This window comes from Doryrhamphus excisus, chromosome 15 (genome assembly GCF_030265055.1).
Source record: "Doryrhamphus excisus isolate RoL2022-K1 chromosome 15, RoL_Dexc_1.0, whole genome shotgun sequence".
Classification (NCBI taxonomy): Eukaryota; Metazoa; Chordata; class Actinopteri; order Syngnathiformes; family Syngnathidae; genus Doryrhamphus; species Doryrhamphus excisus.
This window is the reverse complement of record NC_080480.1, coordinates 15,958,685-16,195,044: the sequence shown is the minus strand read 5'-3', so window position 1 is coordinate 16,195,044 and position 236,360 is coordinate 15,958,685. Positions and strand designations below refer to the sequence as shown.

Below are 236,360 nucleotides of genomic sequence, written 5' to 3'. Positions count from 1 at the left end.
TATTATTTATTATTTATTATTTATTATTTATTATTTATTATTTATTATTTATTATTTATCTTAATTAAAACATTTTTTTGTAAAAATGTAAAATATTCTTCTTTAATCCCAGTTTTAAATAAACACACTTTCTATAAGATTTTTAGAGTTGTATTCATACAATATTTCCCAGAAGTCGGTATGGAAAAATTCCCAAGTTGTCATCCTGGCTGCTTGTGATGTCGCCTTACCCAGAATCCTCCAAAGTCTTTTAAATGTCACATCTTTTTAGTAGCTTTCAAACCGAGCGCATTTGTAACGCTTGGGATGCTATTTTTCTTTGTGCAAGCGTAGAATGAAGTGTAGCTAGTTATATAACAGTACTCCTGTATCCTGACCTGTCAATCACCCTCCTCCTCTCCCCTCCCCCTGAGTAACAGCTCTGTCAGCCAAGAGCGTGACGACGTCTGTTGTTGCACGAGGCGCTAGCTGGCGTTCAGCCTTCAGGGATCTCATTACAGCCTCGGCAATTATGTTTACATGCTAACGAGACAGCGATCATAGAAGAAAAGATGCAGCTCACACTGCTTCCGTGCTTCTGCAAGATGTTGGACCTAAGACGGGCCCTTGGTGGCTTAGATCCTCCATGAGACACGAGTGCTCTGCTGTTTTTAGCAGTAGGGCCTTAAAAAGGTTTTCTGTCTTATAGATGATCTTTGATTAGTGCTCATAAAAAGCATCATCTTTGATTAGCATTATTTGTAGTTTGTCCTGAAAACCAGCACAGCACTCCTGTCACGTACAGGATCTTTGACTAGCGTTTCAATAGTAAGCTCTTTCAAAAGAGTGAAGTGCTCCGGTTGTCAAATAGAGGATCTTTGACTAGCATTTTAGCAGTAGGTTTTGAAAACAACAGAGTGCTCCTATTAAATATAGAGGATCTTTCAAAAGAGCAAAGTGCTCCGGTTGTCAAATAGAGGATCTTTGACTAGCATTTTAGCAGTAAGTTCTTAAAACAGCAGAGTGCTCCTATTAAATATAGAGGATCTTTGACTAGCGTTTTAATAGTGGGTTCTTTCAAAAGAGCAAAGTGCTCCGGTTGTCAAATAGAGGATCTTTGACTAGCATTTCAGCAGTAGGTGTTGAAAACAACAGAGTGCTCCTATTAAATATAGAGGATCTTTGACTAGCGTTTTAATAGTAGGTTCTTTCAAAAGAGCGAAGTGCTCCGGTTGTCAAATAGAGGATCTTTGACTAGCATTTTTGCAGTAAGTTCTTAAAACAGCAGAGTGCTCCTATTAAATATAGAGGATCTTTGACTAGCGTTTTGTTTTTTTGTTGTTTTTTTTTTGCTAGGTATGTGCGATACTACTGATTTAGTTGTCGATCCGATCCTGAGTGATACTCAGGCTGGTATCAGCGATACCGATCTGATAGCAATACTTACCGATACCTAATGTGTCAAAAGAGTTTGGATATTTAGTATCATTTGCAGTCAGTTCTAAAAAACAACAGCACGCTCTGTCATATAGAGGATCTTTGACTAGTGCCTATAACTAACCACAACACTGACACAACACATTTCTGGTAATTAGAGTTTAAAAAAAACTGTCCTTCTTTTGTCATAGCAACCAAGATCTAGCTACCAAGATGGGGTGGGTGTGATGGGGGGGGGGTGTAATCAGTGCAGTTCTTTGGAAAATAAAACAAATATATGAGACTAATCTTGTGCACTTAATGTGTCTCTTGAATTCCGGTCCCATAATGGAGAGACACATTAAAGGCAGCGTGTATTTATGAGCTCGGCTGTTAAATAAAGTGGTTCAGGGGGCTTTATAGCTCCCTTGCCTTTAGTTAACGTTCGTTAGAAGCTGAATTATTGCTTTTTTTTTTTACAATGAGGTCATTAACATGTGCCGTGCAGATCAGCACAGTGACTCAGAAGAGTTACACTGCACCCTTGCGGACGAACATGGAACTGCACTTACACGTCACTACAGTTGAGGTACATATATTTGACATTATGTATTACATTAATTCAGCTAAATATTGTAATATACGTTTAAAAATACATAAACACAAAAAAAACAATATAAATCAACGATTACACTAATTTGTATTATGTTATGCTATATGTGATATTCGCTATCTTCCAGCAGGGGGCAGTAGTGTTCTACTTTACACTGAACAGAGTGACAATACTATTTGATGTAAACTCGGATATACATTAGAGTAGTCAGTGTGCAGCTTGCATATCTGTTTAAATTTACTTTCCACTGAAAATGAGTCAACACAGAGCCGTTATTGTCTAAATAGCTGACAAAACAAGCTAGTAGCAAGATAATTGCGTCTTGCTTACAGTCAAACATGGTTGTGGTAGCGCGCACGAGTGCTTCCGGCGCCAGGTGAGCTGCGGTTCACTACAGGGAAACATGAAATCCAACAACATTTGCCACAAAGCAGCTTTTCAACATAATAAGCAGTCCAAGCAAACCTCCAAGAATGAACCGCAGTTCCCCCATGCCGGCAGCACTCATGCAGCCCCAGACTGTGACGCTACCTACCACGGCTAATGCCAGACTGTATAGGCAGGACACAATTATCTCGCTCACACATCCTCAGAGACTGTCCAGACTCCCTTCAGGCCGTGTGTCTGTTTTTTTAAGGGCCAATTACAGCAAAGTGTAACAGTAACCTACTTAGATCCAAGATGTCTCACGCTTCCTGCTTCCTAAGCTGAGGACCATCCTTCAAGGCTCCACTTCTGAGCATGCTCCTCCAGCGGCGGAGATCCTTGATGCTGTATAACGTCTTAACAAGAACCAAACGTGTGCAAAGTCACATTTTTTTTACCAGATAAACAAACGTCAATCAATCGTTTTTTTTTAAGTTCCTAGCTTGGGGGAGGGGAGTTTTATCGATTGTGACTTTGCTGACATTCAGCCTCAAGAAATGCTGAGTGGCTCTCGACAACCACAAGGTGTTTCCTCAACACTCGTGAGTGTGGAAGGAATGTGGAAGGAAGCTCTGCAAATTCAATATGACCAAAAAGCTTTATATGGTAATACAGTCACCGGGATGCTATTTTGGTGTTTTGGGGGGGATTTGTTTTTGGGTTTTTATGCAATATTCATCCGACCACACCTTTAGGGACCTTAGTTTCCTTAGGGCCTTTCCTTAAAACTGCAAGTATGCAATTGTCAAAAATTATTATGCTAAAATGCAGAATAAGACAATTGTGTTGACTGAGCATTACAGTCTTTGTCATTTTTAGCTCAAAACCTGAATTAAACACAAGTATATCATATACTGGCTGCACAGTGGTAAAGTGGTTGGCGCACAGGCCTCACGGCTAGGAGACCCGGGTTCAAATCCACCCTCAGTCATCTCTGTGTGCATGTTCTCCCCGTGCATGCGTGGGTTTTCTCTGGGTTTCCTCCCTCATTCCAAAAACATGCTAGGTTAATTAGCGACTCCAAATTGTCCATAGGTATGAATGTGAGTGTGAATGGTTGTTTGTCTATATGTGCCCTGTGATTGGCTGGCCACCAGTCCAGGGTGTACCCCGCCTCTCGGCAGAGAAGACAGCTGGGATAGGCTCCAGCACCCCCTGTGACCCTTGTGAGGATAAGCGGTAGAAAATGAGTAAACGAAAGTCTAAAGGTGACTATAGGGGTGTTATTTCATGTCTAGAGGGCTCTAATAGTGTTAAAAGCCATATTTAGGAGGTCGTAAACACATTTTCGACGCTCTAACTAGTAAAATATTCCATTTATAAATAAGGAATCCTACATCGCACTGCACGGTAGTGGAGTGGTTAGCGCGCTGGCCTCACAGCTAGGAGACCTGAGTTCAATGTCCATGCATGTGTGGGTTTTCTCCGGGTACTCCGATTTTGTCCCACATTCCAAAAACATGCTAGGTTTATTGGAGACTCCAAATTGTCCATAGGTATGAATGTGAGTGTGAATGGTTGTTTGTCTATATGTGCCCTGTGATTGGCTGGCCACCAGTCCAGGGTGTACCCCGCCTCTCGCCAGAGAAAACAGCTGGGATAGGCTCCAGCTCCCCGTGTGACCCTCGTGAGGATAAGCAATAGAAAATGAGTGAACAAAATTCTAAAGGTGACTATAGGGGTGTTATTTCATGTCTAGAGGGCTCTAATAGTGTTAAAAGCCATATTTAGGAGGTCGTAAACACATTTTCGACGCTCTAACTAGTAAAATATTCCATTTATAGATAAGGAATCGCACTGCACGGCAGTTGAGTGGTTAGCGCGCAGGCCTCACAGCTAGGAGACCTGAGTTCAATGTCCAAAAACATGCTAGGTTAATTGGCGACTCCAAATTGTATTGTACAGGTATGAATGTGAGTGTGAATGGTTGTTGGGATAGCTGGAATAGGCTCCAGCAACCCTCGTGAGGATAAGCGGTAGAAAATGAATGAATGAATATGATTATAATACCACCAGAAAAATAATTTAAGGCTTTAAGTTGCACTATATTGACAAAAATATTGGGACGTTTGCCATGAAAAAAAATCATATTGGGCCCTGACATCACCACATCTCTACTTTTGCAGGATTTTTGAGTGTTTCTTCCAAACATCTTTCTATGCACCAGGAACAGAAAAAGGCCCTTTCCCGGGGTGTTTCCACGACGTGACAAGCATGCAATTGCCGCAAAAATGTCTTGAATTTCTCCACGAACAAGTGGTCTAGTCCAAACCCCTGAGTCACCCAACACTTTGCTCAATCAAAACTGACTATTGCCATCCTTGCAATGGCAGCAATGTGCAACAGAATGCGTCCTAAGTGGCATTTTTGCAAAGCATGTGCTTGCTTACAATAGCAGCACAGATTCACCGTTCAAGCCCGACCCACAGCCACGCAAATCCACCCAATCACACACTGAGGAATCCGTGGATTTATTTCATCAGCTCTCCGTGTTTTCCAGCCAGCTTCTGTCTCGTCCCACTCACTCTCACTGTCAGAGCCCGGCGTTGACAGCCACTAGTCAGCCCACTTTGTCCGGGGGTTTGAGTGCTTGCAAGAACCGCTGCAGAAAGAAAAGACACAGAAATCTTTTTCTTTGCAAAATCACTCCTAAAGCCACTCCACTTCTCGTAGAAAGTCTTTTTTTTTTGTAGAAAATCACTGTCTAACCTTCTTGCAAAAATGTCTGGAGAAGACGCACCTGCCCAGCAGCAAAACGCCGTGGACCAGAAGCAGGACTCCAAGCCTACCGAGGAGCCCAAGACCGAGCAGGAGCCCGCCCCCGCCGCGGCTGGCGAGGCAGCAGCAGCGACTGCAGCTGCGGCGGCAGCGGAGACCGCCGAGAAGGTACCCGAGGAAGAGGCGTTCACGTACCGCGCTCTGGTGCTCACCGGCTACGGCGGCTACGACAAAGTGAAGCTGCAAGTTAAGAAGGGTAAACCGACCCTCAAGGCTGGAGAGATCCAGGTTCGAGTTAAGGTCTGCGGGCTCAACTTCGCCGACCTGATGGCACGCCAGGGGCTCTACGACCGGCTGCCGTCACCCCCCGTCAGCCCCGGCATGGAGTGTTCCGGGGTGGTGGAGGCTGTCGGGGAGGAAGTGACCGACAGAAAAGTAAGCACAAATCCACGCATCTCACACCTGTTGGTTTGTTTCTAAAGACTTTATTTGAATTATAAAGTGATTAAAAAAAAGACGTGCGTGTCTGCTCAGAGCCGCTTTAGAAAGACATGGGCGTGTCCGGCTGCTCGGTGCACCGCACTTTGATTGTTTCGTGAACAAATGCATCGCCTTTTGCAGCTATATCTTTATAGCACACATAAAAATCACATATATGTCTTTTAAAAGGACATTTATTGCATGAAAAGGTCAACTTTTGACCCTCATAAGAAGATGACACTTGTTCCACGGCGCAAGAAAACAAGCATCAGTGAGTTGCTTTGATTTGATTTGATTCTGAGAGTCAAACGTGTTGAAATAAACACAAGGTGCCCACGATGAAGACAAGCAGCGGGCGTCCCCACCCACGCCACGACATTCGCGATCATAGTCTTGTCACTTTGCCTTTTGCATAACTTTTTACCCAGTTAGAGCCTATAAAGTTGTCATATTCTGCAAATCTTATAATCAAATCAACACATTTAGCTTAGCTTATATATTGTTTGCATGACTGTTTTTTCTTTATCAACGACGTCTGTCAAAGGCGTGGAAGAGATACGTCAAGCTGAGTGTAGAATTCAGGGACAAAACCGGAAGTGTGTCCAGCCCTCCTTCAAAATAGTCGCCATTTGTGTCAAACGAAAATTGGCGTATAATCGAAAAAACTGAGATGCTAACATATGCAATTCAACATACTTGTATGTGAGCCATAAAAGCCACGCTTTTTCCGAGAATGCGTCGAATTACGTCTTGAAAATCCAAGTTGAGATTTAATTTTGTAGGCTGTCGAGAGGAAACGTAGTTTATTTAAGATGGCGGACTTTACACCGCCGCCTTTTGTTGCCAGGAGAGGTGGAGGCGCACTGAAGATGGGCGAGGTGCAGCAGGATCACTGAAATGTTAGACCCCCATCACGCCCTTGTGGTCTGCATGAAATTGGCTCAATTAAGGCAAAAACGTGAATTTATTTAATTATCCTCCTTTATGGTCATATAGCTATAGTTACCTTCAGGGACATCTGTTCATTCCCCGTATTCAAGTGCACAAGTTTGTAATGTTGGGCCATCACAAAACATTGTTTGACCTTATTATTTTTGAGAGGCTTTTTCTACCTGATGAAAAAGAACTCGGGCGTGGCTAGCCTGTGCAGTGGTCATTATAGCTTACTGTATGCATTCAATGTCCACCAATCCACGATTCTATTGGGATAACCTGCCCCAATGAGCAAGTAAGTTCAATAGTAATCATGACAAACGTATGTAACATGTATTTACTGTGTTAGCTCCCTCTTAGCCACATGTTAGCAGCTAACATGGCCTTAAACATAGTATGTGTTAACCCTGTTAGCTAACTAGACTTTCAATGTAGCACTTGTTAGCTATGTGTTCGTGCTAAAACTACCACCTTTTGGTGTTTTACATGTCTTTAGATACATGCTAGCAGCTAACATGGCCTTAAACATAGTTTGTGTTAACCCTGTTAGCTAACTAGACTTTCAATGCAGCACCTGTTAGCTATGTGTTTGTGCTAAAACTACCACCTTTTGGTGTTTTACATGTCTTTAGATACATGCTACAAGCTAACATGGCCTTAAACATAGTATGTGTTAACCCTGTTAGCTAACTAGACTTTCAATGTAGCACCTGTTAGCTATGTGTTTGTGCTAAAACTACCACCTTTTGTTGTTTTACATGTCTTTAGCCACATGCTAGCAGCTAACATGGCCTTAAACATAGTATGTGTTAACCCTGTTAGCTAACTAGACTTTCAGTGTAGCACCTGTTAGCTATGTGTTCGTGCCAAAACTACCACCTTTTGGTGTTTTACATGTCTTTAGCCACATGCTAGCAGCTTACATGGCCTTAAACATAGTATGTGTTAACCCTGTTAGCTAACTAGACTTTTAATGTAGCACCTGTTAGCTATGTGTTTGTGCTAAAACTACCACCTTTTGTTGTTTTACATGTCTTTAGATACATGCTACAAGCTAACATGGCCTTAAACATAGTTTGTGTTAACCCTGTTAGCTAACTAGACTTTCAATGTAGCACCTGTTAGCTATGTGTTTGTGCTAAAACTACCACCTTTTGTTGTTTTACATGTCTTTAGATACATGCTACAAGCTAACATGGCCTTAAGCATAGTATGTGTTAACCCTGTTAGCTAACTAGACTTTCAATGTAGCACCTGTTAGCTATGTGTTTGTGCAAAAAATACCACCTTTTGGTGTTTTACATGTCTTTAGATACATGCTACAAGCTAACATGGCCTTAAACAGAGTAGGTGTTAACCCTGTTAGCTAACTAGACTTTCAGTGTAGCACCTGTTAGCTATGTGTTTGAGCTAAAACTACCACCTCTTGGTGTTTTACATGTCTTTCGACACATGCTAGCAGCTAACATGGCCTTAAGCATAGTTTGTGTTAACCCTGTTAGCTAACCGGACTTTCAATGTAGCACCTGTTAGCTATGTGTTTGTGCTAATACTACCACCTTTTGGTGTTTTACATGTCTTTCGACACATGCTAGCAGCTAACATGGCCTTAAACATAGTTTGTGTTAACCCTGTTAGCTAAGTAGACTTTCAGTGTAGCACCTGTTAGCTATGTGTTCGTGCCAAAACTACCACCTTTTTGGTGTTTTACCCAAAGTAGGCTTTAAATGTAGCATGTATTATTAGCTTTGTTAGCTGTTTAACATTGTAGCCTGTGTTTGGCGTATGTTTTCATCTTTCAGCGACCACCTGGGACACGAATGACCTCTGACCGGCCCGTAAGTTCAAAACTTGGAAGCGGAAAAACAGCAGAGTGTGACTGCCGGTGTAGATGATCTTTGACTGGTGGTGTTTGTGGTGCGATTGGTCCTTAGTGCTCCTGACGTATAGAGGATCTTTGACTAAAGGGGGGCCATGTTGGTATTGATGTTGAGTGATGAGTCATTCGTTTAAATCTCTTGGCTACAACACGGCATCATCAACGGAAAACATGCTAGTGTTAAGCCATCGATGACTCACAAGCTTGGCCCAAAGGTCCACTTACTCCCATCATATCTCGTTAACGTCCCCTGCTGATGTTTTAAGTGAAGAAGAATCTGACAGGGCGTGGCGCACGTGTCGGCTAATCCTAACTGATGTATGAGCGACTAATGGGTTTGTGGTTAGCGACGAGTCAACCGAATGCGGCGGAGGGCCGCAACCTTTGGGTTTCTAACGTACCTAATAGCTTCTTTCCACATTGTCAGCCATGTAGATTGGATTTAAAGGTCAACACACCCAAAACACACACCGCCTGTCATCACCGTCTCACACCCCCGCATCCCCATTGGGGCTTTATAGAATTAAGAGGCAATCTCGCTAATGGATGAAGATCTATGAGATCTTTTGGCGGCCCGGAACAAAATGTTGCTGACCCCCGAAAACAAAAAAAAAAAGATTTAGAGCTTCGTCGGAGTGGGTTTGTCTTTGTGGAGAGCGTTGGCTGGCTTTGATTTTGGGCCGAGATAAGAACTTTCCAACGCTAACCGCATGTTTGAAAGACTGTGTGACATCTGAGGCTGAGTTCTCCCGAGGGCAGGATGCAATTGAAAACAAGAAACAGCTTGGAGGCAATCGAAGAGGCCACACATGTAAGTGGCGTCAAAGTGGAACAATCGCTCGATAAGTTAGGAATGTAGTTATGAAGCGTACGCTGATATGGTTATCCATTGCTAAACGTTAGAAAGCGTACCAGAATAATATAGTGTTAATGCCAAGAAAAGCAGATCCGCCATTGTTTTGCTTGGTTTACTCCATCAAGCCCGAAGGCGAGAGTTGCAATTTTGTTGCCGGGCAGGATTATAAAAAAATTATAGTCCAGCGGTGACACCAAATATGAACCCAATGAACCCATTCTATTGTAGCACCAGTGCTGCAGGTACTTTTTTGTAGTCTTGACGGACATGTTACCCATTTTCCAAACAGCTCAGGTCTTAACTAAGAAACAAACAAAATAAAAAATATTTGTAATTTATGCTGATTAACTTTTTAAATGTATAAAAAATACTGACACAAATGCTAACGACTCAAAATAAGAACCGTAAATAATCCAAAATCATCCGTTATGTTATGAAGTGATGTCACAGGTGAACATCCACTTTCACTTTTATACATCAGAATTAGTTTTCAACTGTAGATGTAGGAATTGATCTCTGTGTGGAGTTTCCATGTTCTCCTCGTGCATGCGTGGGTTTTCTCCGGGTACTCCGGTTTCCTCCCACATTCCAAAAACATGCTAGGTTAATTAGCGACTCCAAATTGTCCATAGGTATGAATGTGAGTGTGAATGGTTGTTTGTCTATATGTGCCAATAAAGAAACTGCTATGGTCCGCAAATAACCTCCGTGCTGCACTTTGGACACCCTAATGTAACATATCCCAATCCTAGCACTTAAAAAGGTGCAGAAATGTCCCTTAAGTTGTAAAAAATCAGGGTTCTGGGGGTACTAAAGATGGTCCGGTGCTGTGTCACATGATGCAAGAATGCAGACCCCGCCCTTCTCATATGCAGCAAGCTGCTTTTTGCACTTGACTGATTTGATTATGCAAATAAAACAAACGATAATGCTTCATCTTCATGGGGCCGCTACTTGGGGAGGATGTGTACTTTTTAGGAGGGATATCACTGACAAGGCCGGGGGTCTTGAGGACGAAAGAGAAAGGATTTAGATAAAGGGAGGGATGGAGGAAATACCAGAATGACAATGTGAGCCAGAGGTAATTGAGAACATATGGGTCAGCTCCGACCAATACTCACAAAGACAGAGAGGGGGGGGCGAAAAAAAGGAGAATAAAAAGTGCTGATGCGTGGTGTCACAAGAGTCCCCCCCCCTTCTCCTCCTCATCCTTCCATGCTTACTCACTGTCACACTATTCCAAAAAAAGACCTCAGTCTTAGGTCATCCTAGATGACTGGACTCAACGGTGCTATCAACAGGATATTTTTTTCTCGTAAATGCACCAGAGGATGATAAATACATGTGTCGGCATCGTGTGTGCCAGCGAGGAAGCCACAAACGAGGAGCCAAAAAGAGTGAGAGTGCAGCATTTGTTAGAGTCTCCAAAGTAAAGAGGAATTTTAATTCAACACCACCTCCTCATACATCAGTCCGAGTGGCGTTTGGGGTCGTTTTTTTTTTTGCTGATGTAATACACTTGTAGATGACTTTAGCAGGCCAGCAGCTGAACTCCAAACCTCGGCATGAGGACGCGCTTGCATGAGTCGCTAATCATTTACTTTGGGTCGCATTTCTGTCATGTGGTACAGTTCTGCTCAGGGTGGTATAACCTTTTACCAATGTAAAGCACAGCCCTGAACCTGGCCATGAGAAGTGGTATAGAAATCGATATGGATATGGATATGGATGTGGAGCTACCAAATTCAGATAGCATGCAACTTTTTTTGATTAAAAAAAAAAAAAATCCTCTTTTGCCTCTTTTAAATGTTCTTAAGCCTCCCTAAATAATTTAATTTTTACATTATTTTTTATATTTTGATTTATTATTATTAGAATTAGAATAATAATAATTATTATTATTTATTTTTATTTAAGATATTTTTTGATTTTTTTTACAAAAAAATCTCAAATTATTAAAAACATTTTTACAAAAAAAATAAAAATTTCATATAATAGGGCAAAAGCAGGCTAATAAGCAATCCAATAAGCAGGCTAATACTAAAAAATCCTCTTTTGCCTCTTTTAAATGTTCTTAAGCCTCCCTAAATAATTAAATTTTTACATTATTTTTTATATTTTGATTTATTATTATTATAATAATAATTATTATTATTTATTTTTATTTATTTATTAAGATTTTTTTTATTTTTTTACAAAAAAATCTCAAATTCTTAAACATTTTTACAAAAAAATAAAAATTCATATAATAGGGCAAAAGCAGGCTAATAAGCAATCCAATAAGCAGGCTAATACTACCTACTACTACTACTACTGCTAGTAGTAATAATCAGAAGAAGAATAATAATGATGGTAATAATCATAGGCTAACTAATAATCTAATAATGATTATTATAGAATTGATCACTGTCCGCTGGACAGAATGGTTGCAGAGCTTGAGCAGCGGTTTTGCAGTGTACATTATGTGTACTTGTGTAAATTTAATGGTACCCTAAAACAATTGAGTATCTCTACTAAATCTGTCCAAAAGTTATATCCCGGTTCTTGTTCGTTATTTCTTACTACATTCAATCATATCCTGTGCATCTCCAGGGGGCTAAGCCCCCCCCTCTGTCCACAGAACCTAATGACGCCCCTGGTTCTTCCAATTCCGTACACATTGCCTCACAGAAGTAGCCATTTTCTGCTAACCAATCAATGAACTGCAGTGTTCCTAGCACCAGTTTTGAGGTCGTCTATAGTACTTCTAAAGTAGGTTGCACACCCAGTACAGATCCAAATGGTATCCTTGGTGTGAATATTTACATTTTCCCACCCTTATGTTGCTCAAATGTGAATTTTCTACTTGGTTTACTGGGAAAGGTGTTTTTTTTTGTGGCGTTGTCGGAAAAAAAACGTTGTCCTCATCGATATTTTTCCCGCTGAGGTCGTCAACCTACAAAAGCAGCTGACTTGGAGGTCCCGCATACCCCCCCCCCCCCCCCGCCCCCCCAAATTGAATCACCATCTGATTAAGTCGCTGCATATGCAGTTAACTGGAAGCGTCTTTGTTGGCCGCCGCTGGCCTCCTGACCCCGTGGATGCCCAGAAATGTGTGAGAGGCGCTTATGCACGCATGCACATACATATATACAGTATATCGCTGTGTGTGTGTGTGTGTGTGTGTACGTGTGTGTACATGTGTGTGTACATGTGTGTGTGTGTGCCTCACATGCTGTACGTAGGCACAGAAGAAGAGCTGAAATGGCTGCGTGAGTCATGTCCATCTCCTGTAAACACCGTCGCCGCTTCTGTCGTAAATTGTTGCAGCTTGATGCCCCCCCAATGGAGTCAGCATGACTAACAAAGGCACGAAGGAGAAAGTGTCATTTGTAAAGAGAAAAGATTTGGGGGGGGGGTCAAGGCCTCATACAGAAAGACACGGCGTCAAAAAAAAAAAAAGGAGGAAGAAAGACGGAGCTGTCTCTAATTGAAGCAGATAGACAGAAAGGCGCATGGCTCCCTCCGGACCATTAGAGGGGCCCGAGTGGAGAGGGTTTGTTCCCAGGAGGAGAGCGCTTGTCTTCTGCTCATCCATGGGGAAGAATCTGGCAGGCCGGGCTGATGAGTGGAGAGAAGCCAGGGGAGAAGATGGGGCCCCATTGTCCTGTCCGTTTGACGAGGAGATGGCGGGCGGCGGTGGGGGGGGGCACTTCTTTGCGAGACAGTCAGGGATTAAGAAATCAAAGACGGTAACGAGACGAAAAAATGGGACGTACTTGAGAAGGGGAAGGAAGATGTTCTAAAGTTGTGTGTCAGGAAGTGAAAGAGAAAGAAGGGAAGAGAAAAGTGAGGATTTTTTGTGTAAAAAAGGAGCAAGAAAACAGGAAGAGAGTTATAAGGCCGCGGTTGTCTCTGTTTCCTGTGTCCCTCCAGTGGGCCTTCCTGATTGGGTGGCTGCTGCGCCGCTATGGGGAAGTTTACAGCAAGGCTGTTTGATAAGGTCCAAGGACTAAATAAATGACAAGACGGGCCTCTTTAGCGGCGCTCATAGAGGAAGTATAAAACGTTTACTGTTCACGCCGGTAAAGACACGCCTCCTCGGCCAGTTAAGAGCTGTCATATTTTTCCTGTCGGTGACACAACAAGTCCCGGTTTAGCTTTCTGTTTTTGTTGTTTTCATTCTTTGAGTAAAGCCTTCAAGGCTAAGCAGCTGACTGCATTTTTGCATGTCTGCCCTTTTGTGGTGATGGAAAAAAACGACAACAGGAGGATGCGAATCGTCCCGTACGGGCGGTGCTGCTCCACAAAAACAAAAATCTGTTTTGTTTCATTGCAGCCTGGTATTAGCCTGATCCGAAACCTGGTGCATTGCGTCCATCCCGATGCCGATAAACTGCTTTTACTCTCCTCCTGCCAAAAAATAAACAACAAAAAGACAGCAAAACTGAAACATAGCCTTTCTTCATTTTGATGTTTCTCAGGTGGGTGACAAAGTGATGGTGCTGAGCCGCTTTGGGCTGTGGCAGGAAGTGGTGGTGGTGCCATCCAAGCACACCTTCCTCATCCCGGAGGGCATGAGCTTCGAGGAGGCCGCCGCACTCCCGGTCAACTACATCACCGCCTACATGATGCTCTTTGACTTTGGCAACCTGCGACCCAACCAGAGCGTCCTCATCCACGCCGCCGCAGGTAGGACGACCAGCGTAGTGCACATGCAGTACTTGGTACTGTATTAACAATCAAATAATATTCATGTACATTATCAAAGTAACGCAATTAAATATACACAACAGTTTATACTAACTTTACTAAGGTTTTGTATCACTATCGCTGTTTTGGTTTGTTTCCTGCACCCCGTTCAGGCAGCAAACTGGTTAGGCCTGAGGTCATTGCGCCCTCTGCTGGTTGGTGGTGACACAGGCGGCTTCCGTCACAGCAACTGCACAACATCACCTTGTTTTTGATACAAATACTTAATCCACGCTGCACGGTGAGAGAGTGGTTAGCACTCAGGCCACACAGCGAGGAGACCCGCGTTCAATTCCATCTTTGTGGAGTTTGCATGTTCTCCCCGTGCATACGTGGCTTTTCTCCGGGTACTCCAAAAAACATGCTAGGTTAATTAGCGACTCCAAATTGTCCATAGGTATGAATGTGAGTGTGAATGGTTGTTTGTCTATATGGGCCCTGTGATTGGCTGGCCACCAGTCCAGCCCGAAGACAACTGGGATAGGCTCCAGCATCCTCCTCGAACTTCATGAGGATAAGCGGTAGAAAATGAATGAATGAATAATTAATGCAGCAAATTCCAGAAGCCACCTGGATGATGAGGTCAAAGTTCAGAGTGCGTAGGGATGAGAGAAAGCAGCGGATCTAGGAAGCGAGAGCACCTGTTTTTGGGCGTAATGCACTGATGAGAACATTTGATTTCACTACTCAGGGCAGCTGGAGAGAAGGAAAATGCATTAGTCTCTCTTTTTTTTTTTTTTGCTGTCTGATAGTCTGCAGCTCTTATTCCCGTTCTCGTGCTGAGGGAATCCGAACAGGAACAGGATCCAGAGGCTTTTGGGACTGTGTGTGGGTGTACGTTGAGAATGGAATCTGATTCGTGTTCGCTGCCCAGGTTTAGAACATTTTGAAATGAATGCATGCGTATTTTTTTTCGAAGCATCTTTCCTGTGAGATGAATGATGGCCAACATTTTGCGGAATCCACAATCTTTGCATCCAGCTGATGGCTCACATCCTTGGGAAACCCGTAGTGGGATCAGATGCTTTCAGATGAGCAATATGGTGGAAATGTGGTTTTCTCATGCAGGGACAGCCATTGGTTTCCCAGGGCAGGCGGCCAGTGTCGGCCCGCCAGCTGGCCATACGTTAGCGTTGTACACCGTGGAACCCGAATCGCGGAACGCCCTTGAGAAAAATTTGGAACCCAAAATTTCAGAATAGTTTAATCATGGCATCACGCAAAATCACATTCGCTTTGGTTAGTGATCATCTTTGAATTAGCTTTTGAATTTTGCTTTTTCTTTGGCTTTTTATGGCAATAAACAATGGATGTTACCAGAAGATAAGCTAGACTTTTTTTTACTGTTTTAATCTTTTACTATTAACAGTACGTAACTTCTTTTTACACTTGCATCACAATTAAGAGATAAGAAATGTAATGTAGAAGACTGTATAATTACTAAAGGCTTAATGGCGGCAACACAGATTTCTATTTCTATTTGTCTTGAAGACCAAAAAAATTGCTAGCAGATGGCCTTACAACAACAACAACAAATCACCACGCTTATTTGCATAATTCAATCAGTATGATGACGTAGTGCTCGTACTGGATGAGTTTCTAACACACAAACACGCTGGTGGTGGGATCCTCCCGGAGGCGATGGGATGTCTCACTACCGCACCCATCAAAAATTGTTCCCGATGTTCTCTGATGAGAGAGATTAAAGGTATCAGCGGTGACAGGAGCCGCCAAGCACAGCGAGATTTTTTTTTTTTAACGCCTGCGTGTGCTGCTACCTTCTCATGTCTCATATGATTGTAATATCACAGAGGAAATTGAAGCCTGGGTTTCATATAGATTATTGAATACAGCCACCACGTGGGTATGGAGAGCAATAATGGAAACCCTTTGCTGTGTTGCATTGATATGTGATTGTAGCCCTGAAATATGGTGGATGAAAGTCAGACGGATTCGATTACAACGCTTAAGAGGTCCTGTCATGGAAATTTCCTCACGCAGTGGTCTGGAATATAGCATGCATTGTAAGTCAGAGCAGAAAGCTACTAAAGCTACTAGTGTTGTACAGTATACAGTCGTACCAACCAAAAACATGTTTTTGGTTACTACTTCAACATACTCGAGTGTAGTAACAAAATATATGTAGATCCAGAAAGTCCTCATTCAGACGTTTCATTTGACACGTGACTCCATGTGGATTGTCGCAATTAAATTTTTGAACTCATTACACATGATCAGGTGATCTGCTTGAGGCAAAGGTCAGTCACCACTAAAAACACCTGTCTACCTATGATACGTAAAACAAATTTGGAGAGTATTGGATTAAATAAGTCCAATTAGCGCCAAGTCATAAAGATTGGCATCGATAACTGTGGCTGTAGGCAACCTCCTGATGCATTTTTTTTTAAATCATTCATGCATTCATTCATTCATCATTAATTTCTTCTTTAGAATGACAGCATTTATGGTCAACACCTATTGAGTATATTTGTGTTAGTAAATAAATATATTCTGTGGTCTTAAATATTAGAACCATTTTTTGGCTTTGACGTTCTACACCATAAAAAAAAAACGCATCACATGACAATGTGGAACACCACCTTCCTTCACTCAAATTCTTCCATTTGGTGTCCCGAGTCCAAGAATGTCTGATATTTCCGATGGCAGCCACGGCCGCTAATTAGCTACGTCCCTGGCCACAAGTGCGTCTGTGTGCGTGTCCTTAAGTTCACCACTTCACGTCGTCACAGGCTGCGTCACATGACGTCAGCATCCAACGATTTGCAGCCAAACCAACAGCGGTGGGCTCAGGCATGCCTCTGCACAACCCCCCTCCCGGCCCCCGGCCCCCTCTTTGCATTCCTGCCATATCGGCTTAGGTGGTGTCAGGACACATGTAATCAGGAGGCGGTGACACAAAAGGCGAGATTGATGATTTTTGTGTTTTTTTTTCTGTTGCCTCAGCAGCCACGAAAATAGCGCCACCACACTCAAACACAATCGAGATTTACGATCGGAGCAACTATTCCGAGAGGCGTACGTGAAGATAAACACTGAACACACACAAAGGAACTTGATAGATTGAACGCAGCATATTTACTCAGGCATACAAACACAATCATGCAATATAACTTGTTGTAAATATTTACAAATGTTCCAAACGCAGTAAAAAAAATCTTGCTAGTGCCCTGGATCACCTGTCCTAGCATGTTCATCCTCTCTATTAGCTAAGCTAAATTCATACACAATAATGAAAAATGAGTGTTGGCATTTTAGCATTAGCATTATTAGCTTCTGTGGCGTGTTTACTGCAAGAATGACCAAATGGGCAAGTCTGACTAGAAGCTAAACCGGGGCTGCTCAACTGGCAGCCTGCGGGCCAAATCCAAAGAATCTTTGACTAATGTTTTGGCAGAAGATGCCCAAAAACAGCACAGCGCTCCTGTTTTTGATTACCATTTTGCAGTAGTTTATTATAATAGCTCAGCGCTCTGTCATATAGAGGATCTTTGACAAGCATTTTTGCAGCAGATCCTTAAAAACTGCAGAGCATGTGTCCTATTGTATACATAGAGGATCTTTGACTAGTGTTTTTGCATTAGGTCCTGAAAACCAGCACAGCACTTCTGCTGTATGGAGGATCTTTGACTAGCGTTTTTGCAGTAGGTGCTTAAAATAGTTGAGTGCTTTGGCACATAGAGGATCTTTGACTAGTGTTTTTGCATTAGGTCCTTAAAAACAGCACAGCACTGCTGCTGTGTGTAGGCTCTTTGACCAGCGATTTTGCAGTCGGTGCTTAAAATAGTTGAGCGCTTTGGCATCTAGAGGATCTTTGACCGGCATTTTGGCAGCAGGTCCTCAAAAACAGCAGAGCACCCCTGCTATACTGGGGATCTTGGACTAGCGTTCTTGCGGTAGGAGCTTAAAAACTGCAGAGGCCTCCCCTCATAGAAGATCTTTGACCACCATTTTTGCAGAAGACTCCTGTCACATATAGAAGATCTTTGACTAGCGTTTTTGCAGTAGGTGCTTAAAATAGTTGAGCGTTTTGACATATAGAGGATCTTTGACTGGCATTTTGGCAGCAGGTCCTCAAAAACAGAAGAGCACCCCTGCTATATTGGGGATCTTGGACTAGCGTTCTTGCGGTAGGAGCTTAAAAACTGCAGAGGCCTCCCCTCATAGAAGATCTTTGACCGCCATTTTTGCAGAAGACTCTTAAAAACAGCAGCACACTCCTGTCATATAGAAGATCTTTGACTACCACTTACTTACATGAGACATGTAGGATCTTTTTGACGATTTTTTTTGCGGCAGGTCCTATAAAAACAGCAGCATATAACAAAATAATGTCCGGCACCCCTGGTCCTTAGTTTTCTGACTAAGTTAAACTTCTCGCCATGAATATTTAGAAATGTTTGACAAAAAAAAGTGTATGTTTACAGCCGCCATCTGCTAAACAACGATTAGCCGCTAAATACGAGCTCACTTTAATACAAACAAGGCAGCAGAGCGGAGGGAGCACCTCTTCAAATATTTACAATATTGTATGTTTTATATTAGTATTCCAAAAAGTTGTTCCAAAAATGCAATGTTTGGAGTTCTTGGATGATGTTCAAATCCTAGCAGCAGCCGTGTTGCTTCTTATTTTGCTTCTCGGTCCAAACGAGCAAACAAGGCTGGAATTGGCTGTAATGTGCCCAGGAGGTCACATGACCCTTTAAAAGCTGAAGCCGGTCCATCCTGAGTGTAGCGTCTTTTGGTAAACAGTCCTCAGCTGCCTCTCTCGTGGCTCCTGTCCTGTCCTCGTTATTTGGCAAACAATAGCTTGTTGTATTTCCTCCCATCATGCCTCTCTTCCCCGCCGTAGCGCACATCTGCATCCTCCAGTCCGCGGTGAAACGTGCACACGCTTCCCCTCTTGTGTCGCCCCCTTTCTCTCGGGGCTCCGGGCGTGGTCAGGTCCGGTGACATTTGGATGCATCTTGCGGAGGGAGGGTCGTCCGCCATGACCAGGCTTTCCTCCCTGACCCTTTCCTGAACCGGGATTGGCGTTTTTAGAGGCGACTACGCCGCCACACCCGCACTTCACATTCCTGCTGGCTCCATTGATGACGTACGCTACTTTGTTTGGTGTCAGGCCGCCCCGTAAGAGACAAACACCGTGTTGACATTAGCACATGTTATCAATCCGCCGTAAAACTCGTAAAGCAGTCCGCTTGTGGCGCTGTCAAAGACCTTCAGCCTCCCGTCTAGTCTAGCTAGGACGACTTCCATGCTGGAGTGTCTGAGATGGAACGTCTAGTGGATTTTATTGTGTACGTTTAATTTCATCAAGCTATCATGCTAACGTCTCCAAAGTGCGGCATAGGGGCCATTTGCGTCCTGCAGCTTGTTTTTTTTATTGGCCCATTGCACATTGTAGAAATAAAAATAAACAAAAAAAAAATACTAATAATGACCAATAACACAAAGACAACTTTTTAAAAATCCTTTTCACCCCTGTGACATGCTGGGTGTATACACAAGATGGGCTCGTCTAGCTAGAAGCAGGTCAAAGAGGAAGGTTTTTTCCTTGGTGACATCATGAAAAACATTTGAGTGCCTCTTCTCTCAAAAGTGGAGCAAAAAAGTGAGATGCTAGATTTTGTCTCACGTTTGATGCTCCTAAACAAGCTCAAGGGACACGTATTAATGTTGGAACTGATTGCAATGTATTCAAATGCTTATATTATGCTTATATAATCATGTTTTTATTGCATTAGTTTTACTACCACTTGTCACAAAGCTTAAACTTCACACACACACACACACACACACAGGTGTCTTGCTAACACACACCACACACACCTGCCCGTGTGTGTGTGCGGTGTGGTTAAAAACAGGGTTAGTGGGGGGGGGTTAGGTTGGGTAAAGGCTGCAGGAACGATGGGAGCGTTAGGTTGGAGGTCGCCCTGGTTTCCCTTCGCTTACCAGTGCAGCTGATGCGCCGGCGGCCATGCCAGACTCGCGGAGCGCTGCCGTTGACGGTTCAACGGCCCGAGTGACTCCCGCTCGGTGGTCACAGCGAATTAGCTGGGCTTACCAAGACAATCAAGACTTTTTTTTTTTTTTTTTCTATGGAGAGGGCAGCGGGGGACAAGATCATTGAGCGCCATTTTGTTGACTGCTAAACGGTAAATGACAACATCCTGTACTCTATATATATATAAGGAGGAGTGCAACATATAAATGATCTATTTTGACCATTTATTATTAAAAAGGTCACGGTTCCCCAAGGCTAATGTGCCTGAGGAAAAAAATGTCTGTCGCTTGGGGCATGACAGAAAATTGTAGATTTTTTTTTTAACCACAAAAATCCAAGAACTACAAAAATGGGGAATAAATCTAAATAATAATAAACAACCCTGTAAACGTAAGAAAACACATTGTAAAAGCACTTTTTCAAATGCTGCCAATAAATTCCAACATCAAGGCTAACACACATCATTCGGACACTTCCATTCCAGGGAAACCCAAATAGGAAAAAGTACAGATTAAAAAACACATTCTTCGCCACTTTGACCGAAATTGTCCACAAGGTTTCATAAAATTTGATCACATGGTTTTTGCATAATTCTGCTAAATACCAAACACACCAAAAACAATATTAGCATCTTCGCTAAAAGGTGGGACTCAGTGACAGGAAGCAACGTGAGGAAAAAAAAAAGGATGGACTTAATCCGGCCTCCGTAAATAGTGGTGCTGTTTTACCAACATCATAGTACGAATTAACGCTTTGACATTCCCTCCTCGGGAAATGTAGCACGCTAAAACTGGCCTCCTCCGCGCTGCCTGCTGGTGAGAAATTCAAAGAGAGAGAAAGCGTTCATTTGCTCTCCGAGCCTGCCCACAAAAAAATACCACGATTACATAATGCCGAGTAATAGCAGCCCAAAGAGCGCACGCTTACAAACTAGCTTGAATATCATCTGAGCTGCACTGGAGAAGAAGAAGAAGGAGGAGAAGAAGAGCAGGAATTAAAGGCGTTGCTGATGTCGTAACGCTGCCCACGTTGTTTTTTTTTTTCCCCTCTTCTTGTTGTTGTTGTTTGGCGTCGATTTGTGTTTCCATTCTTCTGTAGGCCGCCGCAAGCAAATGACAGGTTGGGAAGTTTCCTTCAGGAAAACTGGAAATAAATGCAGACACCTCCCCCAAAGCATTTTGTTCAAACTGAAAAATCAAAGGATGGACGGCCCACTTTGATAGTTGTCTTTTTCTAAGCCTCACGTAGAAATATAGAAATAAGAAGTGGTATATATTTAAAGAAAAAACAGCCTGCACCCGGCTTTATGGTATAGACGATGAAGCATATTATTAGTATGAACTTTTTCTCCTTAATTACGCTTTTTTTAAAGTTTTTTTTATTTTAGAAATATTTCAACATTTACATGTTCTTTATGTTATCACTTTATTACCATAATATTTTGACTTTATTAATATTGGAACTTTTGGCAACCAGATTTTCTGAAAATTGCAAGTTTTTGAGGATTGTTTATCATAAATGACGACTGTAGAAAATGTCTCTATTTTTCAATATTTATATTTTAATTGTAATTAATTAATCCTTTTCAACATAATTTAAAGTTGTATCATTAGAATAGAAAACCCTTGCATGCTGTTGCTAGGCAGAATTTATGGGATCTAAATCACCCACCAAGCACCAGCCTGATATATATATATATATATATGTATAGTCATAATAATAATAATAATGTGAAGTAATTGGACAGTAAAGTCAAAATTTGGAATATAGCATTTAAATTGAGTTAAAATATATATATATATTTTTTTTTTATATATTAAAAATTGTAAAAAAAAATAATGAAAAAATATTTTTATGGGTAAATATTATTACAAATTATTCTCGATTAATTTTATTTTTTTATCCGTCGGTTAGTCCGGCAGTCAGATACAAACATCACTGTTAGGCTCTACTCTGGCTAGTTTTGTTTCACCACAGCGCCATCTGCTGTTTGTGGCCCACTGAATCGCCATCAAATATAAAGAAGCCCATTGTACTTTTAACCAAGATGAGGCAGAGGTGTCATGTTGTCCCTATTAATTTGACCAGCACTTAAGAGCGTCCCCCTTGTTGTCTCTTGGCGGGAACCAATGACACTGTGGTTGTGTCAGGACGGATTCCTGCCTGTTTTTGTCCCAAATTCCTCATTTGATGGAAGGTATGTAAGGATCCGGGGGGAGACAAAAGGCCGCTGTTGTGAGGAGAGAAAAACAAAATAAATAGGATGTTTTTTGTGTGTGGGGACAGACGGACAGACGGGGGGGGGGGACAACAACACATGTAAACAATTGGATTTGATTTGAAGAGAGCGAATGCGATTAGCAGCAGGAATTTGCTTAGGCTGTCGTTTGCTATTGTCTTCAGGAATGGATGTTGTCCTCAGGAATGAATGCGAGATGATTGTTGGCTCGGTAGAAAAAGTGACCAAATGAGGCGTTCAAGTTAGCCAGTTGCTGCATACTTGCAAAGATTAGCGGCCGACTCTGTGATCTCCGAGTGACGGTGAAGTGAGGTAAAAGTGCAACCAGGAGGTTCCCGGCGTTCCTGGCAAGCTTTCCGGGTCTTGTGACTCACCATCAGGAGTTTTCTTCCCAAGAGGATTGGAGGTGAGTTAGTGTTGGGGGGGGGGGGGGCGAGGGATGGGGTCAGGTACCTTTTTTTTTTTTTTTTTTTTACCAACCCATGGTCCAATCTACTGGAAGCTGGTGTTTACGCGCCACCACACAAACTTATCAGATCGGGCGACAGGCACTTGTTTTGTTCAGCTGTCGGCCGCCGTGTGATTTAAAGTCCGCACGGAAGGTCACGTTTGGTTTCCTGCAGTTTGGAGCTCTTGTTTTTGAACGATATTAATGCAGAAAAGATTGTTTATTTTCCATTTTTGGGGTCTTCATAAGGCAAAATAAATGCCCAAAATTCATCTTTTAGCTTAAGTGTCAAGAGAGAAGCTGAAGTCTCACGAGATTTGTGTAAGTCTCACGTGATGTGTATCATAGTCCTGGTTCAACATCTAAACACATCACAAATATTAATGATAATTGCTAACGCCAGTCAAAAGTTTGGAGACACTTCTTAATGCTATTCAATGGAAAAGTGTCTCCAAACTTTTGCCGGCAATTTGGCACAGGTTTCCCTGGCAACGCCATTTTTTATTTTTGGCTTCCTAACCACAGAGTAGTAGAGTGGCGCGGGTGTGAGTGACGCTCTCAACCGCCCGCTTTGAGTGCGGCGGCTCTCCCAGAATGCATCATTTTTGGCTCTCATATGCGGGTAAATAAAAGCTTTTTGGTTTTTTTATGAGGACCTAGTGCAGGCACGTGATGGAAATGTCTCACTTGTTCTCATTAGAATGGACCAAGTGAGCCTGATTTCAGACCATCACACTACTACCACCATATTTTACCATTGCTTTTTCTGAAATTTGTGCTATTTTTACACCAGATTTAAAGGGACACACCCTTTTGTCGCCTTTTTAATCATGTTAAAAAAATATTTTTTTTCTTTAATTTGAATGGTGCAGTAGCAATAATCTGTATAATAGCCAAATATTCTAGTATAATCCTTTGGAAGGTAACAGTAAAAATACTGCAAATACACAGAAAAAGCAGTTTATAGCATGATGTGAGTGTCAGTAGTGGAAATTGGAGTGTAAAGTGGAACAGATACATCGGTCCCATCCAATCCCGATGCTAACAATACATGCTAACAATAAAATGATGATATCCTCCCCTTTGCTGACCAGCAGCGGGGCTATAAAAAATGTCTGCTATTTAAAAGCTATCAGATAAGACGTGCACGCTCTTGACTGGGTCGGGCATGAATGACCTTTATGGGTGTCTTTCACTTCAAGTCCTCCAGTCAGTCAATCGGTCAGCCACCCTTTGAAAGGAGCCCCCGCTTATCAGTAAGCTATTACCTCTTGCCGAGGCAGCCTCCGCAAACACGGGACGCAGCCGTGCACTTTCAAACAGAGCCAGCGCAAACACTGATAGGCATCTTCTTCAAATGTTGCCAGTGGGGCACATTTTTGTTTTTCAGTCTGCCTGGAAGAAAAGAGACACCTCAGTTGCGTTTTTTTACATCTGGTGTGGGATTCCTGGAATAAGTCAGATTAAAAAAAGACAGAAAGCTCCCGTGGCCGCTCTTATTGTGTGGAGTGGGAGGCTTGCTAATGTGATTGTGTTGCAAAACAATCTTCACGATAACAAGTATAACATTTTTTTTCCCTTTACAAAAAGGCGGCGTGGGCACTGCGGCTACGCAGCTGTGCAAGACGGTGAAGGACGTCACCGTGTTCGGGACGGCGTCGGCCGCCAAGCACGAAACCATCGGCCAGGCCGGCGTCACGCATCCCATCGACTACCGCACCAAGGACTACGTGGAGGAAGTCCGCAAGATCAGCCCCAAAGGTGAGAAGTACAATGTCACCTCATGTTTATGCCATCGGAAGCGTACGCTCTGATAACAACGAGGCAGTGAAATGGTTAACACAAACGTTGCGAAATGTCAGATTTTGCATCATAAGCATTCTTGCCAGGCGGCACAGCGGTCGAGTGGTTAGCGCGCAGACCTCACAGCTAGGAGACCAGGGTTCAATTCCACCCTCTGTGTGGAGTTTGCATATTCTCCCGGTGCATGCGTGGGTTTTCTCCGGGTACTCCGGTTTCCTCCCACATTCCAAAAACATGCTAGGTTAATTAGCGACTCCAAATTGTCCATAGTTATGAATGTGAGTGTGAATGGTTGTTTGTCTATATGTGCCCTGTGATTGGCTGGCCACCAGTCCAGGTTGGGTGTACCCCGTCTCTTGCTCGAAGACAGCTGGGATAGGCTCCAGCAACCCTCGTGAGGATAAGCGGTAGAAAACAAATGATTAAAAATCTAAAGGTGACTATAGGGGTGTTATTTCATGTCTAGAGGGCTCTAATAGTGTTAAAAGCCATATTTAGGAGGTCGTAAACACATTTTCGACGCGCTAACTAGTAAAATATTCCATTTATAAATAAGGAATCCTACATTACACTGCACGGCGTAAGAGTGGTTAGTGCGCAGGCCTCACAGCTAGGAGACCAGAGTTCAATGTCCGTGCATGCATGGGTTTTCTCCGGGTACTCCGGTTTCCTCCCACATTCCAAAAACATACTAGGTTAATTAGCGACTCCAAATTGTCCATAGGTATGAATGTGAGTGTGAATGGTTGTTTGTCTATATGTGCCCTGTGATTGGCTGGCCACCAGTCCAGTTTGGGTGTACCCCCGCCTCTCGCCCGAAGACAGCTGGGATAGGCTCCATCCCCCTGTGACCCTTGTGAGGATAAGCGGTAGAAAGTGAGTGAACGAAAGTCTAAAGGTGACTATAGGGGTGTTATTTCATGTCTCGAGGGCTCTAATAGTGTTAAAAGTCATATTTAGGAGGTTGTAAACGTTTTTGACGCTCTAACTAGTAGTTAAAGTTAATTAATTTAATATTTTATAATTAACCTTACCAGTCCGGGGTGTACCCCGCCTCTCGCCTGAAGACAGCTGGGATAGGCTCCATCAGAAAAACGGTAGAAAATGAATGAATGAAGCATCCTTGCCTTATTGTACTAGCATACAAACAATACGACCTTAAGGTTATGATGTTTCCGTCGCTCCTCTGTACCTAATAAAGTGACCTGTGATTGTGTGAGCCTTTGTCCAGTGTGGCGTGAAGCGGGACGGGGACACAGCGAAGACGGATAGGAAGACGAGGAGAAGTGACATTTCGGACAGAAAGTCTCTAATTAGACTCACGGATCAATGCCCGCCCCCTTCCCCCGCGGCTCGCTACCTGTCAGAGGCCACCCTGCGAACATTCGTTTGCGCCAACGGTCCGGGCGGAGACCTGCTGGGAATGTCCCAGCAATCAATAGAAAGGCAGGGTAACGGAGCGAAGAAGCCCAATTTGAGGCATCCCCTCCGGACATATGTAACGTCGTTACGGCGAAGCGTGCTCTCGCATTCATTAACCATCAGTGCTTTTGTCATCGTGTCCTCCGAGGATGGGGTATTACTTTGTCTACATGACGCCTACCGCCTGTGTGGCTTACAGTATACCTTGTTTTCCATTTCCTGTGTGGCTCTTTTCCGTTACTTCCTGTCTTTGTGGCTAAAATATTAGCTAAGTGCCGCCGCTCTGGCTTTTAAATTGGATTGATTTGTTTCAATTTGATCAATTTTATGACCTGTGTGCCTTCAATTTATAATTTATCATCATATCTTACCATCTTCAAACCATCCATGTGTCCTGCTACAGGTCTGGACATCGTACTGGACCCTCTTGGAGGATCAGACACCCACAAAGGCTACAACCTGCTGAAACCAATGGGAAAACTCATCACCTACGGTCAGTACTAACCTATGGAACTAAATTTTTGGAACACATTTATTTGGATTAGACATCCGACTACAGATTATTCACCTTAGCGAGACCTTTAGGGGTCAATCGTGCGTTCAGGAAGATATAATAGCATGCTTGGGGAAGTTTGAGCGCTCTCAGATCCAACAGTTCAATATGTAAAAAGCCCAGGTCTGCAAAATGGACCCTGGGCCAGATCTTGGACAGCATTTGCATATATATTTTTTTAAATAAAGCCAAAAAAATCTTTTTAATACATATAATATCCTGTGATTTTATTGTAATATACTAACATTTAAGTTAGATTTTAAAATGCTGTTACAGTTCAATTTAAAATGTCATGGTCCCAATACTTCTATCATTTTTGGCACACGAACCAAAATGGTTGCCCAGGTCACCGTGATCCTTGGCCGAGTTTGGCTGACGCTCTCCGTCGCCTGACATGATGATTTATAGATCATTTTCAACCCCAGCCAATTAAAAACAATACATGAAGTAATAGTGACGACTTTCCTCACAAAAAAAAAGCAACTTCCTGTTTGCCACTGCAACCCCTCCATGTCCGCTGTCTTTGATGTGTGTGTGTGTAATCCGTGGGAAGGCTTTCTCTCCGTCTCGGTGGCGATGCATGCAAGAGTAGGCGGGGTCGGCATGCCGGGAGAACAGGCCTCGTTGCCCCAAAGATCCGTTACCCCTGCATGCCGCCTCCCACATCCTCACCCATTCATCCCCTCTCACCCAGTCACCCCTGGAAGCCTTTATTCCCGTTCCCTCGCTTCTTCCATCTTATCGGAATTATGCAGGGCCAAACAATGGAGCACATTCTGTGTACGCCAGGAATGCCAGAATGTAGCAGGCTGCATGTTTGTGGTCTAATGTGGTTTAATCCCCGAGTGTACACTAGGTGACGATGCGGGAATACCAAAGGATGAAATCTTTTTCCGCAAAAATGGAGACAAAAACAAAGAGCTTTTTCCACCCGGAGCCGCACACTCAAAATAAAACATCCTCCTCTCTCCAGGTGCCGCTAACATGCTGGCGGGCCAGAAGAAGAACCTGCTAGCCGTGGCTAAAAACTGGTACCACCAGTTCTCCATCCATTCACTCAACCTGGTCCAGGGTAACAAGTCCGTGTGCGGCTTCCACCTGGGCTACCTTGAAGGGGAGACGGAGATAATCACCCAGACCATGAACACCATCCTGGACCTGTACAAGCAGGGCAAGGTCAAGCCGCACATCGACTCCACCTGGCACCTCGAGCAGGTGAGTGGTCAAATGTGGGGCGGTGAGCTGTGATGCTATTTGTGGGTGGGCGACCCCAGTGGAATCGATTGTTGTGTGTTGTGGTGGATTCTCACCAAATAGACCGCCATTAAGGCTTGTGCTCTTGGGAGTTCTTTGGCGTCAGAAGCGGGATGGCACCCATGCGTGATGGACCCCGGCGATGGGGATCCAGGGGCGGCACACACGTGTCGGACGTGATACACAGAAAGCGGCCAATGTGTCGCCCGGCCAGACAGAGTCAGACTGTTGGCGAAGAGAGAACGCTGCCAGAAAAGATATGAATGGCGAGTGTGAGAAAACAAGCCTGAGATTGTGACACTCGTCAAAAAGACGACGCCGCCCAGGATATTTGGATGGCGGGGTCGGGGCCGGGAGCCGAGATGACGCCCCGCTGTGTCTTCTTCTTCTTCTTCTTCTTCTCTGACATTTGTCTGCCTCTCCATCTGTCAGACACCAGGTTGTTAGCCTCTCCCTCGCTTTCTATTCTCTCCCTGCTCTGCTTGTTGCTATGGCGACACCCTGTAGTCAGTGTGTGCGTTTGTCTTTGGGTGGGGTCCCTGGTGCTGGAGCCGTCTCCGGCAACGAGGAAGAAGAACAGAGGAGACGGGGATGAAAGCGATGTGAATAGAGAATTAAAAAAAAAAAGATTGACGGTTGATAGACGACAAGAAGACACGCCCTGAATCCTTTCATCATCTTTCCTTTGTTTGCTCCGATAATCAATAACAACGTGTGAATAATAAGGATAACTAACGGCTATCTGTACCTAATGTTGCGTCCCGGCGTGGATCAAAGAGTGCTATAGTAGCTCCCCACTGACTTTTCATTCACATCCACAAGGGGTTCTTAATTCACCCCCTCCATCTTGTTCACTTTCTGAAGGACACCGGTTGCTCACACACACCCCCCCCCCTCTTCTCCACCCCTCCTTTTCGCTCCCGTGCGTGGAAGTCACTTCAGGGCCACGTTTCAGCCGAGGTTTAGGTTGCTAGGAGATGGCCCTCGTTGCCGTGGCACCGGTCGATAGGTGAACCGCCTGCCTCACGTACGCCAATGACTGAAAAGAGGATGAGGAGGAAGGAGGCGGGCATCGCTGCTGCCGACAAACGAGTGCAACAAGTGGACGCGGGCAGAAGAATTCCGTGTTGAAGGAATTTTTTTAGGTTAATTCGATGTTAAAATCACAAGATTGCATACATATTTTTATTCTTTGTTTCTATTTCTACACATCATTGTACCAGGGGGTGTCAAAGTCCGGCACAGGGGCCATTTGTAGCCCGCAGGTTGCTATTCATGGCCCTGCATGATTATACTCATGAAAACATTCCAATCTTTTCCTCTCTCTCTCTCTCTCTGCTGCAGGTGGGCGACGCCATGAGGAAGATGCAGGAGCGGAACAACGTCGGCAAGGTGCTCCTCACCACGGAGCCCATGCCTGAGGAGGAGAAGAAGGAGGAGGCGGCGCCGACCAAGAAGGAGGACAAGAAGAAAGACGACAAAAAGAAGGACGACAAGAAGAAGGACGATGGCAAGAAGGAGGAGAAGAAGGACGACAAGAAGAAGGAGGAGGCCAAAAAGGAGGAGGCCAAGAAAGATGAGCCCAAAAAGGAGGAGGAGAAGAAGGAGGAGCCTAAGAAGGAGGAGAAGTGAGGAGGAGTTTGCGTCCAGGGGATCGGGGTGGGGGGGAGGAGGGTGGGTTGATGATGATGATGATGAGGAGGAGGAGGGTTTGGCGGGAAGTTTTACATAATGATCACGCCACACGTACGTTTCCATTCTTTAGCCCCGCCCTTACGGCAGCAATGAGTCATGCCTGGCTCCGCCCACACGCCGTCTTCATCCTTTCAATGAAAAATGTAACGATGAAGTGGTGGGTGGAATCCAGGCCTGAGGGTGTTTGGGGGGGGGGGGGCATATTTTTGACCACCACCGCCACCCCTTCCATCTTTTGCTAAATCCTTCTGCTCTGACATCCACCTGCTCCCGTAAGCCCCGCCCTCTCCATCTCTCGCCATACCGTCGGCACCGCCCACAGACAGACAGACAAAAGGCTAACCACACCCACGCATGTCGCCACCCCCCCACAGGGTCCAGTGCTCGGTCATGTCTCCTTGAGATGAGTCAGAGAGCCCTGTGATTGGCGCCCCCGCCCCCCCTCCCCCGCCCCCCAGAGTTGCTTGCCTGACGAGAAAAAAGTATTAGCATCACTCCGTTATCAAGATTAGCCTAATTAGACGAGCTCCATGATGGAGTTAATAATGGTGTGCTCATAAAGATCTATCTGTGTTCAAATGGGGGAGAGCGAGGGACGGGGGTGGGTGACTGCTAGCCCCCCCCCCCCGAGCTGAAAGAAGCCCTGTGACACCGACACAGTGATCAGCGACAGCCATAAGCAACGCGGCGACCCGCACGGCCTCCTTCCCCGGCGCTCCTTTTCAACCGAACCGGGGGCCTGTCCGTCACCCTGACCCCGGGAGAGGAGGATTCAGTCCAAGCTGGCGCGCCCTTGCTTTGCCTCCCATCCACCCCCCACTTCTTCCTCCCTCTCTAGTTGCCTCTCTGCGGTCGGCATAGCAACAGGCGTCAAGGCTTGTCAAGAGATGGCACTGTGTTTCAGCCTCTTCCTGCTAAATACCCCCCCCACACACACACACACATATACACACACACCCGCGCTCGCTCGCGCCCACCCCGGCCCCTGTCCCCGCCCCATCCCTTCAAGTATTACAATGAGTTCTCGGAGATGACCCTGAGAAAATGTGCACATTCCCTTCATTTTAAATCCACTCTTAGCATGTACAATTGAGGTAAAATAATAGCGAACGGCTCCCCCTAGTGGCTGCCAGGTATATTGTCTCCATGCATCACAGTATGTATTATTGAAACTTTTAGTTTTCACACTATGGGGAGCAAAAATGTGTAAAATCAGTATTACAAGGCCATTTTTTTAACTTCATATGGGGACTAATCAATCAATTAATCACATTTTGAAGTATATTTTTTCTTGAATGTTCTGTGCCCCTATTTTCAAGCAAAATAGTTCCATGAGTCCATGATTATTATCATACATATTTCCCTTGGCTATTCTTGTTTTTGTGCCTTTTCCAGTTAAATTAGGGGTTACCACGCCACCTGTTGAATTGGAGTGCACATGGCAGCGCCTAAAGTCTGTCTGTGAGCGGTGTGTCCCCCCCCCACCACCACCACCTGATGGTGACAAGTGGAATTAATGTAAAAAAAAAAAAAAAAAGTTAGCATGAGTGGCCTCCCTCATGTGTGCTGTGCGTGCCGTTGTGTGTGAATTTGTGTGCGTGTGTGTGTGTGTGTGTCCTCAGGTCGTTTGTCACCTACGACCCCCTACCCTACCCTATTACCCCCCCCCCCCCCCCAGTGTGATAAGAGGCCTATGCTAGGAGGACAAAGTGGTGTTTTTTTATGTTTTTGCACTCTGCTCGCTGATCCTAACGCACTTACCGAGCATGGCGCTCACACTCTAGCCACTCGCTTCCATTCGTTAACGTACAAACTTTTCCCACAAGTGATCGGCTCCAAATAAAAAGTGGTTTTGGGGGTTTGGCGCCCCCCCCCCCCCCCAAAAAAAAAAGTCCAGTGGGCTGGAGTGTGAGCGTCACGCGGGCGTGGGGAGCGCGTCTTATCCGCCTCTTTGTTATCGATGTTCTGTTTCTAATCTGCTGGGCTCCCTTTGTGAACCTGTGCACGGTGCTTCTGTTCCCGAGTGCCATGTGACCACTTAATATTTTCTTTTTTGTTTGTTTTTTGTTTTTTTGGGGGGGTTATCTAAGGGTTTAAAGAGTCAAGAGTTTATGGGATCCTTTTTTTTTTATGAATTAAGCTGTCTTTTGTGTGTCTGAACCACGTGTGCCAAAATTGACATGTATTATTCCTCTTTGTCAATGCTTTGAATATTTACAGTGCATAAAAAATATATATATATGAATCATAATTGTAATTGTGGTTTTGGATGCTTTTTCCGTCCTCCTTGAAGACAAATTCCGAGAGTTAGTCACACGATATCCCAAATATGTGCTTTTTTTGTTTTTTTTTATAGGCCCGCACTGTGCCTCCTTCCTTGCACACAGCTTACCTCAGTCCAACCTCCCTCTCTAGTTACATCTATTTACTGTACATCTATCCGCCCTTTTCACTGTGCTCCCTACCAGCTCTCGAACGTCGGCCATGACGCGTTGACCATGTGTTTACAACAACGTCACAGTGAAAAGGAGCTGGACGAGGTGTTTTAAAATCTGTTTAAAAAAAAAAAACAGCTAGGATGTGATACTGGATCGTGGTGGCGCGAAGCACTTGATCACAGTTTCATAGCAAGTGTGTGGCTATTTTGCTCCAATAGCAAAACTTCTGGAAAGTCTGAGGCCACTATTAGCTTTGTTGTTTTAGCAATTAGCCTGTTTCATTGTTTTATTAGAAAGCCTTTTTATTGTGTTTATGTTAATATTTTCTTTTAAACAAAGTGTTATTTTGCTAAGTTGTAAATAGCAGACGTTCCACTCCAGTCCTGTAGGGGGCGGTACCGCGTATTACTATGGAGTTAGCGGCTAAAGCGAAAATGACACAGCACTTCCTGGCAAAATCCATTAGCTAATTTTAGTGCTAACATGCTAGTTAAGAAGTTTTTAGAGTGTCCCGTTTCTGATGCTAGACCCTTCTGAAGTTGGGAAAAACGTGTAAATATGGCGGCACGGAAGTCAAAAGAGTGCTAATTGGTGAGTTGAAACTTAACTTACGGCACTTTCCTGGCAAAATCCATTAGCTAATTTTAGTGCTAACATGCTAGTTAAGAGGTTTTTAGAGTGTCCCGTTTCTGATGCTAGACCCTTCTGAAGTTATAAAAAACGTGTAAATATGGCGGCACGGAAGTCAAAAGAGTGCTAGTTGGTGAGTTGAAACTTAACTTATCTGTTAAACGTGTGACACAACCAGGAAATCTCCATTTCCATTTAACGAAGACTGACTGGTTACCGTGCTATGACTAAACCACCCACGTTTTAATTAGACTGGTAACCAAAAAGCAAAGGGAAGGATGATGAATGGCTTAAGTGTCAAGTACAGGGATCAGGAATTAATTAAAATAAGGGTCGTTAAAAACAACAAAGCCGGTGGTTGGCTTCAGACTTTGGCCCAGACTACTTTGTTCAGCTCATAGTGGATCTTCCCACCACTTCAAAATCTCTGCTACGCCTTCAAAACGCTTTCCAAGCCTTTCCAGACACTTATGCAACTTCCAAAGATGCACAGAAAGGAACGTTTCCGAGTCAACTTTGTGGTTCTTGGACTGGATTGTCACATCCAAGAGTGTGTGTGGAGGGGGAAAAAATGCACTGAGACTAGTATTTCCAATCGCATTTGCATCCATTGTCCTTTGGCTTTCTTTCAACGTGGTTTCTCAGGTCCTTTCAACTGGGTTTCTGCTAAATTTACAGCACAGTCCGTCGCGTCAATATCCCGTCAGGCTCATCCCAAATACAGTGTTCCAAGAATTCCACTCTCAGCTGCCAGGGGCGCTTTTTTCCACTTTGGAAGCCGGCTCACGGTGTTCAGTGCTAGCATGCCCGGTGTAGTGAGTCTAGTCGGCCAGTCCAGAAAATAACAGCGTGGGTGTATGTACAGTTTAGTTTGGTGCTCGTGTTGTCCACTTCCTCGTGTGACCCCGCCGCTTCCCCCGCCCTGTTGGCCCCGCCTCCAGCATGGCCAGCCACCTAACTCTGGGAATGCCTCGCCACGTTTTAATTTTATTCCCTGAACATTTCCCTGGAAGTTCTCATGTGTATTGTGTATCTTTGTTTGCTCCCAAAATACACAAAGAAAAAAAAAAGACCACTTTTGTTTTTTTAAACCCTTTGAATTGATGCTGCTTCTTTGTGTGCTCGACTCTGGGTGGGCCTCGCGTGGCCAGCTTGTAACGCTTCAGTGTGTAATGTTACCATATGCCTTACATGTTTTCCAGGACTAATAAAAAAAAATGCATAACAAAAAAGCATTAAAGTATTTTTTAATGTATTACATGTGCTTATATTTAACGGTCATAAGGCAACAAGGGGGTGAATATGAATAAACATCGTGACGCAACGTCACCATCTTTGGTCCCACTTGGTGGATGTAATTACCGTTAGATGTAGACGTCGTCGGAGCACACGTGGCATCTGTAAAGCTGACGTTTACAGTGGAATTGAAGAAAAAGTGCATGTGTAAATTTAACCTTCACCCGAACATGAACACGGAACATAAAATAAATCGTAACATTAACCCGTAATAAGTAAAGAAATTGCAAAAATTATTAACTGTGAAAGAAATAAGTATTATGCAACATTAGTATGAACGTGCATTACTACTAATAAAAGCCTGATACTCTCTGCAGTTGAGTAAAGAAGACGCAACTGTATACAAGGAAATACAAGCGTCTCAGGCCTTGTCAGCTTCCTCTTCAATCCCCAGTGAGGTCAAGACATCGGACAGGCGTTTCAAGTAGGAAGAGTCCGGGTAGCCGTTCCTGAGGGGCGACAGAAAAAGATCAGACACACGTGGTGACCTTCAAATGTGCGGCGCCCGTGCGTCATGCTCACCCCGAGCGGCCCCCCTGCAGGCTGGTTTTGTGCGGGATGGCGTCCCAGGTGACCTTGGACCCTTTCTCCTCGCCGGTCACGGTGAAGGTGAGGCCCCGCCTGAAGGCGTCCTCCAGCCTGGGTAGCAGCTTCCTGCTCTTCTCGCAGTCGGGGAGGAAGGCCTCGAAGACGTCCCCTTGGAAGGGTTTTCCCGGGGACGGGTGCTCTTTCTGGCGATGGAAAAAACGGACATGGTTAAATTCAAGGATGGTGAACTCACCGAAGTTCTACAGCAGCCTCAGACCTCCTGTAAGCCGGCAGGAATGCGGTAGGTGATCTTGATGGTGGCGTGCTTGTTGTGACCCGGCAGGCTGAAGTTGAGTTTACAGTGGCTCATCTTCCCTCGGATGGCGGCTGGCGCCGTCGTCTTCGCCGCGCTGCGGCGGCAAACCCTACAGTGGACGTGCACGGCATCCAGGCACTCGGGGCACATAACGGCTCCGCACTCCGTGCGGGTCGTCGAGGCCCCGCTCTCCCCGCACACGCAGATGCCTTCCAAGGGTCCATGAATTTCACTTCGGGCATCAGTGCCGTGTCCTTTTGTAGCTGACTGTGGTCCACCCTGATCCGGGTCTGTCCTGGTTACTGTTTGACCACCAGATCCGTTTCGGGGTTCATTCTGAGGACGGACCTCCTTTGTTAAAATCCCGGAATTGATCAGCCTCCCATGACCCTCATTTATTTGCCTACAGGTGGCGCTAAAGGGACGAGAGGCGGAGCTAGACCCACTCCCACCGGCTTTGTCCTCCACGTCTCCAGAAAAGACCTCCCTGAGCGAGACCCCCACCTGAGCGCATAACCGCCTCGACCCGAGTAGGTACAAGCTCTTCTTCATGACGCGCACGCTAACCTTCCTGAAGCGTTGGCGCACCTCCGCGCAGCAGGCCTGCAGCGTCTCGTCTCCGGGGTCGGCGACGCCGAGCTCGGACAGGCGGATCTCGTGCACGGAGAAATCCGTGGCCACGGCGTCCACCAGTTCCTGCAAGTGGAGCTTACACGAGGCCACAGCGGAGGGCTCGGCCCCACGGATGGAGATGGTGGACTGGACGCTGCCGTCCGAGGGTTCCTCGTTTATGTGGAGGTCCGGCGTCAGCGCCTCCACTTGGGTGCTGTAGGCCTCCCTCATGTGGAGCCACATGACCGTCGACACCAGCATCTCTGTGTGGTAGAGCCCTTGGTGGTCTTTCTGGGGGCTCAGCCTCAAAGTCCTGGGTCGACACACTGAGGGATCCTCGTCAGTCTTCGGACCTCCCTGCTGGAGTGCTCCAGAAAAACTTTGAGCTCTCCTCAGTGCAGATCCAGGCCTGGGTGGTGGAAGTGGTGTTGCGCTCAGCGATGGTTTTCTAACCACTGAGTCGGTTTTACTCCTCATTGGTGGGTGTCCGCTCGAGTCCCCCGATGCTGCTTCTGACCCATGACCTTCTGGAAGGCCAGGCTGCCTGCTGGGAGACCAGGACCCCGGCAAATGGGGGTTTCCCAGTGGAGTCAGTGCAGGGTCTTTAAGGCGAGCTGCTAAATGATACGCTTTGCTGCCTTTGGATCTTCTCTCCTGAGGAGCCGTCCTCTCATCCAGAGGTCCTGCGATGGCAGGAGATGGAAGGTGCACCTCAGTGGCTGGCGAGGGATACGATGGGAATCCCATAAGACTGGCGACATCTTCCTCGTGTGCTTGACTCTGCTCCTGAAGAAGGAACTGCTTGGCCTCGGACACGTCACTATGGTCGCCCACCATGTAGATGTTGCAGTCATCGTCACTGAGGAGAAGCCTGGGAAATCGGACACCTAAGCTCTCAATCGCTAGCTTCAAGCCTCCCGCGGGGTTCACGTCAGTCTTACGTAGCTGAGCTTGGCAGATGTTCCTCTCGCTCTCCTGGTAAAGAGAGCTGATGGCCTTCCTGGCATTCTTGATGCGCTCCTGCTTCTCCTCGCCGTCCTCCGCGGCTACTCTCAGAAACAAAGTGGTGAGCCCCTCGCTGGTCACATCCACCACCTCAACGCCGTGCTGGCTCTGGATGTGCTGGTATTCCCGGCCGCAGCGTTCCTGGAGATACTGGAAGACGTCTGCATCCACCATCAGAGGGAGGTCCTCCCACGAGGATGGAGGATGAACATCTCTTTCGTCTCGTCCCTCATTAGGGTTCTTGATCGGCGTGGCGGAGGTGCGACCTGGGCCCTGAGGGTGGGCCAGCAGCTGCGCCAAGGCTGACTGCACTTTGGAGTAGGCACCGTGCAGTCTGACCAAACTCTTGGAAGAGTCGCCGATCATCTCCACGTCGGGGTGGTCCTGCTGAAGACGCGCCAATGCGCTTCTTCCCTCGGGAATCTGACTGTAGTCCACAGTCGCTGTTAACGTTAAGATGACCTGAGGGTAGAAAATGAATGAATAATCAAATAATTATCAAAAAAACAATAATAATTAAAGATTTCAACATTGATAATGAATCCAAATATATACAAATAACAGTAATATTATTAATAATGATAATAAAAGCCACCTTGTCAGGATCCAGGCTGGGATGATGCTCGCTGACAGAGAGCTTGTACTCCTTCCTGTCCACTTTCAGAGTGTGTCGGCCATGTTGAATGACTCTCTGTGCCACTGGGAGACAATCGGTGACAGCTGACTTAAGTGCTTTCAGTGCTGACCACTCCACACACACACACACACACACACACGCCATCTTTTCCACCTCTGTATATACAAACTATGATGCATTCCAGAATAGCTTCCTGCTGTGTAAGGTTACATGAAGATGCATGTGTTTTGTTGACATATTTAATTTGCAGCTTCATCACTCATTAGGTTAATTCCTTTTTCTAACACTAATACTTCTTTTCAGAAGCAGAATGATGAAACTTTGCGTTGCGGTGGAAGCAGGAAGACATTGTGGTGAGTACATAATAGTCTATTTTCTTGCATAGGAGCTTTGACCACACCCAACAAATGGCGCTAAAATGGAACAGCATGCTCTTCCATGTCACTATTTTCCCACTATTTGGAATAAGTGTAGTCTGCACTCCACTGAGGGACATTCTACCAACCTCCGCTGTCTTCAAATTGAACCAGAGCACAGTCTGGCTTCTTCTTATTAATGGTGACAGAGTCTATTTCCCCTCCTCCGTTGCTGGACCGCAGGAAGTGGACAGACAGTTTATCTATCAGCCGCTCTTCATCAATGTCTGTGGGCAGACCGCTCACCCTCACTATCCTGCTCTCTTGCGCCATCTGCTGGGGGACAACACAAACAGTCACAATAATGGCAACGACGTTTTCTGTTTAAACGGCACTAAAACATAGGTTATCTTATATTGCTCGTTGGTGCAGTTGTGGTCGATATGATTGTTCTGATGGCGAATCATTAAAAATATTTGCTGCTCCTCGTCTTAGTCGTTCAATTCTGCTCAAAACGTATGTGTTTACACGCTGTCAAATTCAGGAAGTGAGGCGAGATACGTCTCAGTCCTTAAACTGAAACGTTTTGGTAGTCTATTTGTAGAACAAAAATAAGATTAATGTATATTACCTTACACGGGCTTAGCGATTATTTATTTGCTTCCTTTTTAAAGAGACTTCAATCTCCAGAGTCATTCCGAGCAAAAGTGAAACTGTGATTTGTCTTTTTTTGGTCGCCAGGGGGCAACCGAGTGCATCAATCGTTTATACACGGACCGCTGGCAAAAAGCAAAGAAGAGTAAACCTGTCCAATATATTGACGTTTGGGGATCGTAATAAATGCCACAAAGATAAGAAAACCCTGATCTTCAACATAATTCGTATAATTATATTTTTGGAATTTAACCAAACGTAATTCCTGAAGTGAAGAAAAAATTTACAACCTTTATGCTTAGTGGAACTACTGTTAACTACCAATATAGACCAACCAAGTGAATCAGAGTAATTACGTAGCTTATTTTAAACATACAGTTTGTAAGTACAGCGTAATCTACTATAAATTTAACATTGCTTCCGTATTATTGTATTGTTACTATCTCAAGATATACTTACTGCCTGAAGCAAATCCGTTTGTTTAATATCGTCCGGGAGAAGACTTTTTAAAGCACCAACATAAAATACCGGAAGGGGTCAGTAATAAACCGAAGCTCCCACAACCGTAGAAGAAGACATATAACCAATCAGATGCGACTTCCCGACTCTTTTGCGCATGCGCCTTGTTTACAGCTAAGTTCCGGTGCTGCACGTTTCGTCCGGTGGAGGTCACAGACGTCTGAGTAAAACGCAGGTAACTTGTGACATATGTCGCTTAAACCAGGCAGAAAATATTGAAAATATGCCTTAAAAATGGCTGCGTCACAGTTGAGTTCGTTTATTGTTGTTGTTTATCGTTAAAGTTGCGTCTTGTGTGTTATGTAGGCATAGGAACCCTATTAGCTAAAATAAGCGATCTCTTTTATCGAGTATGCTTTTGCAGAATGATTCAGCAAATATTAAGTATTGTACTATTTTTCGAGTTTAAGTGGTGCATAGTGTTTTTTTCTCCACTCAAACTCACTGCGAGTGTCCTTTTGTCATTACGAGCAAGCTAAGAAGGATGAGCAGGCTAAGTCGACACTCCCCATGTGTCTCCATGACTTGACTTGATATAAACCCAAACTAAACCCTTACCTTCTTATTCTTTTACAGCCTATTAGATTCCCATAATGGCTAAACTGTTTGAGTCAATTGGGAAGCTGGGGCTGGCCCTGGCCATTGGTGGGGGTGTGGTGAACTCTGCCCTTTTTAATGGTGAGTGACACAAACTAATTTAACTGTATGTTACATTTAATATCACTGTACAATGAAGCCTACATATGTTATACGGAATGCAGGAAACGTGAATATCTCCGTTTTTTTTTATTGCAGTCGACGCAGGACACCAGGCAGTGATATTTGACCGATTCAGAGGAGTCCAGGATTCGGTCGTCGGCGAGGGCACGCACTTCCTCATCCCGTGGGTGCAGAAGCCCATCATTTTCGATTGCCGTTCCCGTCCGCGGAACGTGCCCGTCATCACAGGAAGCAAAGGTACAGTAGCTCCGGATGTCATGCCGCATTGTGCTCCACCTGTACGCCTAATACACTCGGGTCACTCTGCAGATCTACAGAACGTAAACATTACCCTGCGTATCCTCTTCCGGCCGGTGAGCAACCAGCTCCCACGGATCTTCACGAGCATCGGCGAGGATTACGACGAAAGGGTGCTGCCGTCCATCACCACAGAGGTCCTCAAGGCGGTTGTGGTGCGTAGCAAGCAGGAAGACACTCATTTCTGACTTATTGTTGATTTTGTTTTTATTTACGTGTGTGAAATGTGGTGATTCGTTAGGCTCGCTTCGACGCCGGCGAGCTGATCACACAGAGAGAGCTGGTGTCTCGGCAGGTCAGCGAGGACCTCACGGAGAGAGCCTCCACCTTCGGCCTCATCCTAGATGATGTCTCGCTGGTAGGAAGAACAGATGATGCATCAAAACTCCCACACACACACTCTGAAATCTCATAGAATATCTTCCAGATGAGTAGTACTAGTACAGATTTACTTGACTTCCTATAGGGGGACTGTGTCCAAGTACTTGTGGCTGGCTGTGTTGCATCCTCACTGAATTTTTATGTCCTTTCAGACACACTTGACATTCGGCAAAGAATTCACAGAAGCCGTTGAGATGAAGCAGGTGGCCCAGCAGGAAGCCGAGAGAGCCAGATTTGTTGTGGAAAAGGTAACTTATTTTACTATTTCATCAGTCTGGGAGACACTTTTTACAGTCGTTACCCACTTTTATTTCATTTTTTTAATAAAAATTATTGCATTTAATGCATTAATGCATTTTTGGCAATTTAAGTCCTTATGTTTATATGTATTCATTACTTAATTTATGTTTTTTATACTTGAGTCAAGCCAATCAAAAAAAAAGGGACTCAAGCACGTACAGCAAATTGAATGATGCTTTATTTTTGTTAAATTATGTTTAATTAGTGTTTTGCATTCATTTGTTGCGGCCTGCCATTAATACATACATATTAGCACTATTTTGGCTCGCTCATAAACACATTATAATGGGACTGTCTGTGACTCTAGCTTGTAGTTCCACCTCTGTACAACAGAGGGCATCGTAAACCTGCTTAATTCGCCACATACACACCTAGTCTGACAGAGAATAAGTGAGCATTAGAGGATAAAACATTAAAAAAAACATTTTTAAGCACTCACAGGTGTTATTTAAAAAAGAAGCAACAGTAGAAAGTGAATTAAATTTCCCACAGCTTACATAAAAAATAGCATGTACATGCTTCAAGGCCAATTATGCAAATACGATGTAATCTAGCCACCCCACCTCAATCCACCACCACAAATAGATTGCTGTCCTGTGTGGGGGACAGAGAGTCAGATTGATATACAGTAGAGCCCACTGGCTCAAGTGTCGCTGTTAGAATGATGTCACTTTGGCATAAACGTGACATCTTAACACCCGATGTTGCCCCTTTTAGGCAGAACAACAGAAGCAGGCCGCCATCATTTCGGCCGAGGGTGATTCCCAGGCTGCCTTGCTCATCGCCAACTCCCTCATGGAGGCTGGCGACGGCCTGGTGGAGCTGCGTAAGCTGGAGGCGGCCGAGGATATCGCCTTCCAGCTTTCCCGCTCCCGAAACATCACGTACTTGCCGTCGGGGCAGGGCACGTTGCTCCAGCTGCCCCAGTGAGGACACTGCCAATGACCGCTCTCGGTTGCAGATATATTCGTCGACCAATGTGTGAGGAAGAAGTTTGTTTTGTTGGTCATGCAGTTTAATCTGTAAAGCTAACCAGTTGATGCTGCATTCAGCATTTGTGGAAATAACATGTTTGCATTGAGATAAAAACCAGAGATTCCTTCGACAAGACTATTAAATTCCATTGTTCTCAATGGGTTTGGATGTCAATCATTTAAACGTTGAGGGTTAGCATCGTTTTGCACACAACACAAAGGCAGTAATACAATGAGTAGCATTCACAGGTATTCGTATGGCTTTATTTTTGAGTGGGAAAACTCACCCGAGTACCATATTCGCCTCTCTGGTCAGCTGAGTGCCTTTGAGGTATTATTTGTCGCCACAAGAAGGCGCCAGAGTATCCAACACTTGAAGGACTACTGTGCTGCTACATCAGAGTTGTCTCTAGCTGGGGGCCATTGACGGCCTGCAGCTTCGTTTTCATTCACATTCAAAAAAATACATAAAAATCTGTATTTCATACACTTTTTCACCTATATATCACAAAGCTGAGATGTGTTTTCTTTCGGGTACTCCGGTTTTCACCCACATTCCAAAAACATGCTGGGTTAATTGGCGACTCCAAATTGTCCATAGGTATGAATGTGAGTGTGAATGGTTGTTTGTCTATATGTGCCCTGTGATTGGCTGGCGACCAGTCCAGGGTATACCCCGCCTCTCACCCAAAGACAGCTGGGATAGGCTCCAGCATCCCCTGCAACCCTTGTGAGGAAAAGCAGTAGAAAATTAATGAATATTATCACTTAGACTGTAGCTAGTGGATGCTGTTTACATTATTGTGTATTTACAAACTATTACCAAGTTAGGGTGAGTGAGATGTGTTTTCTGTGTGGGAAAAACAGCCCGTGTTAGGGAACAAAATACGACAAATGACAAAGTAAGCAAATGTTGGCGTGCAAACAAGTGAGGCAGGTGATGTTGACTTTAAGGTATTACACATATTACTGTTGGAACATTATTAAAAAAAAGCATGGCTTCAGAACAACATGCAGTACTTACCAGTACCATTTGTAGTCTTGCTTGTACATCTGAGATGTGAGAACTCCAGAGACCATCCAACTGAGCTGGACCCCTCCTGGTCCTGGCCTGCACTCACACTGAGTATTCGTTTTGTTGTAAACATGTCATACAACTGCAATACATATGACGATTAAATGTCTTATAAGTTGTTAAAATGATGGATTGCCATTGATAATAATGTGTTAATGAATTAATCAATCATGGACGTCTGAGTATGCGCCCCCCCGGAAAGGAATCAATCCATCCATCCATCCAGACAGTGGCGCGCCTGTACAGACTACGACTACGAGGGGAGGGGAGGAGAGGCGAAGGCGGCCTGGGATGAACGCGGGACGCCGACGTCAGAGCACACTCGGCGGGGCCACGTAGCGGGCGGCTGAGGTCGCCGGTCGGTGGGCCACCTCTCTGCAACATCGCTGTTCATCTATATCTCCGGGTCCCCCCTCTTGGCTCACACAAGCGGCCAGAAGAGGTGCATCTGTGGCGGGGGGGAAGAGTACCATTACACCCCGGATTGGGAGCTACCCTTTCTTGCATGAGCACCAGGAGGAGGTCGCGCCGCACGGAGGTAAGCCTTCTCGGCACAACACCGGCCACTCGGTTAACATTCCCAGGCGTAATTCGGTCTCTTTGCCATGCATGGCAGTGGTTAAGGGAAAGCGGACTTTCGGCTCACTGGTGGCCGGACTTGCTGTGAGTATCCCCGGAAAGGTGGAGGTAGCTAACGCTGACTTTATTTTTTTTTTGGTTGACAGCGTCGATCTGTTTGTCAATCTAGCACTTGTTAATATTTCATATACCGCGCTTGTAACTGTGCATTCACGCCGATAAAAATGACATTAACGGTTTTAAATACATATATTCATTTCAAAGTGCATGACACACTTTTGTCATTCATGTCGACGTTTGTTAAGTTGCTGCTTGCTCACATCTGACGTGACTGTTAGCTTCATGCTAACTAGCCCAGCACCGAGCTGGGCGGATTTGTTGGGGGGTTAAAAAAGTGAAAGTCTTCTCTCTTTTGGGAAAAAAAATCAACTTACTTTGTTACATCGTTGCTTCGAAAGAGACGCAAACGTTGCTGTTTTCCAAGGTGGGGGCCACTAAAGCGACATATTTGAGTGTACCTTTTAAGCTAATGTTAGCCAAGTTAGCTTGTCATGTGTGTGCAGGTTAATACCTATGGAGAAGTCGGCTAGCATGCTAAGCAGTTAACACGGCCTCTTATGTTTTTACTCTAGGTTGCGTTAACCCTTTACTCTCTCCGTGGTTACTACTTAGTTAAACATTGTTAAACAATACATAGATTCAACAAAGGGGAAAGGAAAATAACTTCCTAAAATGATGTGTAATGGTGGCTCACCTCTTTGACAAGAAAATATGCAAAGCCAACAAGGCCTGGTTATTCCTGTTTTACCAATTTAAAATACCAAGACACTAACCATTTCTGGTATTTCTATTTATTTTTTAACTAAACAAGTCGTGTTAACTTTATATGTTGAGTTTGCTCAAGAATGACTTGACATACTTGTTGCTTTTCTTCTCTGGCATAGTTCTCGTCATAGGGTCTCCAACAGGTAGCTCTACATGGTGGCTGTACGGGGACAGATGCAAAAGAGAACCCATTCTTCCTTATTCTTTGGCAAGGCAGGTGAACACGAGGTGTTAATAAGCAGGGTTACGATGTCATATGCTGTACGCGGTTGGTCCCGTTATAATGGGTTTTTGACCTAGAGTAGGGTAGCACCAAATTTACTAGTGAATAATTGCATGTGTTTTTTCTTGTAATATTACAGCACTATTTTGCTGAGATATGATTTTTTTTAAAGTGTAATTTTCTTCTGACATTATGGCTTTAGTCTGTTTTGTGATGATGGATGTGAGTTGGGCTCCAGGGTTCAAGTACCGATGGAGGCGCAGGGGGGACCCCCTGCCATGCAACCCTGCACACTGTGAGCGGGTTAAGGTCTTACGAGTTAGCGGCGAGTGAGGAATGTGAACCCTAACACTGTTCCGTCTCTCCGAGCTGAGAAAAGGCAAATCTCATTAAAGTCTGAGAGGAAGCAGGAGGGAGTTGGGCTTTTTTTTTTTTTTTGCAGCATAACAGGAGGCGACTGATTTTTGACGTCTTCCTGCGCAGGTCATTGTCAGATCAACACTGTTTTTGTACGCTGCGGTTTCATACACACCTTAGCAGTGTGACGCTTCCATCCTGTCTTCTTAATAACTCGAGCCTTATCCGGGGTGTGTGTCGTTTTGTGGCCTACCCCCATATTGAAACCAGTTTTTGGTTTCTTGCCTCTTGAAGATGTTTCGCATGTTGATTTCTCTGCAAGTTTTGCTGACAGTTCTTCTTTGCCTTTCTTTGTATTCACTCCAAACTTAAAGCTCCACATCTGAGAGGATCCTCTTAGAAAAATGAAAGTGATATTGAGAAGTGAATAAGTTTCCCCCCTCCACATCAAAGTGCATTATTTCACTCTCAAATGACTCATCACCAATAACGCCGCTAAGCTCGCAGAGGCATTCCATGCTCAATATGGCCTTGTGTAACCGCACCGCACCGCACCGCAATGTGCATGTTTGGGTGCTTTCAGGGGCGTTAAAAAATAAAAAAAAATGGAACATTAAAAGCTACGCTAGCGTGCCAGGTTGCATCACAGGCTTCCAAGCTTCTCATGCAGTTTGTCATCCACACTCGGGGATAATCTAGTCGGCTTTGTGTCAGAGTCGCTCCATCAGAACGGAGCTTACGTTAGCTGGCAAATGTTTGTCCGTCTTATGACGTGAATGTCAGACAATAGCATCGTCAGCCGAGTACATGGATCAGGGCTTAGTCCATTAAATTGGTCAAAGATCCTTTTTTTATATGACAGGAGGATCTACTGCAAAAAATGTCAAAGATACTTTATATTAGGGTTCCCCAAGCAAAAAAAGTATTTTGGAAGTATGGACCATTATTTTATTTCAAACTTTGCCCTCTCACTGTGGCGGTTTTTAAAAAAATAATTAATGAACACAGTTTCACGGCAGAATTTGGCCTATGATTAGTCATAACATATGTACATATAGTAAACCTCGGATATATCGGAAATTCGCTCACAACGGACAGATAAAAAAGAACCGATTTTTCTGTAATGCATTTCCAAAAAAAAATTCATTGCATATATCGGATTTTTTATAACGGATTTTGCCTATTTCGGACAAAATCTCCAGGGTTAGGGTTAGGGTTAGGTTTAGGTTTAGGTTAGGTTTCCATTAAATTTCCCTGGCATATATCGGATGGCCGCATCGTTATGCTAATCTTGTTGATGTCACTGGCTATTGTCTTTCTCCTGGCTCCAGATTTCGGACAAATATAAAAGTGAGTGACGTCAATAATACTAGCACAGCAGTGAATGAGATCTTAACCTCACTATTGGAAATAACGTAGGCCTGACGGGCGTAACAGGGCCTAGCTTAATTAACAATTTGTTTTGCTCAGAGTCCAATAAAGTTAAATTCTCATTACCTTACGTCTCTTTTCATTGCCCAGTCCAGGTACATTGGAAACATAGTCAAGGAAGTGCCTTTTTATAACGGATAAAATCCGATTTACGCATATACCGGATATAAATCCGATATACGCGTAAAACGGACATTTTCCGGTATACACATATCACGGATTTCGCTTATATCGGACAAAACCAGTGGGAACAATTGAATCCGATATATCCGAGGTTTACTGTATAAACTAATTGTACATATTTTTGGCCCAAATTAAGAATTGTTAATAATAAAAATGGCTAAATGGAACTGAATGGGGCTGGTCTGATGTTAACTTTTCTAATGGGATGTCAGCCTCTGCACACATTGCTAGAAAACATTCAACAAACTAATGCCTGTGCTTGTCATTAAGGAAGATGTAGTCACCCATGCAAATCCAACTGCACATTTTTATTTTTTATGACACTTTTAGTATGACATTTTTAGGCTTCTTTTGTGCCTATTAAGCACCATTTTGCACCTCATTGATCATTGACCCAGAAGGTCAAAAATAAAAAAGCCTAGCTTAACCTCTGCTTCTTATTGTTGCCACTTTGATTGTAGAACGTTTGTTCAAAACACACACAAATGTTTTTCTCTGCCGTCTGCAAGAAGAGACACGTGGTAGTGTTTTTTTTTGTTTGGTTTTCTTTTATTCCTGCAGGCGCTTTTCTAGCAAGCCACCCACCCTGGTGCACACTCATAACGGCAGACGAGTAGCAAAAGTTGTTTGAGGTCACCTGACAGTCAACTGAGGACACACTGAGAGTTGTTCTGTCATTGCAACTGATTGTATGGATTAGGGATGGAGCGGTGGGGTCTATGTGGTCTATAGGGTCTTAGTGATCATAGAACCATTTGAGAAGAGCTTCCATAGACCCTAAGGAAACAGACTGTACTAGCGGCGGAGTCCAGAAAAAGGTTAAAATATTAGGTTTTAGTGCCAACCGTTCCAACAGGCACTACAAAAAAGTCCTTGATTCGAAATTGACAGAGAACAGGAAAAACTGGTCTTATTAATAATAATAATAATAATAATAATAAACATGGCCATATTTAAATAAAGCAAATTATCTAAGTGTACTTCAAATAAAAACATACTGCACAAAATAACTTGGAACACATTTGTTTTCCAATGAAAGAATTGCGGGCGGCACGGCGGTCGAGTGGTTAGCGCGCAGACCTCATAGCTAGGAGAACAGGGTTCAATTCCACCCTCTGTGTGGAGTTTGCATGTTCTCCCCGTGCATGCGTGGGTTTTCCCCGGGTACTCCGGTTTCCTCCCACATTCCAAAAAAAACATGCTAGGTTAATTAGCGACTCCAAATTGTCCATAGGTATGAATGTGAGTGTGAATGGTTGTTTGTCTATATGTGCCCTGTGATTGGCTGGCCACCAGTCCAGGGTGTACCCCGCCTCTCGCCCGAAGACAGCTGGGATAGGCTCCATCATCCCCCACGAACGAATGAATGAATATGATATAATATCACCAGAAAAATAATTTCAGGCTTTAAGTTGCACTATATTGACAAAAATATTGGGACGTTTGCCATGAAAAAAAAACATATTGGGCCCTGACATTACCACATCTCTACTTTTACCGGTTTTTTGAGTGTTTCTTCCACCAGTCCAGGGTGTACCCCGCCTCTCGCCCGAAGACAGCTGGGATAGGCTCCAGCACCCCCGCGACCCTCGTGAGGAAAAAGCGGTAGAAAATGAATGAATGAATGAATTTGTCCTTGATGCCAAAATGATTGTTTAGGACTCATATTTATGGAAACATAATGTATATGAGCGAGCATGACGGCTCGTTAAAATGTCCGAAAAATATTTAGTGTTTGTCAAGTAATGGAATCCACACCCATTCATTTGCGAGGACTTGTGGTTTTACACTTCGACACGTCGCATCAACACAAATGCGGTTATGTGACTTGTGAGGGTGTTGCTGGAGTTTCACTTCAGACTCTCTGTTGACATGACAGCGGAAGAGAGAGACGGGCTTTTATTCCACCCCCACCCCCCTAACCCCCCCGTCCCGTCCCGTCCCAGCTTCACCTTATGTGTGATTGTTCTCTTCATGTCTTATCTCGTAGGTGATGCTCCTTTAAGCACCGATGGCAGTTCCAGGTGTCCCTTCTCCTTCGTCTGCTCCTCACTTGGACCACCGTGGCGCTCCGCAATCGTGCAGGAAGCTGAAGTGATCCTCCTCCAAGGGTTTTAGCTTCCTCAAGGACGTTTATGGAGCCACAATTGCGACAGATTGTATGTCTTTCCAACTTGGTTTCCCATCCTGGACAGCATGGATGCTCTGTTTGAATCCGGCTGACTGTCTCTCACCTCCTTTCCAAAGAGGGAGGGCGGGGGTCTGGTGCAGCGCCCCCTGCCCTTCCTTCCTTTTAGGGCGCCTTCATAAGGTATTCCTTTCAGCATTCCGTTTTCATGAAATCCTGCCAGAGCCTCAAGGAGGAGGTTTCCGTCCCTTGCCTGGGCGGGATGTCACAGGAGGAGGGACGCAGCAGGGCGCAGGTGTCCCAGTCCTACTATAACCCCGCCAACCCCGACGGGGACCCGACGGGCAAACTGTACAAGCGGGAAGGAGGCGGCAAGCCTTACTCCGTGTTAGTGGACAACAAAATGGCCACCAAGACGTCAGCGGATGAGCTCGGCGTCGGCGCTCAGCAGCAGTATTTCCGAGAGGGCGGGGCGGGGCAGGAAGTGCACACGCAGGGATCGCAGGAGGCCACCTCAGAGGAGACGGAGGACGACGACGACGAGGAAGAGGACGGCGAGGAGGGCGGAGAAGAGGGAGGAGGGTTCAAGCGCGAGCAGATCATCGTGGAGGTCAACCTCAACAATCAGACCCTCCATGTCTCCAAAGGGGACAACAAAGGTGGGGGTGCAGGGGATGACTCTGAGAGAGCCGGCAGTGAAGATGATGACGACGACGACGAAGAGGACGACGACGACGAAGAGGACAGTCCCGATGAGGAGGACGAGGATGAAGACGACGAGGAAGAGGAGATCGAAAGTCGAAGAACCAGGTCCAAACGGGTCCACCGAGGTGGCCCCGCTTTCGGTCAGCCACAGAGGAAAAGCCTCCGCACGGCTCTGAGCTCGCCATCCCCCGGGATGACCACCAGGGGGCGCCGTAAGCACGCAGAGGCGCCGAAGAGCCAACGGAGATCAGCCAGGTCGGCGCCGCCATCGTCCGCCGGCGCCCCGGCGGGGGCCAAAGCCGAAACGGAGGAGAAGGAGATGCTGGCGTGCGAGAAGTGCCCGCGGGTCTTCAACACACGGTGGTACCTGGAGAAGCACATGAACGTCACGCACAGGAGGATGCAGATCTGCGACAAGTGCGGCAAGAAGTTTGTCCTGGAGAGCGAGCTGGCCTTGCACCAGCAGACCGACTGCGAGAAGAACATCCAGGTAAGATCTCTAGCGCCCTCTTGTGATTCAGTTTATTTGAAACAAAATGGTAACAAAATAGCATGCATGCCTTCTGATCCTGTGACTGCATTATATTTCCAACCAGCAGAGGGAGCCAAAGTATAAGGAAATACTAATGCATTTCATCTCAGATCTTTGCAGATATTGCTCCTTATTTCTAATCTTCTGTTGTTTATTCTCCGAAGTGTGTTTCCTGCAACAAATCCTTCAAGAAGCTGTGGTCGCTGCACGAACACATCAAGATCGTGCACGGCTACGCGGAGAAAAAGTTCTCGTGTGAAATCTGTGAGAAGAAGTTCTACACCATGGCTCACGTCCGCAAGCACATGGTTGGTAAGTGACAGGGCACCATACCAAGCAGCTTTTTAGTTAACACCGGCCACAACATCAGGTACGTTCAGGTACATCGGGAAATATTGTAAATGGTTCAGTCTGCCGCCATCATACGTAATGGCTTAAGTCACATTTTAACACTTTTAAAGAAGCTAACTACTCATAATATTGACATCCTGAATTGGCACGCAAGTGTAAAAAGAAGTTAACACTTAGCTCTTGTGGTCAAAGTGAAGTTTTTGTGAGGTTTATTTTCCTAAAAATGCAACAACACAAGGTATCCCGTTTTATTCCCGCTCCAATATTGTTTGTATTCCGTACAGCTCACACCAAGGACATGCCGTTCACCTGCGAGACCTGCGGCAAGTCCTTTAAACGCAGCATGTCCCTCAAAGTCCACTCGCTCCAGCATTCGGGGGAGAAGCCCTTCCGCTGCGAGGTAAGGGTGTGTTCCGATAAAAGGCACCGCCGTGCGTTCTGATTTACACCGACCTCAAATGGATTCAGTTCAATTTGTAGCTTCATATTTTAGCGTGTCAGCGTCACATTCCGGGTTTGAATCAAGTCAGCTGGCATAGGCTCCAGCTTTGCCGTTGACCCCAATGAGGACAAGCACTCTAAATTGCATGGGTAGGTATCTAACTGGCGTGAAAACAATGGTGTTCACTGAGGGCGTTATTGCATCATATTTTGCTGTCGCTGCCGGCCTATTAGACTACAGCATGTCGCCCTCCCCGCCCATCTGTTTGTCATGTGACACGTATCTTCTTGACATGGCTGACCTGAAAAGCCCTACTGTCTCACAGCAAATCATAAAAAGAGGCACGGGTCGCCAATCTGGCATAAAAGTTTGGCCTTAAAAGTTTTATTTTCACGTTATTTGTGGCTGAACAATCCAAAACGTTGTGGAACATTTTCCTAAAAGAGTGGAATCTCTCATTACTGTAAAGGGGAAGTGGTGCGTCTCCATTTTTTGTCCTTCTTTTTTCACTTCCTGTATCATGAACAGGAATTTTGGCCCAACAACAACCCCCCCCCCCCCCTTTCTCCCAGGCTGCTGTGACCTTAAACAACCCATCTATTACAAGCTATTCTTATATACTATTTACCTGAATGGAGGTAAGTGTATTCAATAATAGTTCATGCAAAATAACAAAGTATTTTGTCCGGTGCTGGGATCAAGCGGCAGCAGCTGTACCATTACACCCCACCAGGGGCTGACAGGCGAGTGAGTGACTTTTGCTATTTTATTCTTATTCTACCTGAATGGAGGTAGGTGCATTCAATAATAGTAAATGCAAAATAATAGAATTTTGTCCGGTGTTGGGATCAAGCGGCAGCAGCTGTACCATTACACCCCACCAGGGGCTGACAGGCAAGTGGGTGACTTTTGCTATTTTATTCTTATTCTACCTGAATGGAGGTAGGTGCATTAAGTAATAGTTCATGCAAAAATAACAAAGAATTTTGTCCGGTGCTGGGATCAAGCGGCAGCAGCTGTACCATTACACCCCACCAGGGGCTGACAGGCGAGTGGGTGACTTTTGCTATTTTATTCTTATTCTACCTGAATGGAGGTAGGTGTATTCAATAATAGTTCATGCAAAATAACAAAGAATTTTGTCCGGTGCTGGGATCAAGCGGCAGCAGCTGTACCATTACACCCCAACAGCGGCTGACAGGCGCGTATGTGACTTTTGCTATTTTATTCTTATTCTACCTGAATGGAGGTAGGTGCATTCAATAATAGTTCATGCAAAATAACAAAAGAATTTTGTCCGGTGCCGGGATCAAGCGGCAGCAGCTGTACCATTACACCCCACCAGCGGCTGACAGGCGAGTGGGTGACTTTTGCTATTTTATTCTTATTCTACCTGAATGGAGGTAGGTGCATTAAGTAATAGTTCATGCAAAATAACAAAAGTATTTTGTCCGGTGCTGGGATCAAGCGGCAGCAGCTGTACCATTACACCCCACTAAGGGCTGACAGGCGAGTGGGTGACTTTTGCTATTTTATTCTTATTCTACCTGAATGGAGGTAGGTGCATTAAGTAATAGTTCATGCAAAATAACAAAGAATTTTGTCCGGTGCTGGGATCAAGTGGCAGCAGCTGTACCATTACACCCCAACAGCGGCTGACAGGCGAGTGGGTGACTTTTGCTATTTTATTCTTATTCTACCTGAATGGAGGTAGGTGCATTCAATAATAGTAAATGCAAAATAATAGAATTTTGTCCGGTGTTGGGATCAAGCGGCAGCAGCTGTACCATTACACCCCACCAGGGGCTGACAGGCGAGTGAGTGACTTTTGCTATTTTATTCTTATTCTACCTGAATGGAGGTAGGTGCATTCAATAATAGTTCATGCAAAATAACAAAAGAATTTTGTCCGGTGCTGGGATCAAGCGGCAGCAGCTGTACCATTACACCCCACTAGGGGCTGACAAGCGAGTGGGTGACTTTTGCTATTTTATTCTTATTCTACCTGAATGGAGGTAGGTGTATTCAATAATAGTTCATGCAAAATAACAAAGAATTTTGTCCGGTGCTGGGATCAAGCGGCAGCAGCTGTACCATTACACCCCACCAGCGGCTGACAAGGGGTGACTTCTTCATTTTATTCTTACTCTGCTGTTTTGTTTTGTTTTTTTTTTTACTTTGTGCTCCATGCCTCCTGGCAGCAATGTGCATCCTCTGCGCATTTGCCGTGAATGCACCCTACTTGGGCAAAAATAGGTCAAAAAGTTTTGAAACATTAAAGAGTTAAATATGTGCATTGAAAAGTTTAGAGAAGTTTATGTTCCCCACCCGAGGCGGTCTCAGCACCATGTGTGCATGGGTGGAGCCGCTCTAATTAAACACAGGACGTCATCGTGATCCGTAACATGTCATTACGTGCTTATTATAGCGCCATGTGTAACATCTAGGCCGCGCTCCACGGTGGGCTCGACTCTCGACCCACACTGCCCTGCCCGTGAAGGTGCTGGCAGACCTGACTGTGTGTGTGTGTTGTTTACAGAACTGTGACGAGCGGTTCCAATACAAGTACCAGCTGCGTTCCCACATGAGCATTCACATCGGACACAAGCAGTTCATGTGCCAGTGGTGCGGCAAAGACTTCAACATGAAACAGTATTTTGATGAGCACATGAAAACACACACAGGTGAGAAACCACATTCATGACCTTCTCATTGTTGGACTAAATTTGCTCCGGTCCGAGCCTCCAGTTGGGTTTCCTTCTTGGCTCACTTTTCATAGCCGCCGCCTTCTTTTTTTTTTTTTTTTTTTTACTCTGATTCAGAGTTCTGTCCCACATACTTTTTACTCATAAAGGAACATGTATTTTAGTCTGCCGTTTAACATCCCAAAATTCCAGGCACTAAACTAGTCGCTTTGTAAAGCCAAGCTTTCGCCGAAAATATATTTTACTTCACTTCAGATTCCCGTATTATGCAAAAGCGACTTTTCAATGATGTTGTAATAGTAATATGCGTCACTGGAATCTGTTTATGAGCACCAAACACGAGAAAATAGTCATAATCATCTCTGTGGGCGGCACGGTGGTCGAGTGGTTAGCGCGCAGACCTCACAGCTCGGAGACCAGGGTTCAATTCCACCTTCGGCCATCTCTGTGTGGAGTTTGCATGTTCTCCCCGTGCATGCGTGGGTTTTCTCCCACATTCCAAAAACATGCTAGGTTAATTAGCGACTCCAAATTGTCCATACGTATGTATGTGAGTGTGAATGGTTGTTTGTCTATATGTGCCCTGTGATTGGCTGGCGACCACTCCAGGGTGTACCCCGCCTCTCGCCCAAAGACAGCTGGGATAGGCTCCAGCACCCCCGAATGAATGAATGAATGAATCATCTCCCTACTTGTTTACTCCAGAAACCCCACTTCCTTATACAATGTGACCATCACGTTATTGTAGCATCACATGGCTATGCTAGTGTTGCTAACGTTTGTGTCGCCCTGTGCCACTTCTTCATGCTATGTCGTTGTATGTGACATGTGACATCTATTACATTGGACAGAGGTACAAAAGTGTATCAAATGCAGTATAACTCATCGGAATTAAAGCTGTAGACACAGCATTGTGTGAAATTAGCTTCCAACATGTAGTTTTGTTTTTATTCAAATTTTGGAGATTATCTGTAGATGGTTAATATGAGCTGGGAGCAAGAATAAACATGCTTCTTGTCCTTATTTCACCCACAATTTCCATGGTTTTCGGCGGGCATTGTAAAACGCTTGTTTGCATTAACAAACAGTAAAACACACACAACCTCACTAGCATGCTCTGCTAAACTAAGACTAACTCAACTAACCCGCTTGTGATTTATTTACCAACAAACAAAAGTGTTACCACTCAGGTAAAAACGTGGCGTTTTGCTGTCTAAAAGAGGAACGGAGGTGGGACATTGTCCAAGTGGACGTTGTTTTCTATAGTGAAACTAGTAATGAGAGGCTAGCGTAACACGAAGGAGGGCCGTACATACATGTGGCTTGTAATGACTAGCCGGACACATGCTGCTGGTTCCATCCCTCTAGTTTTCTCTTCCTTGCAGCCTTGCTATTTTTCTTAAACACACGCTGCTCTGTGTGCTGGCCCTCCCGTTTCTATTTGTGATGTCTAATTACACAATTCCTTTCCTGCCACTGCTGCCGCTGCAGGGAAACACCCAACCAAAGGCCCTGGAATAGTGGCTTGCAATGTTCTCTCACCGTCGATTCACACAGATCCTTTAAGAAGTTAAATGAAGATGGCCACATTTTTTTTTTTTTTTTTAATATTCAGCTGTTTTGTCGCAAATGCACAACACGGTGAGCGAAGGCGTTTAGAGAGCCCTCCATCAGCCGGTGGAGAGACGGCTGCGTGGGCGCCGGCAGGCACATTGAATAGCTGGCGTGGAGGAGGGGTTAATGAGAGTGGCGTTCCGTTCCGACTGTTCATTTTCACGTCTCCCTCAAAGTGAGAAGCGTAATGGCGTCCTGGCGAGTGGGCGGCTTATTAGCATGAGGATTAGCGTTAGACCACGGGGATGGAAATGTGACATTTCGTTTCAAATGGCTTTTTTTCTTAACAGTCAGTCAGCTGGGAAATATTGCAACAAAATACTTGAGAATGTTGAAATAAAAAATGTTGTGATATACTATAATCATTTATTTTATTGGCCAGGTTCAAATTTATGATGAAAAATCAAGTATATGCATGCGAGTATCTGTTAGAGATTGCTATATTTTAACTAAGACGATGCATTACTATCCAGAATATCTATACTATCTATACCAGGGGTCTCAAACACGTGGCCCGCGGGCCAAATGTGGTCCGCAGGACACTAGTTTGAGGCCCCCGCCTTCATATAAAAGTTTAATGTTAGTGCGGCCCACACAAGTTTGATATGTATGCTGTATGGTATCATGTACCCAGAAAAAATTATTACGTTTGATTAATGTTCATGTTAAAGGTTAAATAACTGTTAATAGTTATCCTCCCTATCCGTGTGGAAGTGGTAGGTTTTTGGCGATTTAAGTTTAAAGGAAATAACTTGAAGGCTATTGTTTAGGTCGCTAAGCTCTCTAGTTTGCGAGTTAGCATGCGTCTGAAGACACTGCAGTTGCGCAATATGTTGTAAATAGAAAGAGTATAAATGTGACTATAGTCGTGTTTTGTCATGTCTACAGGGCTCTAATAATGCTTTGTTCATTTTAATCTGGAAAAAATAATTTGTCTACCCACCAACTATATGTGGTTTCTTAAGTTTTTATTATTTGCCGTTTTATTATTATTATTATATTTTATATTTGTTATTTTATAATAATAATTATTTATTATTTTATTTTATATTTGTTATTTTATAAAAATTATTTATTATTTTATTTTATATTTGTTATTTTATAAAAATTATTTATTATTTTATATTTATTTATTTATTTATTTAGATTTTTTATTATATTTATTTATTACTGATTGATTGATTTTCTTCTTGATTTGTTTATTTATTTTTCATCTTATTTTGTGTAGAAAAATAAAAATTAAGATATTTGAGAACAGTGGAATGTTTTATCAGAGCTTTTCTTGTAGAAAATCGGAACCAAAGCAAAGTTTATTCATTTTTCTGTTTTAAATAAATGCATTTTCTCACCCAGACCCTAGCTCCAGTGGCCCCCAAGTAAATTGAGTTTGAGACCCCTGATCTATACTATCCATAATTTCTATAAATGTGTATGCTCTCCATTTTAATTCCATTGTTTTTGCAACCCCAAGTCACAATCTCTCAACCTCTTCACAGGAGAGAAGCCTTTCATTTGCGAGATTTGCGGCAAGAGCTTCACCAGCCGGCCCAACATGAAGCGCCACCGCCGCACCCACACGGGCGAGAAGCCGTACCCCTGCGAGGTGTGCGGCCAGCGCTTCCGCTTCTCCAACATGCTCAAAGCGCACAAGGAGAAGTGCTTCCGGGTCACCAGCCCCGTGGTCCTGCAGACCAGCGGCCAGCCTGTGCCTGTCGGCATCTTTGCCAACACCTTCTCCACCGCCACCACCACCTCCACCTCCTCGTCGTCTTCTGGACCCGGCCCCTCCACGGCCGCCCCGCCGGCCGCCAACAATACAGCCCCGCTGGCTCTCAGCCCACCAGGGGCGGCAATGCCCCCTCGAGGCCCTTTGGGACACACCTTCTCCCACGTGCAGATCCACTCGGCCTCCTCTCACCACCACCCCCAGCAGCAGCAGCACCTCTCAAACACGCCCCAACCCAACCTCCACACCCACCACCACCACCACCACCACCACTTGGCCGTACCCCCAGTCGCTCATCTGCCCCCTCCTCCGGCTCTTTTTAAGAGCGAGCCCCTGAACCACTGCGGGCATGAAGACGGCGCCTACCTGCACCATATGGCCCCCGCTGACAAGGGTCCCAGCGCCCCTCAACATCACTGAACTACCAAGCACACCTTCCACTCATACCACACCCCCTCCACCCCCCTATGCCTCAGCGTCTTAGGTCCTAACATGAACACACTCTTGGATGGCGCCCTCACAAGTGGACAGCTTGGTCCCCAGTAGGCGACGGTTTGAACCACAAAAGTCAATCCCTCGTTTTTACATTTTACACAAACTGGAGTCTTCTCCAACCTTCCAGCAAGTCCAGCCCAGTTTCCACTAAGCGGTCCGGTGCAGGTCACTACGTTTTTATTCCCAAATATCCTGATTGGTCGAAACAGAAATATAATACGATGGCGTTATACACACTGCTGTCCACTGATTGGTCGACTTAAGAATTCACACTTGGAGGTGTTTGCACAAGTTTATTGACATAAGAACGCCGTTTTATCCCGTTGTTTGTTCAGGTGTCTTTGGAGATGCAAAATACTAACCCTTGTTCTCGTCTCGTTGGTGGAAAAACGTTCATCTCCAGTAACGGCGTCATTTTTTATGTGTTTTTGGACACGCAAATCGCAACTTTTTGAAAGTTTTTTTTTTTTTAAGTTGCTATGCTAACCAAAAATCAACAAATGATAATGAGTAGATCAGCGGTTGCGGTAATATCGTATCTTTGTGATGGTCATGGGCCTTTTAGACAAGCGGGAAATTATTTTCCCTTTTTAATTGGAAAAATACCCATTGGTCGCGGGGGTGCTGGAGCCTATCCCAGCTGTCTTTGGGCGAGAGGCGGGGTACACCCTGGACTGGTCGCCAGCCAATCACAGGGCACATATAGACAAACAACCATTCACACTCACATTCATACCTATGGACAATTTGGAGTCGCTAATTAACCTAGCATGTTTTTTTTTGGAACGTGGGAGGAAACCGGAGTACCCGGAGAAAACCCACGCATGCACTGGGAGAACATGTAAACTCCACACAGAGATGGCCGAGGGTGGAATTGAACGCTGGTCTCCTAGCTGTGAGGTCTGTGTGCTAACCACTAGACCGCCGTGCATGACGAAAACAAAACATTCATTCATTCATTTTCTACCGCTTTTCCTCACGAGGGTCGCGGGGGTGCTGGAGCCTATCCCAGCTGTCTTCGGGCGAGAGGCGAGGTACACCCTGGACTGGTCGCTAGCCAATCACAGGGCACATATAGACAAACAACCATTCACACTCACATTCATACCTATGGACAATTTGGAGTCGCTAATTAACCTAGCATGTTTTTTTTTGGAATGTGGGAGGAAACCGGAGTACCCGGAGAAAACCCACGCATGCACGGGGAGAACATGCATACTCCACACAGAGATAGCCGAGGGTGGAATTGAACGCTGGTCTCCTCGCTGTGAGGTCTGCGTGCTAACCACTAGACCGCCGTGCATGACGAAAACAAAACATACCATCAAAAAATGTAATTGATTATGTCGCCTCTATTTGTTTACAAACGGGGTGCTGACATGGCGGGCGTTGGTCGCACTAATTACGTATGCGGGGTGCACATTGTGACCTAAGCTTCACTCACTCCGTCGTGGTGAACTGGACCGAAGTAGGGGTCCATTCAGTGGGAACGTTGGTTAATCATCATAGAGCCAGCTGCTATCACGTTTTTATTGGTGGTCCAATCCGCTCTTCCGGCTGTCCGCTTGTGATGATGTCATCCATTGTTTGTCATTCTAAGGGTGCGCTGATCAGATTCAAGCTAAACGTATACTTTTAATGTGTGTTTGACCATCAGACTGGTATTTTAGGACGTTCATCTTCATGGTTGGGATGGTTCTCAGCATTTATGAGTGAAAGAATTCTCTCTTATACAGTGGATGGTGGGTGGATTTTTGTTTTTATTATTATAATTATTATTATTATTATTATGACTGGAGGTCCCTCCCATAGCAATACTCACCCGTGGCGCCATGAAATGTCCCATGAATGTTGACGCTGGTTGGACCAGTCGTGCAAGAACACAGTGCCATCCGTTATGTAGTGTGACAGAAGGGAGAAGGTTTTATTGTTTTGTTTGTTTTTTAACTTTAAAAGGAAAAGGTTTTGTACGTGAGAATGTGATGTAAAAGTCATTTAACGGTGCTTTTCATTCCACAATTGCTTCGCTTCAAATTTTTAACACCCCCCGTTTAATCCACTTGAACGTCACACAGTCTTGTCGGGCCTGGTTCTTCTACGGAGAAAAAGAAACTCAGGTTTTGCAGGACTGTGCGGTGTCGCTTTAACTATCCATTACTGCCACTGTGAGGGTCCGTACATATGAGCCCCCCCCCTTCCCAATCAGGAAAAATATCCTCCACCGCTGCTGTCAGAGATGATACGGGTTACCATGTTGAAGCTGATTTAACATTCTCACTATCCACACCTGACCCACAGAGTTCCACCATTTGCTGTGTTAAGACTCTGGGAGGTTATTCCCGACCCTTTTTAGATCTGAATAGCCGGGTGAATGTCGCCTACGCAGAAGGATGTGTCGTCTTTTTTATGTTTTATTTTTTGTTTTTTTTTTATCAACAAAGCCCCGCCCCCACAGTGGATTTGTATGGACGAGCAAGTCAATCAAAACAATGTATCAGCCGATAAGGAGAATGTCGTCTCTGACTGTTATTTCCCGTGCAAAACAAAAGACACCATTAGATGTATTTTTTTTTTTTTAAAGCGATTCTATAGACCATGTCGCCCAGAATGCCACCCTTTTTACACAGCCAGCCCCCAACCCCCGTTTTTCTGTATTCTCACACATCAGCTTTGACTTTGGAGAACACTGACGGATTTTTTTCACCGAAGTGTCGGCTACCTTTACGTTTCCACTAAACTTGTTCGACCACTAAATTGTAGGTAACGCTACCTGTATAGTTTCCTTAAGCGTCTTGACGAGCCACACACCTTTTGCTACCAGGCGATTAGTCACATTTCTTAAGCTTTCTCCACTGATTTCGGATCAACATTAGCAATAAAAGTGTAGTTCCAGCCTCACTCTCCATGTTGCTTTAGTTGCCGTTTTTTAATTAGCGACGCAGGAAGCTAACAAGAGAATTAATTGAACAGAACCGTGCCGACCAACCGTGGAGCTACAGCAGAAGGATAAAACCCAAATTAATCGATTAATCGAAAAGACAAGCTTCAGATTAATTCATAATTTCTCCAACGATTTCGGATCAACATTGGCAATAAAAGTGTAGTTCCAGCCTCACTCTCCATGTCGCTTTAGTTGCCGTTTTTTAATTAGCGACGCAGGAAGCTAACAAGCGAATTAATTGAACAGAACCGTGCTGACCAACCATGGAGCTACAGCAGAAGGATAAAACCCAAACTAGTCGATTAATCGAAAAGACAAGCTTCAGATTAATTAATTTATTAATTCATTCATTTTCTCCCGCTTTTTCCTCACAAGGGTCGCAGGGGGTGCTGGAGCCTATCCCAGCTGTTTTCGGGCGAGAGGCGGGGTTCATTCCGTTTTTAATTAGCGACGCAGGAAGCTAACAAGCGAATTAATTGAACAGAACCGTGCCGACCAACCGTGGAGCTACAGCAGAAGGATAAAACCCAAACTAGTCGATTAATCGAAAAGACAAGCTTCAGATTAATTAATTTATTCATTCATTCATTTTCTACCGTTTTCACCCTGGACTGGTGGCCAGCCAATCACAGGGCACATATAGACAAACAACCATTCACACTCACATTCATACCTATGGACAATTTGGAGTCACCAATTAACCTAGCATGTTTTTGGAATGTGGGAGGAAACCGGAGTACCCGGAGAAAACCCACGCATGCACGGGGAGAACATGCAAACTCCACACAGAGATTGCAGAGGGTGGAATTGAACCCTGGTCTCCTAGCTGCGAGGTCTGTGCGCTAACCACTAGACCCGCCGTGCCGCCCCAGATTAATTCATAATTAAAAAAAATAGTTGCAGCACTACTCTATTGCTTTTTTTGGTCTTGTGCCTTGAGAAGATAGTTCTGAAAGGGAAATGGTGGCTGTGTGAAAGGGGACACGTTGGTGATAAAAATGGTCATGCCTTTCTGCTGGTTGCTGTATAAAAGGCACAGTGCCAGATATTCAACCGGAGCTGTTGTGTGATAGAAGCGTATAATTCCGTAAGGTTTGCACGCTTCAAAATGAATCCTGCACCTTTTTTTTTTATCCCGATTCTCACTGAAAACAAAATGGCTCCTTCTGGTTACCGTTTTTACTTCGCTACATTGAAGTAACAAAGCTAATAGTGGTCTTTTTTTTTGTTATTTGTTTTGAAACATATCCCAGATACTTACTATACCAAAAGCCGCCCCCCTTTTTGCCCCCAAGCCCCTTTTCAGTATTCAGCCTGAAGTGGTTCAAAATGGGTAGTTTAAGGCGCCTCCTGGATTGGACCTGCAGTTATTAAACCCGCTTGGATGATAGCTCGTCATCCCACTTGCAGTATGGCTCTTTGTCTCGTTTGATGCCTGTTCTGGGTTGTTTTTTTTTTTTATAAATGTGTGTATTCTCTGCACTTTAGCGCTGCGTGGGCGAGGCGCAGGGAAGCGATGGCTTGTGGAACAGATTGCAGTCCAGGCTGCGTGAGGAATGGTTGAATTTGAGTGGATGTTATTTTGTTTGTTTTTTTTTTTTAAATAGGCAAGGAAAGGAGGAGAATGCCAGGTTGAGGCGGGTGATGTGGAAGGGGGACCATAGCAAAACATAACTTTTCTTTGAATATGTGCAAAAATCCCAAAAAGAAATGTACTTTGGGATGGGTAGGGGAACAGTTTTCCGGTTTTCCTCCCGCTTCGCCGACCACACACTTTGCCCTTCCATGCTTTTATCCGCAATACTTTTTTTTTTTTTTTTTTTAAATCTGCATCATTTTTATTGAAATTGCCGGATGATGCTCCTCCTTTCTTTGCTTTCATAGAATGCACTTTCTACTAAAATTCTTGGCTATAGTTGCGAAAAAATAACATTGTATATTCTAAGATTCTAAGATGTTTTAAAGCAAAAAAAAAAAAAAAGAAACAGATAAATCATTATTATACTTCCCCTTCCTCCCACTTTGTATTTCTAACCACTTAATGTAGCATTAATGTGTATTTTATTATTATTATTATTATTGTATCTGGTACAAAATGTGCAGCTTTATAAGGTTTGTCTCTTTTTTTTTTTGTATGTTCTTTGGAGATTTGAGAAGTGAAACAAAGTTGGGCCTTTTTTTTTTTTTTTTTAAATAATGTACATTTAACTGACTGCTAACTTTAAGTAAAAACAAGTAGCCACGACTTTGCTTCTGTGCTTGACTTGATCCGGATCTTTTGGATGCCGACGGCGGCCCCGCCGTCAGGAGGGAATTGGGCCACGGGGGGCCTTCAACTAGGGTAACCTTCACAACAGCTCTTATCTCAAACCCGTGGCTATTTTCACCGGTTTTTAGGGTCGAAGGGTTTGTGGTTGTGGTTGCCATGCTTTCTACCCGCACGTGAGGTCCAAAGTTTTTATCTGCAGATGGTTTTTTTTTTGTTTATTTGTCCCCCCCCCCCCCCCCCCCCCCTCCTGATAGCCGATAAGACGTAGCGTGTACAGTATTGTGTTTCCAATCAGAGCCCTTGAGCAACTCCAACCTTGGACTGAACTTCTCCAACTAGGTCAGATATGAGTTTATTTATTTATAAAAGCATTATAAAATATATAAAAAATGTAAATTTATTTATATTTATTTTTAACTATCTTAGATGTCACATAGTATGTCAGTATTGTCACTATAATGTGCGGTGAGACGCACAAGCACCAGACTCGATCGCCGGAACAACAGGCTTTTATTGCAGGATTGAATTATCTCATGTGATGGAAAATTTTATATTTCACAGGTATAACTTAGGTTACACATTGTGTGAATTACTTTATTGCCTTTTGAAGAGCTTCGACATTTGCATCCGAGCACATCCTGCTGTCCCTTCAAAGATGGTGGCACAGCAGGAGGCTATCTGTAACCTGGGGTTAGGGGCAGTGTCGGAGGAGGTCATTCTTTGATCAAAGCTTTACCTTCATGGGACAGGGGACATCAAGAGGTCCCACCAAATGGTTGACCCTAGGAGGTTCTCTCGCATGGGTGTGACAAACGGTGCCAGAAGATTGGGTGTGTAGACTAACCCCCATACATGAGGGTGGCATTGGGGGAGTGACATGAATGTCTCTTTTCTATTGTAATGTAATTCATTTGCATGCTATGGAGTATAAAAGTTCCCGCCAAGAGACCACTCTTGGCCAGACACCTACAGACCGCCATGCATACTGTGTGTTGTCTGACCCCTTTGTTTTGCAAAGGTAATAAAAACTGCCAGAGCTATGTATTTATTTCAGGCATTCTCTATCCTACTTAGGATGATAGAAATTTTTTCCACAACAATTTTGGTGTCAGAAGTGGGATTCCTTGGCTGATTGGATCTGGACCTGTGGCGGACAGCGACTGATCATCCTGGAATTAATTTTTTCCTCCAGCCTCTCTGTCATTGACATTCAGAGATTTTGAGGGCTGCCCGTCCAGGACTCCAGACCATCACCACTGGAATCTCTTGTCAGAGTGGAACAACGTCTTGTACACGGTGAGAATGCTGAAATGAATGCTGGTCTGGCATTAGGTAACTATATACTCATAATATTTCCCATATGTACATTTGGTCACGTGTCACTGCAGGGCTGGCTGGTTGGGAAAAGGCTCAACACCGCTGCAGTGGCATATATCAGCAGGTAGAAGCTGAAATTAATGAGCAAAATTTGTTGATGGGTATGTTGAATCTGAAACCAGTTTTCAGAATTCAGCCATGCTCATGGACATACCTGCCATTCAATTTCAGGGTTGAGTACCGCTGTTAGGCAGGTAGAAGCTGAAATTAATGCTCAAAACTTGTCGATGGGTATGTCAAGGCTGAAACCAGTTTTCAGATTTTGGCCATGCTCATAGACATACCTGACATTGAATTTCAGGGTTGAGTACCGCCAAAGGGCAGGTAGAAGCTGAAATTAATGCTCAAAATTTGTCGATGGGTATGTCGAAGCTGAAACCAGTTTTCAGATTTCGGCCATGCTCATAGACATACCTGACATTGAATTTCAGGGTTGAGTACCGCCAAAGGGCAGGTAGAAGCTGAAATTAATGCGCAAAATTTGTCGATGGGTATGTTGAGGCTAAAACCAGTTTTTAGAATTCAGCCATGCTCATAGACATACCTGCCATTCAATTTCAGGGTTGAGTACCGCCAATGGGTAGGTAGAAGCTGACGTTAATTTATATTGACCTTCAGGTTTGAGTACCACCTTAAGCTTTTCCAATTGTAGCAGGAAACAATTAGGATTCGGGGCGACGGCCTCGTCTATGGGTAACTGTGCACAGGCAGTGACATTTGTAAATATGGGAAATCTGGTACACAAGCAACTATAGGTAAAAAACAAAAAAAAGAAAAGAAAAAAAATGGGGAAAGCATGCATAAAAAAAAAACACTAATATGGGGAACTTTTGAGAACAAGAGAAAGTGAGTTAAACAAAATAGATAAGTGAGATTTTTGTTGGGAAAAGTGGTGATAAGGGAAAAAAATCACATTGCATTGTTTAAAAGAAAAATAATTATTTGAGAGAAAATCAAAGAACATTCAAGAATTTTGTTTAGGGCATAAAAAAATAAAAATAAAAAAAAAAAAGAAAAATTTGGAAAAGGCTAAAAACCATTGAGGGCAGAGAGCACGGCTTGCAACTAAGACTTGTAATGATGATCGTTACATAGATGATGAAGATCTGCAACACACACTGACATGAAAAGAACAGACAAGACTTCTCAGAATAGGTCTTCCTTCTTTTTCTCCTACAGTGCCTCAGTGTCTCAGAGTGGACCATGATCTTGATCGCACACCTCCACCCTTGCTCTGCCAACAACCTGACAACAACATCCTGATACAACAACATGCACGATGAGTCCAATATCATCAGCCATGCCATTATGTCCAGTTTCATCTTCACCAAGACCTGAAGAAGATCCATCACATGAGCTGTGTTCTAACTACAAACGATCCCTTCCAGACATGTATTGTCACTCGTATCCAAACGAATGCTTAGCAAGTATCCTGTGACTGACGGTGGAGACCATGAGTGGGACAATGGTGTAAGGAAGGCGTGTGGGGAGGCCATAACAGCCCTGCTTGTGTTTAGTGAAGTTGTCCCACTTTCCCTGACAACTGAAGAGTTCTGAAGACGTTTGCTGACATGGTGTTCACGGTGACGACAACCACATCACCAGCCACTAAAGCGGAATGTGGCCGAATTAGAACTGGATGGATCTCATTTTTGACCGGATGGATCACACCTTTGATGCAAGGACAAGCCATGTACCAGAATCAATGGGTGGCAACAAATGGCCACCTGCAAGGAGGACATCCAGAGAAGAGACTGGGACAGCAATATGACCCTGGCATGTGCAGCAAAGGAGACTTTGGACCAAAGACTTGATGGAGGACTTTCTTAACAAACATGGTGGAAGGAAGCAAGGAGGTGGAGCGTGATGGGATCATGGCTACTCTGACTCAACTGATGCCAAGGATGATACTGAAGTTGACAGTAACACACACACACATACACATCCATATGCTCTGTCCTTTTCTTCCTTTTGTTTAGAGTCTTGGCTTAAATCAGCCCCTCTTGCTGATAACTATGTAGAATATGATCTACTTCTCTCTTTAAGACGTAGTATACCAAATATGGCAAGGTTATTTCTTTTCCTTTCTGATGAAACACACTCACTAAGAGTGACAAATTCCTAACCTCTCCAAAGTTGAATGGCAATTATGTTAACTTTGTTGGCCAATCAGGTGAAATGGACCAAAGACAAGTCACCATTGGATTTTCTGTTGAAGAGAAAATTCAACTTCAAAAATTAAGTTTGTTGGCATATGGTGCAAATGACCAAATGGCCTATTTTCTAATTCAGATGGAGGTGAAGTTGTAAAAACTTACACTGACCCTGATGTTCACACTTTGGTGAAGCAAGATGCCAATCAGCTGTATGCATATCAAAGGAAGATGCAAACTGGTGACATGAGTGCTCAACTGGTGGAGGAGGTTAAGAATGTACTTTCTCACACGCACACACACACACACACACACACAATTAATGCAAATTGATGCTCTGCAAGGTCTTCAATGCACATCATACCTTTCTATGGTGATGAGAAATTTGATAAAAGATATTGACATAGGGATAGCTGCTTAGGGAATGTTTATCTCACAAATATTTTGTTCTGGGCATAAGTGCTGCCTTGATGCACATTTGGGTTACTCAGGTACTTTTTTTTTTTTTTTGACGTCATGATTCCATTCCTCATGGGTCTCTATCTAAAAGAGACACAGTGACAAATGGAATAATATGGGCCTTTTTGTACAAGCATGCTATTCTACATTCGATTGGGAATGCAAAAACAATTTGTTAATTTATTACAGTCCGCAATTGGATTTTTTGAAAAGTGTTTTCGGCAAAAATACACTCAGAAAGGACTGTCCAGCTGGTTTTTCATTGTTGTGTTGTCTTGTTTGTCTGTGTGAGAGTGAATGTGAGGCTGAAGCCATCCCTGACCATCACTTTGGGAAAGGGAAACAAATGTATTGCAATACAGAACAAACCCAATGATTAGTTTACTAATAGACGCATGCAAAGAACATATTAGGCTTTTCTGCTCTTTTAGCATCAATAGGCATAAATTAAATCTGCTAAAATGTAGATAGTTAATTTAGGGTATGCAGAACCTTCATCTAAAAATTAGCTATTCCAAAAAAGGCCTTGTAAATTAGGACAATCCGACTTTCAAAGGAATTTGGACCTTTTAAGTGTTGCAAATGACATCCTGACATGACGACTATGAGTGCGACACATCAACAGCAGGGTTCTTCATGGGGGACAGTGGACTGTGACTAAAATTTTTATTGACTGAAATTTAAATGTGATTGTTCTTTCAGGGTTGTTCTTGTGTTGTGGAGAGACATCAACTACTATGAACTATTCCAGCCTAACCTTCATTGTTCCACATTAGGAAAGCACATTCTCCTGGAGGAGGAGAAGACAAATGTCATATGTGGCCGAAACATGACATCTTTTTTGTTGTAAACTGTTTAACAGTACTAACATGTATTAACATTAACACTGTAACACTTGAAGTCATTCACACACCTGGCAGGGTGTGTCATCATTTTAACTTCAGTTTGTTCCACAGGACACTTCTTCAGGATCCACAGTTTGAATTGTTGAACTTTTGTTTGATGTGTCCAGCTTCACAGATTACTGTTTTCAGATAACCATCATTTGATTTTACAGGGAACTGCCAATGCTTTTGGAAGTTGACACATGGGAAGTACATGTGTCAAAAGGGGGGAAAATATCATTTTGTTGAGTAATCATTGTTAAGAATTGGACATGATATATTATTTTTTGCTAGAATTGTTTTCTCCAAAACCAAAGTGAGTGAAACAAAGGTAGGTATGAGTTCTAACATTAGAGGTTGATAATGATCAGTGATCAACAGTGTCATTGACACTCCATTGATTGCACAACACACTGAAGACTTTGGTAAGTTACTGTATCTTGTTTTTTCTTTACTATACTACTGTATTTGGTACTTTGCCTTCCATAGTGCCAATGGTCATGCTAATGAGAGCAAATGGTTCATTGAAACCCAAATTTCCAGCTGTGAGCAAGGAACACTACTACAGTGTGACAATGTCCATCTTAATGCAAATTCAGACCAGATGGTGTGTTGGTTTAAATTCAGTGAAACCTTGTGTTGTTTGGCAAAAACTTAAATGCAGAGCTGGATGTTAAAATTAAAGTTAAAATAGATATTGGTGGCATGATGGAAGAGTGGTTAGCACTGCTGTCTCACAGCAAGAAGGTTTGAGAACCTTTCTGTGTGGAGTTTCACGTTCTCCTCATGCTTACGCTGGCTTTCTCCTGACAATTTGAAAATTTTAAGGCTCATTTACAATTGACGTCAATGGCCAAAATATGAACAAAGTGTCGTATTCAGTCAGACACTACATGATGGTTGCCTACTGCTCTTAGGTTGCCTACTGTTCTCGAGATTAGTCATGTGTAGAGAACACATCTGACATGTATGACGTAGATGTAAAATGTTGTGTTGCTCATTAATTTCTTTCTATGTTCTTGGTGGGTGTCGAGTGACCTGACATCTGTTGGCCCTGGGGGCCATAGAGAGGACGTGTTGGAGTTCCAGCAGAGGGAAGACTCCACTGTCAGCGTGGTCATATGAGAGACCTGCACACAGATCGGTCAAGACAGAAAGACACTACCTAAACAGAATGGAAGAAATGTCCATGACGCACTCAACCTTCTCAACTGCGTGTTTGGATGGAGTCCACGAGTTTGCACCGCAAACTCCGGCAACCTAAGAACGAGTGCTTCAATCAAGAGGACTGGCTGGCTGACTGACTGATTGAATACAACATGGTAGAACAACAGCAAGCCATCAAAAGAGGCACAAGGACTTTGACATGATTCGCCAATCTAACATCTCAAATCATACACATCATGTTTACCACATCGTTGATGTCATACGGACAGCATCTACCACAAAAGTTGAAGACAAACACTTTAAGACACCTGGACATCCATTCGTCTTTTTCCCATGTCGCTTATTCTCACTGGGATTGCGGGTAGGCTGGAGCCTATCCCGGTTGACTTTGGGCAAGAGGATGCACTGACTGCCAACCAATCACATGGCAGACACCAAATATCAAAATGAACTGACTGTCGATCAACACCTGCACCATCTATCACAACAATTGAACACATTATAACACAGTTTTCCACATTCCTAACTTTCATGATGATTAATTTACTGACAACCCTGATCTGATGTTTGTTTATCTGTAAATGTACTGTAATTCGTGATTAATTAATAATCAAAAGGGAGGAGTGTGATGGAAAATTTTATATTTCACAGGTATAACTTAGGTTACACATTGTGTGAATTACTTTATTGCCTTTTGAAGAGCTTCGACATTTGCATCCGAGCACATCCTGCTGTCCCTTCAAAGATGGTGGCACAGCAGGAGGCTATCTGTAACCTGGGGTTAGGGGCAGTGTCGGAGGAGGTCATTCTTTGATCAAAGCTTTACCTTCATGGGACAGGGGACATCAAGAGGTCCCACCAAATGGTTGACCCTAGGAGGTTCTCTCGCATGGGTGTGACAAACGGTGCCAGAAGATTGGGTGTGTAGACTAACCCCCATACATGAGGGTGGCATTGGGGGAGTGACATGAATGTCTCTTTTCTATTGTAATGTAATTCATTTGCATGCTATGGAGTATAAAAGTTCCCGCCAAGAGACCACTCTTGGCCAGACACCTACAGACCGCCATGCATACTGTGTGTTGTCTGACCCCTTTGTTTTGCAAAGGTAATAAAAACTGCCAGAGCTATGTATTTATTTCAGGCATTCTCTATCCTACTTAGGATGATAGAAATTTTTTCCACAACACTCAACACAAGGCTGTACCCCACGCCATCGTAAGACAACCCTGAACCCCAACATCACTTCCTGGTCCCCTATAGCACCTGCATACAATTGCAACAACACACACCCGTATGAGTACTGTAGTACTAGTACTTTAAATGGCATATTTTGTTATTGTGTCGACTATTTTGGAATGTAAAGGTGTATATAGGGTTGTTATTTCATATCTAGAGGGCTCTAATAATGTTAAACTGTATTTAGGCCATTAATAGTTATCCGATAAATGAGGTATTACAGTACTAGTTGTATGCGGTGTAACTCGGGTGTTGTGGGTGGGCTCCAAATACATGCTAATAGTTATCAGCAAATAGTAATACCAGTTCCTTTTGACCCAACTAAATATGGCGGATATGACAGCACCCTTATTTTTCCCCATCAGTAACCCAACCCGATGCCGTTGACTGACAAGCCGTACTTTTCCAGAAGAAGTTCCACAGTGCAGGTAACGATGATGGCATTTCCCGCATGACCTGATGATGGAACACCTTCACAAACGTGTGTTCTCTCGCTGTAGGTGAGTCCCAAGTGCGCCCATGGGGGGGGGTTTGGAGAGGCGTGATTCAGCGGCGGCGAGTGGGCGCTCGTGTACAAAAACAGAGGAGATAATAACACGCTGTCGAAACATCTCCCTGTTGGCTGTGGATACAGTCACCGAGCCAGCTGTGAGCTGTTAGGCATGGAGGTGAGGAGGAGGAGGAGGAGAAGGAGGAGGGCATGCGTGGTAAGAGGAAGATAAGAGAAGGAGAAGAATAGGTGGAGGCGGGGGTTCTTTTCATGCTGGCTTTTTGAAGTGGGGGTCTTGCCAATCAAGCTGCGTGTGCACCAGAAATAAGCGAGGGAGGAAGCATCGCAGGAAGCATGATCATGAACTTTTGAAGACGCTTCCTGTTGAGGTGAAGGGAAGTAGCGTGATGGCACACTGGCCCGTATTAACACGGAACGCTGGCACGGAAAGCTCTTCTCAAGAGGCAAAGATAGTTTGGGCGTCCATTTGCAGATTTAGTAATTTCTGGTTTGATGGCACTATCTGCAGGAGAAAGCGCCGCAGTTATGAATCCAACATAGGGCATTGAACTGCACATCTTGTAAACGCAATACTGTACAGCACAGTATGTTTACACACCATTTGTATTTATTGTACTGTGTACACTATCATAACCCTATTTATACACCAGTATTCCAATCTAATCTAGTTAATACACAACCTGAGATAGTATATTGTGTATACTCTATAGTGGTTTTATTCCCGGCCATCTGGGTACAAGCTTTTTGAACCTGAAAGTGTGTGTGTGTGGGGGGGGGGCATGGTATATTCGAGTCTATCTGAGCTATTGTAGTGTAAAATCTGTGTGTATGGCAACCCAATGTGTACCCTCGAGTCACTGTTGTTATATCCTGCATGGGGTGTATACTCAGCTGGTCTGGTATATACCATTTATATTCCCATCTGTAGTCAGTTATTATTCCATATTTGTTCATATGTTTTTTTTATGATGACGAGGTATATTCTGAGCTAGTCCAGTTTATACCTATAGGGTCTTTTTTTATTATTATATACAATTTATAGTCAGTGATTATTGAGATTATACCTAAAGGCAGTGGCGTCACAAGGCCTATTTTAGGGGGCTAAAATGGTCTTAAGCCCCCCTAAATAATTTGATATTTTTATTGATTTTTTTTTACAAAACAAATTTATATAATAGGGCAAGAATAGGAGTTAAAAAAATAATAAATCATTAATTTATTATTTATAGTAGTAATATTCAGAAGAAGAAGAATGATGATAGTAATAATAATAGGCTAATTAATATTATAATAATGATATAATTTATATTATATATTTTTTTAATTATTATTATTATTTTATTTTATTGTTTGTTTTTTGGATTTCCTAATGGTAATGGTTGTGTTGCATCTCCAGGGGGTGAGAAGAATGATGATAGTAATAATAATAGGCTAATTAATATTATAATAATGATATAATTTATATTATATACATTTTTTAATTTTTATTATTATTATTATTTTATTTTATTGTTTGTTTTTTGGATTTCCTAATGGTAATGGTTGTGTTGCATCTCCAGGGGGTGAGAAGAATGATGATAGTAATAATAATAGGCTAATTAATATTATAATAATGATATAATTTATATTATTATTTTTTTTAATTTTTATTATTTTATTTTTATTTTTTTATTGTTTGTTTTTTGGATTTCCTAATGGTAATGGTTGTGTTGCATCTCCAGGGGGTGAGCCCCCGAGCCCCCCCCCCCCCCCCCCAGAACCTAGTGACGCCCCTGCCTAAAGGTACTGTATATTCCCCATAATACTATTATAATGCTCTATGTTGTATTTATGTGCTATAGTCCACTGTCGTGTTTGTTCCAATGTATTTATTCTGGTTTTGTTATGTTACTATGCTGGGGTACATTAGCTAGTACACCAGGTTTAGCTCATTTTAGGCTTGGCCTGTTTATATTGTGGGCTGACTAGACCCAGTTTTTTACCCCAGGGTACAGGTCTGACCAGTTTCTAATGTGATATTGACAGAAAGGGTATGAGGAAGTGCGGTCTTTCTGTATTATGCCGTATATTTGAGTCGTGAGCGCGCGCAGCCGCAGAAGCAGCTCTGTCATTAACTGGGCGGACTCGGCGCGCTCACGAGGCAGCGGCGGCGGCGGCGGTGGTGCGTTCGCGTGTCGCATAAAAAGCCGAGTAACACCGCCTTTCCTTTCAGTGCGACTGGACCGAACCATTAAACGACGATCCCAACCAGCAGAGGTGACGCAAGTATGTGTTTAATGTTACCTTTCTGTACAAATATCTCATAAATCAGCTGTTTTTTTCTGTTGATGTTTTTATAAGAAAGTAGGTCAAATACCTGTGTGACGTTGACGTGTGTTCGACACGACAAAGCTCTTAATTGTCAATTACAAATAAATTGCTCTTTAATGTTGACACAGTGTAGCCATTGGTTGCTTTAGCGTTGACTCCTTATTTTACAATCATCATGTTTCATCATAAGGGCTTGTATATGACTTTTTAAAAAAACTTTATTGACACTTCACCTTTCCAAAAAATAACAGACCCTGGCTGGGTGCTCCATGTGATCCACTTCCACGCACCAACACACCAAAAAGGTGAGTAAAAAAAAAAAAACACAGACGACTGCATGGTCACTTCATTAGGTACACATGCACCTCCTATCAAATGTGATATTTTTACTGATAATAATAATATAATAATAATAATAACTGATAATACTCTGTTTTTGTGTTTTATGCAACCAAAATATTAGAAACACCTCCCATAGTGATACACCATTCCGCTAGTACGCACGTATGCATGCAGGTGTACCTAATGAAGTGACCCTTCTCTTTTACAGTGGTCTCCAACATGTCGCCCCTGAGCTGCTTGTAGCTCGCCAAATGATGTACATTAACTTTGACTGTTTTTTTTTTAATGGAAAAAAAAGATTGCAGATTGCGTTTGATCGAAAAATGGCGGCTTGTCGTTGTGGTTTTTCAGCATTTAGGCGGGAGATGATGTAATATTTTCAAAAGTTTGCGTCTTCAGAGAACTAGCGTGATGCAGGTTGGAGACCCTTGTTCTGTTATGGTGGTACTCAAACTGTTTATGCTAAGTATCGGATGTGGAGGTATAGGAACTACTGTGACTACCACTGTGTGGAGCTTGCGTGCCATCAGTGGCACTTGTGCCACAGTTTGAGAATCGGCGCTCTCTTGAAATGATATTCAAATGGGACTTCTCCACATCCCTTCCTCTCCAGAAGACCCCCACTTCACCTTGGGATGCAGAAGAAGACCACTGCGGCCGCCACCGTGCATCATTAGACAGTCATGGGGGACTCGTTCTTCAACTGCTGTTATTTCCCACCTCACCCCCCAGGCGAGGAAGAGCTCCCCGGGTCCCGAGTGCACAACGACAGCAGGATGGCCTCCCACCCGGGTCACATCCCCCCGAACAAGCGCTTCCTCATCATCTTCGACTTTGACGAGACCATCGTGGACGAGACCAGCGACGACATGGTGGTGCAGACCGCCCCGAGTCAGCACCTCCCCAGCTGGCTGAAGGACACCTACCAGCCGGGCCGCTACAACGACTACATGCAGCGTGTCCTGGCCTACCTGGCCGAGCAGGGCGTCACCGAGAGCGACATACGCGGGGTCATGGAGAAGTTGCCCGCCACACCCGGCATGCTCACGCTCTTCCAGTTCCTCCGCAACCGGCCCTCGCACGACTTCGAAGTCATCCTGGTGTCGGACGCCAACACCTTCTTCATCGAGTCGTGGCTGAGACGCGCCGGGGCGCGACCCCTCTTCCATCGCATCTTCAGCAACCCGGCCACCTTCAACAGGGACGGCCGCCTGGTCCTGAAGGGCTTCCACACCCACGAGTGCCAGCGGTGCCCAGAGAACATGTGCAAGCAGGCCATCATCCGGGAGTATGTGAGTCGCCGTACGCAGGAGCGAGGACGCCCCTACCAAAGGGTCTTCTACGTGGGGGACGGAGCCAACGACTTCTGCCCGGCACTCGCACTGGGGCCCCGGGACGTGGCCTTCCCGCGGCGAGACTTCCCCATGCACCGACTCATCACGGAAACCCACGAGTCCATGCCGGGGGAGTTCAAGGCGGTGACGGTGCCCTGGACCACCGCGGAAGACGTGGTGCAGCGGCTGAGGAAGATAGTGACCGAGTAGGGAGGTTCAGTGGCAACTTTGAAGGCAATAATTATATTAACGTCGTGCAAAATGTTTTCAATTCAATTACTTTTCACAAAGTGCACTTTTCCATGTACTAATCTCTGCAATATTCTTCAAGAAGGTGCTTTATCTTGAAATGTACTGTATGTCTTTTTATGTCGGAAGTCTTTTTGTGTTTACTCTGTTGGAGCAAACTATTACCAGCAAAAGGAATAAAGCCATCAACTGAATCGTTTGTGTGTGTTTGATTTATGACAACTCAGCAGATATACTGTTCATTAAATATACTGTAAGTGGACAAACTTTGGTCTGTCAGCTGTATAAAAAAACCACTATTGTTGTTGTAGGCAATTACGATGTACACAGGGCGTTATAACCTGTAAACATGTACATCTGGCGCCATCTGACGGTCAAATTAATGCTACTGCTTTTTGTACGACGTCCATATCGTGGGCGGTATTTCTAAACGGTGTGTTGCGCATGTGCAGTAACAACTGACTTATCAAAAACCATGTCCTAATAGTAATTTCACTAAATGTAAACACGTGCTGATTCCTCCTTTGTTTTACCAATTTCGATAGAATGTCTTCAAGTGTTCCGGTTTTAGTAAGGAAGTATTATAAAATGCAAAAAATACATATACAAAACGTACAATACATACAGCTGACTGTATCTTTGGGTGGAAGCATTTCTGAATTGCAGTCTACTAAGTGGCCACCACGTGCCGACGGGGGCGACAGTGAGCCAGTTATTTTTAAGCTCGTCCGCACTTTAAAACAGTAGAATAAGAGCAAACCGGAAGTAGCGGCTCTCGCGCATGGCGGTAGTTGAAAATTATAAAAGGTTGCAACACAATCAAATTACTTCTATATTGTTCGCAAAGGAATACGTTAGTGCTTCGTTATAACAGACTACAGGTGAGTAATTTGTCTACTATTTGGGCAACAATTCAACGCGGTGAGAATACATGTTTGAAGTCGCTCCGCAATAACGTAACCTGGACGTTGTAGCCTCTTGCCATTCATTCTTTGCCTGTTTAGCTTACTAGCATGCTAATACTTTTAGAAATGTTTGCTTAATAACGCAGCGCAAAATTAAAACGCAGACCCCTCTAATATGCAATAATAATCGAGCTTATTTAAATAGTGAATATCGTCACTGTCTGTGGTATCGCAACCTTGCAAGCTAAGTTAGCATTAGCTACACTACAGAGTTCAATGGGCTAGTGACGCTAATCGATGTGAGGTCACGAAATATTATATATTATACGAAAATTATATATTAAATCACGAAAACTTATATATTATAATATAAGTTTATTATGTTACGTGATCAGATTATTCTTATTGATTAATTATCGGCATTTCAGCTCACAACACATTGTAACAAAACAGATAGCAAAGATCATAAAAGGCTTTGCGAACTTGTTGACAGTGTGCTGCTTCATACACAACCTTTTCCTCAGTTCTCTACGAAATGGAGGCTGATCTGTACGACGAATTTGGGAACTACATCGGTCCAGAGCTGGACTCTGATGACGACGATGAAAATGATCTGGATGCGGAGGACAGAGACGTTGATGAGGTACCACTCCCCATATTTATTTACTAATATTTTATCTGATAATGTCACACACCAATGCAGGTTATTTATTATATAACTCTCCTCTGACAGGGAGATGAGAATGATGACGACGAGCCGGCTGATGCCGATGAGGACGTCCTTGGCATGGAGGTGGTCCTGCATGAGGACAAGAAATACTACCCGACAGCAGAGGAGGTCTACGGGCCTGAAGTGGAAACTATCGTCCAAGAGGAAGATACGCAACCTCTTACAGGTGTGTGATGAAGAAAAGTAGCTTTAGCTTCAATACTAAACTTCAACGCATGCTAATTTTTCCCCATCAGAGCCCATCATCAAGCCAGTGAGACACAAGCAGTTCACCCTGATGGAGCAAGAGTTACCCGCTACCGTTTACGACATGGAGTGAGTGATCTTTTCATTGCGTTTGTATAATCTTTCCTGCTTGTTGTGTTGCATTAATTAAGTGGTATTTTAATCCCTACCAGATTCCTTGCAGACTTGATGGACAGTCCCGAGCTGATCCGTAATGTCACTCTGTGCGGTCACCTCCACCACGGCAAGGTTAGATTTCTTCCCTGCCCATTTCCGTCTGTGTCCTTTTTCTGGAAGTGCTCCATGGCGTTTTACCCGAGGAAACATATGCTTCTCAAGATCATCACAATCTGAGCTCATAACATATCTGTCCTTTTTTTAAATGACTTCATAAAATGTTTCAACCTTATTCAGACCTGCTTCGTGGACTGCCTGATCGAGCAGACGCACCCAGAAATTAGGAAAAGGGATGACATAGATGTGAGTGCGCTAACAAAGATAACTCAACATTCATTCAGGACTAAAATGACTGCTCTCCAACACGACTCTTGGCTTTTTCAGCTCCGCTACACCGACATCCTCTTTACCGAACAGGAGGTGAGCGCTTTCTTATAAACACCAGCGTTACACATGTCAACAAACAAAATATATTTAGAATCTGCAATAATTCCTAATATAAAGGGTATAAATAGAAGCATTTGGCTGATTATATCATGTGTATGTTTCACAGCGGGGGGTTGGCATCAAGAGTACCCCCGTCACAATGGTGCTGCCCGACTCCAGAGGCAAATCCTACCTGTTGAACATCATGGACACGCCAGGTATGCGTCTTCTTTTGCACGCGTGTTCTCATTTTGTGGCGAGACAACAGAAAGCAAACACTCTTGTCCCCTAAAGGTCACGTCAACTTCTCTGATGAGGTCACATCCAGCATCCGCATCTCAGACGGCATCATCCTCTTCATCGACGCGGCGGAAGGAGTATGTTTTTTTGTCATCGTGTTCCAATATGAGCGAAATAAATGTGCGTTTTATTTGTTTGCAGGTGATGCTGAATACCGAGCGACTCATCAAACACGCCGTCCAGGAGCACATGGCCATCACCATCTGCATCAACAAAGTGGACCGGCTCATCGTGGAGCTCAAACTACCCCCCACGGACGCCTACTACAAACTTCGCCACATCGTTGACGAGGTCAACGGGTTGCTCAGGTAAAATTCCCAGCAGCCCCATGGAGACAGAGAAGCGACTTCCTGTTCTGAGTGTGTGTTCACTTGTCCCACTTCCTCTCTCAGCACGTACTCCACTGACGAGAACTTGGTGGTTTCTCCTCTCCTGGGGAACGTCTGCTTCGCCAGCTCGCAGTACAGCATCTGCTTCACCCTGGGGTCCTTTGCAAAGATCTATGCGGATACTTACGGTGCGACAATACACCCAACGAGCCTGTTTTGTTCTCGCTAAATGCACCCCTCTTAGGAGTGTGTGTTTTTTTGCAGGTGACATCAACTACACCGAGTTTTCCAAAAGACTCTGGGGGGACATTTATTTTAACCCCAAAACGTGAGCTTTTAAGCAATGTTAGACATTAAGATGTTTCTAATGCCACACCCGCCTTCATTATTTTGTGTTGCATTTCATCCCAGACGCAAGTTCACAAAGAAAGCTCCCAATAGTAACTCTCAGCGCAGCTTTGTGGAGTTTGTCCTGGAGCCTCTCTACAAAATCCTCTCACAGGTAAGAATGCACCAAAAAAAATGGATCAATGTTTATTTCCCTGAAGTGCCAATCAAGACTGTTTGTTTAGGTGGTTGGAGACGTGGACACGTCCCTCCCCAGAGTCCTGGACGAGTTGGGGGTACACTTGTCCAAAGAGGAACTGAAACTTAACATCAGGCCGCTGCTGAGGCTGGTGTGTAACCGCTTCTTTGGCGAGTTCACCGGTATGCCTCTTTTTAGTTTATTTAGCTTTTTTTTATAGAAAGCAACATTATACAAAATGGCTCCTTTTTCCGCCCTCTGTAGGCTTTGTGGACATGTGTGTGCAGCACATCCCCTCACCACAGGAAGGCGCTCGGAACAAGATAGAGCACACCTACACCGGAGGTCTGGACTCGGACCTGGGGGAAGCCATGGCTGAGTGTGACCCTGAAGTGAGTGAATCCGCCAACCGCAGTCATTCCACTTGAAAGACTTCCACATCCCAAATTGTCATCCTTATCCCCTCCTCGCCTCCATCAGGGTCCTCTGATGTGCCACACCACTAAGATGTACAGCACAGAGGACGGCGTGCAGTTCCACGCATTTGGCAGGGTGCTGAGCGGGACCATCCAGGCGGGCCAGCCAGTCAAGGTCTTAGGAGAGAACTACACCCTGGAGGATGAGGAGGATTCCCAGGTCTGCACCGTGGGCCGGCTCTGGATATCAGTCGCCAGGTACGCTTTGAGGATTTGGCCTCATTTTTCTGACAATTAAAGGTCAAGGGGCTGATTTTTGTTAAATCTCATCCCTTCCACTCGTTTTTTAAAGATACCAAATTGAAGTCAATCGAGTGCCTGCTGGGAATTGGGTCCTTATCGAAGGATGTGACCAGCCCATAGTCAAGACTGCCACCATCACGGAGCCCAGAGGGAATGAAGACGTGAGACTGGACTTTCTTCACTTCTATAAAAAAAAAAAAGTTTGCCCGTTTGATGTGTGGTTCACTACTATGACTCTATCTCCAGGCTCAGATTTTCAGACCATTGAAGTTCAACACGGCGTCCGTGATAAAGATTGCCGTGGAGCCCGTCAACCCGTCAGAGCTGCCCAAAATGTTGGATGGACTCAGGAAGGTCAACAAGAGTTACCCCTCCCTCACCACCAAGGTACATCAATACCAATATCAGTTGCACTGACACTGACATGAATGCTGTTAGAATCTGTGGTAAAACAGATCAATACTGCCATGCCTTTTATTTTGAAGCTTACTTTGCACTGAACAGGAAGTAACACTTTTTTTAACCAAAAAATTAAAATACCACAACCAGCAGCGAGCATATATTACTAATGGTGTTTTTTTTTTATTATTGAGTTGAAAAACTGTAGTAAAACAGATCAATACTGCCATGTCTTTTATTTTGAAGCTTACTTTGCACTGAACAGGAAGTAACACTTTTTTTAACCAAAAAATTTAAATACCGCAACCAGCAGCTAGCATATATTACTAATGGTGGTGTCTTTTTTTTGGAATTGAGTTGAACTACAGAAAAACTGTAGTAAAACAGATCATGCCATGTCTTTTGTTTTGAAGCTTACTTTGCACTGAACAGGAAGTAACACTTTTTTTTTTTACCAAAAAATGTAAATACCACAACCAGTAGCGAGCATATATTACTAATGGTGGTGTCTTTTTTTTTTTTTTGTAATTGAGTTGAACTACAGAAAAACTGTAGTAAATCAGATCAATACTGCCATGTCTTTTATTTTGAAGCTTACATTGCACTGAACAGGAAGTAACACTTTTTTTTTTAACCAAAAAATGTAAATACCACAACCAGCAGCTAGCATATATTACTAATGGTGGTGTCTTTTTTTTTTTATTGAGTTGAAAAACTGTAGTAAAACAGATCAATACTGCCATGTCTTTTATTTAGAAGCTTACTTTGCACTGAACAGGAAGTAACACTTTTTTTTAACCAAAAAATGTAAATACCACAACCAGCAGCTAGCACATATTACTAATGGTGGTGTCTTTTTTTTGTAATTGAGTTGAACTACAGAAAAATTGTAGTAAAACAGATCAATACTGCCATGTCTTTTATTTTGAAGCTTACTTTGCACTGAACAGGAAGTAACACTTTTTTTAACCAAAAAATTTAAATACCACAACCAGCAGCTAGCATATATTAGAATGGTGGTGTCTTTTTTTTTTTTAATTTGAGTTGAACTACAGAAAAACTGTTATGCGCGTGAGTTGAACGTACACACACACACACACACACACACACAAGCAGCCTCGGACAGGCGATGAGCAATTTACATTCATGTTACAATAAGGCATACGTTCAATGATGCTAAACTTTGCCGAATCGCTATCTTTAGCTGACAACAAACACAACTCATGTTCATTTTGTGCTGAGCACCTTACGTACTCAAAGCAGGACATGATGTAATGCCTTCGCCACATTTGAATGTTGACGCCATCGAGTTGGACGCAAGCGAGTTCCACTGTACTGGTGTGTCATTGGAAACTATAAGCTTAAATTGTTTGGTTATCGTGTGGCCTTCAGGTGGAAGAGTCAGGAGAACACGTCATCCTGGGCACCGGGGAGCTCTACCTGGACTGTGTCATGCACGACCTGCGCAAGATGTACTCTGAGATTGACATCAAAGTAACTCACTACTTCCTTTTACTGTATAATACTAGGTTTTTAGTTCTTTTAGAATGTCCTTTTCTTTTGTAATATCGCTTGTTTATGTCTGCAGGTTGCCGACCCAGTTGTGACCTTCTGCGAAACGGTTGTGGAGACGTCGTCCCTCAAGTGTTTTGCTGAGACGCCAAACAAAAAGTGAAAACATAAAAAACATCCCTAATTGTGTCAATTACAAATATAATATAAACACAAAAGTTTGTGAGATAAATATGTTTACTGCTGGGGGTTGTAGAATGGTGTCAGTGTGAGTGATTGATTGACGGTCATGTGATGTGATTGACAGGAATAAGATCACCATGATCGCCGAGCCCTTGGAGAAGGGGCTGGCCGAGGACATCGAGAACGAAGTGGTGCAGATCACGTGGAACAGGTACGACGCAGAATGAAAAGGTCAATTAAGTGGAGGTGTAACGCACCTTCCGTGTTCGACATCCCTCCAGACATTTTGAACGTGACCATATTTCACCGCCTTATTCCTCTTTTAATGCGTCGGTTTGCAGTCACAATGCGCAGCCGTGTAGGAATGATTTGTTCCTTTTAATTAAAGGCTGCGATTGAAGAATGCGGACTATTGAGTGGTCACATGTTCCTTTTGATGGTAAAACCAGCCAATCTTCTTCCTGCTAACTCTTAGGTGCTTTTCAAGCTGATAACATTCTGATGAGTTTTAATTCAGCAGAGTGTGTTTTCCGGAATTAAATTTAACATTTAATTAAAATGCTGATTTATGGAACGTTTCCTTTCTGGAATATTTGGACAGAAAATAAAAGATGGTGTGCTGTGTATTGTGGAAAAGAAGGCGGAGCTTTTTTTTTTTTTTTTTTTTTTAAGAGCCTCCTCGCTGTATCGATCTACTCACTTACACTAATTGAAAACGCTCTGAAAGCACGCATGAGACTTCCCGTCCGCCGGCCGCTTATATCCCGTGTATATATTCTATATGTGTGCGTTAGCCCGTTCCAAGCTTCCTTTTTGTGCGACGAGGTCACACGAGTGCAGCGGTGCCAGAAGAGCGACACACTTCACACCCCCATTAGACCAAAGCCCCCGCTCTGCTCTTCCTCTTCCATTAACCCCTCAAGCCCCCCCTCCCCTCCCGATCAACCAATCTCCTTTATGTTACAGCTGACACTTCACGCAAAGCACCTTTTCTAACCGCTTCCTCTCGCCTCTCTCCACCCCAAAGGAAGAAGCTGGGGGAGTTTTTCCAGACAAAGTATGACTGGGATCTGCTGGCTGCCAGGTCCATCTGGGCCTTTGGACCCGACACGACGGGACCCAATATCCTTGTGGACGACACGCTGCCCTCTGAGGTCGGCTAAATGTTTGGATTTTTTTTAAAAATGACTCTTTCCGACAAGGTCCGCCCACATGCAGAGAAACGTGTATAAATAATATATAAATGTATAATCAATATATGCAAATATAGCTTAACTTGGGTAAATTGGTGTCATATCTACTCAAGTATAATGCCATGTAAAGTCATTTACTCTTTACAATATGCAAACCAACTCAGATTTTAGCGGGAGTAACGTTCCACGCCTCACCTAACAGGAAGTAGCTTCACGTTCTCAGGTTTTGGATCAACATTTGCAGCAAAAGCGATGGTTGGAATGAATAGGTTAGATCAGGGGTGGGCAAACTTTTTGACTCGCGGGCCGCATTAATTTAACAAAATTGACGGGGGGGATTATGTAGTATTTTACACGTAACAGTCCATTTTTACACCTATATTTTTACACATATTTTACATGTAAAAGTGTCATGCAATCTGCTATATGTGCACTTTGAAATCATTTATTTGATGTAAAGTGTGTTATAAATGTATTATTATTATTATCATTATTATTGTTATTTTTATTAGAATTATTATTAGTTATAGTAATGTTATTATATTATTATTTTGTTAATAATAATATTATTACTACCATTATTATATTATTATTATTAACAACAATATTAATATAATAGTAGTATTATTATCATTATTGACAACATTATTATTATTATTATTATTATTATTATTATTACTATTATTGTGCTTGTGCTCCTTTTTCCAGGAGTATTTTGTAAACAACAGACCACATCAAATAACGAAATTGATAAAGCAGCTACCTCAACCATCAAAAAGTTGGCACAAGCCACGATGCCAGGTTATGTGTTGAGTTTAAATGAAATACTTTGGAAAAAACAGGCGGGCCATATTGAAACACTTGGCGGGCCGGATGTGGCCCCCAGGCCGTAGTTTGCCCACCCCTGGGTTAGATTCAGCTCCAGAACCCTCCCCTGTCTCTCTTCAATTGCCGTTGTTCACACGCAACGGAAGCTAACAAACCGAAGGCACAATCCAGCATGAAGGCCTAAATGTTCTTCACCGCACGTATTTAGATTCTCATCACGAATAAATAATGCAAGATAATCAATGACTTATCAATGACGCTACTATGGTGCGTTCAAGGACTGCTGAACAAACGGTAATGGTTTGATTTATTTTGAACATGCATATAAGTTACATTGGAATACATAATAGTACAATTCACACTCCCACATGTTGAAAAGGAGTGGGAAGAAGCAAAGCTTACTTGATTCAGCAAATGTTTATGTGTTGTTGTTTTTGTTGTTGTTGTTCCCGGCAGGTGGACAAGGCGCTGCTGGGCTCGGTCAAAGACAGCATCGTTCAGGGTTTCCAGTGGGGCACCAGGGAGGGGCCTCTCTGTGACGAACGTAAGGCTCATCCTCATTCCCGTTGGCGCCCTCTGGTACAATTTCAGCCGCGTCCTGTAGGTGACTGCAGTCTGGCTCTGAGCGCTAATGCTAACCACGAAGCATCGTTTGTCATTCGTGCCTAATAAAAGGAGACGCAAATAGGCAAGCGGGCACATTGTCTGATTTGCGATGGTGCGACTTTAAATTGAGCCATTCGCACAATTCCAGATTCACAATACAATAGAGCACTACAAATTAAGTATTAGCTTAATTTGACCACTTTGCACCCCCGACCCGAGCGTGTAAAAGACTCTCTCCTTCCTTCCTCCTTGGCTTCTCCCCGCCCGCCATCTTCCTGTCCTGCCCTCAGCCATCAGGAATGTGAAATTCAAGATCCTGGATGCGGTCATCGCCCAGGAGCCACTGCACCGAGGAGGCGGCCAGGTTATCCCGACCGCCAGGAGGGTGGTGTACTCGGCCTTCCTCATGGTGAGCACCTCCGCCCCCCTCCCCATCTTATCTGCCATTAAGAAAGGCTCTCTTTAATGTTCCATTACCTTGATTACACTTTGCATTTTTGCTGACCATCATTCTCTTTAATTGCGAGGCGGTGACGTTCCTCTTTCGGCCGTTTTGGCTCGTCGTCTCATCTCATTTTCGACCGCGTGGCCGCCATGGGTCACCTGTGCATGCATTAGCCGCGTGCTTACAAAAGGAAACATATGGTTGCTTGCGTTGCAGGCCACGCCAAGGTTGATGGAGCCGTACTACTTTGTGGAAGTTCAGGCTCCGGCTGACTGTGTGTCCGCTGTCTACACGGTGCTGGCGCGACGGAGGTTTGATTCACGAGAGAAAACATAATTTCATCATTTTATTATTATTATTATTATTATTAACGTTCCGTCGTCTCACAGGGGTCACGTGACTCAGGACGCGCCGATCCCGGGCTCTCCACTCTACACCATCAAGGCTTTCATCCCAGCCATCGACTCCTTCGGCTTCGAGACCGACCTCCGCACTCACACTCAGGGGCAGGCCTTCGCTCTGTCCGTCTTCCATCACTGGCAGGTACGTGTTGATGTCCTCTATCGGCCACACTTGTCAACCTAGCTTGACTCGAGCAACCATCATGAAGATATGAAGGCGGTCTCGACATGTCTACCCGCATGGCGAGAAGGTGGTCCATCAACAAAAAACACAACGGGGTGCTGCTAGCCAAATCTAAAACGACACACACAGCCAGGACTCATGTTGCATTAACAGACAATAGGAGAGCACAGAACTCATTAACACTGCAGTACACTCATTAACTGCCAGGTTGCTGATCCTCTGAGCAACGCTAATAACGACACAGTGCAGTGGTCCTCGTATATTTGGACGTTTACAGGAATAAATGTGTCGAAATTGCACATGTGACTTCTTGACACGTATGCAGGAGCACGTAATGTCCTGTGGGTTCGTGCTCACCGTCCAATCCCATTCTCCAAATAAAATGCCATACAGCTCAGGAAGCATTAAACACGGAAGTCCCGAGTGTGTGAACTAACACATTATGCACACGTGCTAAACCCGTGCACAGAACGCCATCCTGCTGTGCCCCCCCCCCCCTCCCCCGCCATGTGCGCATGTCCGCCACTCAGCCTAAATCACTGTTGAAGTGCTGCTGTTGAGTCATTAAGATTTAAGTCCGTCTGCGGCTGCCGTGTATGACATGTGTTTGTGCGTGCTCTGCGGCTGTCGGCGAACATTAAGCCCACTCCGGGTGGGATGGGGGGGGGGGTGATTCCTGTACGCCGCAGTCCTTCATGTGGAAGGGAAAGCAATCGCTCGGGCTAAAAGCTGTCATGTAGCACCTGAACGATTCAAAGTGCGCGTACGGAACTGAGTCGTTCATCTGGAAGAAGCGCACACTTGAGTGTGTTTAACTTTTATAAGTACGTGAAAGCGATGATACGGCGTTGAAAGTTGTGCATCAATTATCTGCCTCACGTGACGCCGTCCCAAGGAATGATTTATTCCCCTCCCGTGCAAGTCACATGGCGCGTCCTTGTCCCGCAAGGATCTTCCTGGCCTCCAGCACGGGTCCCGTCATTGCTAGCATGATTACATATTTACTTACTCAGCATCCGTCTTCGCCGCCGCCGCCACCGCTGCGCTTTGACAAAGCGAGACGCTGGCTAGCACATATTGATTCAGCTGTGTGTTTGCCCCATTAAACTCGTTAGCATGGCGTTCCTCTGCCAGGACCGGCTTGTGATCGGCGTCGACGTACTGTTCCGTCCATCTGTTGATTTGCCCCGTGTCGATGCAATTGTTGTTCACCAGCTGAGGCCAGGAACGTTCAACTTCTAGCGTGTCGTTACATTATCACATGATGATGATGATGATGATGAGCAAGCTTGTGCGAGGCTCCTTGCGTGGCGTGCCGTCGGTCAGCATGACTCAAATCATTTCACAAGACAACCTGCCAACGCGGCACTGACACCAGCGTTGGTCACCGGCGTCGCTCGCACGTCGCCTCCTCCGTCAACTTGATGGCCGCCGCTCCCCGAGTCTGGAGCTTGCCAACGAATCAGATAATATGAACGGTGGTGGGGGTTTGGGAGGGGAGATGGGGGGGGGTAGTTGGAGAGCCGCCTCCGAAAGGCGTCCACTCAGCGAGAACGTCACGCGTCTTTCACTTTGATGGATTGTTTCTGGGATTTTTACCTCCGCCTGATTAGAAATGGAAAAGATATCCCGAGTGGACCAGCGGCAGCTTGAAGTTTGTTGTGGTTTCATTTTGGACCAACTTCTTGGAAATGGTTACATTGGCCATTCGATGGAAAAACAAAACATTGAGCAATGATTGTCAGTCTTATAGTATGCTGGCATTTTGACCAGCACCCACAGGGGGCGCCACTGTCATGAAAAAAAACTCACTTAAGTTCATTTAGTTGTAGGCTTTTTCCACAAGATAACCCCCTCTCTCGTCTCCTGCAGATCGTCCCCGGCGACCCGTTGGACAAGAGCATCGTGATCAGGCCTCTGGAGCCTCAGCCCGCCCCCCACCTGGCCAGAGAGTTCATGATCAAGACCCGACGGCGCAAGGTGAGCTTAGCTTAGTCGTCACCCCCACTCTTTAACACACACACAAACACGTGAGTGACATCCTGTTTCGTGGCAGGGCTTGAGCGAGGACGTGAGCATCAGCAAGTTCTTCGACGACCCCATGTTGCTGGAGCTGGCCAAGCAGGACGTGGTGTTGAACTATCCCATGTGAGTGCAAGGCCCAACACACACAAAAAAAAAAAACAAAAAAACAAGTCCAGTTTTCTTTTGTATCTGCTTTTATTTTCTATATGTACAAAATGATTGCTGGTAGAATACACCAAACCTTTTTTTTAAGAAAATGTCATCCTGTTTCAACAATAATAAAAAAAGACTCTTTGTAATTGCAATTTGTTTGATTATTCTCTTGCTTTTCATTATAACGTAGGGAGGGGTATCAGCATTGGGTCCCAATAACTGTAATTTAGCTCGCTAAAATAGCCGATTTATGAGTCATGTCTGTACCTTAATGTCAGCAAACTGAGCCCACACACACATTCATTATCGTAATATTATTACTTTTAAAAAGTGTCTTTTAAAAAAATATTTCTGTAATATTTATTTTTTAAAAATTTAATTTAAAAATTACTACTGATTTTTTCATATTTTTCCATTTTGTTCTTCTTATCTTAAAAAAAATTAAAAAATAAATAAAAATGAAAATTTCCCCACTGAGGGACGAAAAAATGCTTATCTTATCTTGTTAAATTGTATTTTTTTTAGTGCCCCTGGGCCCCACCCCAGGGTTATACCATAATCGGAAACACTATGTCCCCTCTCAATATGGTTAAAAAAATTTTTTTCAAATCTGAATCCGAATTAAACATCAGGTAAGACATTCATAGAGATAGGCTATATTAATATTTTTCTGTTTATAATATTCATGTTAAATAATCATTAGGGACTTTCACACAGTCTCATGTACAGTGTTAACTTTTTGGCTTTACACTGCGGTGAGCTCGAGGTCATGTGTCTGATTGGCGTGCCGACCGGCGACACTGTGTGGGCCGTGACTGATGGACAGGCTGAGAGATGAGTGGAGGCAGGCGGGGGGGACGGAGGGAGGGAGGGAGGGTGGGATCAAGCCAAACTTTGGCTTGTGTGACTGAAACCAGAGTGACTGATGCAACACAACACAGAGAAGACGCTGAAGACTTGCCATGTTCGTTTTAAATATTTATGCTCTTTATGATATGCAAATAAGTTCAATATGAACTTAGACTTCATCTCAAACGTCGTTGGGACCACAGAGAAGAACGCCATCGGGGAGCGGAACTGACTGTCTTTCACGTGGCGAGCAGAGCTACGCTACAAGTGATGATGGATGGACTTGTCTTGACACACTTCCATAGGACTCTGGTGTCCAAACCATTCAGTCTATCAACGCCAAATGCCCCCTACCCAAACCCCCGTCTTGACACCCCACCACTTCCACAGTCCAGCAGGTGATGGAACAGGAAGCATCCAACATGGCTGACGTTGGCCTCTGCATCAATCCTGGTATTGGTCGTGCTATTTTCCCACATTGCATGGACTTGCAGAAACAACACAAACTGTGGTTTCAGGACACCTGTGTATTCCTGGAATGCCAGGAATAGGTTGGGAAAAATGAAAAAGTGTAAAGACCCCCTCTGTAAAAATTCTCTGGCCGATTCGTTCAGGAAGTGTTCATTTTCTGACTAATGGATGGAAGATGGATGATGCTAATAATCTATCGTTGCTCTACACGTTTGGGAATTTCTATTGCATTTTTGTGTTCTGTTAAATGTCCCGACACCCCCACCATCCCGCTGTGAGGCCCAGCCAACAGGAAAGGTTGACTTCAGCTGACGTGACCTCCATCACTCCTCCGGCGCTCTGGCGTGAGCCGGCACTGTTCCCTGCCCGCAGCCATGAGACGGATGGCAGCCGCTCTTCTTGCCGGTCTGAACGCGAGAGCCCGGAGCGCTCGTTACAATCTGTGGTCCCGGTGCTAAATATAGACCAAGATCGAGAGACGTTTTTTTTTTTTTTTTTTTTTCACCCCCCCATCCCCAGTAGAGGTCCAAGACGGACCTTTTTTAGTTGTTATCCCATCTGCTCTCCACCACCTCATCAGTCACCTTCCTGCTCCGTGGTCAATCCATCACACCGCTCTTACCTGTCCTTGATCTCGTCCTGTCATGAGGCCTTGTCGCCACCCCCCCCCCCACATACCCCGCCTGTGAGGGTCTGGGACTCAATCACACTTGTCTCTTCCTGCTACACCACAACATCCTTCTTTGTAGGTGTGCCTAATGATTTGCCTTAAGGTTACGGCTGTGTGAGAAACTTCAAGTCCATCCGAGATGTATGGGTTATTTCCATTTTTTTGGGGGGGGGGGGTATTTCCTAATAGTGCCACCATGTGGTGTATTTGTCTGAAAAATAATAACAGGCAACTTTGTGGTCATTTGAAAATATGTTGATCAATTTTCAAACTCCATTATTAGCAGACATATTTTAATAATTAATAATAATAATAATAAAACAATAAATACTACTAAAATGTATCCCCACATTTTCTATATTGTGTGTAAAGCTCAATAACAGCAAATAAAGCCTTTGTTGATAAACAATTTCTAATTATAAAATGTAATAAAATGATATAAATATAATATAATGATAATAAATATAATAAAATGAATCACAGTTTTAAGTCAATATCAATATTTTAAGTTTTTATATTTTAAACAATACAAATCAATAATATCTTTCTCTTTCTTATTAAGCAGAAGCTGACCCATCGCGAGCGCGCACGGTCACAGATGCGCACGCGCCTGCTCAGCAGCGGAGACGAGCCCTGCCAGAGAACCCCCCGCCCCCCCTCCCCTCCCCTTTCCTCCGACCTGTCACTCAAGCGGATCCCCGGTTCGACAGCGGTCGCAAGAAGAAGGCAGAAAACACCCGGTCCAGATAAATAAGAACCGAGGAGGACCTCCAGCCCACCCGAGCTACGCGCACTGCTCTCCGGTGATCAACAGATCGGCCACTCCGCGGTCCTACACACCGGGGCGATGATGAGCCGAGGAGGCGGGAGACAATACCGGAACCAGGCGGCACATGTGAGCTCGTGTACTCGATGAGCGAATCGGCGCTCGTATTGTGGAGGAGCAAAAACACCAGAAGGTTCGGTCCACGCCAAAATGACCCCACTACCACCATCACCACCACCACCACCATCATCATCATCATTATTATTATCCGGTACCGCCGCTGTAACGGAGCGGGCCCGCGGGGATTCTGCCAGCGCTTTTACGCAGCAGACCACATAGTGACCACCACTGAGGCAATGGACAAAAGAAGAGTGGAGGGGGAAGAACTGAAATAATCCAAAGAACGCACGCCGAGCCACCTAAGAAGTCCTGCGGATCTTCAAGTTTGGACCGAACCAAGTCCAAACCTCCTCTTGGTGGTCTTCATCATCATCATCATCTTCTTCTTCATCATCTTCTTGAATCCTTAAAGCATCTTCACAGACTCGCATAGCGGTAAGCAACCTTTATTTTCTTTGTTTTTATTTAGCTTTAGCTCGACCCACGAGAAAGTCCATTCGGGTTCCGAACCTGTGACCTCGTGCTGTGGGGTGTCGTGCACGCGCTCCTCGGCGCCACTGTGTCTTCTTTACAATAGGTGATATTGGAATTCAACTTAATGCCAATATTATGCCATAATGCATAATATTGGGGGTGGGAGGGGGTGGGGGTGGGGGGGTGCTATCATATACCTGACACACACTTGGTTCATTAGGGCTGTGTGCACGCGCTTCTTAATTGGCGCCCCCTTTGCACGTGCCTGACAAGGCGGGGTTTGAATGGAAAATTTGAAAGATCTTTTGTTTTTGCAGCAATACTTGAACGCACCTCAGCTACATTTTTTACAATTGAATATTAATCAGTTTACACACAATTAATACATGCAAAGATAATAACGCTTATTTTTGACTGAACAATAAGCGGTTGTCGTGTCTAAAAATGCATATTTTTATTGATTGAGTTTTGGAGTATAAACAAATAACATCTTGACGTCGGCTCCACATTTCTTCAGAGGCTGACTGGGAGCCGTTTCTAATATTTAGACGACCTTATTTGGCTTTACAAGAGGGGGGGGGGGGGGGGTGGTTAGAAACATCTCCACTTCTAAACCACAATTGGAATAACAAGCAGTTTTTTTCACCTGCACATATTTTTGTTATGGTTATAATAAAACGGTATTATTATGTAAACATGTACAGCAGCATTGTGATGGATTTAGGAGAAACGCAGCAGTTGAAAGTAACTTTTCTTTTTTTTTTTTACCTGCTAAGCTAATGTTAGATAAGGCAGTTTTGGTTGTACAATAGGGTCAAAATATGACAAATATTTCTTTTAGCAAAATTTTAAAAGTGTGATATCTGAAAAATGTCCGAAATGCCAGTTAAAGAAGAGTTAAAGAGGCGTTGTGAGCGTGGATGATTGTGTGGTGAAGGCTAGTAGCTAGCCGGCTAGTAGCTAGCTGCTGTGGTGTGGCAAGGTTTCAATAAACCAGTAACGTAGTTCAATGTCTGTAACAAGGTTGATAATAATAATAATAATAATTAGGGATGTCCGATATTGTCTTTTCTGATATTGCAGTTTTTCTTTAAGTCAAAAATGTTTGTGTTAGCTTCACTTAGCTACATCAGAGGTCAACATGCTAGCTCTCATTATGATGGAGTCCATGGGTGTCCAAACTACAATATTCATTCATTTATTAATTTTCTACCGCTTATCCTCACGAGGGTGGGGGGGGGTGCTGGAGCCTATCCCAACTGTCTTCTGGCGAGAGGTGGAGTATACCCCGGACTAGTGGCCAGCCAATCACAGGGCACATATAGACAAACAACCATTCACACTCACATTCATACCTATGGACAATTTGGAGTCGCTAATTAACGTAGCATGTTTGCTAGGAATGTGGGAGGGAACCGGAGTACCCGGAGAAAACCCACACAGAGATGTGCCGAGGGTGGAATCGAACCCGGGTCTCAACTACAAAATTAAAACCAAAAATTATTATTTTTTTTAAAGTCATAATATTGTGATAAACAAAACAAAATTAAATTGTTATTTGGGGAAAATTAGATTGCGGAAAAAGTGTAAAGACTTGAGGTTAGTCGATGCAAACTGCCACAGTAGCTTAAAATTAAAATGTAATTAAAATTATTGTATTTTTTATATATGATCATATATTTATTTATTTAAAATAACCAGTAGCTTAAAATTTAATTAAAATTATTGTATTTTTTATATATGATCATATATTTATTTATTTAAAATAACCAGTAGCTTAAAATTAAAATTTAATTAAAATTATTGTATTTTTTATATATGATCATATATTTATCTATTTAAAATAACCAGTAGCTTAAAATTAAAATTTAATTAAAATTATTGTATTTTTTATATATGATCATATATTTATCTATTTAAAATAACCAGTAGCTTAAAATTAAAATGTAATTAAAATTATTGTATTTTTTATATATGATCATATATTTATTTATTTAAAATAACCAGTAGCTTCAAATTAAAATGTAATTAAAATTATTGTATTTTTTTATATATGATCATATATTTATATATATATTTGTCATCCTCCTCAGCTAATTCTAGTTCCATATTAAAGGGAAAGGTGTGCCTAATGTTGTGGCCAGCGACCGCGTTGCCGCCATACATTTTCTCTAAGCAGCCGCATCATCTCATCATCCCAACCCCCCCCCCCCACCCCCATTCCACTTCATCCCGTCACTATCATTCAGCACGGTTAACCAAGGGAGGCGACCCACACCTGGCATCGTTCAGCGTGATGAAAAGTGGCTTTGCGCTTGGCGCCGGCCCCCACAGGAAGCTGCCGTGATGACTTCCCCCCCTTTTCCGTGCTGCAGAAAATGAGCGTTTATGGATATGAAATTTTCAAAGAAAAGTGTGATGGATTTTTGCCTCCGTGGCCAAATAGCGAGACCTTCACGCTGGGGAGGTCTTTATAACGTATGGATGTGATGCGTTTACTGTACACCCCCCCCCTTTCCCCGACCCCCCTCCGCTCATCTTCACAGCCTGAACAATTTATTATATGAACTCTTTCTGCAAAGTACTCCATCTCTGTCGCCACATGCCCCGCCTCTTTTGTACCACCCCCCCCCCCGCAGGAGCACTGGAGAGGACGGATATGCGAAGTGGTTGTGGGGAGGGGGGTTGTCGTCAAGCCTTGCGTTGTTGGCACTTAAAGACAGATGAGGCGCAGATTGTGTACGGCAGCCATGAAACACACCACCTGACCACAGGGCTCCTGGGTGACCTTTCACCCCAATCAAAGCCTTTCTGGTGCAACCCCCCCGCCGGTCCAAAATCTCGTTACTGTGAAGAAATGACAAACGTTTATTTCCAAAGACTCCGCCTCCTCACCCTTTGAAAACTGCTTGCTGGTAGATAATTGTCCTTACAAATGTTCCACTTCCTGGGTATTACCATCACCATGGCAACCAAGGACAAAGCCACCGTTTTAATTGATTTTTAGGAATATTTACAGTATTAAACATGGACATTTTGGTAATTATTCAATTTGTTTGAATGCTGCATTCGCCAGAAATGTTGAGTATGTATCGTCAGTTTAGTACTCATACCCAAATTACCCAGAATGCAACACGACATGACGTCACCGGGACGATATCAGTCCAAACAGGATATATTGCGAGTTGGTTCGTTTCTTGTTTTCAAAGTAAAAGCAGTGATTTATCACGATGTTTTTTTTTTGTATGAGAAAAGTAAGGGGGTGTTTTATTTTGTAAAAATAACTGTAAGTGCGTTGCTCACTAGCTAGCTTAAATTTTGCCGAATTTGTGTTTGATAGGGGGAGACGCAGCAGTTGAAAGTAACTTTTTTTTTTTTTTTTACCTGCTAAGCTAATGTTAGCTAAGGCAGTTTTGGTTGTACAAGAGGGTCAAAATATGACAAATATTTCTTTTAGCAAAATTTTAAAAGTGTGATGTCTGAAAAATGTCGTGGATGATTGTGTGGTGAAGCTAGTAGCTAGCCGGCTAGTAGCTAGCCGATGATTATAGCAAATACAAGGTGTACAAAGTACCTGGCAAATTTGAAAAATTACAAGAAAATGACAAAAATATTCATATTTTAGTGTCAACACATACAAAATAATTATATTACAATAAACTATATATTATTATAAGTCACTGCCAGCTTTACAGATGCCATGTCTTCTCTGTGGAGGTGTTGTGCTGATTTATTTTAAAAGCATCCATCCACGCTTAATGATACTTGGCTTTTAATAACACGTGTGATGACCATTTTACCAGGATCGATATCACCGTCTACCGTAAGAATTTACTTACAGACCAATAACACTCAAGGGAGGGCTGCTGCTGCTGCTGGAGGTGGTGTTGATGGGAGTGAGAGGGGGGGGGCAATTAATGACGCTCCGTCAAGCTGAAGGCCTATTAGATGTGCTTGTAACCTTTTAAAGTGCATAATGCATGGCTGCAGGGACTTATTGCTTTATAGTAAAATAACCACAATGATGTCATATTTATTCATTCATGGCTTTCTGGTTCCCCTCGGTCTTTTATGTGACGTGAGCCGGATTATTATATGGATTAAGTTGATGCTTTGTATGTACATTAGAAGTAGAAATACATTTTGGTCCACCCTAATTTTTTTGCATCCTTGTTTGTATTATGCGCATTATCCAAGATGGCGGTGTAAACAAACAGGATGACATCTAGCTTGCTAAACAAGCAAAATTTGGTTGTTAACCGGGCGGCACGGCGGTCAAGTGGTTAGCGCGCAGACCTCACAGCTAGGAGACCAGGGTTCAATTCCACCCTCTGTGTGGAGTTTGCATGTTCTCCCCGTGCATGCGTGGGTTTTTCTCCGGGTATTCCGGTTTCCTCCCACATTCCAAAAACATGCTAGGTTAATTAGCCACTCCAAATTGTCAAATTGTGTTTTTGCGGTCATGTATCCCAAACCGGGCGGCACGGCGGTCAAGTGCTTAGCGTACAGACCTCACAGCTAGGAGACCAGGGTTCAATTCCCACATTCCAAAAACATGCTAGGTTAATTAGCGACTCCAAATTGTCCATAGGTATGAATGTGAGTGTGAATGGTTGTTTGTCTATATGTGCCCTGTGATTGGCTGGCCACCAGTCCAGGGTGTACCCCGCCTCTCGCCCCCGAAGACAGCTGGGATAGGCTCCAGCACCCCTGCGACCCTTGTGAGGAAAAAGCGGTAGAAATTGAATGAATGTTAACCGGGCGGCACGGCGGTAGAGTGGTTAGCGCGCAGACCTCACAGCTAGGAGACCAGGGTTCAGTTCCACCCTCGGCCATCTCTGTGTGGCGTTTGCATGTTCTCCCCGTGCATGTGTGGGTTTTCTCCGGGTACTCCAGTTTCCTCCCACATTCCAAAAACATGCTAGGTTAATTAGCGACTCCAAATTGTCCAAAGGTATGAATGTGAGTGTGAATGGTTGTTTGTCTATATGTGCCCTGTGATTGGCTGGCCACCAGTCCGGAGTGTACCCCGCCTCTCGCCCCCGAAAAGACAGCTGGGATAGGCTCCAGCACCCCCACGACCCTCGTGAGGAAAAAAAGTGGTAGAAAATAAATGAATGAATGAATGGTTGTTAACCAAAAAACTTGCTAACCAGGGCGGATGTTAACCAAGGCATCACTGTATTTTGTGTTATTAAAGCAACCACAAAAAGTTAGCAGGGGATCAAATACTTCTTCCCATCTCTGCCTAATCGCATGAAGTGTTTATCAGAGGTTGGTAGTGTTTGAGTCCAATGCCTGCAGGACGCTTTTAAAGTCAACCACGCGCTTCATTGGGGATTTAAAATACACACAATGGGGACTAAGGATTCGGGGGGGCAATTAAACACATCCATTCATGTGTGAGTGGCAGGTGTGCGGTGTAAAGTGTCAACAACATGCGACGACTATGATGATGATGATGATGACGGTTCCCGGTGGATTGGCGCGTTTTATGTTTTTAAAACTGGCGTCGAGCAATGTGGAATATCAAGGTATTATGTTTATATCTTGTTTGGCAGACGTGAGCACACTGCCAGCACTAATCCTCCGAGTGCGGCTCGCTGAGGGGAAACGGCGTCTTTATTCCTGCCAACGAGTCTGGATTCCCTCCGCCTGACACCACCGTGCGTTGCTCTGCCTTTTCTGGTTTGCCAGTCGCTGTGAAGCAGCGGCAGAAGGAGGACGCGTCGTGCTTTTTTGGACGCCTCTAAGAGGTCACGGCTGTAAACTGGACGCCTTTCGCCCCACCACCGGGCCTCGAGTGATCGTTTGCGGCTCGTTTTAAAGCCTGGATAGCGGATGGACGGGGGGGGGGGGTCGTTTTTTTTGGCGTCAATAGTTTTCATAATAGAGCTCACTTTGAAAAACATTCCGCTCTTTTAGTCGTCGTAACTGTTGAAAAAGACGGTCGTCTGTGTAGTCCGTGACTCAAGGATGACTACCGAGGGAAAAACGTGCCCTGAAGACGGACTTGACCCTTCGCAAAAAAGTGGCCGTGTTTGCAGTCGTGCTGCCGCGCACGTGTTGGGCCTGTGACGCCACGAAAAACGCCCGCATCACCAAAAATGTCAACAAATGCTCAACTCTGGTCCGAATCTCCAATCCAGACCACATAACGTTTTGACGGCATTTTTGCTGTTTTTAGGAATCTACTGCATAAACGGCCTGTCAGAGATCTTCTAACAGGAGTGTTGTGTTGCTCTTTCGGCCCTCCTCCAAAGATCCTCTATTGGAGAAGGAATGCGATGCTGTCTTTAGTAATGGAATGGAATGGAATGGAATGGCCTTTATTGTCATTATACAAGATGTACAACCAGATTGGAGAGCTTCTCCTTTCAGTGCAATAGTCAAGTTAAAAAGGTATACAAAGAGTAAAAAAAGAGAGTTTAACAAGATATATACAAGATATCCAAATATACACATGATATTGCACAGGAGCATATACAGGGGCAGACATATTGCAAATATATTAATTTTAGTGCAGGGGTCTCAAACTCAATTTACCTGGGGGCCACTGGAGCTAGGGTCTGGGCAAGGCTAGGCCGCATCAGGTTTTCAAAAAAAAAAAACCAAACGCATTTATTAAAAACAGAAAAATTAATAAACTTTGCTTTGGTTCCGATTTTCTACAATAAAAGCTCAGATAAAACATTCCACTGTTCTCAAATATGTTAATTTTTATTTTTCTGCACAAAATAAGATGAAAATAAATAAACAAATCAAGAATAAAGAAAATCAATCAGTAATAAATAAATATAATAATAATAATAATAATAATAAAACAGCAAATAATAAAAACTTAAGAAACCACATATAGTTGGTGGGACATGACAAAACACGATTATAGTCACATTTATACTTTTTTTTTATTTACAACATATTGCGCAACTGCAGGGACACTTGAGACACATGCTAACTCGCAAACTAGAGAGCTAGCGACCTAAACGGTAGCCTTCAAGTTATTTCCTTTAAACTTAAATAGCCAAAAACTTACCACTTCCACACGGATAGGGAGAATAACTATTAACAGTTATTTAACCTTTAACATGAACATTAATCAAACGTAATAATTTTTTTCTGGGTACATGATACCATACAGCATTCATACTAACTAACATTAAACTTTCATATCAAGGCGGGGGCCTCAAACTAGTGTCCTGCGGGCCACATTTGGCCCACGGGCCGCGTGTTTGAGACCCCTGACGTAGACCATTTCACTCAAAAGAAAACCTTTAATCCCAGAAAATCTCTCTAAACTTGCCTATGCTAGCCAAATAGCACTAGTACCACTTCCACACGGATAGGGAGTATAACTATTAACAGTTATTTAACCTTTAACATGAACATTAATCAAACGTAATAGTTTTTTTCTGGGTACATGATACCATACAGCATCCATATCAAACTTGCGCGGGCCTGCACTAACATTAAACTTTCATATCAAGGCGGGGGCCTCAAACTAGTGTCCTGCGTGCCACATTTGGCCCGCGGGCCGCGTGTTAAAGACCCCTGTTTTAGTGCAACGATGAATGGGTCTTAGTGCGAGTAATGACTGGTGTATACATAATCGGCCCACGGGCCTCCAGTTGAAGTCCCCTACAATGTATTCATGTTGCGCTTTGTATTGACTCTGCGGCAGCCAAACAGCAGTCCTGCTTTGTTGATGTTTTTTTTGTCTGGTTCTTACATAACATCTGGAATCACTACCAGTCCCTGTTATGAAAAAACGGTTGATTGAGTAAAACCGATGAATAACAAAGAAGAAGGGATGAAAAGTGCGTGCAGATGAAGCAGGACGTCACCTAGCCTTCGCCCGTTTAAGGCAAAATGGGCAGTCTAGCAAAGGAAAAAGCGCTTGTGCCGCACCTTCCCACCGGGAATGTCACTGTAACATACCGCGATGGACTCAGACGTACATACGGGAGCGCCCCCCGCAAGCACACACACACACACACACACACACACACATGCTTGGATGTTTACGCTCCAGTCATTGTTGAGCATGCATATTCAAAGTGATACGCCGCACTCGTGATTCGGTGCGTGCTGACACATTTACATACGAGCTCGGGCCGTCGCGGAGCGGGGCTGTGATGCAGGGTGACAGGTCTTATGCCACTACCCTTCGGGTGGGGGGGGGGGGTTGGTTGGCGGGAAGGGGGTGGTGGAGAGGGCGGAGCCACACAACGTGACAGCGAGCGTGAGTGAGGCCTTTGATTCAGGGTCGAGCTCGCTGACACCAAACTTTATTTGCCTGGCGTGGGTGATGAGCTAACGCTTTTATGACCCTGCCTCCGCACTTTGGGGCTCGTCCTTAGTCATAATGTTCCAAAATAGATTTTCGGAATGCTAGACAACAAGGATTAATGCACTTTTACCTACAGGAAACTTTATCTTTAGTCTTTTTTGTTGTTTGGAATATACGTTTTTTTCATTTCATAATTGCTGTTGTTTTGCTGTCAAGCGTTTTGGCACATTGGCGCCCCCTTGTGTTGGCTGTATGTATTGTTGTAGTTTTTCTATGTCACGACGCATTACACTTTTGTCAAAAGAAACTTTTAACTAATATTTCCTTTTAAGCTAGCTTGGCGCGCTTGTATTATGTTACCTTAACACCTTTAACATATGTTATATCCATTATTTACGATATTATTATTACTTTATCCATATTTTTAGTTGTGTTTGTTATAATAATCGTATTGTAGGGACTACACTGTGAGGATGATAACCATTTAAATTGTGTTAAAAATGTCTTAAAGCCACTTTATTTGTTTATTTGTTAACTGCACTCCAAAAATGAAGTGTTTACTTTTAATGAATCACAGAAAAATATAAATTTTTTGTAACATAAATACATTAATTTTGTTTTTCATTCATTCTGTAGGCGCATATAGTTGTCAAAATACACTTAAAAGAAGCAACCTGATGATTTGATCCTTAATATTTCATTGTAGTATTCCAATATATGCAGCTACTGGTGGAATATGATGCAAATATGACATAAACATATCCTATAATATAAGCAGGGCTCCCATTAAAGGCAGTAAATCTTATTGATGTTTACTTAATAGCAACGACTTAGCTTAAAAATACACACAAATCACATTTGATATGAAAGGAGAATGAGGGAGATGCAACATAAACACTTTAAGGACTCCAATAAAGTATTTTTACTGCCGCTTTAATATACAATTTATGGCTGTTTTAATGGAGGGTGGTAATATGGGTCAAATTGCTTCTAACAGTGTTAGAAGACAAAACAGCAATATGATGCTGCATGTGTTGATAGTGGAAATTATAAAATAAAATTATATATATATATATTTTTTTTTGTTTTTGTTTAGTAATTTCATTGTGAAATTAATTTGTAGGATTAAATTTTTTTTTTACATGATTAGAATTCTGTTTTTTAAAACATTATCGCAATATAATACACTTTAATTTCACAGCAATGGCCGTTTATGCAGATGTTCCCAAAAAAGGTCGTATAAGAAGCCACAAAAACAAATTTTATGACTCCGGCAAACTTCAAAATGTCCTTTCTTTTGGACCGCACGCACTTTTTTTTATCACGCCCGATTGGCCCATACACCCGGGGTTCACGGACCGCCGGCCGACACCTTGTCACATGGGGGCAGGGCATGAGGGGGCAGGGCGCGCACACATGGGTGCACACGGTCAGCCCCAAAGTAGCAGAACACAGACCGGAGGACGGAACGCACGGAATGTGGAATTTACATGTAGAGAGAGAGAGGACATTTTTTTTTTTTTTTTTTTTTTTTTTTTTTTTGGGAAGGGGGGCATTTTTGCAGCTCGTGCAGTGGTGAGTCACCGCTAGCAAACGCACACATTACTCCCATCTCATCAGCTCCGTGTCAACCCGCCCCCCCTCTTCTTCTTCTTCTTCTTCTTCTTCTCTGAAAGGTCACAACCTCTATTTCTCGGTCACATGCCATCATTCAGCCTAACATAAACAGCACCACGAGTCCAAGTCCCTCCGTTCTAATTGGCTCCATCCGTTAACGCATCCTTTGTCCCGCTGATGCTGCTGCGGCGGTGGCGGTGGCGGCGGCGGCGTCACTGTAAACGCTGGCAGCTCTTTGAATGTCTCGCTAATTTCACTCAATGGAGCATCTGCACCAATAAAAAGCAAGCAAGAAGGAAGGACACAAGGGTTATTTTTGGTACTTGTTCCATATACAACATGCCCCCCCCCTTCGCCCAACCCCCAGACAAGGGGATGCTCTCGGGTCACGCTGGCTGTTTATACTTCCTGTTCTGGAGAACTCCCTGCTGGAGTCACACAAAGGCCACGCATACACAAACAGAAACAACCGAGCTGTATTTTTAATTTAGCGTATTCCATTTTGCCCTTTTTATTGTCATGCTACATTTGTACTTATGCTAACTTTATGAAAAACAGAAAAATTGTCAAAATGCGTCTTTATTTTTTTTTTTTTATTTTTTTTTTTTTTACATGAAGCCATATCACTTTTCATGAGATATTTTCCGGAAATTCCGCAATGTCATCCTTTATAGGTTATCACATGGTTTGTCTGTGCTCGGCCTTCGGTCTTGGGCTGATACTGACACTTGGAGGCATGATACTGGACCTGATACCAGACATTACTATTTAATCATGAGCTTATTATCTTTTTTTTTTAATTTTTTTTAATTTTTTTTAATTTTTTTTAATTTTTTGTAATTTTTTGTAATTTTTTGTAATTTTTTGTAATTTTTTGTAATTTTTTGTAATTTTTTGTAATTTTTTTTATTTTTTTTTTAGCTTATTATCACGTACTATTTAATCAAAAGACCATTTTGTTTCCTGAAAATTTTCACTTTATTACATGTGTTATATCTAAACAGTGTAAACACAATAATTGCAAAAAATATTTCAACCATAATAGTTTATCAACAGTCTTATCTTATCAATGTCTGACAATTAAAGTTCCATTAATCAAGTTTGGGTTTTTGCACGGCGGTCGAGTGGTTAGCACGCAGACCTCACAGCTAGGAGACCAGGGTTCAATTCCAATTCCTCGGCCTTCTCTGTGTGGAGTTTGCATGTTCTCCCCCGTGCATGCGTGGGTTTTCTCCGGGTACTCCGGTTTCCTCCCACATTCCAAAAAAAACATGCTAGGTTAATTAGCGACTCCAAATGGTCCATAGGTATGAATGTGAGTGTGAATGGTTGTTTGTCCATATGTGCCCTGTGATTGGCTGGCCACCAGTCCAGGGTGTACCCCCGCCTCTCGCCACGAAGACAGCTGGGATAGGCTCCAGCACCCCCGCGACCCTCGTGAGGATAAGGTAGGCTTGAGACCAATTTAGTATTAGATTGAAGGACACCAAATACAGTGATGCCTTGGTTAACATCCGCCCTGGTTAGCAAGTTTTTTGGTTAACAACCATTCATTCATTCATTTATTTTCTACCGCTTTTTTTTCTCACGAGGTTTCCCGGGGGTGCTGGAGCCTATCCCGGGGTACACCCTGGACTATAAGTTTGGGTTTTTTTGGTGACTGGAGAAGCACTAGAAATATTTATAGTGTGTGTTCACGCTCGTGCGCTGTTCTCTGATTGGTTGTTTCACGGGCACGATACCAGAGCAGCGCGCTCTGAGTGGATACTGGACATGGTTAAACTCTATCTTTTATCAGTATCACTGCACCGGGCTTTGACACAGTATCATTTGGGCCTTTTTTCCCGTATCATTCATGGGCGCTTTCTATGGTACAGGGCTAATTAATACTGTAGTATGTGATAAAGCAGCATATCATGCACTGTCTTGACTAACGAAGCAATAGCATTTGTTAGCAAAGTGTCGCTACTATACTAATTTTCTTCTTTTTTTTTTCCCGAGTTTAGCATATCATGCACTATCCCGAAAAAAAAAGCTGTTCTTTTGACTCAAAGAGCAGAAAACAGCAAGATCTTACACGCATTAGCGACCAATCAGATGGACAAGTCAAAGTGTTTCCAAGCGCTGGTTTGACAAGCAGCCTTTGTCTCTCGCTTCGTTTGTCTTCAAGATGTTACATCACCGACATGTGCCGTGTCTCCCAGGACAGCCCTGTCCTCCTCCTCCTCATCCTCCTCCTCGTCTTCCTCCTCTCCGGTCTTTTGTCCCGCAGTCACGGTTAAACAAAGTAGCATTCATACATGAGTGGCTTTCCGTGGCCACAAGGCGTCAAGACGATGTGAGTCGCGGACCACCATGGCGAGATGAGGAGGGAGGAAAGAAGACAAAGCCCCGTAGGCGTGCACAGATGCTTCCGTGTTAGCCTCCATCGCGACCTCACGGGCTAATAAATTTGAGAGCCTTTATGTCCGAAGCAAAACAAAAGAAAAGGAAAAGACACATTTATGCTGTAGGCTAGACTTTAAATAGCGCTTTGTTGCCTTTTTATTCTTAATAGTACGTGTTTGCTTCCTCTAGTGATGTTATTATATTTTTATACTTGGCAATGGGACCAAATTACCTTGTTTACACTTTCACCGTCATACAGGTTGTAGTAGGCGCCCGAAGGGGTGGAGCCAGACGCAGTGTAGCTCATTCATTGGACACTTCCAAGCCACAACGGGTAGGGGGATGTCTTTTAATTCGAGAGTGCAAATTAGTCTAACATAGAAAGTTCACGTTCAGTGAGCAGCATGTTATGCATTGTCTGGACTAATGTAGCATATTAGCATGACAACGACTTCATACTTCTCCAATTATAAGTCAGACATCTTTAGTTATCCCTTGCGTGTAATAACATTAAAATCTTTTTTTTTTAGTGTGAGCAGCATATCATGCATTGTCTGGACTAAAGTAGCATATTAGCATGACAACGACGTTAATCTTCTCCCATACAAAGTCAGACATCTTTAGTTATCCCTTGCTTGTAATAACATAAAAATCTTTTTTTTAGTTCGAGCAGCATATCATGCATTGTCTGGACTAAAGTAGCATGTTAGCATGACAACTACGTCAAACTTCTTCAATTCAAAGTTAGACATCTTTAGTTATCCCTTGCGTGTAATAACATTAAAATGTTTTTTTTAGTTTGAGCAGCATATCATGCATTGTCTGTACTAATGTAGCATATTAGCATGACAACGACGTTAAACTTCTCCGATTCCAAGTCAGACATCTGTAGTTATCCCTTGTGTGTAATAACATCGAATATTTTTTTTTGAGTTCGAGCAGCATGTCATGCATTGTCTGGACTAAAGTAGCATATTAGCATGACAACGACGTTAATCTTCTCCCATACAAAGTCAGACATCTTTAGTTATCTCTAGCATGTAATAACATTAAAATCTTTATTTTTTAGTTCGAGCAGCATATCATGCATTGTCTGGACTAATGTAGCATATTAGCATGACAACGACGTTAAACTTCTCCCATACAAAGTCAGACATCTTTAGTTATCCCTTGCGTGTAATAACATTAAAATCTTTTTTTTTTTTTTAGTTTGAGCAGCATATCATGCATTATCTGGACTAATGTAGCATATTAGCATGACAACGTTAAACTTCTCCAATTCAAAGTCAGACATCTTTAGTTATCTCTTGCGTGTAATAACAAAAAAAAATTTGTAGTTCGAGCAGCATATCATGCATTGTCTGGACTAAAGTAGCATATTAGCATGACAACAACTTCAAACTTCTCCAATTATAAGTCAGACATCTTTAGTTATCCCTTGCGTGTAATAACATTAAAATCTTTGTTTTTTTTTAGTTCAAGCAGCATATCATGCATTGTCTGGACTAATGTAGCATATTAGCATGATAATGTTAAACGTCTCCAATTCAAAGTCAGACATCTTTAGTTATCCCTTGCGTGTAATAACAAAAAAATTTTTTTTAGTTCGAGCAGCATATCATGCATTGTCTGGACTAAAGTAGCATATTAGCATGACAACGACGTTAAACTTCTCCGATTCAAAGTCAGACATCTTTAGTTATCCCTTGCGTGTAATAACATTAAAATCTTTTTTTTTTTAGTTTGAGCAGCATATCATGCATTGTCTGGACTAATGTAGCATATTAGCATGACAACAACTTTAAACTTCTCCAATTCAAAGTCAGACATCTTTAGTTATCTCTAGCATGTAATAACATTAAAATCTTTATTTTTGAGTTTGAGCAGCATATCATGCATTGTCTGGGCTAAAGTAGCATATTAGCATGACAACTACGTCAATTCAAAGTCAGACATCTTTAGTTATCCCTTGCGTGTAATAACATTGAATTCTTTTTTTTGGGTTCAAGCAGCATGTTATGCATTGTCTGGACTAAAGTAGCATATTAGCATGACAACAACATCAAACTTCTCCGATACAAAGTCAGACATCTTTAATTATCCCTTGCGTGTAATAACATTAAATATTTTTTTTTAGTTCAAGCAGCATATCATGCATTGTCTGGACTAATGTAGCATATTAGCATGATAATGTTAAACCTCCAATTCAAAGTCAGACATCTTTAGTTATCCCTTGCTTGTAATAACATTAAAAAAAATTTTTTTTAGTTTGAGCAGGATATCATGCATTGTCTGGACTAAAGTAGCATGTTAGCATGACAACGACATCAAACTTCTCCGATTCAAAGTCAGACATCTTTAGTTATCCCTCACATGTAATAACATTAAATTATTATTTTTTTAGTTCGAGCAGCATATCATGCATTGTCTGGACTAATGTAGCATATTAGCATGACAACGACGTTAAACTTCTCCCATACAAAGTCAGACATCTTTAGTTATCCCTTGCGTGTAATAACATTAAAATCTTTTTTTTTTTTTTGTTTGAGCAGCATATCATGCATTGTCTGGACTAATGTAGCATATTAGCATGACAACGTTAAACTTGTCCAATTCAAAGTCAGACATCTTTAGTTATCTCTTGCGTGTAATAACAAAAAAAATTTGTAGTTTGAGCAGCATATCATGCATTGTCTGGACTAAAGTAGCATATTAGCATGACAACATCGTCAAACTTCTCCAATTCAAGGTCAGACAACTTTAGTTATCCCTTGCGTGTAATAACATTAAAATCTTTTTTTTAGTTTGAGCAGCATATCATGCATTGTCTGGACTAATGTAGCATATTAGCATGACAACGACGTCAAACTTCTCCAATTATAAGTCAGACATCTTTAGTTATCCCTTGCGTGTAATAACATTAAAATCTTTTTATTTTAGTGTGAGCAGCATATCATGCATTGTCTGGACTAATGTAGCATATTAGCATGACAACGACTTCATACTTCTCCAATTATAAGTCAGACATCTTTAGTTATCCCTTGCATGTAATAACATTAAAATCTTTTTGTTTTAGTTTGAGCAGCATATCATGCATTGTCTGGACTAACGTAGCATATTAGCATGACAACGACGTTAAACTTCTCCGATTCATAGCCCATTTGAATGCTATTGCTAACCAAAACAGCAGCACCTACTGAGACAACCGCTATTTCCTCTATGGAAAGATAAGAGGCGGGCTAATGTAAGCAGGCCGTGGGGGTCTTTTGGCGTGCCGCGGCGCATTTCACGAGGTGGCTGTAAACACCGCCAGGATTCACCTCGGGCGGCAATGGATTTATCGAGTCGGCGGCGCTCCATCCCTCCGGGCGACTTTTATTCAGATGCGCTCATTCGGCGTTCCCATGCTATACGACGCGGGAGTCGTAAAAAATAAAATATTGTCCTTTGAGACTCTGCTCGCCTGTCATGATCACACTTGTTTTGTTTGTTTGCACGGTGGATGAGTGGTTAGTGTGTAGACATCAGGAAGACTTAGGTTCGATTCCCTGCTCGGCCATTTCTGTGTGGAACATGCATGTTGGCGACTCCAAATTGTCCAATGCAAAGACGGCTGGGATAGGCTCCAGCCTACCCGTGACCCCAATAAGGATAAGCGGCATAGAAAACAATTGGATGCATTGTTTTCTGCTGTGTACAAGCGACCCCATTAAAGTGGCACGCCGTCACCGCAGGCATCGACGACATATTGCGGCGGGTCTCCTTTGGCGCGTCGTCGTCGTTGTGTTGCGAATGTATGAATCGCTCGCTTCCGTTTCCATTCGCTCGCCATCTGCTCCGGTTTGGCTGCGACCGAGATTCAATTCTTAATGTTGGCAGTCAAACTTTTTCCTACAAAGTTTTTTTTTTTTGTTCGACGCTTTTTTGACCTCCAAACTGGAGACAGGAAATGAGGCGTGCTACGGTGACGGTCACGGTAACGCTTTGGTTTATTGCTAACACGCTTAACAAAGCTACATTGAAGTTCAGCACAGGTTTACACTTTTCATCATGTCCGCAAAGCGGGAGAAAAGAAGCAGAGCTTTTTTTTTTTTTTTTTTTATCCTGCTCGCTTTTCTCCGTGTCTCAGCAATTAACGATAATTTCGGTGTTTGAAATGTTCTCATGCGACCATTTTTTAATAAGGGAAGAAGTATGGTTCTTTATATCTTATTCCAACTTTTTAGTGCTCTTTTTTATTGTATTTTTATACATACGGTGTACCTCAGGTATCTACTATATAATTAATATTACTTTTCATTCATTTATATGACTGAAAAATCAATAGAGAATCAGAACCTGTACTACCATTACCGGAGATATAGTATCCCGATATAGTATCCCTGGTAAAGATCCACCAATTAAAAGCATTCCATGTCCGCTCTCCTCACAGCAGGACGGGTCGATGCTTCGCTAATGCTAATAGCTGTCGTGTCACAGAGTGCCTTTTTATCGGGAAAAAAGCCCCCCCCCCCCCCCCCCCCCCCCCCCGAGAGAGTGATGGCGCTAAATGGAATTTAACCATCACTCTCGTCGCTGGTGGCACTTTTAGCGGAACATGTCAAAGGATCCTCCTTGGAAAAGTCAACCCTGACGGCAGCAGCAGTAATTCACATGTTGGGATGTCTTTACTTCCTGTTTACTTCCTGTTAAGATGAAGCAACGGGAGAAAAAGTAGTATTACAGCCTGGAAGGATACTTTTCAGTGGGTCTGAGTATAATTTGAACAGATTCGACACTTATCTAATATTGTTATTTCATAAAAGTATTTTTTTAACTTTGTATTTTATGTTTAGTTCTTATTTTTATATTATTATAAAATATACTATTTTATATATTAATATTTTTACTTTCCACTTGTTGCCTTTCCAATTTCCTCCGTATATATGTTTTCCCTTTTCCCTTTATTTTCATTGGTTTACATTTTGATTTATTTAATGTGATTATTTAATTGGAAAATATTTTTATTTAATTTATTATTAATTTTAAATTATTTTTTGTTTTATAATTAATGTTTATTAATTATTTATTATTATTATATATAGTAGTAATTGTATATATTAATATGCTAGTAGTATATTATTAGTGTATTATTTAATAATAAATATTTCAAACAATTAAATAATGGAAATAACAGTGCTAAAATAATAAATAATAAATAATTATATATATATATATAATAAAATAATAATACAATAATAAATAGTAAAAACTAAAATAATTACAAATAATAATAGAAATTCAAAAAAGGAATATAATAATAATATATACTACAACTAATAACAATTATTTGTAATTATTAATTATGATTTTATTATTATTAATTAATTTTATTACTATTAATTCTATTAATTCTACATCCTTAAAACTTCTATTATGTAATATTTTTAGTTTTTTTTGCTATATGGTCAGGTTTGAAGTAACATTTTATCATCATATATTTTCACATAAAACAATAACATATGGATCAAAAGGGATAAAAAAAAGTGTATCGCACCACCTTTTTGTTTTGGTTGTCGATTCTTATTTGAATTTTGTGTTTTTTTTATTGTGGACTACATTCAAGGTTGTCCACCCTCTGCATCATTTAACTTTTACAATAAAAAAAAAAGCTGAAAGAATGACAAGGAATGACCAGTAGCGGGCGTCGCTCCTCCTGATTGCAGATGCACAATCAGTAGAGGAAAAAAAAAGTGTTTATTTTCATCCGCTATCAGTCCAACCTGGAAGAATAAACCTTGACCCCTCCCTCCTTCGCGCCCTGAGGTGATCTCGCCAATCGCCGTTCACGGCGACGTCACATGACAGCGTGTGATGAACGGCGTGCACTGATGCTGACTTACTTGACCGCCGTGTTCAGCTTTAATCGGCGATCCTTGTGCTCCGTGGCTCGTGTTCCTCGCGAGGCCACGCATAAACATGAGGCGTGTCCCGCGGAAACAAGGTCAGGGCCCGCCGACAAGACGATACACGACAATGCGGAGCAGCGGAAAGGAAGCGTGACCTCCTGCAGGGTGAATAATGCTGGCAAAGTGCGTCTTTTGTAGGAAACTTTGCTTTGTCCACTCGTACTTTACGTATTTGGGTCAGGTGGGAACACAGAAGAGGCTCGGCCTGCTTTTTATGCACTATTTGCATCTTTGAATAGATTTTTTTTTTAATTCATTAGAGACTTCTGAGGAGGTCACAGGTTCAGATGCTACCACTGAGACGCTTTCATTTCAAAGTAAAAAGATACTTTTTATTTATTAAGTTAAGTGATTTATTTATTAAGTTGTTTATTTTGGCTCAAAAGGGTGTGCAATACTAGGCTTTATCCACTGGAGGCACTCTTTCATTTTACACTTAATTTAGGGTTTATTCAAAGAAATAATGTAGGAAAAATACACACTTTTGTTTGTTTTCTGATTTTTTTTAAATTTAAAACTAATAATTTACTTTTAATTTAATTACTAATAATTAACATTTAATTTTTATTTAATTTATTTTTTATTTGTATTTTGTTTTTTTTTTTTGAGATATCGATTATTATTATAGCGGCACGGCGGTCTGGTGGTTAGTGCGCAGACCTCACAGCTAGGAGACCAGGGTTCAATTCCCACCCTCGGCCATCTCTGTGTGGAGTTTGCATGTTCTCCCCGTGCATGCGTGGGTTTTCTCCGGGTACTCCGGTTTCCTCCCGCATTCCAAAAACATGCTAGGTTAATTAGCGACTCCAAATTGTCCATAGGTATGAATGTGAGTGTGAATGGTTGTTTGTCTATATGTGCCCTGTGATTGGCTGGCCACCAGTCCAGGGTGTACCCCGCCTCTCGCCCGAAGACAGCTGGGATAGGCTCCAGCACCCCCCGCGACCCTCGTGAGGAAAAAGCGGTAGAAAATGAATGAATGAATGATTATTATTATTATATACATATTTTTTAGAAGAAAAACTTTATTTATTAAATTAATTAATTTAAAAAATAGTACAAAAAGACACATGGAAACCCATGCAATCAACCATATTTTTATATTTTTTATATTAAGCTGAAAATGACATCGTAAAGTCAACATTGTGAGACAGTAATGGGGGAAAAAAAAGCTATTTTCGTACTTTTTTTCTTTACATTTTGACAAAATTCCATATCCAAACTCATTCATGCTTGTTCCAAATGTTCAAAATAATACCCGAGGTTGCCAGATTGTGTTTTCCCCAAAATGAGGTAATTAAAACAATGAAAACTAATTAAAAAAACAATGAAAACGTTGCCACTGATGGAACAGTTTTTATCTACTTTCTTGTGTTTTTTTTCCCCAGCTGAAACAATCATTATCAGTCAAATTATTACATCTGCATATAAAAAAGACACTTTAGCTCATTATAGCTCTTAATATCTAATTATAATAACTTCAAGCTGTAATGATGTAGCTTTCTCTATTACGTTTGATGTATTACACTGAAATGGAAAGAGTGCGTCATGGAATGAATATTAGATGCGTTTCACAGAGGATAGTCCCGCTGGACCAGTTCAAGCGTTTGTATGAATTACTAACAAGATCTCAGTGAGAGGGGGGAGGGGTGGCGGCGGCGGGGGCAGAAGCCCTGGTGGGCGCCGATGTTTATGTTCACTCAATTATTCACGTCCTCCGGGAATTGTAGATTATCAAGAATTCATGTCGGACAACAAAAGGACATGTAGACGCTTACTTCCTGTCGGGGGTGCGAGCGTCACTTTGGTTTGGCGACAAGGAACTTGAAAGTTCGAGGGTCAGTGAACTTAGCTTCTTTACGAACGTTACACCGCCTCAATGTGTATGATATTGTGTGTTGATGCTCTTTAAAAGTATATTTTAGAAGCTTTTGGTAAAAATACCAAAACACAAAAACAACCCAAACGGTCTTGGATAGTCCTGGACTTTGGTTCGGACCAGAGCAGCAAAACCACTGATCAATTTTTCCGCTCGTCTTCCAACACTCTGGCAATCAAAGATATCTGACTCAAACAGCGTGTTGCCGCCGGGCGTTCATTACGCCATTCTAATTAATCTCCGCAGGAAGCCTAATTGATTGACTCATTGCCACAACCTAATCAACGCCACGTCGTCCGGCCCTCGTGGTGCGCTAAGTGGCAATTTCACGCTAGCTTGCGGGTCGCTGGGATGTGTATGTGCTTGGGGGGGGGGTGGAGTTGTTTGAAAGTGAAATGTCAGGTGTCTTCATAGAAAACGAGATGACACTAACAAGACGGTGGTTAATGAGTGGCTCGTTAATGTCATTGGGGTTGATATTCTATTAGAACTCGGAGGAAAGCGTTTAGTTCCTTTTCTGGACCCGACGTGTTAGCATTGATGCTTCATCCAAAGTGTGTTGACGTAGTTGTACCTCGTACACTTTGTCAGCAGTCCAACTTAAAAGCACACCATGACAGATTGTCCCTGCGACCACGGTCCCGAGTATTCACATTAATATTCCCCTCCAACATCACCCCCCCCCCTCGCTATAATGAAAGCACAACTCTGCTATCAAAAAGAAAGCCCAAAGCCAAAGGAGCTAATGAGAAAAGTCCATGAGAAGCCTCCACTGATAAGCACGGAGGAAAATCCTTATAAATGAAGTCAGGAGAAGAGCAACCACTGATTTGATTGCTAATCAATAAGCCTCTTTGTTTTAGATAAAACAATGGCCGTCATCAACAATAATCATCCAAATGGGACTAGCAGAGTCACCATTTTGTTTGTTTTTCCCTGATTTCCCTGATTACAAGGTCATAAGGAAGATTATTACCGAGCCAAAATGTATTTACAGTAGACCAGGGGTCTCAAACTCATTTTACCTGGGGGGCCACTGGAGCTGGGGTCTGGGCAAGGCTGGGCCGCATCAGGTTTTCCAAAAAAAAAAAACAAAAACGCATTTATTAAAAATAAAAACAGAAAAATATACAAACTTTTTCAGTGCTTTGGTTTCGATTTTCTACAATAAAAACTCTGATAAAAAATTCCACTGTTCTCAAATATCTTAATTTTTATTTTTCTGCACAAAATAAGATGAAAAATAAATAAACAAATCAAGAATAAAGAAAATCAATCAATCAGTAATAAATAAATATAATAATAATAATAATAACAACTTAATAAACCACATATAGTTATTGGGTAGACAAATTATTTTTTTCAGATTAAAATGAACAAAACACGACTATAGTCACATTTATACTCTTTTTATTTACAACATATTGCGCAACTGCAGGGTCTTGAGACACATGCTAACTCGCAAACTAGAGAGCTAGCGACCTAAACGGTAGCCTTCAAGTTATTTCCTTTTAAACTTAAATAGCCAAAAACTTACCACTTCCACACGGATAGGGAGGATAACTATTAACAGTTATTTAACCTTTAACATGAACATTAATCAAACGTAATAATTTTTTCTGGGTACATGATACCATACAGCATCCATATCAAACTTGACATTAAACTTTCATATCAAGGCGGGGGGCCTCAAAGTAGTGTCCTGCGGGCCACATTTGGCCCGCAGCCCGCGTGTTTAATCCCTGGAAAATTTCTCTAAACTAGCCAAATAGCACAAGGAATATCTATCGACTGGAGTCATGTGACATTCAAAATCAAATGTATATAACGTGTAGACAATATGTACAGTATAGTGTAGGATGGTTAGCGTTTAGCATGTAGCACACGCGACCTCTATCGCGAACATAATTCATCCTCAGTGACAGGAAGTGCATGTGAGGTGTAAAAGTGATGGATTACGAGGAGGAGGAGTAGGAAGTGACCGTCTCTCGGCGTGGTGGTGGTGGTGGTGGGGGGGTGTGTGGATTCATTGGGGGAGGTGGGCAGCAGCGAGCACCCCCCCAGCCCCCCACGGGTGAGGGGGGAATACTAGCGAGCAGATGTTGTAATGCAGCCAGCCCTGTTGGCCTCATGAATGGGATGTTGCATGAGAAGCGGCGTGCGAGTGCATCCGCGGCCTCAAACCGCCCGTGGATGCACTCGCTCGTCTCATTAGGCCTGCCGAGTGTGTGTGTGTGTGTGTGTGTGTGTTTGTGTTACTGTGCAAGTGTGTGTCTATGCTAATGCGGCACGTGTTAGCCACTGATCGTTTGGCGAAAAGGATGCTTTTTTCCCCCCGACATGGCGCTTCTTCACGTCTATGAGATGTTGGAGGCTGGACATGGTAGTCATGGAATGGTGGGGGTGCACAATCCATGCTTCTCTTCAACATGACTCTATGTGTGTGTTTAATTACCAGGAATATTTATATTTATATAGGAATATTTATATTAATATTTATATTCATATTTTCTCATGTGATTGAATTTTCTCTTTATTTTCCTGGTAAAAAAAATAAAAAATAAATTACCAGGAATTATGCAAACACTACCAAATTAAATTCCACTCACTGATCTATTTACCAGGGAAATTACCAAATTACTGTCCATTAAACAAGCAATATTGCTGTTCGTCAACATTTTTCATATTGTAAAGTATCTAACATTTCCTGGTAAATTTACCAGGATTATGCAATACCTGCAAAATTTACTTCCAAATTTACTGTATTAATTTTTTTTTACTTCATGAACAAAATTTCCTGGTAAATTCATCATTTATCAGGAATTACCAAATTACCATCCTTTAAAAAAGCGACTTTGCTTTTTTTCAACATTTTCCATAGATTTCAAAGTATTTAACATTCTTGTTAAATTTAGTTTATTAAAAAAAAAATCCTGGTAAATCTGTCATTTACCAGGATGATACAAAAATTACCAAATTATTGTCCATTGAACAAGCAATGTTACTAATGTTGCATTTGTCAACATTTTCCATAGATTTTAAAGTATTTCACATTCCTGGTAAAAATTTACCAGGATTGTTAAATACATACCACATTGTTTTGAATTAAACAAGCAATTTTACTGTATTTTTAAGTATTTATTTTTAAGTATTTATTCTTGTTTTATTTACCAGGATGATAGAAATATTACCAAATTACCATCCATTAAAAATGCTAACATTTTGCAAATTTTTTTTTTTAATTTTTAAAAAGCATTTCATTTTCCTGGTAAACCTGTCATTTATGAGGATTACACAAACACGACCAAAGTACCATTCTATGAAGCAAGCAATAGTGCTGTTGTTAATATTTAGCATTTCTGCTAAGTGTGTTATTTACCAGGATTATGCCAAAACAACCATTAAACCAGCAATATGTTACTTAGTGTACTTGTGGCTTTTTTGTAGCCCATGAGCTGTTGGAGGGGGGGGCATGATAGTAAGAGGACGGGGAGGGGGGCGGTGGGGTCTCTCCAGATGAAGTCAAGATTGACTCTTGTGTGCCCTCCCTTGTGTGTCCCCCCCCCCCACCGCCCCGGCCTTCCGTGACATGGACGCACGCCTTCATGACTGCCTGCTTTGTAAAAAAAACAAACAAACCTTAATAGTGCAGAATTTTTGTCTTATGTGAGGATACCCGAGGAAAGGGGGGGGGGGGGGGCGGCTTTCAGTCCATGCTTATGTTGAACATGTGCAGAGATATGTGTGTGTGTGTGTGTGTGTGTGTACGAGTGTGTGTGTGTGTGTGCGTACATGTGTGCTTCCAACAATCCGCTAAGTCATCTCTCATCATGGAGCTATCGGTCTTTTAGACAGCAGAATGGCCCCTACAGTGTGGACTGAGGCGGAGCGCTGCAGCTGCTGCTACACACACACACACACACACACACACACACACACACACACACACACACACACACACACACACACACATGTACATACATCCACACACACAAATCGAGAGAGCGAGAGCTGCCGCCCCTCCCTGTTTGTCTGCTTTGCTTTAATAACAAGACTGACGCCATTTAAATCTTTCGCTTCAATTGATGGAATGCAAATCCAGCTGCATAAGTGGGTTAGTCAAGTCTCTCACTGCCGCACGAGCCAGGTCAGCGAACGCAGCACGCCAACCAAAATAATATGAAAATAATATGTCATAGTTTACAAGATTTCTAGTAGTTGACATCACACATCAGTAGTTGACAGTGTGACTGATTGTTTTATATATTTTTGTAAATAAAGTACACCCGGGCGGCACGGCGGTCGAGTGGTTAGTGCGCAGACCTCACAGCTCGGAGACCAGGGTTCAATTCCATGGCCTCGGTCATCTCTGTGTGGAGTTTGCATGTTCTCCCCGTGCAAGCGTGGGTTTTCTCCGGGTACTCCGGTTTCCTCCCACATTCCAAAAACATGCTAGGTTAATTAGCGACTCCAAATTGCTTTCGTCTTTGTAATTCACCAGGAAGTCTTCCCGAACAAGAGACTTTCCTGAGCTCGGACACATTCAGTGTCAGGAAAATGGCTTCCCAAAGGAATCATGCAGAGGTGTGAGGCCGAGAAAAATAAATTAAAAATAAATAAATTACCAGGAATTATGCAAACGCTACCAAATTAAATTCCACTGAATGCAAACTGTTGTTAACCCTGCATTTTTCAAGATTTTTATGATCTATTTACCAGGGAAATTACCAAATTACTGTCCATTAAACAAGCAATATTGCTGTTTGTCAACATTTTTCATATTGTAAAGTATCTAACATTCCTGGTAAATTTACCAGGATTATGAAATAACTGCAAAATTCACTTCCAAATTTACTGTATTTAAAAAAAAATGTACTGCATTAACAAAATTTCCTGGTAAATTCATCATTTATCAGGAATGACCAAATTACCATCCTTTAAAAAAGCGACATTGCTTTTTTTTCAACATTTTCCATAGATTTTAAAGAATTGACCAGGATTATGAAATACCTACAAAATTTACTGTGTTAACAAAATTTTACCAGGAATTACCATCCTTTAAAAAAAGCAACATTGCTTTTTTTCAACATTTTTCATAGATTTTAAAGAATTGACCAGGATTATGAAATACCTGCAAAATTTACTGTTAACAAAATTTTACCAGGAATTACCAAATTACCATCCTTTAAAAAAGCGACATTGCTTTTTTTTCAACATTTTCCATAGATATTAAAGAATTGACCAGGATTATGAAATACCTGCAAAATTTACTGTGTTAACAAAATTTTACCAGGAATTACCAAATTACCATCCTTTAAAAAAAGCGACATTGCTTTTTTTCAACATTTTCCATAGATTTTAAAGAATTGACCAGGATTATGAAATACCTGCAAAATTTACTGTGTTAACAAAATTTTACCAGGAATTACCAAATTACCATCCTTTAAAAAAGCGACATTGCTTTTTTTCAACATTTTCCATAGATTTTAAAGTATTTAACATTCCTGTTAAATTTACTTTATTAAAAAAAATTCCTGGTTAACCAGTAATTTACCAGGATGATACAAAAGTTACCAAATTATCGTCCATTGAACAAGCAATGTTACTAATGTTGCATTTTTCTAGATTTTCCATAGATTTTAAAGTATTTCACATTCCTGGTAAAACATACCAGGATTTTTCAACATTTGAACAATGAACAAATGGCAACTGAGGTGACTTTAGTCGTGAAAAACCAGCCATATAGGATACATTGTAGTCGTCTACCACCATTGCTGTTCAGTAAAGTCAAATGACTGACAGCAAATACACTTTTCAGTGATTCTAATTTGAATGTAGCGGCCATTATTGCGACATTGCATTTAATCGAAACTTTTTAAATCCCATTTTAATCCCCGTCATCCATTTCACCGCATCAACGGCGAAAAGCAAGCAGGTGATAATTATGCTTATTTCGGGCTTCAGCCGTCTTTTTCTCATCGGTGACTCCCCCAAATGAAGTCACGGCTAATCTCGTCGTCAAGGTGAAGACTTCGTATGATGGAAAAAAGTCCCATGTTGGATATCGTTAGCATGCTAATAAGATCTAGCCAGGTGGGCTTCATTCTGTTGGAACATCAGCCCGGGGTGGGCAACTGTCAGACAGACCGGCTTGTAATGAAAGACTAGAAATGCCCCCCCCCCCCCCCCCCCCCAAAACCCCCCCAGTGAATGTGAATAATGTGAATAAGACACACACACACACACACACACACACATTCTTCTGCCCTCCAAACCTGTCACCAAAGGCAAAGGTGCACCAACACACACACACACACACACACATGCACTTTGCCCGGAGACACAACAGGAAACATCAAGTTCACACACACACACACACACACACTTACACATAAACACACACCGACGAGCACAAAGCGGAATATTCTCCAAGGTTTTATCTCCAACACATTTTTTTTTTTTAGCAGCTCACACACACGCAGTACTAGCAACTGACGGGTAGCTAATAGCGTGATGGCGCGTCATCACGTGCACACGCGCACACGGCCCGAGTGTCCACCGTCGACCTCGGGTTAACCCTTCGCTTCACCGCTTCGTGCAAAAAAAAAAACTGACGACTTGATATTTTTATGAAAAGAAGAATAATAAAAAGTGCTGCTGCTGCGTGACTGAGATGGAGTGAATGAAAAATACCTCACCGGCATTTTTACCCGCAACCTTTTTCATCATCCGTTTCTTTTTTTTTATTAACTGTAGTCGATTCATTTTTAAATGTAAGCGGAAACTAATGATGGAACGCAACTCAAGTGTTGCGAAATCCATCTGTGGAGGTACAATGTGATGGAAATGGGGGTGTTTTTATTTTTAGACATACATATTTGTCATTTGCTTTTGAAACATTTTAATCTGAACTGGAAGAATTAAGTAAGAATTAAGTAAATATTTTATTATAGTATTTTATATATTTTATATATATTTTAGTATTTTTTTATATACATACATATTTGTCATTTGCTTTTGAAATTTTTTTAATCTGAACTGGAAGAATTAAGTAAGAATTAAGAATTAAATAAATATTTTGTTATAGTATTTTATATATTTTATATATATTTTAGTATTTTTTATATACATACATATTTGTCATTTGCTTTTGAAATTTTTTTTAATCTGAACTGGAAGAATTAAGTAAGAATTAAGTAAATATTTTGTTATAGTATTTTATATATTTCCTATATTTTTTTAGTATTTTTTTAATATACTTACATATTTGTCATTTGCTTTTGAAACATTTTAATCTGAACTGGAAGAATTAAGTAAGAATTAAGTAAATATTTTGTTATAGTATTTTATATATTTTATATATATTTTTAGTATTTTTTATAGTACTTTATAGTATTTGAAGAAAAAATAAATAATAATAATAATATCATGAAGAAAACAATATATTTTAGAAGCATATCGTTAAAATAATCAAGAAAAAAATAACGAGAAACATCATTTGAATCAAATCTAATGTCCAATGGAGGAGGGGGCGGGCTTACAGATTATACTGCCACCTGTTGGCCCGGCATGCACACAACAGTGTATAAATGTATTGAAGAGAAATGAATTGCAAGTAGGTTGTTTCTAAAAAGTGTTTGCTTTTGCGTTTCCTGCAGGCCTAGGGTTATGTTCTTGGTAATGTATCAGTGGCGGGCCGTGACTCTGCGGTGTCAAGTTTAGCGCTAGAAGAAAGCTTGTTTGGTGGCAGCGTGCTGGAGCTCGACAGTCTTCTTTCGGAAAACTTTGCCTGAACTTTGAGATCAGACGAGTTGGGAGCAAGAAATTGGATTTGTGCAGCGAGTGGCCAGAAAAAGTAAAAATGCAAATATATGACATTTGGAAAAGACGCGGCGTGTTGACGCGTTGCACTGAGGAAAGGATGCTTATGTTGTGTTGTGTTGTAAAAATGGCGGCGGCGCGATTAAAAGTCATTTCCAATGCAGATTCACATACACTGGCTTTCATCTCCTATACTGCAAATGAACTCATCATCGCGGCCGCGTGCTAAAGATTAGCCTTCGTCACATCAAAAGCGGGCCAGGCCATCAGATTATTGAAGGTTATTAGAGGCGAGACCTATCACAAACGTCAAATCGGAAAAACCAAATCGCCTTCATCAACATCGCATTGATGGAAGCGCGACGAGAGGCATGAAATTGCTCCTCAACCAACACGTGAAATGGCCTGTGGACTTTGAGTGACACGAGATGGACTTAAAGAGGATTTCCCGAGCCAGGATCTGTGAAATGTGGCAAACAGCGGCGGCGGCGACGATAAGGAGCTGGGGCGGAGATAGCGTGCCGCCCTAATTTGAGCCACCACCGCTAGTGAAGTGGATTTGGATCAAATCAAAGGAACATCTTTTATTGTTCGTGGCTCTGCATGATTAGGAGTCGATGAGCGGGGGGGCCTGCAGGGGGGGGGGTGAAGAGGAGGATTATGGGTAAGCGCTCATATTTCTGCCCCGACTTGGACGCTTGACATAAAGCATTTCACTCCAGAATGGACTTCCTGGATACTTTTCCACTCGTGTCCTAACGTGACATTTGTGTACAGGAAGTAAGACATTTTTTTTTTGGCTTAGTTTAATTTGAGAAAAATACTTTTCATACATTTAATATAGTTAAATTATATATCTTTCATTTGAATATTATATTATATAATGATTAGCACTTCATTTAATAGTTTTTAATTGCATTTTTAAACATATTTTTTCTTGTATATTCACATTATATTTCTTATCTTGCTTTTACAAATTTTAAAGAATATGTTTCACCTTATTTCAATAAAATTGTACTTTTATTATTAAATATTTTATTTATTGAGATTTTATTTTGGCTTAGTTTAATTTGAGAAAAATACTTTTAATACATTTAATATAGTTAAATTATATATCTTTCATTTGAATATTATAATTATTACTAATGAGCATTTATTAATTTGTATGTATTTTCATTATTCATATGTAATATTTGTTGTTTTGTTAAATGGTAAAGCTTTTATTTGAATTAGTATTATTACAAATATTTGCCAATAAAATGCATCACTACATTTTAATGTATTTTTCATCATTTATTTTTATTTTTATTTATTTTATTTTTATTTTTATTTATTTTATTTTTATTATTTTTTTTAATTTTTATTTTTACTTTTATATTTATATTATAAACTACACTTTTTTAAAAGTATTTTTTAACCTTGCAAAACTAAATGTCATCACTCAGCAGACGTGTTGTCATGGCGATGGCAGAGCGTTGCCGTGTGAAGATGAATGTTATTAATTTACAGTGATTAAGGCGGAGCTTATGTCTGTTCCGTGTCCTAACGTGACATTTGTCTACAGGAAGTAAGACATTGTTTCTTTATAGCTATTTTCTATGGGTTATAAAGATATAAAAACAGATAAAAAAGAGGCAGAATTTCTAAAAAAAAAAAAAAAAAGTGTTCCAAATTTCGCCTCCGCTGCTTCGAGAAAGCATTCTTGGATACCCAACCATATGTTTACAACCAAGAAGTCTTCCCTCCTTCCCGGAACGCCACAGACCAGGAGATCCATCACCTCCCCCCCCATCCTTCCTTTGACCCTCTGCCAGGGTGCCGAAAACACCCAAAGCGCCTCCTCTCCCTCCTTCCACGACCCTCCCCTCCCGTGCCCATCCCACCCCGTCCCGTCCCATCCCGTCTCGCAACCCCCAAGCCATGACCCACTTTGGAGGGGGATGAGGATGGGGTAAGCGAGGGCCCATTGTGAGCGCCACAAGACGCTCTGCCTCCTTCATCCCCGCCGCCTTTCAACGAGGAGATAGCACTCGGGTGGGCACGCGTGTGCTCTTCACGGACTGATGCACGGACTGCTTTTTTTTTTTCCTGTCTACTCATTTCCTGAGTCATGTTAACGGGGGGGGGGCGGCCGAGGGGGGTGGGGTTGGGGGGTCACACAGGATGGGCCTCTGCTGGAAGTGAGTGAGTATGTACCGCTTTGCTTCTTCTCCTGCACCTTCTGGACAACTTTAGACCAAGGAAAACTATACAAGGATGCCGTGTCTTATGTCAAAGTCGCAGATGCTGCCGACCCCCCCCTAGCCCCCCCTAGCCCCCCCCCCAACCTTCTCCTCCTTGTAACATACGGGAGCGGCTTGCTGTTACGTGTCTCCCCTTCGGACAACGTTAATGAGGGAACTTTTATGGAGTTGCAGGAAGACGTCTCCGCACGTACTAAAGAATTGAATTCAAACACGGAATTCTACTTTTATGGAAGGAAGTGAAAATTCAATTCCCTCAAAGGAGCAGGCAGAATATGATTAAAACTCAATTTCTTAATAGGAGAAAAAAAACAATTGTGTAATATTAAATAGGTAGCTTATTCGGCAATGAAAATGATAAATACCGAAATACCGTATAATGAAGGCATTATACTTTTACTCATTTTTACCCAGGTACTTTTACTCAAATAAATCCTATGTTACTTATTTTTAACTGGGTTTTACTCAAATAAAACCTCTGTTACTTATTTTTACCTGGGTACTTTTGCTCAAATAAATCGTCTCTTACTTATTTTTACCTGCGTACTTTTACTCAAATAAATCCTCTGTTACTTATTTTTACCTGCGTAAATTTACTCAAATAAATCCTCTGTTACTTATTTTTACCTGGGTACTTTTACTCAAATAAATCCTCTGTTACTTATTTTTACCTGGGTACTTTTACTCAAATAAATCCTCTGTTACTTATTTTTACCTGCGTAAATTTACTCAAATAAATCCTCTGTTACTTATTTTTTACCTGGATACTTTTACTCAAATAAATCCTCTGTTACTTATTTTTACCTGGGTACTTTTACTCAAATAAATTCTCTGTTACTTATTTATACCTGGGTACTTTTACTCAAATAAATCTTACTTATTTTTACGTGGGTACTTTACTCAAATAAATCCCCTGTACTTATTTTTACCTGGGTACTTTACTCAAATACATGTTGCTTATTTTTACCTGGGTACTTTTACTCAAATAAATGTTACTTATTTTTACCTGGGTACTTTTACTCAAATAAATGTTACTTATTTTTACCTAGGTACTTTACTCAAATAAATCCTCAGTTATCTAGTTTTAACCTGTGCACTTTTACTCAAATAAATCCGCTGTTACTTATTTTTACCTGGGTACTTTTACTCAAATAAATCCTCTGTTACTTATTTTTACCTGGGTACTTTTACTCAAATAAATGTTACTTATTTTTACCTGGGTACTTTTACTCAAATAAATGTTACTTATTTTTACCTGGGTACTTACTCAAATGAATCCTCTGTTACTTATTTTTACCTGTGTACTTTTACTCAAATAAATCCTCTGTTACTTATTTTTACCTGGGTACTCTTACTCAAATAAATGTTACTTATTTTTACCGAGGTACTTTACTCAAATAAATCCTCAGTTACTTAGTTTTAACCTGTGTACTTTTACTCAAATAAATCCTCCTCTTTCGAATCAACTTTTCTATTCAGGATCGGGGGGCCCAGATAAGGGTGGTATGGGGGGTGCCGGTTCTCATTTATGTGGAATTTGTTCGCGTTCCCACGCCGCTTGCATTGATAACCCCCCCACCCCAACCCCCCACCACCCTCCTTTTTTGTGTGTGTGTGTGTGTGTGCAGCGTGGCCGAGGGTTAATGGATGTTGATGTTCAGCGCTGATAAGTTGACTGTGCAATTTTGTATCAGGAAAATAAATAAGGTCCAGAGCTCCCCTCCTGGCTCTGAGTGCCTAACAAAGATTTTTATCCCGAATGGAAATTGTGCTGTTTGTGCCGCTGCCATGTGGACGCTTTCCTCTTCTGTACTTTCATTTCATCTCTGCATTTTTCATATTTGTGGATGCGACTCGCAGAGAAAACGTAGACCGTAGGACCTTGAACGTTACATTTGAGGACCTTACCTGTACTTTCTTACTTTCCATGAAGCGATGCCGTGCTTTCTTGCGGAAACGCTCCTTCTTCCTCTTCCGTGGTGACACTGTAATGTGATTATGATTGCCTTGTGTAGTGGCATGATGGATGATGACAGCTAAAACGTCTTTCACACACAGAAAATGTAGCAAAAAATGAAGAAATCCATCATTATGGCGACACTAAGCTTCGCCCGGTAAGGCGAAAAGGAGTCGATATCGCTATAGCAACACAGGAGGAACATAACTGGGGGACATTGTTTGGGATATGGATATATTTTTTATTCTAATGATTAGCACTTCATTTAATAGTTTTTAATTGCATTTTTAAACATATTTTTTCTTGTATATATATTTTCTTTTATATATTATTATATTTTTTATCTTACTTTTACAAATTTAAAAGAATATTTTTCACCTTATTTTAATAAAATTGTACTTGGGAAATGTATATTTTATTATTAAATATTTTATTTATTTAGATTTTTTGGCTTAGTTTAATTTGAGAAAAATACTTGTAATATTTAAAATAATATAATATATATAATTAATATAGTTAAATTATATATCTTTCATTTGTATATTTGTTATTATTACTAATGAGCATTTATTAATTTATTTTTATTATTATTATTGTATTTTTATTATTTATATGTAATATTTGTTGTTTAAATGGTTGACATTATTACAAATATTTGCCAATAAATTCTACTTTATCATTTATATTTATATTTATATTTATATTTATATTTATATTTATATTTATATTTATATTTATATTTATATTTATATTTATATTTATATTTATATTTATATTATAAACTACACTTTAAAAAAAATATTTTTTAACCTTGCAAAACTAAATGTCATCACTCAGCAGACGTGTTGTCATGGCGATGGCAGAGCGTTGCCGTGTGAAGATTAATGTTATTAATTTACGGTGATTGAGGCGGAGCTTATGTCTATTGTGTAGGTAAACATTGATGACAAGAAGATGTTGCTAAATGAGCATAAATATTGGGAATTATGATATCATCATCATGATGAAGAATATGTAAACAAAAGCATACGTTTAGTTTTGGATGCCATTAGCTCGTGCGGGTGTAGCTAACGTCGCGGCGGAGAGGAGCAAACAATGAACGGAGCAGGAAGTGCGCATGAATGCGTGGTATAAGAATATGAATTAATGTTAGTTTATGAACGAGCGCGTGCTTTGCTTTGCTTTGCTTTGCTTTGCTCCGCTCAAGTTCAAGCAGCGGCTAATAAAGCCATTAGCCTCCCATCATGCTCTCATTAGAGCTTGTGAAGCCATTTCCACCATGTTCATTACCCACGTTGCCCTCAGCCTGCCTCCGTCTATTAATACTCATAAAGTGTGTACAAGTATGTACATGTATCTGCATGTAATACAGCCTGGCAGCCAGATGGAATATGGAAGTACACAAATTGTTTACAGGCTAAAAGACGCGTTTTGGGCTTTTATTAAGAACGAGCTAGAATAATTAGCATTTCAATTTGCCTCGTCTACAGCGAAGAAATGCTCGCATGAACTCCCCTCACCCCAAAGTGACTGATAAGTATTCAACTGGCGGCCCGCGGGCCAAGTGAGGCGCGTGAATGACACGCGACTTCAGTTCAAAACTTTGCAGCGACAACCACTTTTGGAGCAGATTCCTAAAAACACCACAGTCCTCTTTTTACGTATGTACAGTAGAGGATCTTTGACCAGTTGGTCCTTATAAATGTGCTATATGTGCTCCTGTCACATATAGAGAATCTTTGATGAGTGTTTTTCCTATAGGTCCTCAAAAACAGCAGAGTGCTTCTGTCACATATAGAGGATCTTTGACTAGCATTTTTGCTATGGGTCCTCAAAAACAGCAAACAGCAGAGCGCCCCTGTCACATATAGAGGATCTTTGACTTGCATTTTTGCTGTAGGTCTTCAAAAACAGCAAACACTAGAGCGCTCCTGTCACATCTAGAGGATCTTTGACTAGCATTTTTGCTTTAGGTCCTCAAAAACAGCAAACAGCAGAGTGCTCCTGTCACATATAGAGGATCTTTGACTAGCATTTTTGCTATAGATCCTCAAAAACAGCAAACAATAGAGCGCTCCTGTCACTTATAGAGGATCTTTGACTAGCATTTTTGCCAGAGGTCCTCAAAAACAGCAAACAGCAGAGTGCTCCTGTCACATATAGAGGATCTTTGACTTGCATTTTTGCTATAGGTCCTCAAAAACAGCAAACAGCAGATTGCTCCTGTCACATATAGAGGATCTTTGACTAGCGTTTTTGCTATAGGTCCTCAAAAACAGCAAACAGCAGAGCGCTCCTGTCACATATAGAAGATCTTTGACTTGCATTTTTGCTATAGGTCCTCAAAAACAGCAAACAGCAGAGTGCTCCTGTCACGTATAGAGGATCTTTGACTAGCATTTTTGCTATGGGTCCTCAAAAACAGCAATCAGCAGAGCGCTCCTGTCACATATAGAGGATCTTTGACTTGCATTTTTGCTATAGGTCCTCAAAAACAGCAAACAGCAGATTGCTCCTGTCACATATAGAGGATCTTTGACTAGCGTTTTTGCTATAGGTCCTCAAACACAGCAAACAGCAGAACACTCCTGTCACATACAGAGGATCTTTGACTTGCATTTTTTCTATGGGTCCTCAAAAACAGCAAACAACAGACGCTCCTGTCACATATAGAGGATCTTTGACTAGCATTTTTGCTGTAGGTCCTCAAAAACAGCAAACAGCAGAGTGTTCTTGTCACATATAGACAATCTTTGACAAGAGTTTTTGCTATAGGTCCTCAAAAAAGTGCAGCACTCTTTTCACATATAGAGGATCTTTGACTAGTGTTTTTGCAGTAGATCCTCAAAAGAAGCAGAGTGCTCCTGTCACATATTTAGGATCTTTGACTAGCGTTTTTGTAGTATATCCTCAAAAAACAGCAGAGCACTTCGGTTACTTATAGAGGATCTATGACTAGTGTTTTTGCTATAGGTCCGCAAAAAAGCACAGCACTCTTTTCACACATAGAGGATCTTTGACTAGTGTGTCCTTAAGAACAGCAGAGTGCTCGTGCCACATGCTGTATAGAGGCTGTTTGGCTAGCATGAGCATATTGCTAATGTTTGAATGTATGACTTCTTATTGAATGATGAGTTGTGATGTAAAAATCTGGGTGCAGAACCGAGGCCGTGAGGGATGCCACTGAGAGGATCCCTCCAGCGATGATCCCTCACTGATATTCTGGCGGCATGAAAGGTTGTCACACCCACGGGGCAGCCTGTCTTTGACCTTTGACCGTGAGATGTCATTGAGATTTTTTTTTTCTAGCAAAAAAAAAGTAGAATCCAAAGGAAGACGTAGAGTCTGTGCCAAGAAGGAAAAGAAGAAGAAGGCCGACCTACAAGGTTGCCGTTGTTGCTGTTCAGGAGGCTGACTCACGCCGATAACTTAATGCACGCCGTCAGCTTCTTACCCCCAACCGACCCACGAGCTCCCGCAGACGCAAATCAGATGAGAAAGCCAAATGCCAGGTTGTATGAAGCATTCCGCGCTGGGGAGGAACAGGCCGGGTATGGAGTGCCCCCTCTGGCCAGGAGGCGCTAAGACACTTCCTGGTGACGTAACGCTACTGATACATTACATTACAAAATTAGGAAATGTATCTTTTACCATTAGGGGTTATGTAAAGATGGCTGGTGAGGTCATGCCGAAAAAGTCCAACAAAAGAGTCCACGAAGGACTCGGCATGTGTGTCATTGTGCTTGTGTCACCCTCGGACTCTCAACTTGGAGCGTCCGGGCGTCTGACTGTACGAGCCGTGTCCTTATAAGGTCACAGTGATGGATGCAAAGTCTCCATCGAGAGCATTCTTGAAAACATACCCCCCCCCCCCCCCCCCCCGCCTGCCTCCTCACTCCCACTCAAAGCGAGGACACAAAACAGAAGGGAAGACGCAAAGACTCCAGCTGTAGCTCATGATGCATTCCAGAGAAGTGGGAAATAGCAGACTCGGTGGCGATTTGCTCAAAGTCGGAGAAAAGTGATAAAAGGGACATTTTTTGGCGCCCCCTATGGGTTGTTGTCTAAGACAAGTCTTATAATTATGTCACAAATGCTCAACTAGTGGCTCGGAGACCCGAGTTTGATTCCACCCTCGGCCATCTCTGTGTGCTAAACATGCTTTAAGTGTTGGCTAAATGAAATAAAATACAAACATACGATGCATTCAAAGACATGTATTGATATGTAGTTTTCTACACTGACCAGTAGGTGTCGGTAATGTTACTATATATGGTCATAGGAGTGTAAAGGTGACTATAGGGGTGCTATTTCATGTCTAGAGGGCTCTAATGTTAAAAAGTCTATTTGGAAGGTCATAAACGTTAGCGCGCAGGCCTCACAGCTAGGAGACCCGAGTTCAATTCCACCCTCGGCCATCTCTGTGTGGAGTTTCCATGTTCTCCTCGTGCATGCGTGGGTTTTCCACGGGTACTCCGGTTTCCTCCCACATTCCAAAAACATGCTAGGTTAATTAGCGACTCCAAATTGTCCATAGGTATGAATGTGAGTGTGAATGGTTGTTTGTCTATATGGGGTACACCCTGGACTGGTGGCCAGCCAATCACAGGGCACATATAGACAAACAACCATTCACACTCACATTCATACCTATGGACAATTTGGAGTCGCTAATTAACCTAGCATGTTTTTGGAATGTGGGAGGAAATCGGAGTACCCGTGGAAAACCCACGCATGCACGGGGAAACATGGAAAATCCACACAGAGATGGCCGAGGGTGGAATTGAACCCTGGTATACTAGCTGTGAGGTCTGCGCGCTAACCACTCGGCCACCGTGCCGCCCTTTTTCAACCAAAAAAAAACACACGTGTGCTTGTCAGTCCCTTAAAGGTGTGCACCAAAATTCAGATAAACACAAAAGTTACAGCGGGTGTGAGAAATTTCAAGTCAATCAGACTAATGACAGTTAATCACAGTTAATAATTAAACAGTTAATCATTAATAGCACAGGAAACACAGCTAGGGGTGCAAGTCTTCAGGACTAGAAGGGTACGATAGGACATAAGAGATCCATATTTATGTTAATCCGCACGTATTGGATTTGAACACAAACCGCTGTGTCCATAAATGTCTCCATCATCATACTGCTTTAACTCGCACCTTCAGCTATTTCCTACCTTCCCGGCCCCGTCTTGAATGCATCCTAAAGCTCTGAACCTGCTGGCTAAGGATGCAGGACCCCAGAAGCCCTTTAAATCCCAGCCAGCATTCAGGCTGGGATTTTCCTCGTCTTGCCGCTGACAATAAGCCTGTGCGCTATTGTGCCGTCACAGTGTGCGGGGGGGGGGAGTCCTGCGGTGCTGTCATATTTACCCCCGTTCAAAGCCTCCCTTGGGGGAATGGAAGAAGAGAGGCATTGGTTTGGGGGCTGTGTTGGCCGCTTTTGAATGGTTTGTGGTGGCGCCACCTGCTGATTGTGCTGGTTCGGATGGATGGAGCGCCCGGAGCTGGGAAGTAACCTACATAGTCGGACATGTCCCGTTCTTCCCGTGACAGGAGCTCACACGGCGCAATGAACGTCTACCTCTCCAAGTAATACCAGCCTGAAAACTGCACCTCACACAGAAGACGGCTCGCTAAGAGGATTTATTCTTCAAAAAGAGATAGAAAGTGTGTGTGTGTGTTTAGTGATAGAAAATTCCCTATTTGGATTATTTTGCCTCCTTCTCAGTGCCGCTTGATGGAATTTTTTTTTTTTAAATACTGATATCCTCTTTCCGCCGTGTTTAATTCCCATTAAGACTGAACTTGACAGCATCCTCCAAGTGACACTTAGCTCTCCACGTAGCCAATGTTTATCCTGGAAGGAGCAACAGATCAAATAAAGTTTTTTTTTTTTTTTGGGGGGGGGGGGTACGCATTTGGAATGACGGAATTACCTCATAAGGTTAAAGCAACACTGTGTAATGAGTTGACCTTCAAATAACAGCTTTAAAAAATGAACACATAAGCATCTTCTTGGTTGCCATAGAAACCGCTGCCGATGTGGCTTATCACAATGTGAACCCGCTACCTGCAGCTACATGGGTCTAGTAGTGCAGGTAACCCTTATAACAGGGGGTCTCAAACATGCGGCCCCGCGGGCCAAATGTGGTACGCTGGACACTAGTTTGAGGCCCCCCTGCCTTGATATGAAAGTTTAATGTTAGTGAGCATTATTAACAGGGCTGGCTGCATTACAACATCTGCTCGCTAGTATTCCCCCCCCCCTCACCCGTATGGGGCTGGGGGGGGGTGCTCGCTGCTGCCCACCTCCCCCCAATGAATCCACTCACACCCCCCCATGCCGAGAGACAGTCACTTCCTACTCCTCGCAATCCATCACTTTTACACCTCACATGCACTTCCTGTCACTGAGGATGAATTATGTTAGCGATAGAGGTCGCGTGTGCTACATGCTAAATGCTAACCATCATGTCTACATGTTACACACAAAGACAAAAATCATACTAATACATTTGATTTTGAATGTCACATGACTCCAGTCGATAGATATTCCTTGTGCTATTTGGCTAGCATAGGCAAGTTTAGAGAGATTTTCCGGGATTAAAGGTTTTCTTTCGAGATGACTCCTGGTTTTTGAGTGAAATGGTCTACGTCAGGGGTCTCAAACACGCGGCCCGTGGGCCAAATATGGCCCGCAGGACACTAGTTTGAGGCCCCCCGCCTTGATATGAAAGTTTAATGTCAAGTTTGATATGGATGCTGTATGGTATCATGTACCCAGAAAAAAATGATTACGTTTGATTCATGTTCATGTTAAAGGTTAAATAACTGTTAATAGTTATCCTCCCGATCCGTGTGGAAGTGGTAAGTTTTTGGCTATTTAAGTTTAAAAGGAAATAACTTGAAGGCTACCGTTTAGGTCGCTAGCTCTCTAGTTTGCGAGTTAGCATGTGTCTCAAGACCCTGCAGTTGCGCAATATGTTGTAAATAAAAAGAGTATAAATGTGACTATAGTCGTGTTTTGTCATGTCTACAGGGCTCTAATAATGCTTTGTTCATTTTAATCTGAAAAAATAATTTGTCAACCCACCAACTATATGTGGTTTTTATTATTATTATTATATTTATTTATTACTGATTGATTGATTTTCTTTATTCTTGATTTGTTTATTTATTTTTCATCTTATTTTGTGTAGAAAAATAAAAAGTAAGATATTTGAGAACAGTGGAATGTTTTATCAGAGCTTTTCTTGTAGAAAATTGGAACCAAATTGAAGTTTTTTACATTTTTTTGTGTTTAATAAATGCGTTTTTTTTTGGGGGGGGGGGACCTGATGCGGCCCAGTCTCGCCCAGACCCTAGCTCCAGTGGCCCCCCAAGTAAATTGACTTTGAGACCCCTGCCTTATAGCCACCACTTGGCGCCCACACATTGTAATGTGTATTACTGCCACCTACTGGCTGGTAATGGTTTTATTTCATTAGAACATGCATCAGATTACAATTGAATGCATCACATAATCAGTTCACATTTCCACATGTCCAAAAGGAGTAGGAAGAAGCAAAGCTTATTAAATCCTTCTCTGTGTATTCACGCTGCTGCCATCTTTCCGTCCCCTTTTCCCCGTCCCAGAGTCTGTGAGCAGTTGAGAGAGGGACCCTGTCTGCCCCACTGTCCAGCGACACCATGAGCTGGAGCTTCCTCACGCGGCTGCTGGAGGAGATCCACAACCACTCCACCTTCGTGGGGAAGCTGTGGCTCACCGTGCTCATCGTTTTCCGCATCGTCCTCACAGCCGTCGGGGGAGAGTCCATCTACTACGACGAGCAGAGCAAGTTCGTGTGCAACTCGGGGCAGCCGGGCTGCGAGAACGTCTGCTACGACGCCTTCGCCCCGCTCTCCCACGTCCGCTTCTGGGTTTTCCAGATCATCCTGGTGGCCATGCCGTCTCTCATGTACATGGGCTACGCCGTCAATAAGATTGCGAGATTAGACGAAGCCAAGGGAGGAGTCGGTTCTGCTGCCGTGAGAACCGCAGGCGTGGGCTACACGCACAGGAAACCCAGGAAGATCTGCTTCGGGGCGCGGCAGCACCGGGGAATCGAGGAAACCGAGGAGGACCGCGAGGACGATCCAATGATCTACGAGGTCCCAGAAATCGAGCCTCCGAAAAGACCTCGCGATCCGCTACAACCCACACCCAGACCTAAGATCCGCCACGACGGTCGCAAGCGAATCCGCGACGAGGGTCTGATGCGGGTCTACGTTCTGCAGTTGGTAACGCGCACCGTTCTGGAGGCGGGCTTCCTTACGGGTCAATACTTGCTGTACGGTTTCCGCGTGACGCCCGTGTTTGTGTGCTCGGGGAAACCTTGCCCCCACAGCGTGGACTGCTTTGTGTCCCGGCCCACCGAGAAAACCATCTTCCTGCGTATCATGTACGGCGTCACCGTGCTGTGTCTCACGCTCAACGTCTGGGAGATGCTTCACTTGGGAATCGGGTCCATATGCGACATCCTACGCCGCCGCCGATGCCCGCCTCAGGACGACGAGTACCAGCTGGGTTTGCTGGGAACCAATGTAGGCGGCGAGGGTTCGGTTGGCGGCGCGGGTCCGGAAGCAAGTTCTGAAGGTGGCGACGGCGGAGACGGACCCGCCGATTACGTCGGCTACCCGTTCTCGTGGAATACGCCGTCGGCGCCGCCGGGTTACAACATCGTAGTGAAACCCGAGCAGATGCCGTACACCGACCTCAGCAACGCAAAAATGGCGTGCAAGCAGAACCGCGCCAACATCGCGCAGGAGGAGCAGCAGCAGTTCGGCAGCAACGAGGACAACTTCCCCACGGGGGGCGAGGCCCGCGTGGCCCTCAACAAGGACATGATCCAGCAGGCCCACGAGCAGCTGGAGGCCGCCATCCAGGCCTACAGTCAGCAGCACCGGGCCGAGGAGACGCTGGCGGACAACCAGGACGACAAGCCCCAGAGCAACATCATCATCCAGCCGCAGCCGCAGCCTCAGAAGGAACGCAAGCACAGACTCAAGCACGGCAAGGGAGGAAGTAGCGGCGGCGGCAGCAGCAGCAACAGCAGCAGCAGCAAATCAGGGGAGGGAAAACCCTCTGTATGGATTTGACCCCGCCCCCCCACCGCCACGCCACGCCACACTCACACCGCCGTGCCTTTCTGAATCCTGCAAGCTGGACAAGATTGTGTACGCGACCATGCAGCTGGCGCTTTGTCTGGGCGGTCGCGGGTCAAACTTGAAAAACAGAAGACGGTCTGTCTTGTACCCCCCCTACCCCCTCCACCCCCGGGGTCCTAAAGCCACCCTCATTGTCTGCCTTGTCGAACGGGAATACACAATTCGGCTCATTTCCTTTGCAAGGACTACCCAGTTGCAAAAAACGATGACATGCAATAAGAGAAATGACTTCCTGTTTCCTGTCTCACCTTATGGTAACAATATGTCTTCTGTGTGTGTGTTTTTTTTTTTAACAGGAGTGCTGCTCGGGCCTTTTTGTTGTTGTTGTTGTTGTTGTTGTTCCCGTGTCCCAAAAGAACATGGTGCATCCTCAACTTTAATGTTGGGCTTCTCACTGTTGTTGAGCCGTTGCCGCCCTCTGGTGGGCGCCGTGCGTATTGCAACATAACATACACAAACACATATATGCTTCCTGTATCCAGCAGCTGTGATGGATGGATCTTAAAGTCTTCCCATTAGTTGACGAAGGTTCGAAGCCATTTAAAAAAAAGAAAAACTATGAGACCAAACACTGTTTGTGTGTCAGTGCCAAGATTTTAAGGTTTTCCACTCATTGTGAGTGAAGCTTTGGAATGCCAAGGCCATGTTTGAAACGCCTACGCGGTGGTGACCAACCCTTTTGTAAAACTCATTGTATTGTATTGCGTTTCAAAATCGGGATTTTATTTCACTTTTTATACAAAATATGCCTTTTTTTGTCCCTTTTTTTTTTTAGCAGAAACTGTTTTAAAATGGAATTAACTGTGTGTATTTATTGTGATTTAAATTGCCTTTCAAGTGTTATTTAAAAAAGAAAATAATAATAATGTGAAATGACATAGTATATTTTTATAAAGAAAAGGAAAAAAAAGGCAGACTTGGGGCTAATGTATTGAGAGCGGTTTTCAACGGGGGCGAAAAGGAGAATGCGCCCAAACGAGCTGCTTGTGTTTGTATAGTGGCGGCGCGGTGGCGTGCTAAAGCGGGCTGCACCCAACATACACGAGACTGATCTCACTTCGAAAAAAAAAACATCCGGTCCTGTTTCAATGCATACAATGTAGAGAGAAGCAGGTGATGCCTGCTCAGGAGTGAGATTTGTCTCTGTTGTCATGGAAACGGGGGCAGTTATCCGGGTCGAATGAATGACATGACCCTTAAGTGTTGTTATTTATTTGTGCGTTTGTGTTTTTACCCTTCTCTTTCATCTGCTGGGTGACTAAGAAAGAAAGAAAACTCGTCCAATACTTTGTTTTCACACAAGGGCACTGTTGAAAAAAATGATGACGATAACCATAGAACAGGAAGGAACACACGACTCTGTCCTGGCTGCTCATTAAAAAACATATGAGACGTCATCATATCTTTTTAGACCTCAGTGTGTTCTACTTTTGCCTTGGCACCCCCACAACAGCAGGGGACCAAAAGGTGATAATAACCATAGAATCGGTTACAATACAATTACATTGTTAATTATGAATAGGTTATTGTCAAGAAACTCACCTATCAGGCATAAAAATCATCCTCCTTCAGTGAACATGGTTGAGGCGTTTTGCTTTTTCGGGGGGATTTTTTTGTGATGATAACCATAGAACAGGAAATGGAACGTATTGCTATGAAAAAGAAGCACTGTGCGACAAAACATTTCCCAGACACAAAATATGCCATTCGATATTTTTGCAACGTAAGTAAGTATTTGCATATGTCTGTGTCCTGGCTGCTCAGTACAACATGGCTAAAGTCGATTTTTTTTTTCTTCCCACAAATCTCTGTTAATCCATGAACCCTCAAATTTGGTCCATTTGTGAGGGATTTATCTGCTCCAAAGCAGTAGCACAGAGGGTGGGCAAACTACGGTCCGGGGGCCACATCCGGCCCACCAAAGTATTTCATTTAAACTTTGAATATCCAAGCTGACAACATGACTTGTATTCAGAATCAGTCAATTTGAGACAACAATCTGTGTGCAGTTCTCCACTGTGGCCAGCGAGGGCGCTGTTTCTCATTTCAATGACTTCAGCGAGTCAGCTATGGGAAGTTGAAACTTACAAAGAGTCTTGATTCCTGTTTAATGCGTATTGTTTTTTTTCTACGTCATCTCCGTGTGAACAAGATGAAGATAAATGGCTGTGATCGTTTTTTTTTGTGCTGATATCAGATTAGCGATAAGGCCTCCCAACTATGCCACATTTCAGGTGGAGCACCTGTTATCACAAAGATGTCAGCGCCAATAAACAATGACAGAAATTATGGTTGCTGCCAAGCAATATTGTGCCGTGTTTATTTTGTAATAAGCCGACGTTGACACAAAAGCGACAGGTTGGGGCAGCTTGTGTGTTAAAAACAATGTGGTGTGTTCTTAGGGTGCCGGGCTGCGTTGTTTCCCCCTTACGTGTCTGAAGATAGCCGCCCGTGTGACCATTCATTAAAAAGAAAACAAACAGTCGTGTTTTTTCTATGCCTTTAAAAATACATGTAAATCCATTTGATCACATGTGTTTTTTTTAGCATTCTGTCATGGGTAAAAATTGAGGTTGCATGTTAAAAGACCTATTTTCGTAAAAAATAAAAAATAAAATAAAATGAAATTGCCTAAGAAATGCTTGTGCGTTTGATTTGTTAGATTGGTGTTCATTCTGTTTTTAGGGGGGTATTTCAATGATTCCAGAGGAGGGGATAAGTTCAATAATTGAATAAAAATTTAAAACAGGTACCAGAGATGGCAAAGAGATATACAAAAATAGACATAGAACATTATTTTCTAATTTTTTTGCCTTTATTGTCTTCGAAAATAGAGTCAAGAATCCCCCTACCACCCCCAATGCACGAATGGTTTGGTCTGACACTATTCGATCATAAAAATGCGACAATCAGCGTGCGACACCGTTTGTCAACAAGTCAGAAGCAAAGAAAAGAAAACCGAAAAATGAAAGAAGAAGCCAAGAACCCCAGTGAATATTTACAAAAAGATTCTGATGATGCAGCAGTGGATCAGCTGAGCAGGTAAGACACAGCAAACTTGTTTTTCCCGGTGATGTGTCGCCACACGCCATTCATATCATTCACCATATCTCTTGTGTTCTACTTCTGTATGCGTTTTTCTTTATTTTTATTTTTATTTTTTTGCAATGTAACATGCGAACGTTATCATAGTATAATTTTTAGCTGATTTTAGGGGTGGACACTTATATAAACACTTCATGCTAGGTGTTATCAATGCATGTTAGCATTGCTAGCAAGGCGGCATCAGTATAGTTGCATTTTGAGCTATTTTATAGGTAGCTTTCTTCGTACATTGCGCTATCATGCTAGGTGTTAGCATGTTAAAGTTAACATTGATAGCATGATAACATTAGCATTCTATCGTTTTGAGATTGTCATGGGTAGACGCATATAAATACTACTGTCATGCTAACATTAGCGTTACTAACATGATAACATTATCATAGTGGCATCTTTAGCCGTTTTCATGGGAAGGCACTATCATGCTAGGCGCTAACATTAGCATGTTAGTGTTGCTAGCATGCTAATGATAGTATTGTAGCTTTTTTGTCCATTTTCATCGGGTAGACACTTATATGAACACTTAACAATTTTACACTAGTTGTTAGCATGCTAATGTTATGTTACCATTACTAATGTGCATACTGGCATTAAAAAAATGTTTCATTAATGTGAACTTAAGCAGATACTTAGTGTTAACATGTTATGTGTTAGTAAGCTAATGTCACATTTGCATGCTAACATAATTACATTAACATTTATAGCATTTACAAAAGTTATACAAACTTATACAAACACTTAGCACTATTATACTAGGTGTGAGAATGTTAACATTAGCATTGCTAGCAAGGTATAGTAGCATTTTGAGCTATTTTTATAGGTAGCTTTTATCGGTAACATTGCATACGTCGCATTGATAGCATGATAACATTAGCACACTATCATTTTTGTGACCGTCATGGGTAGACACATATGAACATTTACTACTATCATGCTAGGTGTTGCTATGACAACATTAGTATGTTAGCATTGCTAGCATGCTAATGATAGCATTTTTATTTTCATACGGTAGACACTTATATGAATGAGCTTTTCCTCTTAGCAACAGACTGTTCCACTTCCCAAACCACAAAAGCATGTTTTGCGGCTTTCTGAACTGCTTAAGTGTTCCCCGGAGAGGCCGCTGGCCACTGGGACAGAACCGAGTGCTGCAGCTGGATAGTCCGACGAGGTCTGTGCCAAAATCCCCTGAGCGCTGTGCTGCGTGGCTAGCTTGTGGCAGCGGGCTTTGCTTCTTCTCTCTCCGGAGATAAACAAACATTACATGGCAGTTAATGACTCGGCACTGCTTTTTTAGAGATGACTTACAAAAGTCATCCCGTCCTGTCTGAAGGACTCTGAGTCTAGTTAGTTGAATCCCCCCCCCCCCCTCCCCTGAGCAGTCCAGATGCTTGCATGTCTGATCCAGTCCATGCGTGATGCCTGCAGAGGAAACCTGGTGAGGTGGAAGGTACATTCATGGGTGGATATCACAGCTGAACATGCAGGGGTTAAACTAGGATGGCCATATGAGACCAGGATGTAGAAGAAGAAGAAGATGATGTCTCCTTTGCTCCTGCTTCTGTCAAATATTATTATCATTTGATGAAAGGATGAAAGAATGAAATGATTGCGTCCCCCAGGGCTCATTACTATACCCATTTCTATTTCTCTGTATATTAGACATGGATGATATAATATACTGTATGTATGTATTATTATAATTGTTATATCACTATTAGGTAATGCTAATGTATTACCGCCTATACTGAAATATCGTAAAATACTGTTAAATTCTGTACTCTATACACACACAGTATATGCACATATAATCATAATTATTTAATATTAGTCATGTGTTATATACTGTATTTATTATTATGCATAATACTTTTGTCATGCTATACATGGGACTATGTACATTATTAATATGTGTTACTATATTATGCAGCATTATTATGGTTAGTACTATTTAATAATAACATGATATAACCTATAAGAGTTATTTAATTTATATTACAAAATATGTTTTTATATGTTAATACATGTAGTATTCAATATACTGTTTTCTAATTTTGGAAATATAATCATCATAATAATCTCTAATAAAATAATTATGATGCATTTAAATTATTAGATATTGGGTTAATATTACATTCACAATTTTTTTTTTTTAGTAATTAGAATCTTTTTAAAATTATAGCAAATTTAAATTAAGTAGTATATTTAAGTAAACAAAATAATAACATAATAAATATTAATTATGATTATATATATATTACTGTTGTTATTACCATTTAATATTAAAATACTATAATTAAATAGTTTATTATTTTTATGATATAAAGAACATGTATACATGGGATGTTATTATGCATATATTTATCATTAGATATTATGAAATACATGCTTTCTGATAGCAGAAATATACAATATGTGATATATAATATCGCGTACTAGGTTCTTGTCAAAGCCAAATGAAGGAAACGGAGTCCCTCAGGGCTCACTACTGTGCCCATTTCTATATTTCTCTTTATGCTAAATCTTTCTTATTGGATCTGGTATCATGGCTTCTCCGAGCCCTGCTACGCTTCTAAACAAGTAAAATAACCCAAAGTATTTTTTAAAGACAAATATTTATTCAATTGTACTGCAAATCATCAGCAGAAAACATTTTACATTCACAGAAGAAAAACAGTGGCTCGGGAGTTGATCACACATGTTTGAAGCCAAAGTATCCCTGAAGGAGACGTTAAAGCCATAAATGATCCTTGGCGCCGCAGTAGCGTGGGTGGGCGTGGATGACGACGACGAAAGTGAATGATTGTTATCGTGCATGTCGGTGCACGTCAGTACACGTCAGTACAGCACTTACCGCAGATATTGCAGTACTTCTCAAGAAGTAGCCTGACTTTTGTGCGCGTGTGGAACAACAGGAGGAAGTGAAAGAATGACAGCGAGTTTACTTAGTCGCTACACAGGACCCACACAAATTAACCCAAAAGTGCTCAAGTCAAAGTTGTCGTTCCAACAACCCCCAACCCCCCCCACCCCTAAGTCAAAGTTCCACCCACCCCCAAAGTCAAAGTTATCTGCATTTTGAAAAGTACCATTTTCAACCAAAGAATATTAGAGCCACACTGAGGCTTTTTACCCCATATTTTTTATTCATTATTGTAACTTTAATTTTTTTATTCTGGTACTATTAAGACTTTTTTTTCTATGTATTAAATACTTTATTATTTTTTAAGTTTTTTTTGTGCTTATTAATTTTTATTATATTATTCGGTCTCTTATTCAAACATTTTAACCCCAAAAGTCCTACAATATTCTCCCAACATTTCAAACAATTTGTCGCAAAATTATGACTTTGCTTTTTAAGCACAAAATTATAAAATTTTGCTATATTATATTTATCCCAACAAAATCCAAATGTTATATACTTTTAGGATTTTTTTTCTTGCAAAATTACAAACATATCATGTGAATACTTCCGCTTAAAAAAAAAAAAAAATTAAATTATATTATTCAGTCTCTTATTCAAACATTTTAACTCCAAAAATCCTCCAATATTCTCCCAACACTTTGTCGCAAAATTATGACTTTGCTTTTTAAGCACAAAAACATTCTCAAATTTTGCTATATATTATATTTATCCCCATAAAATCCCAATGTTATATACTCTTAGGATTTTTTTTTCTTGCAAAATTACAAAAATATCATGTGAATACTTCCGCTTTAAAAAAAAAATATATATTTTTTTTTTTATTATATTATTCAGTCTCTTATTCAAACATTTTAACCCCAAAAATCCTCCAATATTCTCCCAACACTTTGTCGCAAAGTTATGACTTTGATTTTTAAGCACAAAAACATTCTCAAATTTTGTTATATATTATATTTATCCGCATAAAATCCCAATGTTATATACTCTTAGGATTTTTTTTCTTGCAAAATTACAAACATATTATGTGAATACTTCCGTTTAAAAAATATATATATATATTATTCAGTCTCTTATTCAAACATTTTAACCCCAAAAATCCTCCAATATTCTCCCAACACTTTGTCGCAAAATTATGACTTTGCTTTTTAAGCACAAAATTCTCAAATTTTGCTATATTATATTTATCCCCACAAAATCCCATATACTCTTAGGATTTTTTTTCTTGCAAAATTACAAACATATTATGTGAATACTTCCGCTTTAAAAAAAAACTGATAGAAAATTTGAATGTGACGCTCCTATTTTGAGGCTTTTGTTGTAATATTCATAATTATAACTTTATTCTTGTAAATTTGCATTTTTTCCTTTGAAAATCCTGACTGTTGAGACTTGTGTGGCATCTTTATTTCTAACTTCATCATATAATATTTATTTCTTTCCCCAGTGTGGCGCTAATACTCCCTGTTCTTGTCAGCTAAGACACGCTAGCTTCCAGCAGCGGTCGCAGTGATCGAAACCCATCACCAGTCTCGTGTTAGGAATAAAGTAGAAAGCCAATTTGATATAAAAAAAAAGACATATTACACTACAGTATACGTGCTGGTGTTTGTGGAGCATGTAAACAATGGCGGACATGATTATTATTATTTTTCATTTACATTCACTTGCAACAGCAAGGCACGGCATCAAACCTCCCTAAGGCCCCCAAAATGGCTTCTCCTTTGAAACGTCCAGACTCCAGCTGGATAATAAATAACCTTTAAAAGTCTTTGGTATTCAGTGCAAAGTCAGTCACACGGGTGGTCCCTTTTTTTCGGGGACTACTTTTCCTCGCTGTGACAGTCCCCTAAGTGAAGCCGTAGCACGCCCTGAGTGTGCAGCTTCAGCAGCATGTCAAACTCCACCGGCATGGCGTGGAACTTGGCGTTGACTTTCCTGTCGTCGTAGTAGTGGTTGGTGAGCGTGTAAAGTCCGTGCGGGTGGTTGCTGAAGGGCCAGAAGCCGTACAGATGCACATTGGCGCACGCCTCCAGCGCCATGCTGGCCATCATGATGCCCGTGCTGAGGCGGTGCGATTTCAAGCCGTTGTTGGACCAGAACTGGGAGAGATTGCGGAGGTATTCCGGGTTGAAGAAAACGGGTCGTGCCGAGCTGCCGAAGTCCTCGACGGTGTAGGAGACGCGCATGGACAGCGGCGTGTTGATGCCGTAGGAGAAGGCGGGAAGGAGGATGAGGGATTTTCCGTAGCTTTGAAGACTCTCCACAAAGTCGCGGCGTCGTCCCATCAGGGAGCCGTACCTGCCGAGACAACAGGCTAGGTAACAATAGCTAACGGCGAGCACGTTTGATGGGGGACAGTTATGGACTACAATTATGGCGGCATAACAAAAACAAGTGTCTGCACTCACTTTTCTTTGAGGATGCTCGGGTTAGCCGTCACGAGGTCCGTCTTGACGCCCACGTGCGTGCTGTACTCGTCGTTCAAAGGCGGCAGATTGCACCTGAAGCGGCAGCGACAACACAGTCACGACCACTTCCTGCGTGGCGTTTAAGAGCATAAAACGGCGGCAGACTCACCTCATCACAAACTGAGCCGAGTCGATCATCTTCCCGCAGCCGCTGTCCATCAGGATGCCGCCGTTGCCGACCACGGCGCACGTGTCAAACGTCCTGTTGGAGAACGGATGCTCCTGGAAAGCAAGGTCATGACCTCAGAGGTTAGACAGGCGTGTTCGGGGTTAAAGGTCAGCTACGTGGATTTGGCTTACTTACAGGAATACATTTTATTCTAATTTGATGTTATGTCTTATACTGTTTATGATCCCAATAAATGGTTTAGCTTATTATTCAATCATGTTATATTGCATTATTACAATATTAAATATTATATTAGTATTAATTTTAATATTTAATATATTTATAATATACACACATACAATATACACAATATACACACATATATATGTGTGTGTATTATAAATATAATGTATTAAATATTAAAATTAATACTAATACTACCATATATATAATATAGTAAATTAATAATTAATTAATTATTAAATTAAAAAATTAATTAAAATTAAATTAAATTGAAAAAAATTAATAATTAAATTAATACTACCTATCATGAAATATTTTCATAATTATTATACTGTGTATACTATTTCATTTTACTAACATATTATATACTGTATTTATTTTGCATAATAATTTTGTCATACTATAAATACATTATTGATGTATTATTATCAAACATTATTATGTTAGTATTATTTAACATTTAACATGACAAACTATATAAATAATTTTTCATTCATTTAAAAAATGTTTTTATTTTATACATGTATTATTTATATTTTTTTTAAATAAAAGTAATACTAATAATAATATTTAAAATTATAATTAATTGAAATTAAATATTGTATGAATATAATATTCATAAATGTGTCTAAATACATGTTTTATATCAGAAATATATATATATATATATAATAATTCTGATATCATTACATGATAATGGCAACTTCTTGGTTAATAATAATTATTAGATCAACATAAAGCATGTAGAAATGATCATAATTATAATTTCTAATATGCAATATCAGGAAGTGAAGCGCGTCTTTGTACCTTAATGAATGTTTTGAAAATGGCGGGGGTGACCTGTAGCGTCCTGGACTTTTCCCCATCGTACTGGATCTTGGTCCCCACGGGGGTGTTGCCCTGCGTGATGATGGCCTTGTCGTAGCCCCGACACGAGCGGCTCAGCTTGGCGCTGCAGAGACACACGAGCACACACACACACACGCGTGTCCGTCACGTCACGTCACCGGCTTTTTTCCATTTGTGGGTCAGCACTCACGTAAACGTGCGGTAATTCTCATCGTTCCTCTTCCAGGTTTGAGAGTGGCGCTTTAGCACGTTGTCAATCAGTTCCCTGTGACACACACACACACAGTAAAGAGTGTGTGTGACGTGAAAGAATGACAGGGCAAACAAAGAGGTGACTTCCATTTGCACTCACCTGCAGCCTTTACAAAGCGCAGAAGGCTTAGGGGAACTTTTCTTTTGAGGGGGCGGTTTGTGAGAGGCCACCACGCTGTGGACACAAAAGACGACAAAAGGAGTGAAATGAGTCCACACGATACACGACACTCGTTTTTCTCTCAATGTTCTTTTCCTTGACTTCACCTCCAATCACCAACGGCCCGCAGTCTTATTTGTTGGAGGCATATGCCCCCCCCCCCCAGGCGAGAAAAACAAACAAAAGGTACTACTAATAATCATGAAAAATGGCATTAAAAATAAATATGTATTATATCAGGTATATTTTTGTTTTGCTTTGTCCTCTGATAATGAGAAAATGATAATTTATTCAATATACTGTAAATTAAAAAAAATTATGAATATACAAAAAATATATACATATGCCATTTATAATTACTGTATATTGGTTAGTTCATTACAAATATACACATATATTGTAAATATTAAAAATAATGATTTAGCTCATTTTTTTGCTCATATTTTATGGGGTATAAGGAAAATGGGCATTTGTAATGGTAATTAAATATACTGTAAATTTAAAAACATATCCATATATGATTAAAAAATAATCATAATAAAAATAATAAAATAATAAAAAAAATAATAATAAAATCACTAATTTAAAAGCTAATATTTTTCTGGGCAATAATGATTTTATTCATTGTTATTCATTTAAAAATACAAATATTATGATCATTTAACTCACTAAATTAAAAGCTAAGATTTTTCTGTTTGCAAAATTGCATTTTTAAATATTAATTAAATATTAATAATAATGCAAAAAAAATCTGGTGCAACCGTTGTACGAAATTATTTTTTTTATTTTACTATATTATCAAATTTATGCATTTTTACGCACATTTATTAATTTAGCATATAACGCTCATTCAAATGTTCCCATCCATAGCAGCCCTTTTTGACTTTTGCTCCTTTGTGAGTGAAAATAAAAGGCAGTGCTTCCTCATGATACTGTTGGTAATGTTTGACCATTTTAATGGCACTCCCCTTCAGACCATCACACAGTACAATACACAATAGTAACATTTGATACCCCCAAAAGCTTTCCGATGCTAAGATAATATTTGCTTTTGTTGATCACCGGCTTGACAGATATCTCTGTCATTGTTGGCCCATCCCCGCAATGTCATCTCCGAGTTCAAGTCCTAAAGTCATTTCTTTCCTTCTATCTTATCAGATTATTTGTACTTTATTGTCACGATTTTATCACGCGTTTTATCTGTTTTGTTCCTGTCTTCCTTTTCACCTGACTGTATTGGTCAATGTATGTGTATGTGGAAGTTCTGTTTTTTTTTTAATGGGTCAGGCTTTTATGCTTATAGAGCTCATATTTAGTCCTACCCCTCCAGTGTCTGTTATTGATCATTCATTCACACCCTCACTTTTACTTCTTCACACTTTTTTTCCCACTTCCTGTAGGAAATAAAATTAAAAAAAAAAACAAGAAGCAAATAGCAGTTTAAATAATGACACTAAAAACCTTATGCAGTGTTAAGGAAAGGGAATAAATATTTTTTTAATTATAAATATATTGATTTATATTAATTTTCATTCACACCCTCACTTTTACTTGTTCACACTTTTTTTTCCACTTCCTGTAGGAAATAAAATTAAAAAAAAAAAACAAGAAGCAAATAGCAATTTAAATAATGACACTAAAAACCTTATGCAGTGTTAAGGAAAGGGAATAAATATTTTTTTTAATTATAAATATATTGATTTATATTTATTTTTATTTATTGATTTATATTGTAATGATTTCCAGGCGCATTTTTTTTATATTTCTGGATTTCTTTGATGTCTTTAATCTGACATCTTTGATGTATTTAAGTACTTTTGGCTTCCTCCTGTCCTCCATTTAAGTTGACGTAGATTTTGTAGTTAGCGCTTCCAAGTGCTTTGCCTGAAGTGACGTTCCGTCTTGGCGATATCGACATCGCGATTTGTCAGGTGTCGACGTTTGTAATTTTATTTTGAAATCTTACAATTAAAGTTAGAAGGCATCCTCTAGTAAGCTAATTATAGTCGGGTGCGCCCATTGGGATTGGTCTGGTTTATGTCTTGATGTTCTAAGTTCTACAGTTTCCCCTGTCTGACTTAGTCCCACGGTCCTGATCTGAACTGATTCGTGTTGATGCCGGCTGTAAAAATTCAAAGACTATTAGCATGTGACTGTCAGCATTTTCCCATTAACTAACAACTGTACACTTGCCTAGTCGGGTGTGTCATTGGTCTCCCTCGTCCTCGTATTACCTTTTCAGAGTGAAATCATGTATAGAATACATCTAAGTCATCAGTTCATTCTTCATCCATGGATCGGGAAAATTCAGCTTTGTCATCAGTTTCTTAGGAAGCAACACACCATGCCCGTCTAGCCAGTCAAGACGTACAGGAATTTGTCATTATATCCATGATTTTACGTTTGATTACAAAATGTTTTCATGATTTTTGTCACTTGAACCGTCGCTCAAAGCGACTGCGGCATATAAATTATCAGCATTGTTCCATCCACCCAAAAAAAAGTTGTACCCGCCTCGTCGGGTTTCTTCATTGGTGTCGCTCGTCACTGAAACGTCTTTCAATACACAAGTTGTCAGCTGATGTCATTGCATACATGACTTTCTGTTTGTCAAAGTCACATGAACAAACGCAAACAGTAAAAAAAAAGGCTGCTAGCATATGATTAGCGTTTAACCACGTATCGGTTATCGATCATCAGCTTTCTTTCAACCATCAATATCGGTATCGGTCCCCAAAATCGGTCGGGCTCTACTGTCGATGCGTAACTTGTCAGCTGATACACGACTTTGGATTTGTCACACTCCCCTAAACGAACACAGACAGTTAGCAAACAATTAGCATTTCCTGGTTAACCAACAAAGTACACCCGCCTAGTCAGGTTTGAATTTGGTTTCATTCATTCTTTTATGACCTTTAATACTGTACATAACTTGACAACCATTTTTTAAGAGTAATATAATTAATTTAGGGGCTGCATGGCGGTTGAGTGGTTAGCGCGCAGACCTCACAGCTAGGAGACCAGGGTTCAATCCCACCTTCGGCGATCTCTGTGAGGAGTTTGCATGTTCTCCCAGTGGGTTTTCTCCAGGTATTCCGGTTTCCTCACACATTTCAAAAAACATGCTAGGTTAATTAGCGACTCCAAATTGTCCATAGGTATGAATGTGAGTGTGAATGGTTGTTTGTCTATATGTGCCCTGTGATTGGCTGGCCTTTTGCCTGAAGACAACTGGGATAGGCTCCAGCACCCCCGCGACCCTTGTGATGAAAAGCGGTAGAAAATGAATGAATGAATGATTAACCAACAAACTATACCCGCCTAGTCGGGTTTGGATTTGGTCTCATTCATTCTTGTATTACCTTTAATACTGTACATAACTTGACAACAATCTTTTAAGAGTAATATAATGAATTTAGGGGCTGCGCGGCGGGTGAGTGGTTAGCGCGCAGACCTCACAGCTAGGAGACCCGTGTTCAATTCCACCCTCGGCCATCTCTGTGAAGAGTTTGCATGTTCTCCCTGTGGGTTTTCTCCGGGTATTCCGATTTCCTCCCACATTCCAAAAACAAAACATGCTAGCAAAAAAAACTAGCATGCAAAAAACATGCTAGGTTAATTAGCGACTCCAAATTGTCCATAGGTATGAATGTGAGTGTGAATGGTTGTTTGTCTATATGTGCCCTGTGATTGGCTGGCCACCAGTCCAGCCCGAAGACAACTGGGATAGGCTCCAGCACCCCCTTGCGACCCTTGTGAGGAAAAGTGTTAGAAAATGAATGAATTAATGATTAACCAACAAACTATACCCGCTTAGTCGGGTTTGGATTTGGTCTCATTCATTCCTGTATGGCCTTTAATATTGTCCATAACTTGATACTCATCTTTTAAGATGATATACTACAAAGATATACTACAATACTACATGTAAACACTAACAACAAAGGACAAACCCGACTGGAGGAGTTTGCTGTGTCAGTTCTAGCAAAGACTTGCGACCTTTTCAAGGTCTCAGCGAATATTTCAAAGAGTATTTGAGGCGATAAGGGGCGGCAAGTAGCAGACTTCGGCAACAAAAAAAAAAGTACGAAGAAGTACGAAGGTCCGAGTACACGTACCTGTCATCGTCGACCACGTACCAGGTGACGATGGTCAGCAGGCTCCCCAAGCAGAAGAGAGCGATCATGAAGGACAAGCCCGAACTCATGCTCTCCGCCGCCTCGCCCGGGTTCTCTTGTGCCGCCGGGTGCTCTCTTGTTTCAGGCTAACACACCTCCAGTCGAACAACGTCCATCGGCTTTCATGTTTCCTATCTATCTATCTATCTCTCTCTCCGCTCTGGCTCCTCCCTCCTTCCTTTCCCTCCCTCCCGGTGTCAGGCTGTCACCTCCGTGCTTCTTCTTTTCAACTTTTCTGGTGTCTCCCGTTAAGTCGCAAAATTCACAATCCTGCTCCTCGGCTGTTCTCCCAAAGCTAAAAAGCTCCTGTCCGGTCTCCGCCTCCTGTTTAAAAAAAAAAAAAAAAAAAAAAAAAAAGCCGCCTGACTTAAGGATCCTCCTCCCGTCTTGGTCCATATTCCGCGATGAGCCATACCCCCCCCCCCCCCCCCCTCTCTTCCCAACCCCCCCTTGGCACCAGGAGGAGGCGGTAACACGAGTGGCCTGGACTGAATTAGCCTCCTGGGGAAACATGTTTACAAGAGGGACCTAATTCAAGGTTGAGGACACTAAAGCACACCTCCCAAATTTACCCTGCGTTAAGTCTTGCTGGCGACGACGACCTGTGAGGGACTGGGTCGAAACGGGGGGTTGGGGGGGGGGTCGTCTCCCCCCGTGCAGAGCGGAAACGAGAGCTAAAATCAGGAAGGAGGAAGCGCAACCCTGACAGATGCTTGTAAAAAAAAAAAAAAAAAAAAACGCCTGGGAGGCACCGCGATTTTAAGTGCAGAATTTGATAGGAAAACGCCCCCCCCCATACAAAAGAATCTTTAGGCTAGCAGGCAGCTAATGGGAACCAGACAGTGTCTTGTTTACAGCAGACAGTCAGTTTTGCATCATATTTGAAGGTATATCATTTCTAGTAGTATTAGTTTTAGTAGTATTATTAGTAAGTATTCTGGAATGAGTCAAATTCTACCAAACAATGTTATTTTTTTTCATGCTTTTATTATTAAAATATATTAATCTTGTAAGATTACTGCTGATTTTTGCTGGAGTTTTTTTTCTTTATTTATCTTTTTATTCTTTATTCTTATCTTTTATTCTTTATTTATTTTCTTTATTTCTATATTATTATTTTATTTTTCTTTATTTTTACAACATCTGGGGGAAAGCACATAAAGCATGTCCTTATTTTAACTTTCGTTTCTCTGAAATAGAAACATTTGTAGACCCGATCCAGCACCAAATCAGGTCCAACAAAGTGAGAATCCTCCATGCCTTTTATTGTCATACATCAATAAATTCAAAATGTATAATATTTATTTGGTTTTAGGTTTAAATTCAACCTAAATCCCAACCCTAACGCTACTCCTTTGGACAGGAAGTCTTTGGTCTCTTATGAAAGGGGGTTATTGTCAACCCGCAATCTTTGCTTCGCCTTGTCTATCATCTTTGCGGGAAGGTTGGGGGACTTCCTGTCTGTGCTGCAGAAGAGAGCAAACAACAGTTGGCATGCAAATCATCAGCCGAGTTGTGACGATACACACGAGTCTCGGGGAAAAAAAACATCATGCCAAAAAAAAAAAAAAAAAGAGGAAGTTGTCCTGGCCTGTTTCTCCAAGTGACGTAATAAATCAAAGATCATAAGTTTGCTGCCACGAAACATCAGTTTCTCATGCAACTCCCACTTCCACCACATATAAGTATAAAAACCGTACGGCGACAACAAATAATGACTTGGCTGCTTTGACACAAACAGGAAAAAAAAGCACACAGACGGAAAAACAATACTCGTTCATGGAAAAGAGGGGGGGGGGGGTGCATAAAGGAGTTTTTTTTTTTTACAACATCATCTTGTCCAACAGTGCAAACAAAAGAAGTATCTCACATTTCCAACTGCTTTGTTTCCGCAATGTGGGTTGTACCCTGCAGCAAAATACACAACATCAATACTAGCTTGACATATTTTGTCAACAAACGTGACATTTGGAGAATGATGTACGCACGGTGATTGGGCAACTTCTAATTCTCCATATTGTTCCGCTCAAAGCTGGAGCTGTAGAAGTCGGATGCTTGTTGAGGTCAAGCGTATCTGCTGACGTGTCGTGGAGGAGGGCGTGGCCGATGGAGATCCATACTCCGTATCGAGGTGTGCACAATTATTACGCACATTTCCTCAGGCTAAAGAAGACATTGGCAAGTCATCACAGAAGCACCTAAGGACTTTTGGGCTACACCTAAACCTGAACACTAAAACTAGACTTAACCCCAACGTTAACCACTAGAGGTCATTCTGCTGTCTGTTGTAGCCCAAGGCAAACATTCACCCTGACATTAAGCCCAACCCAAACAACTAACCCGAGACCTAACTTTAAGCCTAACCCCAAACACTAATCCTAGGTCTAACCCCAATTTGAACCGCTAACCCTAGGCCTAACCTCAATCCAAATCCAAACACTAATCCTAGGTCTAACCACAACTTGAAGCACTAACCCCAACCTTCACCACTAACACTAGGCCTAACCTCAATCCTAACCCCAAACACTAATCTTAGGTCTAACCCCAACCTTCACCACTAACCCTAGGCCTAACCTCAATCCTAACCCCAAACACTAATCCTAGGTCTAATCCCAACCTGTACAACTAACCCTAGACCTAACTTTAAGCCTAACCCCAAACACTAATCCGAGGTCTAACCCCAACCTTCACCACTAACTGTAGGCCTAACCTTAAACCTGACCCCAAACACTAATCCTAAATCTAATCCCAACCTTCACCACTAACCCGAGACCTAACCTCAAACATTAATCCTAGGTCTAACCGTAACCTTCAACACTAACCCTAAACCTAACTTTAAGCCTAACCCCAAACACTAATCCTAGGTCTAACCCTAACCTTGACCACTAACCCTAGGCCTAACCGCAATCATAACCCCAAACACTAATCCTAGGTCTAATCCCAACCTTGACCACTAACCGTAGACCTAACCTTAAGACTAACGCCAACCGTCACCACTGACCCAAGGCCTAACCTTAAGCCTGACCCCAAACACTAATCCTGGGTCCAACCCCAACCTTCACCACTAACCCTAGACCTAATCTCAAACACTAATCCTAGGTCTAACCGTAACCTTCACTACTAACCCTAGACCTAACTTTAAGCCTAACCCCAAACACTAATTCTAGATCTAACCCCAACCGTCACCACTAACCCTAGACCTAACTTTAAGCCTAACCCCAAACACTAATCCTAGGTCTAATCCCAACCTTGACCACTAACTGTAGACCTAACCTTAAGACTAACCCCAACCGTCACCACTAACCCTAGGCCTAACCTTAAGCCTGACCCAAACACTAATTCTAGGTCTAACCCCAACCTTCACCACTAACCCGAGACCTAACCTCAAACACTAATCCTAGGTCTAACCGTAACCTTCACCACTAACCCTAGACCTAACTTTAAGCCTAACCACAAACACTAATTCTAGATCTAACCCCAACCGTCACCACTAACCCTAGACCTAACTTTAAGCCTAACCCCAAACACTAATCCTAGGTCTAACCATAATCTTCACCACTAACCCTAGGCCTAACCCTAAGACTAACCCCAACCGTCACCACTAACCCAAGGCCTAACCTTAAACCTGACCCCAAACACTAATTCTAGGTCTAATCCCAACTTTCACCACTAACCGTAGACCTAACCTCAAACACTAATCCTAGGTCTTACCGTAATCTTCACCACTAACCCTAGGCCTAACTTCAAACACTAATCCTAGGTCTAACCCCAACCTGAAGCGCTAACCCTAGGCCTAACCTTAAGCCTAACCCCAACCTTCACCACTAACCCGAGGCATAACCTCAATCCTAACCCCAAACACTAACCCTAGGCCTAACCAAAACCCTACCCCCTAAGAGTAACCCTAGCCAATGAGCAATTTCGCTAACCTGAAGAGGATGATGGGATAGTTAGACTAGCTGGGCAGGAACCTCCCAAGCGTGTCAGATGTCTCCTAGCCTGTTCAGTGTTCTGCAGGCACCTGAGGTGCAGAACAAGAGAACGCATTGAAAAGACTGAAAAGAAGCCATCACTGACTCGTCCGTGCGAGCGTGCTATGGTGTAACTAAGCCTTGCATTGTGTTTGTCATGCTAGGAGTTACGGCTTAGGAGCGGCTCCATTACAAGGACATGAAACCTAGCGGGTTTCTGTCCTAGAAAGGACTCAGGGGAGACAAATAAAGTTGGCATTTTTTGAAAACTAGGTTGGGGGGGGTGTTATAATATTAGGGGAATAAAGTCCAAATATTCTGTGACTCTGACACTGTTGTATCGTTTCAGTGTTCACCGAGGAGCCGTTTGGGAGCCGAAAGAGTCGTGTCTTTCAAGGAAGAGCGCTAATACGATGATGAGGTAAGAAATTGACTCCAAAGCTGCTTGCCGTTGTTTGAATGAGAACCCAACAAGCAAACTGCATCCAAATCCTGCCGTCGTGGCCAAAACAAACACTTCACCAAAGGCCGTCAATTATTTACGCCTCCTGCTGTGCTTGGAATGAACATTCATTGACAGCTGAGGAGCAATCACAGCCTAACGCCGTTTATTGATTCGAACAGACACTTAAAAAAAAAAAAACAATTCGTCAATGGCCTGTTTAAGATGGAAGGAAAACATATTTCTTTTAAATCTTTGTTTATATAATTGAAATAACATTTTTAAAAATGTATTTAAAAAATCTAGGGCTGTCAAAAATAACGCGTTCCTGTTTAAAGGTCGGTCTAAAACAGAAATACAAATTAAATAATATTATTATAATATTTTTATTATTATTAATATAATTCTTCACTCGCTTTAACACTTAATGCTCAGTACTTTTTACTGTAATTTTAGCACTATTATTACCTACAAATATACATAATTCTGCCCTATAATTTATTTCTTTCAATAAAAATACTGTAAAAAATTTGTATATTTCAGATATAGTGAGACATGATTAATCAAAATTAATCTAATTAAACATTTTAATAATTTGACAACCCTAAAAAAATAATTTTAATAACACACTACAGTTTAAATGTTTAATTATCCAATTGGATTGCACAGGAGTCATGATTGGTTGCTTGAATTATGTAGAAGGTACTCGCTACGGCCGCTAGATGGCAGCAAATGTGCGTCCAAACAATTACTGCCAAAACATATGACCAAATGAGAATTTTGTGCAATAGGACAAAAAGTATCAATGTTACCATCTTAAGTGGGCGTGGTCATGTGACTAACTTCTAGCCCTGCATTTAAGACCAACTTGGAGGGTTTTTGTGGTTTGCCTTTAAATTAAATACTAATGCTAATAGCTAACAATTTGCATTTGTGCTTATGGACGATCATTTGGGGGATGAGTGTACTGAGTCTATCCCAGTTGACCCCAGAGATTCAAGCCTGGATTTTCTGACTGCGAGGCTGACATGCTAACCACAAACAAAGCCGTACCACAGAAATAATAGCAGACGAGGCGTGGAGAGTCTTTCTGTACACTTTTATTGTCAGCACTCATCACAGGCAGGTCAGCACCATCACTTCTTGCCCTCGTCCTCCTTGGACAAGTTCTTCATGATCTCCTCCTTCTTGGCCAGGAGGCGCTCCTCTCTGCGCTTGCGGGCCTCCTTGGTCTTGGTACGACGAGCCTCAGCCTGATCGCTGAAGGGGACACGAAGACAAAACCTCCGTTAACTTGAGCTCACCTCAAATGTGTCTTCTCATAAACATGATAGCCAAATGAAAAGCAAGGCTTCAAACTTACGCCAGGAGCTTCTTGCGAGCTTTGTCGGCCTTCAGTTTGTGGATGTGCTCCATGAGGACGCGCTTGTTCTTGAAAACGTTACCCTTGGACCTCAAGTAGAGGCTGTGGTACCTAAATAAATATACAGAAGGCAAGCAATCAAGTTTCTTCTTCTCCAATTCAAAACCTCATTAAAAAATCTGCGGTTTCCAAGCGATGAACCTACATGTGCCTGTCGATCTTCTTGGACTCCCTGTAGCGACGCAGCAGACGACGCAGGATCCTCATGCGGCGCATCCAGGACAGCTTCTCGGGCATACGGGCGTTGGCGGTACCCTTTCTCTTACCTAAACACGCCAAGGAAAGAGGCTAAGAATGACTGCATTCAATTGCAATCACGTTAGTCATACAACAAACTTACCAATGCCCATGTGTCTTCCCTTGCGGCGGGCCAGCGTATTCTTACGGCAACGGGCCCTAGAGTGGACCGTGACGGGCTTACGGATGATGAGACCATCCTTGACCAGCTTACGGACCTGCTGGCCTGGGAAATACACGGAGGATGAGTTATGCAGTATTAGCAGTACAACAGCGCCCTCTGTTGACAATGATCATTACTACATGCGAGACCGCATGTTGCATGGTTATTAGCTGCATTAATAGGACCTGCTTTATACACTAAACACAAAGATAAGAATATACATCTTGGTAGCCTAAATTACCCACTTGACATGAAATTATGCTTTATATAAGTCACTTTTGGTCGACTTACGAGAGTTAGCGTTTGCGATCTCGTTGGTCTCATTGGGGTCCAACCAGACCTTCTTCTTGCCGCAGCGCAGCACGCTGGAGGCGAGCCTCTTCTGGAGCCTGAGCATGCTGAAACAGCAACACCAAAAACGCTAACTTATAAAATCCATATCTAAAGACAAGCGACTGTCGCACTGTCAGTATGCATGCTAAATGATATCCGTATGTTTAGCATATTAGCTGCTAACTCGCTAGCCGGGTTGACAACATGGCCGCTAGTTTGGGCTACATCGTGCGACGTGAAGCCGCTTTTAAACAACCCATTGCGGGGTTTGGACGGTATATGACACTCGGTTTCACCGGAGCGTGTCGTGTTATCTTTTAACTTAAATGTTTAAACGTGTGAAATGTGTATTTGGACAGTTAAATCAGGTCTTTTTGGTCCTCTGTCGACGGCGTTCCTACCTCATGGCTGCCACTTCAATAGAAAAAGGAAGATTTCGGGCCACGGCCAGGAATGTACCATTATGGGGGAGAGTCCACTTTAGCACACGAAAAAAAAACTTTCTTAGAACTCGTAGCACAGCTGCTAGTATTAGTGCCACGCATAAACATGACACAACGTATAATCAAGAGATATAAACAGATCTAGATATAGAAGTTTTAACCTTTTAATAAGTATATTCCGACGGACACCCCTTCATGGCACAATGGTGTCGACCATGTTACGATGCATTGTGGGTGCCGCTGATGTGTAGTGTATTCTTCTACCGGTAGAGGGCAATCGTTTACGTGCTCTTATTACGCCACCTGTGAGATTAATTAAATAAAAATACAAATAAAAAGCTATTTTACATAATTAATTCGGTAATTTATTTTTGTCTTTATTATTAATTTGCATTGGTGCAACATATGGCTGCTAACATGCATGTGGTGACTGTACTGAACATAATAACTTTACTTTCTTAACAACATAATGAGGAAAATTAGTTTCATAATATAAAGAGTGTCTAATACTGCAAATCCCACGACTGCAGATGTGTGGCAGACTGCTTATTAAGTCCACAGTACCTACGATGTTGGCTATACTGTTATTGCATCTCTCGCATCGCCATGGCAACAGTGCACGCTGGAAGCATTGGTCTTTGCGTGTGCTCCTTCACCGCAAATAACCGAGATTATCACAATTTCTCTCTGCAAAATTAAAGAGAGGGGGGGGGGACGTTTGATCTTGGTCTCTGGGGGAGACAGCTGAGAACCATGTGAAGGAGAGAATGCATCTGGTGGATTTTAAGGTCACCAAGTGTCACAAAGCTGCAATAGAAAAGCAGGTGCTAGCATTGGAGTGGAAGTTTGCCTCCAGGGCAGCAGGTGGCGCTGATCTCAGGAAGATAAAATGGCAGAAAATGCTAACTATTAATCATATATAAGTACCTTTAACAAAAAACTCCTGGATTATGACTTACAATTATGACAAATATAATTATTTGTAATAAAATTGTACAAAATTAAATGCAAAATTCACTCAATGATCTAAAAAAAATAATAAGTAAAAGTATGCCTATTTACTTGATATCATATTTCTGCTCACACTTTGCAGTATCGCCCACCCTTGTTAATAAAGTATAAGAATGAGATGAAGGTTTTGAGCTGTGATATCATCTCAATAGCCTTGCCTGTTGCCATGGCACCATCCATGCTGCTAACGGAGCAGACTGAAGATTTGTAATAGACTCATTTTCACTCTCCAAAATTGCATCGCAAACATTCATATTCGGCATCATGTGACCGAAGTTGTTTAGGAACCCAGCAGAGAGACCAGGAACCCCCAGGAACAAAACGCAGCCAGGATAATCATGGATGTGTCGACTACCTTCCTTTGCCGTTTGGACTGTTTGGACACTCCCTGCTTTCGAGCTACTTGTATTGTAAAAATAATAATACATATAATCACTAAAAAAAATAAAATAAGTGAGTAAATGAAGTATGTTTACTTTTTTAAATGGAAGCACATTGTGTAGGTGTACATAGTCATCCATTTATTGTATATGTAAACACCATTCCTCCACCCACAGTGTGTCCCACCTTCAGGCCTCCATCATGGGGTCTACCCCCAGCCCTCCTCCTCCTCCTCCTCCTGTGGTTCCCCCCATCAATCGATGGGTGAAGGTGGGGTCTGCTCGGCGGGGCGTGGACCTCCTTGGCTCCCAGCTGGAGCCTGGCTGGAGAGAAAGCGCATCATCACAAGAAAAGGCTGTACCACCGGAAATATTCTACTCGTCTTCAAAGTAAAAGCATGGCAAGTATGGCAGCATTTTGATGGCGACACACCACAGTTTGTTCATATCAAGAGTGTATTCCGTGGGGGGGGGGTTGAAAGTGTGAGAAGGGCACGGCAGCTTGAGAAAAACAAAGAGTTATTTAGGGTAATGTTAGTTGCTATGCTGAGAGGATATGAGGGAGCAGAAAATTCATGAAAATTAGTTTAGTGTTATATCCTCCACAATATTAAAACCCCTGTTGTATTACATTTCATTCTAATAATTAATTGTGATTAATTCAAATAGCTAAAAATCAAAATAAACACTTTCGGAATCAAAAAGTTGGATACTGTATTACAAACTACTGCACAACTTCCTCATCCTTGAATTTGTCTTTTTTTTAGTCTAGATTGAACTCTTAAAATCAAATAACTTTCACTATTTTATTGACGTGCAGCTGTAAATTCACATTACAACACTTTGCCCACGCTATTTACCGCCATAGCGTTGTATAATATGCTTTTATTTTGAAGGCGCCGACCGGACGTGCTGCCGTACGCTCTCGGGTAACTTACCCAGCAAAACCCGGCGCTCAAGCATTCTCATCAGCTCGGCAGCTGTTGCCATTCCACTCAGCAGCCCCACGGACACGACGACAAGATGACTCCGTGGACACCAACATAAAGACACACGTCACTGACAAATTCACATACACATATAAAATATACATATATATATTTTTGAGAGGACACAAAGTTAACAAATCAATGGTACAGAAAAGTAGCATGTCCAGGACGCCTTCGACCTCGACTCAGGAGATCCAAATGGACATGTTCGACCCCCATCCTCAATCACAGGTAAGATAAAAAACACATTAATGTTAGATAATTGTACATCAACAGCACGTAGATTGAAATGTTGTCATGGAGAAGATTAACAGGTTGTCTGACACTCAACTCGCTCCATTTGCTTCCCAATGAGCGGATTCTCTCATCACCGCTGTTTTTTTTAAAGAGGAAGTTCTTCTTAAAAAAAAAAACACACACATATATATATACTATATATATGAGAATTCATCATCATTAGTACTATTCTTATGTGACAAGATGGTAATTGCTTGTTTATTAGCAGGGTTTGTGTACACAGTATACGCAGGCTGGCCATTGGATGCGTGGAAAAGCCACGCCTTTGTTTAACTACACAGCAACATTATTGTCTTCTTAGCATTCTTCTTCGTATTATTATTTTTATTATTATTATTTAGACAGCAAGAGGTTATGAAAACTTCTGATTAGGCTGCAGTAACCATGCCCACTTCATTAGGTACACCTGGGGGGAGTTGTATAATTGTTACAAAATAATTGTTTTTATTTGTTTATGACTCTATATTGTCAATTATAGTTTATATATATGTTTTTGAATAAAATGAAATAAATCCCAATCATTTAGCTACAGGAGAAAGCAAATTTGAGCTATGAATAATAATAATACAAATATGAAGTATTGTTATATATGATAAATATTTAATAATTTAATATTTAATTATAAAGCAAAAGCGTATATAAGATTTTCTAAAAATATTTGTACTGATAACATGAAAAATAGCTACATTAGAGAGTACATTGATTCATTCTAATTATATTGAATTAAATATAACATAAAAAATAACCATATTTAAAAACAAACTACAGAGGGCCATTGGAATATTTTAATATTATTCTTTAATGTAATTATTAATACTAAGATAATTATTAATCATGTAATATTACTTTTTCAAATAATTTTTCATTATGTATTTTTTTGTTATTTTGTAATACATGAGGTCAATTTATTTAAAACTATAATCATGTCACTTATATTTAATTCAATTTAAAAATGTGATTACATTTTTATTATTTTTTTTTAAATATTAAAATCAAGCTGCATCCACTTTAATAATTTAATTTACTTTTAATTCACTTTTTAAATTTAAATTAAAATGAATTAACTGACTTAATTTTTTAAAATAACAAACATATGAATGATGACAATGTATAATACAAAATAAAAATGTTATGGTTCATTTTAATATTTCATCTACAGTCAGCATGATCCATTGTCACACAGCATGCAGTACATGAAAATAAAAGAAAACCAACAGGATATAATATCATCTTTGTTAACAGGCTCGTGAGATTGTGCAGGTGTACCTAATAATGTGGCCGGTGGGCGTATCCTGGCGGCCGGATGTTTGAAATGAGTTCTTCCGTCACGTTAGCGTCAATGACACCAGTGATGCTCTTCACCTGTCGACGGTGTCACTCCTCGCGGAAAGCCACAAATAGGCACAAGCTTTTTCGGGAGTGGAGTGGGCAACACACACACACACACACACACACACACGCATCGCTGAGTTTTGTTTTTTTTTAAAAAAACTGGAACAAACACACCCACGCGGAGCACGCTCGTTTCTCAACAGCGCTTCCTAGCATGCCAAATCCTGCTTTCTATCTCCTCTTGACTCCCACTTACCAGCCCCCTCATCCTCTCAGCCCCCTCAAAGTTCTCCATGTCCTCCATCCTCCATCTTTCATCCTCTCTTGCAGTCAAAACAAGTAGCGTTCCTGTTATGACACAAGAGAGAAACAACCTGAAAGTGTGAAGTCAAGGAAAACGGCAGCCATCTTGAAGCGGATATCCAAAATCAACATCATTTACACCTGAGATTTTAACACCGCTGATGGGATCCCGTGGGGGGGCTGGAATCGTGATTCCATCCCATTTGAAGCTGCCGCCCAGGGGGTTGGGGTTGGGGGGCGGCTATGTCCCCTGCCACCCGCCTCGCTTCCTCTTTAACAAACACTTCCTCTTTTGAATTATACAACACATTTTAATCTGGCAGAACATCGTTTACCGCCCTTCCTGCCTCTGGCATTTCCCTGCCCTTCTTTTTCCTGACAGGAAGTCACCACATCGCCGCTTCCATCCCGGACACGCCCTCCCCGTGTGCTTGCATCGTTAATCATCCATTTAAGTTAATCTAAACTTACATGTGTCTCAGAGGTGCCACAATTAGTTAGCATTGATGCTGGAACTGCTTTTAGTAAGCCCCACTTTGGGGGGGGGCGGGGGGCGGCTCGTTTTGTGTGTCTGTAGCTTTAATGCTAATGAGCTTAGAGTGTGTGTCTCCGAGAAGCTCTACTGTGCACTTGATCCACTTTTAAATATTCACTGTATAACGTAATAGATGCCACACATGCTTACCTTGCCGCAAGGTATGCCGGGTAGCTTGCCTCTGATGAACCCGGGCCGTGTACACGCCCACCACTTCACGGAGAACAACTTTGTGTCAAATAAAAAAAAAAAAAAAACAAAAACAAGTCAGGCTTCACTACGCATCTTAAAATGGAGTCCGTAGCTCTGATGATTTCGTTAGCATGATGTTATGTGAGCGTGATGCTAGCACTGTCAATCAACACCGTGTTGGGGTAGAAACACGCGTGTTTGCGTTCGTCGGCCTGCTTTGTTCTCATGCAGCGGCGTCTCTCCACCGCGCCACAGTCACCAGAACAGGCCGTCTCCCCGCAAACGTAATTATTCGGCATTGCATAACCATGGCGATGTGGGCAGGGTGGGCCGCTAATGTAATGAGCGGCCTCTGCCCAGCCCGGATAGAAGCGTTTGGCAGGGGTCCGTCAATGCGATTAGAGGCTTGCAAGGAGAGAACATGAGAAACCAGGACTAATACGCCGCGTTATCGTTCGACTCCCATCACACAGCAACAACAACTCAATAACTTTTCTTTGTCTGCCCCTACCCCCCCCCACCCTTCTTCTTCTTCTACTCCTCCGTCAGGGCAAGTACGCCAAGAGGAAGAGCCGCTTCAAGCGCTCGGATGGAAGCACTTCATCTGACACCACCTCCAACAGCTTCGTCCGCCAGGTAACGACGCCATCGCTTCTCCCCGACGCCCGTGGGTGGGGCCGTGTCCTAATATTACGATTAGTTGTTTATGTTCCCCGCCCCCCCAAGACTGACCCCAAATACTACCTAAGACTTGGAGCAGCAAGACTAAAATAGCCTTAAACATCATACGTTATTTAAAACTGGCTTTAGACTCGGTTTATCAACTGAACCCATCGATTTAACGTTTTTGTTACACCACTGACTTGGAATTAATTTGTCTAAACTAAATTTGACTCAACGTGACTCAAAGTAAATGACTTTGGACTAAGTTTTTTTGTCTTGTTTTAGACTTAAGAGTAAATATTTCAAACTTGGGTTCTGACCTGGTTCAAACTTGGAATCTGATTCTGATTCTGATTCTAATCAGGCTTTAAATTGGTGATGTTTGTCCAAGACTTGGACTAATTTACCAGAATCTTGCTTTAAACTCGGATCATAATTACATACGCGGCCTAGAACCAAGGATTCAAGAGACTTAGACTAGATCACTTTAGACTAACTCATGCATTTAGTCATTCACTTTAGCCTAGCTTCAGCTTCAGCTTTACTTTGGACTTGCTGGAGACAACCTTAGACTTGAGACGTTGACAGAATGACACACAAAATCTTTACTTTGGACTCCGCCTAAATGACGTCAGACATGTTTAATATGTTAAATATTTCACACTTGGGTTATAATCAGGGCTTTAAATTGGTGATGTTTGTCCAAGACTTGGACTAATTTACCAGAATCTTGCTTTAAACTCAAACCATAAATACATACACGGCCTAAAACCAAGGATTCAAGAGACTTAGACCAGATCACTTAAGACTAACTCATGCATTTAGTCATTCACTTTAGCCTAGCTTCAGCTTTACTTTGGACTTGCTGTTAGACTTGAGACGTTGACAGAATGACAGTACACTAAATCTTTACTTTGGACTCAGCCTAAATGACATCAGACTTGTTTACTTGGAGTAAATTAGTCGGTATTTCCTTTAGACTTGGACCAAATGCCTTGAAATTTGGATTGTTTTTTTAGACTCTAATCAGTACAAGCTTTAGACACGGACTTTATGACGTAACCAAGTGCTGGCTTTGTTCCTTTTTCCTAAAGATTTGGACTTTCTCAGGCTTCTGTTGTCGTTTAACGACTGTTTAACGCTACCTATTGACGCGCGTACGCTTATTTTCCCTGACACCGAAAGAAGTGCTGGTAGGCACCCTATAGGTTTTTATACATATGCCCTATTTCTTTTTGCCTCAAAGCGAGGCCCCCGTATAGATAGGCTTGACAGTCTCACACACACCTACGCACCACCAGCATACTCACATTCAACACACACACACACACACACACACACACAGATAGATAGATACACAAGCTCCACAATCAGCCGTTGGTGGAGCTGGCTGGCTGGCTGATACACTGGGCCTGGTTTCCATGGAAACCGGGCCACTGAATCTCCCTCTGTGTGCAGCCACAGTGGGATGGAGATGCGAAGGGAGGGGGGGTGGACGGCGCTTAGATGGATTTCTGTTTGTGTGCGTGGGCGTCAACGCGGCCTACTGTATGTGCTTGCGTAGCCTTGTTCCGCGTGTCAAGTTCAACCAAAACACACACGGAGTAGCATAAGAATACCGTCTTGCACGGCAGGTACTGCTGATTGGTTAAACTGATTGGTGACGTGTGCTGAGATGTCGGAAAACGCTACCATTCATTTTTTTTTTTTAATCAAAGATAAATTATGAGCACTTGAGGCTCTCGGTCAAGGACATTGTGAGTGGTCTTGGCTGCCGTCTGGAGCTCCTCCGTGTGGTGACATATGAATCCCAGCAGAGCCCTGCTTACTGCTGACTTTGGCCAACTGGTGGATGGCCATTCCTTCACCCTCGCCCTGCTGACGGTCTTGTCATCAGCTACAGGACTCGAAGGCTTTGGCTCGGGGTCCTGCGTGCCCACCAGAGGGCAACCCTCCGACAGACAAAACTCTAACTAACCCCTTACCTTTTTTAAAAAAAAAATCAGCACCTCCACAAAGTGGCATTTTCTGCCATTTTGGGGTCCTTCTGGGACCCCTGATGACAGTGTGCGAGAGGTTTCTAGTTGATTTCGGAGCAGAAAAGTGCATTTTCAGCAAGTTGAAAAAATGAAAAAAAAAAAAAAAAAAAAGCGATTTTCAAAAAATCAACACCTCTACAAAGTGGCATTTTCTGCCATTTTGGGGTCCTTCTGGGACCCCTGATGACAGTGTGCGAGAGGTTTCTAGTTGATTTCGGAGCAGAAAAGTGCATTTTCAGCAAGTTGAAAAAATGAAAAAAAAAAACAACAAAAAAGCGATTTTCAAAAAATCAACACCTCTACAAAGTGGCATTTTCTGCCATTTTGGGGTCCTTCTTGGATCGCCCATGAGTGTGTGAGAGGTTTCCAGTTGATTTCGGAGCAGAAAAGTGCATTTTCAGCAAGTTGAAAAAATGGAAAAAAAAACAACAAAAAAGCGATTTTCAAAAAATCAACACCTCTACAAAGTGGCATTTTCTGCCATTTTGGGGTCCTTCTGGGACCCCTGATGAGTGTGTGAGAGGTTTCCAGTTGATTTTGGCGCAGAAAAGTGCATTTTTAGCAAGTTGAAAAAAGAAAAATCGAAAGGCTAACCCCTTACCTTTTTTTCAAAAAATCAACACCTCTACAAAGTGGCATTTTCTGCCATTTTGGGGTCCTTCTGGGATCCCCTGATGACAGTGTGCAAGGTTTCCAGTTGATTTCGGAGCAGAGAAGTGCATTTTCAGCAAGTTGAAAAAATGAAAAAAAAAAACGAAAAAATCAACACCTCTACAAAGTGGCATTTTCTGAGTTAGATTGGACTGAATGACTTAAGACTTTAAATGACTTGGAACTTGAGTTGACGATTGATATTTGGCCAATATGTCCTTAGATCTTCTTTAGACTTTGGACCAGATGACTTATTGCCTTTCAGAAAAAAATGACTCGCTTTAATTTGGACTTGAACAAAATGCCGTCAGACTTGAATTCGGGATGATTCAAACGACTTTACATTAGCGTTAAACGCGATCAAATAATTCTGAACTTTTACTTAAAGGACCGGGACCTAATACTTTGTCAGTGAGTTGAGCTAGGTTTAGATCTGGACCAAAAGACTTGGATCAAATAAGTTGGAGACATGTTTTAGATCACATGACTTAAGATTTGATCTGGACTTTACACAAAACCCAGCAGGACCTTTAGACCTTCGCTCCCATGTGTGTCTTAGGGGGGGGGTCAAGCGCTGGGTTCTGTGTATTCCTGTGGTTTTAGTTCTGTGCGTCCGCAAGAGAAGGGGGGCAAAGAGAGCGGGCCGGAGAAGGGAAGGGGGGGGGGTTTCCCCGGGCACTGCCCCCCCCACCCGTCCCACGTCAGTTGAGGCATTGGGTGGCTGACGGCCGCATACCAAGCCGCCTCCTTAGCCTCGGCGCGCTCACGGCCCCAGTTCCTGCCGGGCAGGGGCTAAATATATTTCCCCAGTTTGCGAATGTAGCACAAGTCCTGCAACCCGACCCCCCTCCCACCGGCTCTAGTTCCCTTCCTTTACACAAGGTTCACGTTCCTTTGGGTTGTGGAGGTGGAAGGAGGGTTGGGGGGGGGTTAGTGAAGGGGTTGGAGGTTAAGAGAGCGTCACACACACACACACACACACACACACACACATATCACACTCTTTTCTGGATCTCTATGCTCATGTATGCACTTGTCAGGCGAACACACACACACACTAGTTGTCACTTCACACACACACACACACACAGCATTGTCCGTGCCCCCCACCCACCCACACACTGGGTTCGCCGCGGTGAGGCGAGTGTGGCAAAGGACGCATGGAGAGGACTGAGTATATTCAGCGGCCTGCCGTGGTAAGACGTCGCTAACATCCATTAGCCTGCTTGTTAGCGTGTGTTGGACTAATAGCGTGTTTGTGCTGCAAAAGACTCAAAGCCCTGGCTGGCGGGCAACTAGACGGAACCGGGAAAAGTATGAATTTGCCGCCCGTGTCCTGTGATAGCGCCGTATCTGCGGGTCGGCGGGCTTGCTTTGTGATTCCATTTTGGGTCGCCCGCAGCTGCTGTGGAAGGCGCTGGGTTTTTAATTTAGACCTCCAGTCCCAACGGTTGCCTCTGCTGCTATGCGCGTTGGTCGAGCGGGACCATTTCATGGGGGATATGTTACACTGTAGGACAATATGGACTTGGGTCTTCATTATGGGTGGTTTTGTCTGAGGGAGTCTCCGGGACTTGACCCTGGAGGTCACGAGTAGCAGAAACCAGTCAAAAATTCCATAGGAAGGATGCAGTCTGTTTTCACTATTAAGCAACTATTTTTGTTATTTTTATGGAATTTTCTTAAAAATATGAATCAACAATCTTAAAAAAAAAATATCAAAATAATTGATTATTTAAAAAAAATATGGACCCATAATGCAGGGGTCTCAAACTCTATTTACCTGGGGGCCACTGGAGCTAGGGTCTGGGCAAGGCTGGGCCGCATCAGGTTTTCCAAAAAAAAAAAAAAAAAAAAAACGCATTTATTAAAAACAGAAAAATATTTAAAAAAATAAAAAAGCTCTGATAAAATATTCCACTCTTCTCAAATATCTTAATTTTTTTTCTGCACAAAATAAGATGAAAAATAAATAAACAAATCAAGAATAAAGAAAATCAATCAGTAATAAATAAATATAATAATAATAATAAAACGGCAAATAATAAAAACTTAAGAAACCACATATAGTTGGTGGGTAGACAAATATTTTTTTTTCAGATTAAAATTAACAAAGCATTATTAGAGCCCTGTAGACATGACAAAACACGACTATAGTCATATTTATACTTTTTATTTACAACATATTGCGCAACTGCAGGGTCTTGAGACACATGCTAACTCGCAAACTCGAGAGCTAGCGACCTAAACGGTAGCCTTCAAGTTATTTCCTTTAAACTTAAATAGCCAAAAACTTACCACTTCCACACGGATAGGGAGGATAACTATTAACAGTTATTTAACCTTTAACGTGAACATTAATCAAACGTAATAATTTTTTCTGGGTACATGATACCATACAGCATCCATATCAAACTTTAACATTAAACTTTCATATCAAGGCAGGGGGGGCCTCAAACTAGTGTCCTGCGGGCCACATTTGGCCCGCGGGCCGCGTGTTTGAGACCCCTGCCATAATGTGTTTCATAGCATACTGTATGCGTATTCTGCAAGATCAAACGGTAATCCGTGACTGACATGCATGTCAAGTCGACTCCACCCCCTTCAGACATTGTTGCCATGGCGACATGGCTGTGACAGTGCAAAAAAAAAATGTCTACCTGCAGCCCCCAGCCATGAACTTCAGACGTGAATTTGTGAATTTTTCATACATCAGACGTTTCTCTCTCCTTATCAGTCGTTCCGAGAATTATCTTACCTTAAATGTTAGCATGAGGTGCTAACAATGTGATGACATGTAAACAGGAAGTCTGTGTTGACACTCGACATCTAAAATGTGTGGATTCGAATGGAAAAAAAAACAAATCCAGAATTGATTTGCTTTAGATTGGGACCAAGACTTGGATTAAACATTTAAAACTTAGTCTTAAACTTAGTCTTAAAGACCAAGGCCAAGTTTAAAGCCAATCTTAAAGGCCTTAAACTTGGACTAAATGGCTTTAAGCTCAAACCGAGTGTCTGTACATTGGATTTTGGATCTGGTTTAAACTCTGTTTGAGACATGGATTAAATGACATTAGGTCTGACCTAAATTTCCAAAGACTAGAAATCGCAAGACTTGCATTTAAAAATATTACACTTATATTTTATTAATTATCTTTTGATTTTGACTGAATTACTTCAGACTTGGGAGTAGATCTAGTTTGGGATGCATGTTTAGATACATTGGTGGATTTAGGCTCGAGTTTAGGGACGGTCTCTGGTCTAAATATGGACGTTGTTATGAAATATCAGCTTCATAATTCCCCAAGTTTCTTCTCTCCTCCACCACCAACACAACAACGGATGCATCTCCCAGTGCCTGAGGTGGTTACTATGGCACCGCGGGGGTCTCCAGCAGGTGCCAAAGAGCCAATAGGGAGGCGCCGGGGCGGTCATGTGACCCGCAGCTATTTTGAACCGTGGGTGCTGTGTGCGAAGTGAAGCAAGCGGCTTAAAATTAGAGACACGACTCAGTTGACACGAGAGCGGAAGACGAGAGTCAGAAGACTGGGGGAAACGGCGTTCATGTGCGATTGGTTGCGTTCAAGGTCGCACATCCGCCTCTGCGAGCGACTCCGCTCAACGAGGCTGCGTGACTCAAACTTTTGTCAGTTGTCGCCGACGTCATCCACACATTTTTTTTTATTCTGGTACATCCCCCCCCCACCCCACCCCGCGCGCTGAGTCGGCCATCATTAAAACTTCCCCGTGTCGGGATGCTCCCAGAAGATGACTCAGAGCTGGCCAGCGGGGGCGGCTGGTGGCGTCCTCATTACACGCGGGAACGCCACCGCCGCCGCCGCCAGACTGGAGCTCAAACAGGAAGTGGGGATGGATGGTGTGTGTGTGTGTGTGTGTGAGTTAGCGAGGAGGGGAGGTGGGGTTTTGCTGTCGCCCCGGCAACAGGGAGTGTCTACACATGAGTCTGCGGAGCGCCACAATGCGACAGGTGGCTGAGCTAGAATCAACATGTTGGTGTTTGCCGTTTGGTTTGGAAGCGCACAAAGAGACCAGGACGCTAATGAAAGGCGGCACGGGACATTAAACACATGGACACACACACACACACTTTCTACTGCATCCCCGAGGCATCCAGTAACCAAATCCTCAAAGCTCTCGGTAGCATAAGACGTTTGCAACCTGATCCGATTTCTCATTATAATAATAATAATAATGATAATGCTTACAAAGTTATACTTGCAATAAATAAACACACAGAAATGCACAAAATGAGTCCCACTGTAAAAAAAACCAGAAACCTTGGTTTTAGTACGTCCCAGTTTTAGTACCATTCGCTTTTGGTATTGCACGTCTCCTTAATAATAATTACTATAATAATAATAATAATAACGAAATAATATACACAACTAAATTCAATGTCATCTGTGTATATGTTAGCATGAGGTGCTAACAGTCTGATGACACTGGACTCTATGTGTGTTGGACAGTTCCCTCCATTTGGCTTCTAATGAAAACAAATCCGGAATTGGTTTGCGTTAGATTGAAACCAAGACTTGGACTTAAACACTTAAACCTTAAACTTGGTCTTAAAGGCCAAGGCCAAGTTTAAGGCCAACCTTAAAGGCCTTAAACTTGGACTAAATGACTGTAAGCTCAAACCGAATGTCTGTACATTGGATTTTGATCTGGTTTAAACTCGGTTTGAGACATGGATTAAATGACATTAGGTCTTATCTAAATTTTTCCAAAGACCAGAAATCGCAAGACTTGGTTTGAAAAATATTACACTTATTTATTATTTATCTTGAGATTTTGACTGAAAAAAAACTGGGGCGTACTAAAACCAAGGTTTCTGTTTTTTTTTTTTACAGTGGGACTCATTTTGTGCATTTCTGTGTGTTTATTTATTGCAAGTATAACTTTGTAAGCATTATTATTATTATAATAATTATTATTATTAAGGAGACGTGCAATACTGCAGGAAAAGCGAATGGTACTAAAACTGGTACGTACTAAAACCAAGGTTTCTGGGTTGTTGTTTTTTTACAGTGGGACTCATTTTGTGCATTTCTGTGTGTTTATTTATTGCAAGTATAACTTTGTAAGCATTATCATTATTATTATTATAATTATTATTAAGGAGACATGCAATACTGCAGGAATCGACTGGTACTAAAACTGGGGCGTACTAAAACCGAGGTTTCTGGGTTTTTTTTTTACAGTGGGACTCATTTTCTGCATTTCTGTGTGTTTATTTATTGCAAGTATAATTTTGTAAGCATTATTATTATAATATTGATGTACAGGAAGTCTGTATCAACAATAACATCAACTTTTGAGGTACCAGAACGGTCCAACAAATGTGTCCACTGATGGAAGTCGAACCCTCGTCAAAAGTCTTCAATCCCGTCTGATTGTAAAACGATGGCATCACGGTTGACGTCGATACCGCGCTAGCCTTTGTTTAGCACGTACGCGCCACTTAACCTACTCAAGCTGCCCCCTCAAACCGGGTCGCCTACAGCCGCTCGCTTGTGTCTAAACGTCTAAATCTATCAACAAACAACGCATAGGGAGAGATAATGGCCGCTCTTGTCTGACACGTGCGGCCACTTTTTCTTCCGAGCAGGGGTGGAATTGTTCGTCATTGTTTTTTTTTTTTTTGCGTCCGTGTGGCTTATGTCATCTTTTCGAGCGCTCTCACCTCTATTTCGGAAGCCCACACCTCATGACTCACTTGTTCTGCTTGGCACGGCGGGCATAGCCGGCGCTCTTGTCAGCACCTCCTACAAAACACCAGGCGGATAAAATTAAAAATAAATACAAACAGGAGTTATGAAAATGAGAGATTGCGTTATATAAAACGGGTGGACGCTTAAAAAAATGACGGTGGGCCGGGTGTCTGCTTTAAGGGGTTGTCGGGTACACCTGCACAATCCAAACACGTCAACTTTTTGAGCTAGCTTAAACTTAAGCGCAGGAATATCACATGAAATTGTGTGCATATTGGCCACGCCCACTCCCTTTATTATGCCGAGCGGTGCAAGACGGTTTATCCGCATGACTGAATCTGCTTTTGTTGTGGCGGCCGAAGCACCTCAAATTACGCCGAGTCATCTTTCAGCCGATATGAGCGGCGGCTCCCCCATCCACAAGTTTCTTCACATCCTAATATGGACGTGCAATTAGGAAGCCGTAACGTCTATCTCACATTTGTGCGCCAGGGCTCGGCCGACTCCTACACGAGCCGGCCGTCGGATTCCGACGTGTCCCTGGAGGAGGACCCCGAGGCTCTGAGGAAGGAAGCGGACCGGCAGGCCCTCGCCACGCTCGAGAAAGCAAAGGTCAGAGGTTTAGCGCTTTTGCTTTAATGCTCGCCGTCACGGTGCTAATGAACATTTTTATTTTATTTTTTTACCGTTTAGACCAAACCTGTGGCGTTTGCCGTGCGGACTAATGTCGGATACAACCCCGGTCCCAGCGATGACGTTCCCGTGCAGGGCATGGCCATATCCTTCGAAGCCAAAGACTTCTTACATATTAAAGAGGTCAGATTCTTGTTTAATGAGTAAATATTCTCATTTACGTCGGCCCTCGATCGGCTAGTAATGTCTGGCCGTCTTTGTTTCCGCACACAGAAGTACAATAACGACTGGTGGATCGGGCGCCTGGTGAAAGAGGGCTGCGAGGTGGGCTTCATCCCCAGTCCGGTCAAACTGGAGAACACGCGCCTCCTGCAGGAGCAGCGGATGAGGCAGAACCGACTCAGCTCCAGGTCGGCGTTAGCAAGTCAAGACCTCGTCAAGAAAATCCGAGGATTCTAACCTGTGTATGTGTTTTCTTCACAGTAAATCCGGAGGAAGCTCCAGTCTGGATGTTGCCACGGGAACCCGCAGGCCCACCCCGCCCGGCACAGGTGAGATCCCGCTTATGTTTTAAATGACGAGCTTAATTGGCCGATGAGAGCGTGAACCAGTATCGGAATAGGACGCACACGGAGCGAAGAGCTTCACGACCGGAAACATCCCATACGGGATTCAGACCCGCCTCCCCCGCACACCTCCCACCACCCTGTCCACGCCCCTTTTCCTTCTTTATGTGCTTCTTTTCTTCTCAGCTCTTTCGTATTCACTCAGCTTCTGTTGCTTTAATGACGGCTCTCTTGTCACATCAATGCTTCTTCTTTAATTGTGTGAGTGCTGAGAGAAAAGCTTACACGCTCACGGCGTCGTGACAAGTCAATCGATAAAGAAAAAACGAGACGGGACAAAATCCCGACTGTGTGTCCGATAACAGCCCATAGGGGGCGTTTCTACTTGGTGACAACATCGTTTTTTTTTAACTTTTTAACTTTATTTTGGTATTTTATGGACATTTTCTACACTTTTCATACACACACACACATGTCATGGGTATTGTAATATAGTATAATAATGTATGCAAAATGCATACATAGTGTATGAAATGCATTGAAAGTTATTTTGTAAAAATTTTTGCCTATGAAATGCCAATGGGAAGTATTCGGAATGCACGCAAAATCTGTCGAAATTACATGCAAAACGTGTTTAAAATGTCTTTGAAATTTGTTTAAATGTCAAAGAAAAGTATGGCAAATACTGTACTTCAAACAGCCAGGCAGAGTACCTATTAAATATGGACAAAATGGCAAAAAAGGGTATCTTAAAACTATAAGTGTATAAGTGTATTTGTCAAGTTTATGCAAAAGGCCTTTGAAACGTGTGTTGAATGCTCATGAAAAATGCAAAATAGAAAAAATACACAAAAAATGCCAATGAAATGTGCATGAAATGCCAACAAATATGCTAAATGTGCATAAAGTCTGCACTGAAATGTATGCAAAAGTGCAAAAAAAGTGCCAAATTTTTTGCAAAAAATGCAAAAGTCTCAGAAATGCAAACCAATTCTGGCAAAAATTTGTACAAAACTTTGAAATTTGTACACAGTGCCTCAGAAATACACACAAAATACCAATGAAATACAGTACACAGTCTATGAAATGTGTTGAAAATTACAAAATAAAAGTATTTGAAATACTGTACTTAAAACATCCATGCAAAACAGCTATGAAAATACAGACAAAATGACAATAAAATGCCAACAAAATGTCTATGAATCATGTATAAATACTCATAAAAATGCATAGGAAAAGGCAAATAACATGTGTGCTCATGCCCGTGAAATCTCAAAAATTCACTAAAAATATGAAAGGAAATGTGAAGGAAATTGCATGCAAAACATCTATGAAAAGTGTCTAAAAAATATACAAAATGCATATAAAATGTGTACAAATTGTCTGAAATACATATAGAAAATGGGTGTATGGAGGGTGCCCCAAATACCTACAAAAAGCGCTACAAAAAATGATTAAAAAATGTACACAAAAATGGTCTAAAATGCCTAGAAAAAAAAGTGTCATAGCTATAAAGTAGGCAAAATGTGTATAAACGAAGGCGGTGACTTCATTGTAATTAATAATCCATAAATTGTCAGAGTGGGGGGCACATCAAGGCCTGCCCCTATGATAAGATTGTGTATATTAACCAACGTCCTGGTTCGTTTCTTCCTTTGACATTTGGGTTTGCGTACAGCCTCTCTCAGCATCCACAGACGACTTCAATTTCCAGAGACGCTCTGACATTTTTTTTTTCCCCTCGCCACTCTGGTCAATGTCATTTCCTGTCTTTTCTTCAATGTGATTGGTCCATGCTTTTGTTGATTTCATCTCACATGTCTTCTGTCTTCTATCTTCCTTTTTTCCTCATTTCTGTCACTATTACGTCCTCCTACCCCCCCTTCGCTACAAACACCACCGCCATCACCGTCACCAGCGCACGTGGACACGTCCACGGTGACCTTTGACGTAGACCCCCTCGACCTGGATGCCGAGGAGCTCCCTGAGTCGCAGGGTGACCCTCGCTCCCCCAAGGGCATGTCCGGCAGCGTGACGTCACCTCAGGCCAACACGCACCGGCTGCCCTTCTTTAAGAAGGTAACATTTAACAGAGGGAGGGGGGGGGTGGGGTCATGGATGCTGCTCACCTTCGCCAACCTCCTCCTCTTCCTCGTCCTCCCACCTGCCTGCATTTGCCCCCCCTCCTCCTCCTTTTTCCGGGATGCCTCACACTAACCCTGCTGCCCTGACCTTTAACACTGTTTGGCCCCTCCCACCCTTCACAGGCCTGAGGGAGGAGTTAAAGTAACAACATGCCTGATGAGGGAGGAGCTACAAACTACAAACTACAAAACCCCGCCCCGCTCCCCCCCCCGCCGCACCCGGCCCCTCCCAGTGCTAACCTACCGAGAACTAACTCTTGCTCTTTTTTTGTGTGTGTGTTCCGTGGAACGCTTCGCTTCGTAGGCGGCCCGGCTAAACAGAAACAGAAGTCGGTGAGTGGGCTCTCCTTGGCTAACCGCACTCACTACTTCCTCCTCATCCTCATCCTCATCCTCATCCTCATCTCACGTCCCCCTCCTCTTATTTTGGAGTAAAAAGCATGCATTCTAAACTCATCACCTCCCCAGCCTGGTGTCGCCTCCTCGCCGGGCTGCCATGGCGACGCTGCAGGTGCGCGTCCAAAGCACATCTCGTTAGCGTTGATGCGGCCGACGACACGCCTTTGTCTTCTTTTGTCTTCGGCTGAGTGGAACCCCTAATGTGGGAACATCAGGGAACATAGCTGATATACCCTAGGTTCCCAAAGTGGGGTGCGCATTCACACAGGGGTACGCCCATTGTCATAGGGGGCACGTGAATTGAAAAGAAAAATAATTAGCGCCAACACTCAAAATTACGAGTGTGCCTGAACGCCTCATGCTGCAATTTTTTTTTCGTTATTTGCTCTTTTTGCATCGTATGGACAAATAAGTTTGATGATTATGTCATCCATTAAGAATAACGATGTCTGATATTGGCTTTTTTGACGAAAATCGATATGCCGATATTCTCCAATTTTCAATTTCCGATACCGATACGTGTAACATGACATATCTCCAGCATTTTTTTCATGATCAGGTACAAATCTGATACCGATGTCGACCGATATTACATTTTTATGCTGATATCGTCCTGCAAGGAACTCTCGTCAAAGGTGTCTTCGATAGCAAATAACTAGTCAAAGATCTTCAATAAGACAGGAGCGCTCGGCTGGCTGTGTTTAAAGGGTTTACTGCAAAGAGTTCTTGTCAAAGATCCTCTATTACAGGAGCACTCGTGTATTTCTAAAGGACCTACTGCAAAAACGCTAGTCCAAGATCCTCGATATGACACAAGTGCTGTGCTGTTTTTAAGGATCTGCTGCAAGAACTCTCGGTAAAGATCCTCTATATGACAGGAGCGCTCGGCTGGCTGTGTTTAAAGGGTTTACTGCAAAGAGTTCTTGTCAAAGATCCTCAATATTACAGGAGCACTCATGTATTTCTAAAGGACCTACTGCGAAAACGCTAGTCCAAGATCCAAGTGCTCTGTTGTTTTTAAGGATCTGCTGCAAGAACTCTGGGTAAAGATCCTCTATATGACAGGAGCGCTTTGCCGAGCAACACTCATCAAATGCTCCAGTGTTTTGAACTGAACTCAGGGACCCTTCTGATGTCATTCCTGGTCCAGATCTGGCCCGCGGGCCACCAGTTGCACACCTGCTAACGCTATTAATACACCCATGTCATGCACACCACTCCACCAGCACTGGCCCCGCACAGACCCGAGCCGTTAGAATATGTATTTATAGCCCGCATGGATGCAAATGAGGCCAAATGGTCTTTATGTAACGTAATGTCATATAATGTAGCGGCGGCGTGCTACCTCACCGCATACATCATGCTGTCAGTACGTACGCCACACATTGTTTTCACCCCCCCCAGTCTTTGTGGGAAATGAAAAAAGAAGCAGCGGCGCTTATACGGATGAATCATTGCGGTCGTGACTCATACTGTAAGAATCGGCTTTACGGCGTGGATCATCTGCGTGTGGGCGATGTATGTGTCTTTAAGTCTCATGTGTTTCCCACGCTCCTTTTATATGATCATATTCATCTCCTCAAAACATTACGTGCGGTCTACCTACAGAAAATGTGTACAGGAAGTGGCAGAAATTGCTAAAAATTGGCGCCATCCGGTCGAGTGGTTAGCGTGCAGGCCTCGCAGCTAGGAGACCTGAGTTCAATCCCACCCTTGGCCATCTCTGTGTTCTCCCCGTGCATGCGTGGGTTTTTTTTTCCCGGGTACTCCGGTTTCCTCCCACATTCCAAAAACATGCTAGGTTAATTAGCGACTCCAAATTGTCCATAGGTATGAATGTGAGTGTGAATGGTTGTTTGTCTATATGTGCCCTGTGATTGGCTGGCTGGCGACCAGCCCAGGGTGTACCCCGCCTCTCCGCCCGAAGACAGCTGGGATAGGCTCCAGCACCCCCGCCACCCTTGTGAGAATAAGCGGTAAAAAATGAATGAATATATAAACATTATTAGAGCCCTCTAGACATGAAACAGCACCCCTATATTGACTTTAAAACTCTTATTACCCAAATTTGTAAATAAAAGGAAGTAAAACCTTTTAGGGGCTGCACGACGGTGCACGAGTGTTTTTTTTTTCCTCCCGCATTCCAAAAACATGCTAGGTTAATTGTTTAATTGGAGTGTGAATGGTTGTTTGTCTATATGTGCCCTGTGATTGGCTGGCTGGCGACCAGTCCAGGGTGTACCCCGCCTCTCGCCCGAAGACAGCTGGGATAGGCTCCAGCACCCCCGCCACCCTTGTGAGAATAAGCGGTAAAAAATGAATGAATATATAAACATTATTAGAGCCCTCTAGACATGAAATAACACCCCTATATTGACTTTTAAACTCCCCAAATTTGGAAATAAAAGGAAATAAAACCTTTTAGGGGCTGCACGATGGTGTCCGAGTGGTTAGCACACAGGCTTCACAAATAGGAGACCCGAGTTCAATTCCACCCTCGGCCATCTCTGTGTGGAGTTTGCATGTTCTCCCCGTGCATGCGTGGGGTTTTTTTCCCGGGTACTCCGGTTTCCTCCCACATTCCAGGTTAATTGTTTAATTGGAGTGTGAATGGTTGTTTGTCTATATGTGCCCTGTGATTGGCTGGCTGGCCACCAGTCCAGGGTGTACCCCGCCTCTCGCCCGAAGACAGCTGGGATAGGCTCCAGTTGAGTATAAGCGGTTGAGAATGAATGAATGAATAATGCGCCATTAGCATTAAACTGTATTGAGTGAGGGTCACACAGTCAGGAGATGGGGAAGACCTGGGTTCGATTTCCCGCTTTGCATCTCTGTGTCGATTTTGCATGTCCCCCCCCACACCCCCGTGCATGCGTGGGTTTTCTCCACGCCACGTTCGACACATCCTGAAGTTCCGCATCACATCAAACTCCAACCGTCAGCCAATAAAAATCCTTCTTAAGTGATTAATTAGATCTCATTATAGTATGCAGGTGTACCTAATGATGTGGGCCATGATTAAAGGCAGCCCCCCCGCCCTGACCCCCGGTGCTTAAATTATGCAGACTTTAATTAAGTGAGACAGCGTCCGTGGAGCGCTGTGTGTCCTCACGGCAGCCATTAAATCAGAAGATGCTAAAAGCTACGCTGAATGGATGAGACCGCTCTCAGCCAATGAGAGCATCCTTTCCTTCGGGAAGCGTATTTAAACACGTACACGTGCGTATGTGCGCTCTCCCAGATGGAGCACGTGCCCCCCTATGATGTGGTGCCCTCCATGAGACCCATCATCCTGGTCGGGCCGTCGCTGAAAGGCTACGAGGTGAGAACGCTGGTTTGATAGAAGCATCTGTGCCTAATGAAGTGGCTCATCTAACACCCGCCGCTCTACCGTCAGGTGACCGACATGATGCAGAAGGCTCTCTTTGACTTCCTGAAACACAAGTTTGAGGGAAGGTAGGTGTCGCCTCACCTGACTCCTTGCACACCGCTTTTTTTTTTTTTTTTTTGGTATCCCGGCAACCGACTGCCTCGCTTGTGGCAGGATATCCATCACGCGGGTGACGGCGGACATCTCGCTGGCCAAGCGCTCCGTCCTCAACAATCCCAGCAAGCACACCATCATCGAACGCTCCAGCACCCGATCCAGCCTGGGTAAGCAAACACAACACGGAATATTTATTTTCGTCATATCATCATACGCTGCATTGGGGGGGGGGGTCCAGACCTTGTCCGGCGAGGGCCACATAGTCAAATATGAAAGGATGGATGGGTCACTATGATACTTTATAAAGCATATACTCATTAGTGACGTGTCATTATTATTATTACCAATTCTGGTCTTTGCGTTTGTTTTTTTAATCTTTAATCTTAATCTTTTTAATCTTTAAAATATTTAATTAAATATTAATATTAATTAATTTAATTAAATATTAATATTAATTAATTTAATTAAATATTAATATTAATTAATTTAATTAAATATTTAATTAAATATTTAATTAAAAATATTCATAAATAATTTCATAATAATTAATAATTAATTTATTAAGATTAATTATTATATTTGTACCTTATTCCCATCATTTATAAGGGATTTTATAATGTATAATAATAATAATTTTATAATGTATTTTATCATATAAAATACAATATAAATCCCCAACCTATTTATTTTGTGTTGTTTGTTTCACATAATATTTAAAAAAAAAATATTGTTTTCTATGCTATTATTTTCCCTCTAATATTACAATTTTTTTCTGATAAATTGTGAACTTTTTTCTCATTTGAGTACAACATTTTGCTCTTCATATTTTGATTTTGCTCATGTAAAGTTACAGCTGTTTTCCCTGATTTTTTTTACATTTTCCAGTTATTTTAACTTTATTCTTGTAAAAAAAAAATTTGCGTTCTTATATAAAACATTCATAACATACAATCCATAATAAAAGGTCAAATTTTATTGATTTTTACAGCAATTTTAACTGCGTTTCCTTCCAAGGTCCCATAATAGTGTATCGGACGTTTTGGGGGTTTAGTAACCCCTACTGGGAACATGCATATATCACATACGATGATGTAACATTAAGGAGTGCAAGGCCAGGCTGTATTTTAGGTGGCCGCATAGGTTTCCTTCAAAAGTCCCGAGCTCCAGTAACATATTAATGTTCGAACTCCGTTAAAAAGTCACTTTTACCTTTAAAAAAAGAAGAAAGAACAAGTGTCATTATATTTTCCAACTTCTTTGAGTCTGATCTCTCTTCATCCTGTCTCTCTGCCCTTCACCCATGTTTCCTCCTCCCTTTTCCTCCTTCCTCCTCTCTCCCACCGCTCATCTCCTTCCTCCACCCTCCTTTGATTCAGATGTACTGGGTATGTATGCATCCCTCCTCCTCCTCATCTCCTCCTCTTTGACCTTTTCCTCCTGACTCTTCCTCTCCATCCTCTGCTCAAACATGGTTTGTTTGCCTGTCTGCTTGCCTGTCGGCTGCTCCTCATACTTCACTCTGACAGCCTGTAGCTTCTAATAAAAAAACGTGTTATGAAACACGGCCCCCCAAAAAACAAAAACCGCATCATCCAGAGCGGAGCGGATCCATGTGGGAGGGCAGAAGGGCCACGAGCTGCTCTTTCCGAGCGGGAAGGAAAGCTGATACTCTCCGGGCTCACACTGTACGTACGTGAGAGCGTACGAGCTTCGAGCTGCTCCTCGTCCAGCTTTTCACTTCAGTTTGCAAACATGAGAGTGTGTGTGTGTGTGTGTGTGTGTGTGTGCGTGTGTGTGCGTGGAGGTTAATGGAAGCCTTGCCTCCGCTTCCTGCCTCCGATAACTCTTATCACTGCGAGGACGCTCTGCTCCATCACAACATGAGCCACGCTTCCACCAAGTGTTACCATGTTACCACACAGCTCAGCACCCAATGACATCGTTATAGACTTTAGACTTTACTTACCTGCACGGTGGACGAGTGGTTTTAGTATCTAGGCCGCAGTCAGGAGATCGGGAAGACCTGGGTTCGATTCTCTGTATGGAGTTTGCATGTTTCCGGTTTCCTCCCACATTCCAAAAAAAACATGCTAGGTTAATTAGCGACTCCAAATTGTCCATAGGTATGAATGTGAGTGTGAATGGTTGTTTGTCTATATGTGCCCTGTGATTGGCTGTCTGGCCACCAGTCCAGGGTGTACCCCGCCTCTCGCTCGAAGACAGCTGGGATAAGCTCCAGCACCCCCTGTGACCCTTGTGTGGATAAGCGGTAGAAAATGAATGAATATTTAAGCATTATTAGAGCCCTCTAGACATGAAATAACACCCCTATATTTACTTTTAAACTCTTATTACCCAAATGTGTAAATATAAGGAAATTTTTAACACCTTTTAGGGGCTGCACGGTGAACGAGTGGTTACACCCAAGTTCAATTCCACCCTCGGCCATCTCTGTGTGGAGTTTGCATGTTCTCCCCGTGCATGCGTGGGTTTTCTCCGGGTATTCCGGTTTCCTCCCACATTCCAAAAAAAAACATGCTAGGTTAATTAGCGACTCCAAATTGTCCATAGGTATGAATGTGAGTGTGAATGGTTGTTTGTCTATATGTGCCCTGTGATTGGCTGTCTGGCCACCAGTCCAGGGGGTACCCCGCCTCTAGTCTGAAGACAGCTGGGATAGGCTCCAGCATCCCCGCGTGAGGATAAGCGGTAGAAAACGGATGCATGTGTTTTTTTTCACTTTTATTTAAGTCATTTATATTTATGTACACTTTAATTGACATTTCCATTTATTGTTATAATTTCTACACTTATTTAGGTTATTTTAATAATTTTTTTAACACTTTTAAATCATTTTTATATTTATTTTATAATTATTTATACTTTATTTATTATTATTAATTAATTGATTATTTAATAAATTCTTAATTAAATCTTTTTTTATCATTATTTAATAATTTATTGACGTTTTATTTATTTTGATTAGTTATTATTTAATATATATTATGTTATACATTATATAATAAATGTATTATTTATTCATTATTTTTTAATTAATTTTTTGGTATTTGTGTGGAATTATTTGTTTTTTTTAATTGCCCGTCATCTTAAACATAACATAACATAACTGCATGCATTCATATACAACATGTATTTTTAATTATTGAAGACGATAATAAAATCTATTAAGGAGAAGGCATTAGTTTCTTCCTGTTTTATTAGGCATATCTTACATTGTACTCAATATTTCTAACATACGGATCATATTATATCTGTAGGTAACGGATCTCAATAAAGACTCAAAGGGAACCGAACCGAACCGTACCGTACCGTAGCGCTTGGTGGAAGAATGGGAAACAAACCCCGCCCCCCTTGGAAGAGTCGGCATACTTACCCGTTAGCTCTGACGACACTGATGTTGTTTGTTTTCTCTTTTGTCTTTGGTGTTAATAATATGGCGTGAACCCCCACCCTTATTATGGCATCTCATTCTTCAAGCGCCTCCTTCTCTCGCTGTAAGAAAACGATAAAAAAAAAAGACGAGAAGAGGAAAAACACGAGGGCTTCCTTCATGTTTGGAGGTGACAGAATGAGAATGCTGCACCGCTCCATTTAGCCTAGCATAAATGGAACTGAACGCTTGGAAATGTTTGGAGAGTTTTTTTGCATGACCCCCCCCCCCCCTTCACCGTACTAACCTGGCATTTCGAAGATTTTTTTTTTTTGCGTGTCATTTCACCTTCTCACCTGTCTTCCGCCCGTCCCCAGCTGAGGTCCAGAGCGAGATTGAACGCATCTTCGAGCTGGCCCGCACGCTGCAGCTGGTGGCTCTGGATGCCGACACCATCAACCACCCGTCCCAGCTGGCTAAGACCTCGCTGGCGCCCATCATCGTCTACATCAAAATAGCCTCACCTAAGGTATAGCTGGGGACAGACTTTTTAACAGGGAACCATTTTGGTACGTTTCTAGAACATTTTCATTGCTTTTTCCAGGTTCTGCAGAGGCTCATCAAATCCAGAGGGAAATCCCAAGCCAAACATCTCAACGTGCAGATGGTGGCGGCCGACAAGTTGGCTCAATGCCCCCCTGTGAGTGACAACTTCCTGTTTATTTTGAAACTGTGATAGACTGACACAAGTAGAAGGAAATGATAGCTAGCGACAAGGCGTAGCAAGCTAGATGAAGAGAAGTGCTTGGATTCATTTTCCTGGTCACTTTACACCAGGGGTCTCAAACATGCGGGCCGTGGGCCAAATGTGGCCCACAGGACATTAGTTTGAGGCCCCCGCCTTGATATGAAAGTTTAATGTCAAGTTTGATACGGATGCTGTATGGTATCATGTACCCAGAAAAAAATGATTACGTTTGATTAATGTTCATGTTAAAGGTTAAATAACTGTTAATAGTTATCTTCCCTATCCGTGTGGAAGTGGTAAGTTTTTGGCGATTTAAGTTTAAAGGAAATAACTTGAAGGCTACCGTTTAGGCCGCTAGCTCTCTAGTTTGCGAGTTAGCATGTGTCTCAAGACCCTGCAGTTGCGCAATATGTTGTAAATAACAAGGACACTAGTTTGAGGCCCCCGCCTTGATATGAAAGTTTAATGTTAGTGCAGGCCCGCGCAAGTTTGATATGGATGCTGTATGGTATCATGTACCCAGAAAAAAAAATTATTACCTTTGATTAATGTTCATGTTAAAGGTTAAATAACTGTTAATAGTTATCCTCCCTATCCGTGTGGAAGTGGTAAGTTTTTGGCTATTTAAGTTTAAAGGAAATAACTTGGAAGGCTACCGTTTAGGTCGCTAGCTGTCTAGTTAGCGAGTTAGCATGTGTCTCAAGACCCTGCAGTTGCGCAATATGTTGTAAATAAAAAGAGTATAAATGTGACTATAGTCGTGTTTTGTCATGTCTACAGGGCTCTAATAATGCTTTGTTCATTTTAATCTGAAAAAAATAATTTGTCTATTATTTTTTATTTTATTATTATTATATTTATTTATTACTGATTGATTTCTTTATTCTTGATTTGTTTGTTTATTTTTCATCTTATTTTGTGTAGAAAAATAAAAATTAAGATTTTTTTTTTTTTTTTTCAAAATTAAGATATTTGAGAACAGTGGAATGTTTTATCAGAGCTTTTATTGTAGAAAATTGGAACCAAAATTTTTGTTTTTAATAAATGCGTTTGTTTTTTTTTTGGAAAACCTGATGCGGCCCAGTCTCACCCAGACCCGAGCTCCAGTGGCCCCCAAGTAAATAGAGTTTGAGACCCCTGCTTTACACGTTTGCATAGCGCCTGTTGCTAGGCAGAAAATGAACAATTGCCATAATAATTCAAGACAAAAAGCATCACTTTGAGCTAACGTTAGCTTTATTTTTAAGCCTCGGTTCTGGTAAATGCTACTTTGCTTCTTCGCCCCGCAGGAACTGTTTGACATCATCCTGGACGAGAACCAACTGGAAGACGCCTGCGAGCACCTGGCCGACTACCTGGAGGCCTACTGGAAGGCCACCCACCCCCCGAGCAGCAATCCGCCCAACCCCCTGCTCAACCGCACCATGGCCACGGCGGCGCTGGCCGCCTCGCCCGAGCCCGTCTCCAACCTGCAGGTACAGGTGCTCACCTCCCTGCGCAGGAACATGGATCCGTGGCCCGACATGGACGGGACGACGGCGGTGGCGGGGGCTGAGGGCAAAGAGGACGAACACGCCCTCTGAGTCCGCCCGGCCACTGACTCTCGCGGACGTGAACACAAACGGGGGAAGGAAGGAGGGAGGGAGAACACCATGTCGCCTCCGTACGTGACCGCCCACGGCAGAATCTGTCCTCCAGCGTTCATAACACCTAAATCTGGACTTCCGGAGCAACCCCCCCCCCCCCCCCGCCCCCCTCGAAGGCGCCGCCACCCCTTCTTCTTGATGTCATCATCTCCTGCCCTCTTTCGTTCGCTCCGTGGCCTCCGTCCTCCGCCACTTTTGTTTCACCCTCCTCTCTCCGGCTTGCCGTCCTCCCCCGTTGTTGCCATGGCACCGCCCCTGAAAACAGCAAGTCATGCCTGCTTCATCCAGCGGAAGCCGCCTAGCTTGGTGGAGGCTGCCAACTAACGCCTTTTAACAGCACGGAGTACTTTTTAAACCAAATAATGCATTTTGATATTAATCTTAAAAATTTTTTTTTACTTTTATCGACAATCACTTAAAAAAAAAAAGACTCAAGTGACGGGTGAGGAACATGCGGCTCATGGGCCATATTTGGGTCATAAGAGCATTTCATAGTTGGAGCTATTTGGACTTTGTGTTGCTTAGCGAGGCTCCTCCCACATTTTATGGCACAGCCTAAAATTTTTGGAAATTTATCATCTAATCTCTGGAATTTTGATTTGGACCCAAAATGCTCCGGTCCAAACCAAAATGTCCGACTTCCTGGGTTCTTGAGACTTTTTCATGCGTCCTGTCATGATGGACGTCGCCACCACATTTTGTGACAGTCAGTGAAACCGGGGGGCGGGGCTTATTTTTTACAAAAAAAAATTTCACCAAGCCTGATGCCAATGCAAACTTGTTTGAGGCCCTCAAAAATGCGGAGAACATGAAACATTTAGAACAATTCAAGAAATAATTAATTGTCTCCTGGTGGCCACGCCCATATTTTATGTAAAAAAAAAACAAAAAAACTTTGCATTTAACCCATAACATAAAATAAGAAAGATTAATTTGATTGTGGGCGGCACGGTGGTCGAGTGGTTAGCGCGCAGACCTCACAGCTAGGACACCAGGGTTCAATCCCCCACTCGGCCATCTCTGTGTGGAGTTTGCATGTTCTCCCCCGTGCATGCGTGGGTTTTTTTTCCGGGTACTCCGGTTTCCTCCCACATTCCAAAAACATGCTAGGTTAATTAGCGACTCCAAATTGTCCATCGGTATGAATGTGAGTGTGAATGGTTGTTTGTCTATATGTTGCACTGTGATTGGCTGGCGACCAGTCCAGGGTGTACCCCGCCTTACGCCCGAAGACAGCTGGGATAGGCTCCAGCACCCCCCGCGAGGAAAAAGCGGCAGAAAATGAATGAATGAATAATTTGATTGTTGCAGTTTAAACAGGCCTAACTGTTGTTGCCATGACTTCAGTTGACCAGAGGGCGGCACTGTTGAGTAGATTTCTGGTGTCAATACTTAACTGCTTTTGACTTTGAATGGTGTTTGCAAGCATGTCAATGTGTTGGGAGACTAGCGTGCATGTTTAATGTGTTTACATCGCCCGTGCTAACCCTTCACTAACTACTCACCCATGGTTTGTGTCTTTGCATGGCCTGGACTTGCTGTAGGGCCCCAACTTGGTGCACAGTGAGCCCCCCAAGCGGGAAGGCACGGACAGCGGCGGGAGCGGCCCCCTACATGACTACCACGGCGACCTGGGAGGGAAACCTCAGCAACAGCAGCAGCAGCAGCAGCAAGCGTACCTTCGCTCCTCCCGCGGCCAGCTGAGAGCAGGAAGTGGGCGGGGCCTATCCAGACAAGACACCTTTGACTCAGAGACACAAGGGAGCCGGGACTCGGCCTACACCGAAGCGGGCGACTCCTGCATGGACATTGAAACCGACCCCTATGAAGAACCGGAGCCCTACCGAGGAGGCGGCGGCGGTGGCGGCGGCGGGAGCCGTCTGCACCTGGCGCAACACCACGGGCGCCAGGCCTCCTGGGAGGACGAGGGCGCCGAGCCGGATCAGGAGAACCTCAACCAGGCTCCGGCGCCGAGCCAGGGGCAGATTCACGGGCGCGCCAAGCTGAGGGAGCGCTACTGCCAGGACCCGGTTGACACGGGGGCCGGCAAGGGCCGCAACAAGAACCAGGACGACTGGGGCAGGGACGTCTACATCCGTTGATGCCGAGGAGAGAACGAAGCAGGACAACAAATGTTTACATCCGATGTAAAAAAAAAAAAAAAAAAAAACACGTACACGCTCACAGTAGATTTACGTTCGACTAAATTGGGTTTTACACTGCATGAATGTTACGATTGTGGTCCATATGACGCTCCTTCAAAAACTGCAGTATAGAATGTGAGGGCAGCTTCATCATCAACGTCCTCCAAAGTCTTAAACAGGGTCTTCATCAGATTCATCATATCACCCCCCCCGCCCCCGCCTTCACCCCAACTTACCTAGTGTGCAGTGTCAGGGTTTCTCCTCGCCTTCCAGTGCTTTTTTTCTTTTGGTTTCAAATCTCAGGCCGAGTGAGAGATCTGCACGCTCCGCTTCTTATCACCTGGACCTTAAAAAAAAAAAAACTGGTGAAGTCGCTAAATATTTCATTTTTTTGTTGTTTTTTTTGCAACACTCGGCTCAAACAAAGACTCCAAAGACTCATGACTAGCGCTACAGCCCCCCCTCACACCACCACCCTGCCGTAACAACTCCAAATCACAAGTGCCGGAAGGTCTCGCCAAGCCATGTCCGCCGCCGCCACGGTGGGATGTCTTAACTCTTACACTCCTTCTTCCCATGACAGATGATGCGTCACCATGTCACAACTTGCTTTTTTTTTTTTTTTTCAATACAATTTACTTTTGCGCTTAAATTATCTTAAATTCACCCCCAAAAACAGCCCACTTTTTTGGATTTATTTCTTTGTTGCCTTTTTCCAAAGCTCCCATTTATGAGAGGCATATCCAATAGAATCATAATGGAAAATTAATTTCCCTCCCTCGGCCCTATTTCTGTCTTCAGTTGAATAAATATTAAATAATGTTATTGTTGCGTTATCGCAATTGTTTTAAAAAAACAAATAACAACATAACATGTATTATTGGTGCCTGATTGTAGCTACATTTTGCTTTTTTTCTGCCTTTCATTTTTAATCTGTGGATAAATTCGTATTTTAATTAAAAATGTCAGCAGAAAATGCCATTGTGTCATTTTATTGTTGTAAAAATATATTACAATCTCTAATGCAAGTGCAGGAACAGGAAATGTAGCTAAAGCTGACCTGATTAAAAAGATCCCAATTAGGCAGATGCAGGTCGGCACAGCCAGACAAAACGTTCAGACAAGCCACGGAGGATCCCCACTAATTCTACTTAATGGAACACTCTGTTAATTACTTTTATAGACTCCTAAAGGGTGGCTGTAAATGAAAATGGGGGTCATAAATGGGTTCATTTCCATCTCAAACTGTCAGTAAATTGTTCTGACTAATAATTATGTTCCATTTCAAAGTTGAATACAAAATTCCCGGGATTCCTGACACACCCTGATACTGTCATTTTATATCTGTCATTAATTAAGTAACTTCCCTCATCGACAATGAGCGGACGACAACGGAAAGAAACCTCATTTCCGTATATGGGCATAACAAGTGCGTCAGTAGTTACGTCATAAATCTGCGCAAGTTGAGAGACCTGTCTTGTGTTGCCTTCAAATACACTAAGATCGACTTTGAAGTGTATCACCACATGGCGGTAAAATGAATCAGATTGATATATTCCGTTGAAGAGTTATAAAATAACGAATGTTTATATGAGTTAACTACATACAAAAGTGTATTTTCTATTAATGTTTGTATGAGGTAACCACATACAAAAGTGCACGTTTAAGGTCCCCGAGCGTGTTCTCGTGGGGTGATGGAACAGACATCACATAAGCTCCGCCCAATACGGAAGTGAGAGTTTCACCATTTCTCGTCTTAACGTTATACGTTGTAGTCTTTATATTGTCCTCCGAACGGATAAATGTTACACCCTGGACACATTATAATGGACATATGTACAACATTCTTCATTTGTAAACAACAGGTAACGAGTTTACAAGCGGTTAATTTTCCACTCGGTGTAAACATCCACGGCGAGACTTTACTCTTAGCTAGCTATTTTAGACATAAACGAGACAATAACATAAGGGCAGGTAAGTCCTATACCACATTTAAAACATGGATAGAAAAGCAATATGATTTGATGAAAACGCGACTTAAACTAAACTAATAACAGTACGCAGTATAATCAGTACGGTAAGTTAAACTAAACTAATAACAGTACGTAGTATAATCAGTGCGGTAAGTTTACCGCGGTCGCCATCTTGGAAGTTGAGTTGAGGGATGGCGCTCCAGAGTCGGAAATTTGAGTTTCCGGGGCGTTCCCATTTTTCACTGGAATTAGGTAATTCCGGTTTCCTGTGTACAAGCTTTAGTTTCGGAGGTTATAAAAGATAGTCGAGTTGACAGCCAGTTCACAGACTCGCACTGGAGGGTTTTTAATTCATCACTTGCTTCTACATACACGCTTATTATTATTGGGCATGGGATTCTTCCTCACCAAGTTGATGACTGTGTTTGGTGACAGAGGTAAGACTATTACCATTACTATTACACTTTATTCTTTTGTATTTTACTCAAAATTTATTATTTAAGGTGACAGTGGACAAAAGTGAATGTGTTGTATACATTGGACACTGTTAAGGTTGCTTTAAAAGGCTAATAATTGCATGTGTCAGCTGTTTAAAGTAACACAACTTCATCAAATCTGTTTTATATTACTTTTTATGACTTTTTGGACGCTCTGTGTTAGTCATTATATGACTTTGATGTAAAAAAATCAGTGAAAAGTCCCTGTTGGGACACCCATGTTTGACAAAATTGACTGTACTATTGTGATAGTTGTTCTTAGCGGTGTGTTTGATACTGTAGTTAATGTCTAAACTGTCTCTCCCAGAGCACAAAGTCATCATTGTGGGTCTGGACAACGCGGGCAAGACGACCATCCTCTACCAGTTGTACGCCAACTACCGCTGTTCATCGACGCCAAGGTTTGCTTTGACGTCTTTCTTGCCTCATCCCGTTGTCTTCCCGTCTGGTGTCTCCAGTCTGACCAAGGAAGCCGTTCACACGTCGCCGACCGTCGGCAGCAACGTGGAGCAGATCACCGTGAGAAACACTCACTTCCTAGTGTGGGACATCGGAGGCCAGACGAGCCTTCGCAGCAGCTGGTACTCGTACTACTGCAATACTGAGGTCAGCCTACGCCATCATCATCATCATCATCACGTTTATTGACCAGTTAGTCTGCATCAGTGGTGCCCAAACTTACTGACTCCACACATATTTCATATCAAACTTTATGATTTTATTCTTCACATCATTTTATTAATCTGCTCGTAATAATGACTTTATTTTTTGGACATTTTCCCCATCACGTAATACTTTTTCCACAAACTAATTTTTTCCTGAAATTTGTTGTTTTGTTTGTTTCTCCGTATTAAGACTTAAAAAAGACATTTATGCTACTGAAAAAAAAAAATCTCACGTTAATTGAGTAAAATTACAACTTATCTTCATATTTTGACTTTAATCTTGTAAAATTACAGCTGTTTTTTTTAAATTTTCCAATTGTTTTTTTTTGTTTTGTTTTTCATGTCACAACTTTACAAAATTTCTTTTATATTAAAACTTTATGCTAATACAATGATCATAATACAGGATTTCTGCAAAATTATCACATTTCCATTTTTGCTGTTGCGCTGCACGGTGGTCTAGTGGTTAGCGTGCAGACCCGAGTTCAATCCCACCCTCGGCCATCTCCGTGTGGAGTTTGCATGTTCTCCCCGTGCATGCGTGTGCGTTTTCTCCGGGTACTCCGGTTTCCTCCCACTTTCCAAAAACATGCTAGCATGCTAGCAACATTAGCGACTCCAAATTGTCCATAGGTATGAATGTGAGTGTGAATGGTTGTTTGTCTATATGTGCCTTGTGATTGGCTGGCCACCAGTCCAGGGTGTACCCCGCCTCTCGCCCAAAGACAGCTGGGATAGGCTCCAGCACCCCCCGGCGACACTCGTGAGGATAAGTGGTCGAAAATGAATTAATTTTTGCTGTTGATTTTTTTGTATCGCGGGCCAGTACGGAAACAGCAGTGGGCTCCAAATGGCCCCTGCACCGCAGTTTGAACACCACTGTGTGTTTGTGCTTCCTGCCATCTAGTGGAAGAACATTGAGTTTCTATGCCTATCACTTTGGAGTATGTGCTTGGCAGAGATAGTAGATGAACAGAGATGCATTACTTGTCATAAAAAAGTCATATTTTTTAAGAAATTAATGAAAATTGGATGATTGGATGATAAGAGTAATTTGCTACGACGGGAGGACACATTGTTGACGTTTTACTATCAGCCTGTTGATAAAATCTGTTCTTTGGGATGTGTTACGTAAGCAGTTATGTATTAGATTCAGCCTTATCGTGTCATGCCAGCTGATAGCAAGGGAGGGGGGGTCTGATCATGTGACTTCAAGACTGGATATATATGGCAAATGCTAATTCCTCTTGCAGATTGTCATCCTGGTGGTGGACAGCACCGACCGCGGCCGACTCACGCTCACCAAAGACGAGCTGCACCGAATGCTCGCCCATGAGGTAGGAAAGGACGCTGCGTTTACGTCAGCTGCTGCAAAGGTCAGATGACTTGGAGGCTGTGAAAAAGTTTGGTCGGCGGCTAGCGAGGGTCAACGGTCATATTAATCTGTTTTTTTTTTCTCCCAGTCAGCGTTTCCTTATCGCTAAGCAATGTCAGCTGGCGGGTTTTATTCCACGTCAAAAAATACATTAAAAAATTACTTAATATTAATAAAATATTTATAAAAAATAATAAAAAATCAAATTATAAAAATAATTTATTAATAATTTATTAATATTAATAAAATAAAATATTAGTGCCGTCGATCTGTTATGATTTTCATTCTAATTAATTACAGCCTTTGCAGTTAACTCATCAGTTAATCACATTTTTCAATGACTTTTTGTAATGAATTCATGGAAATCAGTGCTTTAAAGCCATGGCCAACATTCTAACAACAGATATTTATGAAAATAATATTTTATATGGATGTCCTATATTGGCTCTACTGCCGAAAACCGATATTTTCCTACGCTCAATTTCTGATACCGATAAGTGTAATATGAAATATTCCCTGTAGTGGAATGAAGACATATGTATTATATATGCAGTATTTTTTTAATATCGTTTTTCATGGACATGGACCCTAATATTTTTTTATGTCACCACATAAAATAAAAAAAAATAAATAAATCCTGACTTAGAAAGTACATTTATAAACTCATGTGGGATGCATTGTAGTCGTCTACAATTAGTTCTTGCATATATTTCCTCTCGTGTGCCGCCAGGACCTTCAAAACGCCGCCGTTCTCATCCTGGCCAACAAACAAGACGTGAAAGGCTCCATGACGGCGGGCGAGATCTCACGCTGCCTCACGCTGGACGCCATCACCACGCACAACTGGCACGTCCAAGCCTGCTGCGGACTGACGGGAGAAGGGTCAGCCTCAGCCGTCAGAAAAAAAAACAAACATCAAGTCATCCTGGATTGCTCCGAGCTCACGGTTCTTGTCTGTGGTGTGTCTTTCAGCCTAACTGCCTGTCTGGACTGGATGAGGTCGCAGGTCGTGGTCAACTGAAAAGAGTTCAAAGGTTACCGTGTCTGGATTCCTTCACAGCACGGCACTGGAACGCAAAGCTACCTCAGGAACGCCTCAGCCAATTGAAAGGTGCCATTTTCAGTACTTTTCTACATTTTAACGTGCAATATGGTACAATAAGGTGCCAAAATAGTTGATTGTAAGTGAGCAGTCCAGGGGCCACATAGTGAGAAATGAAAGCACGCAGGGGCCACTTTCATATTTTGCAAAGCAACACATCAGGTATGCACAGAAGTTTTTGCCGTTTTTTAAACCAAATATAAAACATAAAATATTTTACCTCCAAATATTTAAAAATACTCTTGTAAATATGACTTTATTGCCGATATATTTTGACTTTATTCCCTTAATATATAACAATAATAAAATATTTTTCCTTAATATTTAAATGTCACTAAAATTCTACTAAAATGCTAATAAAATTACATTATTTTTCCTCACTGCATTATGAGTTTATTATTGTATAGTTGTACATTTTTCTCTCATTAGAATACAACTTTTTTTCTCTTAATATGATGACTTCATACTCATATGATTACAGGTTTTTTTCCCCAACTACATCAACTTTCTTGTTATTCTTGTTCACATAACTATTTTGCAACCTAATCTTAAAATTACAACTATATTCGCTGTTTTTGTCTCTCATAGTACTACAACTTCTTTTAAACACTTTTTGTCCTTTAATATTATTATTTTTGTAAAATTTTTCATTGTATTGCTTTATTCCTTAATATTTTATCTTGTAAAATTACTTGTTTTTTCCCATTTTTGCTGATGTGTTTTTCTAAATTTTTGTAAGTTTTCTGGTACATTATATTTTTAGAATGTGAAACAGGCCAGTATAGAATCAGCAGCGTTCTACATATGTCTCACACACCAGAATTTGGACACCTGTTTTACATTATTAACAGGTGGATACACTTTGTGTCTTCTGCCATCTAGTGGAACAATATTGAATTGTTCAACCTATCACTTAGGTTGCTAACAGAGATATATATTATTTGTCATAAATGAATATTATTTTTGAACAAATTAAGCACTTTTTTAAATTGTATTTTTACAATATGCTGCGGGCCGTATGTTGAACACCAAATCTAGCATCTATGCTAGAATTTAGACCATTTTAAAGTACTTTTGCTAACACGGTGCAGTCCTATATTTGGTGCTAGATTACTATAAAGTCACTTTTGCATTAGACGGGACCTTTAAGGCGTCTGGGAAAGTATTTCTGTACATAACTATTAATTTATAATGTAATGTCATGTATATACTTTGTATTTGTTTTAAGTACCACTTTTTTGTGTTGTTTGCTCTACTTGAAATATAAATATTGCGGGCAACTCTCAAAATAAATGATCTGTATAAAAAAAATAAATAATGATCTTATTTTTAACTCTTTGTCCCTCATTTTGAGCCTTCATTTCACACTTTTAGAAGCACACCCAGGTAGAGGATGGCGGTTAAAATGTCAATACAGTCCATGGCCAGGTTTCGGACACACAGTATGACGTAAAGCAGCAGGGCTATCTTCAGGTAGTGAATTAACTTCCTAGTCACCATCTCAAAGAACCAGCACGTGGTGCGTTTGCATTCTGCCAGCATGGCGTTGGCGGCCTGCGCCAAGCCTCCGGCTACCGTGTTGACTTCTTTCACAGCGACCGCTTTTCTGTGTGAATCGTGCCCCGCGGAGAGACAAGGAACGTGAAAGAGCAGCAGAGGCGTCCTCCTGTCACGTACGCCGCTCAACGAAAAGCTCATCCCGTGTAAGCGACGCCGGCATTGAGGTTGTTGGCCGTCGTACTCGGCTGACCTCGTGGAGCAGCTTCCAATGACCTGGTACAGGAAGATATGCTTGTTGGAGTTCCCGGTTTGACCTCCATGAGGTGGACTGCTCAGGTAATGAGGGCCCACGGTAGACGCCGTGGACAGGAAGCAGCTTCTTGCGGTGTTGGACAGCCAACAACCCACACTACTCATGATGCACATTTCGATGACCTATTGTGAGATTTACTTTGGAGGTCATTCAGGTTCACAATCACTGCTGCTTGACCTCTTCGCGTTACATAACGTGATGTCATCACGACGCCACCTGTGAGCTCCTCTTAGCTAGAGGACAGGTGTTTAGCTCAGCGCTAATTGTGAGGTCATCGGCTCGAAAGTTAGCGGGAGTTTTGTGAGGGAGTTCCCATGATGCACCCTGCTGTCTGATGTCATCCATGATGCTAGCAGAGGCCTTTGGTAACGTGGGTGGAAATAGGACCATGTGATTTGTTCCAGCCAATCAGATTGGAGAAGTCATCATCACAAGACTCTTGAGTGTGAACTTGTTACATGGAAAGAATATGAGCTCTGCATTTTAAACGAACTCAGTCGTTTATTTTACAAGATAATTTCTTGAAATTTAACTATTGTTTATGATTTCCAAGTGTGTAGCTTTGAATTTGGGGAATTTATAAGCTCGGTGAGTACCGTAACTTAATTTGTTTGTCATATTCCTTGTGGTTCCGACGATCATCCGAATAAAATAATCGTAAATGAAAGAATATGTTTATAAATTATTCTTACAGTATGCATTCCAGTGTATTTGTATAGCAACATAAACAGGATGTGACGTCAGGCGCCTTTAACGGACCGAAAACTCGGTACAAAGCAGCGCTGAAAACGCCCGAAAAGTACAAGCAACTTATAAACCTAATTCAAAATCTTTAAAAATAAATTGTACATAGCCTCTATAACATATTGGTATCCAGATATACAATGTATATTCCGTGAATTCCAAATATTTACAGTAACTAAAACCGGAAGTGACATTAAGGCTTTCGTTAAACAAGACCAAAATGGACAAAAAACAGCACATTAATACACAGAAACAATTCCATAAAAGCCTCAAAGTGTAAGTTGTATTTATATACGTAAATGTAGGTCAAAATGTTGCGAATTAGCTGTTTCTAAGCAAAACAGGACTTATACAACCATGACGTCATCTGCACGGGGCAGCTGTTGTCAGCGGCAAACTCACGTGACTTAATGCGGAAGTTCCAGCAGTGCGCTCAGAAAACAAGATGGCAGCGCACCCGGGAGGAGGCGATCAGGGTACGTTGCCTTGCGGCGTCTTTATTATGTTGTTAAACTGCCTTTGACAACGCCACCGGCTACTGGCAACACGTAGTCAATGAGCTTTTGTCGTGATTTATGCTAATTGTGCGATTGAAGCTTCGTGGCACGTCGGTAGCAACGTTAGCTAGCTTTTAGCCACATTTAGCTTCACGTTAGCCTGCGAAGTTTCATGCCCAAATATTGTTTAGACAATAATTAGCATTTTTGGCATATAGAATGACGACTTTTTACCTCAGAAGTGCGCAAAAATGCGTAATTTGTCAATTCTGCCTTTATTAAACAAGCGTGTGGAAACTTGTATGTCTTGTGTTCATCTTTTTCTAGCTGTTATGTAAGTCAATTGTCATGACATGAGCTGTTTTTACTGTTAAAGTATTAATGGCACTATATGTACTGAACTACGGTATGATTAGACCCTGATGTTTGTCTTACAGGAAATTCCAAGGATCAGATACTGGAGCTAGGAGCTGTCTTGCTGAAGGAGTAAGTTAAACTGACCTTGTCATAAAATGGCACGAGACTTTCTCAGAGTGTAGTCACGGTGTCGTTTTGACGTTTATCTGCTTCTCAGTTTCATTTATGAACGAGTCCGCCGCCACGGAGACTGCAGCGCCGTGGTGACCCGGGCCCAGCTGGGCGGTGGTGAGCTGTGCGATGCCAACCAAAAGAAGCTCGCCCAGTGCCTGCAGCAGATTGGAGACGAGTTGGACGGCAATGTGGAGCTCCAAAGGTAAGCTAAGTCCCCCACGGGTTATTTTGTGTGTGTTTTTTTTTTTTTTTTTGTAATTCTGTTTTCTGTTTCTCTGCTTAGGATGATCGAGAACTCCTCACTCCAGCCCACCAAGGAAGTGTTTATGAAAGTGGCCATTGAAATCTTCTCGGATAGAAAGTTCAACTGGGGCCGAGTGGTCGCTCTCTTCTATTTTGCCTGTCGACTCGTCATTAAAGTGAGTACTTTTGCATTTTGCTTTTGGTTTCACTTTTGAATTTGAGCTTGAACTAAAAAAATCAAACCTAGCGCTGCTGCCACATGGACTATTTTTTTGTTTACATTATTTTTGGTGTGTTTACAACTTATTCAGAAGGCGGACATTTGCCAAATAAGTGATTTGTCATGTAACGAGTAGTTCCAGCTGCAGTAAAGCGCCCCTTCTTGTCGTTCGTTTGCGACGAAAGATGCTAATAAGCTAAATAATAAGCAAGATTCTAGTTCTAGTCTCATTATCGTTACGAGCCCTATTTAACAGGGTTTGAATAAACAAGTAGAGCCTCTTCTCCGACAAACCGCACGCGGGTCCCTAAACCCCCAAAAGTATCGACACATCCAATGTCTCAGGAAAAAATATTAATAAAAAAATTCAACTTTTTATATATTTTGGATGACAATAACGGCCATGCGTGAATGTCTTCAGGGGAGCTCGGCTGTCTTGTATATAAAAATACGGGTTGGTCTCTCCCAGGCTCTCCTGACACACATTCCTGACATCATCCGAACTATCATCAGTTGGACCATCGACTACCTCCGTGACAATGTTCTCAACTGGATCAGGGAGCAAGGTGGCTGGGTAAGGAAGCCATAAGTGATAAAAAAAAAAGTAATGAATCAGCACATTAAAAAGCGTTTTTTTTTTCTTTTTTTAAAGGAGGGTATTCGCTCTTACTTCGGTACTCCTACATGGCAAATGGTGGCTGTCGTCTTGGCGGCCGTTCTCACCACCGTGTATGTGACTCGTAAAATGTGAGCGGTCGGGGCGAAAGCTGGGCGTGAAAGGGGGGGGTTTATTTGGGTGGTTTGAGCGAGCGGACCTGGCAGGAAGCGGGGGAAGGAGACAACGAAGCGGCCGAGATGAACAAAGAACTTGAATGTGCACGTGAAGAGGACCTCTTCATCTCCTGTGTGCTTTTTCGTGACGACTGACTGTGGCGCTGTCGCCCCCGATTTTTTTATCCCCCCCTCACCATGTTGCGTTGGAGGTAGGAGGGTGACTGCCATACTCTTGAGAGAGGGAATGCATTTTAATAAGTAATTTATTTTTTACTTAGCACAGGTACAAGAAAGTCACTGCGTTTTTGTTTTCTTCTGTAATTGACGATGTTGACTATCTTCTGCATTCGGAATGCTTCTTCCTCTCTGCTGGATTGGGTCACTGAGCTGATAAAAAACAGTTTAGCGGCCATCTTGGTTTTTTACCACTCGTATCCGAAGCAATATGTGCGCAAATCACATGCTTAACAGACCCCTTAACTTGTTTTTTTTTGAAAATATTTATGTAACGTTTAGTCATACGTGACCGTTTGGCCGTTTGCCGACTTGACCAGCATTTGTAATAAACACCAAAATGTTGGCTTACCTCAACTCATAACTGTGTTTTGGACATTCAGTACTGTAGTAACGATTTGTACGCCAGTCACTCTTTACAAACGTTTGACGCAGTAAATGACGTTTATATTGTAGCCTATACATGTTTGAGTGCCTTTTGTTGGTTTCTTTTTTTTTTTTTTTTACAATGAAATTTTTTTCACATTTTTCTATCACATTTCTAAAAGTTTGTTTCAAGTGTTCTGGATCGACCAAAAAAAAAAAAAAAATTTGCAGTGCATTTGTATGTTGTAATACGGAGAATAAACATTTAAACATACTTGGCGTATGCTTTATTGAACTTCTTAAAGGTCTATTGGACACGAAAACTGAGGACTGCGGTTCTTTGGATGTTGTTGTGGGGTCTTTTGTGACCTCTTGGCTGAATCGTGAGTCTTGGGTGGCCAGCCACTCCTGTGAAGGTTCACTACTGTTCCATGTTTTTACCAGTTTGTCACACCACTATATATACTTTAGTCATGTATTCCACAGTTAACTTTACAGTACTGGTAAACTAACCAACGTTTTTATTAGCATAACTTCCTGCTCAACCTGAATTTCAACCATGTGCTGCTTCTTTGTTTTGGAAAGGACGTCTGATCTGCATAACGAGTAAAAACTACAAATGTGACGACAATGTGAGTAGCTGTGGTTCTGCTAGCTAAACAGCAATAGAATAAATGAACAGGATGTAAAAAATGGTCTCCAAGGACAATATTTAATCTCATCTTGTTTCCAGCACCCCGTCTCTGATCCTCCACCTCCAAGCGGAGCTGAAGTCTGGCGCGGGGACGCAGCAGAGTTTCAAGCCGGATTCATGCACTTCATCATCGTGGGCGATCTTGTGGCCGAGGTGCGTCTCCAAGGTAAAAACTCTTTCAGAGATCTAGAGGGTAGAAAGACATGTTTTTAGCCTGAGGGGCGGGGTCAAACAAGGTCAATTGTACAATTGTAGTCGGGATTTGATGTGGAGGCGCACTGATTCATGGGTAAATACACACTTGAATGCAGCCGTAAAGCGATCACTTCTCACTGGTACTTAATGGTAAACACCACAGTTCATTCAAACTAACCTAACCTTTGGTAAGAATGTCAGTGTTACATTATTTTATTATTACATTAATTATTATTCATTCATTTTCTTCCGCTTTTTCGTCATGGGGGTGCTGGAGCCTATCCCAGCTGTCTTTGGGCGAGAGGCGGGGTACCAGCCAATCACAGGGCACATATAGACAAACAACCATTCACACTCACATTCATACCTATGGACAATTTGGAGTCGCTAATTAGCCTAGCATGTTTTTGGAATGTGGGAGGAAACCGGAGTACCCGTAGAAAACCCACGCATGCACGGGGAGAACATGCAAACTCCACACAGAGAGATGGCCGAGGGTGGAATTGAACCCTGGTCTCCTAGCTGTGAGGTCTGCGCGCTAACCACTCGACCACCGTGCTCATAATGACAATATTATGGGACTGTGGGTGACAATGTAACTATATTTACTGAGTAGTCAAACCTTCTACATAAAAGCAACTAACACAAAACCGTGGTGCGTTCAAGGACCGTGTGTAATCTATATGCGTCATGAAAAATCATTATAGTTAAGCATAAAGACATTAGATGTAAAAATTGTCTAAATTGGGACGACGCCTTTTTAAATGCAACAACGGAGGAAGAAGACGAGCCTCACCTGATCGCTGATGCCAGTGGCGATGTGGCCCACCTTCACGCGTCTCGTCTCTCGAATTTGAATGGTCGTCCCGTTGAATTCTTGAATGCAGACGTCCACGCCTGAAGCGAAATCATATTGGTTACCAAAGTGACTTCACCAAAGCGAGTGGCGATGCGTTGTTCACCTTGGAAGCAACACGGCCGAGGAGGCGAGTGAGCCAGAAGATCCAAGCTGACGTTCTGCTGCCCGTCCGGCTGGCTGCTGTATGAGCAGACGCCGGAGCTGCAGTCGTCTGCCGGGCTCAGCGACCAGCGACCCGAGTCCTTCAAAAACGGATTTTGGATATTTTTTTCTGAAAATGAACCAGAAAGGAAATTGGATCCCTTGTCAAGTACCTTCTTGTCCCACGGTTCCCTGCTGCTGTGGGGGTCGCTGCTGAGACAAGACAGGAGTTGCTCCTGCATCTCGGCGGAGTGAAGCTGGGACAGGCTGCTCAGGTAGAAATCTGCAAAAAAAAAAAAAAAAAAAAAAGCGGTGACACGAACAAAGATCCTTCACAGACAGAGGACTCACCTCTTTCCAGTTTACGGAGCTCCAGTTCGGGTACGGTGGTCACCTTCTGCGTGGGCTCGGATAACGATGCTAGCTTTGACACGTCGGCCTCCTCTTCATTGTCATCGTTCAGTTGCAGCATCCTCCCAGCCTGCTCTTGACGCTCCTCGTCAGGAGGCCTGTCGGTGAAATAAAGCGGCTCGGCGTAGAATCTGCTCGCCGGCGGGCTCCTGAGGCCTCCGACTGCAAGTGAACGAACACGGCGAATTCAAACTTGACAGTCAGAACCAGCGGACTCGTTGTAAAGCAACCTGACCTTCTTTGAGGGCCCTGGACGTTCTTTCCTTCATGTCGCTGGCTGATGCTCGCTTGTTGGGATCCTTCTGCAGCCCCGCCTTGATGGCGTCCGCCGTGAGGAGGCAACAGTCGGAGGGGATTTCTCGGAGTGGCGGCGGTTCGTTGGCGATCTGTAAGTGAGGCCCAGTTAATCAAGTCAAAATAGATGATGGTATCGTCTAAATCAGGGGTGGGCAAACTTTTTGACTCGCGGGCCGCATTGATTTTACAAAAATTGACGGGGGGCCAGACTATATATTTTAAACATATAATTCTAACAGTCCACCTGGAATGATTGTATCTGTAAAGGTGTCATCAAATAAACAAATTGATAAAAAAAAAAACTACCTAAACCATCAAAAGGTTGGCTAAAGCCATGATGTCAGGTTGTATGTTAAGTTTCAATGAGATACTTTGGAAAGAACGTGCGGGCCATATTTAAACACTTGGCGGGCCGGATGTGGCCCCCGGGCCGTAGTTTGCCCACCCCTGGTCTAAATAGCTGTGCATGCAAGGGAATGGCGTCTTTCATACAGTCAAAAATTGGTCATGGTTTGGGGGGTGCATGAGTGCTGCCTGCACAGGGGAGCTGTGGTTCACGGAGGCAAAACACATACTGTGACATTGTGAAGTAGAAACTGGGTTGCCAGTATGATAACACACCAAAGACACACACGTTTGTGTGTTTGTGTTCTTGCGCATTATTGTGTAGTGTAGTGTGTGTATGTGTTTGATACCTTCAGGAAGAGTCGACAGGTGTAATATCGAGTCCAGGGCGGACACCCGTTGAGCATGTGCAGTAACATACAGCAGCTGCTCCACACATCTGCTTTGGCACCGCGGGGTTCACCTCGCACGATCTCGGGGGCCATGTGCGTCTCGGTGCCCTTCAGATCTGCGAGATAACAAAGTGTGAATTTCAGCACTTCTATGACGACGTATACTGTAGAAAAAAAAACCTGATATTGTAGCACTATAGGTTTACTATGCACTGAAAAAGAGTCAAAATGTGGTCTGAATATCTGGCAACACAACTGGGTTCCGGTTCCTGCTTCACAATGTCAACAGTACATGTCGGAATTCTCGTTTCCCTTCAATGAACCGCAGCTCCTCAGTGCCAGCGGAATCAGACCGTGACGCTACCACCACCATTCTTGAATGAAAACTCAATTATCTTGCTATTCACATGCGTTGCCAGATATATAGACCAGTGGTCTCAAACATGCGGCCCGCGGGCCAAATGTGGCCCGCAGGACACTAGTTTGAGGCCCCCGCCCCGCGCAAGTTTGATATGGATGCTGTATGGTATCATGTACCCAGAAAAAAATGATTACGTTTGATTAATGTTCATGTTAAAGGTTAAATAACTGTTAATAACTGTTATCCTCCCTATCCGTGTGGAAGTGGTAAGTTTTTGGCTATTTAAGTTTAAAAGGAAATAACTTGGAGGCTACCGTTTAGGTCGCTAGCTCTCTAGTTTGCGAGTTACGATGTGTCTCAAAACCCTGCAGTTGCGCAATATGATGTAAATAGAAAGAGTGTGACTATAGTCGTGTTTTGTCATGTCTACAGGGCTCTAATAATGCTTTGTTCATTTTAATCTGAAAAAAAATTTGTCTACCCACCAACTATATGTGGTTTCTTAAGTTTTGATTATTTGACGTTTTATTATTATTATTATATTTATTTATTTATTTTAATTAGTTTATTTATTTTTCATCTTATTTTGTGTAGAAAGACATTTAAGAACAGTGGAATGTTTTATCAGAGCTTTTCTTGTAGAAAATCAAAACCAAAGCAAATTTGATTAATTTTTCTGTTTTTAATAAATGCGTTTTTTTTTTTTTTTTTTGGAAAACCTGATGCGGCCCAGTCTCACCCAGACCCTAGCTCCAGTGGCCCCCAAGTAATTTGAGTTTGAGACCCCTGATGTAGACAATAACGACTTGTGTGTGTCCCCTGGATAACATTGGCTATCATTGAAATGTTGGGGTGTAAACTGTAAATGCAACACGTGTTCACCTCTGGACCCGCTGAGGCTCTGCCCCCCCGTGTCCAGTCTCTCTGCGTGTCCAAAGTCACACAGGAAGGAGTCTTTTCCGTCCTCCGACAGCAACACATTGTCAGCTAAAGGGGGACAAAAAAAAATAAAAAGTGGAGCTTGGGTGACGTCCATGACTTGTGCGTGGTTAAGGGACAGTATAATTGGAAACAGAGCAGCTGCACAAAGACGAGAGGGGAGGGGGGGTAAGAAAGGGGACATGCAGTCACAGAGAGGAACAGCTGCAGCAGGACAAAAAAAGTTGAGTCAACCACCAGGGGGCGCCTGAGAAGCTAAATACTCTGTTTTTCTTTCTCTTTAATCAGCCTTTTCTCCCATCTTCTGTCCTTGCACACCTCCTCCACTTCTCTCAACGACTTCCTGCTCCTCATATCACACCCCCCGCCCCCCCCAACCCCCACCTCCCACCCTGGCGCATGCGCAGTTGCTTTCCCAGCAGCGGTGAGTCACTGTGGGAAATTCCCAGCCCCGTTTCTCTTGGTCGCGGCGGCCCGGGTTTCACAACGCAGGTGCTGTAAATCCAAGCTCCGCCCCAAACCGGACAGCTGCAACGACAGCCGTCCTCATGACCGCCAATTTAAAAGTTAGACTTTCTGATTTACTGCTCCAAAAACCTTTTGATTTGCTTTTTATAGTCAGGCGTATTTATGGGAAAGGACACATAGTCGTGTCTAAAAAAGAACTACAACAACAGCATATGTTTTTTTTTTCTCCGTTGGCCCCACCCCTACTCAAAGTTCAATGTGAGGCTGCATAGTGTGGTAGTGGTTAGTACATCTGCCTGGATCATGCATGGATGCCTTCAAGTACCTTTAACGTCGAGGTGCACGACTCTTTTTTTCGCTAGGTACTCCAGCGCTGTCACGATTTGCAACAGGTAATGGAGGCTCAGGTCCTCTGGAAGACGCCCCCGCTGGAGTATCAGCTGGCCCAGCGAGCCTGCAGGGACAAACGATGACATCAGGAGTGTCCACAGTGGATGATGTGCAATAATGACTAATAATAATTAATAATAATAATAATAATAATTACCAGCACAAGTTGAGGTTCAACGGACCAACTTTACCTGATTTGTGGTCCATCAAAAAGAAAACATAAGGCCCGTCTCGGACCACTCCAAAGAGCTCCAGGACGCGAGGAGATCTGAGGGCACTCCACGTGCTCACCTCCTCGCTGTTGAACGTCTTCAGGGCGATCTGCCAACATGGGAAGGAAGCGGGCCGTTAAAGGAGACAACGGAAGCCCAAGCCTCAAGAGAAGCGTTACTTCCGCGTTTACCTTTTTGACGGCAAATTTGAAGCCCGTGTTGAGATCCCGAGCACTGTGGACTTCACCGTAGGAGCCTTCTTTGAGGAACTCGGACAGGATAAACTCCCTCCCTTCTTTGTACTCCGAGTCCACAAGCTGGAGTTTCTAATGAAACAAAAGGACCAATGACTTGGATGCGATGACGAAGGATGACGAGGAACCTACTTCATTGTAAAATATGATCCCCTCGTTGCTGACAGAATCCTCAGACGACCACTCCTCCGCGTCGTCATCCTCCCACGCATCCCGCTCCACGTCTTTGAAAAAGGGCCCCGCGTAGCACGGGTCCCCTTGACTGACGCTGCCCCGCAGGCCGGCGAGGGCCAGCGAGCAGTCCCCGACGCTGCTGAAGGAGTCGCTGTCCTGACCGTAGGAGCGGAGGCTGAGCACGGCGCTGCAGAAAACATCCGTCCACGCCAAAGGACAGCATCCGGACCCTGTGTTGTAGTTCTTTGGGTGGCAGTGAGGGGGCGCTGCATCCTGCTCGTCTGAGCTCTCCACACTGCTGCAGCAAGAAGAACCGAGGGTGCTCCTCCGCTCTTGTGACGACTGTTCCTACGGGGGCAACAGGCAGGGTGATCCTTACATTGACAGGTCGACCATCCACTTCAGACCCCAACCCAGTGCTAGCTAAGTCTGTTGCATGTTTGCTAACCAAAACAGCAGCACCTACCAAAGTCTCTCAGATGAATTTAAGACATCCCTAGTCCCTAGCGGGACGTTGGGGTGTCCCAATACGTTTGTTCATTGTTCTTACCAGGATGTGGTCCAGAGAGGTCCCACTCTCCTGCTCGGGGACTCCAGAAGCTTCCTGTTGTTCCTCATTTGCTTTCTTGTCGCCATGTTTTTTCCGGCCTTTGCGCTTCGTACGCTTTCGAGGTTTCTTCCTCTGCCCGAGCTGACGAGGCGATGACGAGCGTCCGGGCTCCTGGACGGAGGCGGTGGTCGGACACGCCACGTTGTTGTGTTCTGGCTGCAAACTGAAGAACAAGCGAACATCTCGTCAAATAATGTCGCTTCTCATATGATCCAATTTTTTAAAATGTTATTTAGATGATAATACTTGGCGAGGAAACAGCTGGGGGACGGAACGTAGGGACGCTCTGAGCAGGACGGGCTAAACTCCTGGGAGTCCTGGGTTTCACCTGCGGAGAGGGCGGGGTTTTAAACCTTCCTTCCGTGTAACTCATTTTCAAATGAATCGAGATTGAATCAAAAAACGAGATTACATTCGGCCTGTGCGATGAACGGGGAGCTCTTCAGCGGCGCTTCTCCAACTTGCTTGGCGGTCCCCTGAGTCAGCACTTTATTCAGCAAGGGGCTCAGCGCTATGTAGTCCACTTTGCCGCTCTTCCACGGCTCCTCGTCCTCCTCTTCTTCTTCCTGCTGCTGCGTGCCTTTCTCCGTGGCGGTACATTTCGGGTACGAGCCCTTCAGGTCGGCGGCGGGTGACCCGGAGAAGGGGGCGGTGGAGTTGAAGATCCTCTGCCTCACCGCCATGGCTTGTGCCAAGGTCTCAATCTAAAGAGGGACAACTTGGCATCAGTTTCAGAGTAAGAAACGGAAAAATGTGAGCCAGAGAATAAGAAGACGTAGCAAGAGCCTCTGTAAAAGCACTTAATCTTTGTGACAAAACTACAAACAATTGACAGACTGTACATATGTAGTTCTAAATAGTTTTTTTGTAGTTTATTATTATTATTATGCAAATGCGCCGTGGCCAATTAGAAGATGCATGTTAACATGTTTTTTTTCTTCTTCCAGACACAGGACGGATGAGCCCTGTCAGGACAGTTGAAACTTTGTTGTCGAAAATAACTGACAGGAAGTGCACGGCTGCATGGTTTATGCGCGGTGCAACGACAAGCGAGACTATGAAATAAGCTCATTGCAAGGGGGTCCCAAAATGACGCTGGCTCCCTATAGTCGCCCCTCGTTTATAGTGCTTAACTGCGCCCAAACCCGACCACGATAAATTAATTTTCATAATCCAGTTAATTTGTAGTTAGAGCATAGACAACCTGTGTCACATTTCCACTCTTATTTATTACTACGCACTACGCACCATGGCTGACTTCATGACTTCATTCAGTGTTAAGGTAATGTAATGTAATGTAAGGTAATGTGAGGTCTAAGTATGCTCTCATCGATCGATTGCAATTCCTGCATGGAGTGTTGTGTTGTTTAGCGAACCCGATCACGATAAATTAATTTTCATAATCCAGTTAATTTGTAGTTTGAGCATAGACGACCTGTGTCACATTTCCACTCTTATTTATTACTTACGCTCACATTCCGACTCTTAATGCTGCAGGGACTGGAGACGGTCACGAGCTAGCAAGCTAACCAGTTAGCTGACTGGGACGACAACGTCGCTTCACTCTGTCATCTTGAACGCGCCATGGCTGACTTCATGACTTCATTCAGTGTTAAGGTAATGTAATGTAATGTAAGGTAATGTGAGGTCTAAGTATGGAGTGCATGAAGTGTGTAGCAAATAACATGAAAAATAATTGAATTCATCGGACGACATGAGCGGCCGACATGGAGGTCTCTGACTTGGAACCCATCTTTGTGCAACCTGGAAGTCCTGCTAGACCTCCTCCAAGGTACTCTCACATCCCAAGTGTCCTTAAAGAAGGCGTCTCATCATCTGTAAGTTTCACCAGTGATATTCAAAAAGTAAGTCAAATATGGTTTTATATAAATTAAGGTGATTTTTATGGTTCCCAGACAACGACAGGGCACATATAGACAAACAACCATTCACACTCTCATTCATACCTATGGACAACTGCAATAATTAATCTCAGTCTTCTGAATTAATCTTAGTCTCATCATTGTTTTGTGCCATTTTGTGTCGGTTGATACATTTTTAACTACATCCATAAGTCTGCCATATTGCAAATGTAGGGCCCCCGTGAATAAATAAATAAACCCTGCAGCAGAGGAGAAGTGTTGCACAACACAGCAAACGTCCGATTCTCCTAACTGCTCCTAAGATAAGATCTAAAAGTCAGAGCTTGTTGCTCAAGAGCACAACAGACATAAGAATGACCGCGATGACACTGTAAGAGCAATGTCACTTCCTACTGACTCAAGGCCGTGTGATGTAACATGGAACGCAAAGACGAGAGACAATTTAGCAAAACAAAGACGTACCGACAAAAACGGGTCTGAAGTCTCTCCACGCCGACTGAGCAAAATGGCTACATGCATGCAACAACATCATCAACACAGCAACGAGCTCTTGTCCTTTTGTGCTCTTCACTCTCTCTCTTCCCTGTTTCTGCACTTCTCTTCTCTGGGGTGGGGGGGAGGAGTCCGGCGACTTACGGGAAATGCATCTCGGCGACCTATTTGACTCCTCCCACTAGACTATGCTGACTCTTGATGGAACACGCTCACCGGCGCCTCGCACTGCAGCACCGCTTAGGTTTGTTTTTGTGAGCAGCCAATGAACTGTGACTAAAAAAAAAACACAGGCTAGATCCGTGTGATGTAGAGATACTCGATACAGTGGAACCTCATTCATTTCTCCAATCCCTTCAACAAGCATTAAAGGCTTAATCGTACTTTTTATTTGGCTTTTTTTTCAACTAATACCGTATTAGTGTATATTTCATTCATTCATTCATTTTCTACCGCTTTTTCCTCACGAGGGTAGCGGGGGGTGCTGGAGCCTATCCCAGCTGTCTTCGGGGGCGAGAGGCGGGGTACACCCTGGACTGGTGGCCAGCCAATCACAGGGCACATATAGACAAACAACCATTCACACTCACATTCATACCTATGGACAATTTGAAGTCGCTAATTAATCTAGCATGTTTTTGGAATGTGGGAGGAAACCGGAGTACCCGGAGAAAACCCACACATGCACGGGGAGAACATGCAAAATCCACACAGAAGATGGCCGAGGGTGGAATTGAACCCTGGTCTTAGTGTATATTTATATCAATATTCATTCATTCATTTTCCACCGCTTTTCCTCACGAGGGTCGCGGGGGGTGCTGGAGCCTATCCCAGCTGTCTTCGGGCGAGAGGCGGGGTACACCCTGGACTGGTGGCCAGCCAATCACAGGGCACATATAGACAAACAACCATTCACACTCATCATTCATACCTATGGACAATTTGAAGTCGCTAATTAACCTAGCATGTTTTTGGAATGTGGGAGGAAACCGGAGAAAACCCACGCATGCACGGGGAGAACATGCAAACTCCACACAGAGATGGCCGAGGGTGGAATCGAACCCTGGTCCTCCTAGCTGTGAGGTCTGTGCGCTAACCACTCAACCGAACCTCATTCATTTCTCCAATCCCTTCAACAAGCATCAAAGGCTTAATCGTACTTTTTATTTGGCTTTTTTTTCAACCAATACCGTATTAAAAACCTTTGTTAGATGTCGACATAGTGTATATTTATATCAATATATATATTTTTTTATTGTAAACTACTGGAAACGGAATCAACAGCGCCTCTGCTGGTTGCAGCTAAGTGGTGCATCCCACTTTTACTCAGTCGCTTAGGACGCGATTAATCAATAAACAATCAATTCTTCACGATTAATTCATGCCTGTGGATGACGCTGGGAGACACTACATGTTGTTGTTGCGTTTATTTCATTAACTTTCACAAACCCAATTGGACGTGGCGCATTTGAACACATCAGGAATAAACATAAAGTTCTATAAATACTCTTGTCGTTGTCTGCGGAGCATTCGTGTTTTTTTTTTTTTATTCAGCTCTTGATTTCAACTCCGCACGGCGACAGCGACCATCCTGAGCTAACTTTTTGCGCCGTACACCCACGCAGATTAATGAAATTCCAAAGGCTTTAGTAAGAGTAGTGAAATGGGACTCGACCTGCAGTCCGCCTTGCCAGACACACACACACACACACACACACACACACACACAGTAACAGCAAGCAAGCGTTCCTTCCTGCAAGGACACTTGGCAGGAGAACAGCCTTGGTTTATTTCATTTGAAATGTTTCGTCACTCAGCACCGTGCTAAATTGTAATTGATGATAAATGATGATGACAACATTTAAGTGTGGGCGTTCATATTGCGTGATATCACGTGATGCCTCATTAGCAAAGCTGCTAACTGGAGGTGTGTTACATAAATATGGTGTTCTGACAATGTTAACATGGACCCATCTTTGGCTTTGTTTATTATATTATTTATTCTGCTTGTTAATTGACATTTTGCCAACTTCCTGTTCAGTCAATGTTGTTATTTAAATCTGTTTGATTTGTTTTCAGGTCAGAGGTGAGAAAACTTAGTTGTTTTTAGTCCTTCTTTGCTTCTTTTTGCACTTGAATTACATTTTAACTGACTAGTTAGAAGTTTTTGTAAACTTTTAAGGCTGCGATGAATCCATACATTTTAGGAACTTACATATTTTTACGCAAACTTAAATGAATATAGAGGGATTATTAACGGTGTGCAAGCAGAACAAGCAAAATTCAACAAAGCGGGCCTTGTTTGCGCCAAGGCGAGCTCAAGTTTTGGCATTAATTTCCGGACTAGCAGAGAAATGCTAGTAGTAAATAGTAAATAACATCGTAAAGTGATTTCCATACTACTGTTATTTGTTTTCGTGTTAATTGACGGCTGTCATTTTTGCAGCAAGCAAAAAGAGGAGAAAAACGTTCTCGCGACACCGGAAATAGCCAGAAATAAGTTTACATTACACAATCTTGACGTCTTTGGGAATGCTAACAAAGATTAAAAGGACGAGAAGACGCAAACTTGATTAAAAATAACTTTTGGATCAGATTTTTTTACTCACCAAGCGTCTTATTTGTAGGCGTTGGTCGACTGTTTCGTTGGCGATGGAAAATCAAGTTGGAGTCAGTTCCCTTTGTTCCGGTTGATGTCTTTTCAAAATGTTTAATAGTCTCGTTCTTTTCTGACATTGATGTTTACAAATACACAATAATTAAAACATTTTCCGAGTGAAATAATCAATGAGAGACTTAATATTCACAATGCTCTAGCCCTCTCTGTCACAGTTATGTCATCGAGGGACGTTACTTTTAATTTGAAATAAAAAACAACATATCCGGTAAGAAGCCACTACTTTACATTATCGTTAGCTCAGTTCCTTTTGAGCTGAAATGCGGAAATGAGGTTGAAACAGTTTATAAACATAAACATAACAATAAATGCTTACTTCCCTTGGTTTGAAAATGTTATCATTACGCCTAATGTTCAAAATTAAATTAAAGATGCTTTAAAAATGTCTTTGACTTTCCCAGGCCTTTTTTAAATATGATATAGGTAGTGCTGTTACGTATTTGCAGTCAGCAGTACTTCAATACTGAACCATTTAATACCACTGATTATAGAAAGAAAAGTTTAATACAATTCATTTTACTAACATGGGAGGGAGAAAACAATATTCAAAAGCTACCACTAGATGGAGACATAAAAGCAGTTATCTAAGGAGACTACGTGTTTACTACACTTTTATAGTACGTGTGTCAGTTAGATTATACCTTTTTGATATAATATTTATAAAAGCTAACAAAGTTACATTAAAGTACACCACATGTTTACACTTGCACAGTGCAATGCAAATATATGTCCGAAAAAGAAGTAGGAAGAAGTTTTTCATCATTCACCCATCCCTTTTCTATACAGAATATATGACAGATAATTCCATAATTAATTCACTGTTGTTTTAACTAAACAATAATGAATCAATGATTCCTTGTAAACATCATTATATGCACTGTACACATTTGCTAGTCCCATCCATAAGTATACTATGCATATTAACATGATAAAAGTTTGTGTTGTGAATTCAAGTTTTCATGTATTTTATATTTTACAAAATACACCTTAATGTGGTGTTTTATTGTTTTTGGATTTTAATTAACGCTTTATGTCAACATACAATGGTTTCAGTATTAGTGGAAGCTAACTTGTTAGCCAGAGAGATGCTAATTGGCAAGCTAATCCGTCTGCCGAGTGCGCATCACAGCGGTGCGCGTCCGCCGGAGGACACACACACACGGCCAGCAATAGAGGAGCTGCTGTCTTCAGCAAAATGGCCGACAGATTTTCAAGGTTCAACGAAGAGCGTGATTTCCAGGTAAAATGCGAGTCACGCCGTTCGCCATTCGTCGGGGCGTTTATTTGAATGTTTGGGGACACGCGCGAAGAAAACACGTCAGTTGCAGCCGAGTCGTTCTTACCGCTGTACACCTTGCATTTTCTGCATCGATGCTGGTTAGCATTAGCGGCTAACGCACTGCGGCGCTGCTGAATTTGACTTCCCCTTACGATGTTCTAAATCAATATTTATCACCGTTTCTGTTACGCGTCGTCGCTTGTTTGATAATACAACAGCACCGCCGCGGACAACGCTATGGCACACTCGATATTTAACTCAAAATTTGCTGATTAATGACCTTGAGAAGTGCTTATTTATCGACATATGCTAACGGAGGTACGGCTAGGTAGCTAGCTAACTACCATGTTGCTAACACGTAATGCTAACTGAGCATTAGCATGCGATGACAAGTGATATTTTCCTAAAAAAAATGTTATTCCTCACACATCGTCTGCTTTTTTTTTTTGCCCCTTGTTGATTAACCAACTCTGTGGTTGGTTCAAATATTTAATTAGTTGACGCAAGTTAAAACGTAAATGCTTAATAAACATGTACACAGTGATGCAGTCTTCCAACCACGTAATTGCAGTGAATTTAGCGACACTTGTTTATGTTTTGCCTTTTGTGCACCGGTCCTAATACTGTACATTTACTAATGGTGCTATTTTAAAAAGTACATTATATAAGACATTTCACCGTTATGACGACCTGCGTTTGAGAAGCTTGCTGTTATCTATGCTTTGAGACCACACCCAATAAAAGAGCATTTAGTTCATTGCACAAATTGGTACTTTATTAACAGTCATTGTTACTCACTGCATTATTATATTCTTAATTATTCACATGTTTTTTGTTTTAACTTGATTTTTTGGCTTTAACAGTGTATGCGTTATATTTAAACAGCTGGACAACTCATTTTATTTATTCCCTTTTCTCAAGTTTTGCAAATAATTTGAGCAAGTAGCTTTGTTGCACCTAAAACAATGTTTTGAATTGAACATGTTTTGCTACAAAATGATGCGGACTTGTTGCATTCCGCTCTGTAACCTGTTTAACTAGCTGGCTAAGGATTCAGAATTGGTTAATTTGCTAACACTGCCTGTCTTTTTTTACCCCCCCCCCCCCCCCACTATTCATTCCCATGGGTGCCTGCTTGTAGTGTTTATGCGAGAGCTGCATTGCATTGCATTGCGGTGAGCCTGAATGAATCTGTTTAGGGCAGCTCCGGCTCTGCACAGTGGTGCTCTGTTTGCGCAAAGCCATTCACGCTGTCAGAATCCGGACAGGTTCTCCATGGAGTGAAGCCCCCCCTCCTTGCTTCTGAGCCGCATGCTGCCGGAAGTGTCCCCTGGATGTAGTGACAGCGCCAGCATGACCGGACTGACAGTGAAGCGTGCACGGTTTATTGACTCACATTGTGCAGGCATCTTAGTGGTGCTGTCGGATCGCACGGAGACATTATTTTAGGTTAGGGGGACATTGCTTGAAAGCCGAAGCGACCCATTTAACAAGTCTGCAGCCCCTGAATTAGAACACATATCCATACCAATGCTTTCCGCAGCCCGTCGAGGCAGCTAACTAGTATAGACTTTAAAGTCAGTTTGCGGTTGGATCGGCGCTGCGCTGCTACACACAGTCACATTGTGGTGGAGGGAGGGTGGTAGGGGGTCTCAATGGGAAAGCAATTGATGCGGAGTCGCTCTTCCCCCCCGGCAGCAGCCTTTATCATAATCCCCCCCCCCCCCCCCCCCAACCTCCGGCCTTCACTAATGCTGATGCAGTTGTTCTGTTTAATCTGAATTAATGACAGCCAGTGTAGCATCAGATAACCTCATTGTGGTTTTACAGCTTATCCCAGCAAAACCACATTCCGTGGGGGGCATTCCGGGGGGGCACGAGTTGTTCATGTCACAGTCCCACAAGGTCTGCAATTTATCTGTGGTGTTTGGTATGCTAGATGCCACCATTGTGTCATTAGCATAATTAGCCATGATGCAAAACAGTATCATGTTTGTAAAGCTTCTTTAACAGCAGAACATGGAGTTACTGCATTGTGAGTGTTGGTTTAATTTTGTAAGTGCGCTGATTTTTAAGAAAATTGGCTCATAATTTTGGAGTTGCCACCGGAATACCCAGCATGCCTTATGGGCACTTTGTAAATAACAGAGTTGTTGTTGTTACCCACATAGAATGGTATTTTTAAGAGTGTTTTTTAAGTTTTTTTTAGAATATTTTTTTAACCTTTTACACTTACTATACCAGGATAAATGAATAAAACGTCTGTTGATTAAATGTAAAAATATTGGTTCAAGAATAAACGTGAGCATAATAAAATGGCCAAATAGGTGGTGAAATAACATGTTTTGTTGCTGTGAAGTAAAGTGAACAGCGGACTATTTGCGGGCTCTTTTTTTGTTTCTTTTCTGCGTGCGTGAAGGTCAGCAGACTTGACAAGACACAACCTTCGCCTGTCCTCTGTCAGCCAGAGAAAGGAAGCCATCTGTCTGCTGTACAAACACTCCCTTTTAGGAGTTAGCCAGCCCCATAACCCATGCTTTGTTTTCCTCTGAAGTTTTTTCCTAATGGAGACTGACAGGATCTGTGGACATGCTATTTATTTGGCGATGCACAGTTTCAACTGTGTCAATGAATGCGGCATCTACATTTTGAATAATAGTTCCGAGTAGAGACGGATACGGATTCCCGCCAGTGATGAAATAACCCTCAAAGATCAATATAAATGTCTGTCACTCAGGGTGGGAATCACTTTGACCAGTACGAAGATGGCCAAGTGGAGGTGGAGCAGGCGTCCTTGGACAAGCCCATCGAATCGGTAAGGCCGCATCCCGTCATCCTGCACCATTGGACCAGCTGTGAGAGTGGATGATTGGTCCAGGCAGGAAAAATTTAAACACCATGATTTATTTTTTCGACTATTAAGAGTTTTCTCTTTGACCACGTAACCTATAGAAACACTCATGTCATGTCCATTTAATGACCCCCTCCGTCAAGACCCCCTTCCCCTGTCCTGTCCTGACATCCATTTCCTGTGTGACATTTAAAGATAACATACATGCTAGCTAGCATCCTTTAGTTGACACAATATGATTGTTAGCTTTTTTGAGCTGATACAGAATATATGGAGTGGATAAAGCACTGTTATTGATTAGGCTTTTTTATATATATATATAATTTTCTTTAGTGAATGATCGCAAATTTGACCTTGGATCGCTGGATATTTTAATATTTTAATTTATGGTAATTAAGTAGCAGTGCTTCTTCCACTCCCCGACAACAGAGCGCACATTTAGACGATGACGCGAATGGCTATTTTTTTGTGTTTTGAGCGACTGTTTTGTGTGTATGTATGTATGTAGCTTAGAATTTGTGTTTATAGGACAGTATATCTTATTGTACACAACTTGGGGTGTTCGACATTTCTCTCCCGCAGCGAATTGGCCACCCCCCTATTAGCTAAGCAGCAATGACCCGGTTTGTATTTGCACGCTCTGCTTTCTTACTCCTGTCTCTAGGGTCCTTGTAACGCTTCTCTTGACTGTTTTTTGTCTCTCACTCGCTCTCTTTCTATCTCTCTCTCTCTCTCTCTCTTTTGCTCTGTTCAACTCTGAAAGCTGTAATCTCTCTGTCTTTCTGTCTCGCTCCCTCCCTACTACACAGTGATTCGGTGTACAGTACCCTCTGTCATTCTGTGCTGGCATGGTGCTTGTGCAACTGGGACTGCATTTTTTTTTTCTGCTGAAGAGGCACATGGATAATAGTGCAGGCGTCTCTCTTTCTCTCTCTCTCCCTCTTATTGTCTTCCCCATTTTCTCCGTCCCCCCCCTCTCTCTTAAATGGTCGCTGAAGCCGTCATGGTGAGCAGGCCCAAGCCCTTCCTCACATAGAATCGCCAATGGAAAAGAAAGAAATTGCAGAAAATAGGTTATAGGAATACAGTAGATCCCCGCTTTACATGATTGGCACTTTGGTTTTTGTGATTTATTCATTCCAAAATTGACTACTTTGACATTAAAGAAAACAATGCCAAATAATTATAAATGACTATTTTTTTATGTAGACTTCCCAAACAATTCAATAGTTCTGTATTAAATTACTGTCACTCACAACTTTCTTTAGCTTAGTTATTTAACAGTCACACTCAATAATACATGCACAGACGAGTGTAGGGTGCGTTTATGGGCACTCGTTTTTTTCAAAGCGAAACAGTACAGTGCGATTGCACTAGTTTTGTTACTTGCAGTATTGTTTACGTGCCTGAACGGGATAGGATTTCTGCATTGGAAAAAAATGAATTTGTGGGGATCTACTGTATAACTCAATTATATGATGTCTTGGACATGTAAAATAAAGCCCCTATTAATTATGTAGATGGAAAATAATCCAAAGAAGATAATCCAACCAAAGTGCAAAACTAAAATGGCTCATCTGTGTGACCTGTTAGTCTCTCACAGAGGTAGTCATCCACTCGTGCGTGGGTGCTGGAGAGGTAGAAACAAAAAGGCGGGTGAGAGGTGGCTTGCTTACCGAGCTTGAGTGTACTGTACTCCTACTCCTGCGCTATTATTTATGAAGGCGGGCGGGGGGGGGGGCAACCGAGAGCCGAGCTGCGGCATCACACGGTTCATCACAAACGACACGTGTTCTATAGTCTTGACAAAACGATCTGGATCATTCATTCGACACACACCGCCAGCGAATGGTTCAGCCCGGTCTCTCGGAGCCCCCCCCCCCTCCCCGTGCCTCTTTGTTGTATAGGCAACTAGAGGTCTGTGGTTCTTGACTGGGATCTTTTAATTCTTGTCTTTCCGCCCCCTTCTCTCTTTTGGGCTCTAACATTGATTATGCATTGCATGTGTGGTAGCAAAACAGTACGACTTCCTGTCCGCGCCACAACTTTCCTCTCCTTACTCTCCTAAACCCGACTCCCCTCCCTCAATCATGACCCCTACCCCGCCCCAGAGCGATATGCAGCGGGCACCCTCAGAGCCGGAGAATGCACATGACGTGTACGCCCTCCACCGAACGAAGAGCGGCGCAGATACTCGCACAGACCCTCTATCACTGATTTTAGTGCAAAACAAACACTTTTAAATCTTCCTATTTCATTACGTCTCTTCACCTGCCTCCCTTAAGTGATTTTACCCAACTCGAAACCGTTAATACACGTCCCCCTTTGAAGAATTGGCTCATCGGAATAACGAGGTAAGTATCCACGTCAGATAACATCACACCGAGCACCATGTTGTCTTGTATCTCTTGCTCCATTCAAATCTCCATTTGAAATCTGGAGCGTCGGCGCCTGTTCTCCGGCAGCAGGAAGTCTTGACGCTGAAATATTTTCCATTCGGTCACGCCGGCAGCAGGTGAGGCTTGCGTGGAATTCGCAGAAACGAAAGTGCGCCGCAGAGCAAACCCGAAAAAGACACAAGACACACAACATTGGGTACAAATGCCATACAGCGCTTGCGTTGGCGCGTTTGCAGGTGTACCTAATGTTGTGTCCCGCGAGTGTATATAAATGCTGAACGCACCAATGCTCGGATCGGTTCCTGTGACCGCTTTCTTGCACGCTGACGGACACTTGCATGTGTTTTAAAATTAGCATTGACCGCGCAGACAAGACACATGAATACTCTCAGGTCTCTTGGTGGGATCCCCTGCATATCACTTCTACCCCCCACCCCCCCACCCACACCCACCTCGGTCATAACTTTGCAAACGCGCTGTGCCGATAACTGCACAGTGCACACTTTCCAAAACCTACCCCGGTTTGTAGAGCTCTCTTGTTTGGATAACATTTTCTGCTTTTCTTTTCTCCTGTATTAACAGTCCGTTGGTGGGTTTATTTTTACTTTTTTTTTGACATGCCTACCTTTTGTGTTTGTATACAGTATTGTTTTTTTTAAAGCAGAGAGAAGCAGATATTACTTAAAAAAAAAAAAAAAACAGTAGAGAAGCTAGCAGAATTGCAGTTGAAAGAAAGCGTTTGGCTGGTTTCTTACGTTGTGTCACGTGTGACTGTTTTTTTGACAGCCCAGTATTTTAAAGCCAGGTTCGTATGGAAATGCCTTCACTCCACTTGCACTGCTGTTGGACTCGCCGTCTTTGCTTTCATCCGTCCGTCCGTCCGTCTGTCTGTCAATTTTCTTTTGGTGCACTCATCTGTTTGCTCCGACATGCAGCCGGCACATCATCTCTACCCGCCAGACCCAAATTTCTTTAGCTTTTGCAGCCCAACCAGCCCTTCCTGTTTTAATTTGTTTCCACGCGTAAATAACAAATAAACAGGGTTTGCTAGAGCGCATCTGATCATATTTCATTATCAGGCCCCAGGTGGAGGGGAACTGTGTGGAGTCGGAGCGTTATCTTTTAATCAGGCCAGTCGCTCTGGGAGCTTTTTATTAAACATTTTTGCTCCGGGGCCTAAGCTATGCCCCAAATCAATCGCGGCGATATTGTAGCATAACGCCGCAGTAAAGGACAGTGGGAGGGGAGATGTTCCCTGCAGCAAAACTGCAGCGTTTCCCTCCATACGATCAAGTTGGCCGAACACACAAAGATGGAGGACGGGGATGACGCTCCACGGTCCACACATCCCCTGCATCCTGTGTATCTTTTGGACATGTTCAAGGGACTGCCAGGCAGGAACGTGTCATTTACTTGATATATTGCTGTACCAGGACGTGGTTTTCAGTGTAAAGAAACAGGAAGTGGCCCAGTTCAGCCAGTAGTGTCCATCCCAGAAACCACAGGAACAAAAACTTGTCGGCATTGAATGAGGACCATGTCGGCGGAGATGGCGTGCGTGCTGCAGGACTTCCCCTCCCCACCTTTTACATGCACTAACCCATCCAGGCCCAGTTGTCTTTCCACCACCCTAAACCTCCCCCCAATCCCCCCCTCGCCATGGCTCAGCCTGCTCTGTACTGCCCCCTTGTCCATCTGACCTCTAAAGTACAATAAAGCACCAAACGGGCCGTGTTGAGCCATCACCACCTTCTGTGTGCCTGATCCACCTGAGAACTAACACTTGGAGTTTTGCTAACAACCCTCCTCCCTCCCAACACTCCCGCCTCTCTGTTGTGTATGTGCGCCATTCGCAGTGTGCTACTAACACGGACGCTTTTTGTTAAAAAAAAGAATTTTAACAAAAAGCTGCATGCCGTTTTTGTTTTGTTTTTGTTTCAACCCACTCCCCTTTTCACCTTTTTTTTTTTTAATTTTCTTCTCATGATGTCAGTCTCCTTTTGTGATTATAAATATCCTTCATGTTTGGTTTGTATGGTTTGTTATTTTGGTAGAATGCAGCACTGTGGTGAATGTTAGTCAAGCCTGGAGTAGTTATAATCACAATAGAAAAAAAAAAACCAAAACACCGCTTATTCAGAAATCTCATTGTCTCATGTTGATTTTGTGCTTGATGTTGTACTGTAGTGTGTAGTGTTGGGACAGTCTTGCATTTCACTTAATGTTTTGATGTATTTCATTTTTCTCTTTGCTGACCCATACTAGTGACATAACAATCTCAGGAGACTTGCATATTATGCCCCCCCCCCCCGGAGTGTTGAAGGAATTGCTGCTGTGCACGTTTATCCACTCCTGTCTTTTGATTTTTTTTTTCCCAACGTCTGTGCCTCTTTTGAGTGTTAGTCAACAACAACAACAACAACAATCCAGAGCTTTTACACTGTAAGGCAGTTAGCCTATTTGATGTACAGTTTATATTATATGATGTATAACGTTTGAATGCAAAATTAACCTTAGCAGTCAATTGAAATACAGTAAACCTCGGATATATCGGATTCAATTGTTCCCACTGGTTTTGTCCGATATAAGCGAAATCCGTTATATGCGTATACCGGAAAATGTCCGTTTTACGCATATGTTGGATTTATATCCGGTATATGCGTAAATCGGATTTTATCCGTTATAAAAAGGCACTTCCTTGACTATGTTTCCAATGTACCTGGACGCGCAGGCAACGCTGCAAACGCTGCAAATGACTGTCACCATTCGGCGAATCGATATATGTCCGATATAGGCGAGGGAGATTTAATGGAAATGCATTGGAACGGGACTGGAGATTTTGTCCGAAATAGGCGAAATCCGTTATAAAAAATCCGATATATGCAATGAATTTTTATTGGAAATGCATTACAGAAAAATCGGTTCTTTTTTATCTGTCCGTTGTGAGCGAATTTCCGATCTATCCGAGTCCGATATATCCAAGGGTTTCCTGTAACATTAAACTTTTACCTTTTATGTTGGTGAAAATAACAGTTTAGCCAAGTTAAATGTCCGCAAAAAGTTTCTTCTACGCCTTTTAACAGAGGCGGTGCTCCAGTTCATCCACTTGAATGATTAAATTGTGTCGGTTCTGTTCATTTCGAACATGCTTTCAAAGTAAAAGCGTAAAAAAGCGGAGCTCGCTTCCTATGTTTAACAAAGTTTATAAGCACCGAACCTGTAAAGCTGAATGTAGATTAAGGAAGTTCCTTTTTAGGTAACTCCTTCCTTCCAGTAGATACCTCATACGCTGCCGTTGAGCAACTGGATGGCCTTGGAAACTGTGAGAATTTAATTCATGATGGTGGAGGATCGCATTCTTGGCCCGGTTTGAGGTCAGAAAGTGTCATAAAAATATGACGTAGTTAAAAGACGAATGTGTTGCCGAACAGCCCGGCGATGCAGGCAGTGTGAAAGACCATGCACAGCAGCTATTTCTAGTCCATCCAACGGGGGGGTGGAGGGGGGCTGCTACATGCACACAATGTTTTCCCCCTCCTGTCGCCTGCACAAATTCCCTTCACACGTGCACATTCTGTCCGCCTTGGGCCTTGTAATGGTAATCCAAGGCCCGCTAGCCTCCGCTCCCTGTCTCTCTTCCTCTTTTTTTCCATTTGAATTTTTTTATATGTGTCAGCTACATACGTTTCATGGTGCTCCCCCCCCTCACCCCCCACACCCCCACCCACCCCTCAGAATCACAGCAAGCTTGGAGTTTCTGGTCGTCATTTTGTTAATGCAAGATTTCCATACTTGTTCTGTGTCACTTTTTCTTTGTTTACTAAGATCTTGCTCTGTAGTGGTTCATATATATGTGTGTATATATATATATTTGTGTATGTATCTGTGTGTGTGTGAGAGTGCGTGTGGTGATGCATATATTGCCCTACCTCCTTTTTCCCCCTTCCTAACCTCCTAGACAATATTGACAGTTTTTCCCAATGCCATTTCCTTCAATGGCTACTAGTCAGTCCTACTTGAGCATTTATTGTAGTTTGCAGCCTACACATAGCCTCATTTACTCATCTTAGTAGAAAACCTTGCCCCCCCCGCCAGTCTTCCCACCCCTTTCACCCCCCCTCTCCCAACTCGTGCTGAAAGACACTGATGTGTACACTCTGTAGTTGACATGGATGATGCTAATGATGACAATGGTGGTGGTGGTGGTGGTTGTGCTGATGATGATAGTGTGATAGTGTGAGCTGAATGCTTTTTTTTTTGTTTTGTTTTTTTGTTTTATGTGACCCGTGATCCGCGGGGGGGAAAAGCTCCTCTTATTATTGGAATATTTCTGGTTTGTCTCCTTTCTCCTGTCTGATAGGACAACATCGGGCACCGGCTGCTTCAGAAACATGGATGGAAGTTGGGGCAGGGCCTTGGCAAAACCATGCAGGGTAAGCGCTCGCTCTTCCACGCACATCTTTACATCTTGACTCCTAATGAAACGGCTGGTGGCTCTCGCCAGTTCACCTCTATTTGACCTCACTCACATTTACAGGGTTGCCCCCCCCCCCATTCTATACTCTGTCTGTGTCAACCTCACTTCTGTTGCTGTCATGCTGATTTCTGTCAAACGTTACGCAGGGGGAAAATGTTTGTGGTGCATTTGCTTTCAATTCAAGTGAAGTTCATACTTGGCCAGGTTTCGCATGGTTCATGCACAGGTTGTTTGTTGCCTTGAGACTAAATCCACTCTATACTGTGTATGTTTTATGCAAAGTCCCTGATTAGACATGTATTGCTATGAATGACCCTTCAATATTGGTGTCCCTGTACTCTCTCCAGCATAGTTTTTAAACAAAAATATTCTTGGTAGCCAAACCAGACTGAGTTCACCAGGTTGTGTTTACTCTCTTTTAGTCACAATGGGCCACAGTAGGTCCAAACATTCAGGTCCACTATTGTATATTATATTATGCAGTATGCAGTAAGACACCAACGGCCCCGCATTGTACTTGGGCTTCAAACTCAGGGCATGTTGCCAGTCTTCACTTCTTTCCAATGACAATCACTTTTTTTTCATCCCTTTTTCTTTTAACCTAAACATTGACTTCGATACTGTGGTTCACCTCGCGTTTATATGTACTCAGTCCTGCTTTTGTAACGCCTATCTTACTCAAGTGCCCCGTGCTTAACCTGGCAATAACAATCATGCAAAATTACCATGACAGCAAGTAACGCTGCTTATATTATTGAGTGGTATCTGGATGGTGTGGGTGTCGGATGAAGAATCTGCGTGGCCACTGTAAAAGCTGTCGCATTTGAATTCATTAAGCGCTGTAAAAGCATCTTGAACTTGTTTATTATTATTATTATTCTCTGCTACTATTATTATTCAGACAGAGAACAGGGGAATTTAACCTACTTAAAATGTAAGATGCACAGATCAACGGCCATTTTCGTTTTAGGGGCCATTTGCAGTACCGTGGCACCTCGTTTTTTGTTATTAAGGCATTCCAAAAAAGCACTTTTGCCCACAGGAATCTAATTAATCTGACCATACAACCCATAAACCATACACTTAATCAATGATCCAACTATTTTGGTATTCGATAATCAGTTTTTGATTTAACGTTGTAAATATCTTCTTTTCGGCATGTCAAATTTCGATTTTGTAAAACTATGACGGACATTTTTGTTGCAGACCAAACCACAAACTGTTAGCATTTGGTCCATTTGATTTGGTCCGTCTGCGGTCGAAGTGATGACTCTATTAAATAATCAAAAATGCAAGCGTCAGATCAATTGTGCATCCACAACTTAACACCACAAGATTCAATGTGCCAAAGCGACTCCGTAATCAGGAAAAAAGCCGAAAGAAACAAACAAACACGCAATATTTTATAAGAATCGAGCGAAACCCAAATCATACGAAAACTAGGGTGATCTGACCTAGTGTTTTCTTTCTGTGTAATGTTCCAAAACGGGCGGTGTTTAATTTTGTTTGTAGAATATGTCATGTGTCGATAACAGAATGAGCTGTAGTCTGTAGTTTGCCCCCGGGCTGCACTTTGGACACCACTGATGCAGTGACTAATTACAAGTATTTTGTGTCTCCTTGCCATTGGAATAGGATGTTTGTTAATATGCGGTTACTTCATTGAGTAACGTAACTGTTTGGAAATTGGAATATGGCTTCACGTTGACCAGATGATGGCTGACCAATAAGGCGATAGGCGTACATTGCAGTTATTATTGCTGTTAAGTCTGACGGCTGCTGGTGTTGGCACCCGCCCCCAGTTGTTGTCAAAACCTCACTCAGTGTGTCAACTCACAAGTCGGGCTGAAAGTGCATGAAGTTTTGATTGGGTGGCGTGTCCTTGAGCAGCAGCATCCGCGTTCTATCGAAGGCGATAAGGATGTTGGCCCAAGTTAGCGCCGATGGTTGCGGGTTACGTAAGCGTCCAGCTTTGTTTGCAGGTGGCTCTGCGGCAAAGTGCGTCCAGTTGTACAATGCGGTGTTTGTTAAATGTACACACAGTCGCACACATGCAACGCAGTCACGCCAAGTCTTGTTGAAGGGCAATCATTTTAATTGAATTGAATTTAATTGAATTTTGAAGTGAAAAGCATTATGTCCCCTTTTTAAGTTTCTCACTGTATTGACTGTTCTTATTCTTCTTTTGTCCCTTTTTTTGCCCCTTTTTAGGTAAGGTTTGTTGGATCCTTTCTGTATGCGTATGCGTGTGTGTGTGTGTGTGTCTGTGTGTGTGCGTGCGTGTGTTTTCTTTCTCCTACTCGGCAGTTCACCTCAGTGTAACCCCCCCTCTTTTTTTTTTGCAGTATACTATAGGCTAATGTAATGGCCTCTGTCAGCTTCCTTGTCTCTGCTTCATAATCACTAAACCTTTTATTTCAATCCGCCTCTGATTTTAAACATAAGAACAACAAATTGCTTGAATCAAGGTAGATGTAAGAAGCCGTGATTCCGCCACGTACCTTTTTTAGAATCTTTATCACTAGGTCGTCCACGTCGTCCCCCCCCCCCCCCGTCCCCCCTTTCTCAACCCCTCTTAGATTTTCCGTGGCTGCTGTCGGGTATCTGATTGGCTGTAACCACACGGCTCAGACTTTGAATGGCTTGCAGGGTAGAGCAACTTCCCCTCTCTGCTTGTTTGCCTGTTTCAACCTTTACAAGAAAAAAACTGTGACACTTGGATGTGTGTTTGCTTGTTCTGTTGGGCTGAGATATATATAAATATATATATTATATATGTGTGTATGTGTGTGTGTGAATGTCCGTAACTGACCGGGCCATAGTGTCAGCTTACAGGGAAAACCTCACCACCACCCCCTTACACCCTGAGAGTCACTGTCGCCACGGTTACACACTCCCACCCCCCATTTTTTCTTTGCACCCACCGACCCCCCCCCTATTTGCACCGCATGCTTGTCCCGGAGGTGCACTGTTGCCTGGCTCCAACTGTCGCACTCCCCCTGGGCTTTAAGCAGTGTCAGTACACCCGTGGTGGAGGAACCAAGTGTCGCACACCAACACTGTAAAAAGTGTACGCACTACACTACACGACACAAGCCAAGCACTGCTTAAAGTCTGGCAGAAGGTACATTTGTGTGTCACGTGTTCACCATACAGGGGGGGTTCCATGCATCGTAAAGACAAGCTTGCTGGCTGGAAACTAGTCAGGAAATAACTTGGCTCACACAAGCCTCAAAGGGGGAAGGTGGTGGTTGTCCATTATTTTACCTGGTTTTTTTTTTACCCCAACAAAATGTTTGTCCCATTTCAGCTGAATTGGCATAATTGGTTAGTATGCTACCGTGTACATAAAGTCATTCCTCACCCAGAAAAAGCCTCTCGGAAAATGATTAGACGGGGTTTGAAATTATTGCTTGACACTATATGGACTATAAGTAACAACAATATCCTTTTGCCGCCACTCTTATGTGAAGATTGTGGAGTGACTGTGGGGACTTTTGTGCATTTGTCATCTAGTGCAGTGATTTTCAACAACTGTGTGCCGTGAGGAATTATTCAATATTACTTTTTTTTAAATTAACATATATTAATAATTTTCTCGGGCGGCACGGTGGTCTAGTGGTTAGCGCGCAGACCTCACAGCTAGGAGACCAGGGTTCGATTCCACCCTCGGCCATCTCTGTGTGGAGTTTGCATGTTCTCCCCGTGGGTTTTCTCCGGGTACTCCGGTTTCCTCCCACATTCCAAAAACATGCTAGGTTAATTGGCGACTCCAAATTGTCCATAGGTATGAATGTGAGTGTGAATGGTTGTCTGTCTACATGTGCCCTGTGATTGGCTGGCGACCAGTCCAGGGTGTACCCCGTGTGGCAGCACGTAGCTGATTGCCTCGTTCCTCTAATAGACGCACGTGAGCGGTAGTGTTGACATTTTGTAACATTGTTGGTTAAATTAGTATGCGGATCAAAAGGATCTGCTGTGGTGAGTCCGTAATCAGGAAACTGAAAGAAGCAAATAATGTTGGTTATTGGTGTGCGCCGCAAAATTTTTCCAGTAAAAAAAACGTAGTAGTAAAGTAAAGTAAAAAAGTTTAAGTAAAAAAACTTGCCGTGGCTCAAAAAAAGGTTGAAAAACACTGATCTAGTGCATCCCACCAGGTTGGACGCCTATAATTGTCCTGCTCCAATGAACATTTAGTAGCGACGGCATTAAGCCCGCCCACTAATTGAAGAAGTGTGTCCTAATACTTGTGTCCATATAGTGTAGCAGCATATACTTATTCTAAGGGGGTATATATCGGCAATGGGGGGTGTATCTTTTGGGGCTTATTCTGGTTGAGTGGGTGAGATGAGCAACGACAGGGCACTGGGACCAGTGGTTTTTGAGAGGGTGGTGAGAGGGAACCTATAAGCACATAGCTGTGTGTGAAGGGATGTGGGGTGGGGTGGGGTGGCTGAAGGGGGCGGGGGCGCTGACACACTGACACCCCCCTCAGGTAATGCCTTCCCCCCGCACTCCCCCCCCCCCCCCCCCCCCCCAAACCTCACAACTACACACACACACACACACCCAACCCCGCCCTCCCTTCTCTATGTGTCTCAATCTTCCTGCTTAACCAATTGGTGTTTCTTTTTTACAGCCATTTGATCCTGCCCATGTTGTGCTGATGGTAAACTTAGTGGTAAATGTTATTTTATCCCCCAATTGAATTGTTTATTTTTGATTTTTTGTTTAGTTTTGTTTGTTTTTCTCCCATTTTTTGTTTTGTTTCTCCTGTCATCACAGCACCAATGCTACATAGGCTTTTCAATTCTCTCCGTATTAGTCCTCATTCTGCTGCTTGTGTATATATATATATTATCATGCATTACGTATTACTCTTAGAACATTGTCATTTTCTTTGTTTTCAGTTTTTTTTATTTTTTTTTAAACCTTGTGATTCACACCTTGTGATTTAGATGCACATTATTGTTGTTGTCTGGTCCCTTTTCCTCCTCCTCCTCCCCCTCCCCTCCACTGGGATGGGTAATGTGGAAGTATTGTCACTGTGTGTGTGAAGATTTGGTGATAGGTTTTTTGGGATGCAATTTGTTCATGAATCTTTTAATTCTGGGCCTGGCCTGGCTTGTGACTCCCCCCCCCTCAGACGCACCACTGCAGTGGACTGATTTGCGCACCCTAACAACAGTACAGTCGTCCCTCGTGACATCACGGTTTTTCAAAAAATGAATTGAGTACTGTTTTGTAGTTAAATATGACCTATTATTAGTAAAAAAATTATTATTTTTGTTGTCCAAATTAAGCAGTCTCAAGCAATTACAAACACAGTACGAGCCGTTTTTAAGACCACCATTGAACTTGTGAGTGTAGTATTTGACTTTGGTCACTAGGGGTCAGTAATTGTTCAGTGAGACGAGCGCCAGACTAAATTACAGTAAACCTCGGATATATCGGACTCGGATATATCGGAAATTCGCTCACAACGGACAGATAAAAAAGAACCGATTTTTCTGTAATGCATTTCCAATAAAAATTCATTGCATATATCGGATTTTTTATAACAGATTTCGCCTATTTCGGACAAAATCTCCAGTCCCGTTCCAATGCATTTCCATTAAATTTCCCTGGCATATATCGGATGGCCGCATTGTTATGCTAATCTTGTTGATGTCACTGGCTATTGTCTTTCTCCTGGCTCCAGATTTCGGACAAATATAAAAGTGAGTGACGTCAATAATACTAGCACAGCAGTGAATGAGATCTTAACCTCACTATTGGAAATAACGTAGGCCTGACGGGCGTAACAGAGCCTAGCTTAATTAACAATTTGTTATGCTCAGAGTCCGATGAAGTTAAATTCTCATTACCTTACGTCTCTTTTCATTGCCCAGTCCAGGTACATTGGAAACATAGTCAAGGAAGTGCCTTTTTATAACGGATAAAATCCGATTTACGCATATACCGGATATAAATCCGATATATGCGTAAAACGGACATTTTCCGGTATGCGCATATAACGGATTTCACTTATATCGGACAAAACCAGTGGGAACAATTGAATCCGATATATCCGAGGTTTACTGTACCTCACAACAGACGCAATAATAATAACAATAACAACACGTTACTATTGGAACAATAGCCCACAACAAGCCAAGGCTCAACCCCTGACATCATTTCCTGTCACCGATTCTGCTCCCCGACAAGGTCAGCTGTTTTAAATGGCTTGTCAAGGTGACTATAGTTCATGTTTAGATGTCTCTAATGATGTTAAACATATTTCGAAGTTCATAAACAGGTTCTTTATGCGACGGCGAACAGTGATAAACGAGGGATTACTGTATACAGAGTTCAGGTAACAAACACCCCTTTTCCATTGCACAGTACCAACTTGACTTTTACGATAAAAATAAACACACATGCTAACTTTTTAACTTTAAGTTGTGGTATTATACCCCGCAGTCTCCACTTTGCTGCAGAGAGACCCTCATTCTCCACCCCCCTCGCTACTGTGCAGTGGTAAAGTGGCAAAATTCAACCAAAAGGTCCGGTACAAGCTGAAAGCCACTGCAGTGGGACTGAGAGTCCGGGCAGGCCACGATGATGTTCCAATGCCCACGCATTTGTGATCTCAGAATTGAATGTCATTGGGCTGTGATGACTCAATTACTAAAAAGGAAGCAAATAGAGGAACTTGTGCTCTTAGCTTCCTGCGGGAAGATAAGAATGCTGTGTCGAGATTGGTGCATTCATAATAACCCCTCCCTCCAAAAATGTACTTAGCGGCGATGTCATATGCCCAATGGGATACATGTCAATGTGATTCACTGCAACCATAGATATATGTGAGGAGAAAAGGAGAAAAAAAAAAAAAAGCTGAAACCAAAACAGAAATGATAATCAGTCATATTTGGTTGTTGTATCTGGATGGTAAGAGGAGCAACATAGACTGGTCCAAATTATTATTTTAGATGATTTTTCTTTTTTCTGAGATTCCCTGTCTATCTCTGTCTGCCCCCCACACCCCTTTCCCTTATCCTCATATTTTCGCAGGTAAGTATCCCCATCCCTTGCACTGTCACCATGGCGATACCTTGGCCTGTGACGTCACTCTGCTGTAGTTCATTGCTTGTCTTGTTTTTTTTTTTTAATTTAATTTTTTATTTTTTTACTACAGTATGTCTTTCTCTCTGCTTTGTTTGGCTGATTATGAGTGGATTAAGCAGTTATGTCTCAACCTTCCAAAGTAGTTTTGATTTCTGTCTATATGTTTTTATTCTTTTGGTTGTTTGTTTTATCTACCGTTACTTTCCTTTCTGGTTTTAGCTCTTTTCACAGCTTATGTCACATAGCGTTAGATTTCTGTCCGGATTCCGGATGGGGGGGAAGAAGCACATTTGTAAAACTCTGCATGCAAGGTCAGACAACCTTAACACAATTGGAAAGCGGTGACGCAATAGTCCGCAGGAAACACTGGGAGGGTTTGTTGTCCTCATTGCCGTTCCAGCACTTGACACTTAAAATTGACTGCATTTGTGTAGCAAAATGTGTGTAAAAAAAAAACAAAAAACAAAAAAACACCACAGTAAGCTGTGAGAATGGCTGCTATTTGGTTTCACTGTAGCTTTCTGGTCTATCTGCACTTTAAAGGCAAACTTCTCTAACCCCCGGCACCCTATGCTCTCTAAAAGCAGGCTGTCTCCGAGCTGGCCTTCCGTCGCCCGTACGAAAACAACTCAACTGTCGTCTCTCTGTCTCTTTTCCCTCCAGGACGCACGGACCCCGTGCCGATCATTCTTAAATATGATGTCATGGGGATGGGACGAATGGAGATGGAGGTAAATGCCTTTTTGTTTTGCTTGCTGTCAAAAATAACGTGTTGACTGTAACTGAGTTGTTATGACGAGAGTGTGGATATAATTATATGAAAATGTACAATTTTAATCATTGTTTTTTTTTTTTTTTTAGATGGACTATGCAGAGGACGCCACAGAGAAAAGACGAGTCCTCGAAGTGGAGAAAGAGGAGACCGAAGAACTGCGGCAAAAATACAAAGTAAGTCCTTGCCTCCCACTTAGAAACTGGTCATGATTAGACCTTGATCCTAACCCTGGTTCATGGACAACAGGACCAGATGGAAAAGGAGAAAGCTATTGCTAAAGCTCTGGAAGACCTGAGGGCTAACTTCTACTGCGAGCTGTGTGACAAACAATACACCAAACACCAGGAGTTTGACAACCACATCAACTCCTACGACCACGCTCACAAGCAGGTACCACTTGGCGACCATCTTAAAGCATGGCTGCTCTTCTCAGGTGAGATATTAATGTTTCATTTGTTCCCTGAATCCGAACACAGAGGCTGAAGGAGCTGAAGCAGCGAGAGTTTGCACGGAATGTGTCATCACGTTCCCGGAAAGGTGGGAAGAAGCAGGAGAAGATGCTGCGTCGTCTGCACGAGCTGGCTGAGCAGAGGAAGCAGCAGGACCGGTGAGCATCGTAATCGTTGTTCTGGCGCCCTCTGCTGGCTGTGTTTAACTTTCTTAATGGCGTGTGTTGCAGAACTCCAGGAAGTGGCCCCATGTTCAAAACAACCACGGTGGTTGTGGATGGAGAGAAAGCCGAAGACGGCGACACCGTCGCCCCCGAGAGCGCCGTTGCCTTGCCCGAGATCCCCGTCGAGGTCTCTGTCCCGGATAAACGTCACAAAGCCTCCCCGAAGCCGACCCGGACGTTCAGCTTCTCTCTGGGCAGGAACAAATGCTCTTCCCCGACAGCTAGCGCTTCCTCCAAAGTCAGCGTCTCCTTCTCTTTTGCCAAAAAAGCTCCGGTGAAGCTGGAGACCGCTGCGGCAGTGTTCACTGATCATGGCGAGGAGGCTATTGAGGGAGAGGAGGAGGTCCAGGAGGGAGAAAAGGCTGCGACACAAAATGAAGCATCCGTCTGCGACGGCGACAGTCCCAAAGGTGGATCGCGTGGAAGCGAAGTCGCAGAGCCAACTTGTGCGATGGTGACAGAAGAAGAAGCAGCGCCGCAGCTGCCGCCACAGAACGATGGAAGCTCCTTGGCGTCCACTCTGAACAAGCTGAAAATGATGATGAAGAAGGAGGAGGGACACACGGGGCAGGAGCCTCAGTACTACCACTACATGCCTCCAGCACACTGTCGAGTGAAGCCCCATTTCCAGTTCCTGCTCTTCATGAAGGCATCAGACCAGGGTCAGAGTAAAGAGGACGGTGAGGAGGATGACTTGCAGGAGGAGAAGATTGAGGATGACTCTCAGCAGACTGAGTCCAATGTTCTAGAGTGTAACGATGAGGAAGATGATGGAACCCCCACAGCAACCCCTGATCCTCCTCAGCAGACTCCTCCGTCCCCCAAAGTGAAGGATGAGGACATGGCTTCATGTGCAGCAGAGACAACTCCTGATGTTCCAGCTTCTCCTCCAGAGAAAGCCGAAACCCCACAGGAGCCGACGGACTCCAACTCGGGACCGAAAATCCCGACCGGTCCTTTCTTCCCCGTGTTGAGCAAAGACGAGACCACCACCCTGCAGTGGCCCTCCGAGCTTCTGGAGTTCACCAAAGCACAACCATCGCTGTCTTACAGCTGCAACCCGCTCTACTTTGACTTCAAGTTGTCTCGCCACAAAGGCCCGCGTGCCGGAAAAGCGCCAAAGCCTCTAAAGACGTGCGAGCAGCCTGACAAGGAACCGGAGAAGGACGCCACGGCGGCAAAAGTGGAGCCGGTCGCTAAATCCGAGGTCGGTGGCGACAACGATGAGGTTGCGGCGAAAGCCGAGGGCGGCCCATCGGAAGGCGACGATCAAAAGGCGGCGGCGGCGGCGACGAGCAGCAGCGCCAAGAAGAAAAAGAAAAAGAAGAAGCACAAGAAATCAGCAAAGCATTTGAAGCGCAAAGCGAAGGACAAATTGGCGGCAGAAGATGGCGAGGGCGATGGCGAGGGCGAGGCCACGCAAGACATGCCCAAGAAGAAGAAAAAGCACAAAAAGAAGAAGAGCAAAAACAAGGCGGCTGATCAAGAAGAGCCAGCAGATGATGAGAAGGAGAAAACCAAAAAGTCTGAAGATACGTCAGATGCCTCCTCTGTGCAGCCTCCGTCTGGAGTTCCGTGTGAAGCGGGCAAGAGGAAGCGCGGCGTTAAGGATCAGCCCAGCAAGTCGGAAGCGGAGGAAGGCGGGAAGGGAAAATGCCAAGACAAAGTCACTTCCTCCGAGGAACACGGCGGCAGCAAGCGGCTAAAAACCGATTCGGCCGCATCCCAAAGCACTTCCTGTTCCACCTCCGCTCAAAAGAGCCCCGGACCGGCAAGACCTCCCAGCAGCGAGAGCGAGGAGGAAGGGGGCTCCGCCACCCAACGCTCACGTCATCATAGGTCGAGTCCTCGTGAGGAGCGGCGCCACCATAGCGAGGAATCGCGGCGCTCCTGCAGCCGCTCGTCGCGACGCGGCAGCAGCCGTCGCCGCCACCATCGCGGTAAAACTTCCCAGAGTCGCTCTTACTCCAGCAGCTCCGAGCGCTCCTCGGGAGGCAGCAGCGCCTACAGCCACAGAAGTCGAAGCTACTCTGACAGCTACAGCGACTACAGCAACGAGGGGCGCAGGCGGAGGCGCTCCAAGCGCTCCTCCGACTCCGAATACGAGAGGCGGGACAGCCGAGGGCACAGGCGGTCGAGGCGGCGTCAGTATTCGTCGTCGTCCTCCGACGATTCCCGCTCACGGTCGCGCAGCTACAGCCGCAGGAAGAGGCACCGGCGGCACCGCCGCAGCACCTCCCGCAGCTCCAGCAGCTGGAGCCGCAGCACCAGCGCCAGGTCGTGGCGCCGCAGCTACAGCCGCAGCCGCAGCTCGGCCAGCCGCTCGTCCAGCTCCACCAAGGCCTCCCCACACCGGCGCGGCAACCGAAGCCGAGGGGGCAGCGAGACCAACCGCAGGGACTTTAACCGCTCCCGCATCTACCGATCTCAGTCGCCGCGCTCCAACTCGCGGGGCCTTAACCGCAGCGTCGGCGGCTCGCTGGCGCAGAGGCTGGGCGGGTCCCGCGACGCGGGGGAGCACAAGAACTCCCTGACGGCGCGACAGCTCCTGGAGAAGATTCAGGCAAAAAAGAATTCAGACGATCCTGTCACAGGAACCAAATCCGGATTAAAGATCAAGGATCCTCCGCAGGGGTACTTTGGTCCCAAACTTCCTCCAGCGATCGGAAACAAAAGCATACTGCCGCTTTTCGGAAAACTTCAAGCAGGGAAGAAAACGCCAATCATCCCCCTGACCAGACCCGAAGAGGGCGACAAGTCGGGACCAGGGAAGAGCTCCGATGCCGATGGAGAAGTTATCCTGGTTGAGCCCATTAGGGAGTTCCCTCCCCCGCCGCCCCCTCCGGCTCCGCCGGTGCAGAAAGTGGAGGAGACCCCTCAGACCGCAGCGGTCCAAGAGGAGATCACAACAGAAGGTCAGGTGGTCCAAGAACCCCACCTGCTGTTTGATCAGGAGTCTTCCATGATGGTGCCTCAGTATCAAGTGGACTCGGCGCAGGACCCCTCACAGGACCCTATGATGGAGTCCCTACTGCCCGACCAGCAGCCGCCCATGCACGGCTACCCCGTCTACGCACCGCAGAGCCTGGAGGAAGAAGGCATGGAGGCGGAGGAGGACGGCCTGGCTCCTCTGGAGAGTCAGCCCATCACCTTCACGCCGGAGGAGATGGAGAAGTACAGCAAGCTGCAGCAGGCGGCGCAGCAGCACATCCAGCAGCAGCTTCTGGCCAAGCAGGTGAAGACCTTCCCCTCCGCCGCGGTCGCCGCCGTGGCCGCCGCCGCCAACCTGACCCCGGCCCCGCCGCCGCCCGCCCTGCAGCAGATCCACATCCAGCAGCCCGCCGTGTCCGTGGCGTCCGGGACGTCCATCGCCACGGTGCAGCACGCCCTCCTGCAGCACCACGCCGCCACCGCCGCCGCCATGGGCATCCACCCCGCGCACCACCCGCACCCCGCCCACGCGCAGCTCGCCCAGGTGCACCACATCCCCCAGCACCACCTCACCCCCATCTCCTTGTCTCCCTTAGGCCACACCCTCGGACACTCGCTCGGACACTCTTTGGGACACGCCGGGCTCATCCCCGCCCACCCGACCGCCTTCCTATCCGGTCAGCCCATTCACATCATCCCAGCCTCGGCGCTCCACCACACCCCCCTTGCCCTGCATCACGTACCCCACGCCGCCCTCTACCCCACGCTCTTCACGCCCAGGCCCTCGCAGGCTGCGGCTGCGGCGGCGGCGCTTCAGCTCCACCCCCTCCTCCACCCAATCTTCTCAGGGCAGGACCTCCAGCACCCACCTAACCACGGCTCCTGAATGCATCGGGGAACCGTCTGACGGGTGTTTTAGTCAACACGTATCCTCTCCAGACACCGCACACTTTGGGTGTTTTTTTTTTTCACGGGGTACGCAAACAGGATCCATTTTGTTTCCTTTTGACCACTGGACTTTTGGTTTTTCACACGATGACAAACAAAATGGCCGAAGCCATAAAGAAAATGATTACAGAAGGATAAAAAAAAAACAGGAGCTGCACCTCCTCTGGTTATACAGTACATAATAGGGACAGAGTATTTCCTATATTATTCTAATATGACTACTTGCTCTATATCACGTCATTTATTTCTAATGCAGTAACTTGTACAAATATCCATGTGAACACTTCAGCGTCCGGGTCGTTAAGGCATTCATTCACTTTTTTTTTTTTAATTCTAATTAGCTAAAAGAGGCGAGGATTTTTTTTTTTATTTGCTCACGTTCCCACGGGGGGGGGCAACTGAATGAATTGCACTGAATCCTTCAAAGATGATGCGTTGTTTTGCATCGTTTAAGATTGTAGTATAATTGTTATAATTGTTTTTTTCTGTTTTTAAATTATTTTCCAAGAAGGTGGGTGGGGTTTTTTTTGTTTTGTTTTTGTGTAATTTTTTTGTAAATAATAAAAAATGCTGTAGATTAACCTTAACATTGTGGAGGTTGTCATTGTTACAGATGTTTCATTGTTACAGATGCCTGATGGGTCTGGGAGGGGGGGGGCTGGGGCTTTGAAGGAGCATCGCTCTAGTCAAGTATCCCATGATGTGACACTAGGCGGCGCCATTGTAGCTTGGACGGGGTGAGTACAAGCACCAGCACACCCAAAGTAACTGAAGTACAGTAACATTATATTGGATTAATTAATTACATTACATTGTATGCAAAAAAATACTTCAAGAAACACACAAACAGTCAAGGAAATACCAAGTTTTATTAACAATTAAATCACTCACATAGTGAGACTAGACCCAACTGTAAATGAGGACAATGTACTGCACAATTACAATTGTTATATTTTCATGTCATTTAATCACTGCTGAAAAATAACTCAAAATCTTAACGAAGCGTGTATTGTTAGGTCCAACCATTCTACTGCCGGTCTAAAAAAAAAATAATTAAAAAAAATGCTGTGATTCATACTTTGGGAGTGTAATTGACGGAATAAAGAACATGAAGTAGTTTTTTAAAGATCTTACACTTCAAAAGTTCATGACTCCGTTACCTCCCCCAAGCACATTAAAGTGGTCTGGAAAAAAGTCTGTAGCAATATAAAGCTTCACATAGTCAAATACTGTCATGAAGTTGCACCAAGAACTGAAAACACATTTTTTAATAAAATACAACTTTTTAAAAAGTATTTTATCTCATATGTGTGTGATGCTGTTCAGCTCAGATATCGTACGACCACGAACATGACGACGCACGTGAGCAGCATCCCTCCGATCATGATGAACTTATCCTGAGTGGCTCTCCGTTCTATGAGTCTCATCACCGTATTGGACAGACCCAGCATGTTGGCCACGTCCAGCATCTTCTTATGGGTTCCCTGGGAGGAAACCAGAGGAGACGCAATCGTTGTTTTTTTTTTTTTTTTTTACGTATTTATCCTCCAAAGGTCATCCAGATGACTTTCTCATGGCTTGACAAGCGATGACGAGGACGCACCCTCCTGATAAGGAGGGGGGAACCCTGGAGCAAAACCAGGAAGACGATCTCCTCCCTGGAAACAAGGACTCACCCCGTCTTTGCCGAGACACGTTAACAATGCCGCCATTGTGATGCACGCCAGACAGCAGGTCAGGGAAAGTTTTTTTTATTAATCCATCACTGCACATTGTTCCTTTGTTTTGCAGTTTTTTGGCACCTGACGTGGGGTACCAGTGGTTGGGTACCCAAAGGGGCGGGGCTTGAGTGAATGTGAATGGTCACCCCAATCGAAGGCTTAATGATGTCATAACCCCGCGACCAAAAGCATTGAACATCGTTATGTTTTCTTAGCGACACCCACCTTCAATGTGGACCTCTGATCTCGCAGTCCGTTGAGGATGCTGCTGCCGCTCCCCAGCAGGTCGTCCATGCCGCGGTGGGCGTTGTGCAAGTTTGAGTTGAGCTGCAACGTCTCGTCGATGGGGATGGACGTGTCTGCGTCCTGCGGGACCAACCAGAGATCGGGTCACGTTTTGGATCTCTGACCCGGGCACGAGCGAAGAGCGTTAAACTGACGTTTGTGGTGAAGGTTCTGCTCATGAGTTCCTCCCTCTCCCTTTCCTGCGCCTCTCGGGTGTAGCGTCTGTGCTGGAAGTTTTGGAGAGCGGTGCGGAGGTGCTGGACGTCGTACTTGAGCTGGTCCACGCGCCTGGGGAGAAGACGTGGACTCGGATCAGAGGCGCTTCAGTGCTCGGAAAAGAATCTTTGGGGATTATGATTTAGCGAGCGAACGACTCCCGACTCACAGTTTAGCGTTCTGGCGGCGGTTGGGCGGCTCCTTGCTGGCCAGGATCTCCAGGCGCTCTAAATGGTTGAAGATCTGGTCGATTCGAGCTTGGAGTTCATTCTCTAACACTTCAAACGTGGAGAGAAAAAAAAAACATTATTTCCAAAAAGATGCTAGCTGCTGTAAACATAAATGATTATCACTAGCTTGCCTAGCCGAGACAAACACGTCTGGAACGCTGTGCTAATATTTCTGGTTCTATGGTTATCATCACACTGCTTAATAGGATACGATACATCGGTGCACCCGCTGAAGTTATAATATACCAATACTTTTGAACTGAGCAGCCATGACATATGTTCCTTTCCGACGCTGCATTACATTTTAGAGCTAATTCTATGGTTATCATCACACAGCTTAGCAAAAAGAGGGCACAAATTAGCTTAATAGGATACATCGGTGCACCCGCTGAAGCTGGATCAATACTTTTGGACTGAGCAGCCATGACATATGTTCCTTTCCTACGCTGCAATACATTTGAGATCTAGTTCTATGGTTATCATCACATATAGTTGTACTCCATGTGTGGTGGCATCATAGAAAATCACTAAAATTTAATTTTCTAGTTTCTCGCTGAGCTAAAGTCTCAGGTGACATCATCCAAGGTGTGTATTTTTGTTGCGTGTGTGTTGTCAATGTACAACTTCCCACTATTATCTTCCCATACACACCCAGCTGCTTCCTGTTCTGGCACCAGCTGGAAGCCCCCAAAACACTCATCAGACACAAAACAATCAAGGGGGTGGGGGGACAACACCCCCGTCTCAGCCATAACAAGAAGTGTACAAAGAATGGACATTAATTAGCCTTTAATGGGACACAGGAAGGAATACACGGTCACAACATTACGTACACCTGGCACTGTGCATGTATAACATTGTGCAGTTGTGTATAGCATTGTAGCTACAGAGGCGAAATATGAAGTAAACACGTTAAACTTAGTACTCACAGTGTACCGACTGACGGTCTGTTCTCTCCAGGTTGCCCATTAGCGACTGCACCTCCTGGATTTGCCTAAATAAACCCGGGGCAAACATGTCAAATGTGACTTAAAGCAGGTTTCCCACCTTGTCTTGGTATTATTTCATAATGAAACCAATACACGCTTTCATTTCTGGTATTACCTAGCTAGCTAAAGAGTACTTAATACTCACTTATTCGTCTGGTGGTAAAGCGTCTCCATGTCCGGTTGCCTCCAGCTAAACTATTATTATTTATCTTTATGTCGTCGCTGGGTTTATTTTATTTAAAAACGAATTGAACGCGCCGCTAAGCTAACGACAAAGCTAGCACAAGGGAAGTGCAGGAGGAATTCAACACGTCATCAGGCGCTGGAGCGTTTGTGTACGGAAGTGGAAAAGCGGAAGTGTTGTGACGTCACGCTAAGCGGGAAAATTAACAGGAAGTGAGTTTTTTTTGTTGTTGTCGACGCCATTACAGAAAATGTAAGAAGACGCATTTAGCACAGTTTTGTTGCCTTATGTCGAAATTTCTGTCAGTTTAAATGTATTTTGAGATGTAATACAAGCACCTTGGTAGGTAAATTATTTTAATACTTATATGAATACCTTAGCTGTCCCAAATACATTTTCTGCTGCTAAAACAGGAAGCGTCTGCTATCATTAACTATAATCAAGTTCATAGACAGGACATGCTCATGTGACATATATCCTTGGGCTAGCTTTAGTATAAATATAGTATAGTATATAGTATAGTATATATATACAGGTGCTCTCCTTTCACAGATTAAGTGTCAAAAATATTCCCTCCAGGTCCATTTTCCCTGATGTCTTCCATTTTTCCAGGCCTGAAGCCAATCCTTCTTTGATGATTTCACTTTGAGGTAAGATCACAACTCAGGTTTGATGATAAAATAGCGATTGAATTGATACCAAGGCTAGAATCTGTATCCAATTGATATTAGCATGCTTTAATGTTCATTTGAACAAATATCTGTTTTTTTTAGTTGTTTATGCTGTTTGATTAGTGATATTTGTTTAGCTAATATATTAGCTTTAAGCACACTTTTCCCCTTCTAAACTCTCCTGCTAGCTTTGTTTCCTCCAATTTTGTGTCAACATTTACAATAAGTGTGACTGCTATTGTAATTATTAGATTAGATTCAGCTCCAGAACCTTCCCCATCTTTCTTCGGTTGCAACTATGGTGCATTCAAGGAGCGTCAAACAATGTGCACTTGACGAGGAAACGTTTATCAAGGAAGCATAACGATATAACATAAATTATTTGAGCAATATTTCAAGTAAGAAGTATCAGTATATCAGAATTTACTTGGTATCAGATTGATACCAAACTTTTACTGTATCAAAAAGTCAAAGTAGACTATGATGGGATTTCCCAGATGAAGCAACAACGGGGAAATGATTCCGAGCCAAACGACACTTCAATCATCCGACGCTGACGTCTAATTTTAAGGTGGGGGGGATTAATTAGTCTGTCGAGCTCTTCCAAGTTTTTCCAGTAACATTTGTTTACCTCATGGGGGCTCAGCCATCAACAAACGGAGCCAGACAGATGCTACTTGACTTGATGCCTTGTACGTATCTCCAGGCTAGAAACATGTCAGAAACCTTGAGATGCGTTCATGCCACTTCTTGCTTCTCCACGTTTTTTTTTTTCCCCTTCTCCGGTTGTCATAACACATCCCCCCAGGGGGCCGGCGGGTGTGGAGGCACCAAAATGACGGCCCCTGTCAACTTGTAGAGGTCCAACGCCACCCCCCCCCCCCTCCCTCGCCTCCCGCCCACCTCGTCTCAAGGTCGGAGGGTTCCTTTCTTTCCTTTTTCATTCTCTCTTTCTTTCCGTCTGTCTGTCCTTTATCTTTCAGCCCTGAGGAAAGGATGATATGAGCTTACTGCTCTTCCTCCACACCTGAGCACCACCGGCACAAGTCACTGTCCAGACTGCAGGTGTGTACATCGAATGCATCACGCCGCCCGCTGACCCGTACCCGATCATTTACTGGCCATAACATTAGGTACACCTTATGACACTGTTCAAGTGGCTCTACTTGGGACTGGAGAGCTGCTGTGGATGGAATTAAAGCAAGGTGCAAGTGGCAACAAAAAAAAACAATATATATCATATAATATTTTTTGTATTTTATTATTATTTTATATATCACAAAGATGATATCTTATATTTTAAATATATTTTTATTTAATTTCTTAATATATAATAAATTGACATAAATTTGTTATTGTTTGAAATATCAGAAATAGAAAACTACAGCCACAATAAGAAATATGTTGTTACAGGAAAATTATTAATAATTTTTAAAAATATATATTGGTGATTTAATATGGATTAAAAAATACTACAGTTAAAAATATGACAAAAAAATAATGTTTAATATTTCGGGTTCAATGAGTGTGGGATGGAAGATGGAAAACGATACGTCAACCAATCATCGCTCTTTGTTTTCAGGCCTTCTAATAGATCATAAGTCAACAATTACGGGCCCAAGACAGACTTAAGGTGAGTCCCAAAAAAAATTGCCCTTTGGCTGCACAATTTTTTGGATACCACTCATTTTTTTTGGAAGAGCGCACTGATCTTCTTCTCATTTCCCCCCCGAGGGAGACCGTCCTCCCCTCACTTTGAAGCCCTGACGAGACGCTGAATGAAAGCAAAAATAGAGCCTGTCAGCGCCCACGGGAGGGACTCGTCAGGACCTCGCCTGCCTTGCCTTGCTTTGCCTCGCCTTGCCTGGTCCTTGGTTCCTGATGGGAAAAAACGAGGGCCGCTGTTTGTTAAAGTTGCCTCGCAGTGAGTCATTTTTCTGATTGAGCTGATCGGCTTTCTCCTCCTTCCGACAGACATGCTACTTCTTCACATAGAGCTGTCAATCACACACACACACCACACAGCCCTGTGGCTACACCACCTGTGACACTGAGGCCTTGCAGGATGAGAGATGCTTGCTTGACGTCGCCAGCTCCTAGAAAGAAAAGGAAGAAATATATAAAAAAAATAGAGGAAATTTATCAAAATTATATTAATAAATTAGGAATAAAAATAATACAAATAATAAACTAAATTAAGACGTTAAAGATGAATGACTAAATAAAAAAATAGAGGAAATTTATCAAAATTATATTAATAAATTAGGAATAAAAATAATACAAATAATAAACTAAATGAAGACATTAAAGAGGAAATTTATCAAAATTATATTAATTAATTAGGAATAAAAATAATACAAATAATAAACTAAATGATGTTAATGATAAATTACTAAATAAAAAATAGAGGAAATTTATAAAAAAAAATACTAATAAATTAGGAATAAAATAATACAAATAATAAACTAAATGAAGATGTTAATGATAAATGACTAAATAAAAAATAGAGGAAATTTATCAAAATTACATTAGTAAATTAGGAATAAAATAATACAACAAATAAACTAAATAAAGATGTTAATGATAAATGACTAAATAAAAAATAGAGGAAATTTATAAAAATTATATTAAATTAGGAATAAAAATAATACAAATAATAAACTAAATGAAGACGTTAAAAATAAATGACTAAATATACAAAAATAGAATCAAAATTATATTAATAAATTAGGAATAAAAATAATACAAATTACAAATTAAATACAAATACAAATGACTAAATAAATAAATACAAGGACTAGTGACACGTTTTGTACCATATATAAATACTTGCAGGATACAGACAAAGTAGTGACATAAATAATAGAAAATAATACTCAATGAAATTCAAGATAAATGATATTACTTAGCGTGGTTGTCAGCATTTCATTCATTTTGCAATTAAAACGGGATATAATTCAAATTGTTTTGATACTGAATGTCATGAGATGTTTGCTGGTGGACCTAAAAGGGGATTATTGATGCGAGTCCTGCTTCCATTACAATCACAGACGCTGACATTCCAGACACAAGGTCTTCTTCTTGTGTTATCGCCATGTTTTCCACTTTTTGGACAATGTTGACGCCATTGGTATTGGTTGTAATGGAGGTGTGTGTGAGAGTGTGTGTGCGTGTGTGTGTGAGGATACGTTTGAGCGCAAGGAGCGAGTTGGGGGAGTTGTGAAAGTCTACAAGGCGTTATCATGTCTATTGATAGGAACCTTCTCCGTTGCAGGTGTGCAGCATGGGAACGGCTTCTCCCCGGAGTTCCCTGCGTGTATGAGCTGTGTTTAGGTTTGTGTGATACGCAGTAGCGGGGCGTCTGTGTTGTGGTGTCAAGCTAACACTGTCCATGGAATCCGCTAACGGTCACTAGCAATGCGCTTTTCATTTTCATTAAAGTTGAACGATTATGCTATAGCTTTAGCTGAGTTTTAGCTTAGAGGCACGTACACCCTGGCTGGACTGGTGGCCGGCCAATCACAGGGCGCATATAGACAAACAACCATTCACACTCACATTCACCTTAGAGTCGCCAATTAACCTAGCATGTTGTTGGAATGTGGAAGGAAACATGCAAACAAAAAACAAACATCCAGTTCAGTGTAAAGTAAGCTTCAAAATAAAATACATACAACAAATTACAGCAGCAGACATGCTAGCTGTGCTAGAATGTGACATAAACAAAGAATTATAGGTGCATAAAAGCGGCTATATATACGTATACACATGTAAAGGTGACTATGTGGGTGCTATGTCATGTCTACAGGGCTCTAATAATGTTAAAACTTGTATTATCGAAAGTCTTGGACAGGTTTTCTATGTTGTTACTACACACAATGAGGGATGACTGTTGACAATGACTTGTTTGGGTTTTGATTTCGGTTATGTCGACAACCGCTTATGTCGCTGTGAGCCAGCCAGTCCGAGGGGCGTCGACATAAACGAACAAGAAAAGGTATTAATAACAACGATAATTCACTTTATTCATTCCCAAGGGCGGAATCCACTCATCATACACTCCCATCCTCCATAATTTGGGTCTCGAACCCGCGACCCCTGATGCGCGGCAAGCCTTTGTGAGCGTGTGTTGTCATGAAAGTCAATTATTTAATGTCAGGTGTGGAATTCTGCCACCGTGTGATCGTATTCTTTGGGAAGTTTGATTCCCTCCCACCACCAATCATCATCTTCATCATGTCATTTTCATCAGTGCACGACCTCGACGGTCCAACCCCTCACCCCACACACGCACACACACCTACACCACCCCCATGACCCCCCCCCATAGAGGTATGCACTCAACCTTGTCACAGCCCGAGGCGGTGCATGTTCTTGTTGTGTGTTGAGCAATTGCATTACTCATTCCCAGATTCCTGCCCAATGCTGTATTGTTTGTGTGTGTGTGTGTGTGTGTGTGTACTGTAATTGTCACTATCCTTCCACGCCGAATCCTTCATTTAT

The 236,360-nt window shown here is 42.9% G+C and overlaps 15 protein-coding genes and 2 long non-coding RNA genes across 43 annotated transcripts; 10 read left to right on the top strand and 7 right to left on the bottom strand.

Moving 5' to 3' along the window:
* The first annotated feature begins 4,931 nt into the window (after positions 1-4,931).
* Positions 4,932-31,721, top strand: vat1 (vesicle amine transport 1). The gene is made up of 6 exons (XM_058048158.1): positions 4,932-5,587; positions 13,764-13,971; positions 24,334-24,504; positions 26,372-26,461; positions 27,495-27,736; positions 29,120-31,721. Exons 1-6 carry the CDS (start codon positions 5,156-5,158, stop codon positions 29,405-29,407), a joined length of 1,431 nt encoding a protein of 476 aa, XP_057904141.1. The 5' UTR covers positions 4,932-5,155; the 3' UTR covers positions 29,408-31,721.
* Positions 31,722-32,516: 795 nt separating this feature from the next.
* On the top strand, positions 32,517-41,292 carry phb (prohibitin). Of its 4 annotated transcripts, none has more exons than XM_058048164.1 (9): positions 32,517-32,671; positions 35,088-35,208; positions 37,236-37,285; positions 39,038-39,139; positions 39,257-39,418; positions 39,491-39,633; positions 39,720-39,836; positions 40,012-40,107; positions 40,877-41,292. In XM_058048164.1, the coding sequence occupies exons 4-9, from the start codon at positions 39,055-39,057 to the stop codon at positions 41,087-41,089; spliced, it is 816 nt and encodes a 271-aa protein (XP_057904147.1). In that variant the 5' UTR covers positions 32,517-32,671; positions 35,088-35,208; positions 37,236-37,285; positions 39,038-39,054; the 3' UTR covers positions 41,090-41,292. The 4 variants fall into 4 exon arrangements, with proteins under 4 accessions (XP_057904147.1, XP_057904148.1, XP_057904149.1 ...); XM_058048165.1 differs by having other exon boundaries at positions 35,088-35,212; XM_058048166.1 differs by lacking the exon at positions 35,088-35,208 and having other exon boundaries at positions 32,538-32,671.
* Positions 33,770-38,517, bottom strand: si:busm1-163l24.3 (uncharacterized). 3 transcript variants are annotated; one of them, XM_058048153.1, is made up of 6 exons: positions 38,402-38,517; positions 37,438-37,621; positions 36,891-36,994; positions 34,640-36,757; positions 34,357-34,565; positions 33,770-34,283 (listed from the first exon to the last, which is right to left on the bottom strand). In XM_058048153.1, exons 2-6 carry the CDS (start codon positions 37,619-37,621, stop codon positions 34,196-34,198), a joined length of 2,703 nt encoding a protein of 900 aa, XP_057904136.1. In that variant the 5' UTR covers positions 38,402-38,517; the 3' UTR covers positions 33,770-34,195. The 3 variants fall into 3 exon arrangements, with proteins under 3 accessions (XP_057904136.1, XP_057904135.1, XP_057904137.1); XM_058048152.1 differs by having other exon boundaries at positions 37,438-37,624; positions 38,402-38,501; XM_058048154.1 differs by lacking the exon at positions 38,402-38,517 and adding an exon at positions 37,920-38,071.
* On the bottom strand, positions 39,256-43,441 carry LOC131102697 (uncharacterized). 2 transcript variants are annotated; one of them, XR_009119483.1, is made up of 4 exons: positions 43,222-43,438; positions 42,158-42,656; positions 41,957-41,983; positions 39,256-41,860 (listed from the first exon to the last, which is right to left on the bottom strand). It is a non-coding gene; the product is annotated as an uncharacterized LOC131102697 (long non-coding RNA). The 2 variants fall into 2 exon arrangements; XR_009119482.1 differs by having other exon boundaries at positions 39,256-42,656; positions 43,222-43,441.
* znf652 (zinc finger protein 652) lies at positions 42,404-61,912 on the top strand. Of its 3 annotated transcripts, XM_058048157.1 has the most exons (7): positions 42,404-42,746; positions 47,797-47,965; positions 48,054-49,129; positions 49,336-49,483; positions 49,807-49,922; positions 52,504-52,648; positions 55,780-61,912. In XM_058048157.1, the coding sequence occupies exons 3-7, from the start codon at positions 48,143-48,145 to the stop codon at positions 56,427-56,429; spliced, it is 2,046 nt and encodes a 681-aa protein (XP_057904140.1). In that variant the 5' UTR covers positions 42,404-42,746; positions 47,797-47,965; positions 48,054-48,142; the 3' UTR covers positions 56,430-61,912. The 3 variants fall into 3 exon arrangements, with proteins under 3 accessions (XP_057904140.1, XP_057904138.1, XP_057904139.1); XM_058048155.1 differs by lacking the exon at positions 42,404-42,746 and adding an exon at positions 42,751-42,871 and having other exon boundaries at positions 47,797-49,129; XM_058048156.1 differs by lacking the exon at positions 42,404-42,746 and adding an exon at positions 42,900-43,271 and having other exon boundaries at positions 47,797-49,129.
* A 3,901-nt stretch (positions 61,913-65,813) lies between these two features.
* On the top strand, positions 65,814-73,918 carry phospho1 (phosphoethanolamine/phosphocholine phosphatase 1). 4 transcript variants are annotated; one of them, XM_058048159.1, is made up of 5 exons: positions 65,814-69,421; positions 69,494-69,661; positions 71,717-71,769; positions 72,066-72,119; positions 72,770-73,918. In XM_058048159.1, the coding sequence occupies exon 5, from the start codon at positions 72,840-72,842 to the stop codon at positions 73,698-73,700; it is 861 nt and encodes a 286-aa protein (XP_057904142.1). In that variant the 5' UTR covers positions 65,814-69,421; positions 69,494-69,661; positions 71,717-71,769; positions 72,066-72,119; positions 72,770-72,839; the 3' UTR covers positions 73,701-73,918. The 4 variants fall into 4 exon arrangements, with proteins under 4 accessions (XP_057904142.1, XP_057904143.1, XP_057904145.1 ...); XM_058048160.1 differs by lacking the exon at positions 69,494-69,661; XM_058048162.1 differs by lacking the exons at positions 65,814-69,421; positions 69,494-69,661 and having other exon boundaries at positions 71,593-71,769; positions 72,889-73,918.
* A 567-nt stretch (positions 73,919-74,485) lies between these two features.
* eftud2 (elongation factor Tu GTP binding domain containing 2) lies at positions 74,486-86,157 on the top strand. The gene is made up of 28 exons (XM_058049089.1): positions 74,486-74,620; positions 75,169-75,287; positions 75,378-75,540; positions 75,611-75,689; positions 75,773-75,848; positions 76,014-76,079; positions 76,161-76,196; positions 76,330-76,420; positions 76,497-76,579; positions 76,644-76,810; positions 76,895-77,019; positions 77,096-77,159; positions 77,243-77,333; positions 77,404-77,539; positions 77,622-77,749; positions 77,838-78,031; positions 78,126-78,237; positions 78,323-78,463; positions 79,868-79,969; positions 80,064-80,146; positions 80,295-80,381; positions 81,198-81,324; positions 82,648-82,735; positions 83,088-83,206; positions 83,459-83,553; positions 83,632-83,785; positions 85,700-85,807; positions 85,884-86,157. Exons 2-28 carry the CDS (start codon positions 75,180-75,182, stop codon positions 85,977-85,979), a joined length of 2,919 nt encoding a protein of 972 aa, XP_057905072.1. The 5' UTR covers positions 74,486-74,620; positions 75,169-75,179; the 3' UTR covers positions 85,980-86,157.
* A 2,448-nt stretch (positions 86,158-88,605) lies between these two features.
* gjc1 (gap junction protein gamma 1) lies at positions 88,606-133,335 on the top strand. Of its 2 annotated transcripts, none has more exons than XM_058049743.1 (2): positions 88,606-89,316; positions 129,138-133,335. In XM_058049743.1, exon 2 carries the CDS (start codon positions 129,192-129,194, stop codon positions 130,638-130,640), a length of 1,449 nt encoding a protein of 482 aa, XP_057905726.1. In that variant the 5' UTR covers positions 88,606-89,316; positions 129,138-129,191; the 3' UTR covers positions 130,641-133,335. The 2 variants fall into 2 exon arrangements, with proteins under 2 accessions (XP_057905726.1, XP_057905727.1); XM_058049744.1 differs by lacking the exon at positions 88,606-89,316 and adding an exon at positions 119,431-119,478.
* Positions 133,336-133,594: 259 nt separating this feature from the next.
* Positions 133,595-182,289, top strand: cacnb1 (calcium channel, voltage-dependent, beta 1 subunit). 2 transcript variants are annotated; one of them, XM_058048141.1, is made up of 17 exons: positions 133,595-133,751; positions 149,317-149,388; positions 153,577-153,804; positions 154,296-154,619; positions 157,597-157,683; positions 166,628-166,747; positions 166,829-166,951; positions 167,042-167,178; positions 167,252-167,319; positions 169,253-169,413; positions 173,119-173,199; positions 173,275-173,333; positions 173,422-173,531; positions 177,133-177,284; positions 177,360-177,455; positions 178,793-178,978; positions 180,694-182,289. In XM_058048141.1, exons 3-17 carry the CDS (start codon positions 153,661-153,663, stop codon positions 181,249-181,251), a joined length of 2,406 nt encoding a protein of 801 aa, XP_057904124.1. In that variant the 5' UTR covers positions 133,595-133,751; positions 149,317-149,388; positions 153,577-153,660; the 3' UTR covers positions 181,252-182,289. The 2 variants fall into 2 exon arrangements, with proteins under 2 accessions (XP_057904124.1, XP_057904125.1); XM_058048142.1 differs by lacking the exon at positions 169,253-169,413 and adding an exon at positions 169,783-169,811 and having other exon boundaries at positions 180,694-182,288.
* On the bottom strand, positions 137,312-145,306 carry st8sia6 (ST8 alpha-N-acetyl-neuraminide alpha-2,8-sialyltransferase 6). Its single transcript, XM_058048143.1, has 7 exons — positions 144,937-145,306; positions 140,759-140,833; positions 140,597-140,671; positions 140,365-140,509; positions 139,315-139,427; positions 139,146-139,238; positions 137,312-139,035 (listed from the first exon to the last, which is right to left on the bottom strand). The coding sequence occupies exons 1-7, from the start codon at positions 145,023-145,025 to the stop codon at positions 138,558-138,560; spliced, it is 1,068 nt and encodes a 355-aa protein (XP_057904126.1). The 5' UTR covers positions 145,026-145,306; the 3' UTR covers positions 137,312-138,557.
* rpl19 (ribosomal protein L19) lies at positions 150,494-152,021 on the bottom strand. The gene is made up of 6 exons (XM_058048144.1): positions 151,967-152,021; positions 151,524-151,630; positions 151,173-151,295; positions 150,978-151,098; positions 150,773-150,883; positions 150,494-150,669 (listed from the first exon to the last, which is right to left on the bottom strand). The coding sequence occupies exons 1-6, from the start codon at positions 151,969-151,971 to the stop codon at positions 150,546-150,548; spliced, it is 591 nt and encodes a 196-aa protein (XP_057904127.1). The 5' UTR covers positions 151,972-152,021; the 3' UTR covers positions 150,494-150,545.
* On the bottom strand, positions 177,057-183,433 carry LOC131102683 (uncharacterized). 2 transcript variants are annotated; one of them, XR_009119481.1, is made up of 4 exons: positions 181,530-183,433; positions 180,994-181,238; positions 180,655-180,873; positions 177,057-179,404 (listed from the first exon to the last, which is right to left on the bottom strand). It is a non-coding gene; the product is annotated as an uncharacterized LOC131102683 (long non-coding RNA). The 2 variants fall into 2 exon arrangements; XR_009119480.1 differs by having other exon boundaries at positions 180,655-181,238.
* arl5c (ADP-ribosylation factor-like 5C) lies at positions 182,845-188,218 on the top strand. Its single transcript, XM_058048145.1, has 6 exons — positions 182,845-183,703; positions 184,071-184,131; positions 184,222-184,369; positions 185,682-185,765; positions 186,534-186,685; positions 186,776-188,218. The coding sequence occupies exons 1-6, from the start codon at positions 183,658-183,660 to the stop codon at positions 186,822-186,824; spliced, it is 540 nt and encodes a 179-aa protein (XP_057904128.1). The 5' UTR covers positions 182,845-183,657; the 3' UTR covers positions 186,825-188,218.
* A 970-nt stretch (positions 188,219-189,188) lies between these two features.
* Positions 189,189-192,601, top strand: LOC131102962 (apoptosis regulator BAX-like). 2 transcript variants are annotated; one of them, XM_058048693.1, is made up of 6 exons: positions 189,189-189,306; positions 190,397-190,445; positions 190,534-190,692; positions 190,774-190,909; positions 191,423-191,527; positions 191,606-192,601. In XM_058048693.1, the coding sequence occupies exons 4-6, from the start codon at positions 190,775-190,777 to the stop codon at positions 191,702-191,704; spliced, it is 339 nt and encodes a 112-aa protein (XP_057904676.1). In that variant the 5' UTR covers positions 189,189-189,306; positions 190,397-190,445; positions 190,534-190,692; position 190,774; the 3' UTR covers positions 191,705-192,601. The 2 variants fall into 2 exon arrangements, with proteins under 2 accessions (XP_057904676.1, XP_057904675.1); XM_058048692.1 differs by lacking the exon at positions 189,189-189,306 and adding an exon at positions 189,835-189,938.
* map3k14a (mitogen-activated protein kinase kinase kinase 14a) lies at positions 191,160-204,208 on the bottom strand. Of its 2 annotated transcripts, none has more exons than XM_058048684.1 (16): positions 201,415-201,905; positions 199,482-199,773; positions 199,316-199,397; positions 199,010-199,232; positions 198,418-198,807; positions 198,223-198,357; positions 198,011-198,140; positions 197,755-197,883; positions 196,905-197,009; positions 195,620-195,777; positions 194,863-195,013; positions 194,568-194,789; positions 194,390-194,499; positions 194,179-194,317; positions 194,013-194,113; positions 191,160-193,207 (listed from the first exon to the last, which is right to left on the bottom strand). In XM_058048684.1, exons 1-16 carry the CDS (start codon positions 201,469-201,471, stop codon positions 193,046-193,048), a joined length of 2,586 nt encoding a protein of 861 aa, XP_057904667.1. In that variant the 5' UTR covers positions 201,472-201,905; the 3' UTR covers positions 191,160-193,045. The 2 variants fall into 2 exon arrangements, with proteins under 2 accessions (XP_057904667.1, XP_057904668.1); XM_058048685.1 differs by lacking the exon at positions 201,415-201,905 and adding an exon at positions 204,054-204,208 and having other exon boundaries at positions 191,165-193,207.
* Positions 204,209-205,201: 993 nt separating this feature from the next.
* Positions 205,202-228,148, top strand: gpatch8 (G patch domain containing 8). Of its 11 annotated transcripts, XM_058048660.1 has the most exons (10): positions 205,279-205,361; positions 208,138-208,215; positions 208,834-208,874; positions 211,437-211,455; positions 215,011-215,083; positions 222,898-222,965; positions 223,096-223,182; positions 223,256-223,399; positions 223,486-223,616; positions 223,689-228,148. In XM_058048660.1, the coding sequence occupies exons 5-10, from the start codon at positions 215,077-215,079 to the stop codon at positions 227,497-227,499; spliced, it is 4,248 nt and encodes a 1,415-aa protein (XP_057904643.1). In that variant the 5' UTR covers positions 205,279-205,361; positions 208,138-208,215; positions 208,834-208,874; positions 211,437-211,455; positions 215,011-215,076; the 3' UTR covers positions 227,500-228,148. The 11 variants fall into 11 exon arrangements, with proteins under 11 accessions (XP_057904642.1, XP_057904649.1, XP_057904648.1 ...); XM_058048661.1 differs by lacking the exon at positions 211,437-211,455; XM_058048667.1 differs by lacking the exon at positions 211,437-211,455 and having other exon boundaries at positions 205,280-205,361; positions 217,339-222,965.
* A 248-nt stretch (positions 228,149-228,396) lies between these two features.
* gosr2 (golgi SNAP receptor complex member 2) lies at positions 228,397-231,353 on the bottom strand. Its single transcript, XM_058048691.1, has 6 exons — positions 231,148-231,353; positions 230,943-231,007; positions 229,953-230,061; positions 229,723-229,855; positions 229,508-229,648; positions 228,397-229,045 (listed from the first exon to the last, which is right to left on the bottom strand). Exons 1-6 carry the CDS (start codon positions 231,174-231,176, stop codon positions 228,884-228,886), a joined length of 639 nt encoding a protein of 212 aa, XP_057904674.1. The 5' UTR covers positions 231,177-231,353; the 3' UTR covers positions 228,397-228,883.
* Positions 231,354-236,360: the final 5,007 nt, after the last annotated feature.

Excerpts from the sequence above, each read along its gene's own strand:
- vat1 (XM_058048158.1), top strand. The coding sequence starts at position 5,156 with ATGTCTGGAGAAGACGCACCTGCCCAGCAGCAAAACGCCGTGGACCAG. Across the intron at positions 13,972-24,333 it reads CCTCATCCACGCCGCCGCAG|GCGGCGTGGGCACTGCGGCT; the intron begins GTAGGACGACCA and ends CTTTACAAAAAG. Across the intron at positions 27,737-29,119 it reads CCACCTGGCACCTCGAGCAG|GTGGGCGACGCCATGAGGAA; the intron begins GTGAGTGGTCAA and ends TCTCTGCTGCAG.
- map3k14a (XM_058048684.1), bottom strand. The coding sequence starts at position 201,471 with ATGCATGTAGCCATTTTGCTCAGTCGGCGTGGAGAGACTTCAGACCCG. Across the intron at positions 197,884-198,010 it reads TTTGATGGACCACAAATCAG|GCTCGCTGGGCCAGCTGATA; the intron begins GTAAAGTTGGTC and ends TTGTCCCTGCAG. Across the intron at positions 195,778-196,904 it reads GAGCCTCAGCGGGTCCAGAG|ATCTGAAGGGCACCGAGACG; the intron begins GTGAACACGTGT and ends GTTATCTCGCAG.
- phospho1 (XM_058048160.1), top strand. The coding sequence starts at position 72,840 with ATGGGGGACTCGTTCTTCAACTGCTGTTATTTCCCACCTCACCCCCCA.
- phb (XM_058048164.1), top strand. The coding sequence starts at position 39,055 with ATGGCTAAACTGTTTGAGTCAATTGGGAAGCTGGGGCTGGCCCTGGCC. Across the intron at positions 39,837-40,011 it reads TCCTAGATGATGTCTCGCTG|ACACACTTGACATTCGGCAA; the intron begins GTAGGAAGAACA and ends ATGTCCTTTCAG. Across the intron at positions 40,108-40,876 it reads CCAGATTTGTTGTGGAAAAG|GCAGAACAACAGAAGCAGGC; the intron begins GTAACTTATTTT and ends TGCCCCTTTTAG.
- st8sia6 (XM_058048143.1), bottom strand. The coding sequence starts at position 145,025 with ATGAGTTCGGGCTTGTCCTTCATGATCGCTCTCTTCTGCTTGGGGAGC. Across the intron at positions 139,239-139,314 it reads TCGGCTCAGTTTGTGATGAG|GTGCAATCTGCCGCCTTTGA; the intron begins GTGAGTCTGCCG and ends CTGCCGCTTCAG. Across the intron at positions 139,036-139,145 it reads CCGAGCATCCTCAAAGAAAA|GTACGGCTCCCTGATGGGAC; the intron begins GTGAGTGCAGAC and ends TTGTCTCGGCAG.
- eftud2 (XM_058049089.1), top strand. The coding sequence starts at position 75,180 with ATGGAGGCTGATCTGTACGACGAATTTGGGAACTACATCGGTCCAGAG. Across the intron at positions 76,580-76,643 it reads TCATCGACGCGGCGGAAGGA|GTGATGCTGAATACCGAGCG; the intron begins GTATGTTTTTTT and ends ATTTGTTTGCAG. Across the intron at positions 77,750-77,837 it reads TGGCTGAGTGTGACCCTGAA|GGTCCTCTGATGTGCCACAC; the intron begins GTGAGTGAATCC and ends CGCCTCCATCAG.
- gosr2 (XM_058048691.1), bottom strand. The coding sequence starts at position 231,176 with ATGGAGACGCTTTACCACCAGACGAATAA. Across the intron at positions 230,062-230,942 it reads AGACCGTCAGTCGGTACACT|TGTTAGAGAATGAACTCCAA; the intron begins GTGAGTACTAAG and ends CCACGTTTGAAG. Across the intron at positions 229,649-229,722 it reads GCAGAACCTTCACCACAAAC|GACGCAGACACGTCCATCCC; the intron begins GTCAGTTTAACG and ends TTGGTCCCGCAG.
- gpatch8 (XM_058048659.1), top strand. The coding sequence starts at position 205,317 with ATGGCCGACAGATTTTCAAGGTTCAACGAAGAGCGTGATTTCCAG. Across the intron at positions 208,216-215,010 it reads TGGACAAGCCCATCGAATCG|GACAACATCGGGCACCGGCT; the intron begins GTAAGGCCGCAT and ends CCTGTCTGATAG. Across the intron at positions 223,400-223,485 it reads ACGACCACGCTCACAAGCAG|AGGCTGAAGGAGCTGAAGCA; the intron begins GTACCACTTGGC and ends ATCCGAACACAG.
- LOC131102962 (XM_058048692.1), top strand. The coding sequence starts at position 189,908 with ATGGCAGCGCACCCGGGAGGAGGCGATCAGG. Across the intron at positions 190,693-190,773 it reads GGCAATGTGGAGCTCCAAAG|GATGATCGAGAACTCCTCAC; the intron begins GTAAGCTAAGTC and ends TTCTCTGCTTAG. Across the intron at positions 190,910-191,422 it reads CCTGTCGACTCGTCATTAAA|GCTCTCCTGACACACATTCC; the intron begins GTGAGTACTTTT and ends GGTCTCTCCCAG.
- arl5c (XM_058048145.1), top strand. The coding sequence starts at position 183,658 with ATGGGATTCTTCCTCACCAAGTTGATGACTGTGTTTGGTGACAGAG. Across the intron at positions 184,370-185,681 it reads CGTACTACTGCAATACTGAG|ATTGTCATCCTGGTGGTGGA; the intron begins GTCAGCCTACGC and ends TTCCTCTTGCAG. Across the intron at positions 185,766-186,533 it reads ACCGAATGCTCGCCCATGAG|GACCTTCAAAACGCCGCCGT; the intron begins GTAGGAAAGGAC and ends GTGTGCCGCCAG.
- gjc1 (XM_058049743.1), top strand. The coding sequence starts at position 129,192 with ATGAGCTGGAGCTTCCTCACGCGGCTGCTGGAGGAGATCCACAACCAC.
- cacnb1 (XM_058048141.1), top strand. The coding sequence starts at position 153,661 with ATGGGTGAAGGTGGGGTCTGCTCGGCGGGGCGTGGACCTCCTTGGCTC. Across the intron at positions 153,805-154,295 it reads TCAAAGTAAAAGCATGGCAA|GCGCCGACCGGACGTGCTGC; the intron begins GTATGGCAGCAT and ends TTTATTTTGAAG. Across the intron at positions 173,532-177,132 it reads CAGCACCCGATCCAGCCTGG|CTGAGGTCCAGAGCGAGATT; the intron begins GTAAGCAAACAC and ends GCCCGTCCCCAG.
- rpl19 (XM_058048144.1), bottom strand. Across the intron at positions 151,296-151,523 it reads GATCGCAAACGCTAACTCTC|GCCAGCAGGTCCGTAAGCTG; the intron begins GTAAGTCGACCA and ends TGTATTTCCCAG. Across the intron at positions 150,670-150,772 it reads GCTCGCAAGAAGCTCCTGGC|CGATCAGGCTGAGGCTCGTC; the intron begins GTAAGTTTGAAG and ends TGTCCCCTTCAG.
- znf652 (XM_058048157.1), top strand. The coding sequence starts at position 48,143 with ATGAAATCCTGCCAGAGCCTCAAGGAGGAGGTTTCCGTCCCTTGCCTG. Across the intron at positions 49,484-49,806 it reads CGTCCGCAAGCACATGGTTG|CTCACACCAAGGACATGCCG; the intron begins GTAAGTGACAGG and ends TATTCCGTACAG. Across the intron at positions 49,923-52,503 it reads AGAAGCCCTTCCGCTGCGAG|AACTGTGACGAGCGGTTCCA; the intron begins GTAAGGGTGTGT and ends TGTTGTTTACAG.
- si:busm1-163l24.3 (XM_058048153.1), bottom strand. The coding sequence starts at position 37,621 with ATGGCGCAAGAGAGCAGGATAGTGAGGGTGAGCGGTCTGCCCACAGAC. Across the intron at positions 36,995-37,437 it reads TCAATTTGAAGACAGCGGAG|TGGCACAGAGAGTCATTCAA; the intron begins GTTGGTAGAATG and ends ATTGTCTCCCAG. Across the intron at positions 34,566-34,639 it reads TTCCTGCCGGCTTACAGGAG|AAAGAGCACCCGTCCCCGGG; the intron begins GTCTGAGGCTGC and ends TTCCATCGCCAG.